This window comes from Colossoma macropomum, unplaced genomic scaffold (assembly GCF_904425465.1).
Source record: "Colossoma macropomum unplaced genomic scaffold, Colossoma_macropomum, whole genome shotgun sequence".
Taxonomy (NCBI): domain Eukaryota; kingdom Metazoa; phylum Chordata; class Actinopteri; order Characiformes; family Serrasalmidae; genus Colossoma; species Colossoma macropomum.
In genome coordinates this window covers 13,055,950-13,280,155 of record NW_023494790.1, presented here as the reverse complement: position 1 = coordinate 13,280,155, position 224,206 = coordinate 13,055,950, and the positions used below count along the sequence as shown (strand labels likewise).

Here is a 224,206-nt window from a genome sequence, read left to right as displayed (position 1 = left end):
TTTGATGTCTATGAGACGGTGTTTGGTAAAGGGCGGCCGTTTTCCAAGTTTATCTGTGTTGGAGAGGGCAGGGAAGAGAGTTGTTTACAAATCATTATCACCAGCTGATATGAAGTCAGTCTTTTCTCACAGCTAAAATCAAAGCTCACTGTTCTCTGCTGGGGTCACAATGAGTTTGGAACTAAGTGGAACTTGTTTTAGTTAACGTAAAGCAGCAGCGTGGAGAGTCAACATCGTATAGACGAATGGAGAATGGACAAGAACACTGCTTCGAACGATGCTTTTATTGTAAGAAAACGGCATATAAATCGCTGAACCTTAAAAAAGCCACAAACGAGTAAGGATTACATTTTTTTGAGGTGTCTGACCTAGTCATGCAGCATCAAAACAAACATGGGATCGATGTTGAATGCCATTGAGTTAAGGCACTTCCATTAATGCCAAAAACTGTGACAAGCACACAATCTCTGTCATGGAGTTATTGGAGAAGTAGGGGACGAAAGAGATCGACGAATTCTACAAAATACCATACAGATAAAACATATTCCAAACAAATTAAATAATATAGCTGGGTTTACTCTGACAATAAACTTTTCTTTCTTTTCTACGAGTATCACAAAATATTAGCACTGAATATGTACACAAATATTTACCTCTGGTCCTACAATAAATAAAAATCCATAATTTGTTTTCCAGCACAGTAGTTTCTGTTCAAGCTATCGTCAGCCTTCAGGAGGCAGTCTTCTAGTCACTGTTTAGATGGATGGAGTGGACTGTGGGCCTGCTTTGTGTGAAAGGTTGAAAGGTCACGCCTGAAAAATGCATGGTGTGGCATTCATGACAGGGTGGATCAAACAGCAGCATGACAGCATGTACATGATGATGTTCTTTGCTGATTCTTCATATGTCTGTATGTGCTCTGACTGCTGTCTTTCACACTGGCACACTAAGGATCACTTGGATTTGTCACAGCCTGCCCCCTGGTGGTATGAAACCTGTAGGCACTGAGCCTTGCTTAAGTCAGATTTGGTATAATGCAAAAGAATGGATGAATGAATGCAGTGCATTTGTGTTGTTGCTGTGGTTTAAAGTGATTTAAAAACAAATAATACACATAAGTGTGATTTTAAGCAAGAGAAAAAAAATATGTGAACAAAAATAATAAAGATAAAAGGCCTTAAAAGGGATTAAAAAAGAAAGGCATTTCATTAACTTAAGGACCTTAAGTCCTTGCAAATGTATCATGTACAGTACCTCTGTGTATAACCAGATGTGGCATGGGAAAGTGTATATTTCAAAAGTAATAATCATGTATATGCATTATCATATATTATTATAGTGGCTAGCAAATTAAAGCTCAGATTAAACCAAAGAACATGGTACTTTATCAGTACCAGTACAAGTTTTCTCCAATACTCCCTTCTTTAAGTGCAATCTATGCACTAGCTGACAGCACTGCTTGTGCTATCAGTGAAAGGCAAATGAAATAGAAGAGTAAGGGCACCATGAATGAAGAGAAATAATGCTATATGAGATGAAGCTATCACAGTCTGCTTCCAGGCCTGTCTGAGGCCAAGGGCTAAGCACACAGGAGCGAACAGAGCTTGGACGGTTATGGTACTTGTGGAGTGCTGCAGGGAGCTGGGACATCCCAATGTAGCTGCAGGAGGGGGAGCAGCATTGGGGAAGGCATCATGGTGACCCAGAGCTGGACTGTTCCTATTTCCTCCTCGAGCAGCAGTCACTCAAACACAGCCATGTCCTGAACGTCCACAATCAGTACGGGCTGATCAGGGCACTTCACGTGGCCTGAGTTTAGAAATCAGCGTCCCAGCCCGAGTTATCATCAGGCGGCGGATCCTCGTTGTCCTCAGGGAAACTGTCGAAATTACTGGTGTCGGTGGGCGATGACACCTGGTGGAGGAAAGAAAACAGTGTATGGGATTTGCTTTTTAGCCTTGCACTAGATGTATTAATGCACTAGAAGAAGTAATGGAAGCTTAAACCCCTCAAATCACAAAAAGAGAAAATAAGTACTGCACGTTGCATAACAAAAAACTAGGTATACCCCGAAATACTTGGCCATCAAACATTTTTGTTTGATTTTGGTTGAAAGTGGCACTTTCAGTTTTCGGCCAAAAAAGAAGAGGCTGAAAAATCTGGCCGAAAAGATCCAAAAAGATTCAACATGTCTATTATGAAGTGTCAAAATCTAAGACTTAATAAATTATTTGAAGGGTAATGAAAACGAGAAACAGTGACTAAAAATGCTGTTTGCTGCCTTTACTCTCCTGCGCTGGGCTCTAAATGACGAACACCAAAGCAAGTTGCATGCTAATATTGCCCCCTGAGAAAATTCAGATTTCTGGACAGGAAATCCATGTGCTTCACAAATTAAAATGTTTTCCATTGTTATACTGGAGATGCTCTGGAATTCAGGTTTAGATGCCTTTGGGAAACCATAACTTATTTTCAAAATTTAACAACTTTAATATTTATTATTATTTAGCAAGCTGTTTAAAATTAAATCAGTCCTCTAGTTCACTTTCCCAGCATGGCAGTCATCGACTCTGAAGCACTGTTAGCATTACATTTATTCAAAAGCATAAATAAAACTATAAAATATATAATAATATAAAATATAAATAATATAAAACTACTCTCTCTTTCGTTTTTCATTTTGAAGCATCATTACTACAGTTGTATTAGCAGCCATCTTCAAACCTTAAGCCAATACAGCTAATAGGTAAACTTTTAGTACTTGTGAACTGTATTAGCCTTGTAGCTCCAGAGAAAAACTAAAGAAGCAAACTTCAGACAACAAACCTGTCTTGTTTGATCAAATGATTTGAGGTAAGAGGGAAATTGTGTGAATTTGATTTTTGGCTGAACCATCACACTTAAGTTTTTAACTGTGTGACTGTTGTACTATTGTCATCCATCTGCAAACTACACAACGTAAAACTCACATCAGGGATAATCGGTGGCGTGAGAGTTCCTTTGCGCAGCCCTTCCCAGTTAAAGCCTTCAAACCATCTGTGGTACAGAGAGAAAAGGTCAGGAATAATACAAGCTCAGCAGTACATCATTTTTCTCCTGTGGTCCATTTATGGCAGAATTATCATAATTCATTTTAATATCAACATTTTCCAACCTGTTTTTATCCCTTAGTATTAAGAAGACTGTTCTTACTGTTCTTTGAAGACTGATAAACGTAAATGACCTTTGTTCTGACTAGCTGTCCTATATTGTGTCTTATTCAAAAAGCAGTCCTGCCTGAAATGCTCCTTATAACTTCAGTGTAAATGAGTGGGGCTAAACTACTGTAGGCTGAATAGACAGACACATATAAATGTGTTGGCATGACTGGGGACTGAATGGTAAATTTTTTTTTGAAACTTTAACAATGTTTAAATACTACCTCAAACTTTTCTGGCAAAGAAAGTTGGGTTTTCATGATACGGGCCTCTAAAATATATCTCTGTAGTGTATAATATGATTCATCACACTACTTACTTGTGCTTTTGGATGTCTTTCACCCCATTTTTCAAGTTTCCCAGTCTCTCAGACGGATTGTCCCTGTATAAAACATTATGAAAATTTAGGATCTGACAATTACTGGCTCCACCACCTGGCTAGCGTACAGGCTGCACAATACTTTCAGGAAGACTAACCTGCATAGTTTCTTTATTAGATTGGCAGCATTTTTGGTGATCTTCTTGGGAAATTCTATCATATCAATACCTCTCAAAATTATATTGTATGTCTTCATTGGATCGGGTCCTGAGAATGGTGGGCTGCAAAAGAAGCAGAGACTTCTTCAATTACTTGTTTATGTGTTAAGTAAATACAATTCTTTCTTTTCCAAAGTTCTTAAAATATGTAATATTCTCAACATAAAGAGGCTATTTTTACCTGCCAGTCAGGAGTTCGTACATGAGGATACCCAATGACCAGTAGTCTGCTGAGATGTCATGGCCTTTGTTGAGAATAATCTCTGGGGCTACATACTCCGGCGTTCCACAGAAAGTCCACGTCTTCTTCCCAAATCCAATCTTTTTGGCAAAACCAAAGTCCACCTGGAATGAAACCAACATATAATATCCATCCTTTTTCTATTTAAGATCATTAATGGGTTTAAAAGATGCTAGCTCACCAGCTTGGCATAGCCTCTGTGATCTAGAATGAGGTTTTCTGGCTTGAGATCCCGATAGATTATGCCTTTGGAATGCAAGTAAGCGAAGGCTTCCACCACACAGGCTGTGTAAAACCTTGTTGTGGAGTCTTCAAAAGATCCTCTGTAGGTGAACATCGGGAAATATTAAAATCTAACAACTAATTTTAAATAACATCTTTCTTGCAGTACTTTTTCAAATAACATCTCTATTGCATGTTGTAGTAACTTTACCTGTCTCTAAGAATGGTCCATAGCTCTCCTCCCAAGCAAGCTTCCATTAACATATACAGATACTTGCTGTCTTTGAATGTCCTGTACAATCTAATGAACATAAAAAACACAAATTCATATTATGTGTGATTAAAAGAATCATTCATTCAAAATGATAACTTTACTAATAATAAAAGAAAGCTAGTGAGGCCACTTAGCATTATCTAAATCATGCTAACTTGTTCCCTTTACATTTCCTAAGCTTATTAGTAACCAAAGCATATTTATTACGAGAAACTACCTCACTATAAAGTCTGAATGGGCCTCCTGCATAATCTGTTTCTCAGAGCGGATGTGCTCCTGTTGCCGTGTGTCTACGATGTGACGCTTTTTCAGAATCTTCATGGCAAACGTTTTGGTCTCTTCACTTTTGAGCTGCACCTGGGGGGAAAGCCAAAGACAAGAATTGGAATGAAGGCATAAACACTGTGCAAACAAACTATCTTACTTTTGTAGGTGCCAATGATAATTATAGAATATGAGTCATGGTCTATTCACGGCTCTGGCATGCTGAATACAGACTGATGGAGAGATTCCTCACATTGCGTATCAGAGGGAGCACTTACATGTCAGGGGTCATTTGATCCCCCAACTATCGAGCAAACGAAGTGCACCACTGGTTAACATGATGTGCCTTGGCTAAAGGCCACTTGTTTTTACCGTGGTGCGGCAGGGCCTAAAATAGGCCCAGGACTTGGGGATTCCACTTTAGGCCTGACAACTGGGCTTTTCCTTACGACACAGAATGAAATGAAATCTGCAGGTCTGCATTGCACCATGCTCCATGTCTCCCTCTCTATGCCAACCTCTCTTACTATTTCATACATGTGTATGAGGGGATACAGGGGAAGCTTACAATCTAGTACATTTATCTAGTGGCAGTGATCTAACACTGCTTTCCCAAATACTGTGGGTTTACAAAGAAAATATGTACAGAATATAGTATTGTTCCTACATAAATATGCTGAATACATACTGTCTGTGCAACATTTGGATGCTTCATATCTGTTATGATTTATTTTCTCCATTTTAGTCACTCAAAATAAGGCAAATTAGTTTTATTTTTCTTGTAATGTTTCATGTTGTTCAGATACTTAGGAGAAACTGATTGTCTTGAAAGGTAGTATGCTTTAGGATATTTTGATCAAATGCCCTTCAGTAACATGACATAGCTATTAACATAGGTTTATACTAGTAGTGGAAAGTTACCCTGAATAGAGCTGCTACATTCCTACATCTGACCTATGTACTAGCCCTGCGCCATGCATGCCACACAGGATCGGACCACTCCTACAGCACAGAATAACATATATGGTTTACCAATAGAGATTTTTTTTGGTTGCAAGATTGAATTTTAAGTTGCAGGAAAGTATAAAGCAGTGGAACTGAAAAACATTCCCAGCTGATTAATGTTGTACTGCAGATGCCAGAGGAGTTCAGAGCACATCACAACAGAAAGCATTCAGAGGTATAAATAAGAATTAAGAATTAAGAATTAAGACATGCATATAAATTGCTGCCCAAAATGTTGGCCATCCTACCAGCTCAACTCGTCCGAATCCTCCCACACCTAAGGTGTCGATGATGTTGAAGTCCACCAGCTTCAGGTTGGAGAAGAAGGCGTTCTCCGCCTCGTATCTGCATTTTTTGAAGTGGAAAAAGGGGAACTTCTTAGATGTATGTACAGTGTATGTAACAGGGAATGTGAAAGGAGCCGGAATGGAGACAGGAAGGCTGTTGACTCGCCCCCTCTCTCTCTGCTCCCGCACTGGGACAGGAATCAGCTCACGCATTTTCCCCTCTTCTTGGTCGAACCAAAAGAAATAATGCAGCACAGTCAAATGGACCCCTCTCAAAAAGCCAAGTAATATTGTAATGAGGATCTTATAGAATCTGGCTGGCAAAACACCCCTGATTCCTTGGTTTATGAGCACGTTCGACAGAGTGCTAGCGACAGGCCCCTCTCAAAAGCAGAGTTAAGGCGCCATTTCCAGTTTACATTTCGAGCGTTGTGGCCAAGTGTCAGCCGAGTGTGGAGAAAGACAGATTTGTCCAGGTCCCCGGAGCCTTCCTGCATCAAGCTTAGCCTCTGATCACTCAGTATCTCTGGATCTGCTCAAGGTCTAGCAAACTTAAAATGATGCAACAGCCACCTAAGTGGACATTCTCTCTTCGTAAAAGTAAAAGTAGCCACAGTCAAAGCAAAGGCAGGCGCAGAAAGTTTCCTCCTACAGATTTCTAACAAATCTCTTGATGATAGGAAACTAACAAAGTCAGAGATTCAGCATGAGCAGCAGAAAGAGTGTTCCCTGAAAGCTGGGACAACAGATGAATGTTAAGACCAGCCCAGTCCTTGTGCTTACAGGACAGTCACTGTGGAAAAACACACTCCAAGTGTGTCCCCCTGCGAGTAGTAGCTTCCACTAGTACTGCCTTCCTGATGATCCCTTCAGTATTTTTAGCTTGTGAACATGGGTTGAGGTTCACCCAGTTAGCATGCCATTCACACATCTGCCCCTCTGCCAACACCTAGCATCAGTCACCACTGTTGCCTTAAAGTTCACTTTCCACCGAGGAGGACGACATAGCTGACTTTGACTCCTCTGCTCTCTGCGGAACATGAACCTGGTCATGTGCCTCAAGAATGTAAAAGCTCAATTGTCCTTCAAGCAGTGTCCTTCAGCTGATCACTTTTATGTAACCAACATGGAGCCTGACATATTTGTCTGAACCTGACAAGATCCGAGCACTACTCTCTAGTTAGCTGACTTTCGGGGGTGTTTGTGCCAAGCTTTCAGGCTACAGTCAAGTGTGGATTCAAAACTTTCTGTGGGTCAGGTTGGATAGGTTATTGGGCCATATTTGGGTTTGGAGCAAAATTTCAGACTTGATTAAAGTTCAAAGTAAACTATAACTAAATTGGAATACAGTTAGTAGGTTAGTGGCTCTCAGACATCTTAATGTGAGTAAGATTTTCGTAATTGTGATTCTATAATGATGTAGTAATGTTGTCTGGCTGGGAAAGTAATAAGGTTGCTAATAAGAAATGAAAGCTAGTGCGACAAGTTCTGAATTTTTGGTTATGTGTTCCCTTAAGTCCTGAGACTCTACACTTAAAGTTGATTGCACAGGGAACAAGGGCGGTAAAGGATCTCATGTGTCATTTATGGGAAGGGAAAACACCTCAGAGGACACCAGCAGCTATCTGACCCAGCAAAGATGCTACATCAGCAGAATGGCTTCATGCTTGAGTGGGACAAACACCACATCGCATGCAAAGGGCAGCACTCTCTGTCAGCCTTTCTGACAGCATTCAGATACTGACACCTTGACGTATGCTAAAAAAAAACCTGTCAGGTCAGTAGGAGCATAGTCTGAGTGATGCGCTGTCCTCAAAAGAAGTCGATTCTGGGTTAGACAGGTGCTTGTTTCCCTGTCACTTTCACTGTCATACTCTAAAGGTATGGTCATACTTGCCCTCTGAGGACGACTAAAGACAGTTTCAAGCCTTTCTTGTGCTTCTTCTTGCCAGGTCACCTACAGGCTATGACCGATGAGTAAACTTGGAATTCAAAGTTCCAGCTTCAGAATTAAACAACACATAACTGTTCAAACATTTATTGCAGCACAAGCTGCAAAATCAATTCAAAAAGCATAAAGATGGGACACACCAAACATATTGGGCCGATCTTGCACTTTAAATGCTCAATCTGGTATTAGGGTTGTGTTAAAAATACTGATGCAGCAATTTTTTGGAATACAATTATGGCCTTATTGATATTTGTATTTATATTTACTGTTACACGTACAAATGAAACACATGCACAAATGAAAGTCTGAGAGCATTATACTGCATCCAGCACACTGTAAACATGTTCACTTATAATCATGATTTATTATTTGTATAAGAAGCCGTGTTGGAGGAAAAAAAGAGTCCAGTTTCACTCTGGCCCGTTCTGTCCTGTGCGTCACACATTCTGCTGCTGCGTGCATGAATAAAGTGAGTATCCTTTACTAACTGTTTTTAGGCATGTATGAACCTTCTTAGTTGTGCACTCGACTTAGCATTAGCTTTTTGGGTATGTCTTTGTAGAGCTCCTTCGTGGTGTAGTGCTGATAGATACTAAAAGGACGATTACTCTGTGCTGTATGTGACCTGTGACTAAGTTGTTATTCACTGATTATTTTACAGCCACAGACTCTCTCATACTTGCCCAAATACTTCGCCCAAATACTGATTGCTGCCTCACAGACTGCTACTGCCTCTTTGAATAAAATGCAGAGAGTTTACTCTTCTGCCTCCCTGAGCTCTAACCAGCTGCCCAACTCCTTTTTAAAACTTACTTTAAAAATTAATAATAAATAATAATAATAATGCAAAAATTAGTAATAATACAAAAATGCCATGTCATCATCATTCTCCCCAACCTTATTAATTTATTCATTATCACTGCAGTTTTTAGAACAAATGTTAAGATAAACATTGATGCTGCAATACCGAGCCATATCTGGTATCAAATAAAATTGCTGGTAACTGCAGCTACTGACATCCAGGCAAGCAGCTGATGACCTGAGGGCCTAAGTGACGGCTAAGGTAATTAGTGCTTAGGGTGAACAGGGCTGCCTGCAGGGCTGTCTGCAGTGTGGAATTATTTTTCAATCAATAAAAATGGTATTGTAACTGTAAACTGTTAACTTTGCAAAAGTGGAAGTACTACTTTCAAAGACTTTACTAGATCTAGAGATGCTCCAATATCACATTTTTCCCTTTAGATACCAATACTAAGTCCAGATATTTATAAAAATCCCCTTATATATATATATATATATATATATATATATATATATGTTTATACAATTTTAAATACTAAATATTTTGGTAAATGCTGTGTTTTATGTCACAAAAAACATACCAAGATTGAATTGATGTTAAATTAAATAAATTATTTTTATGTTTATTTAATACTTACAGTTAGTATTAGCTATATACAGACTTATAAGACCTATATTTAACAACTTAAGAAAACGTAAAATATTTCTATTGTGCAAAATAGTTAAAAACAGAATTGAATAATAAACAGACAAACCAGAGGCACAAATGTGTAAGCATGCAGTAACCTCTCTGGCTTGGCAAAACGGTGCTAAATATTGTTTCACGTCTTAATTTCTCAGATCATTGATCTCATATGTGCATCCATACACTTGTGCTAATATCTATGATCATTTGTCTCTGCTGGAGTAAATATTACAGTCACACAATCAGTACTAGCTGTTTCAGCAGATTTCTTAACTTGATGGCAGCATCTGGCCACAAGGCAGGCTTACGGGCTGCTACGCAAAAGGCTAAACCAAGGCTAAAGGAGGCGGTTCCTTCCATATCTCTCTATTGTTTGCTCTCTCAAAAACAACCTGGACTGTCCTTAACTCAGACTGTAACTGACTACACAGCCAGAGATGATCACTGATCCCTACAGTTAGTGTGTTTTGCACTGTTGTGTGTTATACCATATACAACAGTGCAAAACACACTAAGTGTGGCTCTTTACTCAAATGGTTGCATTGTCTGTGCTTATTTGTGGCATACCAGTGAAATTTATACCTTAGGAACAATTCCATCAAGCATATTAGCCACTACCATTGCCCACCATTTCTTCCCACAAAATAGCGGCACTGCAGATTTTGCCATGATCATTTTTACTGCTGCTTGCCAACCTACACCACCGCTGTGCTGTTAAGTTGTATCAACTGGTGCACATGCACGCATCGCTCTGTAGCATGCGTGCGTGTCAGAAATTGCTTCATGGTATCGGTATCCCCATTACTGATGGGGATACTATGTATAAGTGCCAGTATCAGCATCGTGATGGATACGTTATCGGTGCAACCCTAATTATAACAAATTTGATCAAACTCCATACTACAGGCTGTCTCGCCTTTTCTTGCCAGGCAACTTACTGTATATCATAGCACACACCGTATATCACAGCATGTACGTATATAACATATATAACAGAATTCCTAGCAGTGTTCCTTACTATTAAGGATAGTATTAAACACGAGAGTTGCGATTTACATAACAGCTTCAACATTAATATTTGTACAGCCTTATATCAATGATAATTCCTCATATCAATCAGCATTACCATGATTGCCTCTGAACTGGGTTGTTTACATTGCCATGGTTACAGCCTTTGCCCCCTGAAAGGTGTCAGCTTGCAGGAGGAAGCTCTAAAATCCATAAGAGGGAAGAGCCAGGCCCAGCGTCACATGGTGCCATTTGAGAGTTGATGACAGCTGAAATGCAAGGCGAGGGTTCTGAGAAAAGGTGCCGATGACTGGTGTCGTGTCGCGAGTGACTGTGATTTTCCACTGCTGTAGCAGCCTGCCTGGGCTGCTGCCACCCCTGGGAGTTCACACACCCCAGGCACACTTTAACACAGCAGTAAACAAGTCCAGCATACAGAGTGATGGACTTACCTGCCACATTATGACCTCTGGAAGAGCTTTAGAGTACTCAAACCACTCAATTACACTGGATTTTTCATGACAGCAAACACTTTCAGTATATTGTTAATATTTTTATGAATCAAAAAGGCAAAGATTTCTAATGTTTCACTTGAGACATAATAAAGGACAGAACAGCAGGTCTCTTGAGGTTAGCCTTTAGCCTATCATAGACACCAGCCACACTTCTGTTTCCTCTTACACCGGCATCACAACGAGGGTCTTGGTGCCTGGTTCTCGCAAAAAATTCAAGGCTCAGGAGTTTCTCAGCTGCTACTGATAGTGTAAATAGCTTTTAATATTTACCAAATTTCAGCAGTGTCTGGCAGTGCTAGATATAAAGAGAAATACACATACAAGAATGCAAAATAGCATCTAGATAAGCAATAGATTTTTTTGTCCATAAATTGTTGTTTGGAGAAAAAAGCAGTATTCAATCAAAAGAACCCCTTGCCAACTGTTAAGCATGGGGGTGGATCTATTATGTTTTGGGGCTGTGTGGCAGCCAGTGACACAGGAAATACTGCATGGGTAGATGAAAGAATAGATTCCGCTAAATATCAGCAAATTCTGGAAGCAAATGTGACACAGTCAGTCAAAGAAACTGAAGCTGAAAACAGGCTGGGTTCTACAACAAGACAGTGATCCAAGACGGACCTTAAAATCCATCATGAACCAAGAAATGCAAGATGAAGCATTTGGAATAGTCCTCACAGTCCCCTGACTTAAAAATCACTGAAAATCTGTGAGTAGATCTTAAATGTGCTGTGCATGCAAGGTGGCCTATGAATGTAGTAACACTCCTAGCTGGTTACAAAACACATTTGCAAACTGTGAAACTAAGTACTGACGTAGCAGGTGTCGAAATCTTTGCACATGCCACAACTGCTTATTTATTTATTCTTTTTAAGTTAATCAAATATAAAGAAATTGTGCATTAACATTTGCAAAACAATGTTTTTTGCCAGGCCCAGAGATCTGCAGCATGTTTATGTGCACATATCTTCAGAGAAAGCAATATTGACACAAGTTTATCTGTACATTGTTTCTGTTTAATCCTTTTAAGTGTAAGTATCTTAGGGTCTTGTTCATGAGTGATGGGAGTGACGGGATCATGAGATTGGCCGCTGGCTGGGACAGGCAGCAGCAGTAATGCGGTCACTGTACCAGATTGTAGTGATGAAGAGGGAGATGAGCCATAAGGCAAAGCTCTCTGTTTACCCTCATTTATGGTCATAAGCTTTGGGTAATGACCGAAAGAATGAGATCACAGACACAAGCGTCGGAAATGAGCTTTCTTCGATGGTTGCGGGCTACACTCTACTTGATCGGGTGAGGAGCTCAGTCATCCGGGAGGAGCTCAGAGTAGAGCCGCTACTCCTCCACATGAGAGCAGCCAGTTCAGGTGGTTCGGGCATCTGATCAAGATGCTCCCTGGACGCCTCCTGGTCCAAAGTCCGGCCCTTGGGTCAAATGCGGCCTGCGGACAGATTTTAATTGGTCTGCGGCATCACTCTTAGGAACACATTATTAGTGGCCCGCCGGCACGTTGCAATTTTTCCTTTCGCCTGGCGGCGGCAGTAGTATGTACATCTATAGTACGTTGTACCACTGTGTTATCAAAGTTCGCTAAACTTAAGAGCCATTTTCTCTGACTGGACCTCCAAATTAAATTACAGAAGTACATTTAGTGAAGTCTACAGCAAAAAAGCACAAAGTTGACAGTGAGAAATGATGATTTCAAGAGAGATGGAAATCAGAATATTTTTTCCTGGAGAGCCACAGCAAATGTGTGTGTCTCATTTGTCAGGACACTACTGCGGTAATGAAGGAATTTAATATTAAGAGACATTACGAAACAAAGCATGGGCATTACAGTACATATTCAGGAGATGAGAGGGAAACTTAAGCTGGAATCTCACAGCAGCAACTTTTCTGCAGGGCACAGGGGCGCAGGAGAATGTGACCAGAGCGAGTTATGAGGTGGCTATGCTAATCGTTAAGCATGGAAAACCTTTGTCTGATGGTAATTACGTGAAAGAGTGCTTAACTAAGGTGGTCGAGGTCATTTGCCCTGAAAAGAAGCAGGACTTTATGACCATTAGTCTTGCCCATAACACTACAGCCCGGAGAATTGAGGACATATCATCAGACATCAAGAATCAAGTGAGAGGTGTCATGCTCTTGACTGTTTTTCATCAGCTTGTGATGAAAGTACCGATGTGAGTGATACTGCCTAGATGCTAATCTTTGTGAGAGGTGTGGATGATAACATGAATATCACTGAAGAATTGCTGAATCTTCAGAGTCTGAAGGGCCAGACAAGAGGAGTGGATTTATTTCAGTCTGTGCTTTCAGCAGTTGAAGACATTAAACTGTCCTGGGACAAAATGAGTGAAATAGCTACCAACAGCACACCAGCGATGGCGGGTGAGCGGAGTGGATTAGCCTCACTCATCTGCAGCAAAGTCAGTGAGCAGGGCGGGAGCACCGTTAAACTTCACTGCTTAATACACCAGCAGGCTCTGTGCGCTGAGTGCCTGAAATTTGACCATGTCATGACTACAGTAATGAAAGCTGTGAACATGATTCGCACCAAAGCCCTTTACCACTGTCAATTTCAGCAGTTTCTTTAAGATATCGTGGCTGAATATGGTGATGTCATTTATGACAACAATGTCCGATGGCTCAGTCGTGGATCTGTGTTGCAACGCTTTTTCTCACTTAGACCGCAGTTTATGACTGAAAAGGAACATCCAGTGAGGGAACTGTCTGATCCTGTTTGGCTGGCAGATATGACATTTTCAGTCAATAACACGAAGCACTTGAATGCGCTAAACACCAGCCTACCAGGAAAAGATGCTGTTGTGAGCCAGCTGTATGCGCACATCAAGGCCTTTGCTACCAAGCTCCGACTATTCAAGAGCCATCTGTCGCAAACCGAGCCAAACATGACACACTTTCCCCCGCTGCGAGAGGTGGTGGACAGTTTTCCAAGCGAGAAGGTTGGTTGACACAGGGGAAAATATGTGACTGTGGCTGCTTCTCTATCAGAGGAGTTTAATGAGTGCTTTAAGGATTTCGCTGAGATTGAGGAGGACATGCTCATTTTCTCTCTGTCCTTTCACGGTGGCCGTAGACGCTGCTCCACTATAGCTTCAGATGGAGCTGACTGAGATGCAGTGCTATGATGAACTTCATAGCCGACATCAGCAGGTCTCTCTTCAGAACTTTTATCAAAACCTGAATAAGGAGAGATTTCCCCAGATGCAAACACATGCCAAGAGAATGCTCAGCTTATGTGGGTCCACATTTGTGAACAGACCTTCTCTGTTAAATAAGAACCGCTTGAGATCCAGACTGACCGATCACCACTTACATGACATTTTGCTTATCACAACTACAGCCGTCAAACCAGACTTAACATGTATAATGCAGTCGAGGGCGCAGCTCCACCACTCACATTAGTTTGCAGTGAGCTTTCTCTTCTGGCGAGTTGTAGCATCTGGTTTGAACTTTGACAAAAGGAATATTTTTTTGTATATAGTTGGTTATGTGACTGTCGGTTATGAGAAATATAAGACGTTCCAGAGGTCTGGTAATTCATAGGAACTAAGTAGTAAAATATAATCTACATAAGAAATGCTGAAAGAAGTTTTAAAGATGCAGTATTGTGTATAAATGTTTTAAAGAAAATGTTCACCCTAAATAATCTGCATTATGCTGTGATAGTTTTCACTCTTTTGATATCCTGATGCAGGTATTGCGCTAAAATGAAATTCAGTAGTTAAATAAATATAAATCACTCTGTACATCTGTGTTTTTTTCATATTTAGAATACAATGTTTTGAATATTTTTTTTAAAATATATTTTTGGAACACGAGACCGGCCCTCAGGTATTTGTAGGATGTGGTCCAAACTGGCTCGCTTTGAAAAAAGTTTGGACACCCCTGCGCTGAAGGGATTATGTCTCAATGTTGGCCTGGAAGCAGAATGAGCTGGAAGAAGTTGTGGGGGACAGGGCCATCTGGGATTCTCTGCTTTCCCAACTGCTACCGTGAACCTATCTGGACTAAGCGGTTAATGATGATGTTTAATCCTGTCGCACAATAAAAATATTTTAGATTTACTTCAATCGTTTCTTATTAAAGGTGAAGGAACATCCCAGAATACATCACTGTACCTACAAAATAAGTTTACTTATGCATGTTTACTTATGTGACAAAATGTGTATATTTATAAACACACACACACACACACACACACACACACACACACACACACTATACTGTGATATATACCGAAATCTCAGTTCTACTGTGAGGCTACTAGGTAAGGGAAGTTGATTTTTCACTGAACTGTGCCTTTTACCCCGAATGCCAGACTTTGCCAAAGGAATGTCTGGACCCTCACACAGCCTCTACTCTTTAGGAAAAAAAAATCCATGTGGACAATAAAAAGCTTTGGCCCAACACAATGCTTGGTCACATTCCTCCATTTCGAAGTGGCCACTTCTCTATATTTCCACCTCTGTGGATGCAGCTGTAAAAATAAGCCTTAAGTCTGAACGCCAGCTTCCTCAGGGGTCAATGATTAGCTAAGCCTGGCCGAGTGCTAGGGTTTGACCTTATGCTCAACAATGTGCAAAAAATGACAGAAAGCATCATAGTACAGGCAGCCTACCCAGGTGTTCCTCCACAATGCAGCATTTGACATGATTATGTTCCCTTGACCTGAGAGGGCCATTCAAAGCCTAGGTCAGCACATGCTTGGTTTGACCTTGTCATTTCATATTTTACTCATATTCATATTCACTCACATTTTTTTGTGTGAGCAACATATTCCACATTACTCAAGTTGTAACTCAATTATTTGAACTATTATACAATTAATGACTAATGTTTGAAGTGTGAATCTAATACAAATTACTAAATTAATGCTATTCACTCATAAGTAGTAGCAATATGAGTATTTTCATAAAATGATGGGGTTGGCTCTCTACAATCAGGAGCATTTTCTTCATGTTCCACAGATATTATTTTAGGTCTGGGGCTGTTTTCTTACTGTAGTTGGTTTCATATTGTCCATGTTTTATTTTTTTACATATTTGTACTGATAAAAAGGAAAATAAAACTTACATGAATATCCACACTAATTGAAAGTACTAGTGTTTTTGTGTCTAAAACTGATACCACTGATTCCCTGAACTACTGAAGAACCATTTCGTTCCTGTAGTTCAGAAACTTTAGTTCAATCAATCGTGACTGAACTAAACCAAGACAGCAAAGCCACTGACATTTGTGTTTCTCTGATTCATAGGTTGCTAGACTACGAGTGAGTTTCAGTGAAAAATCAAATATACAAAGCTTGCCAGTTACGCCCAGATGTAGTTGATCAGCCAGAACATGTTATGGTGACCAAATTTTGCTTCTTTATGAGGCTCAGGTTACTAACACTAGAAGTCAAAAGTAACCCAAATCTTTTCCGTAAATACCTGCCAAAACTCCTCAACTCACCCAAACAGATCCCAGGTCTTGCAAACTAAGGTCAACGTGGAATAGGACAGTAAGACACCGGTGTTGTGCCGAATTTTGACCTTACAGAATCCGACTCCCCTTCACGTCCTTGTGCGGCAGTTGGACAGGTGGATGCTCGATTATTTATGAACATCTTCAGTTTAAAATCCAAGATTAACAGTTATTTATGAAAAGAAACAACAGAAATCACAAACGTAATCTTTAGCATATCCATGCCTGCATTATGTGTGTGCACACGAAGAGGAGTTGGAATTTGGCACAACATCTGTTTCTAAAATGGCTGTCTGCTGCTTTTGTGTGCACTTCATGTGAAGTTGTGGTCATTTTAATAGGTTACAGCAAGTCATACTGTATCCTAAACCACAACGACAAGTCTGTGCAACCTTAATAAAGACATAGATATGGATTGAGCAGTTTGAGAGCAAGTTTAAAAGGAAATGATTTGAGTGACTATAGACTTCAGGTGTTGCTGGAAATTTTAACCCTTAAAGCTCCAGACACCAAACGTCTTGTCTGTTTGATTACATTGGGGTTAAACTGTGCAAATTAGATTTTTCATCAACTTTTCCTTCAATGATTTTTAAGTGTGCTAACTTTGCCTTATGCTATGTGTGTATTTTTGTCTCAGAGTTAATATTTTGGCCATAAATGGGAATCGTATTTGGTCTGTTTTTAGAGCTGGTCAGAAGGTCTCTGGTACATAAATGCTTAACAGTACTACTGACCTCCCACGAATCTTAGCTTCGCTGTCTGCAGGCTCCTCTCATTGTGCGGATAACTCTGGCCATATGATCTGTGAGTGGCCTTTGTTTCAACCTGACTTGGACACTATAGGGAATAACAATTCAGAGAACTGGACCAAAGGAAAAAAAGACATACTGACTTTGGCTGTGGTCTGAGGCGTTTCCAACTACTTATTAAACCTTAGAAGTCTAAACTATAACTGACTTTGTTAAGAGGTGGTCAGGGACAGCATGGTCAGCTGGCCTTTACTTGAGGGCAAAAAGCCAGGAAAAAAATAAGCAACTTATGTAACCATAAGACTGAGTTTCTGCTGTTAGCAGATGCATCTCATAGTAGGCAATATCGCAATATTGTCAACATCTGAATTGATTAGAATGTCATGCATTTCAGAATAATGCTGAATATTTCAGCACACCATCAATGTTTATTTCTTAGTTGTGTAACATGTATAGGACACCTGTTAGTGAGACTTATACAGCAGTTAGAGTAAGTTAGACTTATCGTTTGTTCAGTGCTACAAAAACATATAAGACATTGTTCATGCCCTTGAGCAGTGCACCTATGGCCAGCCAATCACAAATGAGTGCAGTCAGCCACATGATTTGTAAGGATGGCTTACTTCTGGAGGTGTCCTCAGTCGCTGCATATAGAAGCTGCTTATGCTAGGCAATTCCCGGGAGAAACAACATGCCAACAGAAGGGACGCCCCCTTACATGTTTATGCAACTCCAGTTTGCAAACATATTCCTCACTATGTATGCATGCAATGATGTTTCCCTTCAAAACATTTGATTTTTTTCCTGACATCTGCTTATAATGTTTGTGTGCGTTTATGAGATAAAAACAATCAAAATTCAGTTTTATATGACCAAATACTGTTTATACCTTAAAATAAACAGGCTGTTTTTGTTACTGAGCCTTTAAGACTGATATATGTAAACAATGATGTTAACTTGCTGACCTCTTAACAAGAAAAATGAGGCCTACTATGTTAAAAAAAACAGTCCAGGCTAAAATGTACAGAAAACTGTTAAGTTCAGACATCCTCAGACACTCTGAATAAAATAAACGTCCTGAGAAAAGCTGCACTCAGGGGTACTGAGAAGTATGTGTGTGTAATGAACAAGGTTTACATTAAACTGCATGCATTTCATGGTTTCATGGTATAAGACTTCCTGGTTTATCTATTTCCAATAAAGTATTTTAGAATCCCTGAAAGACTGTGTAGAGGTTGTTACTGTCGAGGAGTATGTTTGTGTAGCCTCTGCATTTTTAAGTCAGTGAAAGTCCAGAAGCAATAACCATGCAGTTTTTTCTACAGTCAGACCTAAAGACAATCTGAATATTATGGCTCAACACTGTTTAAACTCTGTTTAAGTGATGCCCTGATGTGTCTGAGAGCTCGTTATTGATGTGAGCTGAGCTCTGATTGGTCTGTATACAGCATGCGCATGAACTTCATCCTCTACCCTGAGTCTGATTAGATTAGGCCAGTCAGCTTAAACAACGACAGCATGACAGAATCACTGTTCAGAGTTTATGAAGAACCTGTATTAGACTAGATTTCTATCTCAGTCGTTCACAACCGTTTATCTTGAGTTGAGCTGTGAAAGATCTCAGCAAGTTTTGTGTTTGGCTGCTAATAATAACACTGTTTTCTTTAGTTCATATGAAAATGAACACAGATGACCGTTTGGATGTGGTCTGTTCCTTGTGTGTGCTGGTTAAAGTCTCCTCTGTCCTTCTCCATTTAACTGGACATCTCTGTAGTGTTTTTCCTTTTAAATTTATCGCGCTTTGTTCTTACTGGTTTCTAAGCTGATACGCTCATAATTTATTTTTACTCTGTAACGTTATTGAAAAACAAAGTAGCGAAGTGAAAGTATTTCATTAAAAATGAACTCGAGTAAAAGTAAAAGTACTATAATATAATTCTACTCCAAAAAGTAACGTTACAGGGAAAATTACAGCAACGAGAGTAAATGTAATTCATTACTTACACCTATGGCTGCACTGATATTCCCAACAAACAGGAACCGCACAGCATTTAATCAGTCGTATGTAAATGTATTCATGATTTCACAAATGTGTAGTTTAATTATATGTTTTATATGTTTCAAGTTTATTTCGGTAAAGTAAGAAAAGGTGTTTTCATGAAAAGGACCCTGTAAGCACTGAGTGTTTTAGCTTGGACTGCTTTTTTGACGATGCACAATTCAGGACAGCCAATCAGTACAGAGTTCATCTACATATATCAGTTTTAAAGGCACTGTAACAAAAGAGCGTGTTTAATTCTAAAACATAAAGAGAGGTTGGTAAATGGTCATGTAAAGATTAATTATAGTGCATAAAGCCTCACAAATGTTTTAAGCAGACCTCAAGGAAAATGTAGGATATGGGCCTTTTGAAACAAAGCTTATATTTAAACATGGTGATTAAACATGGTTTCCGCTTGTACATTGCTCATACCTTTTTGCTGCAGAGCAGAATTCTTTCTACCAAGTTCTTTAAGGACAAATACTGAACACAAAGGCCTCTCTAAAGTATAATACAAAATATTGAGCTTTTATAGTTCTTCAGATTACAAAGACCCCCACACGAAAAAAATTAACTTGCAAAAAGAGTGAAAAAAGTTTTTTTATGTAAAAATGGGCCACTTCTGCTCATCAACAACAACTAAAATATTTCTCTACCTCCACACATTCTTGTAGAGGTAAGCCCTCGGAATGCAAAGGCTGGCAGTCAAAGTGCCTAGTACAGTATAAGGTGTCTCCTTAGTGTCTCCTTAGTTTCAGGACAGAGTGTCCCCACTGCTGCGCTGGCAAAGCACAGAGTGATCTGATATAGCTTTCCTGTGTGTGCTGTGGGCTTAGCTCTGATGACCAGGACAAGCGCAAAGCCAGCCAGAGGTAATGGTCGGTCCCCTTAACAGAAGGTGAAGTACTGAATGGAAATAGGTCACCTTCCCACTGAACGTGGAAACATCTACAAATCTGAGCGGGGTAGGTGGTTGTGTTTGTGTGTAAAGATCCCCTTCAAATAAAATCCATTTTCAACATTAGTCACCAGTAACTAACTAATAATTAAAATTTATGGCAGTTTCAGTACATATCATGTTATATATATTTCAATATAGTTTATTTTATAAAGCATCCTAAGCTACAAACTTATTTTTGTAACTGGCTTAGATTCACTTTTTAACAAGAAACATTTTTAACTTTTCTCTCTGGGTGGGTAGGATCCCCCCCCCCCCCCGATTACTAACATAGATGTTAACCAGTGATGCTAGGTGTCTCTTAGCTGACGTAACAGAAATGCCAGTTAGTGTTCTCCTCTAAGCGCACTGAGTTGTCGATGATGTTGCGTCAGCAGCAATTCGGACAGATGTGGTGGCTGGCTTCACATGACTTAAGGAACAATGTGCTAGCCTTCATCCTCTTAGTGCTGGTAGTATTGTGTGTTTGCAGTCATGTCCAATTCCACCCTACCAAGCAGGTGAAATTGGACATGACTAAATTTGGGAGAAAATAGGGAAAAATACCAAAAAATAAGAAAAAAAGTTTTTTAACGTACAATATATAGATAAATCTATGTCAACATTGCTTTCCAACACTAGCCTCACGTGCCTCGCAAAAATGGTGCTAAATGTTGTTTCATTTCTGAATTTACAAGGCTACAAGGAAAATGTAGGATATTATTCAGCAGCATTTTGTTCAAATTTTACGTTCCACTTGAAATGGAGCAGCAGTTACATTCTCACACCTGTATATGTGAAATGTAACTACTTCACCATTAAAGGTTGATTGGAGAATTCGAACAAGAAGCCAACTTCAGCTTCACAGAATTTCTTTGTCTCATATGTGTGTCCCATATACTCATGCCTCCAGCTGTCCGACACTGGAATTTGGAAAATATTAGTCATTCACATATCAGTACCAGATGGACTGTGGCACTCTCGGATACAGCTGACTGAGTTAGGGAGTTTCCCAGGTGGTACGAGAGGAAACATAAACATGGCAATCCCTCTGGTGTCCATGTTAAGCTAAAGCTAATCCCAAAAAACTGGCCATCCGTTGCCTCGAAAACAAAGTGGACTACTTCAGATGCAATGGTCTAGACAGCACGAGGTGATCAAAGATATGCTGCGTTTGCATGAGAAACATGACGGAAATATCCATGATCCACGCAGCTAAACGGTCTACATTAGCATGGTTTACAGTGGTTTGTACACTGTGTTATCTGTGCTTTTTGCGGTATAATGTTTACCACAAAACTCATACCTGTGGAAGAATATCATCCAGTTTATGGGATAAACCAGTATACTGCCCACAACAAACAACCTCCAAATCTCAAACAAAAGGGTACCACAAGCCAGTGAGAGAGTTTAGAGGTTCCTGTGGTAATATGCTACGTATTTCTTGCACTTAATTTTACCGGGGAAGTCCATGGTCCATGTATATGTGGGGCTTTATGTACTAAAACAGTCATAATTGTTGTTTTACGTGACCATTTTTCAACTTCTTTTTATTAAACATCCTATTTTTGTTACTGTACCTTTAGTCCAGCAAGCCAGACTTTTTTCAGCAGAAAGTCTGGTAACATTCATTGCATAGTGTGGTCAAGAACTGCCTACTTTGACAGAAAGGGGCAATTTGAGTAACATGCAAACTGACCAATTACAGTTCATTGTTTTTATGCAACATATAGGGGCAGGTAATCCCCCCCCATATATTTCACTCCTATAACTCTGCTACAGACTGTCTGCAGTAACAACACTCATTACGACATGAATGGGCAGTGACGAATTGTTATGTGGTCATATGTTAATGTTTTTCAAATTCAAAATGGGCTGGTTTTGAAACTTAGCTCCCACATATGGAATGCATGGAATATACAGTAAATGGTGCGCCCTGAAACACAATGTTTGACAAAGTTTACAAACTACATTAAAGTAATTCATTTAAAAAAAACAAGGGAATTCAAGGGAATTTCCAAAACACGGCTCCTTTAAAAACCCAGGCCAACATGCCAGTATCCTAGTAACTAATGATCCTAATGGAAGTTTGTCAGCGCTGCCAGCCGCTGGGGGCTATTTAGACAGTTGTCTGCACTGGCATTGTGGGCGTGGGGTGTTTCATTAACACAGCCTCAATGCTCTCATTGCATGCATCACTCGAGTCCTCTCCACAAGACTAAGCCAGTTAATGAGACAAGAGGAGCTGAATAAGCACCCAAACAAACACAGCCCGGATCAGACAGCTGACCAGACACCATGGCAACCTGACTCACACATGGAGTAACAGAGTTTAAGGAGAAGAGGCTGCAGTGAGTCACTGCATACACTATCACTCAGCACTCTATAGAAGTTTCACCTTTCAAAAGATTGGAATTACTGTTTTCAGTACTATTAAACACATGCACTTTTGTTGCATTTGTATAAAATGTACAAACGTGTATAAACATGTATAAAATGATTTTATTATGATGCTAGTACACAGGTTCCAAGTAATTAACACACGAGAAATTTTATTTAAAACAAATGTCAAGCTATGTAAAATAAGCCCGATAGCAAGCATATATCGGTCCGCTGGCTTGATAAGGTTGGCACCTCCTGGCTGTTACTAAACTTATTTACAAAGTATAACTAAAGAAAGGAAAGAAGGAAAAAATAAGTAAACTGGACTGTGAGTGGAAAATAACAATGATAAGTGGAATTTTGTCTAATACTCTGCTTAACCGCTGGTGGGCTGCCCAGAAAATGCTGAGCAAAACGCCAGTGGACCGCCAGCTTTGCCATCAGCGGGCCAACAGTGGCCCACTATCCTCTTGTTATCAGGGAAGAAATGATGATAAAATGAAGTATGATAAATTAAAATGTAGGTTGTTCCATATTGAATAGAAACAGCATTGAAAATGAAGCTATAATAAAATTATTACTCAAAATGCCTCATTTGTGGTCAGATAAGACAGAACCTGACAAAACTGCTATTAAAAAGTTAATCACAATGTATTATTCATCATTTAATAACCTCTTGTAGTTTAAAACTTATATACTGAATAAAACACCTTCTGATGTCTAGTTTACACTTTTTTACCACTCTGTATAAGATATTGCAGAACACAATTCCCACAATAGTGATACAGCAAATGATTGTCTGAGAGGGAGTTCTTATGTACACTATATATCTACAAGTATCCAAACACCACTTCTAATTAGTGAACTGAGCTACTTTAAAATGCAACCACTGCTGACACATTCGTGGGGCAAACTTCTTATTAATATCTTTGATTTCAGAAGAAACGCTGAATGAGCAGATCTCTGCGAATTTTTAAGCATATAGTGTATCTGATTCAGAATTTGATCATAACTTATGAAACACAGATGTGTTCTGTAACCTGATTCCTGATAATTTACAGCTTTATCAGTTATTTTAGAACCAATACACCAGGGGTGGAGATCTCCAGCCCAGGGGGCCCAGATTCCTGCACAGTTTGGTGATTTTCCTGCTCAAACCCACCTGATTCAACTTATCAGTTAACTGCCAGGTTTAGTTGATTTGCTAGAGCAGGGAAACCAAACTGTGCACACCAAACTGTGCTGAACTGCGGCCCTCAGTTCCCCACCCCTGCAATACACTTTCATTTCATTATTTCGGTCACATATACAAATTTTTTTCTTTTTACAGCTTCCGACTAATTATTTGAAACCTGTAAATTTGCACAGAACTAGAATAATTTTAATGGAAGTGTATACTTCTGCATAACTGAGATGATAATAAAATTGTAAAATAAAATTTGCTTTCAGTGTTGTCAATAAATTGTGATACATATCAGAAACCACAAGGGGGTGCTCTAATACCAGCAGCTGTACTTCCACTTGCCAGGCTCTGACACAGTCGTATGCAAAAGTTTGAACACCCCCCGTCAAATAAAGTTCTGTTAATTTTCCAAGTGAAAATAAGTTAACACAAACATGAATATTGTATTTTTTGGCCATTTCCAGTGCAAAATTTCTATTTTTTTTACTGAATTTTACATAAAAATACAAAATGTAAAATATGCCAAATTCAGCAAAGAACAGTAATTGTGCATTAAAATGTGCAGAAGTGTGTTCTTTGTAGATGATATGTTAACTTATTGACCAGGGGTCAAACTTTTGCATACTACTGTACATATTTTAAGTCTCAAATTCATCATTTTTCTCCCAAAGCATTCACAAGAAAACCATAAAACCTGTGACAGCTCTGTCAAAGACAAAAAAGAAAGCAACGGTGCACGCATGACGTTAATACACTAAGAAAAATCCTCAGCAGGCGCTAACCATCAGCAGAACCACAAATGGATGTAACCTAAACAACGTAAAATACCAGCCAGATGGATTGAGGCCTTCTGGCTGAAGCAGCTACTTCAACATCCCTGCGGTTGCGCACAATCAGTGCATGAATGTCTGGGAAGTCACTGTGATTTTGGGATTAGACTGCTCAAGCAAAAACATTTCCCCACATCAGGGTTTCGTGCCTGACTGGCTGTAGGGTTCATGGTCCAAAAAGGTTTTATGACCCTGCAAATGAGTAAGTTTCTGGGACTTGACTGTGTATGCAGGACATTAGTCAAAAAAGCACAACATCTCTCTAAACTGTAAAATCACAAATTGAGTAAATTTTGGACAATGTTCAGGCCTCAAGATGGCTGCTACCACTGTTTTAAGCTACAATACTTCACAAAAGTCAGAGACCATGCTTCATTTATTTCATTTCCAGTCAAACTGGCCATAATATATTAGTTATTCATTTTTCAGCATCAGGAAAAAAGTAAAAAAAAGGAAAAACAAAAGCCTCAACAACTAAACATATTATTGTTCTCAGTTTTTAGTTTACCCATGCTTTGCCTTTAATACAGCTTCCATTTTTTAGGGAGACTCGTTTTCAGATTTACAGAGAAATCTGCAGGGATATTTTTCCACACCTCCAGTTTGGTTGCACGTTCTAAGCAATCCCCATTACAAAATTTAGACTAATCAATTCAGAAAGTCGCATCTCTAATGCAAATGTTCTTTTTTTTTTTGGTCTATTTTCTTTTCTCAGTAGGGGCTTCTGGACAGCTACACTATCCGTTCAGATCCACAGTGTTGAGTTGTCTTCTCACAGTCAAGCCAAAAACCTGTGAATTTTTCTTTTTAGATCTGACAGATCTGAAGCAAGAGTTGAGCTTTATATTTCACATCTCTCAAAGATGCTGTTTATCTGATAGTGACAGTTTTGGTGGTCTACTGGGTATTGAATGAATGTTAGGAGTCTCATTTTCTCTTAACCTTTTGATAAAATCCAGTTTTGGAAATTAAGAAAAATGAAAAATAAAAAACTTGTACTTAGCCATTTTTACTGGAAATGAAATAAATGGTGGTCTCTGACTTTTGCACAGTAGAGTTTGTGACATTTTTGCCTATTTTTAAAAATAGCAGTATGTCATACAGTGTTAAAAACATATAATCAAGTCTCTTTGAAATTATTTAACAACTGAACATGGCTATATGTATGAGTGCAATGACTATACTTTGATAAAGGGAAATGTTTTCCCCTCCTAACTGTCACTTTAACCCTAGCAAAACAAATTCCAACAGTTTAGAATTACTTTGACTTCAAATTCAAACTGCTGCTATTGAACAGCAGCAAATTTACAGTTTAACCCTAAACAGAAAAACTTGATCTGAAAACTGTGGATAGATTTGATAACTACTCGGTTAGACTGAGTTGATCTCTCCTGAAAGCCTCTGACCAAGGATGATTATAGCCTCAAGCGGGTAAGAGATATGGCCAGACATGTAAATCCAATGAGAGATGCAGACCAATTAATTCATGCCTGATCTGGACCCAAAGCATACGCCACACTGCCAAATTCATTAAAAGAAAATATTAATCGTCTGATTACAGGACAGACTACAGGTCTCGATAACAGTGGATGAGATGAACACAGGTGTGTGTTTGTAGTCAAGCTGCCAATTTATTATGTACACCTACTTTATACCTACACTCACTGGCCATTTTATCAGAAATCTACCTACCATATAGGTGCTCTTTGTAGGTTTAGAAGTACTGACTGTAGCCCATCTGTTGCTGCACAAATGAACTACTATCTACCTCCATCTATCAACTGAAAGAGACCACCATAGGAACACAGCAGACCACATATTATTTTCAGCACAGCAGTGATACTAGCATGATTGTCTATATAGGTTGGTATGGGTGTATGACCATTACTAGGGGTTTTAAACACTGCCACTAACGCAACTTCACTGGACAACTGAACGCGTTTAGAGGAAAGTGCCAACCACCAGTTACGTCAGCTAACAGACGCCTGCACTGGCTAGCATCGCGCTGCATGATGGAGCGAAACAGTGGGACCATCCAACCCATCCCGTAAGAGCGAGGCCAACTGTGCTCTCTTGGACCCTTGGCCACGGATGGCCTAGTGATGGATGTCACTACGGATCAAACTCACAATCTCCTGATGATAAGAACACCGCTTAGATGGTTGTGCCACACGGAAGCCCCTATGTCCATGACTTTCTAAATGAAAATAAGTCAACACGTCCTCTATAGGGAACTAATTTTTTCCCAACATGATAAATTTAGCAAATAAAAAGTAATCCTGCATTAGAATGTGCATAAGTGTGGTCTCTGTAGAGGATGTATTACACAAATTTATGACAATATACTAAGCTAAGCAGTGAATAACTTACTTTGCTTTGGCTCCAGCATCCTCATAGCCTTTGTTCGAGACATCGTCCAGACCTCCAATCAAATGCTTGAAAGAACTGCAAAATTGAGAGCAGACAAGAGTTAGTTATCCAGCACAAGACCTACTTAGACTGTTTTATTTACTCTTTCAGTCAAATGTGTTAATGTAATTGTCTAATATGCAGTACATGCCATCACTGACATCATAAGTGACAAGTGTTACAAGTATGCACTTACAATACTGTTTATCAGTCACTAAGAAGCAAGATCTGACAGATGAACCGAAAGCCACTGCCATTAGTCTTGGCAAATATGCCATATTCTGCAGTTATTCTGCAGAAGGCCTGCCTGCCCTACTTTAAAAGAACACTGAACTCAATTAAAGCACACTGTAGCCTGGAGCTGAGTCGAGCTAGTCCATTAGGCCATGGCTGTGTATCTCTACCCGCAAAGCATGTGCTGTGCATGCGCACTGCCTGAAACTGTAATCAGTGCAGTACCGTTAAAGTAAAAACAACAACTCCATGCTGACTATACAATAATGGTAGATATTTTGGGTCGTTTTTAAGGCAACTTTGTATAGTCTTTGCTCAGTTTTGTGAATAATTCAGCCCCTGAATGGATTATAGAGCCTAGAAAAGACAAGGCCAATTTATCACAAGTTGCTTACTTACATAATACCATCATCAAAATGATGATGATCAAGCATAATGATGACTCAAAGCAACTTGGGCACTTAAAACAGATAAACTGTCACTAACTCTTCTGGAGCAGGAGGAGATTACAAAGCATGCAATCCCTGACACTGAATTGTGCTCATGAGTGTGACATGCTGAAAATGCTCTTCATTCATTTCCTTTTATGCTTGAGCCATTTATCATAATTTGAGAATTCGCAGACATCTGGGTTTTTTTTCCCTTCCCTGCCATCTGTTCTGCTGCGTCATGTGAAGCATCAGAGGCAGCACCATTTTTGGCTTATCTGAGATTTTGCGTATGTTCTAATAGTGGTGAATTTAAGAATGTGAGGAAGTTAATCTGATTCTGGATCAACACATGGTCTTCATTAAGATGACCATTATTTACAATCAAGACTCACATACATACACTGGGGTCAAAAACTCTGAAACCACACTGAAAATAGATTTAAGATTCTTTTCAATTAAATTTGGAAATAACCAAGAAAAAGTTTAATTTAAAGTAGAATTTGAAAAAATTAAAACAACATTATGACAAGTAAAAGAAGAAATATTCAAGATTCTGCACTTGTTTCAGGTCACTATTCAAATTTCAGCAAATTCGAAACATTGACCATGTTAAGGCCTTTGCACAGACTTGTGGAGCAAAAGGGGATACCAAATACTAAGAAATTCATAATGCTGATAATACAATTTGTAATTAACATATTTGTATCAAATTCTAAAAAAAAAGAAAAAAAATAGTATTTTACTAGTGGTCTCAGAAGTTTGGACCCCACAGTACATAGGAAATTACATATTATCACTTTTGTGACAAAACCTCATATTTCAAAAGCTTACAGAAGGGAAAAATGTTCTTAACTTTTAAGGGGGACTCTAATTCAATTCAATCACTGAGATGTAAACAAAGTTATTCAGGATGGTTTTATGTTAAATGTTTAATTGTAGAGAAACTTACTAAGTCTGATTTCTTTACAGAGGTAGTGACAGGAACAGGGTTTGCAATGTCTACAACACAAATATGGCCATTATTTTTACTATCTGAATTGACCAGTGAACCTACATATGGAATCACAGTTTTTATCTGCAACCTGCAAGTTGTATTTGGGTAGTACTTTGCCTGCATGTACCTCTCCACCATGAATGTATTTAAAAAAAAATACATTTTAGACCAAAATCTTCTTGCAAAACTGTCTCAAAACAGTTTCTCGGGCATCAGGCAACATATTCTTAACAATAAGACCATTTAGATTGGTCTATTCATCATGAAATGTTCTCATAATGTAAAGGGTAGCAGGTGATGCAATGTTAAGACAAACAGTAGATATATATACACCTTCAGCTCACTGAATACTGACATGCTGCACACAGTGAATGATCCACATGGGCATATATTTAAATCCTAGGGAATAATGTGCTGCTCATATGCAGCATAAAATCTGAATTACAACAATGCAATGCATTTGTCTGGCAATATATGACCGATATTAAATTTCAATACCTTCTTAAACCTCTAACATATTTGATTCCCTGTTGCTGGAGGATCAGAAGTAGATTAAGACATCAGAGAGTGTCTTTATTAGCTTTCGTTACTTCTGCAGGGCATACACGTCTGATCCCTTCAAACACAGACTTTAGTCCCTTTTTATTTTTATTACAGCTGCAGCTAAAATACAGAGGACTACTGGCCATATTTCAGTTTTGTATCACTTGAAGAACTTCACTGCAAGTATTATTCCCTTATACAAAAAGTAAATATATTATAATGTAGGGTGAATATTGCTAAAGAGCACTTTCAAATATAACTTCACTTTTTTACTGTAATCCTCATGTCATGTGGTCTAACATAACACCTTTATCCAAAGCTCAAAATCTCCATTAGAATAGTCAAAAGTAAAAACTGAGAAATATGAAACACAGGCAGGATGAGCCTTTTTAGAACTTCTACTGTTTTTTGTTTTGCTTTATTGGCATTGTTTTTAGTATGTATAATGCTGCTCTGCTGTACAGTGATTACCTGTGCCTCACCACAAGCATTTCAGTGCATGAATGTCCTGAAATGTTGTGCAAATGAAAAATAAATGCGAAACTTGAAACTCCTGTCTGAACCCTGAAATCATTCATGTGCTACAGCTAAAGTGGGCTTTTATTATCAAAGTCAGACATTTCACTTCCTTATGGTAACAAACTTACATACTTTCTAATGTTTTGTATCGGTGAGTTTAAAATATGGGAAAAAATAAAACATAAAATATAATGTTTAAATATAAATAAATGTGTATAATGTTTGCACAAGCCACATTTTAGTGTATTAAAGTCCACAAATACACTGTAATTGTACGCTGAAATGTGCAGAAGTGTCTTGTCTACAGAGTATGTGAACTTTTTTCCACCTAGAAAATCAACAAAAACAAGTATTTTGACCAGGAGTGCCAAAACTTTTGCATACAACTGTAAATCATGTATAAAACAAAACAGGTCTCACCTCCTGATTGGTCCCATTTTACCAGCCTCACCCTGTTCCACTTTGCCCAAATGTTATTGGTAAAGTATGACAGAGGAAAAACTGCTTACAAAAAATAGGATTAAGCCTAAGTGTCCCCCTTTATCTTTTGACCCACTTTATTAATATTTACCCTATTATACCTACACTTTGGAATGTACTGATAATTTAATTTCAAAAGGGACAACACTACTTAACAATAGTTTTTAATTTAGTCCTCAGATATTTAAGTTGCAGCTGTAATGTGAGCTCTAAAACGTGAATGACTGATGGACAGTTAAAAACAAACTTTACAACAGGTACTGCTGACCCAGATGGTGTTGTATTCTTAGTAGAGCATCCCATTAAGACACTGAATATAGATCAGAAACATGCAACAGGCAACAAAGGTCCACTGACCATGTACAGTCATCTTCTTAAAGGGATAGTTCAGAGAAAGATAAAATGTACACCACTCGTTTCAGCTTCGAGATATTTGGTGTCAAGTTTTTTTAGTGTTTAACCTTTTTTTTTGCACTGGAACTACAAGACTAATGTAGCTAAAAGTAAAGTTTTTTTTAACTGTTTCTTAAAATATGTCTAGCAATGCTAAAATGACTTGGTTATGCGGTTTCTCACTATGTATGACATGCTGTTATCTGTAAAAATATATGCAAAAAAAGTAGAAGCAGCCATTGTAAAGCCTAAATCCATACTGTGGTCCATTTTAATAGATAAAAGTATGGCATGCAGCGTTAGAAACTACATATCAAACCTATGTGAGATTTATATTCAACCTAACACGATCTGCATGATTATTTAGACATGCAATTTACATAGTATTAATTATTGAACATAAGCTTCCATTCCTTATTAGCTAATTTAGCCTCAGCTCCAGTAAAAGACTAAAGAGGCGAACTTCATGTATGTCTTGGCTGACTGTCTATATTTGGGAAAACTGTGTACTTGCTTTACTATTCATTTAAACCTGCCAAAGAAATTGCTGGACAGCATGGAACCTGACCTACTTTTCCAGTAAAAGGTCCTTTTTACCTTACTATGCCTCTGACATGCTGTGCTATAGCATAGTATTTTCAGGAAATGGCAAGCTGGTTTAGTCAGATCTCTTAAACACTCTCCTGATGTGGAACTGACCACATAAGGTCTGATGTATATTTTACATCACTGCACTATATCATGCCTCAGGACATGTACAGGCTTAACATCATCATGCTTTATCTGATACTTCCGACAGTTTTCACATGAGACTGGATGCACGAGCCGGTTTGACTCAAATCACATAATTGCCTCACAGCCTTAGCGCCAACACACAGCATGCTGGCCAAAACAAGCACGTTTTAATGGCCCTGCCATAAACCTATCGGGCCTGCTGATGGGATCACATTAATGGTTGTTTTCTCCCTGTTGAGCCACGTTCCTTTGGGAGTCAGACAGTGGTAGGGGGTGGCTATTTTTAGGAGTGCCTTGGAGCTAGGTAGATTCAGACACCCTAGAGTTTTTGTGTCTGTGGAGATCCAAAATCTGAGAAGCATGCTGTGCAAGGCATTTCACTCAAGGCTGCTGTTCCCTCACATTCACAGCGGTGCTCCAAATGAGGCCACGCGCTTTGTTTCCTGTTATTTGAGCGGCCTAGGCTAGGCACACGAATTGGACCTGTGTGCTTTGCTCGCAGCATGACTGTGTGTAGGAAGATGTCATTAAAACTTTTTTGCGATGGTGACTTGGCAAACACTGGCAGAATGAAAAAACGAATCATTTGTGGCATCGAGAGCACAGCTGCATGCACATATACTCCTAAAAATCGAGGTGACAAAAACAGTTCTTGACAACAAAAAAGAACTCTCACTATCATTTGGCTACATTACGTCTCATTTTGAGGGGAACTGTTGCTGCTTGTTATTTTGCTGCTTGTTAATTTATCCACAGGCCTCCCACGAGCACTGTCCAGTGTAGTTTGCCGAATTACTGACGTCGCTGATGTCACTGCTGTGTTTTGCTTGTAAATGATATGAAAGGCTCAATGTATGTGTGCGATTAACTAATTCATGGCACCGTAGTAGCTGGAAAGAGAGCCATCCATAGAACTTGCCATTTAAAAGCTCTATTTAAATGAGAGGACTCGTGGGAGTCATAGCGACATGCAGTGCATGAGCAGCTAAGCTTCAGGCTGGAACTATGGATGGTTCAAAGAGGAAACGTACAAGAGTTTGTAAAAACACTATATATCATTAGAATACATGCACACATATATAAATACAGTTAAGAGTAATCATATGTGGAACTCTTTTAAAACCAGGGGGCTCCATATGATGACGCTTCAGTGTGCAAGAGTGTGCAAAGCTAAATCAAGGCTAAATGGGGGTTAAGTGTGAAAGGAAGAATATATACATATATATATATATATATATATATATATATATATATATATATATATATATATATATATATATATAAATAAATAAGATAATTTAAATATAAGAATATTTTGTTATATTCTTTTTTGTAATATACTGTTTCATGACTAAATATGTCAAACCTCTTAACTGGTACTGTACAAACAAACAGAAAAAAGAAACTCACTCTCTGTCGATGACCAGACAGGTGACTGCATCGGCAGCAATGACATTGGCTGTCCTAATGTCTTCTCTGTGGAGACACAAAAACATGTCAGTTGCACACAATGCCAAATCCTTCAGCAGCCTGTTGATAAAACTTCATTATAAAGAATGCACAAATAAAGGAAAATAAAAGAAAAAAGGAAAGAAATAAAGAAAAGCATAATGAAATTAAGGTAATTTTATCTTGACTCAGTTAACAAGAAATATTTAAACAACTGGGATTTGTAAATTGTAGAGAAAAAATGATGCAAGTAAATAAAGAATTATGAACAGCAGTAAAGTGCCAAGTGCCAAGCTTTAATGAATACAAAAATGAGGTAAACATTTCAACTAACAATGCATTAAAATGAATTCTGACAGCACCAAGTCTCAGTCTGATACATAAAAGCAGTAACTGATAAGGACCTAAATTACTATTGCCATTTCTGTTCACTCTCAAAAATCTGTGAGTACTGAGTTAAAGTTTTAGGCACCTGAATTATGTTTAAATACATATAAATATTAAATAAATACATATAAATATAAAATACATACATATAAATATAAAAATAAATACAAATTACATGTATTGCATTTTATATAGACATATATAAGCACGATTTTCTACACATTTGTCACACTTGAATGTTTCAGATTTTCAGATCATTAAACGACTTTTAATATTAAACAAATATAACTCAAGTAAACACAAAACACTGTTTTTAAATGATGATTCATTTACAGAATTAAAAATGCTGGTCAGCCTTACCTTGCCCTAAGTGAGAAAGTAACTGCCCCTTTAGCTGCTGAATCAACCAGTTAACTAAACTCAATTGACTATTAGGTTAAATTTCACTAGCTACACCAAGGCATGATTACTGCCAGACCTGTTGAATCTAAAAATCATTTAAACTGAACCTGTCTGACCATTGAAGCAGGCTAGATGGTCTCAAAAAGAGATTTAAATATAGATGTGAAACAAAGTCACAAAGCTATTGCTAAGGCTCTAGGACTCCAGCGAACCACAGCGAGAGCCATAATCCACAAATGGAGAAAACACTGAACAGTTGTGAACCTTCTCAGGAGTGGCCGGCCTACCAAAATTTCACCTAGAATACACTGTCAACTCATCCAGGTCACAAAAGAACCCAGATGGACATCTAAAGCACTGCAGGCCTCACTTGCCTCAGTTAAGGTCAATGTACACAATTCCACAATAAGAAAGACACTGGGCAAAATATCATCCATGAGAGAGTTGCAAGGCGCAAACCAATGCTAACCCAAAAGAACACAAAGGTTCATCTCACATTTGCCAAAAAAACATCTAGACGACCCCCAAGACTTTTGAGATAATATTCTGTGGACTGATGAGTCAAAGGTGGAACTTTTCGGAAGACACTGGTCCCATTATAACTGGTGTAAAGCTAACTTTGCATTCCACTATAAGAACATCATACCAACAGTCAAACACGGTGGTGGTAGTGTGATGGTCTGGGGCTGCTTTGCTTCTGCAGGATCTGAATGACTTTCCATAATTAATTGAACCATATATTCTGCTCTCTACCAGAAAATCCTGAAGGAGAATGTCCGTCCATCAGTTTGTGACCTAAAGCTCAAGCGCAGTTATGTTACACAGCAGAGCAATGAACCGAAGCACACAAGCCAGTCCACTCCTGAATTGCTCAAAAGAAACAAAATTAAAGATTTGGAGTGGCCAAGTCAAAGTCCTGACTTGGACCCATCCGAGATGATGTGGCAAGACCTTGAACGGGCAGTTCAATCTCGACAACCCTCCAATGTAGCCAAATTAAAACAATTCTGCAAAGCAGAATGGGCCAAAATTCCTCCACAGCGATGTAAAACACTCATCGCAAGTCATCGCAAATGTTTGATTGCAGTTTTTATTGCCAAGGGTATTACAACCAGTTATTAGATTTAGGGAAGGATTTACTTTTTTGCATACATGATACAGATTTTAAATAGATTTTATCATCAATAAATGGAAAGATCGTTTGACTGAACACTGCAAAACATTCAAATTGCTACAATTTCATTAACATCTCTCAATTACCACCTCTGCAAATCAAATAAGTAACTAAATACTTAAAACATGGCTTCATTTAACATATTCTGAAGGAAAGATTAACAGTGAGACAGGGAAATGCAACACAGCTTAATATTCATCACATCAAGAACACAAAAGGTTATGTTTGTTTTTAGGAGCAGTAGATCATAAGTGCAGCGGAATAAAAGTTAGAGTACTGAATTGCTTACCACTTTATAAAATTGAAAAAGCATTGATTTCACACATCATGAAATACCAGTTGTACGCAAATGGGTAACAAACATACACTGTCACCCGACTCGCCATTGTTGCATTAGTATAATTAACGATCAATGATTTTCCAATTACATGCACAGAAAACCGTTTAAAGCAGTTGTAACTATGAAATTACTCTGTGTAGCTCCCCTCTGTGTCACTGGAGTCCTCCTTCCTGCACTGGGATGAAGAGTTGATGGAGCTGAACTGAGATTCAAAAGGGCCCATGACCGAATGAAGGACTGCTAAGATTCTCCTGGTCTGAAACGGCTTGTGCCTTGTGCCTTGTGCCATGCACAGAGGAACCCTGGCCTTCTTCCCACTCTGGATGACAGCTTCCAGCAGCTGCACTGCACTAAAGCACCACAGCCAGGTGCACATACAGGTTACACTCACACATACACTAAGCTATATAGGCTAGCATGCCAAGGATTTAAGCGTAGGTGAGCCTAATTCACAGTCAGCCTAGTCACAGGATCTATGCTATATCAATCTTAGTCTGATGTCTGATACTGGATGCAATATAACAGAAAAAAGCATCTCCTCAGAAAGAAACAGTAGTTTCATAACAAGCCACATCTACATCAAGTAAAATGTGAACCAGAAATACAATGTGGTGGGTTCTTTATGTAATGCCTACACTTGTAATGCAATGCTGATTTTTCCCATCAGAGATGATCAGCTGCTCGCTGTACTGTTACTAGGAACATGCTGCACTTGTTTAGAGAGAGTGTCAGTCCAGAGGCAACTGCTCTAGCAGAATCTACTAATATTAGTCATTAACTGCAAAGACACACAGGCACATGGCCTCAATGAAGAATATCAATTTAACTGCTACAGTGCTGTGATACTATTAAATAGTTAAAAAATGTTTTATATTAAAGCTTAATTGAAAATCAAAGTATTGCATAGACAAAGTCTTAAAGCTTTTGGTGATTTTATCATGTATTGTTATTTAAAATCAGGTCCAAATTCTGCATGGTCCAAGTTCTGAAAGTAAAGCTGAATGGTGGCCCACATCATGTATTCTCCAAGGTAGCACTCTTTGAAAAAAAGATTACAATATAACATTTTAAAAGGCTCCTTTTTTGTCATCAGTTTGGACATTTCTTATTCATAATCTATTTTCTGCTGCAGTTTGGAAGAATACCATATAATCTGCTTTCGGAGAAGGTTACCATTGGGCCTGTAATTCAAGGAAAACAAAGTTTAACGTTTTCTATTTATTTGTATACTGGATTTTGGAACAGACAGAGCAGCTTTCCAGAAATGTGAGTCCAGACCTTTACTGAGAAAGCTGAGGACAACAGTGGCAGGAAAAACCTTAAAAAGAATATGACAAAGAAACACTGAGAGGAATGAAAAGTTAAAAGGAAAAACTCCCCAAAAAGCACGAGGATAAAAGCAGTGAGAGGAACCAAGACTCAAAAGGAAAAATGTCTCAAGAACATGAAGAAAGAGTAAGGGAAACCAGGGCTCAAAATGGGAAAACATCTTTCTCTGGGCCAGACCAAACAGTGGAATTAACACCTCTCATTTACATCTAAACTCGTCTAAGACAGTGGCTCCCAGACCTGGTCATGGAGGCCTCCTGCCCTGAACATTTTAGTGTTATCTTGCTGCAACACACCCACTTCAACTTGGGATGGGCTTGATATTTACTTACTTAGTAAGGCCAGGTGTGTTAAAGCAAGGAAAGAACAAGAGGCACTTCAGGACCAGGGTTAGCTACCACAGCTCTAGCATCAAAGCAACTTAAAAAACTGCTACCCAGTCTAAGTGATGCTCATGTAAAGTTCAAATCATCTAACTCATCACATGTAAACTGTCACTACTATTTTCAGACATGTCCTCATTAACCTTCGAATCCAAACATGAAGTAACCATCCGTGTCCAGTCAGATGTCAGGCAGGGTCTGGGGAGCCTTGTAGGAGCCTAAGCTCGGTAATCAGATTTCTGGAGAACTGGGGAGGGGTGGATGAGCTGTCATCCAGAAACCCCAAGGAAAGAGTGGGAGTGGATGGTGCATATGTTCCAACCTCATCCCTGAAAATGGCATATGGGCCTCCAACATGTGAAGCTGAGAGAACAGCTGTGAATTCTCCCTCTTTCAAGGGACTGCACCAATGCTCACCAACAGATCCAGCTGTCTACAGACCTGTCTTTATGTGATGATATAACGAACAGCACCTTTCTGAAGTTCCACCGCCTCAAGCTGGCTCCTCCTTGGATATTGAGTTTCAATCACAATGTGTTTTCTGCACAGCAGACGTGTGAAAACAGATAGCTCCCAGTGAGGAGACTTCACTAATGTTAGTACTCGCCCTAATAGGATGTGATCAGTGTCACCCAGAAGTAGCATTACATCATACACTCAGCCTTCACCCAAGCATTCAACTCTCATCATACCAACATGAAGCGGCGTGTCCAAATGGCCTCTCAACTCTTTCAACACAGACGCTTCTGGAAAAGACAACAATCTATCACTGAATTATATAAGAGTCCTGGTGCTAGAGTCATATAAAATTATTGTTATATTTTCTTTGATTTTTACTTTAATTAGTGTATTTAACGAATACGCAGTTATCTGCACTGTATTTGCTGGGTGCTTTTGATTGTTTAAAAAAAGAACATTTGAAAAAATGTTTGCAATTTCAAGAGAAGAACAAGACAAAATAGTCCAATTAATACTAGCTACATCAGGTTTGTAAGACATTCTTTTAGCATAGAGTACCCGAAGCAATTTTTTATTTCATGCATGCTTAGACATCATTACATATGATATTTTTGGAAAATACTTTGATACTGGATTTTATCAAAACCACCTACAGTAAATATAAAAAGTCTACACACCCCTGTTAAAATGCCAGGTTTTTGTCATGTAAAAAAATCAGACCAAGATGAATCATTTCAGATTTATTTCCACCTTCAATATGACCCATAATATGTACAATTCCACTGAAAAACAAACTCAAATCATTTAGAGGGGGAAAATAAAAATAACAAAACTAAAATAATGTGGTTGCATAAGTGTGAACACCCTCTTATAATTGGGGATGCGGTTGTGTTCAGAATTAGCCAATCACATTTAAACTCATGTTAAATAGTAGTCAGTACACAGCTGCCATCATTTAAAGTGATTCTGATTAACCCCATATAAAGTTCAGCTGTTCTAGTAGGATTTTCCTGACATTTTCTTAGTTGCATTTTATAGCAAAAGCCATGGTTCGTAAAGAGCTTACAACACATTAAAGGAATCTGATTGTTGAAAGGTATCAGTCAGGAGAAGGGTACAAAAACATTTCCAAGACATTAGATACACCATGGAACACAACGAAGATGGTCATCAAGACGTGGATTACATTTGGCACAACAGTGACATTACCAAGAACTGGACGTCCCTCAAAAATTGATGAAAAGACAAGAAGAAAATTGGTCCGGAAAGCTGCCAAGAGGCCTACAGCAACATTAAAGGAGCTGCAGGAACTTCTGGCAAGTACTGGTTGTGTAGTATATGTGACAACATTCTCCCGTGTTCTTCATATGTCTGGGCTGTGGGGTAGAGTGGCAAGACGGAAGCCTTTTCTAACAAAGAAAAACCTCCAAGCCCGGCTATGTTTTGCCAAAACCTACATCAAGTCTGCCAAAAGTATGTGAGAAAACGTGTTGTGATCTGATGAGACCAAGGTTGAACGTTTTGGCCATAATTCCAAAAGGTATGTTTGGCACAAAGCAAACACTGTGCAACGCCAAAAGAACACCATACCCACAGTGAAGCATGGTGGAGGCTGCATTATGCTTTGAGGCTGTTTTTCTGCAACAGGAACTGGGGCTTTAGTCAAGGTGGAGGGAATTATGAACAGTTCCAAATATCAGTCAATTTTGGCACAAAACCTTCAGGCCTCTGCTAAAAAGCTGAAGATAAAGAGGAATTTCACCTTTCAGCTCGACAATGACCCAAAGCACACCTCCAAATCAACAAAAGAATGGCTTCGCCAGAAGAAGATCAAAGTTTTGGAATGGCCCAGCCAGAGTCCAGACCTAAATCCTATTGAAAATCTGTGGGTAGACCTGAAGAGGGCTGCACACAGAAGCCCTCGCAATCTGACAGATTTGGAGCGCTTTTTCAAGGAACAGCGGGCAAAGATTGCCAAGTCAAGATATTTCATGCTGATAGACTCCTATACAAAAAGACTGAACGCTGTCATAAAGTCAAAGGATACTTCAAATTATTAGTTTAAGGGTGCGCATATTTACACAACCACATTATTTTAGTTCTTTATTTTTATGTTTCCCTCTCTAAATGATTTTAGTTTGTACAGATTTTGGGTCACATTGAAGGTGGAAATCTGAAATGATTTATTTTGGTCTGATTTTTTTACATGACAAAAACCTGGCATTTTAACAGGGGTGTGTAGACTTTTTATTTCCACTGTAGCACTACTACAACTAGGTCTATACAATGTAGCATTTATTAATCTTTACTGCCGTATAGCCCTTAGAACAATATTGATTATGATTATGATATTACATCAGCCTAATCAATCACAGTGATTCAATCAAAATGTTTTATTACTATTTACTGTGAGCAACTTGACCAATCATTGCTCCAGGTCAACGTTTCTGTGGGTGTGTTGATTGATCAAGGCACTGGTGCAAATTGGGGGGGGGGTGTAGGCGGGACATGTCCCCTCCACTTTTTGACATTTTGGGGGTTGTAGGATGGTTGTCAAAAAAAAGTACAAAGCTGAGTTGCAAAACAGCTGCCAAATACCAATTATTATACAGGCTAGCTGTCAATTACAGCATAAACCCAAAATAAACTGTTGTTTCATTTAGTCAGTATAGAAAAAAAAGAAAAAAGGCTTAGCTCGTCCTGGAATCAGTTTTAACACTTCTTTAATGATCTTTACAATGATTGTTGACTCTTGCCATAATAGTTCTTAACAGTGTTTCTTAATTATCACCATATTTATAACAAATGGAATATTGTGCAAAAAGATGTATAACAAGCAGATCAGAAGAACTGTAGTAACATAGTGGAAAGCTACAACACTAAATCTGTATATTGAACATGTGTGAGATTTTTCCTGTTAATGATGTTATCTGCTGTTGTGTTTTAATATTGATATATGAAACAGGAGATAGCATAACATAAATGTAATTGCACGCATAATTTATTTGCACAGTTTTAGGTTTCAATTGCCGCATACAAGCTTTATCCTGACGTTGATCCCCAAAGTTGCACCTCTGAATCAAAATATTCATGTAATCCATCAGAGGTAGATTATTTGGTCAAAATGATGCAGAGCCATGTTTAATCATCTCACATTACTGATTTACCAGAGCTTTTTTAATATATTGCAACACATATCAAAACTGCAGTAGGTAGCAATACAATCACAATACTAGTATTGTGAGGCCTGAACTCCAAGCCTACAGTCTCATGTCTCATAACCGTTTTGCCCTCCTGGATGTGCAGTCAAAGAGCAAGTTGAGTGTTTGGAGTTTCAGAATGTGAAAAAAGAGCACTGGTGAGTGAAACAGCTGAACAGAAGCATACCCCAGCGATCAGTTAAACGTCTGGCCCCAGTCAGCATATATCACATCAGCTTAGACCAGTCCATAAGGAAAAGGTCAAACCTGTCAATCTGACTGGAAAAAAAAGAAACATATGTAGGAAGAGAACAGAGGTTGAACTCAAGGTAAGGCAGTAACAGGCAGAAACACTCAGAGAAAGTCCTTCAGGGTACAAGAGGAAAGCATGCCTGGAATGAACTGGCATGACCTTGCACTTACTCAAAGGCATCAGTACAGAGCTGCCAACTAAATGTCATGATTATAGAATAACAGAGTTAGGCTAACAGCTGTAGAAAGTGTAGAAATAACAGTGACCTTTGGTACTCTCATTAGAGGTTTATTTTCCTCCTTGCATATTCAGATGGACCACACAAAAAAACCATATGGTGCAATGAGCCATACTCAGGGGGGTGGGGGTTGGTGGGGGGATTGGCCAGTGCATTTCAGTCCAATTTAGACCTTAAATTTTAGGCAATTGGTTTTTTAATAAAACTGCATATAGGTGTTCTACCCTGTTTCTTAAACATGTGCATGAAACAAAGTGGTGTTGAATACACCCCACGTCCAGCCTACAGCCTATTCAGCGAATGGAAAGACACGGTGCAGCTTCCCCAGACTTCAGTGGAATCATTTGAATGTCTTATCTACTCTATGTAATTAATATTTTTTGACAACACACTTGAGTGCGTGTTGAAAATTTCAGTAAGTTATTTAATTAGACAAGTTAACACATTAGCCAATGCAACCTGAAGTCAAAATAATGACTGATACAGAGCTAACTAGCCTACTACTGTCAGCCACTCACTGACAGTATCTTAAATAGATACTTGCAAAATCTTTAAAAAGACTCATCTAGCCATAATGTGATTCTCAAAATATTGTTTAGATAGATATCTAAATATATGAAACCTTCATCGAATGGACACTGGATATTTTTGATCTTCTACCTACATCAATCACATCATATATTCCTTTAAGGAAGGAAAAACATTTCTAACTTGTTATGTATAATGAAATTTAATTTCTATTGGTCTATTAGTAAGGAAATGTGCAAACAATGTAAAGGGCAGCTGGTGGTTTTATTTGTTTAAAAAATGTATAAAACAAAAAAAAAGATGTACAAGAAAATGTTATAAGGCTTTAATAAAATATCACACACTGAAAACAAGCCTCTGTGTGTGTGCATTAAAGTGTGGGGCGCATGCATGGACATGCACATTTTCCTGAAGAAAGTTACCATGTGAGAAAATTATCATAAGCTCTGACTGATGTCTCCCTAATTGCCAACAATTAAATCAATTTGGCCGAACAAGGTGTTTGACTAAAGAGGGACATGAATGTTCACTTTGTATGCAATCTGTTTAACATCAAAGAGGTGGGAAGCCTTTAATCCACAACATCACAGCTATTGTTACGTCTGCTCTTCAGGCAAAATCTTAAATAGACTCGTCTAGCCATAATGTGACTCTCAAAATATTGTTTAAGATGAAAGCTTGAGCTGGACAAACGAAACAGAAAAGGACGCTGATTGACTTGCTAAAACACAAGGCCAGTAACAAGCACGCAAGATTGTGTGCTAATTAAAATGGGGAGCGAAAGGTGAGATCAAAGGGACAGAGATCAAGAACACACATTTGGGGGAGTAACACCTCTTCAACCTAAAACTAATACGCCACACGACATATTACAGTTTCTCATCAGTGAGACTGAGCTTACAGACATCAAAGAGCCATCCGTTTAAGAAGACAGTCTTTGTATACAGAAGAAGACCAAATTAAAGATCTGACAGTGCTGTTAGAAACATGGCAACTGTGAGTTACACACACATGAATGGCTCTCAACAGTCATAATTATCAGAAAATCAGAAACGATTATGATGCACGCATTGCCGAGGCGTGACGGAAAACATGGACAGCGTGTCAGCAACTGATAGCAAATATTCATATTCTGAAAGCATGCTGTGTTTTTATCATTTGATTGATGTTTGTGTTTGCACAAGCTAAAGCCAACCTTTAGCTTGAAACAAAGCCAGGTAAGGGGGTTTAGTGTTCCCTAGCCAGTCATTCAGTCAGCCACATAAACTTATCATGAGACAGAGATAGTGTTAAATGTACTTTCCATTTTACATGGAAACAAACCATATGTGTTCCTTGCATCAGTGAACAAAAATGCAGGTTTTCTTTGTTAAGGCATTTATGTTTTGGATAATTTCTGAGCATGAGCTCATGACAGCAAGATGTGTCATAAATATCACATTGTAACTTAGAAATATTAACTTAGAATAAGCACTTCAAGGCAGCATTAATCTCATCCAGGCGATATGGCAAAAAAAAACAGAAACAAAACAGAATCACAATACCTGAAGGCGTTTTCACAATATGTTTGTGTATTTATTTCTTAACAACAAGTCAAGTCAAACAACCACAAGTTCATTTTGGGGGTTCCAAGAGTCTTGCAGAAAAAAAAGTATTTTCTCTGTATTAATCCTGTATTTTTGACAACATATATTTGGGAAAGACTCACTCAATGATATTATGTTATCACTCAGTGTGTTAATATGCATTTAATAATCTGATAACTGCAGGAAATCAGATTTTGTTCAACATGTTTACATGCACCTGGTTACTCAGATAAACTCTGGATGTACATGAGTCAGGCAATAATCTGATTTCTGCTTTGCAACCCACCAATAAACCCACAGAAGGAGATGTTATGTAAATGTAATGTAAAACTCAAACATCATCCTAGCTTTTTTTTCCTTAAACATTGTCACTTCACCAGAAAATATGAATACACATCATCTAGAAGATGAAGAATATTTAAATTCTTAAATTCGTCAAGCAGCTGGTTTGAGCATTGCTCCAAAAGTGTTTTGTTGCCATCTTGTGGGCGTTGTGTTAAACGCTGCTTGCTGTTTCTGGGACAGCACTCTGTTTTCACACATGCGCAGACTGAGAAAAGCGAAAGAAATCAGAGTAAGAGTATACATGCATTGAAAAAGCAGATTACTAAACTGAAATCCAGGTCTCTTAATTAGATTTCTAGAAATCCGATATTGCTTGCGAATTATGGTGCACAATGAGTCTCACTCATTGTGTGTGCCAAATATGATAAAGGAACCTTTACTGAACCTTTATTAGCTCTTCGTTGAGCAGTTTTGACAGCACTTTGTCAGCTGTACATATCACTAATCCTAAGTGTTAGAGGGCTCCACCATCATTTTTCAAACTTCTCCTTTTCAACAAAACAACTTTTTCACCTCATCTAAGCATAAAAACGTTTTTTTTTTTTTAGACATTTATGCACTTTCTAAAATTTCTATCTTTTCCATCCAGGGTTTTTATGCACATTTTCAAAATCTGCATTAAAGAGGTGGATGGCAATCAGTCACACTGATTGCTGTTGTTTACAGGGTTTCTTTATAGTCTTTTTATAACATATGTAGTTACTCAGTGAGCTAGATGTACAGACAATACCTGTGATATACCCAGAAAAAAATATACTTTGATGTAATTTATCATGACAATGATAGCATAGCATAGCACTGTCTCTTCCTAATCTCATGTAGCCACATACACTACATATTGTAGTTTACTGTATATCTAATGAATAACACCTAAAATTCAGTCATCAATTTAACTAAATATTTTTTTAGTTTGACTACTGAACTTTCATGCATTTTTCAGTCCTCTGCCTTCAATGGTAAAAAGACAACGTGTTTTACAATTAGTCTCATCACCACTGAGAACTGTCAGACTGTCAGGTGCACTACTCCACAGTACATCTTTTCAAAATGAATTTTCTAACAAACCCTCGCGAGAGCTTTGTTGAAGTTGTCGCTCTCAGCAGCAGTAAAGTGATTTGACAAATGTCATGTCACCAGGGCGCTGCCTCACCCAGACGAGCTCCTTCGTTAGTCTTCTCCTGCGCCTGCTGTCGTCTCACTGCTCGTGTTTGATCTTAGAAGGTAATGCAGGACTGGGACAACACATACATACACACACACACACACACACACTGTTTTCACAGCTTACAGACTACTGACACACTCTCTAGAGTTAAGGGGATTAAGGCACTCTGGTAGTGTGTCTAGTTCAGCTAAGTACTTCTTTTGAAGAAGGAAAGAAAAGTACTGGGAAAAAAAGCTTTTAAAAAGATGTACTAGTCTCTGGTGTGTTTCACCAATGACAATGAAAATGTGTAACCTGAAATTGAAACTAACAAGGCTAGTTCTGTGACTACAGTCAGCATAATACAAATCCATTTGTTTAGCCCTTTAATGTCACAGCTAATTCTACCTTTAATTGTTCAACATTTCAACATAATGCAATCAAAGAGATGCGAACAAAGGAATTCAGCGAGAAATGGTGCATTCTGGATTCTGGATTCTTCTAAAAACTACCTCACAAGGCTATTACATTAAATTTTTACAAACAGTCTGCCTGATTCCTGAGACATTGATTAATAAGTATTGACGTAAATTTTTGACTACAATATACTATTAAAATCCACTCATGATGGAGTGGTACATACAGGTAACTGTAAGGCAAAGAAAAGTTTTAAAAATCTGTGGAATTCCCCTTTAATAGCATGATTTCCAAAGGATGTAACTATTTTTATGTTGGAAGAATGTATAAAACAAAGGCCAAATTTTGTAATACTTGTGTCATTACCTAGCATTTTGAGCAAGAGAAAAAATGAAGAAAGAACTTTATAGTTGCCTTTTATTATTAACTCTCATGAAACAATCAATGTTAAGCTTTTTCATAGCATATCTGGATTCCCTTCTGAATGTGAACCTGTTTAACCCCTTAAAATCTAAGGCTTATTACTCTATAACTATACGGACGACAATGCAAACTGGCTGAGTTATTCCTTAGGTTATAGAAGTGTATAGTAAAACTTTGGACCCACCTGTGGGTCCTGGCCGTTTGAGGGGTGGAGGCTGGCATTTGCTGAGAAACTCACACAGTGCATCCAACAATAAAGGCAGCCTCATGCTTCTTTTACACAGTGATAGAAAACCCTGTAGCCCGCTACTGCATTACTATGCCTAAACTATTCTGGGGCAATTTTAAATAAGACGAATGGACAAAATGTATGAATGTATTGCTGAGGAGACAGACTTTAGGGTCCAACCAATATTACATTTTTGTGACCAATATGCTACCAATTTTAAGGTGCTAAAATTTCCAATAACCAATAAAACTGGTCAATATAGTTTAACATGATCAAAAATTTTACAGACTCCAGTTTTAAATCGTTTCCAGACATTTTGAGGGGCAGGCGCTCAAGGGTAAAATAGGGCATTATGAACAAGAATTTAACTTTATTAATTTAAATTTAATTTACTATATATTGCAACCACTTCTATCAAGACAGACAGTGTATTCATGTTACAGACAAAACCAAACATAGAGTTTTTTCGAAGGCAGCCAAAAGCACTAATGGTACTATCTATGTTTGAATTTGAACGCCAGTCAGCAGCGTACAAAGCTGTGGCAGTACTCACTACACTACTTAATTTCTGCATAGCGTTTAGTTAGAACTCTATTTAAGAGCTCCACAGTCTTGTGCAGTTCCCTGTATTTTTACAATAATGAAACCTTGGTGTAGCATGTTATTAATACCTTTTATTCCTAATAGTACATTTGGACATCATTTGAAATAACCACATTATGGAATGTGATGCTTTCTTGAAAAGATTATCATCATTTTATTGGTGGGATTTCCAGCACTGTGGTAATATGTGACAGGTCAGAGTTATTCAGGAGAAACACAGACGATCAGTATTGCACCCAAAAGCCTAAAGATTTCATAGAGAGCCTCGACTCGCTATACAATATAGTTACACAGTAACAGCTACTTACCAACCAAAGTGCTTTTCAAAAAGCCAAACCTGCCCAAGCAATGGACAAAATGAGAAAAAAAAACAAAACAAGGCTCTTCTTCCAAAGATGGATTAAGGCCTCTTGGAAAAGCCAGAGTTTAATTTTAGCATTAAATAGTGGAGAGAGAAGGTCTATATTACCTCTGCTACTTTCATCACCAGGTTCCCAAGCTGCCTACTCATTCCATTTTTTGAGGAATCAATAAAGGCTCCTGCAATGACCAGTGCCCCAGTGTCTCTTCCAATCACTGAAGATTACTCTGACTTAATCCTGGGTGTATAGTCTCTTCCTGCATGGCCTTTGTGTGTGTATGTGTGTGTGTATGTGTGTGTGTGTGTGCACCCATGTGTGTGATCGCAGAGTCTTCATTAATCCAATATGCCACTGCATTTGCAGGCTTCTCATTCAGGGTCAATGAGTAGATGCATCTCAACATGCTTGTGAAATATCACAAAGCCGCCTGAATGGGCAGACTGAAAGAACACTAAAAGCTTTCATTACCTGTGTTTACCAAAATACAAATCCGGGTGCATTAAAGTAATGGGCAAAAATCCAGCGTTAAATGGATCAGTGTTGTTGCTACTAGCACTTGCAGCCACCATGTATGTATTCCATTTGCTGTCCCTACTGCATCTGCTGTCACACACACAAGCTGCTTTGTGCTTCTCCCCTGAACCCATTTAACTTATATTAAAATAAATCAGTAATTGTAAAGTGCACCTAAAGTTCTACCTGCACTCACTGACCATTTTATCAGGTACACCAAAAAGATGCACTAGGTTTACACTTGCTGACTGTTGCTGACTATCAGCCACCCTCTACCTAATCTATCAATGTAAAAGGACCATCATATGAACCACCACTGACCAGATATTTTTTGGGTGATCATTCTCAGCACAATAGTGATGATAGTTTCTCCCACAAAGAGTAACACTGTGACATGGTAATGACATGGTAGTGGGTGTTGCTCTGGCACAATAGCTTGCTGAGAGTTTTGAGCACTGAGGGCCAGATGTACTAAGCTTTTTGTGCTGGATTTCAGGCAAAAACCTGCTCAGTCCAAAGAGCAAATGAGCATAGTGGAATGCAAGCCAAAACAGTTTATGCAACAAGTACATGACAAAATGTAAAATGCAGACCAAATTTGATATTGGAGACAATTCCATATTCCACTTACTACAGTTTTAATGGCCAGTTTTGCATAGTTTTCTCTGCCTCTTACAAGCAAGCATACACAAGTAGCAGTGTCTGAAAAGTGTGTTGTTGTTTTCTTAGCAATGGCTGCAGCCACAGCGTCTGAAATAAGACAACTTTAACTCACAGAACACCTCCAGAGTTCACAGATGCATTGACTTTCTGTGCTATTGTTTCCCAAATTCTAGTATTTGAGCTGAAAGAAAAATTACCTCCCTGTACAATATTTCGCAGTTTGCAGTTTAATGACATTTCTAACGTCTCTTTGTGACATTTTTTAAAAATGGTCTCTTTTTACCATCGTATGTGTGCATCCTGCCTGTTCAGCTTGTTACTGTCATGCACAGTCACTCAGTCACCACTGCAAAATTGCTGTTTTCCTAAAGACAGCCTCAAATTATGAGCCTTTTAAAGCCTGGATAGCGAGTATGCTAGTTAGCATAACCGCTGTTGTCATCTCATTGAGTTGAAATTTTCCTAAGTTACAGATAACATTCCTTTCAAGTTGTTTTGACTTTTTCCTTTAAACACCACATGTACTGCATACTGTGACACCTTCAAGGCGAGAGCATGTTTGCACCTTCTCATATGCATACATACAGCTTTGTGTATGTAAATAAACACGTAGATAAATAAAACTGTTTGAATGAATGATAGAGCTGAGCACCAGCTATTGCCAACATAGAGTTAAAGATGGATTTCATAACTGGTCTCCTTTATTAAAGTGAGCTATGGAGGAGAAGGACAGGCGGCTGACTGTTCTGACACTGCTAACCTCATCCGCTTTTCTAATAAGTGCTTCTTTTCTAGAGCTGTGGCCTTATGTGTCTCTCACTTTGTTAGACAGTGCCATCTCAGATTCTGCTCAAACTCGGACAGATACTGCATCTCCTGCCAGCTTCTAAACCATTTAAAGACTCAGGCTACCTACCTTTGCTATGAAACATTTTTTTTTTCCTGCCAGGAATGAGGGCATTTAAAAGCTGCCGACTTGTTTAGACAAGTATTTGATTTTCTCCAGTTAACAGTCCATTAGGCTTGTACCTGGAGCAAATGATTCGATGAACACATAATGTTGTTCATGGTCGACCACTGAAAGACGCACATTCAAATATTCTCAGAACGTTTCAAGGGGTCGATGAAGATTTTAGTGGGGGAAAGTTTACACAATGAATTGTGTACCAATCAATATCGCAATCCACAATTAAGGCACTTCATTTACTCGCTCAATCACAATCAAGCATAGTAATAAGAGCACTACTCAAATGAGCAGTCTGAGGACCCACAGAAATGTGAGAGCAGAAATCTTGCAAATCTCAGAATTTCCTCTGTAAATATTTTGTAAATATTCTGACAAATCACAGGTGTTCATCGCAGCTGTTTCTGCAGAGTGCAATGGCACAACCAGGTGCTGGCAATCAATCTTAATTGCGATTAACTTAATTGCAAGCACAGTTTCAATCAAAATAATCATACATTTTATTTTAGTCACAAGCACACAGCCCCGTGCAGGGCTCAATACATGCACCTTTACTTACCCTTGAAGGGCTTTCTCTCCAAACCAGTCCCCTTTTCCCAAGGCACGCAGGTAAACAGTGTCGTTGGGCGAATCCTCCCGGGTAACATTCACCTGTCATTACAAAAACGTCATTTAGACTCTCAAGTTTAATTTCCAACCTCACACTGTGATTGGCTGAGAGGTCTTCTATGCACTATGAACGCCTTTTCGTGAAATCACATTTACCTGTAATCTAACAACAGCCCCCAGCATACAGACCATTTCATAGAACTATTAGGTAGGTTATGTAAATGTAAAAAACCTTTTTAACCAACTTTGTATTGTCATTGTTTCAAAAGCTTATATTAAATGTCAATAATGAAACTTGAGGATGTGCTATACCACAAGATATTGGCACTGCAGGATAAAAGGAGTATAACCTTGATTTTACTATTTTAAAATGTACTTGTTGGATGTACAGTGCTGTGCAAAAGTCAAGGACCACCTTTCATTCGTTTAATTCTCATTTAAAATGGCCATTAACTGCAAGTTGTTCTGACAGATTAGATATATTAGAAAATCCTAACAACCATGCAAGACCTGGTAGAGCACCAAATAAAACATCAACAGAACATGAAGCTTTCATCTTTGGGAGGCAGGTGTTTCTGTCCATCCGTCCACTGTGAGCAGACAACTTAAAATGATGAGGATTTGCAAAGTAAAAAAGGAACTGCTGGTGTTCTCACTGGACTGGACTGGACTGGCCACTTCATCTATTGTATTTGGGATTACTCAGATGGTCAGAAGCAGAAAATACAACCAACACCTAAGACTGAACTTTGAAGGTGTGGAAATATCTGTTAAATTTCTTTCAAAAAATGAAAGCAAGTCTCCCGAAATGAAAGGAACCTGTAATAAAGGTAAAGGTTGGACACAGTAAATAGTGAATTTTTTATAATCATATTTAGTTGCTGTTATATTTAGTTATACTTAGGCTTCTGTGTAATTTTCTGTTAAACATGTGTTTTCTCTTTTTATCCCTTGACACTGAAAAATGAATAACTTGTCCTTAATGGCCATTTTGACTGGAAATTGTGTACCTGAAAGGTGGTCTCTGACTTTTGCACAGTACTGTGCATGCAATGCTGTATCTAACAGAAAGCTTACCTTTCCTTTACTGATGATGAAGAACGTGTCCCCTCTGGCCCCCTGTCTGATGATATATTCTCCATCATTATAGTGAGTCTAAACGAGAAAGAAAAAGAATTGAAAGAGGAGGGGAGAGAGAGAGATAGAGAGAGATAGAGAGAGAAAAAGAGAGCATGTTAGATATGAACAAGACACCACAAATGCAGTGTATACAGTGTGCCTCGGCTTCACGGGGTGCGCTGATTTACCCACCTACAAACAGCGAGAAATATGTCAGTGCTTATATTTTGGGCTTGATTTTGATTTGACTGTGGAAAACAACTACTTCACGCTGGTCCAATCACAAGTTATATAACCAGTGTGCTCCTTTATGTATTGCAATATTATCTGCCAGCGTTTTCTTGTCATTGTGCTCTACAGTCATAAAATTCAATAATATAATGTTAGCTCGATAGCTCAGGGGCGATTCTAGACCCATTTCAGGGGGGCTTCAGCACCAGTGGCTTTCCTCTCAGTCCCCCAAATATTTAAAAATTCCATTCTCTCCTAAATTAAATTCTTTGGATATCATGATTGTTTCGGCACGGGGTGTACAGAACACTCCGCAATGCACATTACACGTGAGGCATGCCAGGCACAAAAGCAGAGCATCAAAACTGAGAAGGTTCTTAGATCTGTATGACAAATGGTTGGGTTCCTGTCTTTAGTTCAGCTGCAGATAAACATGAGTGTTATTATTTTGACAAATCTGAGCACAATGTGTGACTTTATTGAGGTCTCTACTGGAGATGGAAGTATAGATCGACTATGTACCAGCTTCGGCCTATTCCCCAAATATCTGATTGACAATCGGCTAATATTTCTCTAACTCGGTTGTAATTGCTGCACCATTTAAGGTGGAATGGGAAACTGGCGAACAAGAAGCTGGCGAATAGGAAGGCATTTTCAGCCTTGTGATATCTATATCTGCTGAAAAACATTTTTCCTTATGTTATTAGATATAACATATGTGGCTACTATTTTGTTGTAAACCTATTGTGTAAACATGTAAAGCTGTAATTAATGCAGTTTGTTGTGAAAGCTTTGAGGATTCGTTTCTGTTTGCGTGTTAGCATATGAGTGCTATATTTAGCTTAGCATATACTGCACTAGCTTCATGACCTACGGCTTTGGCGGGGACTGAAAATAAAAATAAGACACAGAACTACAAATGTGGTTGTATTTCAGCCCTTTTAGCCCTTTCAGTATGTTCAACAAACATGAAAAGGGATGAGGATGTTGCTCTGTTTCTGTTAGACAGGTGGGTAACATTACCTTTTTTTTACTGTTTCACAAAATCAGTAGTTCAGTATTTTATTGTCCCATTTGCTAAGGTTTGTGGTTAGTTTCAAAGTAGCACATTTAAAGATGCTTCTGCACCTTTAAATGTGTCTTCCAGCCTTGCCCTCGATCAGTATCGGCTATCGGCCCATCGTGCAGAAAGGCGATCGGCGAAAAGTATCAGGCCCAAAAACACTGATTGGTCCATTTCTAGAATCTTTACTAAAACTCAAGAGGAAATGTCAGATTACTTGAGTCTTTTTCTTAGGAGAAACATTTGAGCAGTAGAAGACTTGAGCAAGTCTTTTTTGTCTTTCTATCTGATCTCGTTGTTGTCTAAGAGAAACTACAGGGATATTAAGGAGATCACTTTTTTGATTTCTCTTTCCTGTGGGTGGAAACTATGTGTGTTTACAGTGCATGGGCACATACACCTTGGAGTCTGAGTCCCTTCGAAGGTACAGTATATTCACCTATCCAGGCACTACACTCTCTGAAAATGTCACTGGGGCGGTACCCCTCTTGTCTTTGGGGTGGTACCCTCAAGGGTACATCTCAGTACCTTTAGTCAGGAAACACAATCGTACCATAATTCATTGAAATTATATTTTCATATATATTGACTCTACACACCCAGTCTTGTCTCCAGGCTTTTTATTTGATTGTTCTGTTCTAAAACATTAGCTACCTGGGAAAAACTTATTTAAGGTACACAATTGGACCTTAAAACCACTGTTGTACCTTTGAGGGACCATTTACATTGTACCTCTTGATGAATGAAAAATGTACCTGCACAGAACCTTTATTTCTAACAGTATATTACGCCACTGCACACAAGTCCTCTTGACACCCATTGATGCTCATCTAATAATGACCACCTCCCCAGAGCAAACAACAGCCTCATCAACACCAATAAACTCCTTAACAGCTTAACTGAAAATACTGTCCTGATATGAACCCGAAGCAGTTAATTAACAGAACAGCAACCAGCAACAAGACTGAGTAATTCACAGAAGTGAAAACCTTGAGAATAACAGCCAGTTAATATGTAATATGCCTCTATTTAGCCACAATCACTGCTCTTTTCCAAAACTGCCGTGGACCACATACTTGGGCTGCGCAGAATGGTTAAAATATCAGACTGCAATTATATTGTGACATACTGTTATGAAATTTCTGCAACGACACAATCTGATTGGTTGAAAAGCATCCTACCCGTACTGTTACTGTTGATAACAGCGCGTTTTTTTCACAATAACGGTATCATTCTGCTTAGCACTCGTAGCTAAGTACTTTATCACATACAAAACAGCAAAAGGATACATAAGATTGAGTCTATAAGCTAATATCTGACCTACAGCCTGTTTCATCAGATTCTACAAGAGTACAACAGAAGGCTTTCACTAAGTTCCAAACCTGTCACTGGCCATAAGCAAGCTTTCTAACTGGCAGCTGTGATGGCAAAACAACTAAACAAACTGGCATTAGCCAGAAACTAAAAGAATACAAACAAGATGGGCTCTGAAATTTACAACAGGTAGTGGCTGAAATCTTCTCCAATGAAATGGGACAACCCTCAAATAAAGAAGAACATTATTTAATTTATAGGCTACTAGCGGTGCTCTGTAGGAGACCCTGTCGATCTGCAGTGACAGCAGAGGAGGGTAAAGTTCATCAACCTCGCTGCTGGTCTTTAGTAATTAGGGCATCATAAGCTTTCAAAGAGGGGGTGCGAAAATTATTTCTTATCACCCACCTCTAATTCTTTGGTGACATGAAGCTGAAGTCAGCTATTCACCAGCTTCTTGTTTGATTTTTCCCGTTCCACCTTAAATGGAGTTACATTCTGGCTCTTCAGGCGTCAGGACTGCTGGACTATTTAAGGTGGAACGGGAAATTTAGCTAGCTAGCTACTGAGAAATTAGCATACTATTAGCGATTATTTATGCTTGTTATGAAGAAAAGGACCATAATACATTGAAACAACATTAAACTAAGATAATACAATGGTTGTCGTAATTTTTAACAGAGAAAATTCTCACATTTGTGGGGTTTTTGGTCGCTTGAGCAGCCATTTCCTCCGTTTGGAGTGCGCCTCTGAAAAACACCCGTAAGGCCATGTAGCCCTAACACTTTGCCCTACCCCTCTATCTCATTGAAAACTGGGACACTCTACCCCTAGGCGTGAATGCGCAAAACGAAGGGCAAGGGCTAAGTGGTAGGGGCGAGGGATGAAACGGGACTGGGCCTAGATGTTATTAATGATAACCTGTTATAGCTATTAGTATTGCAATGGCCTTTTTTGTAATCACAGCTGAAAAACACATTAACGAAAGTGTTTATTAATGATAAGTATACTTTAATCCTCAACCAGAATATGACTACCACTCCTGATTTAGACGTGCGTGTTTTTGAGGATGATCTGCAATTACATACTGTTGATGGTCAAGTCCATAGAAGCAACAGAGGATCTTAGCATCACTAGACACACCGTGCACTAACAGTAACATATTTCTTACAAAGAGCCTCTAAACTGGACCTCAGACACTTACAATAGTGTTTGTCAGTATGTAAACAACGGGGAAAACCAGTGCACCAGCAGGAGGTTAATTTAGGGACCTAGCTTATATTCCCTAAATGCTCTTCAGTGCATGAAATCCAGTCTTAATGATGCTGCATAGATAGGGAGAACTCAACTGCAGCTAATTAGTACAATCTCTGAACTGCCTCCACGAAAAAATACAGCAACAAAGGGTCAAGCTCTGCCTGATTTATTCAATGTACATGCCATCAGCCTCTTTTGTCTCTTATTTCACTTACTAAAGGCTTTTTTGTGGCAAGCAATTCTATGAGCTGCTCCACAAGAGATGGAAACAATAGCTGGGTACAGCAGCATTTCTGCACCCAAGTAGCTGTTTGAAGGATCTATATTTTCCCTGACTACTTTTTGAAAGAAAAATGATTGATTTTCCTCTTTTCTGTGTCGATTCACAAACACAGTATATTCATTTCCTGCCTCTATGGTACGCTAGCAAGACATCGCGTATGCCTAGGAAAAGGGCTCATGGTTGAAGTGATTGCAAAGGCAGACTTGCCACGTCTGGGGCACAAACTGACATGCTCATATCTGGATTGTGAAATAATGAAAAACTCTCATACAGTGCAACAAACTTTTGTCAATTTTTGTAGATAACAGCACGTCATATCACGTCAGGCCCAGTTCATACCTACTATCTGATCACAAGTGGAGAGCAAGATGTATATCCGTTTACACCTGGCATTTCCATGTGTATTGAATGCATCTTAAGTGAGCAACTCTGATTGGATTTTGTGACTGAAGGAAGGATACCACACATATTTACAGCAGCATTGTTATCATGAAAAGATTTTAGGTGTTTTTAACATAAAAAATATGGTGCATTCTGGTGCGCTCCGAAACTAAAATACAGGGGTTATTGCTGAAGAATTATTTAGCCACTTGAGCTCAAAAACTATGTAAATGTATCAAATAACTCATGACCAAATACAGAGATATTTTGACTTTTGTTAAAAAACCTGTTGCTTACTATACCAAGGTTGATCTTCTTTTGAGACCTTATATCTCTTATTAATAGAGATTTATTCTGAAAACGTTGCCCATCATTCGTGTTCTACTGGCTCCATAAGGCGTGTAGCACTTGGCCCAAGATGACTGTCACTTGTGATATAATTTGTAGATGGTCACTTAGCTCTCATAAGAGTTTGGATAGTTCACAACAATAAACGTGCATTACATCAATTTCAGATACAAACTAACTGAAAGCTGACTGTCTTGGCTGCTAACAATGATATATGTGGAAATGAATCCTCAACGCTTACAAAACGTAGCTTTCTTTTTACATTATCTTACTTCTGATTAGCCCATCAGAAATTAAACAGAGTGGGCCAGATTCATAACCACACCCCAGATTTACGGTGATTCATTTATAAACGAGCATATAACACAACACAATCCTGATCCAATCTGGCGGTAAATTTTCCCAGTAAAAAGCCGAGGTGGATTAAATTCTATTGTCTACAATGTTTTCAAACGTTTTTTCGTACAAGCAATTAATCAACAAATTATACACTTCCACCCACTGAGCTGATTAACCAATATATATAAAAGACACGTTCTAATCTGTTTGGACTGAGCATCACTGCAAGCCTAACTGCTTTCTTGAGCAGGATTTCAGAATGGCCGATTTAACTGGTACTGAACTTAAAATGGCCTCTTCTTTCTGCATCAAATTCCATGTTTAGCTAATCTCCCTCCTGCCTATGGAAAGTAGGTTTGGCTTAGAGAACCAAAAAAAGTGAAGAGTATTTTACATCTCAAGATTCTAATTGTATGTTCAAATTGATTTTATTGCAAGCAGTTTTAGCTTTTAATCCTGTTTTTTTCCAATTTACAGTGGATTTTATAGTGGAATTCAATTTACACATGTGAAAATGACAGTTTTCCTAGTGAAAATTAATTTCTTTCCACATGTGCAAAACCTAATATCAAGTATTACTGTAAATAGTTACTAGTTTTTCATGTGTAAATGTAATTCCTGAGACCAGTAATTCCTGAGTATTAAAAAAAGTTAAAACAACTGGCTATAGTAATTCATTTCAGCATGTCAATTTTTAATTGTACTAAAAAATGTGTGAAATTTTAGTTCATGTTAAACTTTAACTCATAATAGTAAAAATTGTTACTGCTATGGTGATGAATTGGGAAAAATCTTTAATTATTACCGAGGGGAAATGAAATTTTACAAGTTAAACTATAATTTCTACAATTAGAAGTTGAATTTTTTGATGCTATTGATTTTTTTACACATCATTTTTTTCTAGTATAAACAACATTGACAACAAAACTTTGTTTTTTGATTAACAGTTAAAAACATCTTTACCAAACAATTTACTATTATTTGCCAGCACAGATTTCCTTGATATTTGCAGCTCTGTCTCTGACCATTTTAGCTTTATTTTGTTTCTTTGTTTTGATTTCTTTCAACATGTCAATTTTGGCAGTCAACTGGAGCATCACTTGTGGTAGGTCTTTAGTATGTATGACCTCATTTACATGTCATTTTGGATTGGCTCCTGCCAATCTTACTTACCATACCGCACTCTTTGTATTACGTAGAACTGTTCCTGCCTATTTTACAAATCTAGACCTGTATCTGTAGGTTACAGGTTAGTAGGCTGTATAATGATTGTGAGTCGATAGCAGCTGAGCATCAGGGCACTATATTGTTGTTTGAGTGATCAGATCACAATGATCTCTAAGATGCACTTGATCCCGTTCACACCTGTACATTTTCCAAGTATATTTTCCAAACACTCAGAAACTACGCAAGCAGAGCCTCAGAAACTAGTTCTGCTTGTTGCTCAAGTGCAACCAAACTTCAGACACATGACTTCATGGCTGATCGACAATGCAGAAAATTGTGTAAGTAGATTTTTGGCTGAACCACTGCTTTATAACAGAAATAAAGATGGCTACAGCCATTACTGCTGTAATTTAATCTGAGCATATAAATAAATATCCCTCTAGTGGGAAATAAAATACAATTCGTATTTTTAATCCGCTCTTATGAGACAATAATCGGAAGGATGTGTCTCTCTCAGAGTGAAATTCCTCTTTCTGAAGCACAGGAACCTGTGTGGAGAGCACCGACTGGCGTCAGCTGCTCGGTTCATCTTCCATCTCCTCCATTATTCAATGTGGCCGAGGCACATCTGCTGAGGTCAGCAAAGGGTGCACTCCAACTAGAGCGGCTGATGGTGGAAGAGCAGCTCGGCCAGCTGAACTGCCATCCCTCTTATCCTTATTATCCCTGATCAATGACCCCCCCCACCACTCTAAGCATAATTGCCCCTGTTTCTCCTATCTCTCCTCCAACCAGAAAATCATAGCCTTTGTGGATGTTTAAAGGCCCATATAATGGAAAAACAAAATTTCTTTGCTTTGTGAAATAAGGTTTGATGCAGTAAAGGGTGGCATAAGTCAAAAATGTATAATATAGTATGATCAAAATTTCTGGTGGTTTTGGCGTATATTTTGATGTATTTATATTTTTTAAATAAAATCATTTTAGATTATTTTTGTAGATTAACAGTGGCTAATTATTCTGGGACATCCTTTCACTTTTTAGTAACAACAATAATTAATATAGACAAACCTATGCCAACATTGCTTTCTGGCAAGAACAGTGCAAACTGCTGAATCATATCTGACTTTCTACAAAGCTGAAGTTGGGTTTTTGTTTGGCAGCTTCTTCTTTACGTTTTCTGTTACACTTTAATGGAACAGCAGTTACATTCTGGCACCCATACAGGTGCTTGATTTTAAGTGCTGCACCATTTAAGGTGGAACGGGAAATAAGAAGCCAACTTTAGCTTCTCACAGACACTGTTAGAATTTGGAAAATATTACAGTTATTCAGTACCAGCTGGTGTACAGATTGTTATGCAGACAAAGCCAGGAGACCATGATGTTGTCTAAAGCTGCTGACCGAGCTGGGAGGCTCCTCAGCTAGGCCTCATCAGTCTTGTGTCCATGTTAGGCCAAGACTAACCCAAAAAGACTAGCCAGTCCATTGGCTTGAAAACAAAGCTGACTACTTCAGATGCAATGTGGTAGATACATTTCATCTTCATTTGAAATGTGACTGAAATAACCCTGACTTTGCTACCCAACTGAAGAGGCTAATGTTAGTGTGGTTTGCACTGTTTGTAAGTCTCATTATTGATGCTTACTTGTAGCATACCAGTATAACAGTCCTGACAAACCTCATACTGAGGAACAATTTTGACCAGTATCGCAGGTAATTTGATATTAAAGTTTATAGTTTCAAAATGTACAAAATGGCTTCAATGGCCGTTTTGAATTCATCATGATGTTACAATCTTGAACACATTTCCATATGACCACCCCTTCAGATGACAGCAGCTTGTTTCATGCTGAAGTGATAAAGAGTGTTGTTACTGCAGACAGTCTGTAGAAGAGTTATTGGAGTTAAAGACATGAGAAAAATGACTAAACGTTCTGCTTGTCCTGTCTGTCAGGACGCAAACGGATTATTGCAGCCTTCCAAGAAATCCAGACATCCAAAAAGAACGGGTGAAGTTTATTTTTTACGACATCCCTGAGGATGTTTTTTTTTTCTGACGTCTCAGAGGTTTGTTCCACATTTCAGCCCAGACTGCTTTTTAAATGAGGCAGCCAAGGCAGCCAATCAGAACAGGTAATTTACTTGTCAGTTTTAAAGGCACCATTACAGAAATGACAAAAAAGAGAGGAAGAGAGGTTGGAAAATGGTCATGTAAAATTAATGACGACTGTTTTCAGATTTCAGAGGATTTTAATGGATTTTAAATGCATATAAGAAATATGTTGAAAATGAGCTTTTCAATGTGAAAAAGCCTCCAAGAGTCAGCAAACTGCTGGAATTTTGTATGAAGCAAATACTCTCTCTTCTCAAATATCTCTGCCCGTCTCCCCTCCCTTCCTCACTCGGCACAATTGCGCCTCACACATCAGATGGAAAACGCTGACCTTCAGACTTGCTCCGCTCTGAGCAGGCCAGAAACAGTGTGGGAATGCCCGCCCACTAGCACACTCAATCCCATATGTTTGGGATGAGGACTAAACTTCTCGGCTTTGCTCTGCAGCAAAATGTTCTTCACCATTCTTTCGGAGTCTGATAGAGGGTGGCAAGCGTGCTAGGATGTGTATGTTTACACTAGCTGACCCCAACGCCCTGTGTCTCTATATCCAGGGTACTAGTCTGGGGTATTTAACTGCTTGGGCTCACAACTTTATTTTCTGAAGGTGCACGTTTATGTCAGGCTGTAAAAATCCTGGAAACAGGGTCTCAAGCTAGGTCAAATGCCCTTGAACAGCTGTCTAGTTTTTCCCTGGTATGCTCATATTTCTGTGCACTTAAAGACCAAACACAACACAGTTTGGGCAAAAGCTATTAAGAATCCAGATGGGTTAAAAAATCAGCGGCAACCCAAAAGTCATATGAAACCCAATGAAAATTTCCTAAAAGCAAATAAACTAGCCGTCGAAAGATGTGTCTAACTGCAAGACAGACAGTCTGCATGATATTTTCATGGTGGGTAATTAACCAGTCACGACAGAGACATTGGAAATACCTCAAAACAAAACATAACAATTGTCACTCTGAGAACTATTAAAAATTCTCCAATTATCATGCCAGGGGGCAAAAAAATCGATTTGTAAGTCTGACATGTTGTGAAAGGCTCAAATTCAGACTGACACGGAAAGTATTTCTAACTTTGGTTCTCTCCGGTGTCCTTGTAGATGCTGTCTTTGGCAAAGCTCTATAAATAACCATCCATTTTGCTTCATCTATTAAAAATGACAAAGCAATTTAGTGTAACTTTCTTCTCTGCATGGGTTTTGAGGAATACTTGAAACAAACTACTGGAAATCTTTACACCACACAAGTCAGGGAGTCCGACAACATCCTCTTGAGCTCCTAAGGGGCCATTCAGACAATGCCTTTGTGCCACATCTCATGCTTTAAAAGAAGCAGGGAATGCTTCTTAAGAGGAGGAGTTAAAGCATTTGATTGACAAGTAGGTAAACACCAGAACACGAAAGACCAAGATAAGTGATAAACGAAATCGAAAACACTTTTCTTTCATGTTCAATTCGTGTTAATCTTTGTGCCAAGTGTTGTACAGCTTTGGGTGTTCAAAAACATAATTGGTGCCATCAATATTGACTGGTCAGCTGTGATGACGTTGTGCTGTTTCATGGTGGAACTTGGCAGAAAAATTGGCAATTTTTCAACTTCAACATGCAATGTTTTGTAAAACTGCGAAGTGCGCTGCACAGGCTAGAGGACTGATTTTCAGTAGCAGTGCATGTTGGTCCACATATGACATACACAAGATGCATGTTGGAGAAAGTTCGTAAAAGTGTCGTCTGAACGCCCTTAAAACATGCAGGAGGTCCTAAGACTCTTAGCGACAATTTATGTTGAAAAATTAACAAGACAACTTGTAGCACTGCTTGAAGTTACACACTGCTTGAAGTTACAAATACATCTACAAAGCAGTTTTATATTTTCTTTGAGGGAAAATATCATGGTGAACTCCAGCTGATTGAAACTGGTTAAAACAAAACATATATTTACATTTAAGTCTGCTTACTGGAGGCCTTTTTCCCTACAGCTTGAAATATTCGGCTGGACCTCACAGAATCTGACTTTTCACATTATTTCTCATTTTTTAAATATTTATCAGGCTTTGATTAGGTTTCACATCAAGGTTTCTCATAGCCATCTCTCACTTTAAATGGTTTCTGGCCTGAATTTACCCCTGCTTTAGATTTAATCTCTTCTTCAATTTATTATGTTTAATAATCTGGGACACCAGGCTCACATACTGGCAATGAGGTCTCCTGAACTCCATGAGGCCAGCTTGAAAACAATATGTGAGCCTGTGAAGACTGAAATCTTTTCAGATGCTGTTCAGCTGGAATTTTGTCAGGCTACAGTTGATTTGGGACAGATTTTTATTGGGCAACATTCAAGTTTAGATTCAAAACTTGGTGGTGTGGGTCGAGTCAGTGTCCAGGACAGAATGTACTTGGGTTATATTTGGGTCAGAAAAAAAAATTAAAAACTCTTCATTTTTATTTTTACAACCCCATTTCCAAAAAAGTGGGGACGCTGTGCAAAATGTAAATAAAAACAGATGTAATGATGTGCAAATCATTTAAATCCTATATATATGCACATTTTGAATTTGATGCCAACAACACGTTCCAGAAAAGTTGGGACGGGGCAACAAAAGGCTGGTAAATTTGTGTAATGCTAAAAAAAAAACACCTGGTGGTCAACTGGCAACATGTCAGTAACATGATTGGGTATAAAAAAGCATCTCAGAGAGGCTTTCAGAAGTAAAGATGGGGAGGGATTCACCACTCAGTGAAAGACTGCACGATCAAATAGTGCAACAATTCAAGAATAACACTTCTCAACTGAAAATAGCAAAGAACTTTTGCTTTTCATCATCAACGGTACATAATAACATTAAAAGATTCAGAGAATCTGGAGAAATCTCTGTATGTGAGGGACAAGGCCAAAAACCAGTTTTTGCTCGCTGTGATCTTTGGGCCTTCAGGCAGCACTGCATTAAAAAAGACATGATTCTGTAGTGGAAATCACTGCATGGACTCAGAAACACTTCTGAAATCCACTGTCTGTGAAAACGGTTTGTAGCTGCATCCACAAACGCAAGGGAAAACTCTAAAACGCAAAGAAAAAAACATCTATAAACAGGATCCAGAAATGCTGCCACCTTCTCTGGGCCTGGCTCATTTAAGATGGACTGAGGGGAAGTGGAAAAGTGTCCTGTGGTCCAACGAATCAAAATTTGAAATTCTTTTTGGAAATAATGGACACTGTCCTTCGGGCTAAAGACCACTCAGCTTGTTATTAGTGCACAATTCAAAAGCCAGTATTCATGATGGTATGGGGGGCATTAGTGCACATGGCATGGGTGACATACACATCTGTGAAGGCACCAATAATGCTGAACAATAGATACATGTTCTGGCAATATATGTTGCCATCCAGACAACGTCTTTTTCAGGGAATGCCTTATTTTAGCAAGACAATGCCAAACCACATTCTGCACATATTACAACAGCATTGCTCCATTTTAAAAGAGTCCAGGTGCTAAACTGGCCTGCCTGCAGTCCAGACCTGTCACACACTAAAAACATTTGAAATGAAAAATATGACAAAGGAGACCCTGAACAGTTCAGCAGCTGAAATCCTATATCAAACAAGAATGGGAAAGCATTTCACTTTCAAAACTACAGCAGTAGGTGTCCCCAGTTCCCAGACGCTTACAGAGTGTTGTAAAAAGAAGAGGTGATGAAACACAGTGGTAAACATGCCCCCATCCCAACTTTTTTGGAACATGTTGTTGGCGTCAAATTCAAAATGGGCATGCATTTTATGTGTTGTCTTTGTAGTATATTCCTTTAAAAATATGGTTTACCTGATTTGCATGTCATTGCATCCTATTTTTATTTACATTCTGCACAGCATCCCAACTTTTTTGGAAATGGGGTTGTATATCACACATTCCAGCATCATCTGAAAAACACCAACCCAGGCTTTACCTTTCAGTCCACTCCAGACCATTGAGTTCTTTGAGCAGCAGTCACATTTCAATTATCTAAAGTGCTGCACATTGTACTTTACTGCCAGTTCCGTTACTTGTCAATGACTGGTCATTATTTTTGTAGAATGACCGCTGATTCTGAAGAATGACTCATTCGCATTGCATAATTTCTTTACAGTGGTTCTTAAGAGTAGTACTTGGAGACAATACTACAAAGGCAGGCACTGGAATAAAGGCTTCATTCAAAGCAGCACAGAAAATGTCATGTTCGAAAGACATGAGGTGGGGTGAATGAAATGTCGAGCATCTGACTAGGCTGCTGAAACTGGTCACGTCTTGTCATTTCAGAAGGGTTTAATGCTTTGAGTCTGCCTGTTGCTTTTGACAGAGCCTGACAGCAGTCTATTCCTAGAAACGCAAGTGGGTGCACCTGAACCAGCTGCTATTCTAATTTATCTCCAACTTCCAATGAAACATACTTCAAACAGACTGCAAAGACTTCAAACAGACTAGCACAGACAAAGCAATCAGACCCAAATAAACAATTTCATATTAAAAAAAGTCCATTAGGAATTAATTAAATAGAATATATCAGGTTCTATTTTCGTTACTGCCATTAGCTAAGAGCTTCTTTTTTCTCTAAAAGTGATGATATCAGATTTTAGTGGATGGACTGAATAAAATTACTGTAGTTTTATTCTCTATTTCAGGGATTTACTCTCATTTACAAGCCACTCTCGGAGGAAAGTTCCTAAAATCCAAGCAACAGGACATGAAAAAAACCTGATACTTAAATAACCTCTTGAATAATCAATACTATAAATCAACACCCAATATTACAATTTAAGTGCTGCACATCATATTTATGATGGTACATATAATGCTAGGCCTTCACAAACACAATATAAAATATGTTATACTGTAACATGGAATATTGATGTTATCCAGAGCCTCTCAGGATGCTGACTTTGAAGCTACAGATACTCTGTGTCTGCAGGACCATGGACCGGCCACCCCAGAGCCCAGATCTGAACACAATGGAATGTGTTTAGGATTACTTGGATTGTAAGAAGCAGAAAATGTAAACAAAATATTCCAGCAGATTTCTTTGGAAAACTGAAAACAAGTCTCCCAAAAATAATACAATAACATGTACCTAATGGTCATTTTTACTTAAAATTTACTTAAAATTAAATAAATAAAGTGTGGTCTCTGACCTTTCCACAAAACTGTATACATAAATAAAAAAAAATGTATTTTCCTACTTTATATTTTCTATATTCCACTACTCTGCAACTAGTTCCTCAAGTAACATTTATATAGTTAGTGTATTTTTTTAATAATTTGCAAAATAATTTAATCGAATTATGGTACAATTTGAGATTTCATAATTGAATTATTGTCTAATCAAAGATAATCATTGTGAGGTCAGTTCCATGTCAAGACCTGCAGAAATATTCAGAACTGAATGAGAGTAACAACAAGAGAGAAGGATGGGTAGACAAACAGACGACCCACATCAACTCAGAAGTGTAGGAGACACTAGACTCCAGGTGACTCACGCAGCACCAGTACCAAAAACTCTCATTAATCATAAGCCATCTAAATTATTTCCTAGGCCATTCTCATTTTCTAGCTTTCTCTCCTTTCAATAGATTATTGTTTTTTTGTGTTTCCATGTTTAGTGGAGGTATTTAAATTAGAGAAATCCTGAGCGCACACTGTTGGGGGAAAAAAACTAAGTATGTAGGCTAGAACTGATTCAGTGTCTGTCCAATTGCAGGTGACAGCACACGTTATAGCCCCTTGACTCAGTAATACATTTCAAGGTCTAACAGAAAACCTTTTCATCTTTTTTACATCTCTTTGAAGAGGCTTTTTTCACGAAAGGTCGTTAATCCGAGGGAAAGTTCTGCTGCCCCATTAAGCGCCACTTTATAAACTGCTATGTGACGCTCTACTGACACTGCTGTTCCTGCTCCAGAGTTAATGTGAGGAAAACAACCCAAAACAGAAACACAGTAAAAGAACTAGAGGTCCACAAATATAGAATTTCTGGGCCGATAACTGTAACTGATAAGCGAGACAAGGCCACGTTGTGGCTGGTGCTGATACCAATAACTGGTCATTTAAATCTTACTGTATTTTAAGTGCAAGTTCACACGACAATCCACCTATGAAATACACTGATGGTCACACAGGTTAAAGATGGATTATTGATTTATTTAAAGTAGCCATGACAGTGCTAAATAAGACGTGATGATAATTGTGGGCATTAAAGAGAAATTTGACTTTTTTTAATTTCTGCATTGGTTTCTGCAATTGTTGAGATATAAACTAAGTCTTTCAAAGCAGTGTGATGTGAAATGGTTCACTGTAAAGAAACTTAGCCACCACTATTGTAAAGAAATCTGAGTTGTTATGTCGACAACACAAATATAAGCATTTTCTTTACTCTCCAAAGATACCAGTGAATAATTTTGCCTTACAACACCTTGTATATACCTGATCACCATTAATGTACTTAAAAAAATAGATGTTTTAAGCCAAAGCCTTCTCAAAACTGTTGTAAAACCACATCTCAGCCATTGTAAAGCATCCCTGAGTTCGAGAAATGTGTTATATAAATAAGACTTGTTTAAATAATAATAATATTATTATTATTATTATTATTATTATTATTATTACTACTATCAGACAATATGTTCACAACCATATTCTGTAATAAATTTCTGTGAGCTGACTTTTATAGGCATTGGACTTTTGACTTCTGGTTCCTATCACCACCACTGTGAACAATCCTTTCTCTAGAACGGAGCATTTCACATCAAACCACTCTGTGTGACTGTGTCTACATCACATTACATTACACAGAAACTTTAAAAATCAGTGGAATTTCCCTATTACATTATTTTACATTATGTTTAGTAGACTCAGGTCAATGTAATGTTAGAAGATTCACCAAGGACTATAGCAGAATGTGTATAGATTCTTATTAGTTTAGCAATGTGTGTGTATATACATCATCAGTCAAAGACACATTACACTCTAAACACTAGCACATAAAAGTTTCAAAGTTGTTTTTAAGATAAAAAAAAAATGTTCAAAATGTGAATGAATATTCATATTGATGTCTGTGTATGAATCAATCCAATTTTGGATGGATAACGATAATAAAATGTTCCCATTTATGTGCATAAAATAAGCTGTTTGGAATGCAAAGAAAAACTCTACAGCAAAACTGTCCTTTTGTTTTTTATGGTAGTCACGTTGGTACAATAGAAACAAAGCTTCATAAGGCCTTTCTGGAACTGTGAATTCCTTTCTCAGATATGCAAAAACAATGCAGGACAGTTAATCCAAGTGATAGCATCATAATTAATATTAATCCCCCAGGGATATCATTCATACTTCCATCTCACACCACACAATTATCAAAAAAAACAGACGGCCAATTCCTGAAAGAAACCTATCAAAGCAAAGACAGTATTCTGCTGGTGAAAAGGGGGAAAGTGATGCACTCTAACAGGCGGATTTGCATCATTAATAAACTTCTTCCTTTAAAGTGGACTTGGAAGACATGGGGAGACTCCTCGTGTAAATGAATCCCCTGAATCTTAGTGTTCTGAAAAGATGGAAAATACAAGATGTTCTTTAAAAGCCCTTCTTTGGTCTCACTCTGGTGGCAACATTGTAAATACCAGTCACTCCCCCCTGGCATTTGGCTGTCTGTGGCAATTAGTTTAATAAAAAAAGGAATACTCAATTAGTCATAATTTTGAGAGCTCCTGAGCAGCACAGTTGGCTAAGGGCATTTTCACTTTCTGTCTGGATACTTGGATCTGCATCCAGGAATGATTTTGGGCTCATCAGGTGGAGGTGTCATCATCGCAAACTTGTTTTTGCGCAGGACAATTCCTTCTGAACAACATGTCACTCAGTACTAACTCTTATACTTATGGCCTCATACAAATTGTTTTTGACAATCTGAAAATGCCTGTTGCTCTTTACATTGTGTGTAAATGTCATTAAGAATGGACCAAAAGAAATGGCTCAATATGGCTTGGAATAAAGTCTGGTTCCACTGACTTACATTAAAAGTAAAGTAGGTTTTTTCCTTCTCCTTCTCCCATTTTGGAGATATGAGGTTTCCTCGACAACAGCGATATGTTTCTCAAGTCAGAGCATTTTAGCTACGCAGGCTGTAACAAAGAAGTGCAATTTGTTCAATGTTCTCAGCATTTAACAAAACAAAACTGCAGTTAATTGGGATATAAAAGAGCTGCTATTTGGACTGGGGCTGAAACAACAGAACGATTATATAGAATGTGTAATAAAAAACAATATTTGGCAATAAATCTTGTTATTGATTAGATGACTTGAAAATGCTAGCTTACATTAGACTGCACATTCATTGCACATGAGCCAAAAAGTCAAAAATACAAAGAACACTAACATGGCAGCATGACCTCTACTTGAAACTAGTAAATAGAAAAATAAATGGCCTTAGATGAAAGGAAGAGCTGTTCTTTGAAATCATCCATCTAAACTGCACGGCTGAACTATGCTATGCCTCTACCAGGATTCTGTTTTGAAAACAGCTTTTTCTCTGTATTTTGGCCTCCTGTCCAGTAAAAATAGTGTTTTAGGTGACACTGAAATCTGAGCTTTTGTAAAAACAGAAAAAAACATTCTCCATGATGGAGATTTTTACAACTGCATTTCCTGTGATTTTTATATAGATAGCTGAAATTCAACTTCTCGTTAGCTGGTGTCATGCACGTGGACAGAGCTGTTTTGCCAGAGGCGTGTCTGACACGGCTGATAACTGGGCTGTTTCTGCGCGCTCATTAACATGAGGTATGATTATGGTGTTGCCGACTACACATAAATGAGTTAATTTAGCTTTGCTTTGTCATTAGAGGGAAAATAATTTGGTCCTTTAGTGTTTTTGCTCCTTTCACACTGATTAAACGTTTTCAAAAGCAGTGCAAAAGGCTTGTTGTTATGCCCTTAATAAAAAAGTCCTTTTGGAAGATAAGATATAAGTGTTGTATGTATAAAAGAGTGGTGTGCAAAAGGGTAATTCTCACAAAACTGCAAATCATGTCCATTAATAACTATGTTATAATCATCACACATAACAAATACTCATACAATTTAGCAGATTAACTGAAGCTCTATAACGTGAAAAATGTGAAAAATGTAGAAAAAGCGCTCTGGACTAGAACCCTGAAGTGATCACCAAGCATTCTGGTGAGATCCTTTCCTGCAGAGTTTAATTCTGCACCTGATCCAGCTCATCAGTGTCTTCACAGAACTACTGATTAACTGGATCAGGTGTGTTAGATTAGGGCTGGATTAGTGCTCTGACGTTAAATCTTTCATGAAGGGATTTGAGCCTGCAGCCTTACGGGTATGGACGTGAGGCTCTGCTCCTGCTACAGCTCAGAAAAAAAAAACTTCAGGAATTCTTTAAATGCTAGTGTTATTACTGCTGTGTCGGTATGTAAGGAAAAAAGCAAGGCTTCATCTACACTACAATTACAGTAAATGACCAGAAACTGCAAATACCTTTAAATGTACAAAATACTGATATCTGAGTACACACTGAGACTACTAAATACTAAAAAAAGCAATTTATTTAGGTAAGTTTTTTTTGTTCCGCTAATATTAGAATATGTAGAATAAAAATTAATGCAAAACGTGTTTATTAATGTTTTTGATTTAACTATTTCCAAACCTCTCCTTGCAGAAGTCCAGTACTGTTTGCAGTTGTTATCAAATATCTAGTTATCATATATCATTGTCTAATCAATGCTTTGTTAAATTCGGAATGCTGGTGATGGAATTTAACAAATCCATGCGATGGCTGAAGGGCAGCCAGGAGAAATCAGAGCCAAACCCAGACTTGTATGTCTTCTACATAATATATTGTTTTGACAGGCAAAAACACACTTATTATTCGGACAAAAGTTTTTAAACAGTTTGCTTATGTGGCTAAGACTTTTGGACAGTAATGAAGGATTAATTAGCCAAACTACATACTGAATGGTAACTGTATACACTAACAGACACAAAATCACAATATATTGTAAATGGTAAAGATGAGATGAAAAAAGGGTTATAAGAACTTCACCTTGTGGTTAATTAGCTTAATCTCACACTGAATCTAACATTTAACTGAAGTAAGTTTTGAAGTAAGTTGACACAGACAGACACACAGACACACAGACACACACACACACACACACACACACACACACACATATACATATATATATATATATATATATATATATATATACCATTAACCATTTTCAACATTACAATGACAAGAGAAGACACATTTCAAGTAAGGCAAAAAAGTGTACTAATCTTTGTAAGTCAGGAAATGGCTACTATAAAATAGCCACTCACTTAAAAATGCCAACATCTACAGTTAGGGCAATAATTATAAAGTTCCAATCAACTGGAACTGTGACAAATTTGCCTGAACGAGGACCCATCAGAGACCAACTCCATGCCAACAGGTTATTTGGGAGGTATGCCAGGAAAAAGCCTTTCCTGTCATCTAACCACAAACGTAAGCACTTGAAGTTGGCAAAACACTACTGGGACTTTGGAATTGTGTTCTATGGTCGGATGAAATGAAAATTGAGCTTTTTGTTTGGCGTGAAAAAAAGGATGACTGTTAAGTATGGTGGGCGGTCTGTGCTGTTGTGAGAACGTTTTTCCTGGGAAAGGCCCTGGACACCTAGTTAGTGTACATGACATTTTGGAATCATGAAATACCTGGACATTTTAAATCAAAATCTGTCTGTCTCTGCTAAGAAAAGAAAAAGGGTTCGTCACTGGATCTTCCAGCAGGACAGTCATCCAAAACGTATGTCCAGATCAACACAAAAAATGATTTATTGACACAAAATTAAACTTCTGCCATGGCCGTCTCAGTCCTCTGATCTAAACTCCATAAAAAGCCTGTGGGACCTAGGACCTTGTACGATCTGAAGAGATTCTGTACAGAGGAATGGTCTCAAATTCCCTGTATTCTCCAATCTTACATGATGCAACAGGAGAAGACTAAGAGCTGTTTTATTGACAAAGGGAGGTTGTACAAAGAATTAAATGCGGGGGTGCCAAAACTCGTGGTTTTGTTAAAAATTTTTTTTTTTTTTTCTCAAAATGAATTTGCTTCAATTAAAGGTTGGATTTTTCTCAATTTTTCAGTGTGAGATTAAGCTAATTCACTAAAAGGTAGGTTTCTTATAAACCTGCTTACTCATCTTCACCAGTGGTGTCAATAATTGTATATAACAATCCAATATTGCTCCTTTATAGATGTTTTCCTCAATTTTGCCCAATGAGAAAAATTAGTTTAATTAAGTTGAAACTGAAGGATTTTCAGTGTACAGTGATTTTCAGTGTATAAGTACACTGTTAGAAATAAAGGTTTTGTGCAAGCACATTTTTGGTTCATCAAGGTACAAACAATGTTCCCTCAAAGGTACAACAGTGGTTTTAAAGTCCAATTGTGCACTTTAAATAAGTTTTTCCCTGCTGAAAAGTACGTGTTCATACCTCTTCATGACCTAATGTTAGTAACCGTTTCATACTTTTATTTCTGAGAGTGTCCATTGGTAGTTTTGTACTTGCAATTTGTTTTGCCTGACTTTTTTTTTCACCTGAATTTTTTGAAGTGTGGAAATCCCACAACCCCATCACAAACTATTTTGCTGTGTGTGTGTACGTCAAGCTCTGCAGCCCAAAAATAGAAGCTGTTCCCGAAACATCGTGATTGGAGCTTTCAGGATCATCTTCCCCTAACTCTTCAAGCTCCAGTGACACCACCGGTCTAGGTTTTGACAGAATGTCTCTTTCTCAACAGGGTGCATCTGAGCCACCACTGCGAAAACACATTTCGCCTCCTTAACTTTATCTAAATTCACAGAAAATATAAAAATATTATTAAAGATGAAATGAGGGCAATCAGCATCTCACATTTCACATAGTGGAAAACCTAGCTGTCGCATATGGCACGATGTGGTTTGTCACAGGGAACGGCAGGGAAATTGCTTCAATTGCTCACAGTCAGTTTCTAATGGACTGGAAACGAACTGCACTGCACATCTTTTAAAGCCTTTTCAGAGATGAATGCTCCTCCCAGGCACCAAGGGTGTACAGAATGGGACTGTAGACGGTTCTATTCTAGCATTTTGTCAACCTTATCAATTGCATTTGTGAGGAAGACTGTTATAAAATTCCACTGAACCTAAAAAAAGACTAAATGCACTTTATGATTTTATTAGGAAGAACAAGACTGAAATCTAAGGCCTGAATAAATGCTTTTAATCTTATTTATGTGAAAGAGATACGTTTTTTTCAACCTAAACTCCTTCTGCAGCATATGCAGCATATGGTTGATTACCACTGACGAAAATTTCCCCGGAAAAGAACAGAAAAGTAAATGACTCATTTACAATAGAATCTAATGGGGATGTGCAGGAGTACTCAAATTTAATGACAGAATTTAGCAAGTGCCCAAGTTTAATGACAGAATTTAGCAACTGCTTATCTACTGTAAGTGAGTTTCAGGTCAACAAGTTTTCTCTTCCTTCATTGTAGCAAATGCCTGTAAAAAAATGACCATTTGCTACAAATGCAGGAAACAGAGGTCAGGTTAGAAGCCTCTGGAGCATTCCTGTAAGGAAATAACTGCCTATTGCTAATTATAGATAGCTTTAGATAAAATATAATGCCGTCTGTTGAACATGGAGATCTTTGGAAAGAGCCTACCTCTTCCAGCACATCCGCCAGTTTGCTGAGTATTTCTTCTGGAAGGCCTTGGAATGTTGGAACACTGGAAAAAAAAGAGAAAAGAGCAGGTTTGGGTTGTTTGAAGCCCACTGAGGTGAGCCAACAGAACATGTTGCTCTTGGCAGGCTGCTTCTGCATTACTCTATCCAGCATCAAAGTCACATAGACCAAAGCATCCATCTCAAATGGGTCCATCTCAAATCTGCAAACATCTGTTTTACAAAAGTTTAAAAAAAGCAACTCAAATGCAAGACTTTTGGTTTTTATTTGTTAAAACACAAGAGGATGAAGTGAAGGTTTCAACAGTAGGTTAGTATCGCAGTGAAAGCTGGAAAATAAATGAAAGCGGAAAAACATCCACCTATTGTCTCTCAACCTCATGCAACAGCAGAAGGATCTAAATTGAGAATACTTTTAGAAATGCAGGAAGAATGCCTGAGGTTGACGTGTGGGTGGACTTTTTCTGTGTCATTTCTCATTTTATTTCAAAAGCAACTGCCATTCACAGGTAAGGCAGTCAAGGTGATGTTCTATATACAGTATATGTCCAAAAGCTTGAAGACATCTGCTTATCCAAAGTTTCTAGAGAAATAAAGTGTATTCATGGGGAGTCTTTTCCCACTGCGCTGCAGTACCAGCCTCTGATCTTCTGGGAAAGCTTTACACTTGATGTTAGAACACTCCTGTCTGACTGCATTCATCCACAAGAGCATTACTGAGGTCAGGTACAGATGTTGGATGATTAGTTGTGGATGACAACTCATCACTAACTCATCCCAAAGGTACTGGATGGTGCTCTATCACATCTAAGGACACAGCTCCACTGCTCTACAGCCCAATGCTGGGGGGTTTTATACCCCGCCAACCAGCACTTGACATTCAGTATTCAGTCATATGCGGCTGCTGCAGATCAGTCTCATTCTATCGGCAATGTTTTTTTCTATGGAGATTATTAAAGCAATAAGCCACGAGAGGCCATGGGTTACTGCGATTTTATCATGGGGAAGGGTGTTCTTTGGCACGACGTGAAGCAGGGTACCTAAAACTCCCTTCTCCATGATTAAATTGCAGTAATGCACTGCCTCAAGTGGCTTATTGCTTTTATAAAACAGCGACCAACATAAAACATAATAAAATACACAATGTTTTACATAATTATTTAAGTTATTATTAATAATAATCGGCATAAACAAGTATTCCAGCAAGAAATGTAGTTCCTTTAGAGCGTGATATCATTGCTAATCAACTATTGACCACTGAATGAGGAGAACGTTCAGTTGCCAATCACTGTATGTCTACTGCAGACATTTCATGATTTTTTAAAACTTTTTTTTGTATAATAGTGAACATATGATAATATAGTACTGTTTAATGCAAATACTATCAGTTTATAAGTACTTTCTGGTCACCAAATTATCCCCGCGAGTCTGACGACGCCAGTTTTCTCACACTATGCACATAATGCACTACATAGGAATTTAAATACTGACCCCTGCACCCCAATAATGCAAAACATCGCTAAAATGGTCATTTGGGCATTCATACTCGACAGGCAGTGCCATATTTGACAGCAGAAGCTAGAATTTCTTAACCTAATGTTACACAGCACTATTTAGATAGGGAGTATGGAGCCGTTTGGGGCTCATCCTGGGTTTGATGTTACTTCTGACTGAAACATGGACATTTGAAGCATGTAAGCCATTCAGGTGACATTCTTTAGACTTTTATATTGCTGTTTTTCAGTGAATCATATCGTGAGTACTTTAATTCAAGCATGTTGGAGTTGTTTAGCCTGTTTGCTATCTTTTAGCATGTTGGCTAGCTGACCAGCCTAGTTCTAGTTAAGAAAATAAGTTTTCAGCCCCTCAGTTTAAACACTTCATCAGTAGACTCAGTGCTGCATGCGATCAGCATTAGATTCAAAGATTAATCCATTAACAGCAGAAGGGTTTTTCGTGATGAGGTGCAGTAATACAGAGTTCAGTTGTTGCGAGGCGGTCAAGACGACAATATGAGAAGCAATAATAATAATATTTTATAATAATGTAATAATTTTTTAAGGTAGTCCCTTACTGGATGTGTCTCAAGTATTTTTTTTTTACTGTGTAAACAGAAATCTCGTCTAACTAATCTCTCAAACAGAAATTTTAAAACAATACAAAATTACAGAAGCGGCACACCTTATTCTGCAAATACTAAAAGCTACTTACTTCAGAACTGCAAGCACTTTTTGTGCACTGTAAGGCTATAAAGCAGTCAGCCTTCCTTGAACAGCTTTTCCTCAAAGGCTACAGAAATGGAATAAGCATGTATTTTATAGGCCTACAAAAAGAATAAATATGTATTTACTTGCTTAAAAAGCCCCTCATGGTGATGCAGGTTTGTTGTGACAGTTTACAGACAACTCCGAGATTGGGAACAGCTGTGCACGTGTGCTTTGTAATTTCCGGTTTAGCTGAATGGTCAGTTTACTCATTCGTGTAAAAAAACAAATAGAGGTACGAGTTTAATTTGACTGTTACAATGTCCATGTTATACAGGCTGATTCAAAAAGATTCATCTGAACTCAAAGCATCATATTTTTACAACCATGAGACACCTAGGAACCAATCATATACCAATTGAAAGAGGGGGTCATAGAGTTTCTGACTGTCACAGGAAGATGGCTCCCTTCAGTCTTTGAGGAGATGGCGACCCCTGAGCAGAAAGCAGCGAACCTCCAACAGCTCAGAGCGTTCGTCGTTGGTTCCACAACACTGGATGATCTCCGAAATCGCACTGAAAGAGCCGTGAGTACAGTGACACCTGATATGCTCGTCGGGATCGCATTGAGGTCATACTGAGCACTTGTAAAATGACATAAACTTTGTGCTCTTTTTTTTAAACCATTTACAATTTACCGCATTGTTCTGTAATGATGTACAAGTGAAGTAAATCATTTTGAAATCGGATGAATCTTTTTGAATCACCCTGTATATTTCAGCAAAGATATAATTAGCCTGATGAGTCGACATGTAGACATGTGGACGTCTATCGTTTGGCGGCTTACATGCAAATATCTTCTTTGTGTTTGCCTGAGTGACCTAATTAGGAGTGTGCTCTAGTGGTTGTGACTGGTTTTGATCCTTGCACTTCTACTGCATGAAAAAGCCTCTTAAGAAATTCATGCTGATTGAAGAAAGAGGATGTGAACAATGTGTGCTCAGAAAATCTTAAGGTTTCAGGAACTCGTCCAAGGATACAGATGACAAATTCAATAAACTTCAGCACATGGCTCATTTATGAAGAATGGGCATGAACACTCTCTGACTAGACCAGCTCACAAAAGCACCTTAGATTACCATTAAAAGATGACAGCTCAGGGTCAGTTTCCTAATCTGCAGAATCTGGCATCAGAGCGGATTATGGAGTTTGTTTAATATGTTTTTAACCTAAACATCTTACTCTTTAGAGAAGCTAGAAAGGCACATGAGATCAACTTCGTCACTTTACTTCTCCAGCTATGGAAAAATATGTTGTTTATCATTTTGTCAGCTGTTGTGATTATTCAAATAAACTTGATTACTTGATTGAAAAATGGATTAAAATGTACCTTTCTAATGAATCCTCAGTGATTAGCTGGATATTAGCTGGAAAAATGTGATTATAGGATAACCCCAAGAGTGCCAAGCCTTTCTTGGACATATTTTGCTACCATTATACTTATAAGCTCACAGTGGCTCCATTTCTGACTGCAGAATGTAAGCGCTGCATGTCTTTGGAATCTGAAGAATAATCACTAAAAATTGAAACTTTTAAAAATAAATTATTAAAATATGAACATACCAAAGAGTAAAACATCTTAAAACCCAACATGTATAAGTGTCAACAGGTCTTATGAAGCTCTTAACCTGGAGCCTGCTTTCCCAGGTAAGTAACATTGTAAATTGCCATGGTTGTCACAGGTGCTTTTTATTAGAACCTATAGGGGGCACCATAAACTTTGTTCTTCCCTTTGCAGCTTGTTAATAAGGATATACTGCTTTGTACTAATTTCAGTCTCAATGGCTTCTGGAACCAAAGCAATGACATCGATTAAGATTTCATTGACTTGTGCTGTAAATGCTGTAAATGCTGAATAAACCAAAAACCAACGAAAATGCATGATTTTAATGAGCCTAGTAGCCTAGAATTGTTTAGACTACTTAAGTCACAAGTCGTAGAGAAATCTAAAAACACTGTTATTAAAAAAAAATTCATGCTTAAAATGACCAGAGACATTTATACTGTTGGGCTTTTTTTTAAAAAACTCACCACTAAATCTTAAAAGGTAAAAGTTAATTGTACTACATTAAAATTTTTGCTATTTTCAAAGTGAAATCTTTCATACTCAGCATCTCTCAACTACTGTGAACACAGATGGAACCTTACCATTCAAAACCCACAAGCTGAATAACAGAAAGGATTAATGCTTGAGTGCCCACTGCATCAGGCTGATAACTGAACCGTGTTCTTCTTCATTCAGAAATAGCTAGAGGTCAAGATCAATATTTACTCACTATCTGAGTGCAGGAGAACAAATTAGGCTCAGATGAGCAGAATGAATGTGTGCAAACAAAAGCCAATAATCATAGACTGTCCACAGTCAATTTAAATTGTACACATATTTCCCTTGACAGTGAAAGCAGTTTGAAATTCAACATAAACCAATTGATATACTTCTTGTGTAAGAGACCGTCAGCAATAACAGGTTGTTAGGTAGAAAATGCTCAACTGCTTTCAGAAGCCTAATATTAAACCTCAATTTCACAAACAAACGGCAAAATGCGTAGAGCTTCTAAATTAACGTGCTTCATTTGTATTGCACCCATGAGATATAGGAAAAGCATGTGGATTGAGTGCAGAAGCCCACCTCTTCAGGAACTCCATGTACTCGGCATGCTTGATGAGTCCAGTCCTCATCATTATGGTCTGGAAACACTGCCGGTCGATGGCCCATAACTTCACATTAGTGAGAGCTGAGAATTCAAACGAGAAGAATTAGGTGAATTGGTAAAAAAAAACAATATCTTGTATTGTGTTATTACTGATATGTAGATTATACACTGCCAAAAAAAACTGGTTGTATTTTCAGTATAACAAACTATCCAAAGGTCAGATCCATTCCATTATCCCCATGAATGATACAGGTCTAGAGCAGAGCCAGAACAATACATTGTTTCGCTGATAAAATTGGCTAATATTATGTTTATCAGCATGGGATTTTCCAACAATAAATGTTATATAAGAAAACCATATGCAGGAATGTGATGCTATTTTAAATCATACCCAAATGTACTGGTGAGTTCTCATAAATTGCTAAAACAATGTTACTTATTGCAAAAACAAGCATTCAATGGGGTTAGACAGCATAGTGGATAAGTCAGGACACCTCTGCTATACCAATTTCCTGGACAATGTTATACTTGCCTACATCTGAAACATGATTAAGCTATCTTCCTGGATATAAGCATCAAATGCTGTAAATGAAATTAATCGTCAGATCACTCAAGTTTTGCCACCAAATAAATCAGCAACGCTAAAGTAAACATCTGATCTCTTAGCTAACATGTAAGATCAGATAATTATTGCATCGAAACCCACTGCATTTCAACTGTTCATGTGCTGCTCATGAGCTGGATCTGTTGTGGTATATTGTTTGTCATTAGACCACAATAGATATTTAACCCAAATGAATGCAATTTGTTGAGTTTGGAATGTGCTGCAGTGTTTTCAATTTATAACCATATGAAATTACATCAACCACTATCATACCCCGAAGACCTAGAACATGATGACCATGTCTAATACGCTCTTGGTCGTCAGCATGCAGCCAAAACAGTTACGACCTGCTGAGGCATGGACTATACAAGACCTATGAAGATTTCCTGTGGTATTTGGCATCAAGACATTTGCTGCAGAATCTTTAAGGCCTGTAATTTGTGAGGTAGGTCCGCCATGGACTGGACTTGTTCAATCACACTCCACAGACGCTTGATCAGAGTGACATGTGGCCAGGGCAACACCTTGAACTCTTTGTCATGTTCCTCAACCATTCCCAAACAATATGTGCAGAGTGGCAGGCTGCACTATCCTGCTGAAAGAGGCCTCTGCTATCAGGGAATACAATCGCCATGAAGGGGTGTACCTGGTCCTTTGGGGGTTGTTCCTCCTCACAGCACTGTTGTTAGAAACTCACCACAGCTGACCACGAACTCCACACATGCCTCTCTGGCTATAATGATTTAGCCCTTATCATATGTCACTCAGGCCTTCATGCCTGCCCATTTCTCCTGGATCCAACATGTCAACTACAAGACTACAACAGGATATTATATATCCTAGACCTTGCGCCATTGTTACAAGATAATCAACGCTCATCAGGGTATATACAGGAATTAAAGTCGTGCTGGTTACAACTGCGCAGTGACAAAATTTTTATTAGTGGGGCACTAGCCTAGATGCTATGGGTTTTACCACTGGAAATGACTGCTCCCAAAATGTACCTATCAAACATGAAGTGGTGTCTACAAAAATATGGTCAGCACTGCCATATATTACACTTTCCCTATATTAGATTTGTGCTTTAAGGTATTCATGTTACATTTTAATCCACTATTTTTTAAATCATTGTTTCACTGATCATTTCTAGAGCCATATCTTTGTGTGAACTGTTGAAAATCCACAAAAAAACAAGAATAGCGATCAGACCAGCGGTGAACACCTCCCAAATATCCACAGTCTTCTCCTCTATCACTTAATCCCACCCCAATTCCAAATCACCTGTTTGATGGCTGCTGTAATTTACTTAGATTTAGCATAATTCAGTCTGGGATGTTAGCATCTGGGATGTTAGCATCTGGGATGTTAGCGGAAATTGTCTCTCTACACTGCTGTTCTAATCTTGTACGATTAATGCAACTCAGATGTTCTTTTTTGGGGGGGTCAATTATTTACTAAATTATTTTTAGATGAAAACCAGTTGAGTCCCTGTTGGACGCTCCTGACGTGACGGCTCTGTGATGAACATTTGCATGAGTTGCCATCAGAAATTCTGTATTGCTTTCAGCTCACTTCTTCTGCGCTTAAAAAATTAGATCCTCTTTATATTAGATTGCTGCAACTACAGAGTGATTAATTACATAAGAGCCAGATTATATGGGGATGGGAGTTGATTGAGGCCCCAATGGAATGACATTATCACTATATTTGAGCTATAGAATGATTCTAATGCGAGTTTTAAAGATATGTGATATGCCAGGTATTGAGCTATGGTGTATGTCAATGACGTACTGCGATTTATTACGTCCGACTGCAAATTAATCCCCTAGAAGAGAAACTGTGCTATCTAATAAAGCTAATATCTAATGAAGCTGATATACTGTTAATCTTGCATCACTGTTTTATTGAAGCAAAATAATGAAGTGGACAAAGCAACACTTAAAACATGTCTTAACAAATGCTTTATCCAGCACAATTTACAGTGGTAGGAGACAATACCCTTAAAGGTTTATAATGGTTCCGTTCCCGATTCCTGCCAGGATGTGATAATTAAACAAGAGTCTGTTGTGTGTGGGGCGAGCGTGTAACCCACCAGACTAATCAACCTCATTTATTTATCTACCTCTGACTCACTAACTGCACATATGGAAATGTGTACAACCGTACATACCATAGTTTTATTTCGTTCAATAAGTTTTATTTGATAACTTATTACTGTACAACTGTACATTGGAAATAGTGCACTAGTAGTGTATATGTGTATATATTTAGAGTCTGTGTTTATATATTTTTTCTTCTTCTATATATATTCACTCACCTTGCACCTGTGTAAATGTGATGTGACAATAAACGTCATTTGATATGATCTGATTTGATTTGAATCTTTTAATAATAATTACAATGGGCTTAATACATGTTAAAATATGATAGAATAAAATATTGATACTTCACTCTCTGTGTGGCTATACTAATACCAAAACATTGTGACATTATCAATACCAATCATTAATATCAAGTCATCAAAACACAATTCATTATGCATGCAGTGCACAAAAGACTAGTTTAATGTAGTTCACTGAGCCAATAAATCAAATGTTAATAAATATTCATACATCTACATTATCAAACCTATACGTTCCCATTTATATTAATCTCCTAGGAGTAATCATACTCCTTATTTATTTATTTACTTCTTTGACGACAGACATGGCTCTATAGCAGCTGTACTTCCATTTGCAATAATGAATGCGTTGTACATGGGTCATTCTATCAGTGTGATCAGTGTGATAGCAAACAGTGTGATGAACCATGAAAAGTAGCTTAAAATAATAATAAATCACAGAAAGTTGATTTGACAAAAGTGTTTGTATTCTTTGTTCTATTTCTTAAAATTTCATTTTAAATGGTAAAAAATGTATTAAAATCATCATCTGTTAACCGTTAAAATTATTTGAAATATATAAACATAGTTTTATTTTTATAATCTTAAAGGAAAAAAGACTCAACAATTAAACAGTGGAATTCCATGTATTTCCACGACATAAAATGAAATTTCCATGCTAAACATTTAGTATGTTGCTGAGAGATATATCATCTACACTGGTATATCATGACATACCATATTCTGCATACCATATGGTATCGCTTTCTAGTTTCTAGGCCAACAAGATCCTATGCATAGTACAGTTAAAAACACCCTGTAAATTCATTAACATGATACAACCTCATTTCCAAAAAAGTTGGGACACTGTGAAAAATGTAAATAAAAACAAAATGCAATGATATGCAAATCATTTAAACCCTATATTTCATTGGAAATATTTTGCTTTTCATCATCTACGGTACATTATATCATTAAAAGATTCAGAGAATCTGGAGAAATCTGTGTATGCAAGGGATAAGGCCAAAAACCAGCATTTGCTGGCCATGATCTTTGGGCCCTCAGGCGGCACTGCATTAAAAAAAGACATGATTCTGTAGTGGAAATCACTGCATGGGCTCAGGAACACTTCTGAAAACCACTGTCTGTGAGAACAGTTCATCGCTGCAACCGCAAATGCAACTCTAAAATGCAAAGAAGAAACCGTATATAAACAGGATCCAGAAACGCCACCACCTTCTCTGGGCCCAAGCTTATTTAAAATGGACTAAAGTGAAGTGGAAAAGTGTCCTGTGGTCTGACAAATCAATATTTTTGGAAATAATGGACACTGTGTCCTCCAAGCTAAAGACCACTCAGCTTGTTATCAGTGCACAGTTCAAAAGCCAGTATTCATGATGGTTTAGGGGTTCATTAGTGCACATGGTATGGGTGACTGGCACATCTGTGAAGGCACCATTAATGCTGAATAGTATATACAGGTTTTGAAGCAAGATATGTTGCCATCCAGACAACGTCTTTTTCAGGGAAGGCCTTACTTATTCCAGCAAGATAATGCCAAACCACATTCTGCATGTATTACAACAGCATGGCTTCGTATTATAAAAGTCCAGGTGCTAAAATGACCTGACTGCAGTCCAGACCTGTCACCACTGATAAAAGCACTGATTAGTCTAGATTGGAAATTATGAAATGAAAAATACAACAAAGGAGACCTCAAACTGTTGAGCAGCTGAAATCCTAGATCAAGCAAGAATGGGAAACATTTCTCTTTCAAAACTACAGCAACTGGTCTCCTCAGTTCCCAAATGCTTACAGAGTGGTGTTAAGATTGATTGTTTTAGTATTTGAAGTTTGTTGGGTGCTCTCAGACACCATAAAACTCTATAAAAATGAGGAAATTCAGGAAACATGAGCTCATCAACTTTGTGATACTGTGATAAATTTGAAAGTGTGATACTGAATTGCCCAGCACTAATTAAGAATGAAATTTGTCTCATCTATAGACAGCGCCATGTTAAACGTTCTGAAATGGATCAGCCATTTCACTCACATCAAGTGCTAATCAATGTGTTTTTCTCTCTCATTTGGCTTGTTAAGTCTCCTTCTCCAGTGTTTGAACATCAAAACACTTTCCCTGAAGTCAGTAACATGCATATGCTGAAATAATGTGATCCCTTTGGCTAACCGAGATTCAACAATCATCAATATTCACAATTCACTAGTAATGCTAGTCCATGTGCAGATACATTAGTCATGGATCTCACTGTACTTTTCCAATCTAGACTAATCAGTGTTTTAATTGTGATTAGATGATGAACTGCCTGGGGAAACAGTCCAGGAAATTCCTCGACTTTTCTAGCACTTATTATGTTTCGTGACTTTTCCTGACCTGGAAAACAAAATGTTTATATTCCATGAATTTTCCAGGATTTTCATCACCATTCAAACACTTAAGACTATCTATGAGAAGTACATGTTTAGTGAAGTCTCTTTTTATATGTCTGATAAATTTGCATAAAATACTGACAGCTTCATGTGTCAAAAAGGATCTCCCTGATGTTCAATATAACAGATTACATATCAATGTATTGAAATGAATTACATACCACCATTCATGCCACATTTGCCAACGCAATGGTACAGTGACCCACATACATAACTAACATAAAAAGTAGACACATGCTATAGCCTCTACAATGTTCGGACCAGGCTGAGTTACAACGCAGAATTTCTTTTTTCCTTTAGCAAATTGGAATAGTTCAGCAATAAAATCTAATTTACACAAATTTCCCACATGTTTCCACTTTGTGTTTGCTACATTCACATTACAGCTTCTGTGCAAAACTTAAGAGGCAAACTTCAGACACCAAAAATGCCTTGGCTGATCAACTACATTGAGGTTCATGAGAAAATTGTGTACAGTTTCACCAAACAATTTGCTTCTCCACAATTTCTCAGAGAAACTGCACCAAATCCAGATGTCACCCAGCCTCAAGACGGTTTTGACTTTCTCAGAGATCAGAAATCTTCTAAGAAGTTAGAGAATATGTTAAACTTGATCACTCTACCATTTTACAGCAATCTGTGTGCCAGCCCTTTTTGGGAAACAGGTCCAGGAAAGTGCCTCTTTGATGCAAACATGTTGGACAATAACAGGCTTCGCTTCAGCCAAATACTTCAACACTGACAAGAACTCTGTCACTGAAGATTAATGTCTGTTCATCTCTCTGTTTAATGTCCAGGCCAGCTCAGAAGAGAATACCTCTCTTTCTGGACTTGAACAATTTATTTAGCTTCAACAGCTGGACGGAGACAGAAACACTGGATATAATGTGAGCTAAATAATCTATACATTCTACCAAATTAGTTCAAAGTGTGGCGGAAAAAAAAACAGCTTAGCCATGAAGCGGTAGACCACGCAAACTCACCGAGGGAGCCGCTGAGTGCTGAAGTACACAGGGCCTATCCTCTGCTGAATCTCTCATTAAAGAGTTCTGAATGGCCTCTGAAAGCAGCATCAGCAAAAGAGATGCATGTTAGGAGCTTCACAAAATGGGTTTCCATGGCTGAGCAGCTACACAGAAGCCTAAGATCATAATGCACAATGGCAAGGACCGAGGGGGAGTGGTGTAAAGCACGCCACCACTGGACTCTGGAGCACTGGAAATGCATTCTTTATCTGGCTGTCTAAGTTTGGTGAATGCCATGAGAACATTACCTGTCTAACTGCATTGTGCCAACTGTAAAATATGGTGGAGGAGGGATAATGCTATGGTTTTTTTTTCAGGGGTTGGCCTAGATACCTTAGTTCCAGTAAAGGGAAAAGTTAATGCTTCAGCAGACCAAGACATTTTGGACAATTGTATGCTTCCAACTTTGTGGGAACAGTTTGGGAACCTTTTCTGTTCCAGCATAACTGAGCCCCAGTGCACAAAGCAAGCTCCATAAAGGCATGGTTGGGCGAGTGTGGTGTGGAAGAACTCGACTGGCCCGCACAGAGCCCTGACCTCAACCTCATCAAACACCTTTGGGATGAACTAGAATGGAGATTGTGAGCTGGGTCAGTGCCTGACCTCACAAATGCTCTCCTGGATGAACTGACAAAATTCCCACAGACATCCTTCTCAGAAGAGTGGAGGCTGTTGTAGCTACAAAAGATGACCAACTCCATATTAATGCCTATGGATTTAGAATGGGATGTCATAAAAGCTCCTGTAGGTGTGATGTGTAGGTGTTCCAATAGTTTTGGAGTATATAGATATTATGATTTTAAGTGAGCACTGCTGTTCAAAGCTGTGTTTGCTACTCATGTACTATCCAGTGCTTTTGAGTTATGCTCAACATTAGCTAAAACTGTCACAACCGAAACAGTCACTACTGAGACATTTGGTAAAGTTTCTGTAGTGTTATGATTAGTTTGGTAGGGAGGAAATGAAATGTTCAATCATTAATTTTAATATAATGAACATGATTAAGGTATAGGTGTGAATTAAAGCAAAAGGATTTTAGTCAGTCAAAGTCAATCAAAAGTCCAAAATGTGTTATCAACTCTGACATTGAACCAGTTCAGTTGAATAATCCATATGTTCAATCCCCCACATTTATAATCATGAATGATTACAGCTTTAAGAGAAATATATAAAGAAAACAGTCCAGTGATTTCACTGATTCCATTGGGTCCAGTCATTATTTAAGTGCTATGTTCAGCTATGGCTGTTCATCCAACATTGCAGGGTTATATTTCAATTCACTAAGCCAGTAGTTCAAATACTGCAAAAAAGGACAAGGTCTTAAAGCTTATCTCTAAACTCAGTCTGGAGATTGTTCTGATAGTTTTAGGAGACAAGATTAATCTGGCGGAGGATTTTATCTCTGTCAGCTTATACCTAATCTCTGGATAATGAGACGCCTCAGAAACTGCCACACAAATCTTAAACTCTTTGAGACAGGAGAAAGGAACCAAAGTCATTTGAAGGTTATTAAAAAATGACTAACAAGCTTCTCAATAAAGATGTGTCAATGTGTCAACTGCATCAATCGCTCAAAGGGAAAATCAGGATGGCGCATAATCACAAATTTGATGCAATCAGCATCAAATTAACAGATATCCGACAGCTATGTGTGAAAAGTAGAAAAAAAAAAAAGATTATTAAGGAATTTAATTAATTCTCTCGACGTCAGCAGAAATATGACTGGTCCTTAGTTTTTTGACAGGACATTAGTCAGTGAGCAAGAGTCTGCTGCCTACAATATTCTGAACAGCCTTAAGCTGATTTTCTGCATATGATGCATTGACATTTTACTTCGCCTTGATTTATATCATAAATGAATATTACTTGTGAATTCTTGTTGCAAGACCTTTATTGTCAGCTTAAGTTGTTAATGGAGTGTCAAAACATCAACGTTATAACACAAAACATAGATTTAAGGGAGCCCATTTTCATGAAAATAAATTCAGCTCACATCAGTGCTGGTCTGCTCTTGAGGGTTTGTTGTTTGATTAGGAGATATTCAAACAGATTTAAGCTGTTTTATCACTCTATAATCAGAGCCAAAGCCATTTTCCTTTAACAGAAAAGCACAAAAAAGATTGAAGGACCTGTATGTACTATGTAAAAAAGAGAAGCTAAATCAACTTCAAAAAAAGTGGCTTTAACTTGTCTTATCTATAAAACTTCAGAGAAGACAAAAAGATGAATCATTTTAAAAGCAGTTTAAAGTCTTTATCATGCACATTTAACAGTTTCAGAGGCAATAAACTGACAACATATCCTTCTTTATATTTTTTTCCAGTGTCAGATTAAAAAAGCAGAACTTCTTGAGTTCTTGAGAGGGAAAGTTTGAGCTTGCATGATCATCCTTTTACACTTCGCCTCTGGCTTCAGTACTTTTTGGTATGACAGCTGAGATATGACTAAAATATGACTGTTTCACACTTAAATGGGTGAAGCTTGATGAAGATCAAACATGTAAAAGTAGACCTAAAGTGATTACTTTTTACTGACCTCATTTGAACATTATAAAGATGATTATTTAACATTTATAACCCCGTTATGGATACTATAAAAACACTGAATCTTTGATATTCATGTAGCTGCTTTACAGATGTTTATTTCTCCAAGTTTCACTTCTGACAAGGACACAGAATACAATTCTATTAAAATCAGTTTTTTTGTACAGTGCTTTCTACTACATTGACCCAAAGCAGCTTTCCAGGAACACAAGATCAGCCCCATAATGAGAATCTCAGAGGGAGACAGTGACATGAAAAACTCTCTGCCAAAAACATGAGGAAGAAAGTCAAAACACAAAAGTACACCTGTGCCAGTAACAAGGTCCTCTTATTCGGGACCCATGTGGAAAATGACCAGTTAAATTAGGTTGAGGGGTATTTTGTCCTTTGCTTTACCATTTCATCTGCCAATTTTTTAGATGGTCCCTTTCTCTAAAACAGATGTTGAAGCAAACACAGCGACAGCATGTGAAGCTTAATCTTTGTCAAATGAAACAACACAATCATAGTACAGCTCAGTAAAAGTTAACGGTTATCTTTAATTTGGCCACAAAACGAATGAATCTGGTAACAAAAAATAAAACTGCGAATGTCCCACACACACCTTACCCTCCGAGAGTCTGAAATGGGCTTCGCCTGAAGTTGATTAGCCTGCTGTACGAGAGCTGAAACACTTTTGCTCTCATTTTTCTCGAGACTTTAAGTCTGGAAACTGACTCTGTGGTCTGAGGATGTCCTAAAACCATACACCATAACATAGCTGAGTCTTTCTACAGGCATGATATCTGCATCCCACAGTGATCATGTTTAATCAATGCTGCCGTGTTTCTAGAACACGTTTATCTATGTTAGGTACAAAAAATGTGGAACTAATGTAGGATATCACATTACCATATAAATAACATATTTAAAAGTTCAGTTATGTTCATTGGAATGTCTGGTGAATACACGTGTCTTGCTATGGTTTATGAATATATAAACTATATCTTTTTTAAAACCACTAAATTGTCATCATTCTGTAGTCGGTGTCATGGCCATGTTAGAAATGGCCATGATGGAAATGAATGAATATTTTTTAAAAAAGCCACTGTCACAAACTGTGGTTAACAAAATGGTTAAAATCTTTGCTGTATGCAAGCCAAAATCGCTGTGCACTGACTTGATAAGTAACTACACAAAAATGTCTCAAACAAACCAGCAAACTTTGTCAAGTGTGGTAGTTTAAGCTGCTTTGGCCAGAGTCGAGTACATTAGGAGCACCTAGTGTTGGTATATAACAGTGTTGAAGTTTAATAATAGACTTACTTTCATGCAACATCATTTCAATGTACAGGAGTGGTAGCTTGCTTTTTGCACAGATGTGGCAATGTTCATATTTCGACTCCTTAATGACCTCAGAATTCAGAGGACCCAGTGACATTCAGTGGAAACATGTATGTAGGACATAATCTTTGGATAACGGGTTTGGAATCCTTATGTGTATCCCAAATCGTGATGGCAGCGCTTTCCAAAAATCTCATTTTTGCCATAGAGAAATCCAGCGTAGACCCTGACTTGCTAATATGGGCATGATGCTGACTACAGAATGACGCACGACTTCAGGTCTGTTACCGCGGTAACTCGGTTAACTGTCACCGGGCACAGGCCTACTCAAAAGGAAACCCTCCCTAATACCATACGGGAGAAACACTGAGAAGAACCAACAATCAAAGGGGAAAAACTCGCTAAGAGCATAAGGAAGAAACACTGAAAGAAACTCAGATTCAGAAAAAAACCTCTCTAAGAGCATGAGGAAGAAACACTGAGAAGAACCAAGGCTCAAAAAAAAGAGCCCATCCTCCTCTGGGAACTACACTGTGGAATACAAGAACAAGTACAAATGTTTCACATGCTTTTTAAGGGCTGTTGCTGTCCCTCTGTATTCCATCCTGTCTTATTCCTTAACGCTAACAACGACAAGGGGAAACTAATTTTACGAAAACTTTTATATGCAGCATCATTACCTGATATGTGAGAGTCTATTGAACTGTTCACACTTTTTTTCAATGGTTGTTTTGCAAAATTGATGTTAAATTGCTGGGAATCTGTGATTCAAATGGCCGGAGACAAGAATATTGATCAAAGTAATGAAATGAAATTGGTATTGACTGGCACTCTTATTCCACCAGAAAGTTCACATTTCCATAGGAGATGTCCACTGAATATAGCACTGATTCTACTTTATTACTTTATATACAAATAAATCATAACTCAACTCTATGTACTGTGAATAAACAGCACAATTTAATCACATCACAACATGTTATCTTCATTAGGACTGCCTGATATGGCAAAATATTAGTACTGTGATTATACTGTATTGGTATATTTTGTTATTGTGAAACTCCTTGCAATATATTAAAAGCACACTGGTGAATCAGCTATGTGACACAGTTAAAGACTGGCCTGCATTATTTTGCACTGAAATCATTTATTTTTGTGACGTTACATGCACACCTTGATTCATTAGAATACTCGTCTGGAACTGTGATGGCTCACAGCATATAGTAAGAAATACTGTGATTGGCTAAAGGGTTTATTTAATACATGAACTACACTGAGCGAATCTTACCCGTTCAGACTGGCTAAGGTATCTAAAATCTTTATCAGCAAGTCACCATTCTTTGAAAAGTTACTTATCAGTGTTATCAAGAGCTCACTTGTCAACAGAAAACGCAGTATCTTTGGCAGCCCCAATTTGTTTTATACTTTTCTCTTGCACTGGACAGGCAAGAGGTTAATCACCATCCTGGACCGTCACCACCTCCTTGAAACTAATGGGCAAGCAATTAGAGGGCTGCCCGAGCCCAGGGAGGCTGTCAACAGATCCATCAGCCCGTTAGTTGAGCTTATTGATCCTGTCACGATGCTGTTTTCGTCTCACTACTGTGATCACTGACAGCAACAGCAACACTACTCACTTCCAGCCTCAGCGTCTTCTACTGGCTGCATATGACCACAGTGTTGGACACACTGAGCAATGGGTAATGATGGGAGGACTGCAGGGGGGCAGTGCTGGCCTAATGACTATCATCTGGACAGAGAAGTGGGAACAGAGGGCTGAAACTGCTGGAGATAGATATCTTAGGGTAGCGCTGCATGATATGGGCAAAATACCATACTGCCAGTATATTGTTATACCTTGCAGTTGGAATATACCTCATAATATAACAAAACACAATAAAGAACTCTTGATTCACTGTTGATAGATTATTTGAATGTCTTCATTTATCAAAACACCCACATGAACCCCTGTGATTTGTGTATTGCAGCCTTCTGTAATATCAGCGAAGGCTGATATTGCGATTTAATAGTAGTGCTATTTAAAGGTGAAACAGATAATGGATGTAAGCTCCACGATCAGTATGTCTATAAACATGGCAGTTTCTATGTTTTTTTAATGGCACCTCATTTATTATCTACTTTACATTCAGTTTCCCTTAATCATTATTTAATTAAGAAAGCCAATACGAGTTCCAATTTCATCAAGCAGAAGACTAACACAGAAATGATGCAATTTAAAAGTCAAACTTCCATGGACATGGCATCAGTGTCAACCTGGTCAGCCTGCACACATTCATGCCTTCAGGATGCGATGTAATTAATAAGGAGGTGTCATGTGAACATGCATGCAGCTAGGAAAACTGGTCCAAATCAAAGCAGCTGGAAGTGCAAATGCCAAATCTGGGCTGCACTTTCCAGAAGCACAGTAATGAACATCATTATATTGCGGAGAGTATCACTTTGAGCAGCTCCTCAGCCTATATAACAATGATTATTATGCTGGAAAGCGTTGCCCTGGTTATGAGAGTGCAGCAGGTCGAGACTATAACTAAACCATGAAGGCAGCCACGCTGCAAAAGAATTCTACAGGGTTCAAATGCATGAAGTATCAACACATGGCAAAAGATCGGAGTGCTACTAACTGGGAGAGAGCAGCTCAGGGGTTATCTGCATGTTCCCAGAGCCCTGTGTTCCCAGGGTTCTATGTTCCCCAGGCACTTTATTTTCTTACAGGAATTTCTAGGAACAAGCCCTATGTTTCCAGGGCCCAGTGTTCCCTCTTTGTAATTTTTAGACAGAGTCCTATATTCCCAAGGTACCGTGTTCCCTCATTGAAAAGGTCATAGAAAAGCTCCCATGTCGCCTCAATTATATTCCCTCAACATGACTATAAAAGTAATATTCATATACCTGGTATATTTGTGTACTATTTGCCCTCACCATTTCCCCTTACACCATCTCAAATTTGTTATATAATTCTGCAAACATGCTTAGCAAACCTAAAGCTATACAACTAGCAACAAGTTAACAAGGGCAGTGCAAAACACTTAAACTAGACAAAGCACTTCTTTAAATAGGTAATGCATTCTACAGTCTAACATCTCAAAAATGGTTTGAATACTAAGTTTGCCAAGTTAAATTGCAAGTTAGCTAGCTAATTAGCTCACTGAGGCCAGCCTCGCTGAGGGCAAGTGCGTTCCTACTGAACATTCTGCCCCTCTGTCTTCACTGTATGACCTTTGATGACCCCATAATGTTAACCATGACCTTGGGACCTTCACAGCTCCCCATAATTTATCAGATTTATTTATGATGTATACAGACCTGAACATAAAGAACATAGAACCATGGGAACATACAGCCATTAGGAACATAGGTATGCTCCCAGAGCTGGCTAGCTTTAGCCTTGTTAGAAGGCTACAGGTCCAACAGATCCATGAAACAAGTTTAATTGCTGTCACTTGTTCCTCCAGTCCCAGCCACTCAACTTTGTTGCTTCAGATTTAAGGCAGTTTCTCAAAGTGCATCTGTCCAAGAAATAGATTTCTAAATAATGTGGCCTCAGCAGAGTGAAAATAAAAGCATCTGATCTGCTCATAATTAATATTCATCTAATTACTCACCAGGAACACAAGCATCCTTGAACCAGACATCCTTGAGCCCATGAGCGTGGCAGATTGCGCTAGAAAATAACATGGAATGGATGGAATTGTTTGTCCTGAGCTTTCCTGGACCGTGCTAGTGCATTTTCCTGCTAAATATTAACTTAAGCCATGTCCCTTGGTCTTAATGATGTAAACAGCTCACCATATTTTGAATTGCTTCCAAATGTATTGATAGTCACAGAGCCGGAGATTTTCAGAATGTAAACTTTAAATGCAAATATCCTATTTGCATGAAATCAAGCACATCGTAACATGCCCAAAGAAACTTGTAAAATTTGCATAAATGTGCCCATTTGACGATCAAACAGGCCAAAACATGCAGCAAATATGAACCCATCATTTATTTAGTGTTATACTATTTGTTTGTTCTTTAGTGAATTATTCAGAAATTTCCACACCTATGTCCTCCTCAGTCTCATGAGTCACTGGCTATTACCATTGTCCAAAAAATTTTCCTTCCACTACAGGAATTCAATTTCCCTGCAATTACTAGTCTCGACAAAGCTATAATGACTGACTCCCCAAATGAAAAACATGTTTACTAAGGCAATAATGCAGCTGGCCTGGAGCCATTGCAACACAGATGCTTTCCACCAATTCAGCCTAACGAATATACAGCAATGATAATAAACGGTGAAGTAAAATCCTAAATCTGTCCATTGAGCAGCCAGTGTCCCTCTGCTGTTTAATATACGGGAGGAAACTTAGTCACTTCAATCAAAGCCATTTCCATGTCGTAAGGGAGCCAATGAGCAAGCAAGCAACACAGAGGGAAGCCAGCCCTGAGTAGAGAGAGCGATCAGTCAACTTAAATCAAGCCTCATCGCATTATTGATTAGCCCCTTTAATGTTATTCATAGCAAAGTAAAACAAATTACCAAAAGAACTCTTGGCACAGAGATTGCCTTTCTGTCATTGGGATTAGATAAGACATGAGATAAAGAGGTGAAGTTTTTACAACCTGAGGTTTCTATTATCCGCCAATCGTCTTCGATGGTGCATAAGGTGGTTGTTCGGTGAGATACCCATCAACAGTGGTATTTCATGAATCAATGACAGTGAGCAGTGTGAAACTTTGTGTCTGGGGAGTTCGGCAAGGTCATACGACTGGAGAAAGTGTACCAAAGAAAAGAGTGATAGTCTATGAGAGATAACAATGTCATAGGTTCTTTCTGGTCTGTATGGTGTCAAGGGGGCACTTTTCACAGCTGTCATTTACAAAGCTTGTTCTTCCTGACAGCTTAACAGTAGATGTTTGCTGCGGAAGTTGCAGAAGAATACAAAGCGCGCTTTCAAGAGAAAACGAAAAGCACTTCTTGAAAAAACGTCAAACGGATTTGAGAGATTCTCTAAAAGGAAACTGCGCAAAGTTTCGCCTGGATAGAGAAATTCAGTCCATTTCAGAGGCACTTCATAGAAATGTCAGAAAGACGTAATTGCCTAATACATTTTAGTGCACCAAAAAAGACACTTCTCTATCAAATCTGTCCTACCACTATGCATATAGCGGCATGGCTCAATGATGGGAGGAAACTTCAATTTAAGCAAAAGTGCAATTGAGAAACCATTCAGAGCATCTTCCTCCAAATGTGGCTGCTTCAAAACTTCCACAGATGTGTGCTATTTTTCCATTAAAACAGCAAAGAGGAACCAAATTTACTTGTGATATATTAAAGCTATCACTCGACAGCAGCCGTCTGCACAGCAAAGAGAAGCCACATTCCTTAAAGTGAGTGACATGTTGAACTCAGAGAGAGATTATTCTCTAAGGGACTGGCAACCAGCTTAGGACACTGAAACACGGCTCAAATGGCAAACAGAACAGACATCATATTTACTTGCACAGTACATAAAAGTAAATCCTGTGGAAATGAGATCATTTGTTGATTTAGCAAGTTAGTAACAGCGTTAAGTAGAACTGTTAATTCTGTACTCTGATCCATTATTTAAAACTACAGTAACTTCATTTACACACTCATTAGTAAGTGCAAAATGTACCATTCACTCTCCAGTTCAAGCAGTCCATTTATGGAAACTAAGCTGCAAATTCAGCCTGTTTTGAACGCTTTTATGTCACGAAAATCAACTCATTTACATCAATTAGTTTACATTTATCTGTGTACACAGCCTAGAGCACTTTAGCCTTCTTGGAATTATATCGTTTTCTATCAACTTCCATGTGTTCAAACTACAAAATTGGAAAAACACAGATGCCTCTATAAAAGCGAATACTGTTAGCAACAACTAGCCAGCTAATATTAGTGATTGAGTAATAAGTTTAACATTTATTATGTACTTACCTTTACATAACAAGGAACCTTATAGTCAGTGATACGGTTAAATGATGTGTACAGTTTAACCAAGTACTGTGTCTGTTGACTGATTTATTGCTTAAAAGAAGAAAAAATCGTTCGTTATTACATGATGATGTGAGCAGCCATGTTCATCTGACATCATATACTGAGCTTTGAATTGAGAACAACAGCTTTCTGAGTAGGAATTCACAGTTGAGGGGACACTTTCTTTCATCTTTCCTAGTCAGAGTTGGGAAATTCTGGGTGTTAGGCTTCAGCTGAAAAGCTTCAGTTTATAAGTCGTGTTTCATTGCTTTTTGATCAATGCAATGAAAGGGTCTACTACTCAATCTAACCCTAACCTTCACTTCAACCCAAAAACCTAAACCTACTTCTAAACTTGACCCTTATTCTAATAACATTAATAATCAACTACACTATATGTACAAATGCTGTGAGTCATCACTCCACAGAATACGTTTCCAATGCTCCAGAGTCCAGTGGCGGCGTGCTTTATGTCACTCTATCTTCAGCCCTGTCTGATGCTGATAGTTTTGGTGCTCTACCAGGTCTTGCTCCATTGTTAGGAATGCCATTTTCTCTACATCTTTTTAGAATGTCTGAACTCCAAGTTTAGGAAGCCCCTGCTTTTTCAAGTATTTTCCTTTGGCTTTCCATTTCCTTATGCAAGTGGATTATCTTATTTCTAATCTCCTCAGAAATATATACTAATTAGTAACTTGTACATAACTCCGTGATTTTTTCTAATTAGGTTTAACTCAATCTTGTTGGCACACAATATGGAGTAATAAAATAACTGAAGTTTGGGAGGAGGACCACACCTGAAGCTCCTCTTACTTCAAATCAAACGTCTTGTAAAATTTCCCATTTCTACCTTCCATTTCCTGTGACAAAGTTTTCATGCCCCACCAGTGCATCTCAAGGCTCTGCCCCAAGTTCAGCAAGGATGTTTAATGGTCCATTTGGTAGAACCATTCTGCGCGAAGAAACTGTTCATGAGTCTAGAGGACTTGGCCCTGAAGCTCTGTAGCTTTTTCCAGATGGGAGTGGTGTAAACAGTCTGTGTGATGGATAAGAAGGATCCTACCTGATGCTGCTGATTTCTGAGTTCTTTTACACCATTTGGTGTAGATGCCCTTAATGGCAGGGAAGCCTCACCCACTGATGGACTAGGCAGTCTTCACTACCCGCTTCAGTGCTTTCCTGCCTAAGACGGAGCAGTTTCCATACCAGACAGTGATGCTGCATGTCATGATGCTCTCTGTGATGCTTTTGTAGAAGCAAATTAGGATTTAGGGCGAGCGCAGGTCAGACCTTTCCAGTCTCTAGCTGCCTCTTTTCCTCTTTGTAGGCTGTCTCATCGTTGTTGGAGATGAGCCCCACAACTGTAGTGACATCAGCTAATTTGATGACGTGATTGTTCTGATGTTGGCAATGCAGTCATGGGTGAGCAGTGTACAGCAGAGGACTCAGTACACAGCCCTGGGGGGCTCCGGTTTTCAGACTGATGGAGTGGGATAGTCTGTTCTGGATCTTGACTGTATGAGGTCGGTTCCTCAAGAAGTCTAGAACTCAGTTACAGAGAGATGAACTTAGTCCAAGTGAGTGGATTTTCTTGGGTACGATGGTGTTGAATGCTGAGCTGAAGTTGATAAACAGCACTCTAATGCAAGTGCGCTTGTTGTCTGAATGTGATAAGGCCATGTGGAAAGCAGTGGTTATGGTGTCCTCAGTGGAACGGTTTTACCTGTAGGCTTATTAGTATGGGTCCATTGCTGATGGAACAGATTGCTTAATGTGTGTCATAACCAGCTGCTCAAAGCACTTTTTGACCACTGGGGTTAGCACTACTGGGCGGTAGTCATTAAGGCTGGTGGCAGAGGACTTCTGTGGCACTAGGATGATGGTGGCTGATTTGTAGCATTTTGGAACAGTAGCCTCCTCCAGGGAGATGTTGAAGATGTCCATGAAGACAGCAAGCAGCTAGTGGGACACACTTCTTAAGCACACACCCAGGAATACTGTCAGGGCCTGCAGCTTTCCATGGGTTCATCCTCAGCCGGGTTCTCCTCATCAGACAGCACCAGGGAAGGCAAAGTCCAAGCTGATGTTTCAGTGTTGGATGTTTCAAAACAGCCATAGAAGATGTTTTAAGGCATCTAGGAGGGCAGTGTTTTTGGTGCAGATGAGTTGATCTTTCCTTCTGTAGTCAGTGGAGGTTTGAATGCCCTGCCATGCCACATATGTCATGGGTCAAGTCAATTATTTTTTATATAGCTGTCACAAAGCAGCTTTACAAAAAAATCCGGGTCCAAGCCCCCAAGAGCAAACCAATGGCAACGGTTGCAAGGAAAAACTCCCTAAGAGCAAGAGGAAGAAACCTTGAGAGGAACCAAGACTCAAAAGGAGAACCCATCCTCCTCTGGCCAATACCAGACAGCAAAACAATAACATAACAAAGAGCAATATGAACGGAGAATAATGCTTATGTAAAATATTAACATAGAGAATAGAGAAAACAAACGCCATGTCATCGGACAGAAGTATTTAGTTTGAATAACTGATGACTATCATTGGAGGCCCATCAGAGCAACAATGAGAAACACATCTGTGAAAATCAGTCACTGTTGCCATTTGTTATGAAGTTTGTTGTGAAGTGTTCCTGCATTTTCAGAGCATATGAAGCTGTGAGGCTGTTTCTAACTACCCTGACTGTCGCTCTACATTGTCCACTCACTTGCTTATACAGCAAGTGACAGATGATACATATTCCTCCAAGTCTGTGTGATCCCCAAATGTAGCAGCATCCTTGAACATGCACCAGACAGTGCAGCGGAAATAGTCCTGTATGAAAACACAGCACTCCTGCATTTCACGTTGTGCAGTCATGAGGGTACGGCCAGCTTGGACATGTTAGCTTTTAGCCTAGTTTGGACTACAGCGCATCTGCCATGTTTGTGCTTCTGCTGGCATCGTCTCGTATACCTGCTCCGCTTGGGGCACCACTCAGGTGAGACCGCAGTGACCAGGCCTGGCGTCTGAAGAAGCTTTGTTTAGCTACTCCACTAGCTTTGCCAGTAGCACCGATCACAGTAAAACATTATATTTTCCTCTAGTAGAGTTGCACAGCTGTACTTGATTGTGTCAGAGCAACACATGTTTGGGTTGGTCCAGTATCCAAATATGTCTCTTATTTCCCTTGTTATTTGTAAAGTCAAACTAGATTGCTTATCATATTCTCCCTTCTGAATACGAATTAATCCACAAAAAAGACATTTGGTTGGATCATGCCAAAGCAAGCAGCACATGCAAATTGCTTGGCAGCAACATCAAATGTGCTGTCTTGGCTAGACCGAAATCTAAGAACTATAATTCATGCCAAGGCAACCACTAAATTCAGGGGAATTTATTGTAGGATGTCAAATATGATTTGAAATAAAGAAATAAATAAAGAAATAATAATAAGCATAATAAAACTTTAGTCCATGAAAACTGAGACTCAAAAGCCTCTTTCCAAAGGGGAAAAAAAATTCTTTGTACCATTTTAGTGTTACATTTCAACATATCAGCAGTCTTGAGGTACAGGAGCATTACTGTGTGTCACAAAGGAGGAAGAGGATGGCCAGCAACAAGAAGGATGGATATAAACAAACAAGCCACTAAAAAGGCCAGAAGCCAGGATATTCTTGAAAAACACTATCCATATGATCTCAGAAATCAGAAAGACTTGACAGATCTTAATAATAAGACTATGTATGTTCAGGACTCACTGTTTTGCTTTCTTTACATTCATACTCAGCAATACAGGGAGCTACTGGTATAGGTACTTACTTTGTTCTAGTTTTTCTTGTTCTTTCTTTCTAAATTTAACTCAGTATCAGAAAGCTCCATGGAGATTTCCTTCCTGAAATGTAAACCACATTCATTTGTGATTCCCCGCAGTGGAAGCGGCAACCAAATGTATGATATATTTAGCAGTGTGTGAAACTCCTGTGGTTCAGTGTTTAGAGATGCTAGTGATGAAGAGAGACAACTCAATTCTGCCAATGTGAGCAGAATAATCTGGAGTCACCCAGATAAAAAAAAAAACTTGAGGGTCCATTCATTACTCTTGACTGGAAATGATCTCTCATCTCAGTGTGGAGAGCAGAGGGGCCACTGTAATAAAATGTATTTCGCACAAGGATGTCTTGAGTAACACTATCAGATTAAGAAGAGGGGATGTTAAGGAAATAAATACAGTAGAGGTGGTATCTTCGAAAACGATTCATGTGGTGCCCCCTAACCCCCACCATCTGGTCCCTTCACTATATGCACCCTTCTGTTGCGTTTATCAAGCAAATTTCATTAATTCAACTAGGAGTGAGCTTGAAATTCTTCCTAGTATGAGTTTTGCCAGAACTGTTATACTAGTATGATAATGCAATGTACAAGCAGTGCAAAACATGCTAACTTTAGCCTCCTTAGTTGAGTGGCTGTTTCAGGCACGTTTCAAATGAAAAAAAAAAAAGCAGCAGTCTGTTGATCACCACTCACTGTCTACCCCATCGTATCTGAAGTAGTCCACTTTGTTTTCAAGAAGCAGACATAAGGGCCTCTCTTTTGGGGTTCACCATTGCCTAACATGGACACTAGAGCAATTGCTTCCTCTTGTACCTCTTCAGATGAGGGACATCCTCAGACGAGGCTGCAGTCGGAGCTTTGTGTACAAAACAAATCAGCTGGTAATGACGCCGTCACTGACTGTGATATTTTCCAATATCCGGCAGTGTCTGAAGGTCGGAGGTTCAAGTATGTGAGATGCACTTAATAGACAAATGTCTTGAGAAATTTAACAAATGTGAAGTTGGCTTCTTATTCAAAACTCCCGTTTCACTTTAAATGATGCAGCAGTCACGTTCAGGCGCCTGTTCAGTTGCCAGAATGTAACTCTTGCTCCATTTAAGTTGGAACAGAAAATGTGAAAAAAAGCTGCTGAATAAGAAGCCAACATCTTGCTGAAATTAAGTGAAACAACATTTGGCACAGTTTTTGCCAGGCTCATGCAGCTAGTGTTAGAAGGCAATACTGAATAGTTTATTTATATATTGTTCAGTTTTGTTATTACTATTTTGCACAATGAAAATTTACTTTGGTTGTTAAAATGGTCCTTCTTAAAAGTGAAGGGACATCCGAGTACAATAAGCCACTATTAACCTTTTTTAAGCATAGTTAAGCATCTACATTTTTTTATTTGTTATTTATTTATGCAGTGATGTATACCAAAATTGTCAGAAATTTTAAATACACTCTGATATAAATTTTTAGCTGTACCGTCCTTTCCAAGAATGTAAGTCAGCTTTCCAAGAACATAAGTCCAGCCCTTTAATGAGGAAGCCAGGATGCAACATTGACAGCATGAAGAAGAAATACTGAGAAGAATCAAGACTCAAAAGGAAAAACTCCCTAAAAGCATGAGAAAGAAACACTGAGAGGAACCAAGAGTCAAAAGGGGAACTCATCCTCTTCTGGCCCACACCAGAGAGTGGAGTTAGGATTAACTAGGAATTTAATTTAGATGCCTAGATTGGAGACTAAAGGCAACTGCTAAAGAATCTGTTTTGGACTAAAGTAAACTCCATGTAGCACAAAGTCAAAGACCAGCCAATTGCTGTAAAGATTTTAAGTGCTTTGTGCTGATCAGATCAGGGTGCCCTGTTACTAGGTAACCCTCCCAAAGAGCTGGGGGACACAGAAGCTCATAAACTGCCTATGCTCTACGACACCCTGCAGATCGTCTCTTATCCGAATCCACAGAGCACAGCTGCTGCTTCCCCCAAAAACCTCTAGTATATCCATGGCAACTACGTACCCCAACCCCTCCCGACCGTCCTTCAGTGTTTTGGAAAAAAGCATCTCGGCTCCCTCATGATTCAAGCATTCCAGCTGTCAAACGATGCCTTTTCACTCCCCTGATCTCTGCCAAGCACCTGCGGCCAGGAGGAGACTCAGCTGACACGAGAGTTCATCGCTTTTATCATGATGCTAGTCGGGGGGTTGTTGGTAATGGCTGTATTTGAGGTGTAAGAAGTAAAGAATGTGTTATAATCAATGCAAGCTCTATCCTGTCAAAGGGGAAACTACAAGCCTTTCATCTCTCACATCTTGCGCCGAAGCAACACATCCTACGTGTCACCATGGCAACTAATTGCTACAGGAGTTTTGTTGTGTCTACAACTGGCTCCACTCGATTGTCTCTTTAAAGGACAGATGCTATGAAAACATTAGCAAACACTGGGAAAGCCTGCCGAGATACGCTTTAACCTAGAAATCATCAAATTAGCAAATTCCTGCTGCTACGCTAATACTGTAATTAGTCTAATAGGATAATAGCAATTCACTGCAAAAGCAAAAGCTGGTGTGAGCAGGCCTTGAGGGCATATGGTGAAAACACCTGAAACAAAAAGAGACGTTCAGGAGGCCCAACGCCGCGAGGCAGAATATCTCCAGCCGGCAGAGGTGTAAATCTTGAGTCCCACGGGGAACACAACTAATGGAGATTTAAACAGACATGTGAACTCAGACCTTTTGTGTGTGTGGGTTGTACATATGCATGCAGATGCGCGAAACAGGTCTATCCAGCGCCAGCCTGGAAGGTATGGATATAGAACGCACGGTCAGTGCATATCCAATCACAGATCTTTTGACTTTTGGGTCTTGACTCAACCTACATACTAGGAGCCGGGAGAAACATACTGATCCGTTTTCAGTAATAAAGTGCTGATGTGCTTCGACAAGCTCCAACACCTACAAAGAAGACAAACCTGCAGTAGATTAGATTTACATGCTGTGTTAGATGGGCAGGAGGTAGTTTCCAAAATAAAAATCATGGGCTTCAGTTTTATGGTGAACCTCTTTGCACAGTGTACATAAAGTGCTAGTTAAGAGTGTTTCATGTGACATTCGCTCAATTTTAGATGGTAGCATTGTAAAGCAAATCAAAAGAAGAACCAATGCAAGGAACAAAAATGCCAAATCCTGGAATTCATGGAATCATGGCGAATACTAAGTATCGGCTAGACCACGTGCCAGGTTCTAGTTCTCGCGAGCCATAACACTGCAGACTTCAGCACACTGCCTCATTAAACATGATTCAGCTCATCAGCTAATTAGCAGGGCCTTCATGAACTGAATTCAGAGCATGAGATGAGGGTAAACACTAATTTCCGCAGCACTTTGGCCCGGAAGGTCCCCAGTTTGACATGCCTGGGCTAGAGGGTAAAAATCTTCCCAGCATTAGGTGGAACTGTATTCTGATGGGGTACCATACAGTCCCCCTGGGATGAGTTGGAGTGCCATTTCTAATCCAGAACTAATCATCCAACATCAGTTCCTGCCCTCACTAATGCTCTTGTGGCTGAATGCCATCAAATCCTCACAACAATTTTCCAGCACTTAATGTAAAGCCTTCCCAAAAGTGTAGGGGGACAAGCCCCTTATCAATTCCCTTGATTTCAGTAGCTACAGACAAGCGTATACAACCTTTTAGATGTACAAGCCATATAAATGCAAGTTGTTGGCAAGAGGAAGTGTATAATATTTTATTGACAGTCCTGTCAGCGCCAGGCCCTACAGGCTGTTTTCAGAAAAATCAGCCACTCGGCACCGTCCGTGAGCTGCTGGTGGAATCCCAATCATGACATGAAAAGTGCAGAGTGCAAAAAGGGAGTTAAGACCTTAAAAGACACCTGCCAGAATAACGTTAACAGTGGCCTCCGTGCAAACAGTGGGCAAGAGAGCATCATGTCCTTGAAGTGACTTCGCTTGTGTCAAATACAAGTCGAAAAAAAAGCATGTTTTTAAGACAAATAGAAATTGTGAGGTCTGTGCATGCATTTATTTTCAAAAATGAAAATTTCAGTGCAACAAATATGTTTGTGTTATGCAAATAGTTTATGCTCATCAACAAGTGCATGCTGGAACAGCATCCCAGGTGACTTCTCACAAAGCTAAGAGTGTGTATCAAGGCAAAAGGGAGCTAATTTGAAGACTAAACGGCCTCGTTCACAATTGTCATTAACATATGTCTTGGATGATCCAAACATAAGTGGACAGTGCTAATTACAAGTGTGAAGGGGGTCCAAGGCATCTCAGAGAGGCACCGTGATCTGGACACTCAAACCAGTGACGCACATGTACACGTAACATCTGTAGTGTGAACACTAAAGCAGGATCCCAAAGCATCCCTGATAATGATAGGATGAAACGACTTCCTTAATCAACAGCATCATCACAGCAGAGGCTTTTGTGCCTTTTCTCTTAGTCTCTTCTCTTGTTTATTAATAATTTGCATTTGCTGTCCTCGTGGTCTAAACGTTTGTAACTGCTCGTACATATGCATGCATAAGGACCGGCAGCACATTTTTGTCTGAAAACAAACACAGCAAGAAACTGCACGACACCCTTAATTCAGTCCTGAAATCTAATCAAAAGCATCCATTTTAGACGCATTTGAGAACCACTGGAAATGCCAGGTGCAAACAACCAGAGGCGAGAAAAAAGTCATTAAGTTACAAGTAACAAGTACGTCTCAAGTCTTCACACTCAAGTCCAGATAGTCAAGATAGTCAAGTCTCAATTCAAGTCCTGAGTCAGTACAGGCGAATCTCAAGTCGAGTCCCAAGTCAATAGTCCAAATCTTTGAGTCCTAAACAAGTCAGTCTGCATTCTTCAGCTTATTTAAGGCCACAACACTGAATGAAGGAAACAGTACTATAGCCTTTTAATGACAGCATGTCAGCAGTGTATGACACCTTTTTTATTATTATTATTATTTTTTTTACCTTTCCAACTAAAATACAAAATCCATAGTACACAGATAACCATGACAAGCATGCTGGTATACACAAAAAGTAGCGCAACTACACATGAAAAGAATTTTAAAAGTACTATTGAACTTAATTTAAAAAAATATTTGAGAATAATTTTTGATCATTTTTGAGAGCATTGGGTGCACAGGATTAAGATACGAACTAGCTCAGCCAACTAAAAACAACCGCTAATTTGAATTGAATTTAGACGACAGAAACCAAAACAATCGAGCTGAGCAAAGATTACAGAAAAGACAGCAACATGATGGTCAATATACAAAGCTGAAGACTTTTTTCCCCAGCTTCTTATTTGGATTTTCTGTTCTACCTTAAATGGCGCAGCAGTTACGTTCTGGCGTCTGACTGCTGCACCATTCAAGGTGGAATGATAAATTTAAAAATGTGAAGTGTGTAAAATGTGTAAAATTAAAAATATGAAGCTGGCAAATAACAAGGCAACTTCAGCCTCATGGTGAATGTTGCGCTTGTTTTACCTGCAGAAGCTGTTAAAATTGGTCAAACAGAGAGAGCCGTGTTTCTTTTGTTTTGCTACCATGAGGAAAACGGTCAGTTGGCCTGGTGAGTTTCTCCAGTAAATGTTTAAGCTCTTAGTGTGGGCGCATTGATGCTGTTGATGCTTCGCTTGTTTCCAGCTTATGGAGGCGAACTTGAGCTCTAACGCTTTGCTTGTAATGCGAATTAAAATAAACTGAGCATAAGCACTGACAGATATTTGACGACATGCATGTTAATGCAATTTACGGCAGATAACAAAACCATTCACATGAAAAAAAATCTACTGTGTAGAGGCCCGTCTGCAGTCAGACTCTCCATGTTCCTTCCTTGAATCTCGAGTTTTTCTGAGTCATGACGCTCAAGTCTGAGTCAGAGTCATTGGTGTTGAAGTCAAAGTCGAGTCCCAAGTGTTTCTTGATTTTCCCGAGTCGAGTCTAAAGTCATCAAATTTGTGACTCGAGTTGGACTTGAGTCCAAGTCACATGACTCGAGTCCACACCTCTTTAAACAACTATACATCTCGCTGTCCACTTGTGATAACATTACTTGAAACAGATACCTGGAACAGTTAACTGAAACAGTTAATACCAGATATAAAAAGACATTTAAGATCAGTGTAGAATTCATTCTGTGCTATTACTAAGTTTTGATATCCTCACTATTACTCTAAAAGGTAGAAAGGAAGAAAACAGAACAACACTTCATGAATAGCTGAGTCCAAATGTTTGACTAATCCTGAAAATATGTGCTTGTTTGTCAATAGACTTGTCTCCAATAAGAACATTTATGAAGGCGGCAGGTGTACCACCTGAGGAACACTACACTAGCTCCAGTGTTCGTGTCTACAGGCCGGCCCTCTTCTCTGATATAATTTATCAGTCATAACTAATGGTGTTTTCTTGCGTTACAAGAACAGAGGAGGCCCCTCTTCTGTCTCCCTCTCCAGTCCTTTGAATTATTTCCATCCATAACAGTGCTCGCAGGCCATGTTTTAATAAATCTGCTTGCTGAAAGATTAACTATTATGAAACAAAAATAAAAGGAGCTCAGAAAGAGACTTGCAATAAAACCTTCACAGTAGCCTGCTTAAAGAATGAGTCTGCACAGGCCTGTTACATTTCAAAACACTAGTCTGTGCTGAATGACCAGCACAAAAAATATGAGACAGCTCTGGAAGAACATCCAATAGAGGAAAGCAGTTTGATGTCAGTTACGACTACACTGCCCCCAAACATCTACTGTGAAGTGAACTACACTGATCACATTTCTTTTACTGTTGACAACTTCCAGTGTTTGTGTAATTTACTGATAATGACTTTAGACAAGATGCTTAAACTTAAAACCAAACACCGTGAGACTCTGTCTGAAATCTTTCTTTATTCTTTACTGTGTAAATTCTGTCACACACTCTAATAGTATCTTCAGTTCCCTTTCATGGAACCAGCTCTTCATTAAGTAGTTGCAATGTGTGCAACTACTATCCATGTTGGATGCAGTAAAACGTAGCAGCATGTGGGTCTTTCTGCCTGCCACCATGTCTTCTGTCCCTATATTAGCCAACAAGAACTGCCTTTATTGCTGGATGTTCTGCATGATTTATCAGAGTTACAATAAAAGGTGACTGAAGAGTGAAAGAGCGAAGTATATCCCTATTCATGTGTAGGTACGCTGGTAGATAGTTTGACACAAATAACTTAGGCTTTTGCATAAAAAAAATGATGCAAAATAATCAACTAGTAATTGTTTGCCTGGGTTAAATATGGCTTGTAAATGTGAAGAGCTGTAACAATAAAATGTTCAGCAATGTTCTGACAAACTGAGAGACTGTACTCTCTCAATCTTGTGTGCAGCTCCCAACACCCCCGAGCATGCACTGACATTCCTGGGTACAGTACACAGTCCATTATGCGTAAAGACGGTGTCTGGACATTTATGGAAGTTAACTTTGAGCTGAAAACTGTGTATAAGTACATATGAAAACTGTGGTTTATGAACAGGAAATTTATATGTCTATTATGTCTAGTACTGAAATCTCAGCACCTGCTAAACGCAGCTGGAAATGCCACCCGTTAAATGCAGCTGAAAACGCAGCGTTTTCGGCCATTTCTGGTGCACATTTACTCTGGAAATGTGCGTTTTCTTGCAGTGTTTACCAAGAGCTAAATTACCACGAGGGTGGCACTTTTTTTAAAGGGTAACTACACCCTAAGACCCTTTTTTTCATTAACAGCTGAATTGCACTGCTCTGTAATAATAAAATATACCAGCCTTGCTTAAAATGTGAACACATCTTTCCAAACCGTGAAAATATCATTTGTATCGTGGTCAATTTTGAGCTTAGTTCAGCTTTGTAATAAAGATGTTGGACCGATTAAGTGAGAATTCCTGCGAGTCTCCATAAAGCTGCCGGTGTTGCATCCAATTCACGTTTCTGAGTCAACGGCAAGCAACACTGGAACTACGGAAAATGAAACGGTTCAGGAAAGGTTAACGTAAATGGCCATTGTTACCGACTGTGTCAACCTTTTGTTCTTTACAGCCTTTCTCAAAACTTCTCAGTTGCAAAAGTGCTGTTTGATTCTGTCACTCTCCGTGTTTTCTGGTAGCTAATGTATGCTAGCTCTAAAAACACAGCTGCCCAGCCCACCCGGTTTCCCTAGCAGCCCCACCTCCAAACCAGCAGATCACTACAGTGCCCCTCCCAGCGTGCCCCTCTCATTTTTGAGCATTTTTCAAAGTTGAGCCAGGAGTGGAGTTAGCTGAAAATAGTGGGGTGTAGTTACTCTTTAATCCTGCTTATAATTCTGAGCTACAGGAATATATATAATAATAAATACGTAGATTAAAGCTATAGTTCTTCAGGGTTTGATACGAGTTTGGCAACAAAAATCCCTAAATGCAAAAGGCTTGGTTTCTTTTCATCTATTCTGAACAGACAGTGGTGCCAGTTACAGTTTGTTCCACCTAGTTTCGTATAGTCCCACCTGAGGTGTGTAAATAAACTTTGGGCCCGCCGGTAGGCCCTGGTCATTTAAGGGGTTAAGGCTTCATGCTGAATCTCTTCACAGGTGCAAAATGACTGCAAGCTGTGGACAGGGATAAGTCTTGTTATATATTTTTTTGAATTTCAGCTTGTGTGTTTTTTTTAATGCTCTTCCTTTTAATATACCTTCATTACTGCCTTCCTCAACTCTCGCTCACTGTTCAAACACCTCAAACTCAGCTTCACAGCTAATCGGGGATCAGGAGTTACGACGCAGCTGCAGTTATGAACCCTCAAAAGACAGAATCATTTGGCAGTAGCTGCAGATGAAACCTCCTCCGTGGACTTCCACTGCTAAAGCACACAGCTTAAGGTTTCTGGGTGGAACTTGCGCTTGTGAAACTTGCTTCTGCATTACGTTAATCAATCTTCATATTATACTGCATATTCTAAGCACGACTGCATGAAACAAACCGTAACGTCTGGATCTTGACAGTTCAGGACCAAATACACGTACTGTGAAACCCCTGTTAAATATTAATTAATTAATTAAAAGAAACTGATATTGCTTTGAACATTTTAGAGATTAACATTAATAATGATGAAAGCGATGAAGTGATTTTTGTAAGGGAAACATTAGCTCATTCTGACAAATCACTTACAGGGCAAACTGCACATCCTCAGGGAAGTCTGTTTGCTGAGCATCATGCTGCTTCAGAATCGACACAAGCATGTTTTCTTTTCCAGTGGTCGAAGGTAACATGCTTGCATTGAGCTGCTGCCGGAAGAAAACCTCGTCTCCATCTCCATTTTTCGTTTTTCAGTTTTTGACATAAATTGGAAATACCTGTTGCCCTTTACATTGTGTGTAGTTTCATAATGAATGGACCAAAAGAAACAGCCCAAGATGACTTGGAAAAAGGTTTGGCTCCATTGACTTACATTAAAAGTAAAGTAGGTTTTTTCCTTCTCCTGTAAAGTTACCATTTTGGAGATACGAGGTTTTCTTCCAACAACAGCGATATGTTGTACAGGTACATCCCTTTAAGGTAACTGCCCTTCTCAAGTTGTTAACTCAATCTAGGTTGGCCATCACTTTCATAATGTAAACAAAAAATAACAACAGAAATATCTTTCAGCATTTTTTTTATTGTCAACATTATTGTTTCAGCTCTGAATGTGTTGTTTAAAACGTTGAAAATCATTTTCAGCTTTGTTAGATCATCGTTCTTTACCAGTCTAAATAAATGCAATCACATTTTGCAAATTCTTGTTTTTGTCATGTACAGGTGCCGGGATGAAACGGTTAACTAATGATGAGGTAACATCACCACACATGGCATGATAATGGGCCCATTTGTAGCTAATGTGCTGGAACTTAATTCACGGACACCGTCTCCAAAATAGACAGGGAAAATTCCACCTTCTATGCAAGCGAGGAACACAGACCATTAGAGAGGGTGACAGCAGGTGCACAGTAATCATGGTCTGCATTCCCCAAATACCCAACTGCTTGATTTATGTGACCTGGTAGAATGTAACTGCACTGCTCACAGCAATAAAAGATTTTAGCAGTGCTAATAAACATGAGAACAAGCTTAGTGAAGAGTTCTCTCCATGACGCAGGTAGCGTCTGAGGAATGCGTAAGTGTACGAGGGTTCTGAGAGGAATACAAAAGAGCGCAATGCCACGGCGTAAAACGCACACAAACCTAAGTGTTAACATTCCTCTCTAATCGTACGTCTTATGTGGAGCTCATCCCAGAGAGAGGCACCTGTCTTTGTGAGGCTCAGCGAGGCTCACACTTCACCGAGTTCTTCAAAACATCTGCGTAGCTCATGCTAAACTCCTCCATGCTCCTCTTCGTGCCCGGTAGAACCGCTTTCCTTTGTTTTTCCACATCTACATCCTCACAGCCAGGATCCAGCTGGGTATGTTTACACTGGTGCTACCTAGAGAAGAAAGCCTCTCCGCTCGTGGAGAGGTGGCATAATAGAGCTTCACCACATGGGCTTGAAACTCCACAAGCGTCTAACCTGTTGAGAGTCACCAAGAAATGTCAAACAGGACAACTTATGCCACCTAACCAGCGAAACGAAAGGAGGATCACTATGCACAGTCCTATGTATAGGTACATTGTAATACATGTGGCATATTGGAATCACAGGGGAGCAGACTTGTAGCAGCTGTCGGCATCTGATGAAGAGCAGCGGAAAACAGAAGGTGTAATCACCTGTGCACAGTCAGTACCCGCACCGTTACACATACCCAATAAAAGAGCTACTAGACCTCTGAAGGTCTACAGACTGCAGAGTTCAGCTGTCGCGCTGGGGTAAATGCCACCTGCGCATAATCAGCTCACTGCTCCACGGAGCAAACTACTAGAGCAGATAAATGCGACAGACTTATAGGGAAACAACCGTCATCCTGCGCTACAGTCACCTCTGATGTCTGCATTGAACTTCAGCTGAAAAGGGTGAAAAGGTACTTAGTCAATGGTACCTACAGTGAATATGTCTGGAATCTTTCTTTAGGAGTAAAAAACAGTAACACCTCTGGTTAACATTGCTGTAAATCATTCAGCATTGCAATGCACATGAACATAGGAAAGGTGAAGAAAGCGTTGTGCTTCGTGACGCCTTCTACAGCGCTCCACCTGTTATGTGGCACATTTTTGTCTCCTCTGACAGCAGGAAGAAAAGGCATTTTACAGCCAGCCAGAGACTTCAGAGTCAATTCACGCTTGTGTCATTCTGCAAAATGCGAGTCCATGGTGGGAGGAAGGAAGGTTTTCTTTTCTGTCTGGCAATTGTGGAGTGCCAGGATCAAGAGAAGCTCACCTTAATCAAACACAACAAAGCCTCCTTTGCTTTGGTCTCAAGCTGCACAGGGGCTAATAAAACAGTGCCTGTGGGAAGAGTGTTAGCCTTGCAGTCTTGCATGCCCCACCCCCGATGGCTTTAGTTTGGCAGTGCTGATGCACCCACTGTGACCTATGACTTCTTTTGGAAACAGGTGGTTACAATCACAAGCTTCGTCCAAAGGACTGCTCAGTAGGGCTGAAATTTTTTGGCAAAAATATCCAATTGCAGTTTTTCAGACCAATATTGTGACTCCGGTCCAGGCCTGTTTTTTTTTTGGCCATGAAGTATCAACATTTTCTGGCTTGAAGCTTAAACGCTGAATGGAGGAATGCAGTGCACCAATCTGTGTTATTAGGTTAGATTTGCCCATGTAAAACTTAAGACAACAGTGTTATTAATGTGATTTTCATATAAAAACGATTCATCTTTTAGCCCTACTGAGTAGCTTGGTAAAAAGGACATTGCTTGACATAAGCATACTGTATTCTGAAATCTAAAATCAAAGGTGAATGTTTTATATATTGAGTGCATGTATCCACTGGAGGACCCAGTTGCCACATGACATGATTTCTTTTTAATCATTTTGTATCTATTTAACGGCTCCATCTGTGCAGTCATGCTAATTTAAGGTTAGTTCAAAAACATATGCAATAGAAAAGACTGCACGTATTTATAAGCTGCACAAACTGATTAACTACACACATACTTTGAATGTCACATGGAAAGACTATTTTAGATTTAGATCAGTCTTGCAAAGAATGCTAAAGTACATGCAAATGAAACAAAAACTCTGGTACACAATATGGACAACCATGTCCTGAAGAACATTGCCAACGCACTAGCTTGGCAATACTTTCTAGTTTCCAGCCAAATGAACATGAAGAAATGCTGGATATTACAGCTTATTAACAGTATCGTGACAAACCTTGTTTTCTCGTATCTCCAAAACGGTAACTTTACAAGAGAAGAAAAAAAATGTTCTTTACTCTGATTTGGTCCAATCATCATGAAATTTTAACAAAATGATACAAATGTAAAATAAGCAATAAGGCTCCATCATGCTTACAAGTGCATATGGATTGCGATACTATTGTTTCACTATATTATCACTAAATCACTATCTTTTAAATAAAGGCTGTAAAAACAGGTGGACAATATGGTATTTTATCAATATCATGATATATTACAACACAATGTGCTTTTCTGATTATATCTGAGCATACCGACAGTTCTACAAGTAAAAAACTGAACAACTGCACGTATCCTAAAAATGATTTAGACCCATTATAGGCGGCGCAACAACAACAACCTCTGTATGTTAACTGCATAAACTGCATAGTAATAAGTAGATGACTGGATATCATTTCATTATCTTTGGATTAATTTATTTTTGCTAACTATTTGATTCTTCCTTCTGTTTCTTCTTCAATGGCCTATTTTTTGCAAATATTAAATTAAATGTTTCACTGTATTTAATGTATCATGAAAATGCCCTAAGTATTGTGATGTTATATTTTTGATAAATATAGCTTATTCTCAGTTTATAGATTTTAGGCTGATCTGTCTGCTGAAATAAACCATCCACTTGGTTGATCCATCCATTACGCTGATGAGTCCACTGATCTTGGTAGACATTTCTTGTGATAAGCAGCCAGGAATTCTAAAATCCTAAATGAACAGTAACTGGTTTGGATCTACTTTTAAGCAACTTTAGTGAGCCTCATTTAAAAGTTTTATCTATGACAGACTAAGAAAACAGGATAATCAAAGCACATTACCCAAGAGGCCTCTGGCATGGTGGTCTGTTTCATTAGAAGCGCCTGGTAAATGTGCTTCTGACTCACAGTAAAACAAAATACTGAGAGATACTGATGACAGTCAAGCTGGGAGAAAAGCAAAATGTCTCATTAAAAGAAAATATCTGATCAGAGGAAAAAGTTTAGCTAGCTGCAGACAGGAAAAAAAAAATTGAAAGGTCAGACATGTTGCGTAACAGCAGAGAACAGAATGGAGAGACAGCATGTCTGGGACAACAGTGCTGTGACTAGTCTCGTGGGGCCACACGTGAAGTCACAACGAGAATGTCTGGGGACAATCGTGAGAAATTCTGGGTTAAATGTGGGTGGGAACAAACCGTGTGAGTGTGAAATTTTGAAGCCAATGCAACACCTTGTGAAGGTGCTTCTCAATGATGGTGCCCTCATCTAGCAGCAGAATTTCTTCGGTATGAGGTTTGTCATAATCGTTGTACCAGTATGCTACAAATACAAGCAGATAAGGTAACACAAACAGTGCAATCCGCACTAACCTTCGGTTTAGAGTATATATATATATATGGTATGCGCTGACATCACTTTCCTGTCAGACTACACCCCCTCAGTCAAACTGAGAGGCAAAACATTCTGCAACATGACTGCATTTATTAGGGAAAACAGCGAAACCAGGAATAAAACAAGAAATTAACTGCTTAAACTAAAGGCGGTTGGATTCAATCCATTCAAATCACTGAAGTACCGTGGTCCATGGACCAGGAATTGAGTTTCCTGACATTTATATGTACCTGATTTTGATGCCAGGGAAATACAAATGCCTTAACAATGCCTTAACGTACTTCAAGGCAGGACTTTTTGATGAAATTAAAGTAACAAGGACACCAGTGTATATTCTGCTTGTATGTGGACAGGTTTCTACAAATATTTGTATTTTATTTGGAAAACCATAAGCTAACCAGCCCAGCTTTGTTCATAGCTAACCCTGCCACTCAGTAATGTTATATATCTATGCAGGTCTTTCAGAGAAAGAATGCACCCCCATTGAAACCAGAGTGAGAGTGCATGATGACACACCGTGCACTTCATTGCCAGGTCAGTTGCGAACCATTTACTTCTCGTTTGTTTAGCTTCAGAATTTTTGGTGAATCTATTTGTACAGTCAATGGCACAACAGCTCTGTCTCATTTTACATGCACACTGAACGTTAACGCTGCAACTCAGTGAGACTTTCTGCCACTCATTGGGTGTAACTGCAGTGAAGTCACGTGCATTCCCTCTATACAGTGATATTGAAGCTATCAGAAATATTACGTATACCACAAATTTTTGGTCATTCTGCCCACTACTACACTCATCTACATGGGAAGACACATATTACATGTGGTAAAAATAAATATTATCTCTTGTATTATTGACTGTACTCTGTGGGTTAAAGGGGCACAGATTAAAGGAAATTGGTGGTGAGATTTAAATGTACCCATGTTAGTAGTGGATTTTGCAGCAATCCAGCAGCAAAACTTTCACAGGCTGTCCCCAGACATGCATTCTGATTAAGAGATGATATTTGGCCCTGCAAGACTGTGACAAGAGGAAGAGACTGCTGCCACTGGGTTCATGCAACACCTCCTGGGACTACAATACCAAAAACCAAAACAGTAGCACAGGCTTCAGAGAGTCCTGCCATTATCAGGTATTGAAATGAAAACACAAATAATTTCAAATACGTCATTCAATATTACAATCACAATTTCACAGCAGGAAAGGCTTGTGGCTGGGGGAAATGTAAACAAGCGGTATTACAAAAGTCACAGTTTAGAGGCACCAGCCAAGCATAACTCCAACAATCCAACCAGACCCCAGGACAGATAATAGGGTTGTGCTGGAAGGCAGTCTCCCATTGCCAGATTAATCCTCAGTTCCCTCTTAAATTGCCTTGCATCGGAGAAATTCTTGCTTTCTACTTTGAGTGACAGGCACCGGTGAAAAAAGGTGGTATTAACAAAGTAATATTTACCATGGTAGCTTTACACCATAGAGGGGCATGGCCTGAACTGGAGGGTGGGAGGGGAGGTGTTCTCCCCTGAGAATTTCAAAATGCACAGGTCTCTATGGCAACAAGCCACTCACAGCACTTAATACATGAACGAGCAGCAGCGACTGGCAATGCATCCCTTTCTCTCTCTCTCTCTCTCTCTCTCTCTCTCTGTCTCTCTCTGTGTCTCTCTAAACTTCAGCTGCTAAAGCCTCTAATGAGCATTGGAGTGAAAATCAAAGGGAACAGAGAAACAGGTGGGACACACAGGGGCTTGGAGTGGTCTTCTCTATACTGTATGTATAGGAGAGTCTGCTCTAATGAGAATGAAGAGGGTAAAGCGATGCTCGCTCGCTCTCTCTCTCTCTCTCTCTTTCTCTCTCTCTCTCTCTCTCTCTCTCTCTCTCTCTCTCTCTCAACCAAACAATTCACTATAACAAATTACTCACTATGTACCAGGAATGAGAACACAATATACATATCATAGCACTTTCCACTAATTACTTGATTTCATAACAACAACAATAATAATAATAATAATAATAATAATAATAATGATAATAATAATGATGATGATAATGATGTAAACAGTTTTGTGTGTGCTTTTTGTTGTTAATATCTAAGCTGTTTCAGCTCATGTTTAATTGGTCTTGAAGTTGAGACTGTTGTTCATCACTTAAGCTTATTATCATATCAACAATATGGTGAAATCTACATCAGGAGACAAAATCACACCAATATTTACTTTTATACCGGTATTGTTCCCACCCCTACACCCTTCCCAAACCATTTGCTGCTCTAAACATTCACTTCACTATAAATGTGACCTCTCCTTCAGTAATTGACTGTTCTCTAAATGAGCACTCTCATGTTTTCTACTGCCCAGCTGGTAGGATGGGGGGTTTAGAAAGTCACTGTCTCAATCTCTCAATCCAAAGAATGCCCTTGAACTAATAAACCATCAATCTGCTGTTTAAGTGCCCATTGAGGTTTGTAAATGTTGTACTGTCAATAGACTAGGCAACCTGCTGTTGGGAGCTGCTGAGAGTGTGTCAGAACACTTAAAGCATGCAAACTGATTTAAAGTTAGATGGAATCAGTTTGGCTGGTTCATAGCATCAGCATTAACACTTTCGGTTTAGGCTCTATTTACCACTCATATAGGTTATGATAGCGTCTCTCAGATGATAAGGGCTCTTCTCTTTTGTGGATGACTCATCGTGCACTCATCTAAAGGGCGCCACAGAGTGTCTGTTTGTGTGCGTTTCAAAAAAGCCCTGCTTGCTATAGAAAGCGAAACGCCCTGGAGATCACCTGGAAAATGCTATACTGTTGAAAAACAAAGTCATTACAAGCTATCTCTCACTTTTCTCTCGCCTTTATAATGCTGGGTCTCTCTCTCTCTCTCTCACTCCGATTCTCTCTCTCTCTCTCAGTCTCCCATTCTCTCACGCTCACTCTCTCCACTTAAGCCCCCTAGTGAATTGTGATTAGCTGAAAGTATGGGTGAATTTATACATCACGTGTATGTTTTGACAGTGTTTTGTGTACTTTTTGAAAATGAAGAAAAGGACAATTAAAAAATACAGAAAAAGCTACGCAAGAATCTCATGGAACCGCAAAAACAATGCAGATAGGTGCAAGCAGGAGATAAAATGTGTTTCATCACATTACCATAGAGAGAGAGAGAGAGACAGAGGGAGACAGAGAATGAATGAAGGAGAGAAGGAGTAGAGGAAAAAAGAGAGGGGGAGAGAGACAAAGAGAAAAAGGAGAGTGTAGAGAGATGGAGAGAGGGGGATAGAGACAGAAAGAGAAGAAAAATGGGAGAGACACTGAAAGTGAGAGAATGAGAAAAAGAGAGAATGTGAGAGAAGGAATAGAGAGAGAAAAAAGAAAGGGAGAGAGAGAGAGAGAAAGAGAATGAGAGAGAAAGAGAGAGAGAGAGTATATGATAGAAAGAGAGAGTATAAGGGAAACAAAGAGAGAAGAGAGAAGAGAGACAGAAAAGGAGAGTGGGAATACAGAAAAAAGTGGGAGACAGACCGAGAAAAGAGAGAGAAAGGAAAGATAGAGGGGGGAAGAGATTAAGGAGACAGAGGGATGGGAAAAACAGATAGAGACAGAAAGATGGGGGAAGGGATAGACTGAAAGAGATGGGAAGATGAGGGAGAGAGAGAAAGAGAAAGAAGAGAGATTAATACAGAATATTAACATGGGGGAAGGAACAAACAGAGAGAGGGACAGAAAGAGATTGGAAGAGAAGAAGGAGAGCGAGAGGAAAAAGGAAGGAGAGAGCAGGATAGAGAATACAAAGATAGGGAGAAAGGGACAGAAAGATGGAAAAGAGGAGGGGAGAGAGATATATAGAGAGAGAATAAAGGGGGATAGAGAATGTAAAGATGGGGGAAAGGGATAGAGAGAGAGATAGAGATGAGAAGAGAGAGAAAGAGAGGCAGAGAGAGAGAGAGATGGGCAGACAGAAAGAGAAACAGTGACAGAGATAATGAATTTGCATTTGCTTTAACAGCAGAGAGCGTAATGAGAAAAACAATGGTCAGCAGCTGCTGCCAGAACGTTTCTCCTGATGGGTAACTAATGGCTGCTTTAGCTTTTGTTGACAAATAAACAAACTGTCAGACCTGTGGTCACTTTCAAAGCCACCAGGAAGTATCAGTGGACAACATCACGATGTGTCATCACCAGTGTTGTAGACAAGATCATTAGAGGTGAGTCCGAGTCGAGATCGAGATGAGGACACCTCGAGTCCAAGTCAAGACCGAGACCAGGAGTTGCGAGACAAGCGGAGACCAGATTAAGATTTTTTCAGAATGTAAAAATAAAAATAGGAAAGAGGAAAAAATGTAATTGTTTGTAGTTAATTGTATATTCATCATCATTCACTATACATGATATCACCTAAGCCGCTTTTCCTCCTGGGTTGCGAGGGGTGCTGAAGCCTACCCCAGTGGTCAATGGGTGGAAAGAAGGAAACACTCTGGACGCCTAACTCCACACCTGACGCCTGATTGCCTGGCCGGGGAATAGAACCCAGGCCCATCTTACTGTGAGGCAACACTGTGTGCCACCGCGTTTTTTTATATTTTGTAAAATTTCATGTTAAATAATAAACAGCCTAAAAATATTTACTATTTTAATATCACAGTCCAACTGTGCATTGTAACTTTTGAAAGCAAATGGTGAGGTTATTCTCTAAAACTTGTTCAGAGTCACCACCTAAACTTAACTGAATATAAACCAAACAACATACATCCATTTTTATTATTAAATGAAAACTTAGCAATAATAAAAACTAATAATAAAATAGAAACTTACTGACTTACATTGCTTTACAATGGTAGTGACAGGAACCAGCTGTCATTCTGTCTACAACACAAATACAGCCATTTTATTTAGGATTCAAAATAATCAGTCAACTTACATATCTTCTGAGTTTTATATGTAACGTTTCTAATAGTAAAACAGTGGAAGTCTGAAAAAAATGCTTTCTTTTGGGACTGTTTGGACCTTACAACTCCCTGCATGAACAGCTTTTAAAAATACGTTTCAGGGCAAAAGGCTTATCATAAAACTATCATAAAACAATGTGTCCAGCATCAGGCAGCGTAAAAGCATAAAACTCTCCAGATGTTTGGTTCTTATCACTTCCAGTATGAACAGTTCTTACTAAGACGCCCATCATGTTATGCTGTGTATTTTGTGACATCATCACACCACAATGTCAACACTGCGTATTAACAAAATAAATGTTATGCTGTCTATTTTATGACATCGTCAGACTAATTTTTTTTTTTTTTATTTTAATAACGCATTTTCCTAGTTTGACCCGTCAAAACATCCCTATTTCCAGCCTAAATCCCAGCCGCTTGCACACTATTGCTATGACTCTACAATCGTGGGCATCTTGTTCAAATAAAGCTTTTAAATAGCAAGAATTTCCACTGATGGTTCACACACACAAGCTATTTTCAGATACTTCTGTAGTCAATTTGTTAATCAATGAAGAACACAGAGTAAGAAAAACACCGCTAATAACAACAATACCAGGAATATCAGCATCATTAGCATTGTAGGAAGACCTATAAAGAAATCAAGAAGATTTAGCCCAATGTCATGAGAGCAAGAGGGCTACAAGTGCAGTGGAGTTGAAACTTGCAGCCACTGTTGCTCTCACCAGACGTCGTCGATGGAAATTGTGTTTCTTTAGGGAAACCACATGACTTCATGTTCAGGTTTATGTGAAGCCTATATTCACACAATGAAATTAATGTTAGTGTATTACTGAAACTAATGAACATTTTCTAACAAAGCTTTTTTGGTCCAGTTATATAGCTGTAACAAAATGCACTGCTTTTTACGCTGAAAAACTCTTTTCTTCTCTTCTTCTTTAGGGTAAAATTTCAGCAAATAAGACAAATGTAATTAATCCCAATTAAATACACAAAGCGATTAGTCATGATTAATTTTTTTTAACAGATTTACGTACAAATAAAACAAAAAAGATAACACAACAAAACAACTAAATGCTTTATACAAATAAAAAAAATAAGAGATAACTGAACAAAACAAAAATACTCCCCAAAAAAATAAAAATATTCAGTTACGGCACAGGCCTAAATGAAATCGTTATATCTTCAAGCCCTTAAAGGGGAATTCCATCGATTTTTCTGCCTCACTCAGTGGTTGAGATGTAAACAAAGTCATTCAGAGTGGTTTGATGTGAAATCCTTCACTGTAGAGAAACTTATCGACCCAGATTTCTTTACAGTGACGGTGACAGGAGCCAGGGGTCGCAATGTCAGGAGATGTCAGCGGTTGTCAGAGGAACGCAAATATTGCCATGTAATTTACTATCCAAAACCACCAACGAAACTACACATGAGTGTTTATGTGTAATGTTGATGATGATAAAATAAGAAATGTGAAAAAATGTTTTCTTTTAGGACTATGTTGCCTTACAATACTATGCATGTACTTCTCTACCATGAATGAATTTGAATGAAAAATGCATTTTAGGACAAAACTCTGTCTCAAAACTATCATAAAATAATTTCCAGACATCAGACAGCGTATTCATAAACATTTAATGTGATAACTTTCTAGGTATTAAACGCTTCAGACCTCTGATTCCTGTCACCAGTGCCGTAAACAACTACAACCCTGTCGAATGGAGTATTTCACATCATATCACTCTGAATGACTTTGTTTACATCTTAATCATTTAAATAGACAACCAAAAGAAAAATCAGTGGAATTCCCTTTAACTGAGTCAGACTGCATTTTAGTTCATGTTGCAACTGAATTATAGGCCTTAGGATGTAACAAGTCTAACGAGCTAACATATCGTGGTGATTGTTATTACCTCTAGAATATGTAAAACTACATGTACCACAATCAGAAATCACCTTTGACAAAGTAAATGTGATACATATTGTGTGTAGAAAATGTCCAGTCTTTACTCGACAGATCCACACCTTCTCCCTAACACCACTGCAAATACTGAAGCTTTCAGCATTTATGCACTTGTATTCACGCTCATTAATCAATACCGCATGTGTGCCAGGGATAAATGATTTGAGATAAGTACACAAAAGGAGAGGAATGTAACACAAACAATTCACTTTGAGCAGGAGCTGACTGAAACAGACAGTGCCTTCTGTTTATGTCTGGTGTAATGAGCGGATGAATCTGAGATGTTCTGCAATGTGAATTTTAATAATTGACTTAAACAATGCAGGCAAATTTGATCTCCTAACTAACTTGCATACAAATCAGCCTTTCAAGTTTATAGGGAGAACACAGCCGCCCAGCAGTTAGGAGGATGAAGCGTGGACCTCAATAGAAGGAAAATGATTTATCAGTCTTTCGTGATATTTCATGATGTTTTGCAAACAACAACGTTATCACTTTTGAAATATTTGTGTGTGTGAAATAAAATCAGTTGTCACCCAGAGGTGTGTGCTGAGAAATTTGAGCCTCCTCAATATAGATCTCATTATGTGTCTAGCAGAGTTGTGCAGAGAAGTGCCAGGGCGTGTGTGTGTGTGCGTGTGTGTGTGTGTGTGCATGTGTTTCCACGGTTACTAGTTACTCTTGAGAGTCGCTGCCCTAGCTACATTAGTAAAAGAATAGCAAAAGAATATGTGTGCGTTTCCATGGTTACTTATTCTTGACAGAGCCAACTGTATTCATGAAGTTGTAGGGGGTTCCAGTGTGTGTGTGTGTGTGTGTGTGTGTGTGTGTGTGTGTGTGTTGCACACTTCTTTGTGAAGGTGAATGCTTATCTTTTCCAAGCTGCATCTAACCTGTAATAAGTGGCTAGCGGATGAATTCATACACGCACTATAGACTGTTGCACTTCTATGGCTTCTTAATAAGAATTCTGAACATGCCATGGTCACTCACTTTGAACGGTAGCTGTTCGGGTGCAGTTGTAGAGGATGGCCAGTTCTCCGAACACCTTGCCCGGTCCCATGGTGCACAGCTTCATGCCTTCCTTGGTCACCTCCACCTTGCCATCTGAAAGCAATCATAGAACACATTCCTCAGCTCGCCTGCTGACGCACCAGCCATGAAAGCAAGCATGACAGGCTGGAAATGGAAGCCTGCTGGCTGCCAGCGGTTCTCTTCGAATCGGGCCACGCTGGGCTAATGCATTCCAATAAAAGTCTCCTCTCATTAGTCTAGCTGACACTAGCGCAAGCTCTGGGGTTTGGAGGGGGGCACTGCTGGAAAAGGTGGGATTTCAGATATAATAGGATACCGAATGGAAGATCACTCAGCTGGAGCGGGCCTACATAGTTTTTAAAACATTTATCAGCTGAGGGGGTGCCTACTGATTTTAGCTAACTGATTTTTTTTTTCTTTATCATTTGAGGACCACATGTTCATCTTCAGTTCCTGACAATGTAAAAACAACCTTGACTGAGAAGAACTAATTGTGTCCCTGTTTCAACTGTCTCTGCAGATGTGTTTGTCCAAGTTAGGGCATCTTCACAACCATAGATGAAAAATATATGGAAAGATGGATGTGATTAATACTACTTGATTTATATTTCCCTGACTAATGAAAAAATGACTTTGATGTGCCAAAGATGACAACATAGCAAAGCACAGAATTTAACTTTTTCAAAAGCCTGTATCTTAATTTTCCCTGTATTTTTTCACTTTTGTGTGGGCTTATAATGTCAGTGTGGGCTTATGAAACAAAAACATACCAAAAATGCTAACGTTAAAATGAAGTCACAATTCATTTTAAAATTAGCATTTTTTCCAGCTCTTCAGAATTAAACAGGTTGCTTTTGTTACTGTGCCTTTAAGAACGTTCTCTGTTCTGACTGGCTGCTCCGTAAAGCAGTCCTGCCTGAAACACCACTAATAGGTTTCACAAACCTGTATGGGTAGGGCTGAAGTCCTATAGGCTGAATATGTGGATATAAGTAAATACACTGGTTTTCATGACATCACAAAAATCACACTGAAATCAAAAAGGGCTGTTTTGCAGCTTAATTTCCACATATGGACTGTAGAGACTGGGGAATGAACTTCAACAATGTTTACATACTACATCAAACACATCTCAAAAATGAGAGAAAATTTTGTTTTTCTATGATACAAACCCCTTTAATGTTAGCTTGTTGACTTGCTAAATGTTTAGCTTGCCACCATTTATTACAGTGCTTTACTAGCATAAGCACAAGATGATGCGTATTGTTATCTCATTCATTTCAGGCCTTTCACCAGACAACACTGAGTAGGCTTGGTCTAGCAAGGAAAAACTGGGCACTGACATTTAAGCCAGGTTTTGACCACCTGGACCAGGTTTTAATGGCCATGGAGGCTCTCAGTAATCATCAGCTAGGTTATTGCCTGAGATGCAGTCAGCAGGGACAACACACAACACCACACACCATAGCTGTTAAATCTGCTGACCCATAAAAAGGCCATATAACAGGCAGAGAATGCCAAAAGCAGACCCATTTTGCTGGCATGATGCTATCAGCAGGGCTAATCCAAACAGGCTGCAATAAGCCTGACCTAGTATCCACTGGCCCACTCAAAGCCTCTCTGCTTAAGCTGGCTCTCCGGCACCGCTGGCCCTCTCCGCTCTCAGTACTGCTGAGTGGTATGTTTAAATACAAGACCGAATTTGGTGCACTGTTTCTTTTTTCCCTGAGTTCAGTTTTATTTTCAAATATATGCAAGTTTATGTGGAATTTTATGTCTTGCTACTGTAACATTGCAAATTCCTTCTGGGTCAATAAAGTTTTAAAATAAAAGAATTAAATCTGTCTGTCTGTCTGTCTTTTTAATTTAATTCAAACATGATACACTATATTGCCAAATGTTTTCACTCACCCATCCAAATCATTGAATTCAGGTGTTCCAATCACTTCCATTGCCACAGGTGTATAAAACCAAGCACCTAGGCATGCAGACTGCTTCTACAAACATTTGTGAAAGAATTTGTCGCTCTCAGGAGCTCAGTAAATTCCAGCGTGGTGCCATGATAGGATGCCACCTGTGCAACAAGTCCAGTCATGAAATTTCCTCGCTACTAAACATTCCACAGTCAACTGTCAGTGGAGTCAATCGCTACAGACCTCCAAACTTCATGTGGCCTTCAGATCGGTGCGTAGAGAGCTTCATGGAATGGGTTTCCATGGCCAAGAAGCTGCATCCAAGACTTATATTACCAAGCGCAATGCAAAGCGTTGAATGCAGTGGTGTAAAGTGCCGCCACTGGACTCTAGAGCAGTGGAGACGTGTTCTCTGGAGTGACGAATCATTGTGCCAAGTGTAAAGTTTGGTGGAGGGGGTTGTTTTTCAGGAGTTGGGCTCGGCCCCTTAGTTCCAGTGAAAGGAACTCTTAATGCTTCAGCAGACCAAGAGATTTTGGACAATTTCGTGCTCCCAACTTTGTGGGAACAGTTTGGGGATGCCCCCTTCCTGTTCCAACATGAACATCAACAAAACACTCCTACACATCATACCCAAATGTACTTTATGTACATTTTATTAAACTGGGACAAACCATAATGTCATTAGGTTAACTGAACCAGTTAAAAATAAGTAAATAAATATATTAACAAAATGGTAACTGGCAGTAGCAAAGTTACAAACACTTAAAGAACCACCAATTTTTTAAAAATTCTGCATAATTCGATCATTAATAATTCTATCGACCTGCATGTACCTCTCCACCATTAGAAGATTAAAAAAATCTATGTTTAACCTGATTTCAAAACTGGTGTAAAACTGGTGTAAATGTCCCACTGTATGTCATTTTACGTAATAACCTTCTATAAGACCGCTTTTAAAGTCATTAAATGCTGTAGATCTCTTTGTTATTATCACCCCTGTGAGCAACTCTGAAGCAGCAAATTTCTCTAGAGTAGTTGAAAAGCTGCACGGAAGACGGTTTAAAGGTGAATTCCACTGATTTTTTTTTTCCAACATAATTTCAACATAATTTAATCATTCAGTCAACCAGACATTGATGATTATCCAGACCATAGTTCATTCATTTAATCAGCCAGACTTCTGGTCACTATCATCACCACAGTGAATAATTTAGACAGTACGATTATCTAGAACGCCTCATTTCACATTAAACTACTCTGAATGACTATGTCCATCTCAATGACTGAATTATGCAGAAATTCTGTAAAAAAAAAGTTGGTGGAATTCACCTTTAAACCATCTTCTATGCAAATATGAAACTCTGCAGTTTTCATGAGTACTGAGGCTGTCAAAGCTTTAAAAGCCACTAATTTGTTTGAAAGCTGAATGCATTTTACTAGTTTGACCCTTCGAACCACCTGTGGTAGCTCAGACCGAAGCCCAGCTGGTTGTGTGCTGTATGTTACAACGATAGAATTGGCAAAAAAATTCTAGGGAAACAAACGCCAGGAATGCAGTCATCCAGAAATACATTTCAGAATTAATTAGATGATAGCCGTTCAGTAAATGTGTTGAGATTATATTTCATCCTATCATTTGGTCAGGAGAGGAAATAATGGAGGGACTTATTATTCTGAGAGTTTCTTTCTCCATGTTACTCCTAGACAGTCGGTTTTTCCAGCTCCTCCATGATTGTAACCCTCTCGGTCTCATTCTTGTTCACACAGCTTGTGTATTCTCGTCACAGCTGAGGCTCTTGGGAGTAAGTGGAGGTTCCCGTCTTTGCTGTTGCTTTTGTTAATTTGATGCTCACTGATTTATCCATAGGTCTCCCACAAGCACCGTCCAGCGAAGTTTAAAGAAGTTGCAGAAGATTCTGCTTTAAAAGCCATGTAAAAGTTGCATTTGGATGAGCGGGCTACATTGGCAGAGGATCCACTAGGGTGACGTCGGGGAAGAAGCTTTCCACGGTAAGATGTCCTTCCCTTATCTCTTCTCCTGATCTTTGCACATTTACTCAATGTCTATGGTCTAATTAATCCTGAAAATTCATCTGGATGACAGTATTTCAAGCAATTTATTCCTCTGGAAAATTTTTGGGTCAGCTGATTCCATGTTTGGGCATTGGATAGTAGTGTTCAGTGCACTGACATTATGTTGTACAAGAGAATTTATTACACATGTTGTGTTGGGGTTCTGAAAGCAGTATTCGATTAGAACTTCAGGATAAGAAGTCGGGGGGGCCTTTAACATACTGTCCTATACATTTTATTCAGTTAGATTTTAAACAGAAAAACACAAAGTGATTCACTGGAGGCTTAGTGGCTAGCTAGCATTAGCGTTACATGCTAGATATAGCAGTCATTAGCTAGGCTAGGCCCTTTTTACTTTTCTGGGTAGGTGCTTTCCACATATCTGGGGCTGTGTTCAAAATGGCACACTACTATACTACATTAGCATGAATTCAGAACCATCAGCCAACTGTGTTTGCACACTATGGAATTAGACCTCCGCATTTAACCCATCCGTGCAGTGAAACACCCACACACACATACATAGTGAACACACACACTAGGGGGCAGTGAGCACACTTGCCTGGAGCCCTACCCATGGTGCCTGGGGAGCAATTGGGGGTTAGGTGCCTTGCTCAAGGGCACTTCAGTCATAGACATCAGCCGAGGGGATCAAACCAGCAACCTTCTGGTCACAGGACTGGATCCCTAACCTCCAGCCCACGACTGCCCCCGTGGTATACACTGTATACTGCATGCTACTCTTCATAGTGGAACAGTACAGTAACCAGGATATGGCACAAGCCGTGTGCTGTAACACAGGAAAGGGGCACGACTAGATGTCCAACATCAAGGACTGAGCCAATAAGACTGTTCCATTTTCCTTAGCCCTCCAATCACTGCTTGGCAACCGTTGCTAGACGTGTTTCAGCTCTTTTTAGCCAGATATATTTTGGCCATAGATGTGCCTGCTGAGTTTTAAATGATGCCATGGCAGAGCAGAGGGTTTTGTCTTCTACCTTTCTCCAAACCCACAGATGAACTTTGAATTAGTCTGTGGCAAACCTGTGTGGTTTCTAAATACACCTGTTTTCCTTCGTCTGCCAGTCAAGCAAGTCTGCGATTCATTTTCATTACAGTTGTAGTTGGTAATATGAGCTAGTTTGACTGAATATTAAGCAGTGTAACTTCGCACATGAGCCTGAAAATATGATGTGTTTATGCTGCTGCAAGTCACCCTATAAAGCCTGAAATAATCATATAAAAGTCACAGATGTAGAGTCCGATTTTGCTGAAGTTTTTCATACCACATCATACGTCTTTAAGGATTAACAGGTACAGACTCAAAAAGAAGACTGGCTCGATGTTTAAGTCTCAAATGCAAAATCGACATTACATTGATGAAGACAAGGTGATGATAGCAGATAATTCACTTACATTTAAAATGATGTTGAATCATTAATATAAATTGATGGAGGTGTAATATTTTTAGCATTGAATGTTGATCAATAAATTTTTTTTAAAAAAGCAAAGATTAGAAATGCTTTGGCATATAAATTCTACATTCTGTAAAATCTAGATGACAAACTGATACAAAATTCACCTTCTTACCAAAGATAAAAGGTTATGTTATAAAAGGTTGCGCTTTGTTGTGCTATACAAACAAAACTGACTGCTTTTCCAGTTTATTTCCCCTAACTGTGTGTAAGTTTATGCACAGATACAGTTTAGCTTTACAGTAAATGGATATTGTTCTCAAGGTGGGCATTTACCCCTACATAATATGCTCATTGGCTAGAACACGCTGTTGTTTTCACTGGACTTAAGTGATGAAAACAGGAAATTGTGTTCACTCTATGGAAATTACGTGATTTTTCTATTCATATTTATGTGAAAACAATGTTGAATCGTTGAAAATAATAAAGACATTCTGATAAAGATTATTTTTCTCACTTGTATAACAAAATGCACTATACAAGTACAATACAATACAACTGCAATTATAGTGATACACTGACAGCCCTACTATAATATAATCCCTTTACAAACTGTATATACCTTGAGATTAATCTATTTACAACCCCAATTCCAAAAATGTTGGGACACTGTGTAAAATGTAAATAAATAACACATCTGATATGTGTTCTGTGTTGTATTGTGAATAAAATATGCGTTTATGAGATTTGCAAATCATTGCATTCTGTTTCATTTACATTTACTTACATTTTAAACAGTCTCCCAACTTTTTTGGAATTAGATTTGTACATAAAATCAACAGGAGCTTACAAACTACATTTAGTTAACAGAAACACAGACTTGCCCCCAGGTGGTAGAGACATGTCTCAAGTAGGGTGACATGAATTGTGCTTGTCATGAAGTAGGTGTCATGTAATGGGCCTGTCTTATAGCGTGACTGTATTGTAGTGGGCATATCTTGTGGGACGCAGTTGGTTACTGTTGGGTTCTCCGGCACTGTTGGCCCCCTTAATCCTCTCAGGTCTAATCAATCCTTGCCGTGTAGCCTGAATACAACCCAGTGGAACGTTTCTCATCCAAACTGCAAACTAAACACCTGTATATAAATGACGGGGTAATAGAGCACAGAGTGGAGTGATCAATCAAAGAGCCTACCCCCACCACCTTGTACCCTCCTCTGGTGCCTAACGTATTTATTAGATTTCCGTCAGCGCCTGACAGCTTTATCTTGCAGGGTTGACGGGACGATGTGAGGCGTAGGACTGAGCACAAAAGAGGCAGGTTTTTATCATGCAGATATGATTATCAGCCAGCTCCAGTCCACTATCTGCTCCAAGGCAGCCTCATATGTATGCATTCAGACAAAAGACATGTACAATGACATTTTTAATTGTACACTTTTCCAGCAGGCTAGAAATCATATGAGGCAATGTGTGAACAAACATATGAGCAAATTAGTTTTGTATTCAGCTCATTATTAGGAAATATGGCCAATGACAGCACTCACAAACATTTCAGTCGCACTTTCAATGTCAGAAAAGTGGTGGTCATTAGCATACAAAATCAACTCCCAGAAAATGACCTTCTTCAGAGAAGAGTGAATGCCAAAGTTAAAAAATTTGAGTAAAATATGTCTCCTTTAAACTTTTGATTGACACCACATTTGCTACAACAAAACCATAACAATAACCGCTGATATATTATTATGAATTTTTACGTTCATGTTGTGTTACTATTGCTTCATAAAGGCACTGCTGCGGAATCCGCCTTCCTTCTTCAGTGTTGTCTTTCATCTTTCCTATTAAATTACAGCCAAAATGGTGTGTTAAAAAATTAGGTGGTAGTTCAAACAAATATGTAAGTATATCCTGTATGGCAATCAGTAACCATAAGCAAATTCACTGAATCTCTTCCATTGAGTCAAATTAATCCAGCACATCTCCAAAGAACAAGGTTAAAGTCATTCTCTTTAATATCCATTTAAAGCAAAGTGTGTGTCTTAAAGGTAAATTTGCCACAGTTTATCATTTCTTGATGCTGAAACCAGTAGAAAGTAAGAAGTGCAGAATCAAACTTCCTGTAAATCGAATGCAAATGTAATTCACTGCGTAACTGTTTACATTGTAGTGTGCAAGTCAGAGACCCTTTGATATCTTTATTTTCCAGTCAAAGTAACCATTAAGCAGAAGTTACAGCATGTCAGAAAAATGCAGGAAACACACTTAACAGAAAAGTAGCATAATATGGAACTCAGTCTTTAATTTGTCCACTCTTTACTTTTGTGCGCATTATTGCAACTTTAACTCTACCATCCTTCCCATCTTAAAAACAAGTGAGATAGAGCTGTGTCCACTCAACAAAAGCTGTTCCCAAAGTTGTTAGTGACATTATGTTTCCCCTTAAAGAGACACTAACATTCACACGAGCAACTTCCAACACACACCTTAGCTGCCATGCAAATGTCTTTCTAATGTGCTTCCAAAATGGCTAAATGAAAGATTCCTGAAGAGGTCAGACATAAGATAGCCGAATTGTTTTAATGAAGGGGAAGGCAAAAGAAAAAATAAGATTCCTGGAGAACTGGAATTTTAAAAAATGTAAAGATTCAGAAAAAATAAGACTCCTAACAACCATACAAGCACCAAAACTGGCACCATCAGATAATCAATACTGAACACTATCGGTCTGAAAGGATGTGTAACTGTTAAGTTGTAGTTACTGAGAAAAGGACATAGACAAAAAGGACAAAGACCAAAAAAAATGCACTACAAACAAACTACATGAGATGTGAGTTAAGGTTTTATGGCGTGATGAGTCTAAATGTGTAAGTGGGATTGTTTAGATCATGAGAAACAGACAACACAACCATTTGTAAGGCTGAACTTCGGAGGGGTTTACAAGAAGCAGAAAATATTCCTGCAGATTTCTTTAAAAAACTGAAAGCGAGTTTTCCAAAAAGAAGGCAAAGGTAAAGGGTGAACACATTAAATACTGAACATTTAAATTTCATATTTAGTTATCGAGGCGTCAGTGTAAATTTCTGTAGAGTATGTTTTCTGCTTCTTTCCTGATTCAAAACTTGTTTGGCAGCTTAGTAAAAAAGCAGTTTGGACTCGAAATAAATCATTGAAAGGGTGGCCTCATGGTTCATGGACATGGTTGAAAGCCACTATCTATGACTGTATGACAGTATTCGAGTGGTGGCGCTGCACCTTCTGTGGCCCCCATAGCACTCCCCTGCAGGTTCTCCAGCTTTAAAGCTGCCCGCAGTGGCCAAGTTCAGAGAGCAATGGCGCTGGTCGATTGAGGACCTCTCACACTCGCTGTGTGAACTCCCAACTCCATTTCAACTCCCTCGAGCGCCGGGCAGGGTCCATATGAGCCTCACTTTCAACACACACATGCATGGATGCGCACAATCCCACATACACACTTCTGAAGCTTTTATCAGTGTAGCGGTAAAACGACAGTGCTTTAAGGGAGAAACACGGGACGTGAACCCGCATGTGTAGTGCAAGTCGGAACACTGTCAAGACTGCGCATCTAGGCCAGGACACATTTCCTTTTAGTATGATTAAGAGAATAATCGCTAGAAAAAGCGTACTGCCATCGGAGCAGTCGTTTGAAAACCTCTTTTCATCACAAGTCTAAAATTCAGAATTTAATGTCGCACAGAAAAAAAGGATGTTCAATACAGGCTTTGTTGTGTCACTGAACAGGCTCAGAAAGCTGTCTGGTTTAGACAAAAAGATGAAAGGCAGGGAAATGTGACCACCAAGGCATATTCGATATAGGCCACTGACACATATTCTAATTCCAAATTGCCCTAAAGTGGTCTGAGAGCACAGTCCATTGATTTTTTTGTGAAATGTGGTCATTTCAACTCTTTTTGAAACACAGAAAATGACTATAGGGAAAACAATTTTTAAAAAATAATTTTTGGGGTTAATTAAAGTCTGTCAAAAGTGGCCATAAATTCAGCTTAATGTATTATCTGTTCACGGTTCACCAAAGATAAATGTAGGTATGATATATATGGATGAATGTCCAGCTAGATTTAACATTATCAGTTTTGGATACTACTCATGACAGAAGTACTCCATTCAATTCCAATGTGCGAATTTCTCTATACCCTGATATCTTTTTTAGGACAGGTTGCTTAAAATCATGTATATTCAAAGTGATCCTTCTCAAGCAAGAGTTCCACATTGGTCCTTATAAAATGTTATCCAACTTTCAAACATCAGAGCACCTCAGTAAACAAAAAAACGTATTTTCCCTGAGGTTATCTGGTATCCACCGCGACCCAGAAGGATAAGCGGTTTAGATGATGTATGTATGTATGTATGTATGTATCTGGTATCCATGTCCAATCCGGAAGAAGCCTGTGACGACTTCGCCCACAACACTACGCTAATAATCTTTCCTCACGCAGTTACACTCATGAACACTAGGTGTATATAAGCACTGTTGAGTTTCTTGACACATGTTTTATCTAATTTTATCTTATTCAGTATTGCGCCCTCCTCTCTGGCTATTGTACTCCGCACTTTAAAGACTTTCTTAATCTTGAATGTATTTTTGTGTGAATGTCTACAAGACGTCTGCATGAGTGTGTGACAGTGTGTATGTGTGGTAATAACTCAGGCATGGATGTCTTTGTAACTGACCCAGTGTGAAACCTATATTGTCAGTTAGTGTGTAACCGTGAGCTACTGTGTAACAAGGGCTGTGTTCAACATATCGATACAGCAATATATCGTGGATTAACCCATGGTGATAAGTGCATCGATATAGCGATGGCTGATAATATATTCATATCTTGAGCATTTTACAGCGTCCAGTACTTTGTAAATGTTTAGTAGCATTTTTACACTCTAAAATAAAAGGTACAAAACTGTCACTGGGGCAGCACCCCTCTTGTCTCTGGGGTGGTACTCCCAAGGGTACATCTCATCTATTCAAAGTACCTTTAGTCAGGGAACATAACTGTACCATAATTCATTGTACATTTTCTAAGTTGTATTGACTCCACACACCCCGTCTCGTCTCCAGGCTTTTATTTGATTGTTCTGTTTTAAAACATGAGGTTAGGGAAGGGTACAAATACATACTTTTCACCTGGATAAACTTATTTAAGGTTCACAATTGGACCTTAAAACCACTGTTGTACCTTTGAGGGCACAGGTACATTGTTCGAACCTTGACGAATGAAAAGTGTACCTGCACAGAACCTTTATTTCTAACGGTGTATGAAAAAGCCACATTGGAGAAATGGACTGGTTTCAGTCATTCCTGTTCTGTGGAGTTAGACTGCAGTTGTAGTGAGTTATTAGGTCGATATGTTAGCGCTTAACCATCAGTAGTTTGGCTATGTGTTTGTAGCACTGTTGAAACTAAATGAATTTTGTAACTGTGCTGTATGTGATCTGAAAACCAGTTTGCTGTTCACTGATTATTTTACAGCCACAGGCTCTCTCGCATGTGCATTTGCCCAAATCCCAAAAAGTGACTACTGCTTCACAGGCTTCTTCTGCCTTGATCAATAACAGTGTACGAAGTTCGCTCTTTTGCTTCTCTGTGCTCTGACCAGCTTCTCAGCTCCTTTTTAAAACTTGCCTTAGTATGTATTAGCATAGAAAACGTCATTATTATTCTCCTCAACCATATTTATTTATTCATTCATTATTACTGTAGTTTGAAAAAATGACTGTTGTACATCAGGACTGGGTTGCACCAGGTTTGCGTAACTTTACACTTAGTTAATGCTTGTTAGTTTCAGATTATCCTTTTACTAAATGTGGTTGTAAAACCAATCTGTAAGTCGTGTCTTAACTAGTAACAATTAACTAATGCGTATGTCGCTTTAACATGACGATAACATATTCAGAACCAATCTATAAACTTGCTGCCATGGAAACGTGAAGGCAGCCTGCTCTGAATTTTTCCATGGAAAAAATATCCAGCCTAGTAGAGAATGATGTGTACAAGTTAAACTCAATGAAACTAATTATCTATAGCCACTGACAGTCTATTCTTTAATATTTCCCTGAGAAAACCGAATATGCAGATTTTTAAATGACGATTTCACATTAACTGTCAGAATAGCAGCCTCAGTTTAGCTGGTCGGGCAGCTGCTGAGTCTCACTGAGCTGGATCTGTGGGTATTTAGCTTCATGCTTCAAACCAAGTTCGAACCAAGACGATGATTAGAGCTGTAAGTAAAATCACAGCGCATAGTGTTTAGAATTTTTATCTTACTTATCCAAGAAAGTCATGTTTTTAGTCTTTTTGGTGCTTTCTATGTGGTTTCTGATGGTTTCCCCAAAACTTACACCTGCTGCGGGGGAGGTGTAAATATTTAGTCACTACTAAGTTCAACATTAAAAAGCATTTGGATTTAGTAACGCATAACCCTGACCTTAGCAAACACTTACGTTACAACTACTCTACGTTTAAACTTACACAGAGCTGGTGCAACCGGCCACTGGTGAGTTTTGTGATTGTATCACATTGTATCATGATGTTTACATCATGATACGTATAGTATTGTTGACGATACCCAGCTCAATGTGTAACCAAAGACAAATTCTTGTACGTGCAAACATACTTTGCCAATAAAGCTTGATTCTTGATTGACTTCAATGACAATTTAAAAGTATGTTTTGAGTCTATTGGTTCTCTGTACAAGAAAAGACATCAAAATTACTATCTGTAGTAACTGACCATAGGCTGCAGATGTCGCTGACAAAGATAAGTTTTAAAAACACTTAGTATTCCTTTAATGACAATTTGTTGGAAATACATAACATTGTTTTCAGTGGCACCATCTATTAGAGAGAGGGGAAGACCTGTGGAACCTCCCCCCTCCACATGTACTGGGCCATAGGGTCAGCCAAGAGATAGAAACATGCTCCTGTGTGCCGAAGCACCAGCTGGCCCGTGGCTGCCCGGTTACGAGCGTCAGTGCTGACCTGCACTTGCGGTCTCCACGCTGGAGGGAGAGCTGACACCATCCGACAGGTTTTACACACTTCACTGAGCTCCTGCCTGCCATAAAACCCATTCTAAATCTGTGGCCAGTCGACACACTCCTGTCCGGGGTGTCATCTGAGGCCTCAAGCTGACTTAGTCTCCGGAACGAATCCACCCACGTTGCTGTTCGCTCCTGTTCAGGACTGTCAATCAAAAGGCTTAATATGCTATCGCTATTGTTCTTCTTTTAGGTACCTCATATGGATGTTCCATTTAATCAAATACAATTATCAAAATTCTCCCCAGTCAATCAGCCAATAAATCCCTTACCCCCCACTTGTTAGAACAAGTAAACTGCCCAGACCTGTCAGACCTCAACATCATTCAATATAGAGCTTTTTAATTTAATGTCATGTGCAGTGCACGCTCTGAGCTAGTCCTGTCATGAACTCATGGCCACACTATTATATAGAAGTGTTTGATTCTGACATCTGACACTCTTTATGACCTGAGCACCACCACCTCAACAAAGCTCATTTTCGCTAGCATCTTGTGAGGATTTCAGTGTTATGTCATGCACCACACTAGGTTTAATACTACTTAGTAGGGGTGTTCGCACTAACAGTAAATTGATTCAATTAATAATTCACTGGTTTCTGGCTGGATTTAAAAATGATTTTTGTGTACTAAGAATGATTTCATTTGATTCTATACACAGCAATTTGACATAGCAATTTGAGTCAGCGATTCACAAACCTTAATGTATGGAAAGTATTCATATAATATGATGACCTAAAAGACAAAAAATGTAATCAGTTAAATGACTTTAGTATTGGTTTTTGCAACAAAGGTGATTCCAAAACAACATGCTCTAAACAGGCTGGAAATAGGCTATACTTACAATATAAACAAGATTCGACTAATACACAAGTCAGAGATGGCATGGAAAAAAAAGAAAATCTTTTTTTTTCCTAAAAATATTAGCTGCTTAATCCTACCTTCCGCCAGCTGGATAGGCTCCAGCACCCCACCACGACCCAGAAGGATAAGCGGTTTAGATGGTGTGTGTGTGTGTGTGTGTGTGTGTGCATTAGCTGCTTAAAATGTCAGATAAATATTAGCAACATTTGCTCAGATAAATATTAGCAACATCTCCACACTGCCAATGATGAATCTAAGTCAGTGGTTCTCAACCTAGGAGACACAAAATAATTTTGAAGGGGTCACAGGGTTGTTGTTGAGAAGAATGATTTATAAAAATCTTTACAATTTGCTACAATTTGCTGCTCCGCGTTTAGAGAAGGCTGTTTAGGGCGCCAGCCCTGAGTTCAGTTGTTTTGCAAGTTCAGTACAGTTCAGTTCAATTCAGTACAGCCTGTGTGCCATGAATTTCTCCAAATAAAGAGCTTCTTTTGGCTTTTTGATGGAGAGTTAAGGAGCAAGCACACAGAGTTGTATCAAATGATTCTCTAACTGGTGCAAATGAGCAGAAGCACTGTTAGCTAAGCAGCTAACTGTACTACCTTTTATATGTGTATCAGCATTATTTGATTATTAGGTAACTACACTATTGAACACTCACATACGGAGCACTGGTTTTTTAAAGTCGGATAAAATTGAAAACAAAAGAGTCAATCTCTTTGCCTCATTTGCGCCCAGGGTTAGTTGTGAATGCTGCCTGAGCCACTAGCCCTGTAAAGTTGATTAAACAAGTTTGTTTTTTAATAAATCACAATTTGTTTAATTTGTAGCATTTAAAAACAATTTTTAACCAATGCAGATAAATCAGTGTTACTTTTTTCCCTTTACTATCGAGGAATTATAAACAATGCATTAAGAAAAATTCATCTTTACATCACTACTGCTTAGGCTAGCTCATCTTAAACACGGACATTTGAAGCATTTAAAACATGTAACAGACATTAAAGAGGTACATTCTTCACGTTGCGTGTTGGAGATTTACAGATTCTTTCAGTAAATTATGACTGAATATTATTGGAGTAGTCTGTTAGCCCTGACCTAGACAAGCAAAACCTTTTACTTCATATACACTTGGACTTCATATACAAACAATCTATACTTCATAAACATTCAATTTGTAACTATAATGCATATATGCATTAGTGACATCTTGCTAGCGTGGATTTCTACTTTTCAGTGATGCATACAAAAGCAACTGGTGTCCTAATAGCTCCAACCCTTGTGGGGAGTCCTCAGACTGCTAAATACAGCTTTATACTGAACTGTGGACACTCTGTTTAACCCTTCAAATTGCAGACTAATGACTTGTAATCAATTACTTTTTATAATTAAGTGAGTTTTATTAAGTAATCCTGACAGCCCTAAACTAATGAAGCAAACGTCAAACACCAAATATCTTTGCTACTCAACTTGGATTTTTTTTTTTCATGAAACTATTCCGTCAGTGCTGATTCTCATGGAAATATATGGATATGGACAGTTTCCACTATCATTACTTATTATGTGTAGGCAGAATTCAAACGGACGTGATGCATAATGAAAAAACGGAAAAGTACCATCTAGAGCAGCAGGAGTAGTACAAGCGTCGAGCATTCTCTGCTTCCAGCAGCGCAAGTAGCAGTTGTCCTCACTATCACTACTCACAACACTGAGGCAGGCAATTATGTTTCACAACTCATAATTACATCAGATGGATTCCCACTTCTTGGCTGAGGCAGCTGTTCAGATTCTGATTTGCAAGGCATAAACTAAATCACCAAACAGCCAAACAAATAATGTGGCAGGAGAAAAAAAAATGATTATTTGAATTATATTAGATGCGGCTCCAATGTCATGTGGTATCAAATGTAATTCTGGGAAATCAATTGTATTTTGAGCACATGCTAACTGATAAGGAAAAATAACGATTTGGAAATAGTTTTACTTGAACAGCACACACCCCCTGTGGAATCATTATCGTTGAAAATTATAAAATAAAATGGCAAAATACTACAAGACGACTTATCTCATATACCTATAAAGCCAGTCAAAAGGACAATATGCAAACATTTGAAGAGCTAGGTGTCCTTTTGATTGGCAGTACATGTATATTGAGATACATCACTTTGTAGTATATTGTTTGAAGTTAATAAAACGGCAGTATACTACAGGGTGTCTCAATATACCTTTACCGCCAAACAAAAGGACACCTTCAAATGTTTGTAACGCAAATGAGGCAGGTTTATTATGAGAAAAAACAATATTACACATGGAATTTTTCACACATGACAATATTTGTAACCTTAGGAAAAGGCCAACTCTCATTGTTCTGAGGTCAGCACTCATGAGCACTCAGACTTTTCCAGTGTTTAAATCAACAAAGGATTTGCCTGTTTTAACAATATTGCATGTGCTTTCAGCAGCAAAATACTGGGAAAGACCATTTGATGAACATTGTATATATACATATATATATACATATATATTTTTTTATCTTATCTACTGTCCTCACATGCATCATGCTGCCTATGTTCAACACGGTTTTCCCACAGGCTTTAACATCAGACTTTATCTGGTGTGGCTCATACAAGCATAGGTATCTCTGTTGAGTCTTGGTTCCTCTCAGCGTTTCTTCCTCATGTTGTTAGAGAGTTTTTCTTTTTGAATCAAGGCTGTTCTTAGTGTTTTTTATCCTCAAGCTATTAGGGAGTTTTATTCTGCCACTGTTACTAATGGCTTGCTCATTAGAGGACTGCACTCACATTTCTGGAAAGCTATTTCAGGACAATAATCTTGTAAAAAGCAAAAAAGTGCTATACAAAAAACCTGAAATAAACTGAAACAAAATATATATATAAAATTTCTGGAGGTAGCTAATAAAAGCTACACATCTAGAGAATTATGAAGCTTCCAATTGATAATTGGGTGGTATTAAAGTACTGAGAAGTAGTTTAGTTTTGCCTGGTGTGCATGACTTGTGAGGTGTGATTTTCTAAATAATGACCTTACTTCCTCTTGAACTGTGGGAGTTGAAGTGTGGCCAGCGATGCAAATCCCGGCAGCTCCATTTGCACATTATCTGATCCGCTAAGTAAAAGGGAGCTGGAGCTGGAGCTGACCCGCTGAGGCTTGTCTTACAGCGATGAGAAAAAAGCACCAAAAAACACTTCTGACCCCCTGGCACGGCAGGACAGTTCAAAAGAATGCCACTGACTTATTATCAGGATGCTCTAACGTCAGACTAATGTTCCCTGTATCCACTGCTTTTTCAAGGACAACATGTGGCCGATGTGTATTCAAAAAAGAAGACAGTCAAACAGTTTGCAGTGGTATTGCATCATTCATAGTAAAGGTCTGGTGACCAGCTGAAACAACCGTCATGAAGTTGAATAAATGTAGAATAAATATTACATGCACACTACATTGGACTCCTTGGAATGTATGGGAAAATATTTTCTTTTTGTTACAGATATATGAGACCTCAAGAAATAAGTAGAGAGTCAAAAGATGTTTAAAAAGTTATTCCTTACAAAATATGAACTCATACTCCTTGTCTTTTAAATGAGATTCTGTCTGTAAGGGGTTCTTCAAAGCACACCATAATGACTAAGTGATATGTCACAACCCTTATTCATCTGCTAGCACAAAGCAAAAAAGTGGTGGACCTTGGAGTGGTCAGGACAATGGTCAGTGCACAAGACAAGATAAAAAGCAAATGGGACTCGAAATAAATCATCCAAATTCGTTTAGAGATGAAATGTTACTTTGATGGGGACCTCAGTAATCAGTAATCAGACCTCTTATTCATAACCCATTGATGGCACGTATGACATGAATATCATCATGAGGCTATTTTATCAATTTATCTGAAAGCTTATAAATGAAGCAACAGCGTCAAGAGACGAATGTTGTCCCTGAATTTGCACCAGGCTCTGTCTTCTCAGCATAACGAGCATAACCGGTGACATTAGATAGGCATTGTTTTCATAATAAACAATCTATTTCGCTAAACTGTCTCTCTCCATAATGGCAGGATATTGCTTGTGACACAAAACTATGATTAAGTATGTAATTAGACCTATTGTATAATACTGCAATGGCATCCCAAGGTTGGCTGTTTTCTGAACAGTTGCATGAAGCTTATTGGTATGCGGAGCGCCACACACCTGGGCTCTTTTCAACAACAGACAATTTACTAGCGCTACCTCTTGTGGTTTCAAGCAGCGAAAGGAAACATTTCACTGAAACAAGTGGGCATCAAAACGCAGCATTTTCAGCACGACTCTATGTTAATGACAATGCATAATGCATCTCCAAATATCGCCCTAGCTACAGATCGCTGCAATGATTGGCACTGGAATTGTTTCCGCTAGCTTGAGTCTGTGGACCCTCGCTAATACCTCCAGTCTCTTAGATGCAGCTAAGCCTCAGCTTAGGTTAGCTCTCATTTAAAAGCAGCACATTTCCATGCCTTTGGATTCAGCCTGCGTATTAGAGAGGCCTGCTATTGGCAACGACCATCTAATTGACACTTGAGCTTTAAGCGAGAGGTCTACCACAGTGGGCCCAACCAATTAAGTGAAAAACCCATGCTGGAGAGGCGAAAGGTTGGCCCAGCTCCAGGAGCAGAAGTTCAGCTGGCGTTATCCAACTCCCACATTTAACTCACACCACATGCCAAATAACAGCCACCAACACAGAAGGAAATGTTTCAAGTTAATATGAGAGATTTGAGCAGATTCGAAACAACAGTGACCATCAAACTAACACAGGTAAACAGTATTTTTCCAGTACCAACTGAACATTTTGAGAGTAATATGAATATCAAAATTAAAAGGCACATATTCTACATTTTCTTGTATTTGATTTTTTTCCTTTAAGGTCTGCTTACAATATTTGTTTAGTATGATGACATTTTTTCAACCTCTCTGTATTCCTTAGAATTAAACAGCCTTTTTTTGTTGCAAGTGCCTTTAAGAGCTGTAGACTTCAGCTCTGTTCTAACAGGCCGGCCTGCATTGTGCCTCAGTAAAAAAGCACTAAGAGCTGAAACACTCCTTAAAACTTGAATGGGTAGAGCTAAACTGCTACAGGCTGAATAGGTGGATATACGTGAATGAGGTGGTTCTCATGACATCACAAAAACAATAAATTCAAAATGGGCTGTTTTTGCAGCTTAGTTTCCATATATGAACTGTATCCTTGCATTTTGTGTGACGTCACGCTGTACAGTCGCCGCCATTTTGAGGACTGAATCAGAAAGCGACTGCGCTCGCACGATGCCTTCAATTTGCTGTGCTTCGTGAATGATTCGCCTGCAAGACGCGACAGAAGCTGAGACACAGACCTTTGATTCAGTGTTTTCAAACTCCTGGCTTGGAGCCCCTGCACTGTATAGTTTAGTGGTTTTCTCTGCTGTTCACACCTCGTTCAGCTCAAGAAGGGATTAATTAGCTAATAATATCTGGTATTTTAACCAGGGAAATCACAATTATGCAGTGCAGGGGTTGCAGGACTGGAGTTGAACTGTTTGCAGCTCCATTAGGGGGACAACTGTTATCTAAAGGCTAGCATTGTTCACATCTGTGTTAATCAGCTGATGTTCCCATAACCTCTTATGATGACAGAGTTTTTTCCTCTTTATGCAACACCATAGGATCCTTTACCCACCCTGACGTGAAGAGCTGGTGGGCTTCTGTGCTTTTAAATGCTTTGAGAGACTCTCCAGAATAGGGAGAGGGGTTGTGTATGAGGTAAATACAAATGTCAGGAAAACACAAATTTGGTAGCTTTCCACCAGTTTAAGTGGGATCAGGAATTCAGGGGAAACTGTATAAGGATCGCAGCCTATTTTATCGACTTTGTCGAGGTAACGCTTTTTCTTTTCCAAAGTTAGGTGAGTCATTTTAGCCATCTTTCACCTCTAGTTACGTTTCGTGTGGAGCAGGGAAACCAGAAATGCAGTCCCAAATATGGCGGCCACAACAGAAAAAAATCATGTGACAGAAACCCTAGGATAGACTGGGTAGTGAATGGTATGTTTTGAAACTTTGATAAATGTTTTAATATATAATACGTTAATACTTATTTAATACTTCAAACTGCAACAAATTTCAAAAAGGTGAGGGGCATTCCTATTTCAGGGGCTGAAAATTCTGAACACAGATATTATCAGCTGATGTCATTTTACACTGTATAGTTATATTTTTGATCATCTCTTAATCTCACATGAACAGCAGACACTCACAAAGTCCTAAATAACATAAATACTGTTGGGTTGAAAGCGGAGCCCAGAATGTTCTGCCATTTCAATGTTTTTTATTGATGGCCTCTTATTTTTCATCAGTTATTTTCACAGAAAAAACTCTTTTTTGCTCTAAAACACATTATTTATACTCTAAAAGGCTAAGTTCCCAACAAGTCCCAACATTCTAGTATTGGCGACTGGCTTTATACAGATCCAGAATAAGAACTGCCAAATGAGACGAATGAACCAGTGTGACGACTTCCAACAATCACACCAACCTAATATTTGGGTTAGCTGGTATTTGTTGGAGAACACTGAGTCAGTGTGCTCTGGGCTTAACAGCTCAATCATGCCACTGTCAGTTATTTTCAAAAGCATGTGGATTTGCTCTAAAGTGATCCAATTACCTGATGGAATATCAAATGTCGTTCAATATTGCACACAACCTGTCGTGATGACAGTTAAAGAATAACTGATTAATAATTTCCATGAGCTCTAGGACTTGGCACAGTACTTGAAAGGAGATACATACACGTTCGTATGTGTGCCAAGGTGACGGCTTTTTTCGCACATTAATTTCTCCAAGCACAACAACATTGTACAGTGACACTGTACAGCCCTGCACTCACGTTGTGTAATGTCATGTTACAGGCTGTGTATTTCTTTTTGTGAGGGAGTAGAGCTTTAAAGTTTTTAAGCAGTTTGGGCGTGACAGCCTACTTTTGGTTTCTTATCTGACGTGATGAGAAAGATTCCTATCTTAAAGAGAAGCACTTCAATTAAAACCAGCTCATTTTCATCATAGCAGTTCTTAAAGAAAAAAATATCGGTTTGGTATTGATACTCAGGGTTTTAATGTCATATTGTGCCACCTTATGGGGAGTCATAGGCTGGAGGTTAGGGAGCCAGCCTTGTGACCGGAAGGTCGGTGGTTTGATCCCCTGAGCTGACAGTATGTGGCTGAAGCAAGGCACCTAACCCCCAACTGCTCCCTGGCTAGGGCTGCCCACCGCTCCAAACAAGTGTGCTTACTGGCCCCTTGTGTGTGTGTGTTCACGTTCACTAGTGTGTATGTGGTGTTTCACTACATGGATGTGTTAGAATGTGGAGGTGTAATTTCCCCATTATGGGACTACTAAGGGTCACTTAACCTTATAGTGCCATCTCTACTTTTCAAGTATTCTTTATATGTAGTACCTCATTTTAAAATGTAGAGTCACTGTCACTCATTTGAACTACATACAGTCTTTGTCTGAATATCATCACTGTCACTGAGCAGTGAATTGGAAAAGATGATAACACAATATTAAACTTTATGAATGCACAACAAAAGCAGCTTCCTTAGGAGAGGTTTTATGCAGATTCTGCATCAAGATCCCCAGTGTGGATGCAATATGAAGTTGAGCTTCTGACTAGCCCTATTTTCATAACTCACATTAATTAAAACTCGTGTCAGACCCTTCTAAAGAAACTCATTATCTCTTTTCCATAACCAAAGCACCCAGGCTAGATATGATGTGCACGAGTCTAAAAGCCTCATATATGAACTTCTTGCCACTATGGATAACACAGAGATATGAGTCTAATTTGTGCCACATGGGCTCCACAAGTACCCAACTAGTCACCGGCCAAGGTGAGCATTCAGAGTTAAAATTAACACTTAAAAAAATAGCAAAAACTATGAATAAAATTATTTTTAGTCAGTGTTTCTCATATTGTGAGGCAGTAAATCCATTTAACCAGGCCTAATTTTAAACAGCTTTCTTGAAGTTTGTCAGTGTTCTTGAAGTAATGATAATATCCACAATAAGCTCAGCATTTTGTATCATAATATGACATAATATAGCACGATAATGTTAAATATCGTCTTTTTGCCCACCCTAATTCTTGACAAAATGTGTTGAACCCAGTCAAGGCATCTTGAACACCAACAGTAGCAGTTTTTTTTAATTCAGTTAAGCTTTCTAGCCCTGCCATGACCACAATACAGCAGCATTGCTGCCAGTTTCAAGAGCTTTGGCCATTGTTGTGGATTCTCCTTTCATTTTCACATCCTGTATCTGCACATTTTCAACATCAACAGAGAGTTGCCCATTATTATAGTGAATGCCACACTCAATCTATGGAATGGAACACAGTGAAAGCTTATGACATACCAAGTGGTTGATATACACTATGGTCACAATATTGTATGTATACAAACCCAATTTAAAAAAAGCTGGACAGTAAAGCAGAAATAAAAACAGAAAGCGTAGATTTATAAATCTATTTCAACCTGCATTTGAATAAAACAGTACGAAGATATGTAATGTATTACTTCACCAACTTCATTGTATTTTGTAAATATACACTTTCTGAAATTGATGCCTGAAACACATTCCAAAAAAGTTGGGGCAATTTAAGGCTATGAACATTGTGAAATGTTCAAAAAACATCTTAAACCAGTGTTTGGATCCCAAAGAAGCATCCAGGAAAGGCCTAGTTCTTAATAAGCAAGGATGGGTTGAGGCTCGCCACTTTGCCAAAAATGTATCAACAAAAAAACCAACATTCCTCAACTAGGCATTGCAAAAAATTTGGGTACTTCACCCTCTATGGCACAAAAAAGATTCAAGAAATCCAGAGAAATCTTTGTGCGTAAAGGAAAAGGCTGAAAACTACAAAAGAATATCCATGATCTTCATCCCCTCAGACAGCAGTGCCATAAAAAACAGTATGTTTTTGTGATGGAAATCATCACACGGGCTTGGGAATACTTCACTGTCCTTAAACAATGTCCATCACGGCATTGACAAATGCACATTAAGACTGTACAACAGGAGTGCATAGTTCAATTTCTGGAAGGAAAAAAAAAGAACCATCCATATTGTTACTAGCATAAAGTTCAAAAGCCAGGGTCTGTCATGGTATGGAAGGGTATTAGTGGGTAACCTGCACTTCTGTGAAAGCACCATTAGTGCTGAACACATTTTGGAGCAAAATATGCTGCCTTCAAGATGCCATCTTTTTCAGGAACACCCATGTTTGTTTTAACATGACAACGCTAAGCCATATTCTGCACTTGTTACAACAGCATGGCTCCATAATCAGATAGCAAGTGCTAGACAGACCTGCCTGCAGTTCAAACTTGTCTCCATTTGAAAACTCAAAATATAACAACAAAGATTGTGTATGGTTGCACAGCTGAAGACAAAAGAATGGCCAAAAAACTACACTTTCAATTCAACTTTGTAATTCAGATAAAGAGGAAAACTAACGCATGGCCCCAGCTGTTATCGGTGATGATTCATGTATCGTTGCTTCAGTGATGTGGTACCAGAACATTCACTTAAGAAAAGAAAAGACAGCAATACGAAATCCAGCGTCAACAACCATATGGACAAGTCCTTATGGGATTTCTTTGTAGTGTGACTGTGACAACTGTGTAATGATTGTGGCATGTAATTTGCATCATGCTAATTGCAGTCTGTTAGCTTTCACTTCTTGTTAGCAAAGTTAGCCCAGTGGCTCCAAGACACAGGGCAGAGGCACAGTGTGAAATCAGCCACACCCGATTTTAAAATCATGTGCAATGTAGAGACTTTGGTCAATTTAAGTAACTGTCACTCACTTGAACTATGTTCAGTCTCTGCTCACTGCCTTTTCCTGCGCTTTACAAAGTAATATATTGTCAGATCTCCCTTAACTGAGAAAAATAGGCTAGTTATGTAATCTTGCATTGATGTAACTAGTTCTGCCAATCCAGCTGACACAAAGCACAATTACAATGTAATTAAAACCTGACACAAAATCTAAAGAGACCCAGTGTCCCAGTTTTTGTCAATAATGGAGGGAAGGGTGCTATATGTTAATGCATATGTAAATAAATCACCACGGATGAGCATTCAGGCGGTTGCTATGCAACCACTGCCATGCAGAGACAGTTTGTGGTAGTTTGGCAGATGAAGTGCTTAAACTGTTACTTGCAGACTTTCAGAGCAGATCCGCCGCATCTGTGCTTTTCTGAAGAAAAAAAAAACCAAAGACTCTCACTCTGGCCTATTTAAAAAGTCTCATGCGGGTTAAGTATAGCCCAGTTTCATCATTATTATGGCTTATGAGAGGAAAGGGGGACCCTTTCCTGTTCAGATCATGCAAGCAAGGAGTGTGAACTGAAGGGTTGCCTATTGGAGCTTGAGATATTTGTCCGAACCTGAAGTGACCAGACTATTTACATCAGGTTTGGACAACATTTTGCAAATATTGGTCTCAGTTTGACGTCAGTTATTTTATCCTTCCTCTCTGTTTGTAATGTAATCTTTAACCTAGTGTAATTTTGTATAACAGTTATCGGATGTAGCTACAAGATAACTGATAACTTTGCAATTGTCAAGCTACATTCAGGTTCAAAGAGAGGTTTGTTGGACTGCAGCTGGGTTCGGACAGAATTTTGTTGGATTACGTTCAATCTGGGACAGGATTCTGTCACACTACAGTCAGGTTCAGACAGAATTGAGTTACACTTAGGTTAAAGCAGAATTCTGTTAAGCTTCAAACAGGTTTAGACAATTTTGTCAAGCTACAGATGGACTGGAATCTGACGTTTTGTTGGGCTATGGTCAAGTCCTGGCAGACTTTTGCTCGGCTACGACAGAGTTTCTTCAAATTCTTGGAGGATTACAGTCAGCTTCAGATAGAATTTTGTCAGATTACAATCAGGTTGGCCAGAATTTTGTCAGACTACATTTAGATTACGACAGAATTTGTTGGGCTGCCGTTTGGACTGATTTTGTTGAGACGCACTCGGTTCTTCCAATTTTGTTGAACTGGGACAGAAGTTAAGTTTGGATTCAAACCTTGGTACTGCGGATCAGGTTGAGCTGGTCCCAAGTAAAGAATGTTTTCAGTCTATAATTAGGTTTAGATTTAAACTTCATACACGATTAAAGGTCCAACACCTGTCTGTCTGAAACCCATCAGAAGAGTTTTTGGCAGTATTTTAGCACTGACATGTGGCAGCATGTGATTCTGTTCTTAATCATTAGTGCTGGTGAAAGGGCTTCTTTAGATGGCAAAAGAATGACAGTATAAATGAAGGGTTTTGGATTTTATATAAGTGCCCAATTTCAAGCAGGATGCAGCAAATGGCAGCCCTTTGAAAAGACCAACAAGCAAGTTGTTTTGTCATGCAGTTTAAATCAATTCTGTGCTAACACAGTTATCAGTTACCTGAATCACTATTGATTCCCCTCTGCCTGTTTCAATATGTCAACAGCATGCTTCAGACTGCTGAAAGACCGACATCTATTTTTAGGTTTGATTATAAAACAGAATTACCTGAGTTAGAAAACAAACACTAAAAATTTTGTACTTAAACCCGCCACACTGAATAAATAGGCAGTATAAATTGGTCTCTTTATACAAGGTTTATTTAACCAAAGACCATTAGATCTTATTATGTACAAGATTTTATTAATTTATTATTGTTATTTCCAATGAGAATAAAACAGAATCTCCATCAAACTTCCTTTCCAATAGTAAATCTGTGTGTCTGTTCTACTGAGTGAATCTGTGTGGGAATCTGTCTTTTAATTAATTGCTGTGAATCATTTCTTCACGCCTCAAAACGCAGAGAGATGCAAACTCCAAAAAACCTGAATCGCATCAACGACGATCTGGTTCAGCCTGACGCCCATCCCACTCTCTAATTACTTTGAACATCATTAAAAAGCAAGCTGAGCTCCTGCTAATTCGAAGTGCAGCTAAAAAGCACTTATTGCATAACCAATCATTTGCAAGAAAAAGACAAAAACAGGGCAGTCTTGAGACAAAGACCTCACAGACTGTGGAAGCCGAACCAAACAGCCCACATATCGCCCTCCCCCCGGGCACGAGAATTGGAGGAGTTGGGCAAACTGAAAAGCCCCATTAATGCCACACGTTGTGGCAGCTAGTGTATGCCCTGCTGCCTGAATGTGTCAAAGCCAGAACTCAGCAACAGAAGACTCAAAAAGCACAGCAGGATGATATCTCTTGTCTGTCTATGGCCACATTCCTGCCAAAGAGCTGCAGAAGGCCTTATGCAGGGTGGAAAAACAGTCAGTTCCAGTGCAGCAATGCATGGTGGGTTTGTAAATTAGCAGCCTATTGGGTTAGGTCCACAAGGCCAGTCGTGACTGTGGGGGAGAATCTATGGGGGTAAACAATGGACCAGGAAGGGGTAGGGAGTTGCCTGCGGGGCATCTGCGAAAAAGGTTTACGCGATGAAGTGCATGCATCCTGCAGGGGACAACCCAAGGGTTGTTATAAAAAGGCAGGCAGAAGGAGCCCAGTGGATCAAAATGAACCTCATACACTGCCACAGCAAAATGTACTTCATTTATTCCTTTTCAGGACTGTTTATATCTCTGAATACCAGAGCAGTGGGGTGCGCACGAGGTGAATCCTATCAGATGGTCGAAATGCCTCAGCAAGAACCAATTTCTCTCCCATTCCATCTGGCGATCCTTTTAGATGGCCATAGATAGGGGAGACCTCCTCCACCTCACTCTCTGAGCTCCTGCATAGTCCCCACCTGGGCTTAAATTAGGGTATCTGTCTTGCTTGCGTGCAATCAGCGAAGCAAAGCCCAATTCGACAGCAGGTCATGACCAAACAGACACTTTGAAATCAGCACAAGGATCTTATCCAGGTCCACGCTGAACCCAGACAGCACTGCTGAATACTAATAAGTCAAATAAGAATAGCATCTTATTTGTCTTTCTTGCAGCTACAATGTGAGTTCAGTGAACGATTGACACAATATTATGTTTCAGTACAGTGTTAAGCTCCTTTCTCTGCTTCGTACATACCAAATCACTTTGTGTTTACCTTTAAATGGGGTATCAGTGTGACTTCCATGTCATGCCAGCACCTGTTGCATAACAAAGGCTTGTTTTGAATTCAGAATTAAGTTACCCTTTATTAATCCCACAATGGGAAAACTCACCTCCGCATTTAACCCATCTGTGCAAGTGAAACACCCACATATACACTAGTGAATGCACACACACTACGGGGCAGTGAGCACACTTGCCCAGAGCAGTGGGCAGCCCTATCCACAGCACCTGGAGAGCAGGTGGGGGTTTGGTCAGTTACCCTTGCTCATAGGCACTTCAGTCATGTTCTATCAAGTTCAGGGGATCGAATCGGCGACTGTCCGGTCACAAGGCTGGTTCCCTAACCTCCAGCCCACTTTTGCCCCCAAACAAAGCTACTGGTCAGTACTAGGTCTAAATAGTGTTATATTATAAAATATGTCTTCGCCATAAATACTATGGAAAAGCAACATTTAAAAAAAGGAGTGAAGCAATTTACAAAGATAATCTGTTTTCTAATAGAGTCATTTTTAATTGTAATTATGGAAAAGTTTAGGAGAATTAAAGCAGTAATGACCGTAATTTTGCCTCCAACAGCAACATGTTGCAAAAAGGGACAAAAGAGAACAGCTGAGAGCTCTTTCTGTAATGTTTGTCAAGGTCACCTTATACACTGGTATCAGGTCCTGTCAAAGAGCAGAATTAATGCTGCTTATAAGACATGATAAATATTTTACAATTACATTAATTGTCAATTAAGTCAGTTATTCATTAATTAACAATATCATTGTTTATAAGGATGCATGATTGGAATTGGTAGATTTTTTTTCTCCAAAATATCGAGCAGTTTATTAGTCATTTAACCTGATCTGTGCTGCAGTTTTATGATATAAATAAGCTAAGTCAGGTAAGTGCACCGTATTTAAATGCTGCTGCTAGACCTGCAGCCAAATACCAGAGCATAAGTATGCATGAGTCATTGTGCTAAACAGCCAACTGCCTTTATTTGATTCATATTTTTTAAATAGGCAACTGATTGCTTGCTTAAGAATTTAAAATGTCAGTTTGGCACAATAAAGGACAAATAATGACATTTATGTTCTCTTTGGCATGTTATCTTTGGTTAATCGTTGATGGAAATGTGCTAGTGTGTTCATGTGTTCACTTAACCCCCACAGTGTGAGTTTTAGATTTAAAAAAAACAAAAAAAATTAACTAACAAACCCCCCCCCACAAAAATCAGCCTTCAACTATTTGACTGTAAAGAAATCAGAATTGTACATGGCCTTAAAAATTCACAACCTGTGCATCTCAAATGGTTTAATTCAAATGATTATTCATTAATCCCAAGAGAAAAGCCAGATTTAACCTGTAGCAGGCTAGTTATTGCTGTCATTTTGCTATGTAGTTTAAATGTGATGACATAATTACATAATTAATTACATGCTTAGTTTCATAACAAATCCCATTTACAACTGACTTACATTTAACTGGTATGAGTCTGTACTTTCAATTTTTTTCATTTGCTTTAACATCATAAAATGACAAACGCACTGCAAAAATGTAAATAATGTTTTTTTTTCATCAAATTCAAATAATGATAATAATATCTAACGTGGCAAAAATGTGCCAATTACAAACAACCATCTAGAACCTGCATTTTTAACAGAATTGCTCTGCATTTTTCAATGAACAACTACAGAAAAAAAAAGAAATTCTATTTATACACAAAAGTATTTATGACATGCTGTTGTTATTGCTCATGATAACTTCTAGGGGTTAAAAAAGTTGTGCGAAAACTCAAGTCGGAAGAACTTTATCTATATCTGAAACTCCCTCCCAGCTAATATAATCTCCACTCCCTACCACTACAATTCTCTTTGATGAGTTTTCACACCCCACCACGTCTTCTCCCTTTTCTCCCAAGACTCCTACACTCCACTCCTGCACCTCCACTAAGCCTGGCCTTCTTGCACAAAGTACAAGATGCCCAGAACTCTAACGCAAGTATATTTCTGCAGTTTTGTATTTAAAGTGCCTCAATCCACAATTGAAGCTGAAGGCTTGTGCTGCACTCACAAAATACAGGAATGAGCTGACCTCTAAAACACGACTGAATAATGTATAAATTCACAAAACACAACATAACAGATGTTTAAAGATTGACTCAATACACTTGGCACAGTAGGAGATGCATCTTGAAGGCCATGATTAGGCTTAATTCTTGTCCAGGAAATGAGCCCCCATTAAAGAAACAAAAATTCAAGAAACTGAGATGTGGTGAAAGTGAGATGTGGCCTTTCAAGAGCTACAGGTATGCTGAGCAAAAGCTAGCCCCAGTCATAGCATTTATGTTCCTTTTTTTTATTTATGAACTAGTAATGAGAGGTAAATATAACCAGAACTTTAGAATACAGAACTCTCAAAAGCCCATGATTATATACTCCACTCATTTTGTCACCTTTTTAATTTTTTTATGTAAACTCAAACATATATTTGTCAGCCCCTCAGTTTAAACAAAAAATGGCTCTTACATACGGTGAGTTCAATACAGTTTCGAGCCATTCCTTCATATACATGCTTATGCCTGGTCCCACCTCAGGCACTAATGGTCCATACCGGGAATACTTTTAAATATCTTTACACTGGGGCCCCCGAGTGGCGCAACCGTCTAAGCGTTGGCCCTATCATCAGGAGATCGCGAGTTTGATCTCTGGTGATGCTACAGCCATCCGTGGCCAGGAGTCCAAGACAGCACAATTGGCCTTGCTGTCTCTGGGTGGGTCGGATGGCCCCCCTTCTCCCCCATCACTCAACGCGGGCGTCTGTTAGCTGGCGTAACAGAAATGCCGGTTGGCGCTTTTCCTCCAATGACGTTGCGTGAGTGGCAACTCAAAAAGATGTGGTGGCGCTTCACAGGTCTCAGAGGAAGCCTGTGTTAGCCTTCGCCCTCCTAGCACTGGTGGTATCGTGTGATTGGGGGAGTCCTAACTAGTAGGTGGAACTGGAGATGACTAAACTGGGGAGAAAATTGGGGAAAAATCAAAAAAAAATCTACATTAATAAAAAATTCAGTTGCTGTTTGCACTCATAAGAGCATGGCTCAGCCAATCAGAATTCAGAACCAGAACTATCTGTTTTGTAAGCGATATTTTGACGGGCTGCATCCTTGATATTAGGCCTGTTGGTTAGCAATTAATCACTGACTAATGACAGCTGGTTATTTTTCAAAAAAAAGAATTTGTCAAAATCTGCATCCCTAGTTTTAATATTTGCTAATGCTAAACATTAGATTTGTGGGCATTTTAAGATTAAACATGATGCAGCTTTGTGCTTGAGTGTTCAGCCTGTGACTGTCTGTCTCTGTAAAGAGCAATTATAAAATGAGACAATCAAAAACCTTATAAATGAACAACGTCCTCACATTAGAGGTTTGTGTCCACAATATAAAAAGCAACTTCAAAGCAATATGGGCACCAATTCTTTTCTTTTGCAGATATTGTTTAACATGTGGAACCTTAATATTGGCAGAAATTATGGGTGATTGTCTATATGTGGCTGCTTACCTTCCATAACATAGACAAGGGACCCCACATCTCCCTCCTTAATGATGCAGCTCTCTTTGTCATACTCCACCGGGTACATGCAATCCACTATCTCCTGAATCTGAGACAGCTCCAGGTTCTTCATAAAATCATTGTCCAGAATCGCTTCTTTGATTAACTCCTTGGACCTGTAAATGAAAAACGAAATATGTTTTTATTACCAAATAAGACATATAATGAAAGGCATAATAGAAAATGGAAGTCTACTATTGTGAGGGAGAATGAAAATAACAACATTTCAGTGATATTAATTCAGTCTCCCAGACTGAATTCAATCGACTTTCAACCAAGCCAAGTGAGATGGTTCACATCCCAACACTTTAAAAAAAAACACTTTTAACGCTTTTAAAAAGACTCTTCATGTGCTACTTTAGTGGCAAAACCATTTCCAAGGATGGGACCATGAGCCAGAGAAGGTGATCTTCTAGAAGAAAAAAACATCACAGAGCCACCCTGAGATCTAGACTTTGTGAATGCAGTCAGAGACGCCTCTCATCAGTGGATTAATCATTCATTACAGAGTTAGGGCAGTACTGAACAGCAGCCCCAGTATTGACTGAGTGCCGCGCAGCTCAGTTTCATTGTGCATCAGGAGGCCTTGGCATTACTGCGGCGAAGCAGTATTCAGAGGCGCCTTTTAGAAGCCACTATTTTCTGTCCATGCTCTAGTTGACTTTAATTATCTTATTATGCCAATAATGCAAGCGAGAGACTCTCCGTCTGCCTGAGAGAAATCAAACCACTTTCCTTCAACGATAAGATATTATGATGTTCTCTGGGGCCTGCAAATAGAACATCTGCTTGAGCGAACCTCAAGCAGAATACAAAAATGGGTGAAGCCCCGCATAGATCGAAAGGGTGCATGGATTAGGGATGCACTGGTATGGAATTTCCGGACTGATAACTGTAACCAATAATTAACACCTTGTTGTGACTGAGACAATTTAAGATTGCAGTTTAAGATTGCTAACAAGTTTTCAGTACTGTGTGCTTTTATTTTTAAACTTCATGCCACTAGCACAACAACTGTCTTTTTGGACCAAACTATGAATATTTTTTCCCCTCTTTGAATAAAATATGCACTTACTGAATACAATTTCCAAAATTCTATCATTCACTTCTCACTCAGTCTCAGCTTTTGGCGAAACTGAGTGTTTCTGGAGCTCAGATTGCAAATGCTGACATACACTTTTACACAACTGTTACTCTTAACGCCGAAACCTAACATGGAAATAAATGGCATGCCTGTCACAAACACTACACTGGACAACAATCAAAGTTCAAAACATGACAATGGTTATGGAAACAAACTGAAGATTGAACATAACACTGTTGTCGGAAGAAAACCTTGTATCTCCATTTTTGTCGTTTTTTCAGTTCTTGACATAGTTTGAAAATGCCTGTTGCCCTTTATAATGTTTGTAAATTTCATGATGAATGGGCTAAAAGAAATGACCCAAAATTACTTGGTAAAAAGTCTGGTTCCTTTGACTTACATTAAAAGTAAAGTATGTTTTTTCCTTCTCCTGTAAAGTTATCATTTTTCCGACAACAGCGACATGCAAATAAGTTGATCACAACTGATTCCCACCTGGCTAAAGTCACTCTGTTCTACAAAGAGGGGTCACTTTTTGGGATAGTCCATTGACATTAGGTGTGTTGTGGACAAGAACTTGAGAAAATGATGCAGACCTGGTAGACTATCATCTACCTTTATTCGTGTCCATTTTTTTTTTTATTTATTTTTGCTAGATTAAGTACTAGATATTTTTGTTTCTATCACTCCATTTGTTCCTGTGGAGTGCTAGAAACAAAAATATCTAGTACTACACCATTCTGTTTTATGATGTTTTTCTTTTGTTATAAGCTTTTGAAAAAAGTTTTCCCACAAAACAGTGTTTAAAGTTTTTCTCAGTTGCTTAAACACTTTCATCCATTTAACAACAGTTAACACAAGATACTAAACAGGCATGCTGGCCAAAATAATGCATTTTCTTTGCAAAATGGTCAAACCTCCAAAAAACACTAAACACATGACACAAAATCAAACTATTCCATTAAAAAACTGAATATTCGGAGAGTTAATCAATTCAATCAGCCACTAAACACCGACCAAACATAAAATACAGATTTCAGTTTCACAGGTTTCAGCCTTCATCAGTGCTGTTTGCTTATTGTTCTATCAGCTAAAACGTTACTGTAAAGTTTTGGAAACCTGCCAAAGTGTAGGAATATCACAATGTGAAACCTATTCTTTACCTGATATACATATTCCAGAGCAATGTACAGTATAAGCCCAGCAAAAAAACAAAGCATAAAAAAGATTCCACCCAAAATATTTAGAAACCCATATACATATACTCCCTTTTTCTGTTTTTCTATACTTCTGAAACACAGGTGCAAGTGCTGGAGGGCAGCATTGTCCAAAATAATGCCAAGTCTTCAGCCTGAGAATATCAGTAAAGGGACAGACTGCAATAAAGTAAAGGGAGCTCAAACAGCAGGCCTCACATTCAAACCAGTTTTACAGTGAAATTCAGACAATTTACAGTGAATTTACCAGTGAAATTCAGAACAATTATAAACCATGTCATCATTGATGGCAAGGTGGAAGAAAGACCAAAGCCAACTCTATAAAATGACTGAAATCAGTGAGAAAAAGTTAACATACTTGCAAAAGGACATTTCTGCTTTGCTAAGAAAGTGACAGTGAAGGTTAAGTCAACCCTCGTGTTGTTATATGTGTTTTAGCGATGGAGAAAAACTGCAAATGATCAACCACAGAACAATAAACTAATTACAATACAAAACAAAATGCACAGCAAATAATTCTTTACTGCTTCACAGATTTATACAAAATAGTGGATCCACTTTAATGCTACAAATTAACTGTTGTTAGCTTTTCTTTTGTGACTGACAAAGTGATAATGGAATCAGTGCAGTTTGAGACACATTTGCAGTGTTTGTTAACTGTAAACCATTGTGTCAATCTTCATGTCTCTGCAGGGAGGTGTTTGAAGAGTTTTAAAAGAAAAAACTTGGTAAAAATGCTTGTTGGTGATTAAATAAACAAAAAAAAATTACTATAAGAAGAAAAGTGTATATCTTCTGATAAAAACAACTACTAGGTTGTTGTCTCACATTCAACTGAACAGAACATAATATTTAAATTTCAGTCAACAAAGAAGTTTAATAACCTTGAGTCCATTTAAATATGTAAATGTAGAATGTTTTTGGGGGGGCAAGGGATTTTTATCTAAATTTCTTGAACATTTTTCTTGACCAGTCCCATCACACAATGCTACCCAGCTTAGAAGGAGAAGTCAAGCACGTGCTTTCTCAAAGTCACACGAAGCCGGTTACTGCTTCTTTTTAAACACCTGTTAACGGATGAGAACACTAACTTCAACTAACGGATGTTTGTGTTGACTTGCAATCGGTCTGGGTGATGATGAGAAGGCCCATCATGCGAACCCAGAGAAAGCAAGGTCAGTTATGCTGTCGTGGACTCCTTACCACAGATCACCATCACCAGACATCGCCAGGGATCAAATTCGCAACCCTGCGACAAAAGGCCCAACAATGAGACGGTTACACTACGTAAGTACAGTGAGTGTTAAAACTCAAAGTGATGCTAGCTGCCACATATTCCTATACAGATCACTGGACTGATACATTTAAAACCCAATACACTGGATCAGTAGCTGCACCAATAATAACCTTACTAAACGAATCAGAAACTGGTCAAACGTGACTGATCCACTTTCGGTAGTTTTTTAGTCGAACTCATTTATGTTAATGTACTTTGCTACTATGAAACATGAGTGCCTTAACAGAGCATTGGTATCAGATCAGCGCTTGTCTGCTGATACCCTGAGTTCATCTCCAGAATCGGTGTCAGGAGAGAAGAAATTGTCTCAGTGCACGCCTAGTGGACACTACAATTCTGTTGCTACCTGCTGAAACCTTGAAAAACTTCCACACAGCTCATAGTTTCATTCTGCAGCAATAAGAGCATCACATTCAATGGAAAGTCCTGTAAAGAACCAATTTAAATGAGATGTGCACATTTGAAGAAAGCTTTTAAAAGAACTTGCACATGATGTAGAAGTTCTATCCCAACTGAATGCTTTTCTTAAACCATATGTTAAAGCAAGACATTTAGGAAACCTTAGTTTTTATAAGACAGTCATTTCAGCCTATTTATCAACAAACTGTGTATCTGCCAAAGCTAGGATAAATGATTTCTGTATGCAGTGCATTAGGAACCCTCTCGCTTCCTCACTCATCCAGGGCACTAAGGAATAGTGAATATGAACTCGAAAAGTGTTAGCCTGCTGAGGCTGAGGACACAAAGTGTCAGTGCTTTGCTCCCTTTCACAGAATCTGTTAGAACAACAGCATGATCAACAGCATGATTTCTTTTTTTCACTACTGCCCTCAGACTGAACTGAACGCCATCAAGGCTGGTAAATAAGAGCAGTCATGGTGTATGTTATCCAGCATAGCTGAGCTGTATTAAAGTTCTAATGAGTTGCTCGTTAATGACTTCATCTTTGCCTGCAGCTGCAATAAGAGCCACAATGGGTAATAATATGGAGATACACTCTTAATTAAGATGTGATTATGAACATGCGATTCACTGCAAGTATCATACTTATATCTTTGCTATCCAATTATGTTACCACAAAATGGAAAGTTGACCTGAACAACTCAATATGCTTGGAATTAACAGGAGATGTACTGAGTCACCCACCACTTTCTATACTCAATAAAGAGATCATATTCAGACAACCTACTATTTTCACACAGACTCCAGTAGGCAATGAATGACAATAATGGGAACCAAAAAAGGAAGATAAAGCACTGAGAAGATTAGTCTTTGAGAGCTTCCTTTGAAAGTATTAGAGGGTATTGTGTGACAAAAGCTCAGGTTCATTTAATCAGACTAAAAGAGCCACTGCAAATGTAACAAACAATGGCACTATTAGCACTATGGGTGGTATTACAATCTCATATCTGGTGTAACCCACAGTATACAGAATGGGAAAACTTACTTTAACTCAAATGCTCTATTCCTTGTGTGACTGTCTGTCATAGATCAGTCATAAAGATTAACCACCATAGATCATGCACATCACGCCATATTTTGAATGGCAAATCACACATCCGTAAATCATTTATCACCGCTGTCTTGCTGAGATTACGCTCTGAACCCCAGCTCACATACTAAACTAGTCTGACCTAAATGAGTGTTCACTGGTGATTTATGGAGCTACTCTGCGTCCAGGCAAGTGCCCAACTTTTTTCCTCATTTGTCTAGTTTGGCTCCTCTGTTCTGAGATTCTGAGATACCTACTTGGCGCTTGGATTACAGCCAAACGTTTAAAGTGAGGGGTCTGCAAAAATCTTTTTTTGTACTATTTGCCTCTTAACACAACAGTAGTCAAAAGTATTTCACAGAGATGAAAGAGTAGTATTGTCTATATTTTTGGTCTGTTCTTTGAAGATAGCAGTATGTTATACAGTGCAAGAAGGCACTCCTCCTATTGTACAGAGCCAGCAAGCTTAAAGCTTGTGGTCTAACATGTTCTTAGCATGAACTTTGCATGATAAATTGGTGAGGTCTAAGCTACTATTACTTGTTAGCTACATTAGCCTCACAGCTTCAGTGCAAAGAGGCCAACTTTGGACACTAAACATGTCTCAACTGACTATCTACATTAAGTAAGGGGAAAACTGTGTGAATTTCATTTGTTTTTACCAAATTATCATTTTAAAGAGAAAGAGACACATACACACATTTTCTAAAACAATTATTCTTCTGGGTTGCGGGGGGTGCTGGAACCTATCCCAGTGGTCATTGGGCGGAAGGCAGGATGCACCCTGGACAGGTCACCAGTCCACTGCAGGGCAGACAGACAGACAGACACACATACACATCCACACACACACACCTAGGGGCAATTTAGCATATCCAATTAGCCTGACTGCCTGTCTTTGGGACTGTGGGAGGAAACCGGAGTACCTGGAGGAAACCCACACAGACACAGGAAGAACACAGAAAGGACCCCAGGTCACCCGGCCGGGGGAAACGAACCCAGGCCCTTCTTGCTGTGAGGTGACAGCGCTACCACTGTGCCAAACAAGAAAGAGATGAAAGTAAGCAAATGAATTTGCGGACTAATGCTAGGAATATCCTGATCCGGTCAAAAGGATCAGTACCAGAGACTACCCTGGCATATTTTAATGGATCTGATACTAGCTATATTACACCAGATCCAATTCTGATTCTTTGATTAACACCACTGAGAAGCCATAAACAGACTTCATCCACAATCTACAGCATGAGTGAGCAGCACAGGCTACGTTTAAAGCCATGACAAAAGGAGCTGGCTACTTCGTGCTAGAGCAATGTGAAATTGCAGCATATTCACACTGCACTGTTTAATAAAATCCTGTAAAAAAGACGTTGCCAGTAGAAAACTGTTACACAGAAGTCTACTTCTGTAAATGCAATTACACCTGGACCCCATATGAGCTTTTTAAGTAACACAGAAACATAAATTTACAATTCACATCACTTTCACAATACTGTTAATTAACAGCAAAAGGCAGCTTTTTTACATTTAAATTTCCTTGCAGTATTTTCCCATTTCTTTTAAGCGATATTTACAGTACTTTGTGAAAAGACGTGTTTTTATGACAAGTTTTTGTTTCATGCAAGATTCATAGCATAGCCCACTATGACAACATTAAGTGATTTTACTGTGGTAAAAAGTAGCTGGTAGCCAATATAAACAGACTAGTCAATCAATCAATAATTTAATATATAACACATACAGCATACACATTAAACAGTAGTTTTAAGAAAGTAAACAACAAACATTTGTTCAGAGTGTCACACTATGCTCATCCTAAAAATGGAGCAACTGTTGGCTGCGCATTTCTAACCTGGAACGGTTTTAATATACTTCAATATACTTGAAGTGTACTTGGGGGACTGTATCATATATTAAAATACAAGTATTGGTACTGAACAATATTCAACATTAAAGGACTGTAACTAAAGAATCTCTAACTAATACACCAAAACAAGGTCAGCCGTTTGATCAAAATCGGTACTTCAGCCGCTCTTCAATCAGGATCAAACACTTCAAGCAAACACAACCGTGCATTAGTTCTCAATAAGCACCAAGACAAGCACTAGTAAAAGGTATACTGGCACTTCATTAGGCTTTTGTGGAGGCCAAAGATTCAGTTTCCTCCTGTTGTTCATTAGTGACATTAGAGGAGCCGACACAGCAGAGCACCAAAGTTTCTCTTTTGAGCTGGAAACCACAGGTGGTGGCTTGCGTTTCAAGACCAGCCCCATCCAAAGCCACCCAAAGCCGCTTTGAAGGGGGTGACCATAGTGAAAGCAAATGAAATGCCACCTCTAGTCAGGATCCTCAAATTGAATCAGAGCCTTTGATATGAGGGGACATCATTAGAGCATCCTGGCAGCCTACTTGGAGGAATGCTGATGTGATATTTAGCCAGATGGAGTCTGGCTTTGTTAACCCAGGCTGAATAACCCTCAGACAATCTGGCATCTACTGTAGGTCAGGACACTCACAGTACATGTTGCAATCATCTTCCTCTGCTTGGCCATCCAGTCTCTTTGCAGGCTGTAGTTTATAGTGTATTTCTTAGCCTCCCCTTCACTCTTTTGTTTAAAAAAGATTTACGTCTGCAAGGTCTGGTAGCCCAACTCTGAACAACTGCCTTAAAAGGAGAAAGTATGCTCTCAGGGATGGATACATTCCGAAAAAAAAGAAACCCTTTACAGGGGCCTCGGACAGAGAGAGACAGAACAATACCCTCACCCAAAGTCCAGAGATGATCGTTTTTGATGACTCAACGCAAGTCATGCTGTAGGACCCATTTCTGCTTCAGCATAGGATCATTTTGAACTGGATTCTATGTAATATAAGTTTTTATTTTCTCTGTTTGTAATGGAAGAGTGGTACGTCTAGGCCACACCATCTAGAATTTTTTTTTCTTGATTGGCTTCAGTTTTAATTTAAGCCGCTGCACATGCTTTTTTTTGGTATTTCAATGTCACGCTGTAGAGAAGAAGGTCAGTCAAAGAACATTTAATAGTGGATCTGTCAATGCCAAAATGTAACAGAGCAAATACAGGGTTCTTGTGTGCATCCTGCATCTGAGACCATTCCCTGAGGAACCTTGATAAGCTGCAAAACAATTGTCTCTGCAACGGTTCACAATGTTGCTTCAGGCATAGCAACCTGATGCTGTGACACTAGCCGAAGAACAAATTCTCATTTTTTCCAGCCCACATGGTTTTAAAAATAGTTTCAAAGATAGATAATCGTTGGGCACGCAACAACTCTGTTATAACACTGATATAATATATTAGGGGATTAGGAGCACAATGGCTTTTCTGTGTTATCTGTTCAAAGCCACACATGCACACACATTCTTCCTCAAAGCGCATTTAAGCCTTTATTTTGTATCACTTCAGAATTAAATTACATTAACTACAGGAATCTTTTAATGGGCATATCACACAGAGAAAAATACATCATTCTTTGGACCAAAGAAGGCAGATTATGTATTATCATGATATCTATTTCTGCATATTTACCTCCTTATTCTAATCAGGAGTGGACAGTAAGTCCATGTACTTTATTACTGCACTTAAGCACTTTTTAAGTACATGTAATTTATTAAAGCACTTACATTTTTTAAAAACTGTTTTTTTGCTCCACTACATTTCAAAGTAAAATGTCCTAAATCTTTTAACTGCTACTTTTTGTGTTAATGTACCAATATTCAATGCTTTGAAGAATCAGTAAACTGTTTTTCCTAACATATCCAAAAGAACATAATGCACTTTCAAATTAAAGCAAACCGACCGAAGCGCACCTTTCACTAAACTCCTCCTCTAAATTCTAATTGTCAAGTCATGGTGTAGCAACTATAACAAGGCTGGGGTACCTCTGTCAAGCTTTCAGGATTTAACAATATCCCATACTGTTGCTTGGGGAATTTCTAAATCAGACTGCCAATATTCCAAGAGTTGGTGGGGGGGGTAAATTTTCATCCATTCCCAAACCTGAAGACAAAAGATGAGAGGTGTAGGACACAGATTCAACATGAACAGTGCTGCTCTTTTAATTCCAGGCCAACTCTATAGATCACAACTCCCTTATTTGACTGGTATCTATATGTTTAAGCCTCAATCCTGTGAGCGCTATAAGGCTTCCGAAAGATTATGCTGTACTGTAGGAAGCCTTAGATGCACACTGGAGACCTTTTTTCTACTCCTTTTGGAAATTTTGGATGTGTTGATCCAAATACAATGGGCTAAATAGTCCTTTACCACCGAAAACTTTGTTGCTGATATGGCACATTCAACAGCTTGTCAGACGTAGTGACAATGACCAAGGCAGCACGGCTTAGCAAAGAGTAAACTGGTTGATTGGTGGCACTAATACAGAAGCTAGAATCCTAGTTATAGCTGTACAGCTACAGCTTTAGCTTTAGTGTCAAGAAGATGTCAGACTGGTGCATGTCAGGGTTCTGTACCACTGATGTTTCTGATTCTGTCTGTTTTAATAATCAGAAAAGTTCACTTATTTTAAACGTCTGCTGCCACAAAAGTCTTCATAGAAATTGTGCATCAAAATAATATCACATATTAACTGTAATAGAAGTTACTTTTACTTTTGAAACTGAAGTACATTTAACAGCAAGTACTTTTGTACTCTAACAGAAAGGGATTTCCTCAAATATTATTTTACAAGGGGTATCTTTGCTTTCACTTAATTACAAGATTTGCTTTTTGTATGTCCGTCACTAATTACAATCAAGAGACCATTCCCCTAACTGTGTGGTTTACGCTGCAACAAGGCGACCTCATGTCAAGTGGGATCCAAGTCAAATTAGCCCACATTAACATCTGCTTTCCAGACTACTGTCTGTGTTCACGATTAACTGAATGAATGAAATGCAAAAGAACACGGAGGCAAAAAGCATAATGCCTTTGGCCAACATCCAGTCTTTGATGGAAATAAATGTCTAGGTCAAGCAGACGCAGGGAGCTGGAAAAAGGCTCACATGCACAAAGGGGAAAAAGAGCAAGAGAGAGAAGGATGAGGATATGAAGAAGGCCGAGGAATGAACGGACAGGAGATGAGAAAGGCTTGGGATAATAGCTTAAACGCTAAAGGGTAAAACGGCTTCCTTCCAACTGCCTGTACTGTTCGATTTTTGCCTCATTTTTATATGTCAGGTATTTTTTCCATTAAAAGCATTTTGACATCCACTGATTGGCTGCACTGCACCTACTTTAAGGTATAATTTGTATAATATACTGATTATCACCTAAGTGATTCTACAGCATCATATAGAATCAATGACATTAGATCAATTATAAGCTGCATTTGGCTCTCTGGTACAATTGTGTTGCTTGTAGCTCTCAGCATGGATAGGCAGAAGCAACAAGTTGGAAAATTATGCTTGGCGGTATCTGTACTCAAGTGGCTGCCCCTTACAGAGCTGTGGACCATACATGTCATTATTGTCCAAATAATGTCCCAGAGACCAGCTACTGGGTCAGTGATACGCAAAGGAATGTTTCACTCTAACTCTTGTGCAACGCCGCTCTCTTAAAACTCCAGTTTAACCCTTTATTACACAGCTATTAACGTTAAGACTTACTATTCTCTACTACCAAACTAGCATGTAAATTATGTTTGAGAGACTAAAGTGTGTATTCATACATGGGCTCTACAGGGCTTAAGTTTAATGTCAGTTTATTGAACCACTAAGGTGTGAGCAACTATTTTTAGGGAGAGGTGAATAAATTGTATATATAAGGTCTTACTATGCAGTTAGCAGCATGAACACAAAACAAGCCTAAACGCCAACGTAGAAAATACACACACGACCAGAACACTGAAGAGACCTACTCTGGGCTCTTTGGGTAGAACGGCAGCGTAACGTGACTGAGGTCCTGGATGTCCAGGGCTGTTGGCTCGGCTGAAATGGCCTGCCTTTTGGTCCTCTGCTGCTCCTGGAGCGCGCTGGTTGGCTTGTGGACCTGTTGAGTTGCCGGCCGGATCACAGAGCGGTATTTGTCCAGCTCATTCTGGAGCTTCTGGATGAGCTCGTCCTTCTGGTCCAGTTCCAGCTCCAACTCATCGATGAGCGCGTCTCTCTGCCTCAGCTCCTCGATTTTCTCCTGCAGCGCGTACTGGAGGTCACGTAAAGTGCCCATAGCTCCCACTTTACGCTGAACTTTACGTTTTCGTTATCACAGAAACGGCGCTAGAACAGCTCTTATAAAGCGTGACCCGCTTCAAGGCGACAGGATGAGGAACGCGCGAGAACAAACAAAAAGCAAAAAAGGCCCCGAGTGCTCCACAACTGCTCGCGCATCGCGGTGGAAGAGCCAAGTTTCTCACAGAGCGGCACCGCTGGCACGAACATGCCGAGGCACTTCGCCTCTGCAGCGGAGTAACAAGTTGGAAATCTCAAGCGCGGTGGGTTTATTCTTTTTTTTCCCGCCTGGCTTCTGACAAGCCCCGCCCTGCTTGCGTTCGGATTGGCCAGGAGTTCATGCTTACGCGCAAAACGCCGTTCTAGCATGCCAATCCTGGAGCAGGAGGGCGGGGCTTTGCGGAAAACAGGCGGAAAAAAACGTAAACCGTCAGGAACACCTGTTAAAATTCCCTTCGCAACAGCTGACACGAGGAAAATCCCATCGTTACGTGTTATGGGAATAAATGTTCATCTTAATGTACATATATATTCAAAGAAAAAATATATTGTACATTAGACCTTTGTCTAATACATCTCATATATTACATATATTATATATTACATATATTACAGGTTCTGGGGGGATTTAGTAATATATTACAGGTTCTGGGGGGCTTTAGTAATGTACTTCAGTGTACGTCAGTAATAAATTCAGTAATAACGTCTGGAGGGAGAGTGAAAGAACAAAATGGGGGGATGAAAGTAGTGGAGGAATAAACATCAGATAAGAAAGGCTTTGGATAAATCTCTTCCAGGAAAATCATTTCCAATAGTTAAAGGTGAATTTCAAGTTTTTTAGAATTTTTTGCAAAATGAATTCATTAAGATGTAAACAAAGTCAATCAGATTGGTTTTATGTGAAATACTCCATTCTAGAAAAAACATTCTAGAGAAAGAACTGTTCACAGTGGAGGTAAAACAACTCTAAAATCTACTTCACGCAGCTATCAAATGCAATGGTTACAAATTTGCTGCATGATGATGTTGCTTTATGATAGTTTGAATCCAATCATGGCAGAGAGGTACATGCATGGTGTTATGAGGCAACATAGTATAAACACAATATCTGTATACCCCTATTTTATCAGTATCTACATTCCATAAAAAACTCACAAGGCATGAATAAGTTCACTAGTCATTGTGGATATTAAATACAATGGCTATATTTAGTAGATATGATAACCCCAGGTTCTGATTACCACCAGTGTAAAGATATTCAGTCAGTAAGTTTCTATACAGTGCACCATTTCAAATCAAACCAATCTAGATTACTTTATTTACAACTCAACCATTGAATCATGCAGAAATTTTGAAAAATCATTGGCGTTGCCCTTTAGCAAGCTGGCTGAATTGTATTATAAGTACATTCTGTTACTACAATGTATTAGAGGTATAACATTCCAGCCAAATGTAATTAAATATCCACTATAAGTTAGAGTCTGTCAGGAATATAGTGCAGATTATTATCTGACTGATGCTACAGTATGTTAGAGAATCTATGGCATTAGCGGCTCTTCAATTATTCAAAGCTACATCTGGTATAACAAATGATGCTGCTTTTAGTTCTCATCATAGATGAGCAGAATCATTGCACTCACTTGCATTTGGACTTAAATATCTGCCCACAGCCTTTCACAGGGGTTGTACTGCCAAAGAGAGGCCTTCAGTGTTCAATAAACATCAATAAGCGCACCTCAAACTTTTTACAAATACTAAAGCGGCCATGGAATGGTAGCGTTTTTAACACCTGATTGACACCTGATTGACACAAACCCCACATTTAATATCCCACCGATGTTCTTTACTCCACCCCTCTAAATACAGGGGTACTAAAGTCCTGCATTATGCATAATTTGCCATAACATTACTAGACAGGTGGCATAAGATTAATGTGGTTATACTTTGTCTAATAAGGACCAAATAAGACCAAGAACACAAAAGTGCCTTTCAGCACATGGCAGGCCAAATGGTCTCTAACATGGATCAAGGATGCTATGGACTACAAAACCTCACCTTTAACCCTAACAAATGTATTTCAAATAACTATGACTACAGCCTACACTGTGGTACATCAATGCGGTTGGACACATCATTTTCTGGTTAGGGTTGCTTAAAATGTCACAAACTGAAGTTGGCATGACCTACAGTTCAGTTACCTCCTCCAACATATAGCCGATAAAAAAGACTTCTAGAACATACAGCAGAGATACACTTAATAAAGTAGTTTCTCTGTGTGCTGAAGCTACAAAGCTAATGTAGCTATAAACCACACTGAGCTGTTAAGAATTTACTAATAGGATTGCTCATGTGGTCTCTGACTATATGACATATAAAAAAAAATAAAAACAAATTAGCAAATCTACTTGAAACTTCTCAATGTGGTTTGAGGCATGTGTTTGATGAGCATCTTGTGTACATATGCTAACTGATGTATATCATAAATGTATAGCATATCGCTGCTGTCGTAAGAAAACCAAATTTTTTTTCAGTTCTTGACATAATTTGAAAATGCATGTTGTTCTTTACATTGTGTGTAAATTTCATGAATAATGGACCATAAGAAACAGCCCAAAATGACTTGGAAAAAAGTCTGGTTCCATTGACTTACATTAAAAGCAAAGTATTTTTTTCCTTCTCCTGTAAAGTTACCATTTTGGAGAGGTTTTCTTCCGACAACAGCGATATGGTTCATTTGGAGCATTAGCCTCATAGCTGCAGTGCAAAACAGAAGCAAACATGTCTTGGCTGATCAAACACCTTGTGTGTAAGGGTCAGTTTGGGGAAATATTTTTTTTTGGCCAAACTCCTTAAATGCATAGTGCTGTAAAAAGTGGCAACATTTAGTGGACGACTTCAAATTGCCACACAGACTCTGAAAAAAGGTCCACAGGCTCCCTCTTGAGGTCACACAAGACTATGACGAGTAACTGCAGATGATAGGGATTGCATTGAAAACAATTAAATCTAATACTAAATATGAATGTATTATATTGATTTATCTAGGCCTTAAGAAACCATTTTTTATCTTCTTAATCCATTTTTTTCATTTTCAGTATCTAGACAGTCTCCTTTATCTCATTTCCATCACAGCTCCACTAGAGGCAAATTTGAATCTGTATCATTCATCATGGAGAACAGGCCCAATTAAGCGGCTCTGCTATCCTCGCTGAAGACTTACAAGACACACGCGCACATCAAAGTGTCTCGACGAGCCGAGTGTGTGAGAGATGTGATGCTAATGCAGGGAGGGCCGGCGGTGTGTGAGCCACGCGGGGGCGCAGGCCATGGGCAGCCCAAGAGCCTTTTATCTGTCCAAGCAAGATAACACACTTTCCATGCTCAAGTGCTTTTCAAGGAGCTTGTTGATTATATAGGGAGATCTAAATTGGAACATGCAGGGCCAAGAGTGGGAGGCAGAGTCTGTCAAAAGCGCAGGGTTGTGTATTCAAACACAACCTCTTTTCTTCACTGACTAGGATCTGTTTACTTGTAAAATGGGACTGCTTATACTGACAGTTTTCCCTAAACCAATGCCACTTAAGTAGGCATATAAGCAATTTCTGGGCAAGAGAGACCCAGAGTGAATGTACAATGAGATAAAAGCCAAGATCTCTATTGCAACATGTCATTATATTGCAATATGTTGGCAATATAGTCCAAAACTTAAAGGAATTCTCCAGCTACCTTCAACCTAGTCTCCTAGTCTCTATCTGCTTCATCTGTATCATACATTCAGTTACTACAGCTGTTGTTCATGCAAAACACAATTAAATCAGAAGCCAACAGAAACCTGCCTCAGCACCTGCCCTTTGGCTTTTATTATAAGTGTGTTGTGAATCAGATGCTGCAGACAGAGAACATATTGAAAAATGTTTTAAACAGACCATGTAATATATCACTGCTACTGAAACAAAACTTCATATCTCCAAAAAGTTAACTTTACAGGACAAGGAAAAATGTTCTTAACTTTTAATGGGAATAAATACATTTTTAAAAATTCCAAGTAATTTTGGACCATTTCTGTTGGTGCGTTCATCATGACATTTTGACACATCATAAAGGGCAACTGACCTTTTCAAATGAAGTCAAAAAATGAAAACTGGAGATACCAGACAAAATGGGACAAAAATGGAGATACAAGGTTTTGTCCCAACAGCAAGAGTACAGTATATTTTCAGTACATTACATTTTGGGGGGAAATGAAACCATAGCTAGAACAAGACCCAAACGAGCACAAACTCTGCTAAAACCAACCACGTCGAAAAGCTTGATCATTTAAAACCTTTAAGGAACATAGTGGCCACTGTGAGAGCACTAGGGATCCCATACACCCCTCCATGGCTCTGTACTAAATGTCAGTGTAGTATCAAATGGAAGTCTGTTTGTTGTGTTTGTTTGTGAAGTACACTGTGGTTTTTGTACAGCCTTCACAACTGACTCCGCAACATCTTGGATTACAGTATTTTGGTGACATCTAGTGGGAGAAATACCAAAATTCTCTCATATCATCTGACATGAACACCGACAGATAACAGAAAACAGGACCAACAAACTCTTTAATAGTCCTGTCTTTGATAGACAATTAAACTACATACATAAGACAGGATGGAAGAAGCTCCAAGATGAGTTAATAAAGGCATTTATTAACTGAAAGCCCAAGTTCATTATAATGCTACTGTAAAGGCTCAACATTTTCACGTCTGATTGCACCCTAAATACGGTAGCAAGTTCCTCCGACATTAAATATTTATCAGCTGACATCAAATATTCAGCAAGGTTAGGATCCAGGAAAAGGGTGTGTGTGTGTGTGTGTGTGTGCGTGCGCGAGCGGGGTAGCAGAAAAGGGCAGCAGTGGACAAAGACTGCTTTCAGATCTAAAAGAGCATCCATCTGTAATCTGTGCGCATTTGTTCCTTTCGAGCATTTCCTTTTTATTTAAGTAAAAACTTGTATCAGTTGAATCAATGGTGGACTGCAATCAGTTGACTTAAGGCACTTGTTACTACTCAATACCTTTGGTATCAGAAAAGTAGAAAAGGACACTGTAAATGGGATCATTAATCTAATTATTCAACTTATTTATCTTCTAGATGGACTGACAATATGTAAACAATAATTGATGGGAAGGCAAATATACAATATCACAATACTTGAAGACATGTTCACAACAACACAACAGTTAGTTTTCCGAAATTTCATAAGCTGGAACAGACAGAATGCCCCAGCAGTGCCACATTTAAAATACTATCAAAAAACTTTTAATATGACGTTAACCTTACGTCAACGTTTCACACGTTGTGCTGCACTAAATCCAAAACGGACCAATTACGCTCTCTTTTTAATGAAACGTGCATTTGGTCAACGTTCTTCAAGCACGATATGCTCAAAAAGTGTATTGTGACGTAATTTATCACGATACCATAACAAATACTGTCATATTGCCCATCCCTTCACGGCGGTGTCAAGTAGCCGGCAGTTTAATGCAGGTTAGAGTTACATGCTGCTTTCAGACACATTAATTGAAAATACGTGCTAGGCATTCGCCTGTCGTTCTCAACCCACAGATAAAATGTCTATCTTTAAAAAAAATACACGTTTGTCTGTCATACATGGTCTAATTTAAGACCAAATCCCTGCTTTACTTTGAAAATGACCGGTCCGGTCTAAGTAGTTCTACACTAGCACCTGTCATTGCTCCACTGTAATTGGTCGAGTGAAGCAACTTCCAGCGCAGAGGGACGAAATGTTTACTAAACGGTTTATGTTGATTTCAGCTGGATTCAACTAGAATGTTCCAGTTTCTGACTGAAACCAAAATTTCATCACCAATTTGTAGTTGAAATTGAGGAGATAACCGTTAGAGTTACGCTAGTTATACGGTGTGTAGTGCACTTCACCTCAGGCCAAGCGCCAGGCTAAGGCTTGCTAGGCTACAAAACATCAAAATATAAACTCAGGAGCAGAAATTACACACGCGCTCAGGTACAGAAGAATGTGGAGCAGCTTGGACTTGCCTGACAGACTTGGCGTGTTTCCGAAGCGCCTCGCTGGTCAGCTGGTGGAAGGAGGTGAAGGGCTGAGGCTCCGCTGAAATGCCCTGAGCCCTCCTCGTCCTGGGTCCCATCATGGAAGCGCTGGGCAGCACCGACTGGCACTTGTGCAGCTTTCTCTTCAGCTCGGCTATCTCGTCCTCCTTTTCGGCAAGCCTCATCTCCATCTCTCGGATCCTCTCCTCCTTCAGCAGGAGAATCTTGGCGAGGTCTTCTTCCAAAGCGCTCATTTTTTTTGGAGAGAACTTTAGACCCTCGCTCTCCCACGAAGAAAAGGGGACGCGAATTTCTGCACGGTAACTAGCGATTCTTTGGCTTGTTGTATAATTTTCGTCGAAAATGTGGTCGGGTTTAGTTAGTGGACACTGATAGTGCTCATCCCTCCTTTAGACTAGCTAATGCTCGTGTTTCATTCAGAAGCCGGCTAGTCAAACCCCCCTCTCTCTCTCTCTTTCCCTCTCTCTCTCCCACAAGAGGGACGTGGGTCACTCACAAGCAAGCAAGTCAGCAATCAGCCGCACAGGGGAAGGCTGAATAAACTGTCCAGGGGAGAAAAACTACTCCAAAAGCTGTCTTTCTGAGCCCAGGCTGCCCTCCTGAAATAGCCTACATTACCATATGATTATGATTGGTGACGTAGTTCCATGTAACTCGACCCAGCACTTGAAGACCATGCTGAGACTGATGGTATAGACGAGTGCTTCACAGTGCTTCTACTGGATTAGTCCAGCCTTGCACAGTTTAGTGTTTTCACTCCTCCTCATTCAACTCATCGGCTCATTGATAATGTTTTCAGACCTTTAATATGGTTAAAATTGGTGACAGAGCCTGGAAAACGCTAAACTGTGCAGGGTTGACTGACTGCAAGACCAGGACTGGGAAATGCTAGCATGGATACTTCCTATCTAAAGCAATCAATGGAAGGCTCTTCTCAGAGCCTGCCAAGCTTACACACAAGAACATTCCAAAGAGAGACATAAACACCTCTTGGGTAACCTTAAAAACCTTCATGACCCATAGATAATTGTTTTATACACAGGAAAGTCATTGAAGCAAATCCCATCTCATTCTGTGTGTTATGGAACAGCCACTACATTCTGACAGTTCCGTAGATGGGATATTTTAAAGTGTCTGAATCACGCAGCTCAACCCAAGATGATGTAGCAGCTCGTTATTATAACCTCATCGCCAATGTCTGTCACAACACACGATTGTAATTTTTCAGGCAGACGAGAAAAAGTGCCGGTCTGATTATCATATCATTTTGCCGTGCTGTGTATTTTCTGGTAGCCCGCAACGATTAGGTTATTATGTTTCTCAATAAACTGCAATTTTTTACTAATTGAACATAAATATATTTCATACTGTGAATACTGAGGGCTCATATGAATGCCTGATGGCCATCCAACAGTAACTACGGTTAATCTTTACAAAGCCACTGGTCTGGAATATGGAAAAACCTTCCCCCCTCCTTGTTCCATCAGACTGCCCAAATACAGAGCAACGTGAAGCCCAAGGCTTGGGGGCATAACACCCAGGACGTCTGTTACCTGTTGACTTTGTCATCACGCCATTTCTGTGTGATGTATGATGTTAGCAATAGAGATTAGAGGTGTGTGATAAAAGAATTATTTCAAAAGATTATTTCAACAAATATTTCAGCAAAATACATTGTTAAAAATGAGACAAAACTATGAGGAAATGGAAATACCATTAATAACTGTTTTTGTACAGCCAGCAACCAGTAAATGAGTGATGAATAAGTGCTGCTACTGCTGGAGCTGTGCAATATGGAGAAAATTATTTCAATAAATACTTTAGAAAAATACCTCAATACACAATAATTAAGAAGAAAAACAAAAATTGGGTAGAAAAAGCAAACCTTTAATTACTATTTCGGGCATTCTGGTGTGAGCTGCTGGAGCTGCTGGTGCTGCATTTACAAATGCCTCAGTAACAGACAGACATCTTATAGCCTCATTGACTGTAGCCTGTATGAGTTAAACCACTCGCTACATACTTTTCAAATCAGAGTAGCCTATGCAGCTGCAGTTAAACTAACTGCAGTTAAATTTGTTACTATAACAATGAATTGTAAAATTTTTATGTATTATTGTTATATTATTATTGCTATAAACAGATGAGCGTCACTAAACCTCAACACTCATTAAGAATGGGAAGATCTATGAACATGCATGACTGTGCAAATTGCATCTGCCCTGCCCATTCCCACATTAACCCTGCACACCCTTTCTGTCTGTTACAGACCGAACAGACTGAAATGAGGGCGAGCACAAACGTATTTTGTCTTTCTGTCACTTCAGGACCAGTTACTCTGTTTTGTTCCCTCAGATTTGGGTCTTTATCCTCTGAACTTGCCTCAGCGCAGTGTCAGTGAGTGAGAATTGCTGGTGGTTTAGCCTTTTCTCTAAGCTTACATTCTCCGGTGTTACAAGGCTATAAATTAAAAGTAGTTTAAGCTAACAGCTTCACACAAAAAAACAGGTTTATCCGCTCTGGATTTGAGTCTTTATTCTCTAAACTTGTGTCAGTGAGCTTTCAAGGAGTCAGAAGTGTGTAGACATTACGCCTTCTTACTAGGCCAAAAGTAGCTTCAAGTGAACATGGAGGAAAAGTACCTTATATTAACAGGTCCACACACAAATACACAGGTTTACTTGCTCAGATTTGAGTATTTATGCTCAAAATTTGTGCCATTAAGGTGTCAGTGAGCCTAAATGAACCTATGCTGAAACTGATGCATGCTACTTGCTACCAGAACAGTGCCAGGCGCCGATGAGAGGTAGGATGAGGACAGCATGAGCCCCGCAGTTGAATACCTGCAATGCCTCCTGGGCCTCACCTCATGCCTAGCGGCACGGATTCGACCTCAGCAGCATTGCAATGGGATTTGAGGACTGAGGCGGTGGGGTCGTGCAATGCATGAGCATGTAAGTCAAAGACATTGTTTTTCATTCAAAAATGTATTCCAAACACTAAAGTACATTAAGCGAAAAACATTTTTTGGCCATTTTCCTACATTTTCAACTGTATTTGATAAATACAGTTTACATGTATTTCTTTTCCATATGAGATTGTGTTTAAAAAAAAAAGTAGGATAAATAAAATGTTGATACCAGATTATCACCAAGCTCTATTGGAGATGTGACCTTATCTCATCAGATGACTGCATCCGATTAGGCAGATCACCTTAACTCCAATTCAGTCCGGCCTGCTTTGATTCATATGGAGACATGCTGCAATTCACAAAAATTGAGTGTGGCTTGTCTCTCACATCTAATGAAAGTGTGTGTGCGTGTGCACGCACACCATCCGGCGCTCTCCGGGGGGGGGGCTCAGCTTTCACTGGAGCTCTGGCAGACATTAGTCACCGGCCTTCCTGTAATGCATACAATTTCTCCCGTCGAAACCGTAGAGTGTCTCTAATGCGAAGACAGGATGTTGCAAAATCGATAAATGTTTATCTCATGCGCTTGCCCAGCAAAAGCTATCTAGATGAACATGGAGGAAAGAGGGTGGTCATTAGCTCGTCCGATGCTGTTGAAAGGATGAGCTGTATGTGTGTGTGTTGGGGGGGGTGGTTATTTTTGTGGAAAGCTCTAGAGCTATGAGACAATAATATGAATGTATGAATAGTGAGTCATTTGCTTACATGGTTGTTGGCATACAGTGCAGACAGAGAAAAAGAATGGGCCAGAGGCAGAAAGTAAGAGACAGAGAAGAAATATTATATAACCCTTTTAGAAATTCTTGTGTTTAAGGATATTATGCAGTATTTATAAGGGGTTCACAATTTATGGCCAATATATTGTAAGTTGATGAATGGGAAAATTACAGTCGGTAATTACAATAGATAAGTTAGCACCCTATTTGTAGGTTATTTCAGACACTGAAGCATGTGTAGTCAAAAGAACAAATTTCTGTAAAATAAATTCAGTACTTGCTCCTCGCCAAGGACTGCACTTTTCACTGTTTACTAATGACCGCATCTCCATTGACCCCTCTGTCAAAATCCTGAAATTTGCAGGTGACACTACAGTGAGATGGGGATGAGTCTGCTTATAGACGGTCGATTGAACAGCTGGTCCTCCTGGTGAAATCAGAACAACTTAAAGCTGAACCGACTCAAAACAGTGGAGAGGACACTGGATTTCAGAAGGAGCCCCACATCCCTGCCAGTCAAGACTGTGATGGCTGTTCCTAGGAACTATAGTCATCAGGGACCTGAAGTGGGGTATCAAATTAACTCAATTGCTAAGAAAGTCCAGCAGAAGATACTTCCTGTGCCAGTTGAAGACATTTAAGAGCTGATTCAGTTCTACACAGTGGCCACATAGTCTGTCAACACCTCAGTCGCAATATGGTGCAGCGCAGCCACCAAACATCACATTTACAAACTGCAGTGCATCATTAGGTCTGAGAACTTTGTTATTAATGTACCCAGCTTAAACTGCACACCTCCCGAACTAGAGGCATGCAGAGAAAATTATTTCTGACCCATCGCACACAGACTCCTTCAGGTAGGCTCTGGAAGAATTTCCTTCCTTGTGCCATTAGACTCATGAACAATTAATGCACATCACTTGTGTTATTTGACACACTAATTTTGTACTTTCTTATATTATTTTATTCAATATTACTGTCTCCTACTCAGCTGCTGTTCTCTGCATTATACACAAATACTTTGTACACTCTAGTTTTTCACAGGTGAGCAAGTGTGAAATTTCTGTTGTCTACTGTTTATACAGAGCTACTCAGACAAATTCCCTGTATGTGCAATCTAGGTCTGCAACAGCTAATTGACGTTATCAATAATGTTGACAGTAAAACATTGTTTATCACACTTGCATGCAATTAGACATTTCCACCAGAGAGGACTTCACATCCCCAAAGGCTTACATGGTGTAGCTTCAAAAACAATCAAAAAAGTATTTAGCAGGCTTTCATGTAGCTTTACCACCACATTGCCTGCTGTGCTGAAAGGAGGTATTAGAGAAAGGTGCCACAAATATTGAATAAGAGGCTACTCAACCTGTAGTTATGGATAGGATCAGCCTCACTGCACTTCATATATGGATTGCAGTGTGAACTTGTTTTGAAGTGCAAACATTATTGGTTATTATTGGTTATCGTTACTGGCACAGTAAATTGTGCATCAGTGCATCCCTAGTATTTGAACGCTGATGTCTCCATTGTCTCATTATTTACAGGCTTTCAAAGACACTCAGGTGATGAGAAGATGTTTATTTTTAGGGATACTCTCTCTCGTTCTCTCTCTCTTTCTCACTTTGTTCTCTCCCTAGTGTCACACATTACTTCTGCACTTGCTGTAATTACCAGGGGATCAAGCTTGCATTTTCAACGCCTGTCTCGTTTCCGTGCCCCACATTTAGTATTTCCCACATGCCTGACTACTTCTCCCAGGAGTTCTTCCAGTTCAGTCCCAGATATAGGAAGCTGCTGGCAGTGTACATTACATCATGAACGGCGGGACACATTTTTTATAGGCAGCGCCAGTCATCAGTATTGTGACCAGACATACCATGGTTCCAATGTTCTCCTGTCCAGTAATGTTACGTTAAGATCAGTTTGAAAAGATGCAGTGGCTGACGTCACTTCACTCAGCAGACGTCCCTTTCCAGCCTGGTATCATTCTGTGATAAGAGGGAGACCTAGCTAGCAGATGAAATTGATCACACAGAAATTGGGAACAACACTAGAAAAAAAAAACATAATAAATGAATTAATTAATTACCTAAAAACTACATTTGTTGGACTACAGATTTTTTATTCTTTTCAAATGTGGTCACATGTTGATCACAACAGCAGACTTATCAAATGCTGACTTAGCATATGACACGCCATGCTAGCTTGTAATCCACAATTTCTTGATATCAGAAATTTCAAACATGGGCACAGTCCATATTTTGCACAGCAATTCAAAAAAAACGCTATTAATAAGATGATATCTGAACTACATGATGGATAAACAACAGGCTGTAAAAACATTCTTTATTGCTTATCCTTTTGATCTTCCATTCAAAATATTAACAAAAATCTAACCTTTTTAGAAATTTAGAAATAAATATTTTTCTCAAGTCTCTGTCTGCCACAATTATTGGTACTCCTTCATTTAATACTTTGTGTAGGCTCCCTTTGCAAGGATAACAGCTCTGAGTCTTCTCCTATAATGCTTAATGAGACTAGAGAACACATGACACAAGATATGAGACCATGCCTCCACGCAGAACCTCTCCAGATCCTTCAGATTGCAAGGTTCGCACTGTGGACTCTCCTCTTCAGCTCATCTCACAGGTTTTCACAGGTTTGTTGCCAAAAACCTCTATTTGTTGCCTCTAAAAACCTCTAACCTCTCTCTCGTCTGACCATAGAACATGGTCCCACTCAAAGTTCCAGTAGTGTTTTCAAACTGTAGGCGCTTGAATTTGTTGGTCCTTGACAGCAGAGGCTTTCTTCTGGCAGCCCCCTCCTTTTCAAATAACTTGTGGTTATATAGGTGGTGTTTGATTGTAGTTTGGGAGATGTTGTGATCCCAAGATCTAACTAATATCTGTAATTCCCCATCTGTGATCCTGAGATACTTTGTTCACTCCAATCATCCTCCTCACTGTGCGTGGGGTCTGTATAGACATACGTCCTCTTCTCAGCAGATTCTTAATATTTCCAGTTGTTTTAAGCTTCTTAATTATTGCTCTGATAATAAAAAAGGGGAATTCTCAGCTGTTTAGCTTTTTTCTTGTAGCCATTTCCTGATTTGTGCAGCTCAACAACCTTTTTGTCATACAGCACTGCTGTTTTCCCTGGTCTTTCTCATAACGATGGATAACTGAGAGAATTTGGACTGTGTTTTATCTCATATATATTCTCCAATGAAGCAAGAGATCATTTATATACACACACACACACACACACACACACACACACACACACACACACACACACTAAATTGCCCCTAGGTGTGAATGTGTGTTTGGATGTATACACCAATCAGGCATAACATTATGACCACCTCCTTGTTTCTACACTCATTGTCTATTTTATCAGCTCCACTTACTATAAAGGTGCACATTGTAGTTCTACAATTACAGACTGTAGTCCATCTGTTTCTCTGCATACTTTGTTAGCCCCCTTTTACCCTGTTCTTTAGAGGTCAACAACACTGTGTCCACTCACTGTCCACTCTATTAGATACTCCTACCTTGTCAGTCCACCTTGTAGATTAGATACTCCTACGCTGTTGGCTGGATATTTTTCATTGGTGGACTATTCACTGAGGTGTTTAAAAACTCCAGCAGCACTGTTGTGTCTGATCCACTCAGACCCACGCAACACACAGTAACACACCACCACCACGTCAGTGTTACTGCAGTGCTGAGAATGATCCACCACCCAAATAGTACCTGCTCTGTGAGGGTCCATGGGGGACCTGACCACTGAAGAACAGGGTAAGAGGGGGCTAACAAAGTATGCAGAGAAACAGATGGACTAGAGTCTGTAAGTGTAGAACTACAAAGTGCACCTATATAGTAAGTAGAGCTAATAAAATGGACAATGAGCGTAGAAACAAGGAGGTCATAATGTTATCCCTGATCAGTGTATGTCTGTCTGTCTGCTCTGCGATGGACTGGCTGTCCAGGGTGTTTTCTGCCTTCCGCCCAATGACCACTGGGATAGGCTCCAGGACCCCCTTGTCACCCAGAAGGATAAGCGGTTTAGAAACTGTGTGTGTGTGTGTGAAAGTGCAGTGCAACTGACAGCCAAAAATCACAAGCATGGTATGTTTAGAGTTCGAGAGTAAAGGAAGTGAGTATGTGTGTGTGAGAGTGGGTGATGGAATATGCTATCACTGCCTGTGTGTCCTTTGCCACCAATCTTAGTGCATTGGGGTAAAAATTGTTGGTGAAGCAGCTTCTGCGAGTAACAAGACTTTCGGGTCGTTGACTCTAAAGGCTGTATTTGGTATCCTTCCAGGTGAACAAATGCTGCCCAGAAGATGAGAGTCTCTGATGATGGCACGTGCCCTCCTGTGGTAGCGATGGGTGGCTAGAGACTGAATGAAGGAAAGAGCTGTGCCGGTAATTTTTTCTTTTATCTTCTGGGCAGCATTTCCAAACCATACTGTTATACGTCTGGTAACGACAGTAGAATATTGTCAGAGACTGTTTCCTCACTGACTTTTTCAGGTGACAAAAGAAATATAGATGGTGTTACACTTTTGATGATGGCTGTGTTTATTGTGTACCAGTTCAGGCAGTTTGAAATGTGTAGATCCAGGAGTTGGTATGCTCCACTTCCGTACCCTTGATGAAAATAGGATGGAGTGGGGGACTTTCCTCCTGAAGTCCAGAATCAGCCAGGTCATTGTCTTCCCCATATGCAGTCAGGTTACAGACCAGCTGACGATTTGTGGAGTTATTGTTGTTGTGGATCAAGCCCAGGACAGTAGTATCATCTGCAAACTTAATAACTAGTTTGTTACTATGAAGAGATTCGTAATCTCACCATCGCCAGAATCACTACCTTTTACTTGCTTTGAGTTGAATAATTCATTTATTGTTTTACAGCAGTTAATTCTCTTTTGTTTCATAGCAGTCTCTCAGTGTACGTTGCTATCAGGATGACACAGTGTGTTTACTCTGCTCCAAGAGTAATGATGAGGTTCCGGAACACTGAGTAGTGATGGATCTGGCAGGTGAGTGAAGGGGGAAAGGTCATGTGATGAATAAAACATTGTGCAGCGTTAAAAATAGACATGCAGATCAGTATCATTTCTTTACCATAGCTGAGCTTCCTGTCATTTCATCATATTCTTTGTCATATGTGGGTTTTGTAAAAAGGACTTTTCCAAATTTTATGGGCAAAAAAAATGTTTCAAGTTTTGAAAATGTTTCAAGTTTTGAAAACAAGCACAGGTATGGTATTGTTGTCTTTCACATTGAGCTCAAAATGATGAAATTAATCAGAGCCAGTTCGATTTTCTTCTTCATACGGCTACATTAAAAATCAGGCTGACCAAGTTATGGCCTTGGTACAAAAGGTCATTTTCCCTCCATTGGATCACATGTTCAGACAACTCGCAGGTGGATTTGATCTACTGAGGCTTTTGCACAAACTTATGGCGTCACACACGGTCAGAAATTTAAAAATTCATGTAAACATTCAAAGATGCTGCTTTTCAGTCAAATTGTTATGCTGATAATATGATTTGTAATGAAAAACCTTTTTTGTTTTTTGTACAGGATCCACAAAAATAGATACTGCCGCCCTCCACCGTCTGCTTCAAGTAAACCCATGTGACGTTACGGCTACTTGACTGGAACAGCTTTTCCGCACAAATTCCTGCCTGACATGGCAAACAGACTGCATAAGGGCATCGCGCCAGATGGGCCCGGTAACCTAAACTCCTCAAGCACTTTCTGCAACACAATGTAAACCAACCTATCAGACCTTTCTTCGGTGAATGATTTTTGTATAGATTAGTCCTCCTCTCTCTCTCTCTCCAACCATATCTCTTGCCTCTCTCTCTATCGCCTGCTATCTCTCTGTCTGTCTAAGTCCCTCTCTTTCTTTTCCCTTTCTTGGAGCCCACAGATGAAAAGGTCAAGGCACTTGTATCGTACTATTTTCAACACGGCAGTAAGAAACTGTCAGAAAGGATAAGCCGCCGCCTGTTACTTTGGAAGAGAAAAGAGAGGCTGAGGAGGGGGGAACTGTCCTCCAGGGCAGACGGCCAGGAGATTTTGCATAACTGTCTAATTTCTCAAACAGAGAGAGAGAGAGAGTGAGGAAGAATTGACTTTGTCTTGGATTTCGCGTAACATGCCCTCAAAGTGCACATGCTCACTGAATCACATGACAAATTGCAGGGTGCAGCCAAGTGAAAGCGATCGTCTGCTGATTGTTATTTATTGTTCTTTTAATCTTCATTTGATGTCAGACCACAGTGAAAAGATTTGCTCCATTTTTTTGGATTGGAGCCTTTGAGGAAATATTTTGCCTGTCCAATAACAGACCTCAGTCATTTTGCCTTATAATAATAACATAATAATATAACATAATAATGTAATAATAACCTTTTCAGACAAAGCGCTCATGTCCTGAAAACCAAATTTTCCTAAATTCTTCAGATAGAATGGTTTTATGTTCTACCTTTACATATATGGGTCATTCTACAGAAACATACACTTTTGTATCTGTCCATAGGGGTCACTGGTGTTACTGGTCATCATTTGTGTTACACATAAGAAAGTTAACACCGGAGACATTTTTAATGAAATATGCATTTTACAAAATGACTGCTACAGAGCATCAAACCACATGTTGTCAATCATGAAATATCCACTAAAATATGTAATTTAATCCATTTGTATTGTATTTTTTCACAATTACCTAAGAATAAAGTAGGTCACACCAGTGACTTCAACTAAAAGGTTCATGTGAAATCATGAGCTAAATGAGAAACATTTCTGATAACTGAAAAGACACAGTGGACTCACCATTTGCTTTTCTTCATACATTTATAGAAAGTAGGTAAAAGGAAGTCAGGTGATGTCATCAGTGTGATTTTTATTTCAAAATAAGAGATTTTTTGTTACGCAGTAACACCAGAGACACGACTTTTGGGAACTTTCATTATATATTTTATAATATTTGTCTGGCATTTGTTTTCTTCATGTCATTTAAATCATATATTTCATAGTCATGTATAAATTATTGCAGTTAAAATTGCAGAAAAAACATGTTTTTTACCTCAAAATATGACCTCACCCTTTACACATGACTGTGGGGACGAGCTCTTCTGTGGTGCTTGGAATTCAACATAATTGATTTAAAAACCAACATTACTAAATTGAGGTTCAAGAAGTTGTAATTGTTAAAATAACTTATTGTTTTATTTAAAAATATAAATAAATTGTAACCCTAACAAGTGTAATATATCTGTAAATGCTAGGGACACAAAAATGGACATTTCCATAGAATGATTCTTATACATCTGGCAGATGCTTGTATCTAGAGTGACTTTGAGTTCAGTCATATTACAAACGTAGCATTACGAGTCTCGCCAAAGGGCTCTTATTGGTTTAGTGTGACATGCTTGCCTGGGAATCGAACCCCTGGTTGGAGGGCATCTGCTATGCAAGACCACAAGCTACTTAAACATTGTTAGTTTCCAAATGTACTGTCCAGCCCCTTTGAAGGAACGTGCATTTGAATTTTTGTTTGACAAAATGCCATAAAGTAATTTTATGTGCATGTAATTTTTAGTTGGTGTTTAGTAGGTGTGTTATGGACAGCTGTGTGCCTTCACAGCCGGTCACGTCTAGGCTAACATTGTGTCAAACAAAAGAGTTCCCATAAAATCCTGCTGTAAAGAGTTACAGCCTAAATTATTCACTGTCAACTGAATGCATGTAAATATTATTCTTCTCTGACTCTTTCAAATGCAATCACAGTTGAATTAGCATAATAAAGGATCCAAAGTCTTGTCTGTGGTCGAACCCAAACATTACGTTAATAATTACTGGACAAATCTTTCATACAAATGTGCTTTCCAGTGATGCTGCGGTCTTTTTATTTGAATTATTTTTCATGCCATTTCCCCAGAAATATGAAATTACTTTTATCGGATTTTGCTCTTGTCCCTGGCTTATAAAGTAAAGCTCAGAAAAACATGTTTACGTCCAATTCAGTGGCAGCAGTGGTTGTGCTGAATAGGGAGGGGATGGGGCAGTGCACAGATACAGAGACAGTCAGTCAGAGAGAGAGAGGAAAAGCTGCCTTATCATCGAGCCTCATCCAATCAATAAACACAGCATGAAAGCCTAGCGTTCTCCTTTCTGACACATTAATATTCTTGGCTGCCTGAAACTGCAGCAACAGAAACCTGGGAAGGAAGGTCATTGGAGTTTCTTTTGTAGCCTGAGATGGCAGAATGGACAGAGTGACTCCCCAGAAATCCCAACATAGTCCAAAATGAATCTTGCATTTGGCATTATGATAAAAGTAACAAGATGAAAAATTCCTTTAGGTTGGAACATAAAGCTGTCAGAATTTTTGGTGACGCTTTATTTTGAGTGGCTCTTTTAGATGAAACAAACACTCAACAGACTCTCAGTATGGTCAGAAACATATGAGGATTAGGATTAGGTTCTGAGTTGAGGTTAAGGTTAGGGTTAGGATTAGGGCCAGAGTTAGGGTTTAGGTTTTGGGTAAGGTTGGGTTTCGCATAATGGAATAACATATTAACAATAAATCTACTTAATGTAAGTAATGTTTCAACAGTACATCTAAAAGATATTTACATCAATGTATTCAGATGCTTCACTACTGCTGCTTCACTTATATGTTGTTGATGTGTTACTGATAATCTGTTAAGAGTTTATTACTCATCTATAAAGGACCACTTCAAATAAAGTGTTACAGAATTTTTGATGCAAGTGTTTAAGACCTCATATAATTTCTTCTGCTATAGAACAGTTGCATCAGGATTGACCCTTGTAGTGGTATTTATTGTTTAAACATTTTTTAAAGTTTCAAAACCATCTCCCCCCCGATCCAAATGTGAAAACTAAGCTGTAAAAAGCAGCTCATTTTGAAATTCATTGGTTTTTGTGGTGTCACTAAAACCAATACATTTACATATATCCACCTATTTTCAGCCTACAGCAGTTTAGCCCCATCCATTTACCCTAAAGTCATTTGGAGTGTTTCAGCTCGGATTGCTTTTTGAATGAAGCACAATACAGGGCAGCCAACCAGAGCAATGGTCATTGACGTAGATTACATATATCAATCTTAAAAGCACAGTAACAAATTTTCTTTATTTGTTAAGATTACTGTAATGAGTACAGCATGTTTAAAATGCAGCAGCTATTAAGGAATCTGAACACATCACTCCCATTCTCAGTAGGCTTCATATATTGCCCATTCACATCTGATTGTTGAAGTACTCCTAAAAACATATAAAGCACTTCATGGTCTCGTCCTACCATACCCGAAACAATTACTTCATCCATATACGCCTGCTCGTAACCTGAGGACAGTCAATTCCGGTCTTCTTACAACCCCGCAATACAAATCATACTCTATAGGCAGATCTGATGTTTTCAGGGCTGTGTGGAAATCTGATCTTTTCAAATCCAGCCTGAGCCACTTTCATATGTGGTCCTAGATTGGATACATATCTGATTCATGGCCATGCAACCTTAATGTGACGCTCAGATTGGAATTCATGTGCTTTTTTTCCACTGCTCGTGCGCCATCATTCAGCGTTACCATGACAGCAGCGCCAAACAGAAATTAAAGCCTGTACATCATGGAAAAAGCAACACATCTCACCTTTTTCGCCTTCATCTCTCTCTAATAATGAACAGCTGAGAACTGATCAGAGTTAATTAGCTCCGCAGCAAAGCCTCGTTCTACTCGTTAGTTTGTTTGCTGATGATGCACGTGATTCATTCACGTGACATTACTGAGTAGGATGTGCGCATGAGGATCGTTTCAGGATGCTGGTTCATTCATATTAATGACAGATTTGAATCACTTACCTAAACGAGTGTGAACCATCGTGTCAGAGAGATCGGATTTGAGCAAAAAATCTGATTTGAGCAATGAGGCTTGTAATGTGAACATAGCCTTTGTGTGTTATTAGAGGTGCCATAGAATGCATTTATTCAGTATCTTAAATTATTCTCTGATGTCTACATAGAAGCTGTGTTACTTTGTAACAGTGAGGCACAATGATGGCTCACACGGAAGCAATATGTCGAAATAGTCACAGGCACTAAAATAAAAGGAACCTCTATGTAAATAAGCTAGGTTGTCATACTATTTAGTTAGCTATGCAAATTAAATTGGAACTTGCTAGCAGCAAACATTACCTATATTAGCGACTTGCTTTTGATATTGACAACAACACAAAGTACATTAGGCAAGCAAGCAAAGCAAGCAAATTTTAGTTATATAGCGCTTTTTACAACAGGTGTTGTCACAAAGCAGCTTTACAGAAAAAACAGGATTAAAGAAAGAAATCCGGGTCCAAAACAATTAAAGTTGTTAGCTCACTGTGAAACTTTAAATTTAAGGTGAGCCAGCTTCAACTGTCAAAAAGTGGACACAGCATGGCTGCTACTTACAGGTTGCAGTTGGGGTTGTGATGCTAATAAAGTTGAAACTGCTCGATATTGTCCAAGGTTTGAGAATCTGTTTGCAGTGAAATGTGCAGAGCAAACTAGCTAACAACTCTGATTTAAAGTTGTCAGGGATCTTTTGCAAGATGTGGCTTCCTATTCGCCAGCTTGTTTCACGAATTCCACCTTAAATGGTGCCACACTTTACATCTGGCGCCTGTACAAGCTGTAGCATTTCAGGTGGAATGAAACATTCGATTAAGAAGCTGGTGAATAGGAAGCCAACTTCAGCCTCGTTTGAGTGAACATCACCCAAGCCTGTTGACCTTTTACATTTAGAGCATTTAGCAGACGCTCATATCCAGAGCAGTGCTTTGTTGTGCTTTGTTGTGTACTCAGAGAAAGTATCTTCGCTAGTTACAAATAGGTTAGAGAGAAAGCTAGTCCTGAGCTCAGATATTGCTAGAAACAAAAGCCTGGCAATTAAGCACAAGGTTTGCCAAGGCTTGTGACTAACAGAGTCTAAGCTAATGTAAGTTTCAACTCAGAGCCTACTTTTACCAGCAGAAGGACAAATCTCAGTCAGAAGACAGAAGCACACTGGTTGGTTGGGCCTTCAGAAAGAAAGTTGCTGGTTCTTTGTAAAGGGCGTAAAAAGTGGCTGGAATGGTACATGTCTGCACATAGTCCCTCATTTTCTTGTTGTTGCTTCGTTGTCGTGTGTAAATATTAATGAGCTGAGACTGTTACATAACAGTCTAGGATTTTGGAACTGGTCTGTTTTACTGCCCTCTTTTGCAAATGCAGGATTTGTATTTGAAGGAGGTAACAACATTGTTTGAGTACGGTATGTCACTTCTATGTACCAAGCTCTCCTTATTTAACTAGGCCAATGTAAATACAGTTTTCCATTCTATGGCACCTTTAATGTAGTTGCTTCTATATTATGGAACTCACCTCAGAATATGCAGGCAACTCACAACATGCAAGTATTTGCATGACATTTTCACTGTGCATTAAGCAGCCCAAATTACAACCCAGGAGTTGACTCCTGCATTGTAGTGAAAGGACTTATAAGGACACAGTCATTTTTACTGGAAAAGAAGGTGCACCTGACAAACACTTGATTCCCAGTGATTCTGAAACAGTATCTTTATAATCAAGTTGGTCTTTGGATGTCATTACCAGAATCTGAACGCCACAATAAGAATATAGTGTATCACTTAGCAGGTCATGCAAGTCTATGTTCCAGTTATGCACCAATAGGTCAAGACTTTCATCTAATCAGAGTCCATTTCTCAACCACTGACACTTCACCTAACGGTCAAGTTATGCTGTCTTAGGCCCAGGTCAGTTCAGATAAACTTTAGTCTGAATCAGATAAAAGACAACACTGAATTTCCTCTCAGATATGAAACAGGGTAATAGTGAAGGTCATTGCCATTCATTGAATTACATGCAATATAAATCCAGGGCTATGGCTTATCAGTGTCTTTTGTAAGGCGCATTCCTCAAAGGTGCAAATGCCACCTTAGGTTCTCATGCTTGGTTCTGGATCTCCACAACTGTGAGGGCCAGTCAGACACCACCTGCAACAGGAAGGTGACACTGTGGTAGCTGCTAAAATAGCTGTGGGCTTCCTCCTGCAAGGATATATTTCACACCACTGTAAGAAATAGACATTCTTTTCAAATGAAAGTTTTCCTAAGTTTTTAAAATTCCATCAACATACACTTTTTGTCAGCATATCGGAGGCACCTAGTTTTTCAAAATGTTTTCTTTCTCAGTTTGTAATAACTTAACACATTAATTACAAAGCTGTTCAGATATTTCTTCGCAAAAAATAATACCAAATTGTTTTGCTACCCCTGTATTATGATATTGGCACTGAAACTTTTGAAGTATTTAAACCATATTTGTGCTCGTAACAGTAGTTTGGACAATAAAACCTGCAAATCGTGATTAACATAAAAGTGAGTTTTGCAAAATGTCCTCTTTGGTATTAGAAAACAAAAAGCTGTTTCATGGTCATTAAAAGAATTTTGTCCCCAAACGTTTGGCAGGCTGTGTATATGTGACTGGTGGAAACATGATGGTTTATGGCTAAATATTTGATTCATTTGTCTTATAATTAAAAGTAAAGTATGTTTTTTCTTTCTCCTGTAAAGTTATCATTTTGGAGACACAAGGTTTTGATCCGACAACAGCGACATGATGCATCCTTACCATCTTTTTCAGTATAAGCAATTATCCAAAAATTGGTTGACTGCTTCTTTTGGGTTGGTCACAGTGTAAATATGCAATGGCATTGGGGAGCCTATAGATTTACCAGTGTTATGTACAGGGCAACAGGTCATAGGCCACTCATTCTTTCCTCAAACGCTTTTATTCATGAATACGTAATCTTGCATTAAGCAAAAACTGTCTGGAAAAAAAACTAACCTAATGAGTTTGCACTAGAGGAGGTCATCCAGAAGAACAGAAGCAAGAGCTTCAGAGATGTGCTGTGGTACACAGTGGACACTCTCTCAGCCAGATATAATCTACAGTCCATGAGGACCGCCTGATTAATTCAGAAATAGTTACGTAACGCAACGCACAGACAAAAACACACACTCCGTGAGACTTCAGTCAGATGGGATTATTTAAAGCCGCCTGGTGTGTGAGTGTGTGAGTGAGTGCTTCAGAAATTCTCGTCCCCTGCTCTCCCTGACTGGACTAAAATCAATATTGCGGATATAAAATAAGTTCTTTCAGAATCAGTTACTGATATACCTCTTAAACCCAGCACACATATGCAGCTTTCAGTGATGCTGTTTTTGAGTCACCTTATGATGCGAGAGATTCTCAAGCTGTCTCCTCACTATCACAATTGCATTTAAAAGGCTCCAAGCTATGGGAGTCACTGAATGAATCCCTGATGGACCAACTCTTTCTCAGTCTGAGTGTAATATCATCAAATCCAATGCTCTTTGTAACTCCATCTCTTCCCCAGTTTCCAAGTGAACTGCTCCACCACATAGGGGCGCTAGAATCCAAAGGTCCATTACCCTGAAAAACCAGGCACAGATCTTCACTGACATTCCATTAGATACTGTACACAATCATTATGGCCCAGCACTGTTCTCTTGGCCTCCATTTAGACTCTTTCAATAGACTCTTTTCTTTGATCTGTCCACGGTTGGGGTAAGGAATGAGCTTCGGAATGGCGGACTGCCATCCATTTATCAAATAAACTGGGTCAGAGATTTTCAGTGGGCCACTCATGAAACAGGGAACGACAGCTTCCATTCCATGGGCTTAGCTCAGAGATTCCCAATCTTGGTCCTGGAGTACCCCTGCTCTGCACATTTCGGTGTTTTCCTTGCTCTGACAAACCTCGTCCGATTACTAACTAATAATCCAACTAATTAAAAAGGTCTTCCTGAGTTGAAGTGAGTGTGTTAGAGCAGAGAAAATCTCAAATTAATACCAACTGCTACCATTCTAATGTCTTTATACTGTTCCAGAATTGACCAGCCAAATGAACCAGAATTACTCTAGAACCAGGATTGGGAACCACTTCATGTGTCTAAACACACATAACAGGGCTCCTAAGCCCAAGAGCAGAGAACCTGGCTCCCCTCTGCCCATATCTACCTCAAACAAACAAGCCAGTGAGACAGCAAACACAACATGGCATCAGCAGTAGTGTGTTTACCTGGTCAATAACCAGAATCACATCAGAGGATGAAAGAGAAAATCATGTAAGCTCTTGAAATTCCCTGCATTGGGAAACTCTCAAAGTGCAGTGAACTAATTTCTATCTGTATGAAGAGACTGAAAGATGATTTAATGATGACACTAAAACAGGGCTCTGACGATATGGAATTTTGCCTGATATCGCAATTATCAGTATAGCGGGATATTAATTTTTTCACATAAACAAAGTGACATGTCGCTAATCTCTTGCTTAATTGCTCCCAGGAAGAAGAGAAGGTTGAATTGCATCAGAGGCATCATTCTAATTATAAGCCTGCAAGAGACCTCATCAAGACCAAAGCAAGGCCCTTTTTAAAGTGTTGCCAAGTAACACATAATATCATGTCCATAAACGTGCAGCTAGATCCATAATACATTTGGGGCATTTCTCAGAAGACTACAGGCCCCAGTGACTGCTACCTGGAGGCACTAAGATAGATCTTGGTGTTCCTGGTCAAAGGGCTTTGCCTGGACAGAGAGAAAGAGAGAGAGAGAGAGAGAGAGAGCGAGAAAGAGAGAGAGAGGCAGGGAGATAGGGCTGGTTAACGTTTAACCCGCCCAGCTTGTAAAGCAGCTCCAGGACAGTGAACCTTTGGAGTTTGATATGATGTGATTACAGAATCACCCCAGTGACACGTTGCCCAGTTTGCCAGAATGAAGGTTTGAGTCTTCCGGGAGGTGATCTCTGAAATTGCTCAGGTAAGCTCTCTTGTATTTTCCCTCACAGGTTGGGTGCCACTAACTGAGGCAGCTTGGGAAGATGTTCAACAAGCTGGCTCAGTTTCGTGGCTCTGCTTGTGTGTTATTTTTTCTTTTCCTTTTCCTCTTTACCAGTGATCTGAAACCAGTCTGCAAAACCAGTTCGATTCTGAAGTTATTGTCAAGGTAGGGTAAACGTAAGGCATTTGCATGTTAGCATGATTCAACTGAACTGACGGTAATGGATAGGGAATGAAAACTTTGCAGGCAAAATACAACTTCTTTCTTCCTGTCTCCACTTTATGAGGGCTGATGCTGCCGAGCACACAGTACGCTGCCTATTTGCCTAGTTTCAGCTGATAAAGGGCAATGGAGCTGCTCCTCATAGTGAATTGTTGCCTGGTGACTTTGGAAATGCGCGTAGTCATCATATGTGTGTAGCTGCCATATGTATTTAAAGACATAACGATTGGCAGCAGCTATTATTCGACTGCTGTAGCAAAAAACTATGATGAAATACAGTGATGATGGGATATGATAGAAGCATATGGCACACTACCCAACCACAGTGCTGTAAACATTAGAGTGTTATGCCATGCCATGAGGTTTGCATTTAACTTTTTCTCGAAATTCAATAATTGGAGGCAATAAACAAGCCACACGACTGAAAAATGTCAGTTTCTTTATCTTACAATGACTACCTACTTCAGCAAAGCCTTTTCAGGCAGTACAGGCCAACGCAGTGGCCTTCAGTTCTGTGTGTATTTAAGCTTTGGTCAACAAAGCCCCAAAAAGCAGGTACCGATCCGAGCGAGATAAGCCCCCGTCCAGTTATCTTGTTTATGCAAACGGTAACCAGGCTGGTGTGGAGAGCTAACTAATGGAGCTTTCTCCTACTGTATTAGTGGTCTCAGTAATGGGTGGCCTAATGCTCCGCTGCAAAACTGGCCTTCTCTATTATCTCAAATGTTTACTTACATTTCTTTCAGTCAACAGAATGTGATCATTGCAACAGTAAGGATTTTTTTTTAATGTCTCCTCTTCTGGGGCACTGAAAAACTGTCCGCATTTGCTGACTGGGAGAGATCCTGCGCTAATGGTTCGCTTTAATGTGAGTCATCAAAGTTAAAAACCTTTCATTTTCAACATGGGGCCTGGACAAAATAGCTGATTTTTTCCTAGTATTGCAGAAGCCGAAAGCAGCCAGCTGTCTTGTTGCTTGACAGACTGCAATGGTGATGTGGAATGGACATACAGATGCTGGACCTGCTGAAAGGTCAACTTTCTTGCGGCAACTTGGCTCCAGCAGTGTTAAGATCACCAAGGCAGGAGATTGTACTTCGACAGTTTCCCAGTGTAGGGCAGCACAGAGGAGCTTTTTAGACCGGTGCACCCATATTGGGACACACTTACAGCAGAAGACAATAGGCGTGAGATCATCACCTCAGTCGTGATTGAAGACCAGCGCTTAAGTGCCTTTGAAGACGAATCGCAGTCTCGTCGCCTTTGACCCCTATTCTGCAGGAGCGTGGCTTTGTTTTCATGTGTCCCCTTTGATCAAGTAGAGCTTGAAAGAGACAAAGACAGCCACTCCATTGATTATTTTGAAGGGCTTGGGGCTTCTGGTAGTCCATTTTCTTTGGGCTACCTGTGATTGAATCAGGCTTGTTACACAACAGCCTCATCATCGTCTGTGGTGTAGACAGATGAGGCTTGCTCTGATCTGCTGAGTGAGCACTGTTGTCAGCAATTTCAAAGATTTTGTAACTGATGGGGATGAATTCACTTCCTCTTATACGCTGAAAAATGTTGCTTTGAATTAACTTGAAAATGTACACATTGATTCCACATGAATGAATATAATCACAGTAATTGTGTTGACATCACTTATTCATGTAAAACCAATGTTCACATTTGAATCAAGTCAAGTCTAAGCAATATTTTTAAGAGGATTAAGAGGACAAATATGGAGAACTATTCCGCAAATTCAAGCAAATGTAGTCGCCTACTGCTCTGGATCACCACAGTTAATAATTACACAGTGGTCCTTGACCTAGAGCTGAGAGAAATGTCTCTCTCTGCACTCATATTGTTAACTTTAGCCACCAGAGAGAGAGAAGCAATTTGTGTGAAGAGTTTTCTTTATGAATCTCAAACAGGGAGAGGGTTAGCAACATAAATGAAAGTGGATTTTCTGCCCAGCAATGACTGAATGTGAATTTTGTCTGGTAAAACATAAAGTTAAACACGCAGTTATACGAATGTCACATGATGGTTCACCCTGGGGTTTGAAGTTTGTAAGGTAATCGATTTGATGTGTGCTTAAAATGTGACCCAAATGGACAATTCTCTGTGATGTTCTGTTTGCAACCTGACAAGGCGACATAAAAAGCCGTCATGGCTGTTCAGCATGAATCAGCAAGCCTTGTCTTGTCATTCACGTTGTGTTTGAACTTTGATTTAATTTCAGTGAGCACCCCTAATTCTGCTGATTTATTGCTGATAATCACTCACAATGGAAACCAATCAAAAATGTGGGGATGGACTGACTGGCACGCAGAAAGAGGCTGCTCTGCGCGCTCTCATCCAGCGCACAGGATATCAATTACACCAGGTAGGAGCCGCCACCAACAACAGACTGTATTACCAGCATGCCCAGGTTTAGGCAAAAGTTCAAAGAGGGAGTTTGGGACAGAAATAGAGGCAATTCAAGAAAGAATATCTCTAGATAATTGACCACATATATGAACATTAAGATCTTTGTAACACTTTGCTAAAGCCGGCATTAATAAGGCTACATAAGCCTTTCATGACAACTGACGTAAACCTATGTAAAATGTATATGTAAGGCTGATTTCAAAGTGTTTGTTGTTATACACTTTAAGGCTACACTTTCAGAATATCAAGATTGCCTTTATACCCCAAAATGAGCCTTTTTACATGTTTATGTAGGTTTATGTCAGTTGTCATGAATGTCTTATGAAGGTGTCATGTAGCTTTACAAATGTCCAAAAAGTGGCTCTTCCTTTGCATCACTCCAGTGAACCCTTTTTGGCACCTTTATTTCAAGAGTGCAATGTCAGGATGTTGTACTACAGTACCACCCTGTGGTGAGAGATGAACATTACTCTCTATGTCTGTCCCAGCCCAGCGCATTTAAAAGCATGCGGCACAGCAGCGTTCAGCTCCGGTATCAGGGCCGTCCTGCACTGCACAGACTGCTAGCGTTGCATGTTCAAAGGAATTTGCATAAGCTATTCTTATGAAACATTAGATTAGGGCTAGAGGTGGATTTAGCAGTCGGTCATAGCTTGTCTTTTTACTTCTTATGCATAAAATCCAACGGCTGTCATGAATTATTATTTCTCTCAGTGCTTCTGTTGATCACTTGGGCATGGATTAGTATTTTCAATGCAGCAACTAAGTGCAGTGCAGGCCCAGTACTGAATGCACTGAGCTAAAGCATCCTCTATCACTCCATCCTTGCAATGAAAAAAAATCACTTAGTGTGAGTAGTTCATCCGCCATTTACGCTTACTGGCCACTTTATTAGAAACACATACTTTTCTGGTATACGTTTAGAGACTGTTGAAGGACAGTTTGTGTTAGCTATCTTCTATCCTTTAGTCAGTGACCAGTTTCTGACCACAGAAGCTGCTCTTGGCTGGATGTTTTTGGGTGATGGACCACTGCCAGCTAAGCAGGGATACTGATGTGTGTGAAAACCAACACCACTGAGCCTGATACACTCATACTATGTATGCTACCATGCCACCATGTCACTGTCATTGCTGTGCTGAGAATGGTCTACCAGCCAAATAATACCTGCACAAAAGCAGCTTTGTGGTCAAGAACTGATTCAGTGAAGCATCGGGTAAAAAGTGGTTGTACATGACAACAAATGGTCTAGTCTGTAATTGTAAACTTATATAACTAGATGGACTTAATGAAGTGGCGAGTGAGGGTATAACACTGTGGTCATTAACTGATCTTAACCTGCTGATTCTCAGAAGTTTGTCATACCCTTTGTCTTGTTCTTCAGGAGAATGGCCAGAGGAGATATGGGGGTCCGCCTCCAGGTTGGGAAGGGCCACCTCCAGAGAGAGGCAGTGAAATTTTTGTGGGCAAGCTGCCTCGAGACCTCTTTGAGGATGAGCTGGTGCCTCTCTGTGAAAAAGTAAGAACAAATTTGAAAACAAGCACTGTAGACCCTGCAATAGATTTCTTAACATGAACTGTAAGTGCTGAAAAAGCTGTAATTTTATGTTAATTATTCCTTATTGAAACAGAAGAATTCTGTTTATTGAAAGTGCAGATCCTAACCTTTAAGTAAGTACCACATTCGTGTTTATGAGTAGAAGGGAAGACATTTTATTATGATTTGAATTTTATGAAAAGTTATTGCTGTGTTGCAGTGTTGTTTCGTAGAAAGGAAGAAAAAACATCCTTTACATTTTTCCCACAGTTTTTGTCATCATTTACATTGAAGCAAACTGAAAAAGTCAGATGTACAGACGCAGAATGTCTGTTGTCAGAATTTAAAGAGTTATATATGTTAATGTAGTAACTATGTAATGAATTATGTAGTTATGTAATTATATTTACATAATACAATTGTTGTAAAGCAAAAATAATTCTAGACTACTATGAGTTAAATAAACAAAAGTTTCTCATGTAAAAAGAGGAAAGATCTTTTGGTGTCTTCTAATTTTTTTTTAAGTCTTTTTTTTGGTCTCTCCACAGTTTGGCAAAATATATGAAGTACGGATGATGATGGATTTCAATGGCAACAATCGAGGTTATGCTTTTGTCACCTTCAGCACAAAACAAGAAGCCAAGAATGCCATGAAGCAACTCAATAATTATGAAATCAGGTAATATGTTAGTCTACCCTTATAAGTCCTATCACTAGCCACTTTATGAGCTCCATCTACATTATCAGCCCTATATACAGGTGTACAAATACAGACTGTAGCCCATCTGTAGCCCATCATACACAATTAGTGGTATTGATGTGTGTGGCACTGGTATGGGTGTATCAAGCACAGTGTTGCTAGGGTTGTTCTACTAGGCTGGGAGTGGTCCACCACCCAAAAACCACCAGCCAAGAGCAGCTGTGTGGTCTGAAACTACAGGCTATTTTGGACTAAAGGATGGCGAACAACAATTGTGCATGGCAACACTTGAACTCTGCTATATAACAATGACATAACCATGTCATAAACATGTAATGGCAGATTTCTTATGCTGTCATTAGTTGACATTTTATGTCCAGTAATATAACAATGTCATGTTACCATTACCGGTAATATATTCTTTTATGACAGTTAACTAGAGTACACTTTGCAAAAATTAGCATTTGATATAAGCTAGCATGACATCAAATGGCATGTCACGGCATATGTTTATAGCATGGTTATGTGAAGTGTTAGCTTGTACATCAGCACATGGATTACAGTCTCTAACTGTACATCAGCATGGTGGGCTACAAAATAGAGGTTTCTAACAAAGTGGCCCGTGAGTGTGTATGACTAAAGCACTCTGCAACTGAGATGACACCTCTGTGATCTTTCTTTAGAAATGGCCGTCTCTTGGGTGTGTGTGCAAGTGTGGACAACTGTCGCCTCTTCGTGGGGGGCATCCCCAAAACCAAGAAGAAGGAGGAAATCTTGGCTGAGATGAAAAAAGTGACGGACGGAGTGGTGGAAGTGATAGTTTACCCCAGTGCTGCAGACAAGAGCAAAAACAGAGGCTTTGCCTTCGTGGAGTACGAGAGCCACCGTGCCGCTGCCATGGCCAGGCGGAAGCTACTGCCAGGTAAAAACTGACTTAGACAAAGAAAGCAAAGCTTCTATCAGTTGAGCGCTGACATTAACAAAAGACCGAAGATGCAGATGTATATGCAGATATATGGTAATGCTTGAATGTACTGTAGTATTTTGTCCTTCTTAGTGCTGGCATGACAAATGATTGTGATTCTGCAGGCCGAATCCAGCTTTGGGGTCATGCCATCGCTGTGGACTGGGCAGAGCCAGAAGTGGAAGTGGATGAGGACACCATGGCCACTGTGAAAATCCTCTATGTGAGAAATCTAATGCTTGCCACAACAGAGGAGACCATAGAGAAGGAGTTTAATGCCATTAAACCTGGTAAGTCAAATAATAACTGGCACAGAACAAACACATAACAGTTACGTTCAACAATATCATAAAGTGCTACTGGAAGAGTATACAACATATAAAGATTAAATAACATTTAAAGGTTCAGTCAGTCTGCATGAATGAGTTCAGGTTTAAGTAATGTGAAAAATAAACAGGCAGTTTATTTACAGTATAAATTGATACTGTTTGGATGTCACCAATGAGCCAGGATTTTCTAAATTAAATTTCTACAATAAAATTTCAAGCGGTCTGTTCTAATTGAAACGACATGTTCGCAGAATTATCTAATAGTCATTTGATTTGTTGGCCTGTGTCCAATAGTAATTGAGTATGCTGCAAAGCAATACATCCTCAGTTCACAGGTCAAGTTAACTTTTTAGAAACTAATGAGACTTAAATGACCCATATCGATGAAAACTGAATTTTCCTTACTTTTTTTTGTAAAATACTCAATTTATCCACTAAGTAGACATTTAAAATTGTCATTTAAAATGTTTAAAATATGCACTACGTTCACATGTGGAAATTTACCTGCAAAAACAGTCAGTTTTGAATTCATTGTGGTTGTGATATCACAACCATGAACACATTTTCGTTCTCATTCCTCCAGTTTGGCCTATGGCAGTTTAGTCTGTTTCATGTTGAAGTGATGAGTGTTGTTGCTGTCTGTAACATAGTTATTGGAGTGAAATATGTGGAGAAAATGGTTAGCATAGTGCTGTTCCTGACTTTTGGGAAGTAAATGTTTGATTGCAACCTTCTAAAAGATCCAGAAGTCTGAAAGAATTAAAAGAATTAAATTCATCCCTGAGGATTGGACTGCTTTTGAATGTTGAATGTGGGTCCATCTATGTTTGTACACACACACACACACACACACACACATACACATTTTCTAAGCTGCTCATCCTCCTGGGTCGCAGGGGTGATGAAGCTTATCCCAGCCCTCATTGAGCGGAAGGCAGGAAACACCCTGGACAGGTCTCCAGTCCATCACAGGGCATTTGAACATGGAAACTTACTTAAAGACATTATGGAGGCTTAGCGGCAGAATTAAAAATGTATGTGATCTCACAGGTGCAGTGGAGAGAGTGAAGAAGATCAGGGACTACGCCTTCGTTCACTTCTCTCAGAGAGAGGATGCCATTACAGCGATGAAGGCCCTGAATGGAAAGGTACACATATACACTGTTTCCTTAGTTTAAATCTGTTACAATACCGTATATGTATTCAATAATATACACCCAGTTTGGTTACATTTCCAAAATGAGTCTGAAATTAAGTCATTACTCAGATTCAAGTACAAGTTTAAATTAAGACATTATTGGAAGCTGTAAAAATAGAAAATATTAAATGTATACAAAGTGATAAACAGAGCTGTAGATGACTCTGTAATAACGGGCAAGGCTGAATAGCATTAAGAATAAAGTTATAATAAAATTAGAGATAGATTGAGCCATTATCTTGATAAAATGCTGAATCTTATATCAAAAGGGAAAAAATAATGAATCCAGTAATAACTTGAAAATACTTTGTAGTGTCTAGTTTATATTTCAGTCTACATTATACAAGAGTGTAGGGTATTATTTACCCTACATAAAAAAATAAAAACAATTATTTATGTGACAAGTGATTCCAAACTTCTGAATAGAAGTGTACATAGTAAACTAATGATCAATAAACACTTTGCGTCTTCAGGTTGTTGATGGCTCTCCGATAGAGGTGACGCTAGCCAAGCCTGTAGATAAGGACAGTTATGTCCGTTACACTCGTGGCACAGGAGGACGTGGTACTGCCCTGCTGCAGGGTGACTATACCTACACTCTGGGCCAGATGTATGACCCCTCGGCTGCCTACCTGGGTGCCCCTGTGTTTTACGCCCCACACGCGTATGCAGCTCTCCCGAGCCAGTTCCGCTTCCCCACAGCCAAAGGTCATGTAGGGGCACGGGGGCTGGTGCGCTCGCCTTCTGTCAGAGGTGAGTGTTGTACCTAAATCACAGGCTAATCAATCTTTTCTGAACACAAGTTAATCTCAAATCAATAGGCAACAAAATTTGCTTCTTTAACTCCTTAAATGGCCAGGACTTACCAGTTTTACTACACACTTCCATAACCTAAGAATAGCTCAGCCAGTTTGCATTGAAGTGCCTGTAGTAACTGTATAATAAGCCTTAGTATGTGATAAGCCTGGGATTTTAAGGGGTTAATTGTGCACTGGAGTTTTAAGGATAATGTAGCTAACAAGTAATAGGAACTTGGACCCCACACTTAGCATTTTAGAAACTACATGTCTACATTATCATAGGCCTGTAGTCTAGAAGTAGAAGATGTTAGCCAGCAACTGAAAGGCTACGGGTTCAAATCCCCAGACTGGCTGGGTGGTTGTACATCCGTCTATGCCAGGTGGTGCTGCTCCCAGACTGGACACTGTTAGGCAGCAAAATGACACATTTCTGTTGTAGGATTCATGAATTACATCATAGCACTTGCCTCAAACCACACTGAGTTGTTAAGTGGTCTCAAATAGCTTGATTCTGTAGTTTCTGACATGCTGTTAAAAAACTGGCAATTCTGTTTTAGGTGACTTATAGTAATAAATAGAGAATCAATGCTGTTTGAGGCAAGTAACTTATGTGATGATTAAGGCATGCAATTTTAATGAATCTAGTTGTTGGGTTAAAAGCTACTATTACTCAATAGCTACATTAGCCTCAGAGCTCCAGTACAAAATTAAAGAAGCCAAAAATTGGGGACATTTGATTTCTGTCATGAATACATTGCCTTTTTGAACAATGCTAGTTTTGTGTTTTTTAATCAACTTTTAAACAGACAACAAATATTGGTGGGTATGTCCTGCTCACTTAGCCTGTCGAAAAGGCTATAACATTTTGCATAACACTAAAATATGCTAAATGTCTTTATGATAGCTACTTATCAAGACTGTAAGTAAGACTGTATCTATTTCTGGCATTTGGTGCAGCATTTTGAATATGTTCTCCATGCCTGCATAATACAGCCATGTAATGTCGATCAAATCTCATTGGAAATTGGGGTACCATTGTTTTGAAATCCATAAATGTAATGACACAAGAAATCAGAGCTACTTTAACAGAAAATCAAAAGGGAGCCTGTACTGTGCTGGCTTGGAAAGATTTTCTCTGAATCTTGATTGAAACCCAGGTGATTTCTGGTGATTTGATTTGATTTAATGCCTTCTTGCATTCCTAGAAATTTACATGAATGTGCCTGTAGGGGCGGCGGGCGTGCGTGGTTTGGGCGGCAGAGGGTACCTCGCCTATGCAGGCGTGGGCCGTGGCTGTCCAACCTACCAGCTAAAGACAGACAAACGCCCTGAGGACAAGCTCTACGATTTGCTCCCTGGCATGGAGCTCACACCTATGAACCCTGTGACCCTAAAGCCCCAGGGAATCAAGCACGCTCCACAGGTACTCTTATGAACACACAGGGCCTGTTTCTGTTTTCAGTACATTCCTGACACACACACTTCAACAATTTTTCCTACTGTTCACATGATCAGCGTAAAGGAGCAATGCTTTGCGTTTTGCAGATCTTGGAGGATATCTGTCAGAAGAATAATTGGGGACAACCAGTGTACCAGCTTCACTCTGCCATCGGACCAGATCAGAGGCAGCTGTTCCTTTACAAAATCACTATCCCTGCTCTGGCCACCCAGTACCCCAACATGTGAGCTCACCTTTATTTATGTAGCACCTTTTGTACAAATGTATCACAGGACAGATTGCAAAATATAAAACTGTAAATAAATAAAACCACATTAATATATATGTTGTGTAGTCGTATTTAAAAGTTTGAATACCCCCGGTCAAGTGAAAATAAGTTCACGTCCTCTACAGAGCATAAATATAGTATTTTCTTCACATATTATTGCACAATTTGTATTACCTTTTTTAGAGTTTAACACACTGAAAAAAATCAATCAACTTTTGCAGAAGTAATAATTTTTGTTTTTTTTCAATATGTTGTCATGTTTCTTTTTCAATATGTATTAATTACTGAGGGAAAAAATGAAAAGTTAAGAATGTCTTTCCTTCTCCTAGAAAGTTACCATTTTGGAGATGCGTGTATTTTATATATTTATATTTTGTATATTATATATTTTAGACACTGTCTAAAATATATAATGATACTCTCATTGGCCACCTTTTAATTATAACAAATAAAAAATTATAAGACATTTAAATATTATAATGAAGTGCCACATCTACAGATAGATCTGCCTTTTATCTACATTCCTTGCTCAGTGTCCTTTTTATCAAGTCTCCTTACCATATATGCACTTCTGGTTCTACTGCTGCTGACTATAGTCCATGTATATCTCTGTATACTTTGTTAGTCCCCCCTTTACCCTGTTCGTTAATGGTCAGGACCCCCACAGGACCACCACAGAGCACTTATTATTTTGCTGATAGATCATTCTCAGCACTGCAGTGACACTGATGTGGTGGAAGGTTTGTGTGTGTGCGTGTGCTGCACAGAGTGGATCATACACAGTAGTGTTGTAGAGTTTTTAAACAACTCAGCGTCACCACTTGACTGAAAAAGAGTACATCAACCAAAAATATCCAATCAGCAGTGTGTAGTGGCCAGAAACAGATGAGCTATCATCTTAAACTACAGCTACAAGGTGGACCAAAGAGTTATATATGTCTAATAGAGTGAACAGTAAAATGTATATCACAGTCCTAATGTTGCTTATTTGCACCTCCATAGACACCCATTCACCCCAGCTAAGCTGTGTGCAGCAGTGGATGAAGCTAAAATCCATGCTGCAGAGCATGCACTGCAGACTCTGGGCCTGCAGACAGAGGGCACTGATGCATCTGCTGCTGCCGCCGCCGCTGCTGCTGCTGCTGCCACTGCTGCTGCTGCAGCATTTCCAGGTATGTAAGGTCTGTAAGACACTTATTATGAATTATTATGACTGCTTATGTTCTCAGCTTGAAAAAGTTATCCAGTGCAGAGTCGTTCTGCCTGAACTGATAAGAAGATGGGAAAGAGCTGCATAACCTAATAACATAACTTAAAAAGAGGCCGGAAAAAAATTAAGGAATAAATATACCATACTGCTGAGATACTCAGGTTGTAGACATAATGTAGAATTGGCAACATTAGAGGCATCAGGAAAATGTCTGTTTGCTTGACCATGCAGCAGGCATTTGTGGCTATATGTGTAGCAGCTTTAAAATATGCAGTTCCCTGCAGGAAACATCATGAATAGCTTGGCTGAGGATATAAATATAGTACTGTGCAAAAGTTTTAAACACCTGAGAAAATTCTATTTAAAAAGCTATTCAATTGGGCAGAAAAGTTGGGATGCTGTGTAAAATGTAGATAAATGTAAATAAAAACAGAATGCAATGATTTGCAAATCTCGCAGACCCATTTTACCCACAATAGAACTCAGAACACATATCAGATGTTGAAAGTGAGACATTTTATCATTTCATGAAAAAATATTAACTCATTTAGAACTTAATGGCAGATCTCAAAAAAATGGGGACGGGCAACAAAAGGCTGGAAAAATAAGTGGTACTATTAAAAAACAGCTGGAGGAGCAATTTGCAACTAACTCATGACTGGGTATAAAAAAAGCATTTTAGAGAGGCGGAGTCTCTCAGAAGCAAAGATGGACAGAGGTTCCCCATCTTTGAAAAACTGCATTTAAAAATTGTGGAACAATTTCAGAAAAATGTTCCTCAATGTAAAATTGATTATAAGATTTTGGATATCCCACCATCTACAGTACATTATATCATCAAAAGATTCAGAGTACTGGAGAAATCCCTCTATGAAAGGGACAAGGTCGACGGTCAGTGTTGGATGCTTGTGAGCTTTGGGCCCTCAGACAGCACTGCATTAAAAACAGGCATGATTCTATACTGGAAATCACTGCATGGGCTCAGCAACACTTCCAGAAATCATTGTCTGTGAACACACTTTGCTGTGCAATCCACAAAAGCAAGTTAGAGCTGTATCATGCAAAGAAGAAGCCACGATCCAGAGACGCTGCCGTCTTCTCTGGGCCAATGCTCATTAAAAATGGACTGAGGCAAAATGGAAAACTGTTCTGTGGTCAGATGCATTAAAATTGGAAATTCTTTTTGCAAACCACGGATGCCGTGTCCTGCAGACTCAAGAGGAGAGGGACCATCCAGCTTGTTATCAGCGCACAGTTCAAAAGCCTGCACCTCTGATGGTATGGGGTTGCATTAATGCCTATGGCATGGGCAGCTTACAGTCTGCAAAGGCACTATCAATGCTGAACTGTATATAGAGGTTTTAGAACAACATATGCTCCCATCCAGATAATGTCTCTTTCTGGGAAGGCCTTGCATATTTCAGCAAGACAATGCTAAGAGGGGATGCTACACAATAATAGACATGGCCCTGTCCCAACTTTTTTGAAATGCGTTGCTGCCATCAAGTTCTAAATGAGTTAATACTTTTCATGAAATGGTAAAATGTTTCACTTTCAACATCTGATATGTGTTCTATGTTCTATTGTGTATAAAATATGGGTCTATGAGATTTGCAAATCATTGCTTACACAGCATCCCAAATACGTAAAACAGGTACAAATAAGTTTTGGCATTGAGCTGTTGTTTTTACCTGCATTTTTAGATACGTAAGTCTTCTCAACACAAAACAATAATTATTTAACATTAGACAATAATTATTTTATAAACTCAGGAGGCAGTTAATAGTTTAACCACTGTTTAAGATGCCAGTACCAGCATTTAACGTTCTCCCTCTAATGTCTCTCCCATGTTGCTCCAGGTTATGCAATAGCCAACACTGCTGCCACAGTTGCTGCTTCCCAGCTCAAACAGACTGTGTCTCTGGGTCAGGACCTGGCGGCGTACACCACCTATGAGGGTTATCCAGCGTTCGCCGTGGCAACCCGTGGAGATGGCTACGGAGTGTTTTAAAGCCAGCAACAAAATCTCAGTCAGCCACAGTCAAACCTGCACGTGCCCATTTCTGCCCCATGCGGAAGTGTCTCATGACACCTCAGCCTGAAGACACATTGCTTTAGAGGAGCAGAGACCATTGCTAATATTACCGTCCAGCAGATTGCCAGCATGATTTAGCTCACTTTCCAATATCATAGTACATGGTTTTAACTTATCTCAGGAATGGACAATCTGAGGGCTGTTAACAGCAAAGTTTCAAACACATCTGTTATAAAAAAGTACACTCAATATCCACTTTAGAAAAACACCTACATTTACTTCCACTCACTGGCCACACTGTGAGGTCCACTTACCTTTTAGCCAGCGAGTGTAAGTCCTCCATGTCCATTACATAATGATGAAGACTCTACGGCAACTGAAACAAGGTTGAAAAAACTGCCAATATATTTTTAAATGATTGGATATGATTACCTTGGTAGTGAAGAAGATGTAAGATTCATTTCTCTTGCCAGAGATACACCCTACTCAGTTTACTTCTGTTTGGACAACCTCGCGTTTTATGTTTTTATTAACGCTGCCTTTAAATGAACTTTTAGGGATGTCCTACACAGAAACCAGACTCTATCCTATAGACCATGAATACTCTGTATCGCCATAGATAGCTTTCATACTTCTTTGATATTTAAAGTTCGTGCTAGTTTTGTTTCAGTATTTACTTTAACAAAGACAATATCAGGAATGTTTCATGTAAGGAAAATGTGTGGACATAAGCTGTCACATTTACTGTTCATCGTGTTTTTTTTCCTTTTCTTTTTTAACAAACGTGACACTTTTTAGACATTTAGTTTATAAGTCTTTTCCTTTTATTACTGCATTTATAAATGATAGTTCCAGGCTTGCTACCTACTACAAGCTTTAAACATCCCACCTCATCCTTTGATGAACGATGACTGTGAGACGTTTCTCATAACACGGTTTTGTCAGACATGGAGATGCCTAAGCAGTGACAGTATTAAAGTGTGTGTAGCACTTAGAACTTATTTTTGTACCAGAATTCCAACGTTATTTGTATGACGTTGTTTTAAGATGTTGCAAATCATCTGTCTCAGTGATTGGCATAAAACCTGAGGGAAAATCATAAGAGGGTGATATTTCAATTCCAAACATCATTGTGCTGTGAAATGAGAGGGAGTGATGGGATAATTTGAATCTGTCATCTAGCATCAATAAATTAAGTTCAATTCTGAAGCTGTTTCTCTTTTATTGTTTTTTATTATGCTGATGAAAAGAATGAACAAATCACCAATTACAGCCATATAAAGTCATAAAACTTACAACCTCTATAAAAAAGAGAAACAGTCTTTGCTGATGGAACATTTAAAAATTCATTTACATACATAAACTGTGATCACAGCATTCATTATACATGCCAAGGATGAAACGATATGAAAATACGGTATAATTATCTAATATCGCTGGGTTTTTTTAACGCATTATATCATTAAATCTCTGCTTTTCACAACTGAGCCTTCAACAAGAAGAAACCATTAGCTTTCTAGCAAACTATTTGTAGCTACTGTGTCCTTTTACTTTTTTGTCATTTTAGAATAGCAAGCACAATACCTTTTCATTAAACCTGCTCATGGGTTCCATTGAGAATGCCTGTTAGCTAATTTAGCTAATGTAAGCTAATCTTCCAGTAAGCTAATGGGTTAGCTTAGGTAGCCAGTAATAAACTCAAGCATGTTTCAGTAATTTTGTTATTAAAAGCTTTAAGTATTAATCTTTAGGTAGCACTTTATTTCACCGCATGATGATCAAATTTCAAGTTTATTATACTTAGTGTAAAAATCTGGATGAATGAAGCAAAAACAGCACAGGATTAAGGAAAAAATGGAAGTAATACAACCTAACCAGTGAAACGAGACTTTCGATACAAAGACTATCTACACAATACACGCGAATATAACGAACAGTCAAGCTTCTAAATCTAAAAGGCAGCCAGCACAAAGTTCAGAACAGATTTTAACGAGCGAGCCTACACAGAACTACAGCTCCCATCTGCAGCGATGGCTTCACACGCAGCGACGGCACGCACGAAAACCGGAAGATGTGGACTGGAATACTGGATTGAACTGTATCGGCCTGTGCTCAGACGTACTCAGTAATTCATCAGATCCTGTGCAATCCAGGACTCCAGTCCACTTCTTCCGGGTTTCCCCATGTCTCGTCGCTGCGCGCGGGACTGTTCGAGATGTCCTCAAGGGTACCATAGACCACAAACTATTAAGTGGACTTGTTTTTCTACATTTGTTCCTCCTTGCCGCTCCAGATCTCTCAGTGGTTCAGTGTTTACATGCAAAGATTTTTGCTGATCCGATTGAATGCATTCCGATTATATGCAAGACTGAGGTGTTTATATGCACACTCTACTCAACAGTCCGATGGAAAATCTGTTTACGTGCACACCAGAGCCAGTTTATGAGGAGCCTGGCCACTTCTTAGTTCCCCCGCTACATCAAAAACGTGACTGCAAAACAGCAGAGGGCGCCCGCGAGCGAGTCCTCGATGAATAGGAGTGAATGGAGCTAAACGGCTAAAAACGAAAAGTTAAAGTAGTTTCTAACAATTTCCCCAGAACTTTCCTTTAGGTTTAGGAAGTAGAAGGATGTATTTCACTAAAAAGCAAAGAAAACGTACTTGTATGTTGTGTTTTTTCTACAGCAAAAGGGTTTTGGGTTTACAACGCTAGCATTACTGCATTAGTGCTGACTGGTTGGCGAGCGGAGTAGCTCATAGACCACTGTAGTCGTGTTGTCATTTTGTAGTCGGGGCCATGCTGTTATGCCCATATTAGGAACTCCGGGTCTAAGCTCCATTTCTCTATGGGCAGAATGAATAGGGTTTTCGAAAAATCCCATCTATCGCATCCAGTGGTAAATAAAAATGTTCAGAACCCGATACGTTTTGTCCTGTGAACATTCTTCTCTCGAATAACGCTGGACCCTCCGAGTTACGAGGTCGTTAAAGAGAGAAATATGAATATTGCTACATGTGAGCTAAAGCTACTGCGCACTGAATTCACGTCATTAGACTGACAGCCTCCTTAACCCTGTAACCCTAAGCACATTATCACCCCCTGATAAACTGATTTAGGCTCTCAGAATATCCTAATTTTTATTTTAATGCTGGTAACATTTTTTTCTGAGGATATTTTCTCAGGAAATTTGCCAGCTTTTTCTTCGACTTTTCCCGTTCCACCTTAAATAGCGCAGCAGTCACGTTCTGAAATGCTGCGCCATTTAAGGTGGAACGGGAAAAGTCGAATAAGTAGCTGGCGAAAAAGAAGCTGACTTCAGCTTCATGGAGGGTTGAAAGGCATGATATGAGGAGGTTTCTCTCTATTTCCGCTTAACATAGTAACATTAACTTATTTTTGCTGTTTCACGGAGCCGACAGGTCAGTATTTTGTCTCGTTTGCTAATGTTTGTGATAGCTAGTCTCAGCTGCTGCACCATTTAAGGTGGAACGGGATCATTCAGACAAGAAGCTGCGAAAAAAAAGCTAAATTCAGCCTCGTAGTTTTAACACGGGTAGTATTTTTGATAAGGAGTCAAAATGTCATAGCTAGAGGTTTTATTTACGGGTATACCTGTAATTATGCGCTACTGTAGAAGATTTCGTTAAGGTGGCACAGCTCGTCAGAGCACAGCCACAGCCTGCCTTAGTTTTTTGTAGCTTTGTGACATCAAATTGATGCGCAGTAGTTTTAGCTCACATGTAGCAATATCAATATTATAGCTCTTTAATGACCTCGTAATTCAGAGGATCCAGTGGTATTCGGGAGAAAAATGTTCACAGGACAAAACATATCTGAACATTTTATTTAACACAGGGTGCATTTTTCGAAAACCTATTCATTCTGGCCATAGAGAAATGGGGCTTAGACCCGGAGTTCCTAATATGGGCATAACGAGGACTACAGAATGACGCACGACTACAGTGGTCTATTGGCTGTTCGTGCTCACTGACGTCATGGACATAATTGAGACACTGTTTTAAACTCCTTTAACTCGAGGGCAAAAGTGCTTAAAAATATAACAGTGGTGTTAAAAATGTTTTGCTGTTCCATGTAAGTATTTACAGGCCCCTGTACTCGAGCTGTACTCGAAGCCCCTTCGAGCTTCGAGTACAGCTCGGCTTGACCCGCCATCCTTCAAAGCGCGCGGAAGGCAAACATCTAGACTGTTCTCTGTGCTGGCACCCAGGTGGTGGAACGAACTCCCACTGGCTGTCCGTACAGCAGAGTCTCTCGCTGTCTTCAAACGCAGATTGAAGACACACCTGTTTATTCAGCACCTAAATGAGCACTAAATTAAGTATTGATTGATTGATTGATTGATTGAGCACTGAATTAAGTATTGATTGTAATGTATTGTACAGCACTTATGTATTGTATTGTATTGCACTGCTCTGTGTTTAACTCTGTTCCTTTTTCTCTAGGTGTCAATGACCTTCTGATTCTAGCAGTATCTAAGTTTAGGACTGTCTTTCTCTCTAACCTATTGGTAGCTAGCAAAGATTCTTTCTCTGGATAGACAAAGCACTTTTTGTAAGTCGCTCTGGATAAGAGCGTCTGCTAAATGATGTAAATGTAAATGTATTTATAAACTATGATTTTACTGAAATGCTCCATCTTAACCCATTCATTTTGGTCTTGTTCGGGAGCGCCCTCTAGCATTTGAGAAACCGGGAAGACATTACAGAACGGTAATTCTCCTGTCTACAAGTTCTCTGTGCACACTACAAGTAATCCTATCCAAAATACACTAGAGTACCACTTAGTGTAGACGTTACCATGACAACGAGCATCATGTGAGTCCATTCAGCGTGAGACGAGCAGCAGTATATCGCAGAGTTTCCAGCTGGAATGGCTGTGTTTTGCAAACTCAGGAAAACATACTTTACCTGTGCTTATTAAAGAAAATATTGTAAAAATTTCTGGTTTGAGATTTGATCATTACTGTTGAAGTAGGCATTCTGAAGACTGTTGTACAGCTTTCTCAGTGAAGTCTCAGTTTTAGAATCATCATTCTGGACCCAAATTACATACTATATATATATGTGTGTATGCGTGTCTGTGGACATGTCTGTGTAGCCTGTGTTAGACCTACATTTCTGGCCTGAAAATTGGTCACAGTTTAGCTGGTTTCAGTACTCTTTCATGATGGCAAAGGCTTGCAGTAGCTAAGTTCAAAAGGCACCGATTATTCAGAGGGAACAGAGTTTAATGTTAAAATGAATAGGCAGAATGTCAAAGAGTGTTAGAAGGAACAGACAGTTAAAGGGGAAGGCACATTAGTGGGAATAGAGTGTTTTCGTAACTTGGAATACATCTGAAGCTCCCTCATATGCGGTGATTACAGGGGTAATAATCACGCGCTGTTTATAGTGGCCGAAGTGTCGGATCCTGTAAGTGCCGGACTCTGCTGAGAGAGGGATGTGCCACTCCACTGTGGCGTTGCTCTGCCCACCAGACCCTTTAATCCAGTGAAATCTGCACACACAAACAAACCAACAAACATGCACAGTGCTGAGTGCTTGGTCATGGTTGAACTGCCATCACTCTAGACCTTTAAACTCGTCACTAAAATAACACAAAAAGTCAGGGACTCAATATGAAAAATTGTACTGTAACAATGTAACAATGTCCACATGTTGTAATAGTGAGTGAAATAAATAAGGCATTATAGTTAAACTCTAACATAAGCTCAATATATTAACCAAAGGTCTATATCAAGATGCATGGTTCACACTCATAGTGTAAATCTAATGCTAAGTTCAAGTGGTGTTGGAAACTGTGGAATACCAGTTTTCTGACTACCAGCCGACAAAGTCATATTTACAACTGGAAAAGAATTCTTTACTAAATGTAATGTATAAAGTGACCTTTCACTTTCCCCCTGGTGGAAAATGCATTAAACTTGCCAATGAATGTGAAATGAATGTGTACCTGATGCATTTCAGCTCTCAGTCCAACATAATTAAAAAAGCACAAACATTGTGTTTTTTAATACAACAACAGTAAGAACAGTAAGTTGGATGGCCTCCACATTTGCTTATTCCGTGTTGTGGATGTGTCTTCAATCAAGGGCTCAAATGGAGTTGTATTTAGTAGTTAAGCAGCCATCTGGTGTGCAGAACTTTTCATTGAGCACCCAAATGCAGCATGAGTCACACTGTCTGTAATGGGTGGTTATGCCAGCTAGATTAATTATAACTAATCTTCTTATTTATTTTTTTTGAAGATCACTTAAAGTAATTCCTCTACAGATCCAGAATTTCAACTCATGTGCTCAAGTTCACTGACAGAAAAGTAAATGTTTAATTTTGCATTTTTTTTTTTATGTGACAATGCCACCGTGCTACTATTGAGGCCAGTAAGGTAGTCGTCTTAGTGTACGTAAACTCTTGCCCCGGAATCTGAAATAGTGAATTAAAGCTGAAATAAATCTGTTTCTATCTGACTGTTTTGAAATGACCTCTGATGCAAACTAAGCAGAGGCCCAATAGACCTTCCAAAGAAATGTATGGTAACATGAAATGTTCAAAATCAGTTCAAAAATTGGTGGAATTCCCCTTTAAAAAATTCATTAGACATTTCTAACACACACATAACTTGTTTATTGCGCTCATTTAGACATTTATGAATATCTATATATGACAGACTTTTATGTCAACAGTTCTGTCATAAAATCTTTAAGTAGGGGTCTTTAGATACGTTGAAAAATCACTTTATGAACATTAGGACATGAAATAAACTAGAGTACCCTGTGTTTGATCAGAGGTGAAATGAAAGCTCTTGATAAGGCTCTGACTCAGCTTTTGCCTTATCAATGAATACTCTTAAGCAGATAATTCAGTGTCAAGGAGTGGCATACAAGTATTCTGTAGCTGCTGGAGAAAACAGAGCCAAAGATATGCTGTAAATAGAAAGAGGACTTTAAAAAACAGTGTCTGATCAGGGTACTGGTGTACATGGACATATGGAATAGATGCATTAATGATCCACTACCTTGTCTCCCACGATGCATCTGTATGAATGACCTCCCATGTGTCAGTGCTGTTGTGAAACTTTTCCACTGTGATGAAGGTCTTGCCTCTCTGTTATTAGAACCAGCATAGATTAAGGAGCTGCACTGTATTCAACATTTTAAACACCAAAAGTGCAGCGTTAATGAGCTAAAATGCTTAATGCAAAACACAGCTTAGCATGGCTTAATGTAATGACAGTGATATAACGTAATTAAATGTTAATGACAGTCCCAACAAGGTGAATTCAGACAGCTAGGGTTTCGTAAGTCTTAAACCTAAGGAACCAATCCCATCCTTTGGTGAGGTAAGGCTTTACATATCATTAGCACTATAAAATGAAAATCATTTTCCAGCTGTTTTGTAAACTTTACTCAAAAACAAATGAGGTTTGCCAATAAACTTATATTGAAGCAAAACGCTATTCAATCCATTTATCCTGGAGACACAGCTAGTAGGAGCCAACTGGTAAGTTTATTTTTTTGGTGTTTTATCCATTGACTGTGTACAAAACATCTACAAAGCTTCTTTGCAAGCTTCTTGTTTGAATGTTTTCCATTCCACATTAAATAGTGCAGTAGCTACGGTAAAATTCAAATAAGAGGGCCAGAGGCACCGGAATGTAACTGCGGCACCATTTAAGGTGGAACGGGAAATTTGAACAAGAAGCTAACAAATAAAAAACTGACTTCAGCCTCCTAACAAATCTGCAATGTGCCAGATAATGTTAGACAACATTAGCCTTACAAGGTACATGATGATTCATGTCAAATGCTGACAGGACACTTTATACTGATGATTGATTGATTGATTACGATAATTATGACAAAAAAAATCACAACTTTGGGGTTGTACTCAAAAAAACTGTCATAATAAACATCGTCCTCATAAGCTGCTAGTATAGCGTTAGCAAGATAAGATTAGCTAATTCAAGTACATATGGAACATGGAGTAAGCAGGGGCCGTATTATAGAAAATCTGTAAATATTGAGTTAGGCAGTCTGAGATCTGCTTTGTTTTCATGGTAACTTCAGTTAAGTTAGGACAGAAGCCATTACAGAACAACAGTTCTTAAGTCTATAATCTTATCTTATTACCAGATAAGAAAACAGTATTACAGAAACATCCCAAGTTGCCAAAATATCCTAAATATTTTCTTAACTTTAAGACAACCCCAGAGCATCTTAACTTCTGTTTTAACCGTCTGTTTCTATTGTTTTATGCAGTGATAGGCAGTGCAGTTCACTATAACTAGCTTAATGACACTACATTTATCTACACTGAAAACGGCGCTTGTTTTTTTCTAACAGCGTTGAAAAGCCACAGATGCTACAGACCTCCATCGAGCTCCACTGTCCCCTCTTATTACCTTAGTGTGTTATTGTTGATGAAAACTTGCCAGATAAAATATCACAGTGATGGTGAATAATGAGGAGACAGAGCTGAACGTGTGTCTGTTTATTAGGAGGAAAAACGTTAGCGCATCGGCTGAAGTGTTTGGGAAATGAAACTGAAACTGTGGAGCGACGATGCTCTGAAAAACAGCCCAACGCGCTCTCACAATATTATTAGCTTTCAGTTTGTCACGCTTTAGTTTGATTAGACTTTCTTTACACCAGTAACGGCAGCTAATGTTAGCTGTCTGACTAGCTAGCTAACTAACTTGATTACGTGTTTGCGTTTCAGCTGTGCGCGGATGGTCGGTTGTTAGGTAACAGACACGACAGTTGACTGTCGACTTCAGTCGAATAAGTTAAGATTTCTTAACTTGAGATAAGAAAAGATGCTGTAAGATAAGATGAGATTATTAAATCAAGATAAGATTTGCTTCTGTAATACGAATTTGTGAACAATCTTAGACCTTGACCTGTCAGATCTTAAGACAACAAGATAAGAATTTTCTGTTATATGGCCCCTGTTTTCTGACAGACAACCCTGATGGCAAACTTCTATTTGCATAATCATAGATCCACACATACTGAATGAAAGCAAAGGTGTAGAGTTACATCTACGCAACTTTTAAGGCATTAGAGGATATTTTCTTGGAAAAAACTTCAAAATATGTTTTAGGGGTTTCATTGATGATAATATGTGAGAGGAATTGGGTATTCCTAAGTTTTACTGTTTTATCTCATAGATCTACATGAAACGTTTTCCTTATAATGAGTTGCAATGAAAAGGAGAAAGCCTAATGTAAAAAGTATTGCTTTGTTTTTGAACTAGAGTTTTGTTTTTTTTAGTATGAGACCGTCTTCAGGACTGGAAAGATGGGAGCACAATTTGGTGCTCTTTAGTCGCTGCATTGGAACATTAAGCCACGTTCAGCAGTTTCATCAAGTATTTTAGAATGCACACTATCAAATAACTCACCATGTCCCCAGAGTTTCTGGGATTACCAGCAACAAAAGTCACGGACACAACCTCTCCCTGCAGACAACAAACCATACAACAAATATAACAGTATAAATGTATAAAAGATTGTATAAAAGATTGTGGGCACAGCAAACCATCCATACTTTCGTCTGTTAAATAAAGCATAAGCAATTATTTATTGAATATTTGTGTATTTTGTCTTCTTTTTCATAAACAATAAGCCACTGAAGGCTGTGCATTACTGTGAGTTTACCACAATTCTTCACTAAGACTTCTTAATTATAATAAAATCATGATAATTCATGGCATCTCATGGTGTACATTTTACAGCAGCTACTAAACTAAAAGTAAACTATCCATTTTATGAACCAGATTAAGACCTGTGTGACTCACCACTTTATACAGTGAATCGACCTGCTCTAAAACTTGGCCGAAGGTGGTGTTTTCTGGCACTTTATCCACCGGTGGCTCTGCCAGTAGAGAGAAGACATTACTGAAAAAAGGAGGCTCAGGACCTTTCGGCAACTCCCCCACTTTACCCTGTGATGGAGAAGTGAATTTTATCACAAATAGTACGGAGTGCAAGTACGTATTTCACTGGCTGTATTTAAACAAACATGCAAAACGGGTTTAAACTGGTAGCCACAAGGTTAGATATAAGGGAGATGTTCTTGCCTCTACGATGGCTTTGGCCAGGCCTCTGAAGTGCTGGATGTAGGCTGACAGAGTGTGAGGCCCATAGATAGTGGAAGCACCTTCATATCGCTGCACCTGTGAATGAAAAATAGTGTCCACTAGATGCTGAATATGAGCTGATATTGCACTGGAAATCCCAAGCAAGAATCAGTCTTTATGGCCAAGTAGCCCTTAAAAGTCAGTTATCTCTGGCACGTTTGTGTTCATAAGCATGGTCTGAATTTGGAGTGCTGTTTGCCATGTTTTGTCACTGTTTGACATTAAAACAAAGGGAAAAAGTCAGAGGAGCAGACACAAACCTGGCAATACAAAATGTAAATCACTTTTTAAGTAACTAATTACATAACTGCATTAAAATAGTATAGCAAAATAACAATAATAACTAGACATCTAATTTTCTATATAGAAATGGTAATACTAGTTCCAAGAAAACACAAAATAATGCATGCATGATTGCCATCCCCCTGGTTAACCAACTCCTAGGACAACTGTGAATAAGCAAGAATAAAAATAAAGCTAGATTTTATGGTTATTTACCTGGTACTCCTCAAAGGTAGTAATGTAATGTGTGTAGACGTTGCAGAGACCAGTAACGACAACTTCTGTGTTGGTGAATGTATTATGCATCTCCAGCTCCTAAATTAGTCAATATAAAACATCATCACCCTCATCACCACTCACAACATTCACAAAGCATTAACATTGTTAGTCTTCTGCACTGTTTCTCTGCTACTGCAAACAAAACAAACAAACCATTTGAACCATCTAGACAGATTCATATGAGTGGAGAAACTGTAAATGAGCTGATGTCATTGGAATAAACAGAAGCTTTTATTCCTCCCTTGAGCTAGGTCCTCGGTATATGTGTATGTTCTCACCTGTTTGACAGCCTCTCTGATCCTTCTCCCAGACATAGTGCTAGAAAAACATGCAAAATGTGAAACCTCATGCCTTACAATTCACATAAAATCATGCAGTTGCATTTTTTATTGGTTAATAGCTACTGCAGGGCCAAAGTGATTGTTTTTCACTAATAATGTAGTTAAACAATATATGTCTGGTGTCTGAAGTATGACATAGTGTCACCTATATGACATTATGACCTACTGCTATCTACAACCCCATTTCCAAAAAAGTTGGGACGCTGTGCAGAATGTTAAAAAAAATAGAATGCAATGATATGCAAATCATGTAAACCATATTTTTAAAAGAAAATACTACATATACAACATACTACATATCAAACAGACAACATATCAAATATTGAAACTGAGAATTTTTTTTTTTTTATTGTTTTTTGAAAAATATATGCCAATTTTGAATTTGATGCCAACAACACATTCCAAAAAAGTTGGGGGGCATGTTTACCACTGTGTTTCATCACCTCTTCTTTTACCAACACTCTGTAAGCATTTGGGAACTGAGGAGACACTGCTGTAATTTTGAAAGTGAAATGTTTTCTCATTCTTCTTTGATATACAGGATTTCAGCTGCTCAACATTTCAGGGTCTCCTTTGTCACATTTTTAATTTCATAATGCGCCAAATGTTATCAGTGGTGACAGGTCTGGACTGCAGGCAGGTCAGTTTAGCACCCAGACTCCTTTAATACGGAGCCATGCTGTTGTGATACATGCAGAATGTGGTTTGACATTGCCTTGCTGAAATAATCAAGGCCTTCCCTGAAAAATACGTTGTCTAGATGGCAGCATATGCTGCCAAAACATGTATATATCGTTCAGCATTAATGGTGCCTTCACAGATGTGCACATCACCCATGCCATGTGCACTAATGCACCCCTGTACCATCATGAATACTGGCTTTTGAACTGTGCACTGATAACAAGCTGAGTGGCCTTTAGCCCAGAGGACAGTGTCCATGATTTCTGAAGAGAATTTCAAATGTTGATTCATCAGACCACAGGACACTTTTCCACTTCCCCTCAGTTCATTTTAAAAGAGCTCAGGCCCAGAGAAGGTGGCAGCATTTCTGGATCTTGTTTATATATGGTTTCTTCTTTGCGCTTTAGAGTTTTAACTTGCATTTGTAGATGCAGTGACGAACTGTTCTCACAGACAGTGGTTTTCAGAAGTGTTTCTGAGCCAATGAAGTGATTTCCACTACAGAATTCTGTCTGTTTTTAATGGAGTGCCGTCTGAGGGCCCAAAGATTACGGCCAGCAAATACTGGTTTTTGGCCTTATCCCTTGCATACAGAGATTTCTCCAGACTCTCTGAATCTTTTAATGATATAATTTACCGTAGATGATGAAAAGCAAAAGTTCTTTGATATTTTATGTTGAGAAACGTTATTCTTGAATTGTTGAACTTTTGGATCGTGCAGTCTTTCACAGAGTGGTGAACCCCTCCTCATCTTTACTTCTGAAAGACTCAGCCTCTCTGAGATGCTCCTTTTATACCCAATCATGTTACTGACATGTTGCCAATTAACCACCAGGTTTTTTTTTTTTTATTATTACACAATTTTACCAGTCTTTTGTTGCCCCCGTCACAACTTTTTTGGAACATGCTGCTGGCATCAAATGCAAAATGGACATATATTTTTCAAAAAACAATGAAATTTCTCAGTTTCAATATTTGATATGTTGTCTTTATACTATTTTAATTAAATATAGGGTTTAAATGATTTGCACATCATTGCATTTTGTTTTTATTTACATTTTGCACAGCATCCCAACTTTTTTGGAAATGGGGTTGTATAAAAAAGGACAAAAGTATATTGCATAGCTAAAAATAGCAGCAGAAGCCACCTTGAAATGTGATTTCTGTCCATACTGTTGTTCATATTCATAGATAACAGCATATAATACCTTTTCTGAAGCAAATATATGAGATTACTCAACAATTCATGTGATTTGAGGCAAACATGTAATTTCTGAGGCACGTTTTAATTCCTCAATGCTAACTAGTGAGCTAGCAGTCTATTAATTATTAGTTAGATTAGCCTTGTAGCTCCAGTGCAGACTTTGGACACCAAACCTGTCTTAGCTGACCAACTACTAACAATTTATTTTTAGTCAAACTATAATTTTAAAGTTAATCTGTCTTGCTTCAAACACTTACGTCGCCTCTCCTGGGACTGCCACTATGGCCACCGAACCGATGGTGATAATCTGAACGTCCACTATGGCTGGGTGCCACGGGAAAGGCCAATTCATCTAGAAACCCCATACACAACTTCAGTTCACAGCTAAACATTAGAGTACTGAGAGAGAGTACTAAGGGACGTCTGACAAAAAAATCTAGTGTATAAACTGTTCTTACCTCACCAGTACTGAAGAGAATCGGTTTGGGGTTCTGACAGTCTTGAATCTCTGTGGAGGGAGTTCCGAAGAGAGTGTCCCTAATACCATCCCAAAACGGATCTCCTTCAACTGCCCCTGTAAATTATGAGTTGTTGACTTAATCATACAGTAGAGATTGGACAGCATTGCTCATTACCTGTTGGCAAAAATAAGCACTGAAACAACTAATTGAGGAATCAAAAGCAACAGAATAGTGAAGGTTTGAGGCCTTCTGAGGGCTTCTGATTGTAATTGTTTTTAGAATTTGTTTGTGTGGGCTTTTTTGAAAAGTGCTCTCTCATTGCTTCTTCACAGAAATGCAGTTTTATGTAAAGCTTCTCTTTCAGTCACTCATCTTCAGCACAAAACAGATGGCGGTATAAAATAGGCCCCAAGTGTCGGCAATTAAAAACTCTCCTACAAGTCCAAAGGATGTTATGAAAAACACTGTAATGAGCTGCAAATGTAAAACTTTTAATGAGACTCCACTGCAGTTCTGCATGTACACAGACTACTTTAGAAGACGTTTTAGCACAGGCTTCTGTAGAAAAAGCAGTATTACCACTATTAGCTTTTATTAGCATTTTCCAGTATTTGTGAATCCTCTGTCTTGAGAAATGTTTCCACATGTAGTTCTTTTCAAATGAACCAAACTCAGATCTGTTAAAGTGAACCTGAAAAGGAACCAGCTGCAAGTGACCTCAGTGCTTTTTTGTGTTTGCAGTGTAAGCAAACTTTAAAGGGGACTCTTTAGCATTGATGAAAAATCAAACCACTTCTTGTTCACACCACAGCCCACACCAACTCCCTGCCTGGGTAACACTGAATTATTGGTAGTATGGCTCACGTTCATCATGAGGAGTTTGATTTTACCTGCTAAGTACTGGAAAGCTGTAGCTGTACATGTACAATAAGCTTTGAGGTTGTTTGACCATGAAGCAAAACGCGAATCGGACCATTTTACTTTCACAACAAACCAATTAGACAAAATAAATAAATAAATAAATAACCACAAACAAACTTTACTGAGACCACATCAAAAACTCTGTATGGCTGTTCTAGATTTCAATTTCAGTTCTAGCTAGCACAAAGCAGCGCATTCACTTTCCTCACTAAATGGGCGAGGCAATTTACTACCTTGACATTCCAATATTATCTAACAATGGCAACTACAAACTGGCCCCATGTGAACAGACTCAGAAAAGAGAGAATAACTTGCCTTGTGTGAAGTTAAGATCTCCTCCTCCGTCTATTGTTCCTGCAGCAAAGCTGTGGCCAAGTGCAGGTTTACATGTCTTAACCTGGTAGCAGCACAAATTCAGTTAGCAAATTAGCATTACTACATAAACGTATACCGGTGTACACCACAGTAAAGAGCCATAGTCCATATTTATTTTTATTACCAATGCTGTTTTTATTCCTGTGCCTTTTATGACGATCTATGTAAATACTGTGAATATGCCAATGCCCTCTCTATATTGCATCCTATTCATATAACAGTCCAGGCTGAAATGTACAGAACAAGTTTCGACTGAAATCTTCAGAGAAATAAATAAACTCAATTTAAATGTCTGGATCCTTTAAACATCTATGCAATGATATATTAATCACAATATTGTCATAAGTAAAACATTTTATTGATTTTCTAAGTGCAAGTAAGTTAACACATCCTCTACATTTACAACAGCCATTGCTCATACATGAAACAAACTTAAATATGCCATTTTTTTCTGCAATTTTATGTGTCTATTTATTTGCCGAGTTTAACATACCGGAAAAAAATAAAACACAAAGTGTAAAATGCGCCATAACATTTGCACTTTTTTTCTTAAATATGTTAAATGCAGAAAATAAACAGTAACTGTACAATAAAATGTGCAGAAGTGTATTCTCTGTAAAGGATGTGTACTTATTTTTTTCTTAGAAAATGAACAAAAAACTGCCCTTTAAAACAACAACAAAATAAGATGAGAAATGTTTCTCAGTTCTAAGGATGGTAACCATGGACCAAAAATAAAGTGAAGCTTTGCTAGATTAAGTAATTCTGCAGGAGTTACTCACACTGTGGGTGGAGTTAAGCTGGACAGTGACGTCTGTCATGTTGACCCACTGATGAGCAGCGTGGACACTGCCATGCAGCTCCTTCTCAGCACTGCCATACAGCTCCTGCACATCAGTACACTGTGTTAGGGAGTGTGGAGGATAAAGCTAAAGAAATAAATGACAACAACTATATATAACATACCTTCGCCTTTCTGTAGATATTCTCTCCTATAATTCTGGTGCTTTCAAACATGTCATCCCCCGGCCCAAAAGCAACACACATTTTAGTCTGTAATCACAGGAAGAGAAATGAGACTAAAGCATATTAGAACAGAAAATCCTATTATCCGATTATGTTTGTATTCTACTCATGCATCTTTTCTGGGGTAATCAAAATCAAATCAATTTGTATTAAGTTGAAAACACACAATCCATCACATCACTTGCACAAATATGTATACGGTTGTGTGTTTATGTAGATTTTTTCCATATCCCAATGCTCTTGACTTTTTCGGTGGCCTTAGCTGTACATAGGTGGCGTATCATTTTTTATCCATTCATGGCAGAGAGAATATTTTCTCATTTTGGTGTTCAAAGGGTCGCTCTTATTACGGCCTTTGGCAAGGACAGCAACAATGCGGACTGAGCAGCGGCCTCTTGCCCAATCAGAGTGGAGGGGTTTGTTTACGGCCGTCTAACCAACATGGTTTAGGAGAAGATATTCAGATATGAGTTAAAATGCATTTAATTACTCATTTAACTTGCCATTGAGCTCCATCATGCTTGTAATCTGCCACTGTAGAAAAACAAACCAGCTCATTTAAAATAATGACTGATAACATAATTTCACAGGGTAGAGCAAATGCAGAGCCTCCATGTTGTCCCAAACACACAATTATAAACCTAGAGCCCTAGAGATTTCTTATCTTCTATATCATCTGTATGGGAGGAGGACTGCAGGGTGCCATTTTGGCCAGGGCTCTAGTTGTTACTAGCTAAGAAATAGCTTACAGACTGATGGTGCAAATGAATTATGTAAAATATAAGCTTCACAATAACCTGTGCTAACTAAAGACTTCGTAAAGACTTTATTCACAAATTAAAGTGCAAACATACACATAGCCAGTGAACCCACAACCCAGCCCAGTATATGTAAAAGTAACTCACCCCACCAATGGGACAGGAGCTGTTGAGGTAGTCACATTTGTCTCCTGTGTTAACACAGTATGGGCCACGAGTGTTGGGAGATACATCTCCACTGTTGCTGGTGGCAAATGCTGCTACAAATGGACCCTACCAGGTGAAGGAAGAATATAATGCACTGTGGAAATCTCTCTCTGCATTTTCGGTAATCCTACATACAGAACCAGTCAAAATTTTGGACATGTTCTCTTAAATAAGGGTTTTCCTTTATTAGCCATCTTTACCTCAGAGTAAGATGTAAGATTCCTAAACTCTGATTGAAGAGATTCTTAGAAAGAATAAGACATCTCACCTCACCAGGTAACGAGCCAATGTTTTTCTCTTGCTCAAACAGATAGGAAGCGTAGCCAAGGTTGTCTGAGCTCACCATGCGATTGGTATAATTCATACTGACTGGATGAACAGCAAACCAGCTGAGAACAGATCAACAAAAAAATGGTCACTTTCTTAATTATTTGTGTTCAATCATATCGTCAATTTTAGATTTTTTCATTGACTTCCTCACCACTTCCATTAAAAAAGATTGCTTGGGCACTATTATTTTTGTATGACACAAATAATCATGGACTAAACATTAGCTACACTAATGTTATGTAAAGCACACTAATGTAATCAATGTTTGTGATGCTTGGATTGTGCAGCAATTATTTAAATTAAATTAGAAAAAATCGAACAGTTGCAACTATGCTACATGTCTGTTTCACATCTAATAAACTTAAATTAGCTATGAGTCGCTAGCACTAGTTTATCTATGCAGGCTAACAGCTCCATAAACCACCACGCAGGTTTGATTCCTTCTGACGATGCATTCCAATCACCCTTGTAGGTCCCTGCAAAGTGTACTGTGCAGGGTATTCAGACGTTTTAAGGGAGTTCTGTTGAAAGGAAACTGCACAGGGAGTAGTGAACAATGGTTTATCACTTCGCAGGAAGCTGCAGGAAAAATCACCCATCGGTCATTGGAGGTCTCTTGAAGAAGCGTATTTGATTTTGATGCTCCAGGATGTTCCAAATGAAGGTATTTATCAACTCCAGTTCCCTTAACCGACATGCAGTGTTCAAGTGTGTAGGGAACATAACAGTACTGCTTAGGAACCTTGTAGAAATGAATGCAGCTTGACACTCCCTTGACGCATGCTTAGTGGACAAGTCTGAGGGAGCGGACGCACCGTTTTCCATAAACAGATCTAACCTGTTCTGTGGTGTGTTGAGCTGTTAGCCTGCTAACGTTAGCTAGTTAAAGATAGCATCACAACGAGCTCCACTATACTGTTAGCTAGCTGTTTAGCAAATAAGACTAATGGTTTGACATTATTATTATTATTGGTATAGAAGTTGCTTATATGACATTTTAGTAGTTGGGCATAAAAATAATACATAGGAAAGTGTAACAATATATATATATATATATATATGTATATGTGTGTGTGTGTGAGAGTGTGTGTGTGTGTGTGTGTGTGTGTGTGTGTGTGTGTGTGTGTTTTAACCAGTTAAACTCTATAACATTTATATTATAGCCTAAGGATTATTATTTAGCAATTACATGGAAAACAATGCACACTTGCTGAGTTATCAGCAAATTATCAAAGTGCAGAATGCAAGTCTGATTAATGTTCAACTATTTAGGGGATGGCCTACTTTAAGTGTGCTTCGCATTGCCATTTGAAAGGCAATGAGATATAATATATCAGATATACATAATCAGTTGCAAAAATGTATAACTGAGGCCGTTTTACAGAAACTTCCTATCTCTTTGTCTTAACTTAAGATCTGACAGGTCCAGATAAGATTTTTCACAAATTCGTATTACAGAAACAAACCTTATCTTGATTTAGGAATCTTACAGCGTCTTATCTCAAGTTAAGAAATCTTAACTTACTCGATCGAAGTCGACAATCAATTGTCATGTCTGTTACCTAGCAACCGACCACACACGCGCACAGCTGAAACTTAAACGCGTAGCTAATCAAAACAATCAAGCTAGTCAGCCAGGCAGCTAGCTAGCTACCGTTACTGATATGTAAAAGATTAAACAAAACTAAAACGTGATAAAGTGAAAGTTAAGAATATTGTGAGAGTGCGTTGTGCTGTTTTTCAGAGCGTCGTCGCTCTCCAGTTTCAGTTTAATCTCCCAAACACTTCAGCCGAGCGCGCTAACCTTATTCCTCCTGATAAACAGACACACTTCAGCTCTGTCTCCTCATTATTCACCACCATCACTGTGATATTTAATCTGACGAGTTTTTTATCAATATTAACACATGAAGGTAATAAGAGGGACGGTGGAGATCGTGTCTGCAGCGTCTGGGGTTTTAAAACGCTGTTAGAAAAAAAAGCACTGTTTTTAGTGTAGATAAATGTGACGTCATTATGCTAGTTATAGTGAACTGTGCTGCCTGTCACTCCACAAAACAATATAAACAGACGGTTAAAACAGAAGACAGCTGTGGGGTTGTTGGTTGGGGTTGTTAGGACAGAATTTAGGGAATTTTGTCTAGTTAGGATGTTTCTGTAATACTGTTCTTATCTGGAGTTCATGGATAATATCATGAACGTAAGAACTGTTGTTCTGTAACAGCTTCAAGTTGTCATGGTGACTAAGCAGATAAGATTTCAGACTTAAGAAGTTTATGTAATATGGCCCCTGGTTGCTAAAAGGTTCTAATACTGTCATAATATGCAATTTCTCATCATGTTTCAAAAGTCAGTTTGTATCAAACACTTGTTTAAAGCTGCTGGTGTAAATATATACCTGAAAATCCCCATTCCATCCCCATCCAAATCTGTAAACTTCAGGGTCACAATCTGCTCATCTGTATTGGATTTGTATCTGGAACAGATAAGTCCTTACCAATTCAATATTCATAATTTCACTTTAATGCTGATGAGAATTTATACAAATATAACAGACATATGTCACTACATAAAACAGTCAGTTATATTTATGCAAGACATGATAGTACATATAACTTAAATATGCATCACATGCTTTACACATGTATATTTAGGATTTGATATAAAACATAACGCCTGTTTTACCTTTCCCTCTCCTCTTTAGGGTTGTTCATGTATGAATGTGGGCTTCTGTTGAGGTTGCTGCCCACAATTTCTCCTTTGTTCAGAAAGATTCTCCCAGGCCTCATATTATTATGTGCCACATCAATACTCTGGTTAAGAAGATTGTGGACATTTTATTTCAGAGAAGTTAAGTAATCAGTACAGAGTAATCTGCTGTGTTAATATTAACAATGATACTGATGGCAGTTTTCTTGATTTGAAATACTCTAAACAGTCTGTGCAGAAATAGCAATGACTGAAACAAATCAGCAAGAAGTACCTTCACAATTCCATTGACAATGGGCTGGATAGATGACTTGATATAGCCTTTACTGGTGATCATGAACAGAGTGTACTGGAAATATCCTGCCAGGCCAGAATGTGTGTGCGTTCCACTCAGAATCACGTTGTCTTGCCTGTAGAGATCTCCATATTTCAGCTCAAGCTCCTTCAGCACCTACAACAACCACAGCAGTGTGAGGTATGTGTGGTCTTTTTGTAGCTCCTTTCAGAGCACAGTAAAAACAATGTGGGGAAAAGTTTTAAGTACAGTGTTCGTAAGGTGAAGAAAGGATTGCACTTTGCTTCACTTGCAACAACAAATTGGAATAACAACAAAGTGCTCGCCTTGCAACCACAACCTGCGTCTTGCGTTGTTATCTAAAATGGTGGATTTCATGGCATATACTGAAGCCTACATACTGTAATAATTTTAGTATAATAATTTTATGTAACATTTATGTTTTTATATATTGTCGTTTTTTTTTTTCAGTTTTTGGCTGAATATGTCCTGAATTTCAGTATCGATTTCAGGCACATTTTTCATTTTGGTGAATAATTACTAATACTCCTCCTCGTACTACTACTACTTCTACTACTAATAATAATAAGAATCCAATTATTGATTAAAAATTATAATAAAAAATCTAATTATACTACACCATGCTGTAATTGTTGTTATATATAGTTGTAGCCCATGTCCTGGATACGTCTGTGTGTGGTGGTTCTTGAAGCACTGACTCCAGCAGCAGTCTACTCCTTGTGGATCTCCCCCAAATTCTTGAATCGCCTTTTCTTAACAATGCTTTCAAGGCTGCGGTTATCCCTGTTGCTTGTGCACTATTTTCTACCACACTTCCTTCCACTCAACTTTCCATGTATATGCTTGGATGATTGTGTAGCCTACTGAACCAGACTGAGGGACCATTTAAAGGCTTAGGAAACCTAGGAAATAAATTAACTTTTCGATGATATTCTAATTTATTGAGATGCACCTGTATATATATATATATATATATATATATATATATATATATATATATATATATATTTGTTCTGACAGCAGTGATATGGAAGACATATACAGTCAAATATTTTCACATGACTCCAACTGTTCTGAAAAAAATAACTATGTATTGTGGTTGCAAAAATATACTAAACTTTTCTCTAAATACTAAATATGTATTACATTTTTGAAATTGTGAATACTTCGCATTTTCCCCTTACACACTGTTGTCAACTTGCATTTACAAGCCTGCAGAAAGTGTTCAGGAAAATCTAGTTACCTCAAGTCTCAGCCTTTGGGAGACCATGCCTATTTCTGCACTCACGAAGACCACCCTCTTGCTGCCATCATCCACAATGAAAGCCCTGCTGAACAAACGAGTGTGGATCCCTCCTGCTGTCTGATCCGAGTTGGCATAGCCCATCTTTTACAAAACATACACCAGATAATTCAGCCATGTTTAATAGCCTTTCAGAAGGCCATGTTACATCAAAGTAAACAACGTTAATCGCAAATGTAATTGCTGCGTTCTGATATGGTTTCAGACAGCCTCACCCATAATAAAAGCTTTTAGTCTTATACTGCAGAGTTGCAGTTCATACAAATCGGTCCATCTGTGCTCCCACCGCAAATGCATTGTTTCACAGCAACCACTGATAGGTTTTTGTTTGAACACAGAGAGTGCATAATTAATTTCTAAAGATATTTATTTTGTATGGATGGTCATACTGTTATGCTGCCTTAGCTGTAGGTTTTTTTGTGCAATCAAGCTAATGTTAGCATGGAGGCCACCTTGCAGCAGCAGCTACTACAGAATGCATTTATAAGTGGAGCATGGATAGGTCAGTGGGAGAATATCTCCAGAAACATACAGTCGAATGAAAAAGTTTGGCGCCTCTGGTCAAATGACATTTTATTGATTTTCTAAGTGAAACTAAAACACTTATTTTCATTTGGAAAATCAACACAAAACATGATATTTAACCAGGGTTTTCAAACTTTTGCATCAACTATACTACCCTTAGTTACAGTAACACACAAAATGGATAGATGATAGAGAGAAAATATCAAAATCCACCCAGCAATTTCAGTCCCGATCTGTGAGCCATGTCGACCACTCACCAGGGGTATATCTCCCACTGGTCCTGTGCAATCTGCTCGTCCCACGCCAATCAGAAAGGGGTTCTCTGGAGGCTTTGCTGAAGGAACAGTTTCCTCTGGCTCCTCTGTGTGTTTGACACACAAATATGAAATATCATAAACACTTATTTATACTAGACTCTAACCATTAAGCACATAACAATTGTTTTTTCTTTTTCTCAACTCTTCTCAAATTACAGATCTTATCTGCTCTATTACACATTCACTAGGGATGCATCGATACTGATACAGACTGATACACCAATATGAACATCCAATACAATCTGATACCTGATATGTGATGTAAGCTTAGTGTACTCTGCCTAATGAGCTGGCAGGGCATGAGGGTCTGCTCACCAAGAGAAGTGTTACTGGCCCCATGGAGGTCAATACAAAGTTGCTGGCCACTTTAAACATTCTGCTTTGGCAAATTTTCTGGTGAGTACTAAAAATATGTACTCATGGTGAAAAAGGTATTGATGCATCCCTATTTACTTCCATTTGAAATCAGAAAGTTTGGTTATTGTGTGTATAATTTTAAGTGTCGATTTTAAATATTATAGACACTAAAAAGTATTTTCTGATGTTTTATTTAATACATTGGGAGCAACAAGAAGTTATTATATATAATTTACCGCTATTAACTGTTTATTTAAGCAATAGAACATGAGAGGGAGTGTGTTATCATGAAATAACATCACGGCTGTGATTTGGTCGCAGGCACAAGCCGAAGGTGAGTGACGTAGATCATCACAGCCGTGATGTTATAGCAATAACACATGACCTTGAGTGTTCTATTGCTTTTATACAACAGTTAAATAAATACAGTAATAAATAAATAAATTGGGCTGTGAACATTTAACTAATATGTTTTAATGTTCGCAGTTCCTTCTGCCAAATTATAGTTCCTTAAGGAGCAGCTTGTTGCTACGTCAGAGTAATGAACTCCGCTCACTCACTGCACAGCCAACAGTTCGTTCTCCAGCTCCACACAGACCAACTGACAGTTTGGGAATTTAGTGTGGTCTCATCTTCCGAGTCTGACGAAATCAGCTGTCGGTCAAATGTGATCTCAAAAGTATTCATTTTCTGTTTGTGGCAAAGTAAGAAGTAAAAACGTTCAAATGGCTTGAGCGTCTCCTACAGCAGTCAAAGTTGTTGCTTAGCAACGGCGTCTCAGCGGAATGATACAGTGTTTGTGAAAAACCCGTGATGTTATGGCGAAATAACAGCACGGTTAGAACACTTCTCAACCAATCAGCTTGTGTGGCCGGAACGAACTGTTGTATAAATAGCTATATCAATTCTGAAGTTGTCAGCATTGACGCTTATGAAATAGTGAATGCTATTGGATATTAAATGAGAATCCCCTGATTGTACAAAATTTCTGCCTAATTAAATCATTAAGGTAAATTAATTATTAAGTAAACAAACTCATTCAGAGTGGTTTGATGTGAAATGCTAGAGAAACTTATTGACCCAGAATTGTATTTTAAGCATTGTATTTGAATGGTAGACTACTGTACATCCATGACGAGTTATAGGCTAAAAGCATGAGTCATTACGTGTTTGAGAGTTGAGGTTGACGGCTAAGACTGTGATGAGTCCCACTGATATTCCAGTCATTAGCAGGAACAGAACCATAAGCAGCAGCTCCAGGCTACCGAGACCACAACAAACGGCCTTACGAGCCATGCTTCTGCACATAAACACAGAAAAGCTACTCAGGAAGTGACACAGAGACTTTAACAACAAGGGGTTAACCACATATAGAACAAATACACAGAGAAAATAAAATTCCAACAAAGGAATCACTCTTCCGTATTATCATTTGACTCTTGTCTACCACATTAAACTATGCTCAGTGAATGTACAGTAACTGTAAAGTACATAAATACTGAATATGGCACGTAAGTTATATGAGACTGATGAGTGTTAAAATATACATTTTATTCATCAATGGTTGCTTAAATTATATGCAGTAAACAGCAAAGTGAAAGTAGGGGTCGGCGATAAAGCACAAAAATATCATAATACTTTATCACGATAGACATTTCACGATACATGAGGTGCATTACAATATTTTATTTTTCTGAAGTTTAATAAATTGAAACAGACAAAATAGAACCTATAGTGCAAAAATATATATATATAATATAATAAAAATATAATAATAATAATAATAATTGCAGTTAGTGTTTTCTACATACTGACAATATCCATATGTTCAGAAAAGCAAACTGTGACAGTTTTTCATGCTATCTATTAAATATCGTGATATTGCCCACCCCTAGTGTGAACATTAAATCACCAAAATGTCAAATTGATTTCTGATCTAAACACTGTTAAATTATCGACGTGAGCCTTAGAGGTCAAAAAAACATGGTGTAATTTAATATTTCTCACTCGTAGCTCATTGAAACAAGTGGAGGCATTAAAGATTCAATCAAAGTACAATCTATCTACATGTTTGTAAGCAAAGTAGGAGATATTTTATTATGATATGCATTTTAAGTAAAAGTTATTCTTTACGCCTTTTTAATGATTAAAGGGTTTTTTATGACTTATTTGCCATTTTTGAATATTGAAACAAGCTCAAAAAATGAGCAGACTTGAATCTGTCAATACAGAATGTAAATCGAATGTAAATGTGACTATTTAACTAAATCTATACTTGCATTTCTACATTTAAATATTGGTATATATGAAAACAAAAGGGTTAAAGCATTCAATCGACCAAATCTATCAACAATTCAAAAATTGCACAGGTGTTGACGACTTACATTTAGCGAGCACACTCCGTGACCAAATCAATAGCTCTGAGTTGAGGCACAAATGCACCTGATCCTGATAGAGCAAAGCACTTATCCTGACCTGGGACAAAGGTAGCATCGACAAGCAATGTTTTACAGCCACTATTCAATACCATTAGAATGTAAAACACCATGTTTCCTTGCCAAGGGGTGCATTAGTTACGCAACTGTGAAAACATTAGATTGGAGATGCAGTAACTGAAAAATTATGATCATGAAAGGTTATGAAAATGATTGCCATATAATCCAAACATTGAGCAACAATGTTCTTATGTGAAATAGTTTAACAGGTACTAGATGCTTATTACTTAGAAGAGCAGCTCAAGAGAGATGTACAGTTTTACTACAGTAATAATGCATATCGCTTTTGTCAGAACAAAACCTTGTATCTCCAAAATGGTAACTTTTCAGGAGAAGGAAAAACATACTTTATTTCTAATGTAAGTCAATGTAACCAGACTTTTTTCCGAGTCATTTTTGGCCGTTTCTTTTGGTCCATTCATCATGAAATTTGAACACAACGTAAAGGACAACAGGTATTCTCAAATTATGTCAAAAACGGAAAAACGGCAAAAACAGAGATACGACGGCTTGTTCCAACAGCAGCAACATGCGATTTAACCAGATTTAGTTTCACTGTCCCCAGAGAACTCTGTAAATACGCATGAAACTGTGTGTAGCACTGGATGAGGCAAAAGCTGATACTGGCCTTGGTCCTGACAGTTAGACAGTAGCGATGCTTACTGGTTTGTGGAGAACTGTTTATTTAACATTTTACCTTGTTTGGAAACTTTTTTCCATTAAATTTATCGTTATACAAACTTCAAATCCAGAACAAGTTGTGTTTAAAAGAAAACAATTTCAAAATATTTAATATTTTACCTTATAAAGTTCATTGTTTTTTGTAAATAAACATATAAGACTAGGAATGTGGTGAAATGCTCTTAAACAGATGATGCGGCATGCTTGGGCAAAAATGGAGCATCCAGGAAAGGCTTAGTACTTTATGAGTAGGGAAGGGTGGAGGCTCGACACTTTGTCAAAAAAAATCGAATTGGTGAAGAATCAACCTTTGTAAGAAAAAGTTTTCTCCACAAGTGTTTGCAGGATTTTATGATGCATAATATTATCCAGGAAGCCAGAGAAATCTCTATGCTTAAATGGCAAGGCTGAAAGCCACAACTGAATGCTGTTAATCCCTCAGACAGTACTGCATTAGAAACCAGCATACTTCTGTGATGGACATCACCACATGCTCTTGGGAATACTTTGACAAAACTTTGTCTATATCCACTGCTCATATTTGCATCCACAAACACAAGTTAAGTCTATACTATGCACAGTGGAAGCCATATGTTAATAACATTCAGAAATGCTGCCAAATTCTCATCTGAAATGGACTGATGCACAGTGGAAACATGTATTGTGGCCTGATGAGTCAGTCTTTCAGATATGAAAGATATGAAAATCATGTGTGTTGTGTTCTCTGGGCCAAAGAGGAAAAGGACCATCCAAATTGTTACCAGCATAAAGTTCAAAAGCCAGGGTCTTTCATGGTATGAGGGTATGCTAGTGCCCATGGCATGGTAACTTGC

At 38.9% G+C, this 224,206-nt stretch overlaps 3 protein-coding genes and 2 long non-coding RNA genes across 13 annotated transcripts; 3 read left to right on the top strand and 2 right to left on the bottom strand.

The window, feature by feature from the left end:
• Positions 1-266: 266 nt before the first annotated feature.
• On the bottom strand, positions 267-166,224 carry prkg1b (protein kinase cGMP-dependent 1b). Of its 2 annotated transcripts, none has more exons than XM_036572204.1 (18): positions 165,840-166,224; positions 148,456-148,622; positions 118,386-118,499; positions 76,615-76,720; positions 71,703-71,766; positions 50,418-50,495; positions 49,291-49,382; positions 32,751-32,816; positions 26,973-27,047; positions 5,989-6,085; positions 4,689-4,828; positions 4,409-4,498; positions 4,157-4,298; positions 3,916-4,079; positions 3,675-3,797; positions 3,517-3,579; positions 2,970-3,036; positions 267-1,914 (listed from the first exon to the last, which is right to left on the bottom strand). In XM_036572204.1, exons 1-18 carry the CDS (start codon positions 166,103-166,105, stop codon positions 1,816-1,818), a joined length of 2,013 nt encoding a protein of 670 aa, XP_036428097.1. In that variant the 5' UTR covers positions 166,106-166,224; the 3' UTR covers positions 267-1,815. The 2 variants fall into 2 exon arrangements, with proteins under 2 accessions (XP_036428097.1, XP_036428096.1); XM_036572203.1 differs by lacking the exon at positions 165,840-166,224 and adding an exon at positions 159,474-160,025.
• LOC118809171 lies at positions 166,112-171,898 on the top strand. The gene is made up of 3 exons (XR_005007343.1): positions 166,112-166,171; positions 168,655-168,826; positions 169,924-171,898. It is a non-coding gene; the product is annotated as an uncharacterized LOC118809171 (long non-coding RNA).
• A 1,418-nt stretch (positions 171,899-173,316) lies between these two features.
• On the top strand, positions 173,317-176,245 carry LOC118809170. Of its 3 annotated transcripts, XR_005007342.1 has the most exons (4): positions 173,317-173,362; positions 173,889-173,992; positions 174,507-174,609; positions 175,157-176,245. It is a non-coding gene; the product is annotated as an uncharacterized LOC118809170 (long non-coding RNA). The 3 variants fall into 3 exon arrangements; XR_005007341.1 differs by having other exon boundaries at positions 174,510-176,245; XR_005007340.1 differs by having other exon boundaries at positions 174,507-176,245.
• An 8,108-nt stretch (positions 176,246-184,353) lies between these two features.
• a1cf (apobec1 complementation factor) lies at positions 184,354-198,853 on the top strand. Of its 5 annotated transcripts, none has more exons than XM_036572199.1 (12): positions 184,354-184,486; positions 186,957-187,100; positions 188,529-188,663; positions 189,230-189,360; positions 190,065-190,303; positions 190,471-190,635; positions 191,725-191,822; positions 192,346-192,625; positions 193,902-194,095; positions 194,218-194,354; positions 195,402-195,571; positions 197,469-198,853. In XM_036572199.1, exons 2-12 carry the CDS (start codon positions 187,002-187,004, stop codon positions 197,618-197,620), a joined length of 1,800 nt encoding a protein of 599 aa, XP_036428092.1. In that variant the 5' UTR covers positions 184,354-184,486; positions 186,957-187,001; the 3' UTR covers positions 197,621-198,853. The 5 variants fall into 5 exon arrangements, with proteins under 5 accessions (XP_036428092.1, XP_036428090.1, XP_036428094.1 ...); XM_036572197.1 differs by having other exon boundaries at positions 193,878-194,095; XM_036572201.1 differs by having other exon boundaries at positions 193,878-194,095; positions 195,402-195,580.
• A 4,022-nt stretch (positions 198,854-202,875) lies between these two features.
• LOC118809166 (neutral ceramidase-like) lies at positions 202,876-222,731 on the bottom strand. Of its 2 annotated transcripts, none has more exons than XM_036572195.1 (21): positions 222,582-222,731; positions 221,364-221,518; positions 219,781-219,884; positions 218,939-219,082; positions 217,654-217,830; positions 217,356-217,483; positions 217,069-217,146; positions 214,609-214,729; positions 214,281-214,406; positions 213,316-213,402; positions 213,132-213,236; positions 212,290-212,371; positions 211,051-211,166; positions 210,850-210,944; positions 208,645-208,684; positions 208,304-208,402; positions 207,746-207,841; positions 207,464-207,610; positions 207,068-207,124; positions 204,681-204,769; positions 202,876-203,162 (listed from the first exon to the last, which is right to left on the bottom strand). In XM_036572195.1, exons 2-21 carry the CDS (start codon positions 221,503-221,505, stop codon positions 202,964-202,966), a joined length of 2,232 nt encoding a protein of 743 aa, XP_036428088.1. In that variant the 5' UTR covers positions 221,506-221,518; positions 222,582-222,731; the 3' UTR covers positions 202,876-202,963. The 2 variants fall into 2 exon arrangements, with proteins under 2 accessions (XP_036428088.1, XP_036428089.1); XM_036572196.1 differs by having other exon boundaries at positions 221,364-221,497; positions 222,582-222,727.
• Between the last annotated feature and the right edge of the window lie 1,475 nt (positions 222,732-224,206).

What these genes read in the sequence shown, in the direction of transcription:
- prkg1b (XM_036572203.1), bottom strand. Translation starts at nt 159,781, where the DNA reads ATGGGCACTTTACGTGACCTCCAGTACGCGCTGCAGGAGAAAATCGAG. An exon ending in TACATGGAGTTCCTGAAGAG is followed by an intron (nt 71,767 to 76,614) that starts GTGGGCTTCTGC and finishes TTTTTTTTCCAG; the next exon opens with TGTTCCAACATTCCAAGGCC. An exon ending in TGGACCATTCTTAGAGACAG is followed by an intron (nt 4,299 to 4,408) that starts GTAAAGTTACTA and finishes GTTCACCTACAG; the next exon opens with AGGATCTTTTGAAGACTCCA.
- a1cf (XM_036572197.1), top strand. Translation starts at nt 187,002, where the DNA reads ATGGAAACCAATCAAAAATGTGGGGATGGACTGACTGGCACGCAGAAA. An exon ending in CAGGCGGAAGCTACTGCCAG is followed by an intron (nt 190,304 to 190,470) that starts GTAAAAACTGAC and finishes GTGATTCTGCAG; the next exon opens with GCCGAATCCAGCTTTGGGGT. An exon ending in GAATCAAGCACGCTCCACAG is followed by an intron (nt 194,096 to 194,217) that starts GTACTCTTATGA and finishes TGCGTTTTGCAG; the next exon opens with ATCTTGGAGGATATCTGTCA.
- LOC118809166 (XM_036572195.1), bottom strand. Translation starts at nt 221,505, where the DNA reads ATGTGCAGAAGCATGGCTCGTAAGGCCGTTTGTTGTGGTCTCGGTAGC. An exon ending in AGATCTTAACTTCACACAAG is followed by an intron (nt 211,167 to 212,289) that starts GCAAGTTATTCT and finishes CATAATTTACAG; the next exon opens with GGGCAGTTGAAGGAGATCCG. An exon ending in GCAGTCCCAGGAGAGGCGAC is followed by an intron (nt 208,685 to 210,849) that starts GTAAGTGTTTGA and finishes ATGTTTTTCTAG; the next exon opens with CACTATGTCTGGGAGAAGGA.